At 39.8% G+C, this 285,011-nt stretch overlaps 21 protein-coding genes across 24 annotated transcripts in view; 15 read left to right on the plus strand and 6 right to left on the minus strand.

Moving 5' to 3' along the window:
• Positions 1 to 722: 722 nt before the first annotated feature.
• Positions 723 to 7,952, plus strand: sirt7 (sirtuin 7; the record flags this gene model as incomplete). The annotated part of the gene is made up of 10 exons (XM_079264850.1): positions 723 to 853; positions 976 to 1,113; positions 2,573 to 2,677; positions 2,757 to 2,827; positions 2,948 to 3,020; positions 5,289 to 5,387; positions 6,958 to 7,194; positions 7,372 to 7,452; positions 7,545 to 7,651; positions 7,742 to 7,952. The coding sequence occupies exons 1-10, from the start codon at positions 749 to 751 to the stop codon at positions 7,950 to 7,952; spliced, it is 1,227 nt and encodes a 408-aa protein (XP_079120976.1). The 5' UTR covers positions 723 to 748.
• A 3,079-nt stretch (positions 7,953 to 11,031) lies between these two features.
• Positions 11,032 to 20,478, plus strand: pcyt2 (phosphate cytidylyltransferase 2, ethanolamine). The gene is made up of 12 exons (XM_079265179.1): positions 11,032 to 11,344; positions 13,997 to 14,085; positions 14,374 to 14,535; positions 14,689 to 14,840; positions 14,918 to 14,959; positions 15,064 to 15,202; positions 16,352 to 16,434; positions 16,955 to 17,032; positions 17,314 to 17,379; positions 18,775 to 18,840; positions 19,038 to 19,126; positions 19,210 to 20,478. The coding sequence occupies exons 1-12, from the start codon at positions 11,220 to 11,222 to the stop codon at positions 19,325 to 19,327; spliced, it is 1,209 nt and encodes a 402-aa protein (XP_079121305.1). The 5' UTR covers positions 11,032 to 11,219; the 3' UTR covers positions 19,328 to 20,478.
• Positions 20,479 to 28,542: 8,064 nt separating this feature from the next.
• gnav1 (guanine nucleotide binding protein (G protein) alpha v1) lies at positions 28,543 to 66,989 on the plus strand. Its single transcript, XM_079261779.1, has 9 exons — positions 28,543 to 28,788; positions 28,970 to 29,061; positions 40,097 to 40,189; positions 40,627 to 40,787; positions 44,542 to 44,670; positions 56,084 to 56,213; positions 58,070 to 58,141; positions 63,340 to 63,427; positions 66,682 to 66,989. Exons 1-9 carry the CDS (start codon positions 28,662 to 28,664, stop codon positions 66,870 to 66,872), a joined length of 1,083 nt encoding a protein of 360 aa, XP_079117905.1. The 5' UTR covers positions 28,543 to 28,661; the 3' UTR covers positions 66,873 to 66,989.
• A 1,407-nt stretch (positions 66,990 to 68,396) lies between these two features.
• Positions 68,397 to 69,342, minus strand: npb (neuropeptide B). Its single transcript, XM_079264836.1, has 2 exons — positions 69,059 to 69,342; positions 68,397 to 68,665 (listed from the first exon to the last, which is right to left on the minus strand). The coding sequence occupies exons 1-2, from the start codon at positions 69,320 to 69,322 to the stop codon at positions 68,537 to 68,539; spliced, it is 393 nt and encodes a 130-aa protein (XP_079120962.1). The 5' UTR covers positions 69,323 to 69,342; the 3' UTR covers positions 68,397 to 68,536.
• A 1,053-nt stretch (positions 69,343 to 70,395) lies between these two features.
• sgsh (N-sulfoglucosamine sulfohydrolase (sulfamidase)) lies at positions 70,396 to 79,914 on the minus strand. The gene is made up of 9 exons (XM_079261100.1): positions 79,740 to 79,914; positions 78,289 to 78,449; positions 78,110 to 78,215; positions 77,648 to 78,024; positions 76,610 to 76,691; positions 76,298 to 76,501; positions 73,712 to 73,878; positions 73,402 to 73,619; positions 70,396 to 70,630 (listed from the first exon to the last, which is right to left on the minus strand). Exons 1-9 carry the CDS (start codon positions 79,819 to 79,821, stop codon positions 70,447 to 70,449), a joined length of 1,581 nt encoding a protein of 526 aa, XP_079117226.1. The 5' UTR covers positions 79,822 to 79,914; the 3' UTR covers positions 70,396 to 70,446.
• A 1,087-nt stretch (positions 79,915 to 81,001) lies between these two features.
• slc26a11 (solute carrier family 26 member 11) lies at positions 81,002 to 90,859 on the plus strand (the record flags this gene model as incomplete). The annotated part of the gene is made up of 13 exons (XM_079238243.1): positions 81,002 to 81,088; positions 81,553 to 81,745; positions 82,137 to 82,222; positions 83,106 to 83,322; positions 83,415 to 83,593; positions 83,705 to 83,777; positions 84,086 to 84,197; positions 86,212 to 86,267; positions 86,850 to 86,990; positions 87,082 to 87,209; positions 90,261 to 90,360; positions 90,448 to 90,581; positions 90,732 to 90,859. 13 exons carry the CDS (start codon positions 81,002 to 81,004, stop codon positions 90,837 to 90,839), a joined length of 1,614 nt encoding a protein of 537 aa, XP_079094369.1. The 3' UTR covers positions 90,840 to 90,859.
• A 28,956-nt stretch (positions 90,860 to 119,815) lies between these two features.
• On the plus strand, positions 119,816 to 125,261 carry LOC306772951 (afadin- and alpha-actinin-binding protein; the record flags this gene model as incomplete). The annotated part of the gene is made up of 11 exons (XM_079262618.1): positions 119,816 to 119,962; positions 120,032 to 120,100; positions 120,189 to 120,312; positions 120,405 to 120,483; positions 120,564 to 120,684; positions 121,494 to 121,638; positions 121,732 to 121,835; positions 121,910 to 122,071; positions 122,479 to 122,590; positions 122,706 to 122,871; positions 125,099 to 125,261. 11 exons carry the CDS (start codon positions 119,816 to 119,818, stop codon positions 125,259 to 125,261), a joined length of 1,392 nt encoding a protein of 463 aa, XP_079118744.1.
• A 139-nt stretch (positions 125,262 to 125,400) lies between these two features.
• Positions 125,401 to 126,069, plus strand: nanos3 (nanos homolog 3; the record flags this gene model as incomplete). The annotated part of the gene is made up of 1 exon (XM_079262630.1): positions 125,401 to 126,069. The coding sequence occupies one exon, from the start codon at positions 125,401 to 125,403 to the stop codon at positions 126,067 to 126,069; it is 669 nt and encodes a 222-aa protein (XP_079118756.1).
• A 6,437-nt stretch (positions 126,070 to 132,506) lies between these two features.
• Positions 132,507 to 149,994, plus strand: cc2d1a (coiled-coil and C2 domain containing 1A). Its single transcript, XM_079238273.1, has 28 exons — positions 132,507 to 132,559; positions 132,732 to 132,801; positions 132,896 to 133,028; positions 133,130 to 133,236; positions 133,592 to 133,837; positions 133,941 to 134,256; positions 134,692 to 134,801; positions 134,892 to 134,964; positions 135,768 to 135,866; positions 136,019 to 136,146; positions 138,360 to 138,432; positions 138,512 to 138,645; positions 139,099 to 139,186; positions 139,280 to 139,356; positions 139,528 to 139,623; positions 140,929 to 141,051; positions 141,260 to 141,318; positions 141,937 to 142,053; positions 143,056 to 143,129; positions 143,216 to 143,274; positions 143,397 to 143,548; positions 143,652 to 143,742; positions 143,811 to 143,966; positions 145,660 to 145,791; positions 145,873 to 145,999; positions 147,223 to 147,299; positions 147,376 to 147,423; positions 147,554 to 149,994. Exons 2-28 carry the CDS (start codon positions 132,745 to 132,747, stop codon positions 147,584 to 147,586), a joined length of 2,985 nt encoding a protein of 994 aa, XP_079094399.1. The 5' UTR covers positions 132,507 to 132,559; positions 132,732 to 132,744; the 3' UTR covers positions 147,587 to 149,994.
• Positions 149,995 to 151,866: 1,872 nt separating this feature from the next.
• Positions 151,867 to 157,883, plus strand: mri1 (methylthioribose-1-phosphate isomerase 1). The gene is made up of 6 exons (XM_079238249.1): positions 151,867 to 152,112; positions 152,936 to 153,159; positions 155,098 to 155,267; positions 155,343 to 155,519; positions 155,597 to 155,821; positions 157,025 to 157,883. Exons 1-6 carry the CDS (start codon positions 151,981 to 151,983, stop codon positions 157,156 to 157,158), a joined length of 1,062 nt encoding a protein of 353 aa, XP_079094375.1. The 5' UTR covers positions 151,867 to 151,980; the 3' UTR covers positions 157,159 to 157,883.
• Positions 157,884 to 162,492: 4,609 nt separating this feature from the next.
• cUnh19orf53 (chromosome Un C19orf53 homolog) lies at positions 162,493 to 163,973 on the plus strand. The gene is made up of 3 exons (XM_079238258.1): positions 162,493 to 162,631; positions 163,001 to 163,056; positions 163,154 to 163,973. Exons 1-3 carry the CDS (start codon positions 162,541 to 162,543, stop codon positions 163,298 to 163,300), a joined length of 294 nt encoding a protein of 97 aa, XP_079094384.1. The 5' UTR covers positions 162,493 to 162,540; the 3' UTR covers positions 163,301 to 163,973.
• A 115-nt stretch (positions 163,974 to 164,088) lies between these two features.
• Positions 164,089 to 167,243, minus strand: LOC306774354 (regulator of G-protein signaling 5; the record flags this gene model as incomplete). The annotated part of the gene is made up of 5 exons (XM_079264368.1): positions 164,089 to 164,256; positions 164,354 to 164,517; positions 166,932 to 166,984; positions 167,063 to 167,119; positions 167,200 to 167,243. The coding sequence occupies 5 exons, from the start codon at positions 167,241 to 167,243 to the stop codon at positions 164,089 to 164,091; spliced, it is 486 nt and encodes a 161-aa protein (XP_079120494.1).
• A 2,524-nt stretch (positions 167,244 to 169,767) lies between these two features.
• On the plus strand, positions 169,768 to 179,050 carry slc25a23a (solute carrier family 25 member 23a). 2 transcript variants are annotated; one of them, XM_079264966.1, is made up of 12 exons: positions 169,768 to 170,001; positions 171,323 to 171,534; positions 173,747 to 173,870; positions 173,992 to 174,079; positions 175,413 to 175,524; positions 175,622 to 175,780; positions 175,886 to 176,038; positions 176,209 to 176,322; positions 176,462 to 176,629; positions 176,704 to 176,851; positions 177,903 to 178,085; positions 178,473 to 179,050. In XM_079264966.1, the coding sequence occupies exons 2-12, from the start codon at positions 171,340 to 171,342 to the stop codon at positions 178,481 to 178,483; spliced, it is 1,455 nt and encodes a 484-aa protein (XP_079121092.1). In that variant the 5' UTR covers positions 169,768 to 170,001; positions 171,323 to 171,339; the 3' UTR covers positions 178,484 to 179,050. The 2 variants fall into 2 exon arrangements, with proteins under 2 accessions (XP_079121092.1, XP_079121091.1); XM_079264965.1 differs by having other exon boundaries at positions 177,903 to 179,050.
• A 2,821-nt stretch (positions 179,051 to 181,871) lies between these two features.
• Positions 181,872 to 191,176, plus strand: khsrp (KH-type splicing regulatory protein). 2 transcript variants are annotated; one of them, XM_079238383.1, is made up of 18 exons: positions 181,872 to 182,033; positions 182,913 to 183,012; positions 183,107 to 183,160; positions 183,250 to 183,286; positions 183,374 to 183,432; positions 183,530 to 183,601; positions 183,703 to 183,760; positions 184,616 to 184,763; positions 184,933 to 185,031; positions 185,118 to 185,219; positions 185,322 to 185,424; positions 186,459 to 186,583; positions 186,694 to 186,990; positions 187,085 to 187,185; positions 187,298 to 187,386; positions 187,480 to 187,632; positions 189,738 to 189,934; positions 190,356 to 191,176. In XM_079238383.1, the coding sequence occupies exons 1-18, from the start codon at positions 181,944 to 181,946 to the stop codon at positions 190,362 to 190,364; spliced, it is 1,893 nt and encodes a 630-aa protein (XP_079094509.1). In that variant the 5' UTR covers positions 181,872 to 181,943; the 3' UTR covers positions 190,365 to 191,176. The 2 variants fall into 2 exon arrangements, with proteins under 2 accessions (XP_079094509.1, XP_079094508.1); XM_079238382.1 differs by having other exon boundaries at positions 187,480 to 187,686; positions 190,356 to 191,174.
• A 240-nt stretch (positions 191,177 to 191,416) lies between these two features.
• dcaf15 (DDB1 and CUL4 associated factor 15) lies at positions 191,417 to 200,515 on the plus strand. Its single transcript, XM_079265183.1, has 13 exons — positions 191,417 to 191,530; positions 192,082 to 192,179; positions 192,295 to 192,433; positions 192,548 to 192,654; positions 192,759 to 192,904; positions 193,473 to 193,634; positions 193,962 to 194,564; positions 194,655 to 194,746; positions 194,888 to 195,010; positions 196,109 to 196,191; positions 196,333 to 196,437; positions 196,547 to 196,662; positions 199,759 to 200,515. The coding sequence occupies exons 1-13, from the start codon at positions 191,435 to 191,437 to the stop codon at positions 199,812 to 199,814; spliced, it is 1,926 nt and encodes a 641-aa protein (XP_079121309.1). The 5' UTR covers positions 191,417 to 191,434; the 3' UTR covers positions 199,815 to 200,515.
• A 2,238-nt stretch (positions 200,516 to 202,753) lies between these two features.
• Positions 202,754 to 218,170, minus strand: rfx1b (regulatory factor X, 1b (influences HLA class II expression)). The gene is made up of 17 exons (XM_079264386.1): positions 218,054 to 218,170; positions 216,610 to 216,967; positions 212,199 to 212,296; positions 209,613 to 209,686; positions 209,208 to 209,475; positions 208,940 to 209,121; positions 208,723 to 208,842; positions 208,316 to 208,434; positions 207,876 to 207,994; positions 207,579 to 207,682; positions 207,286 to 207,437; positions 206,310 to 206,407; positions 205,733 to 205,882; positions 205,419 to 205,630; positions 205,143 to 205,296; positions 205,005 to 205,050; positions 202,754 to 204,491 (listed from the first exon to the last, which is right to left on the minus strand). Exons 2-17 carry the CDS (start codon positions 216,938 to 216,940, stop codon positions 204,316 to 204,318), a joined length of 2,403 nt encoding a protein of 800 aa, XP_079120512.1. The 5' UTR covers positions 216,941 to 216,967; positions 218,054 to 218,170; the 3' UTR covers positions 202,754 to 204,315.
• A 2,568-nt stretch (positions 218,171 to 220,738) lies between these two features.
• Positions 220,739 to 221,272, plus strand: rln3b (relaxin 3b; the record flags this gene model as incomplete). The annotated part of the gene is made up of 2 exons (XM_079238251.1): positions 220,739 to 220,910; positions 221,001 to 221,272. The coding sequence occupies 2 exons, from the start codon at positions 220,739 to 220,741 to the stop codon at positions 221,270 to 221,272; spliced, it is 444 nt and encodes a 147-aa protein (XP_079094377.1).
• Positions 221,273 to 222,287: 1,015 nt separating this feature from the next.
• On the plus strand, positions 222,288 to 235,212 carry tnpo2b (transportin 2b). Its single transcript, XM_079265122.1, has 24 exons — positions 222,288 to 222,360; positions 223,013 to 223,112; positions 223,379 to 223,454; positions 223,562 to 223,711; positions 223,959 to 224,065; positions 224,150 to 224,283; positions 224,360 to 224,441; positions 226,649 to 226,771; positions 226,853 to 226,971; positions 227,066 to 227,126; positions 227,485 to 227,656; positions 227,842 to 227,994; positions 228,076 to 228,301; positions 228,426 to 228,597; positions 228,696 to 228,890; positions 228,974 to 229,132; positions 229,708 to 229,795; positions 231,178 to 231,276; positions 231,359 to 231,454; positions 231,615 to 231,690; positions 233,009 to 233,108; positions 233,206 to 233,280; positions 234,849 to 234,978; positions 235,088 to 235,212. The coding sequence occupies exons 2-23, from the start codon at positions 223,014 to 223,016 to the stop codon at positions 234,954 to 234,956; spliced, it is 2,670 nt and encodes an 889-aa protein (XP_079121248.1). The 5' UTR covers positions 222,288 to 222,360; position 223,013; the 3' UTR covers positions 234,957 to 234,978; positions 235,088 to 235,212.
• Positions 235,213 to 244,734: 9,522 nt separating this feature from the next.
• On the minus strand, positions 244,735 to 257,950 carry nherf2 (NHERF family PDZ scaffold protein 2; the record flags this gene model as incomplete). The annotated part of the gene is made up of 6 exons (XM_079264367.1): positions 244,735 to 244,902; positions 245,016 to 245,233; positions 245,319 to 245,472; positions 248,483 to 248,668; positions 257,138 to 257,455; positions 257,744 to 257,950. The coding sequence occupies 6 exons, from the start codon at positions 257,948 to 257,950 to the stop codon at positions 244,735 to 244,737; spliced, it is 1,251 nt and encodes a 416-aa protein (XP_079120493.1).
• Positions 257,951 to 265,930: 7,980 nt separating this feature from the next.
• nthl1 (nth-like DNA glycosylase 1) lies at positions 265,931 to 271,498 on the minus strand (the record flags this gene model as incomplete). The annotated part of the gene is made up of 7 exons (XM_079262641.1): positions 265,931 to 265,953; positions 266,370 to 266,617; positions 267,019 to 267,124; positions 268,998 to 269,157; positions 269,296 to 269,466; positions 269,542 to 269,807; positions 271,309 to 271,498. 7 exons carry the CDS (start codon positions 271,496 to 271,498, stop codon positions 265,931 to 265,933), a joined length of 1,164 nt encoding a protein of 387 aa, XP_079118767.1.
• Positions 271,499 to 273,660: 2,162 nt separating this feature from the next.
• The window catches only part of tsc2 (TSC complex subunit 2), a 34,921-nt gene continuing 23,570 nt past the window's right edge, over positions 273,661 to 285,011 (plus strand). For both annotated transcript variants that reach the window (XM_079264598.1, XM_079264599.1), the window contains exons 1-19: positions 273,661 to 273,796; positions 274,496 to 274,681; positions 275,212 to 275,298; positions 275,370 to 275,480; positions 275,560 to 275,707; positions 276,158 to 276,275; positions 276,926 to 276,974; positions 277,761 to 277,886; positions 277,971 to 278,044; positions 278,167 to 278,293; positions 279,765 to 279,908; positions 280,005 to 280,142; positions 280,243 to 280,346; positions 280,438 to 280,519; positions 281,296 to 281,451; positions 281,534 to 281,653; positions 283,188 to 283,310; positions 283,411 to 283,517; positions 283,614 to 283,773. In XM_079264598.1, coding sequence (XP_079120724.1) covers positions 274,547 to 274,681; positions 275,212 to 275,298; positions 275,370 to 275,480; positions 275,560 to 275,707; positions 276,158 to 276,275; positions 276,926 to 276,974; positions 277,761 to 277,886; positions 277,971 to 278,044; positions 278,167 to 278,293; positions 279,765 to 279,908; positions 280,005 to 280,142; positions 280,243 to 280,346; positions 280,438 to 280,519; positions 281,296 to 281,451; positions 281,534 to 281,653; positions 283,188 to 283,310; positions 283,411 to 283,517; positions 283,614 to 283,773 — 2,109 coding nt within the window. In that variant the 5' untranslated portion in view covers positions 273,661 to 273,796; positions 274,496 to 274,546. The remainder of the gene's footprint in view (positions 273,797 to 274,495; positions 274,682 to 275,211; positions 275,299 to 275,369; positions 275,481 to 275,559; positions 275,708 to 276,157; positions 276,276 to 276,925; positions 276,975 to 277,760; positions 277,887 to 277,970; positions 278,045 to 278,166; positions 278,294 to 279,764; positions 279,909 to 280,004; positions 280,143 to 280,242; positions 280,347 to 280,437; positions 280,520 to 281,295; positions 281,452 to 281,533; positions 281,654 to 283,187; positions 283,311 to 283,410; positions 283,518 to 283,613; positions 283,774 to 285,011) is intronic.

Genomic DNA, 285,011 nt, shown 5'->3' on the forward strand with positions numbered 1-285,011 from the left:
TCTAGCGAACAAAATGAATAGTGTATAACAAATTTTCTGCTTCTAAAATCTGAATGTGACACAAATGGATGACTTTTGGCAACTATACATGCTTGGTTGCAGCTCTACTTGTCAGGAATTGCAGAGCTGCTCTGGCAGTAATACACATTATTCCTCTGGCCCTCTTTTAGTTTTCACGTCTAATATGTTTGGGGTGGTAGTGGGGGGGGGGGGGGGGGGGGGGGGGTTCGACACTAAAAAAACAATCCTCATTTATACTTAGGTTATTAAAGTTTCCAGATTCACCTTTTGTTTTCTTAGCGTTTTAAGTCATAACATGTACAGGAAGATCCTTGTATCTAAAAATATTTAGAGTCTTTTCTTTTTCATAAATATACCTAACCCTGTTTATCCATCTTCAGTTTTTAGTATTGTTACTGTTAATACTTAAGGTGTGTTGCCTCTTAGTATTGCCTTAAAGCTTTGTGCTGTTATGAACATATCAGCTAAAACATTTGTAAACATTTATAATTTCTTTTTATTGTTTTAGTGTTATTTATTTGTTTTTGTAATAAAGATTTCTTACTGTTTAGTGTTGCTGTCTAGTTTTTAATTGGGAACATTTGCAGACTCCCAGCAGCAGGGGGCGCTGTAAGACTTTTCCTCAACATTTTGGGACAACTTCTGCTCGGACTGTTGTTGGTTACTGGATGTATGAGTTATGTTTTGAATAGATAGTAATTTCTCACCCACTGGACTCAAAAACGGGATGGAAGAGGAACCTGATACTGGTATTTCTCCACGGGCAGAGAGGAAAGCGCAGGAAAAAGCCAAAATACTGCAACGGGAAAGCGAGAGGAAAATCTTAAGACTGGTAAGACAAGGAAAAGGTTTTTATAGCAGCTAGCATCAAGCTAAACAAGCAGTTCATGTTGGTGCATGAAATCCATTGTTTCTCAGCCGGTAAACTCGACCCGGTTCTTACTGGTTCTGCAGGTCGGGCGGGTCTTGAAGAAGCCGGAGGCTGAACGGTCCCAGGAAGAGGCCGCTGCGCTCCTGCAGCACAGAGACACCGTGGACGAGCTCTGCCAGAGACAAGTCCGTAGGAAAGAGCTGAAAAGGAAGCAAGAGGAGGTAAGACTCCAGCTGGTGTTTGGTGGGTTCTCACCTGCAGTCAGATCAGTGAAGAACTGCACAGTTGGTTCATTGTTTTCTTTTATGACAATTATATAATACCTGCTGCACTGACTTGTATGGGGCAACTTTGGTTGGTTTTTGTCTTGCATAAAATATATAAGATTACATTTAACTTAAAAAATAAAAAGGTGAAATGACAGCATCTAAACCACTGGCATGTGGCAAATTTCTAACCAGATGCTGTCATACAAATAAAACAATTCAATTCAACTTTTATATAGCGTCAAATCACGGCAATGCCATCTCAAGGCGCTTTACAGACAGGAAAAAAAAACATAATGAATGCCAATTCACAATAGCCTATTCCTTATATAAAAGGAAACCAACAGATTGAGTTGGAGCTCCAACCCAATCTCCCATCCTGAGCAAGCACACTGGCGACAGTGGGAAGGAAAAAACAGCATAGTGGAGCTCTCATATGTAGGTCGCTTTGGATAAAAGCCTCTGCTAAATGACTGTAGGATGGAATAGCTATAAATCTTTGTGTGTACAATACTTACAATGTGTTTTGTAAGATTGGTATAAATGTTTCTATGAAGATTGTTTCATTATAGAGCTGAAGCCATATTTCATGGTTATTATTTTGAGACAGAAGTAGTGCAAGGGAAGCCAGACCCCCCCCCCCCCCCCAAGGAAAGCACCCACATTGAGGGATGTAGCTCCTCTTGTGCCAGCTGATGAAAGAGTGGTTATTTCTGCTAACAGAACAGAACTGGAGTGTTTTTACTCTTAATGAGTAGATGACTTCATGATGCATTTAACCCTGTATAGACAGTATTTAAAATAAATAATGGTGAGATGGGTACTGAAGAGTGATTCAGTAGTTTTACTACCTGTTGGAATATGTTTGGGTCCACTGTGGTTCAACTTCCATGCATTTATGCATTAACAAACAGGTGATTGTTTTTTAAAAAGCTCGCATCAGAAAACGTGATTAGTCTAAAACAAAAATATTGTTTTCACTGTGAAAATTTAGATGAGCATGAACATGCAAAAGTCAGATATCACATCATTAAAACCAATTACCAGCAGTAATCCTAGAGTGATTTACAGAAAGAAAGAAACCTGGTATGCTACACATTTGAATGTTTTCTGTCTTTACTCTCTTTAACTGTAATTAAATTCAGATTGAATTTTTTTTTGTTGCTTCGCTGGAAGATTTGGAAACAGGGTTTCTGAATGAGGGCAGACGGATGGACAACATGTTGAAAGTGTCTGACGCATGGGGTCCAATTTTCCATCAGCTTCTGTCTCCAAGTTAAATTAAAGAGAAGAGTTCAGTGTTATCAAGTTATTCTTTGTTTTCTTCTATGCATCTTTAAGGCAGTGTTTGCAGCTTGATACATGAGATGTTTGCTGTTTTAAGTGTGTTTTTATGTTACTGTGCTGTTTTTAGGTGTTTGATGATACTGATGAGCTGAAAAGTAAAGTCAAACAGCTCGCTGTGGCAGTGAGGCAAGCGAATCACCTGGTGGTTTACACTGGAGCTGGAATCAGCACGGTACGCCAAACTCAACTTTTTGCTTTTTTTTTTCCTCATTTGGAAACTTGAACAGTACTGATGGTGTCTTCTGTTTTAGGCGGCCTCGATCCCAGACTACAGGGGCCCTAATGGCGTTTGGACGCAACTGCAAAAGGGACGGGCGATAAGGTGATAAATGTGGTCTTGCTGTGACATGAAGTAAACTGCAGTGTCTTTTTTCTCTTTTTTTTTCTCCAATTCTTAATTTCTGATTTCCTTTGTACTTTTTGTTGTTGTTTTTGTGTACAGCTCATCAGACTTGAGTAAAGCTGAGCCGACCCTCACGCATATGTGCATTAGGATACTACATAAGGAAAAACTGGTATGTCAGAATTAATTACAGTATTAAACGCCACTATTAACTGATTATAAAGATTCAGAATCAGAAAAACTTTATTGCCATTGTCTGTGAACACAATTCACAGACTAGGAACTTGCTTCGTTGATAAGGTGCAACATAAAAACACTGTAAAAGTAGAAGTACAGCTACTTTATAAATAAGGTAAGGGCATGCAGAAAAATAAAAACATTTTAAAAAGAATATATTATTAAAAGTAAAATAATCTTGTATATATAAAAAATATGAAGCATCCAAACAACTGTGCAGATTGGAAGTGTTTCTAAAGTGAAGTGATGTGACATGATTTATTTAAGTGACTGATGTTATAAAGTGTCCAGCTTAGTGCAGGTATTATGAGTGTTCATGAGTTTGACGGCAAAGTGGAAGAAAATGTTTTTATGGCGAGAGGCTCTGGTCTGAATGGACCGTAGCCTTCTGCCAGAGGGAAGTAGCTCAAATAGTCCATGTCCAGCGTGAGAAGAGTCAGCTGCGATCCGGCCTGCTTGTCCTTAAGTCCTGGAGACGTACAGATCCTGGAGAGATGGGAGGATGCAGCCGATCACCTTCTCAGCAGAGTGCACAATGCACTGCAGCATCTGTCTGTCCCTGGCAGTGGCCCCAGCGTACCACACGGTGATGGAGGAGGTGAGGATGGACTCAATGATGGCCGTGTAGAACTGCACCATCATCTGGGCTGGCAGCTTGGCTTTCCCCAGCTGCTGCTGGAAGTACATCCTCTGTTGAACCTTCTTGTTGAGGGAGCTGATGGTCGTCTCCCACTTGAGGTCATGGGTGATGTGGGTGCCCAGGAAGTGGAAAGAGCCCACAGTGGTGATGGAGGTGTCTGTCAGGACGAGGGGAGGCAGGGGGGCTGTGCCTTTCCTGAAGTCCAGAATCATCCCCACTGTCGTCTGGGCGTTGTTGCTGCTGCACCAGGACACCAGCCAATCCTCCTCCCTCCTGTAGGCAGACTCAACACCGTCCGAGATTAACCCGATGAGGGTGGTGTCATCTGCAAACTTAACCAGTTTCACAAAGTTGTGATTAGAGGAGCAGCAGTTGGTGTACAGACAGAAGAGCTGAAGTCCACAAGCAGGATCCTGGCGTAGGTACCTGGGATGTCCAGACACTGAAGGATGAAATGGAGGACCAGGTTGATGGCGTCGTCCACAGACCGATTAGCTCTGTAGGCGAAGTGCTGAGGGTCCTGGAGGGGGGAGGTGAGGAACTTAAGGTGAGGCAGAACCAGGCGCTCAAAGGACTTCATAACTACAGATGTCAGTGCCACAGGTCTGTAGTCATCAAGTCCAGTAATCCTGGGCTTCTTGAGGACAGGGACGATGGTGGACAGCTTGAAGCAGGCTGGGACGTGGCATGACTCCAGGGAGGTGTTAAAAATGTCTGTGAAGACACGAGCCAGTTCTTCAGCACAGTGTCTCAGGGTGGAAGGAGAGACCCTGTCCGGGCCCGGGGCTTTCTGATGGTTCTGCATTTTAAATGTTCATGTCACATCCTTCTTGGAGATTGTGAGGACAGTGGGTGGGGGTGGGGGGGCTTGGCTGCGATGTCCCTTGTGGTTAGCTGAGATTCCTCTATATCACTATTTTCTATAAAAGATCAGCACAACTTGCTCACAGGACAAAAACAATGTTTTTTTTTTTATATATTAGACGGGTCATTCTGCAGCCATCCTCTAAATGTAAGGCTTGAAAATGGTCAGAAACTTCATAAATTTGGAGAAAGAAGTGCTTTTTGGAAGATTCTGTTCATTGCTGTGACCAGGCATCGGCATGCTCAAAGTCCATTTCTCTTCTCTTAGATATTACCAAATTTAGTTTTTTTTTTAATGTCGTGATCATGACTTTGTTAATTATGCATTATGTTTTAAAATATAAAATTGAAAAATTGCACGTTAATTCCACAAAGTAATCGCTGTGCAATAACTCATTTTAAAGCTATTGCTAAAATGTAAATACCTATGAATGTTCATGTGATTTTACACATGTTGTGGAAAAAAAGTCTGTCAATGACGAGGAGTCTGGTTCTGAAGTGAAAAACAAGACACGGATAGCATTGAAATTAATTAACAGAGAATAACTAATGATCATGAAATCATGATTATTTCCTTGACGATAACTGAACCAAGAAAATCTGTAATTGTGACATCTGTAACCCCTCCCTAAATTAAGTATAGTGATGATGTTCCTTGTTCCATTAACATTTACAACTACTTTGTATTTGTCAATAAAGGTGAAGCATGTTGTGTCTCAGAACTGTGACGGCCTTCACCTGAGAAGTGGTCTTCCCAGACACGCCCTGTCGGAGCTCCATGGAAACATGTTCATCGAGGTGAGACTGTTCTTAGAAGCTGAAGCTGTGCTGTTTCCAGGCTGCACACCGTCAGCCACAGGAGGACCTGATTAATCCTCACAGACACAAGACTAAAAGATTCTGTTTAAGCATGTCAGATCTTATAGCTCCACCGGTTACTGTCAAGACATGCTGAGTTTCAACAGAATATTTCATATCTAAAATATTTTAAAAATATTCCTTAATATTATGCAATAGTTTGCATAGAGGACATCAGATCGTTATATTTACAGAACACGTTTATGTTCCTATTGCTTTACAGCAGTGATAATCAAACCTTATATGTAACACACCAACTCAGAAGATATCAGGTTCTTTAAGTACCACCTTTATGCCTTATGATAAAGTAGCATTATGTAACTTTTTACCTTTAAAAATATGTGTTTCTGACTTGTTTTGATGGCACCATAAACATTTATTATGTGTATTGTTGGACTCAGTCCTTGCAGAGCAGCATCACCAGCAGGCTGAGAAACTGCACTTCACTTAAACTTCACGTTACTTTTGAGTTTCCTTTTATTTACACCACTACACACCAGTAACAAGATATCAACACACCGACCATTTGGAACATCCCACATGACGAATTCATCAACAAAATGCTAGAGGATATTACAGGATAAAGGAGATTTGAACATCAAAGGAAAAACAAGAGTTATGATTATTTAAATTTGATCATACAAAAATGATTTATCTGTAATTTACAGATTACGCTCAGAAAAATTGGTTGTTATGGAAAATTCTTTGCTTTACCACTAAAAGGATTGGAAGAAATACGTCATGATTAGAAAACTATGAGCTACAGAGGGCGGTCGTGTGTAGTGCTAAACATCTTTAAATTTAGCCTCAGTCAGACCAGATTTCAGTGCGTTTTAAATGAGTTTGCACCTGTTATAAGAGCCTACACGTGTTATTGGATCACACAAGAGGTGTGAGCAAAGCTGGCTTATTTGGACTTAATGGGTTTTAAGGCTTTCCCCTTATCTGACTGTCCAATTTTCCAATTTGCACACACTTGATTTCTTCACTCAGCTGCTTTCGTTGTGTCTTGGTCCTTCATGAGGAAAGTAGTTGAGGACTGGTGGTGGGTGTGGAAATAAATCAGACATCTTTGCCTCAAAGTGTAATTTTAAACCAACATTAATAAAATATCATGTGACACAGCCACTTTTTGACGCTACTGTTGTCTTACAGCCCCTCCTGCTATTTTTTTTTTTATTTATATCAGATGAGTTTTATGTACTTTAACTCTAGTTTACTGAGCAGAATTATCATTTCATGCCCCCTTCAGATAGCATGGTTAAAGGATTTTCTGGTGTATCTTTACTTCCAGCTCCTGCAGCAACCTTCTTTCTCCAGCAGGTGCCTTTCAGGATCTGAGACATCTTCCATAATGTTTGACTATAAACAATTTATTGTTCACAGAACGGAGGGAGGAGGCACTGAGATGAAATCATTGCTACCCTCAGCCCTGACTGCAGAGATGATGTTGCACAGCTGTACAATCACTTGAAAAACAGAAGTGATATTGTATCATGTCTGTCTACAGGTGTGCACATCCTGTTCCCCGGTCAGGGAGTATGTGCGTTTATTTGACGTGACAGAGCGGACATCACTTCACCGCCATGCAACGGGACGGCGATGCAGCCACTGTGGCGATGAACTGAGAGACACAATAGTGCACTTTGGGGAGCGTGGGACCTTGGAGCAACCTCTCAACTGGAAGGGAGCAGTCGAGGCTGCCAAGATGGCAGATGTGATCCTCTGCCTAGGCTCAAGTCTAAAGGCAGGTTTTATACAATGACTGTATTGTAGATATGAATAGCTTAGACTCTGCGTGTTATCAAAGCGAACTCTAAGTCACACAACTGCATTTATAGGGTTCATTTTATTTAGCTTAGATTGTATTTAAACATAATGACATGCTTGATGTGCTTTTGTCTGCTCATTTTCTTCCTGCTAGGTCCTGAAGAAATATTCTTGCCTGTGGTCCATGAACAGACCAGCAAGCAAAAGGCCAAAACTCTACATTGTTAATCTGCAGGTACTTGATTTGGTCATTTTAGGTGATCAAGAGGCGAGTACACAAGTAGTCAGTGCTCTGTGTTAGATTATATGTTTGTATTTTTGTTATAGTGGACACCTAAAGATGATCTGGCTGTACTGAAAATTCATGGAAAGTGTGATGATGTCATGAGCCTCCTCATGAAGGAGTTAAACATTGAGATTCCTGCATATGACAGGTAAGTATTGTAACAAATAACCCCAGATATACTAAGATGATCTTAAAGATTTCTTGATTCCCAGCTTGGCATCTCATTCTGTCTCATCAGGGACGAAGACCCCATCTTCAGTCTGGCTACACTTCTACGACCAGAAGAGGCCAAAAGTCACAGTCGCGAGCTCATAGCCTCATGTGATGGGCTGGATGACGAGTCGGCTGACCCCGAAGAGCAGAAGGAGGAGCCTACATCTGTGCAAGGGGGCTGGTTTGGACGAGGGTGCCGCAAAGGAAGAAAGAAGCAGAAGAAAAAAGTTGCGTAACTGAAGACAAGTCTTGTCGGCTGCCTAGTTTGCAGTCTGGTGCTACCTGTGATGGATCTCAACACTAGTCAGAAGTTGAGTTTCAGTTTTAGGGTGCTGCTGATGTAGGTTTATTCATTGATGTTTTTACTATTTTGACTTTTACATAAAACTTTTTGCACCAGAGGATAATTTTATTTGTTTTGGTTTGTACTTTATACATTTTGAAGTAAAAACAAATTATATAACATTCGTGGCAGCTAAGCTAGCTGGGTTTGTTGGAGCAAAACTTTAGCCCAATGTAGCTAGCAAAGTATTATAAAACCATGGAGTTTCCATGCAGAAAATATCACAAAAAAACGAATAAGACGGAACTAAAAAGAGCTTACTGGTTAACGCACATCCCTGAAAAGTTTAATCCAGTTGAAGATGGTGGTTTTAAAAACAGCAGTTTTTGTTTTCCTTCTGTTTTTCTTTACGCTCAGTCCATCATGTTTGTGCAACCATCCTGGAAGCCTTTTGTGGAACTAATTTATTGTGCAACATTTTCCTGGATCAAGCATCGGAGAGGCAGGCGCTCTTTAAAATACTTGCATGTCATGGACAGATAGTCTTTTACATGCTGATGGGAAGTTGGAAATGACTGAGTAGTTTTTTGTTTACCATCAAAATAATGCAGCAGGATAGTAAACGCCTACCTGTAATCAGTGTTCAAATTGAACAATTCTACACTTTTGACATTTTGTACATTCATGTTTTAAGTGAAATATATATTTTTAGATTTTTTTTCCAAACATTTAAACCTGATTTTTTTTATTTGAAGGCATTTTTGTTTAGTGAAATTGTTTTCGAAATGGTCAACCTTCACTCTGCTGTACCAATGCTCAGGTTAGCCGGCTATGTTGTAGAGCAACTACTTTGTTTTAGTTTACTGATGTTTCATTTGTTTACATTTTTTTTACTTTTATGGTGTATCCTATGAAAAGTTGGAAAAATTTGACATACACCATTTTTGTTAGTTTATGTCATGTTAATTTATTTAACATTTCTGATTGGAAATGGGCAGAATAGTTGTAAATTCAGTTGTCTCAGGAAAATCATGTTATATTAATAAGTGTTCAGCATTCCTGCAGCAGAAATTTGTGCTAAAACTAAATGTGAAGACTCCCTTGTTTTTGTTAGATTTTTCAATACTGCTATATTTGTGAGAATGAATCATTTTTTTTATATATTTTTTTGTGTATTAATGCGAGAGGTAGTACTTATTCATAAATTTAAAGTACTCTGGCTTACCCTCAATAAGTTTTCCGTTTGGGATCAATAAAGTATTTTTCACATTCAAAACATTTTGCTATAGCTCTCTTCTCGTGGCTTCCAAGTATAAAAAATTGCTCTGTTGTGATAAATCAGGGTTTAAACAAATACAGACAACAACTCTGCAATGATTTATAAATCTTAATCTTTGTTTTTTTTTTTGTTTTTTTTTAATCAAGTAGAACATTTAACTCCATTTCAGGTGTTGAAACTGAGACATTTTACCATTTTACAGAATTTAATGGCAGTAATTCGTTTAAAAAAAGTTGGAACAAGGTGATGTTTATTATTGTGTAGCATCGATGCTTCTTTTAAAGATTTTCTGTAAACATCGGGATGTGAAGATTCATGCTGTTGCGATTAATTAAGTATGTGCCTTTAATGTTTTGCTGAAATCTGCAAGGCCTCCCTGAAAGAGATGTCTGACTGGGAGCAGATGACACTCTAAGACCTCCATGTACTTTTCAGCATTGACGGAGCCTTCACATATGTGGAAGGTGCCAACATGATAGGCGCTAATGCAGCCTCGTACCATCAGGGATGAGGGGTTTTCAACTGTCCGCTGATAACAAGCTGGATGCTTGGAATTTGAGCACTTTTCCACTTTATGTCAGACCATTTTAAACTGGCGGTGGTCTGGAGAAGGTTGTGCACTGTGAATTAAGTATATGTGTGATCAATTGTGGTTCTCTTACTGAATTCAATTTCAAGTTCAAGGGTAATCATTGTAAGAATAAAATATAAATAAAGCAATCCAGGAGCTTGATCTAATATCATTCCTCATACAGTACAGCACGTAAGTTCTTCCATATCTCATTTATTGTGCAGAAGTCTGAGGAAATAACTACAAAGGTACAATATATCCAGTAGTTATTCTGCAAAAGAAAGTAAAAAGGATCATTAATGGGGCAGGATAGAAACGACACAAACACATTCATTTTACAGTAACAACTCATAAAATTCATAGATATTGTAGAATTTCTGACACAAATCCTATTTAAAGCACAAAAATAATGTACTACCAGAACACATGCAAAAGTTATTCATTGGGAGGGAAGGTGGTTACAGTGGTTTAGGTGTAAATTTAAATTCCAAAACACTATTGGTACAAAGAACAAAGATAACTTTTTGTATTTCAATATGTGGGGTTAAATTGTGGAATAGCTTGGAAATGTTTTTCACTGGCTATATAATTAAAGAGGCTGTTTGATTATCACTGGTTGTTACTATTCTGTTATTAAGGTACTTTGGTGTTATCTTCATTTATGTGTGTGTCATAATTTATAGAATATTGTTATTACTAAGGATAATGACGTGAATTAGAAATATATTATTGTATTAGTAGGAAGCAAAGAAATTGATTATTGATGATTCATTACGAGGGGGGCGGGATAATATAAGTTTTTACTTCCTCCCACTTCTGTTCGGATATGTGAAAAGGATATGTAGTTATCAGTTATGTTTGCTTTATTTATGTATTACTATTTCTGTCTATTTATGAATGGAACTATTATTTGCCATTTACATGTCCGAAATAAATTCAAATTCAAAATTACATTCGAATCAAGTGAAAATTTCGCATTAACTAATTTTCAAAAAAGGTGAAAAAAAGGTGGATTTTTCAATAAAAAATTACACAATGCTAAAGAACTCCAAGGAATTAGGAAAGTATGAAATTCTGTTTATAACAACACTGCCGATGGCCATAAGACCAGATTTGTTGATTTATTACCCGTATGTTGTCACGTGACCAGAGGGAGGTTACGCAATCAACGGGAGAGGATTCGTCCGACCTGACGTACTTGGAGGCGTTGGCCGATTCAGTGTCACTCTGCTCGACCGAGAAAAGCGCACAAGTCCAGTGAAATAACCCTTTAATCGTTCTAAAGAACGGACCCGAACAAATCTTCAAACATACTTTACTTCTTGTTTTTACTTTAACTGGATTAAAGTCGTTTTCCTGAACTCGTCAGAATGATTAAAAACGGCCACCACGCTTCCGACGACCAGCGAGAGAACACCGGCAGCAGTAAGCCGGGTGGCTCGGCGTGCAGCCAGGAGAAAAGAAAGCGAATGGTCCGGTTGTGGTGCGACGGCTGGTGAGTGCGTCCAATCCCCTACGACTATTTACTTTACATGCTGTTAAAAAAAACTGATTTTCAAAGTTAATCTGCTTGAACACCACCGTTGTGTAAAACACAGCATGAGCGCTCGTCTGATTAGCATGCTAATGCTAACTAGTTTCTTAAAGGTAAGGAGTTTAACCTGTAATGCCATATGTTGAATAAATGACATATACCTTACAATACTCTGCTCAAAACAAAAAATTCGCCAGATTTTTATTATTATTATTATTATTATTATTATTTTATTTTTTTTACCAAAGCACCACTACTTTTTATATCAGGTAATAAAACAGCTGTTAACGTGACTAACAACACTATACTTAAGTCATAGCTGACTTATCGCTGCTTATCAGTGGTTTTACATGGGATAATGATCCGCCCTGAATCTGGGTAAATATACATCATAGATACCTCTTAATTGCATTGTATATTAGTGTATAAGTGAAATATTATCCATAAGTAGAGGTGAAACTATATATGGAAATCAGTAAAACATGTTAACAGTTATTTTTGTCTAAGCACATTATAAAGGTGCTGATTGCAAACAAAAGACTTTATCGTTGACCTCAAATTACTCTGATCAAACTGTGTTTACATGGCACTTTATTGTTATTTTGCCTTCCTGTGGTAAGTCCTGTCATATCTGACTTCACCTTCTTGCCTTTCGTTTCCAACACAAGGAAAAGGCTGGTTTAATGACACTAGTTTAGAACAATCCATGTCATGTAATGGTTACAAATCTCTGTTATGGTTATGAGGTTGTAAATTGCAATCCCAATGCAATATGTGAACAAAGTGGGCAGGGACTGCCTTGGGACTGGGCATCATTTAGAGAATCAGCTTCCGTGTCAAAAACATAAAATAGGTTATATCAGAAAGGAAGAGGAGACTCTTGAAATTGTAACATTATTCCAGAGTAACAAAATACTTTTTCCCCTGAAGATGTTTTATTCAGCTCTAATTAAACTCACAGCTTGATGGACTTATATTTGCATAACAAGCATTTTTAATTTAGTAATGGCCATAAATAACAGGATATCTGCTAAGTAAGATAACAAGGACACTCTTCCTTTACTGTGGTTGTCAACAAAAGGCCTATTTATAGCTCATTTAACTGCTCAGTAATAAACAAGAGACAAATCTCTAATTCTGGTTCATTCATGTATTTCTGTCACTTATTTTTACAAATATTACTTAATAGGTTTGTATACTTTCAAACCATAAAAATAAGTTTTATTGCTTCCACCAAGAAGGTTGGGTTTTTGCTCGTGTTTTTCTCTCTGTTTGACAGCAACTTCACACACAAACTATGATACTTAGCAGATCTTTTTTTTATTCTTTCCTGTGATTGGATCTTGGTCTAAATTTAGTATTCATTAAATTTTATGATCTGGAACGAATTGTCGACAGGAATTTTTAAAAGGATTCTTCACAGTATGGGTGGAAATGAGCTGCTTGGTGGAGGTCTGTGCACCCCAAGTGTTTTTTTTTCCCAGTGCAAATGTTGCCTTCATGCAAATTAATGTTAAACGTCACTCAGCTTATTAGCAGTGGTAAAATATTTACACACAAATAATTATCCATATGAGCCCATGTTTTATTAAAATCATTACTTTATATTTTGGAGTACTACAACAGCTGAATTAGTATTCCAGTGCTGCAAATTTTTCATTTGCAAACACTGATCTGCAATTTAAATAGTAATATATTTAGAAATGAGTAAGAGTTGTTTTTGAAGATATTGCATTATGGGAGAGTGCTCATATTAACCCTTTCATTCATAGTGGCCATATAGTGGACACCTATTTACAAGCTTATTTTCTTGCATATTCATGAATGAGGATGGTATTTTTGTAAATAAACGACTTCATGTTAGTGAGTCATCCAATATGTTTCCACTCACTGGAGAATAAATAAATATATGATATAATTGAACATAATGTAATTACGCAAGTTTGCCCTTGCGATCAATAGGAACAGAGAATTATAAAGCTATATTTAAAGAAGATTTACATAATATAATTATTATTATATATTATTTTATAAAAATTCTATGGAATAAAATTAATCATATATCATAATTAATTCACAATATCACTAATAAATAAAAAAACATAATTTTATATGTCTGTAGAGGTAAAATACTGGACATAAAAAAAATGTTGCATTGGTTTTTATTAATTCATGCATGAAAGTGTTAATATGTATTCCTTTTTTAAAGGCAAGCTGTTGTCAAACATGAACTCATCGAGTTTTCTGACTAACAAAAAGTAGACATGCTGCAGAAATATTTTCTCCGAAATTGCGCCACTGAACTCGCCATCTCTCTTGTTTTTTTGTGAGAAATAAAGCCCCTGATTTAGAGACGGGCACAAAAACAATTTGAAACAGAGCAAGAATTTGACAGTGACAGCCAGTCTGAAAGGCTTTGTTTTGGAAGGCGTTTAAACGATAATGATGTTGTGGTTCTGAAAGTCATCGGGTGAAAAACTCTGAGCTGCAGAGAGACCGTAATTATAGCCTCCTCCCATCAGGATATGTTATTATCTCCTTTGACCTGTGTAGTGCTTTGAGCACTGATGGTGGCTTTTGTTTTCCACGTTGACTGTTTTTCTGACTCCACAGCTATGACATGGTGCATTATGGTCACTCCAATCAGCTCCGACAGGCTAAAGCAATGGGAGATTACCTTATAGTTGGAGTGCACACAGATGGTAAGACTGAAATACTATGATATGAGTATTATTTCTCCCTATGATTGCAAATTCAAGTTATTTTCAGGTCCAACTTTGTGAAAGCATTGATTAAGATATTCCCTCTAACTTACTGAACTCATGAACACCTTGGTAAGAATAATGACATTTTAATCTCAATAAACCCATGCTTTGACATAAGGACACCTATGCTGAATTTTTTTTCATCACCCAAATCATCATTACATATTAAATTTGTGTTACTGATATGATAATAATCACTAATTGATTCTAATTTTAATTTTTAAGCGGAAATTTCCAAGCACAAGGGTCCTCCAGTATTCACTCAGGAAGAACGCTACAAGATGGTCCGAGCAATCAAATGGGTGGATGAAATCGTCGAAGGCGCACCTTATGTCACCACCCTGGAGACTCTGGACAAATACAACTGTGACTTCTGTGTACACGGAGGTGAGTCAATACAATCTGCTCTTTGAACCCTGTTTTAAAACTCAGTTAGTGTTAGCAGATACTGTGATTGGTCAGAACCCTCCTCGTTGCTGCGCCTTACATGATGTGGTCAAGCTTTCAGAACTGGTGACATCCTGGTTTTATATTTATCAGATGACATCACGCTGACAGTAGACGGCAAGGACACATATGAAGAGGTGAAGTGTACAGGCCGCTATCGGGAGTGTAAGCGCACGCAGGGTGTCTCCACCACCGACCTGGTGGGACGAATGCTTCTTATGACCAAAGCCCACCACAGCAACATGGTGAGTTTGCATGTTCTCTTTTAGGGTATAAACAGTTGTTGTATTGCTGATGTCATAGATGTCGATCCTCTCTACAGGATAACCCGGATTACCAGCAGCACACTGACAACTTTGGAAAGGTATTACGTGAAGACACTGAAATATTTATGATTCGCAGCCTTTAGCATGTTATTTCTAATAGAGATGAATGTATGATTCATTTCTGTATAATTTGCTGTTTAAGGGTCCTACAGGCCGCAGCCCGTGGACGGGGGTGTGTCAGTTCCTGCAAACATCCCAGAAGATCATCCAGTTTGCTTCAGGACAGGAGCCTCAGCCTGGAGACACCATCATCTATGTGGCCGGGGCGTTTGACCTCTTCCGTATCCTTCTCATGTGAAAACTCCCAGTTAATGTGATATTGCAGTGTTTTGGGAGCTGTGTGTGAAATGTGTCTAACCTGCAGTCAGAGAACCAAGGAGGAGGTCTTATAGAGGATTTAAGCTACTAGATGCAGAATGAGGTCATAAAAAATTTCAGTTGAAAATCTTTCTAGCAATGCACAAAAAGACCAAACTGAACATATGCAGGAGTGATGAGTCACAATTTTTATAATCTTAAGAATGTCCATGTTTTGCACCTGCATGTGTTGTTTTTGTACCGTTGCATGCATGTTGCTTACCCAACATGTTCTTATGTACGTAATCACACAGAGACAAGTTTATTTTTATCCATTAGCGTTATCGTTATGGCATTCCCTCCACACGGAAGCTGCACTTTGGGTTGAAAATGATGAAGTTTCCAGCCATCACTTAAAGCAAATAAATCTGGAAACACCGTATTTCAGTGTTTACAACCCAAATGCTTCTTTTCTGAACGGATTCTTGTTTTCTTCTCTGTTTTATTTCCGTGGTAGCGCCACAGCGCCACTTATAGGTATGTATTGCATATGTACTGCAGCGTTTTCTGTGGCTTCAGGACACACGTTTCTGGAAATTATTCTGTCTTTTCAGAAAACTTTTAAAAAATGTAATTAGATCATTTGTCTGCATAGATTAATCTATCAGAGGTTGTCAAAGTATAAAAAAAAAAAATATATATATTTTTTTTTCCCCCATCGTTCCAGCGATTCTTCCAGCAAATTAGGCTGGAAGAATCGTCAACCAGACCTGATCAGCAGAGTGATGCATTATGCCTACAGTAAGGCAGAGCAACACTTACACAACATTAACATTAAAAAGGAGAAACCTGTCTGACGTAGCTGGTGGTGGAAAAATCAGTTGAAATACCATTATTTTGAACCAAAATTACATTTTTGAAAGGTTTAAGTTTTAGATTGAGAACATCTTCTCCTCTGTGGTCCCCATCCGAGCAGCTGTTTGCTTAGCTTCCTCCTCAGAATCCATCCCTGAATTACTGATTAACACCGAGACCCTTCTGACCGCTGGTGATGAGTGAATAAGTACACGTCCCCTTAAAGCACTTACTGTGTTGTACATGCTGTTGCTGCCTTGACTACAAACTCTTTGCAGACATTGGTCATGTTGACTTCTTGGAAATGGTCTACAAACAGGCAGAGAGGCCTTACGTCATCGTAGGTCTGCACTTTGACCAGGTACACTAAATTACACACTCAGCCAACGGTCTCACAAAAGAACGAGCCTCACCCCTCCCTGACGTGTTGGTGGCTTTCATAATAAACAGTTCTGTGACCAGTTAAAGCAAAAGCAGCTCAATATAACATTTAGAAGGTAGACATCGTCTCTTTAAGTTCAGTTTTAGTGATCCAGGTTGATAAAACAGTAATGCAGCTTTCGAAGCTAAACATTTAATCAAATCAAATCAAACTTTAGTTAAGCACTTTTCCTGCCAGAGGCAACACAAAGTATTTTTACAAGATAAAACTAAGTCATGAAGGTTCATAATAAAACAAACATTCACACACAAAAATTGATAAAATAGCATTTAAAAACAATAGTCTCATGTTCTCTTTCATACACTCATACACACACACAAGGACAGACAGCAACCCCCACCCCCCACTCCCTAACTACTGTCTCATTAACTGAATGTATGTATAACAAATAAATAAACAAGATAAATTAGTAAATATCTCAACATTCTGGTTTCTTCAGGAAGTGAATCGCTACAAGGGGAAGAACTACCCGATTATGAACATCCACGAGAGAACCCTCAGTGTCCTTGCCTGTCGGGTGAGCCCACATTCCCACACACACACACACACATACATTGTTCCCTGTGTTCTACACAGTGGGTGTATTTCTGCCTGCTTGTCAGCTATCAACCAAAAACAATGAATCATTGTGCGCTATCTGCATTGTGTGTTTTTGTGTCAGTTATAAGAACGTAGTGCATTGAAAAACACGCAGACAGGGTCACATGAAAGCAGAAATGCACTGACAGATATGAGAACACCATGGAAGGTTTCATCCTCTGAAAACTCACTTTTCTCTTCACTTTCTTCTGTCGGCAGTATGTGTCAGAGGTGGTGATTGGTGCACCGTATGCAGTGGGGAAGGACCTGCTGGATCACTTTAAGGTGAGTCTTCTCTTCTTAAGCTTACTTTCCTTGAGGAGAAATTCACTTCACTGAATACTTCTGTCAGCCTGACCAACAAGAAGAGGGCAACATTAGGACTGATCTCACCAGCCCTGACTCAAATTTAAGATCAAGCAGTTTTAATGTTGTAAAGGCAGGAGTGGTCAGTCAACAAAATAAAACAGCAGCTCTTTGTGTTACTTTGAGTTTGATACTTGGCTGGTTTTCACAGCAGTCATATTCAGCAAATTATGTTGATATGAAAATTAAAGCAGGATGCAAAACTCACATTTGGGCTGTTTTATCTCTTGTAAACTCATTTAACACAGTGACACTGAAGGAAGTCAATGGAACTATGATGTGAACGCTCAGCATGTCACGGATGGAGTTTGTGAAACATGTGAGAGCAACTCATGAGTCCAGGATAGATAACAACAAACAAACACAAGCAAGACATGTGTTGCCCCCATGTGGACTGCGCATATAACAGATATATTATCAGGAAACAGTAGATTTCTATATAATTAAGTTGTACATCACAAATATGGACACAATACTATGTTGTATTTGTTCATTGATTAATGATTCCGTGTTAACCAATTTGGGAAATTTTGCCAAGATATGATTTCAAGTTGATTTGATCAATATGACATGCAGGTTTTAACACAATCATGCCCATTTGTATCAAATCACCTCAACATATTCATTCATACAATGAAATATATTGTACAGTGAAATGCTGAGCTTGTTTTTTGTAGATGATTTAGTCCAAACCAACAATGCAATTCGTTTCAGCCACTGTCAGCTGTAACATTTTGCTCCAGGCTGGAGAAAAACAGCCATGTGACACTGCACAGCGAAAGAGGTTCCAGGAATGTTTAACTCGGTGACGGCCGCAACTCTGCAGGTTTTCAATATGTAACTGCAACAAATCTGACATAAATTAATGAGTCGTTGTTCAGAACTTCTTTGGCTGACCCATTTAAATTGGGTCAGGTGTGTTGATGCAGGGACGCACTGAAAACCTGTAGGGCTGCTGCTCTCACTGGACGGAGCTGAATAGCCCTGATGTACGTAATACATGTCAGTGTATCATCAAAATGGATCCCAGAGTTTACACTACGCTGTGTTGCTTTAATTGCTCTGGGACTCACAGCACACCAGTCTGCTCCTTTACCTTCCTGGATCCACAGTCTTTTGTTCTTAGCAGAAGATTGTGATCCCATAAGAACTTTGACCTATTATCATCCATCGTTTGAGGTGACAGATGTTGAGGTTTTGCCAAAGATGCAGGATTGAACTTTGCTTTCTAAGACACCCTGGTGATAATGTTGCATTGACGTGTCCATACTTGGCAGTGGTTGGTTTAATGAGGTATTTTGCATACATGTGCAGGTGGATATGGTGTGTCATGGCAAGACGGAGGTATTTCCAGACAAGGATGGGTCAGACCCCTATGCAGTAAGTACATTGTCTACTTAAAAGAAACTATTGAATTTTGAAGCTACAAATGCACAATAAGACCAAGACCCCTGAAATGAGACAAGTGTGTCTCATATCCTGGCTTTTGAAAGTTGCTCTGACGTTGGACAGTTAAAGTGCACAAGAGACAAGTGGTCTACTTTCGGCCAACCATTTGTGTGTGTATTTTTTTTCAGGAACCTAAAAAAAGGGGAATATTCAGGACCATCGACAGCGGGAATAATCTCACCACCGATGACATCGTTCAAAGGATCATAGAAAACAGGTGAGGGACTCTACTTTCCACAAGACATCTTCAGTTTAATGTCTTCATTCAGTGCATTTTCAATCCTCTTCTCTTGGTCTCAGGCTGCAGTTTGAAGCCAGGAACCAGAAAAAAGAGGCAAAGGAGATGGCAGTGATTGAAGCCATGAAGAAGCGAGAGCAGCAGGAGCAGGATGAAGCTGCAGCTCAGAATGTCCACTAGTGAGCTTTGGTTTCAGCCTGTTTCACTCGTCCAGGTGCACTCAGCTTTACCAGCTGGACGGAGGGTCCTCAGCTGGATGTGGCCAGTCTGTGAAAATACTCGTCCAGCTGGTTGCAAAATCCTGCCTCAGATCTTCACAACATACTTTAAATGCATAAATCCCTTTACGTCTTTCCTCTCTAAACTGAGAACGTTATATTATTCTTTGTCATGTTTTGTCTTTTTCATTCTGGTCAAACATTACTAGCAGAAGTGAAATGTTAAGTTTGTAATTATCCATATAACTTATTGACAAAGTGACTTTGTCCGATATGTTTTACAAATTTTAATTAGATTAACAGATTAGTTTTAATGATCAGTTTTATTACCATCATCTGCCATGTGGAATGTGCTCAGTTTTGATCACATTTCATTTTTAGACATCACATTGTTTTTATCTCTCCTTCAAAAAAACACCACTTATTTTGTCAAATGATCTGTGAGTTAGTCTATGAATTTTAACTGAATTTGCACTGTATGTGTGTATGTGTGTACGTATGCATGAATGAAATGATGGAGGTCCATGGGTTATAGGGTTTATAGAGAGTATAGTAGTGCCTCATTCCCAAATCTATCAATATTTTAAGGGCTGTGATTTGTACCAGCATCCAATTTAACTCAATAGAAGCCGCCTATGTATCTCTGCAGCTGTTAAAAAGCTAAAGTGATATTTCAAGTTTTTTATTTTATTTTATGTGGGGTTTTGTGAATTTCTCCATGTTCAGGTCAGTGAGAGTGCTCATGGTTTAGAGAATCTGCATCCAAGTGCTTCATGCAAACCCACATTAAAAAAACCAAAACATACCTGTAAGTTTTTCTTTCTTTTGTTTATCTTCGAATCTTGTTTTAAAAATAAAAGACAAAAAAAGCATTAAATGTACAATTTTATTCTCCTCTGTCATGCGACAATCCAAAAATCTAGTCTTGTACTGAAGATGTGAAAAGTTCCTGCTGCTTTTGCTGTGAAATGAAAATGAATTGTTGCTGGCGTGTTTGTGGGTTGGAAGACAGATTGATGGCGTCCTGAAGATTAAAATACATTGTGGAAGTTTTCGCAGCTTTTCAATGACTATGTATGTGTGTAAATGTGGCTCCATGAAATAAATGTGTAGTCAAAGTAAAGTGTTGTGTGTTTTCCTGAAGCAGTTGTAATGTGTGCAGCCTGATGACAGAGAGCTGTTTGATCAGCACATAGTTCTGGTTCACTGAGGCAGCGAAATGAGGCCACAGACTCTCACTGGAAGCCAACTGGTCTACGCATGGTCATGCTGCTACTACATAAGCACCTGCATTAAGAATCAAACTACTTGAGGATCTGAGATGAAGTCAAATCTATAAGACTTTGGAGATTTTGCTTCTGTAAAAAGATGCGACTGAATTGTAGACTCAGCTTTTTTCAGTTCAAGGGATTTCAGTAAGTATATTGCATTAAGTTTAAAAAAATCCAAAAAGCCTCTCCCTGAGCCGCCATGTTATCATGGTGGAGGGGTTTGTGTGTCCTGAAGATCCTACCAGCTATGTTGTCAGGGGATTTATACCCTACCAGGGGTCACCCATGGCAAACAGGTGTCTAGGGTAGGGACCAGACTAAGTGCAGCTCAAAGACCCCTATGATGATAACAACCATGGGTGGAAATGTTCCCTTGCCCGTACACCAATCACCGAGGCCCCGCTCTGGAGCCAGGCCTGGGGGGTGGGGCACGAGAGTGAGCGTCTAGTGGCTGGTGGCCAGGCCTTTGCCCGTGGGGTCCGTGGGTTTCCTCCTGTGGGCTCGCCATCTGTGGGAGGAGCCGTAAGGGTCGGGTGCAATGTGAGCTGGGCAGCAGCAAGAGGTGGGGACCCTGGCGGTCCAATCCTTGGCTCTAGGGACATGTAATGTCAACTCTCTGGTGGGGAAGGAGCATGAGCTTGTGCACAAGGTTGAGCAGTTCTCGAGGAGATTCTGGTCCACCATCCAGCGTCTCAGGAGGGGGAAGCAGTGCTCCGTCAATACTGTATACAGTGGAGATGGGGAGCTGCTGACCTCAACTCAGGACGTTGTGGGTCGGTGGAAGGAATACTTCGAAGACCTCCTCAATCCTACCAACACGTCTTCCGATGAGGAAGCAGAGCTGAGGGACTCATGGGTGGACTCTCCTATCTCTGGGGCTGAAGTCGCTGAGGTGGTCAAAAAGCTCCTTGGCGGAAAGGCCCCGGGGGTGGTTGAGATCCGCCCGGAGTTTCTTAAGGCTCTGGATGCTGTGGGGCTGTCCTGGTTGACACGCTTCTGCAGCATTGCATGGACATTGGGGACAGTGCTGCTGGACTGGCAAACTGGGGGGGGGGTCCCCCTTTTTAAGAAGGGGGACCGGAGGGTGTGTTCCAATTACAGGGGAATCACACTCCTCAGCCTCCCTGGTAAGGTCTATTCAGGGGTCCTGGAGAGGAGGGTCCGCCGGATAGTCAAATCTCAGATTGAGGAGGAGCAGTGTGGTTTTCTTCCTGGTTGCGGAACAGTGGACCAGCTCTATACCCTCTTTGGGGTCCTGGAGGGGGCATGGGAGTTTGCCCAACCAGTCTACATTTGCTTTGTGGACCTGGAGAAGGCATTCGACCGTGTCCCCCGGGGACTCCTGTGGGGGGGTACTCCAGGAGTATGGGGTACCGGACCCCCTTGTGCGAACTGTCCGGTCCCTGTACGACAGGTGTCAGAGCTTGGTCTGCATTGCCGGCAGTTACTCGGATTCGTTTCCGGTGAGGGTTGGACTCCGCCAAGGCTGCCCTTTATCACCGATTCTGTTCATAACTTATATGGACAGAATTTCTCGGTACACCCGAGGTGTTGAAGGGATCCAGCTTGGTGGCCTCAGGATTGGGTCTCTGCTCTTTGCAGATGACGTGGTCCTGTTGGCTTCATCTGGTCGTGATCTCCAGCTCTCGCTTGAGCGATTCGCAGCCGAGTGTGAAGCGGCTGGGATTACAATCAGCACCTCCAAATCTGAGACCATGGTCCTCAGCCGGAATAGGGTGGATTGCCCTGTCCGGGTCGGGAGTCAGGTCCTGCCTCAAGTGGAGGAGTTTAAATATCTCAGGGTCTTGTTCACAAGTGAGGGAGGGATGAAGCGCGAGATCAACAGACGGATCTGTGTGGGGTCTGTAGTAATGCGGGCTCTGCGCCGGTCTGTCGTGGTGAAGAAGGAGCTGAGCCAGAAGGCGAAGCTCTCGATTTACCAGTTGATCTACGTTCCTACCCTCACTTATGGTCATGAGCTGTGGGTTGTGGCCAAAAGAACGAGATATTGTATACAGGTGCATGAAATAAGCTTTCTCCGCAGGGTGGCCGGGCTCTCCCTTAGAGATAGGATGAGGAGCTCGGTCATCTTTCTTTTTTTTTTTTTTTTGTTGTCTTGTCCAGCATTTAGGCAAGCAGAATGATGGTCTGGATGCTGTGTTCTGCTGAGCAAATTTTCTCTGCCAAGGGAAGCTTTATAGATATAATGATCCCCTTGACTTTCTGAATTTTTATTTTATTTCTATATTTATTTTGTCTTATAGTTTCAATTGTAGAGTTTGTACTGCTGGACCAGAGAGGACAGACGAAAGACAGAAAGAGAAAGAAAAAACACCTCATAAGAAAAGTGAAAGAGATAAAGGGAGAGAAAAGGGAGAGAAAGAAAAAAAAACCAAAACTAAAAAATAACCCAAAAACAAAAAGAAAGAAAACAACCTACAGATGTATACATACACACACATACAGGCACACACATACATATACTCACACATACACACGCATACATACACATACATATACACACACGTATACACACATATATATATATACACATATATATACATATGTACACATATACATATACACATACATACATATACACACACACCTCTATGCACACACAGACACACACACACATTCATACGTACAAACATATACGCACTTGCCAGTATTAACACATATGCATACACATACAAGCCAACTTTAGATCATAGTAACTAAACTATGAATCTAAAAAGTTAAATATAAATGAGAAACAAACAGAAATGAGAAAACTAGCTGCTATTAGTGAATAAAACTGCGTGACGACTCGGTGACTGTGTCACATGCAGAACATGCAGAGTGGAACGTGTTCCGGAAAAGGTGATCATGCCAGTGTGACCCTTCCCACACAAAGGCAAGAGGCACGCCAGGAGTACCCCCGAGACCCGGGCCATCGGCAGCCACCCCCAGGCTCAGACCCCAACCCCCCCACCCCGGAGCCAGCCATGCATCGACCCGGGAGGCGGAAGACGGGGGTCCCAGCCAGAGTCCCCCGCAGTCAGGGGGAACATGCCCCAGCAGGCCCGGACCAGCGAGGACCGGCCCCGCCGGGCACCGGCCACCCAGGGCAGACAGAGCGCGGGCCCCACGGCCCCAAGAGCCCAGAAGCAACCCCCCACCCCCGCAGGCAGAGGGCCCAGCCCACACCGATGGAGGGCCGGGATCCCCAGACCGCCACCGAGCGGCAGCCAGGCCGCACCCCAGTGCACCAGCAGCGCTCCCCAACCACCAAGACCCTCCACGCACGCACGCACGCACACACACATGCACCCACCCCCACACGCATCCACACTTCCTCCTTAAACACACCCTATACACCCATTCTCTTACACACGCTCAAACTCATACTCTCCTACCCCCGTTCTTTATACTCACACACCCCCTCACACACACATCCCTGCTCCCTCTATAATCACCCATTCTTCCATACACGCATACCCCACTCTACACACACACATACCTCCCTACACCCCTCTATCCACATTCACACTCCTCATTGTACACCCACCCCATCACTTCCCCGTACCACCAACATAACCCCACATACACACCCCCACCCATCTGCATACACCCCCCCCCCCCTTCCTCCTATCCCAGTGGCCACCCACTTTCCTAAATTCTTTTACCCTGATCCCCCCCCCCCCCCCCTCTACCCTAACATTCATTCACCACTACATCCATTGGCTCATGCACGCCCTCACCTTTCTTTCCCAACGTGTCCCCTGTGAGATACCCCCGGGGGAGCAGGGGATAGGAGGGCCCCGATCAGGGCCCCACAACTACCCCCCACCCCTCTCAACGCCCCCCGACCACTTCACACATGCAGCCGATCCAGCACCATCCAGGGCCAGCAGCAGTCCCACCCCTGCCAGGCCAGCCCAGACCCAGGCCCCCTGAACAGCACCACTCCCCCGCCCAAACCCCTCCGGCACAGCCCCGGAAATAGGGGTGTGTCAGGACCCCATTGTCACCCCCTCCCTCCCAGCTTATGAATGATTGTGAAGTGTGTGTTGTTTGCAATTAAAATTGGGAAGAAGTAACCACATCATGTTGGGAGCGGGACCACCAAAGCAGCCCCGCCCACCGCACACTGCATGGCCTGCCCCCCAAAATATGTCCATGTGTTGTCAGTGTGTGTTTTTTGTGTTATGTTGACTAAGTGTAATTAAAACTGGGAGGTGAACCGATGCTGGGTGCAGCGATCGAGACCACCTTGATGGCCTCTCTCACCATCCAGATCAACGTGTCCACCTCCCAACGCCCTGCCTGTGTGTGGTGGAAGAAGGGAAGGAGGGGGGTCCGGGGATTTAGGTCCCGAGGGAAGCGCGCCTCCCTCAAGAAGATGAGCCACCTGCGGCACGAGGCACGTCCCCCATTCCCGGGGCCCCCGAAGGCCAGGACAGGCCAAGGGCAGCTGCCCCAACAACCAGGGCCCTCAGCAACACCAACAAAGGAGCCGCCACCAACGAACCACATGCAAAAGTGTGTGTGTGGGGGGGGGGGGGCAAGGAAGAGGAGGGGCGGGAGAAGGACAGACAGACCAAGGGCCCACCGCCCCCACACCCCTAGGAGACGCCCCCACCCAGAGACACGTTGCATTCCCTCCTCCTTTACACACCAACACATTCACATCCCTTCACCATTAGCCTGGTATACACACACATCTACACACACACACACACCTACAGACCCACACATACATCTATACACATACACACCCATTCTAACAGATACACGGCCAAAAGTTTAGTCCACCTCCAAAACCCTACATCCCACTCACCCCCCTGCCCACCACAAAACACCCCTTCCCATTCTACCTACCCTAGAACAAACCACCACAACTCCCCACTTCTCTCACTTAAGTCCTACCCCCTTCATAATCATGACCCTTCACCCCCCTATACACCTACATACACATGCACCCCCCCCACCCCCCCCTACACACGGGCCACTCCCCCCCATAAACATGCACCTCAATACTCCTCTATATACACACCCCTATCTCCCATGCATATAACACCAGATTATCCACACACAAGCCCTTACCCCCCCCCCCCCCCCCCACACACACACACCACCCACTCCTTCGTCCACACCCCCAACCCCCCACACAACATGTACTATCACACTCCCCAAAACCTCCACCCCCACACCTACATGCCCTAACACACTCCCCCTTACACACAACCCTACCCCCCACAAACTCATGCTCCACTACACTCCCCATAAACCCCCCACATATAAACCACCACACACCTCCTACACCCCACACACTCATGTACTATCACAGTCCCCTAAACCTCCACCCCAACACCCCTCACACACTCCCGCATACACACACCCCTCACCCCCTATACCTTCATGTACCACTACAATCCTCTATACACACCCCGCATATACACCACCGCGCTCCCTCATATGTACCCCACCTACACCCCACACACTCATGTACTTTCGCACTCCCCTAAACCCCCACCCGTACACCCCCACACATACATGCCTCAACACACTCCCACATACACGCACCCCTACCCCCCATACATTCATGTACCACTACACTCCTCCATACACACCCCATATATACACAGGCACCCCCCATCCTCAACTATCTTGGGCCCGGGCCCCTCTGCCGGGCACCAGGGCACGGACCCGCCCCCACTGCAGCGGCAGGTCCAGGTCAGCCCAACCCCCCCACGGCAGGGCCGACCCCCCATCCCCGAGAAGCAGGGGACAGCCCCGGGCACTGGAGCCCAGGACCCGCACCCAGCCCACCCCGCAGCGGCACGGCCACCCGTCACGGAGCCAATACCCGCCGATCCAGCCTCCGCCAGCGACCTCGCCCCACCGCCGCAAGGCAACTCCAACCATTGATCCACCCAAGGCCTCCCGCCAGGTCTGGAAACCTAGCCCCCCCAGTAATGAAGCAGCCAAGATCCCCGTCCAGGGGTCCACCCCAGACCCATAGCCACCTGAGCCACCCAGCCAGTCCCCAGCCCCGAGCGGGATGAGGTCACACTCTCCCCCCTACACTAAGTGATGGAGCTGATCACAGGAGCTCGGTCATCTGGGAGGGGCTCAGAGTAGAGCCGCTGCTCCTCCACATCGAGAGGAACCAGTTGAGGTGGCTCGGGCATCTGGTCAGGATGCCTCCTGGACGCCTCCCTGGTGAGGTTTTCCAGGCACGTCCCTCTGGGAGGAGACCCCGGGGGAGACCCAGGACACGCTGGAGGGATTATATCTCGGCTAGCCTGGGAACGCCTTGGGATCCCCCCCGCAGTGCTGACAGATGTGGCTGGGGAAAGGGAAGTCTGGGCTTCCATGCTTAGGCTGCTGCTCCAACGACCCGACCCTGGATAAGCGGCAGAAGATGGTACGGTAGAATCCAATAAGATGTAGGTCAAACTCACATAATTCTAAGGAATATATGAAGCTCATTTATAACCTAAAGACTTATTACAGCTTTTTATTTGAATAAGTTATATCGAAGCCTTTCAGGTCACCTGTCCACAATCAAATCATCACCCTCAAAGGAAAAACATTCGTACATTCTCAGACTAGATCCCTTTCTTCACTGTGTTTGGTGGATTGTAGTAAAAGTTGGTTATAATAGTCCTAAGATTTGATTTTAAAAAAAAGGAAAAGTTGCAGCAGATTTGCAATTCTCTGAACGTTTCATGTTTATTTCTAACTCTGAGAGTAGAAAGCCAATGACCAATGTTGTGACCAACGAAGATTAAAAAATATTAGTGTATTTTGGCCCTCAAAACAGTTTTTGAACAGAATTTTTGCAGCAGTTGTTGTGCATTCAGCATAAAGCCCTCTAATGGGGTGATATGTTCCCCTTATAGTTGTTGCTACTCCTTCATGTAAGGCTAATAATATAACGATGTACTTATCCATGGACACGGAATATAAAATATAAATCCCTTCACTGCACACCAAGACTGACTGATGGACAGATGGAACATCAACAAACTATGAAAATGAGAATAAAATTCCTGATTGCTTTAAGTCTTGAGTGTCTTGTTCACTTTATGTGATGCGATGCACAATGAAACTACTTTCCTGCAAAAACAAATGAAGGCAAAACCATTTTAACATCAATACATAAACTGTAACTACTGTTGTAAAGTGGACATGATGTAAATGCAAAGAACTGGCTAGATGTGGTCCAAAAGCTTTCTTTCCCCCATGTAGGCAAACGAGCAGCAGCATTTTGAACGTTTTAATCCTCTAAACAAAAGTCTTGAAAAGACGTATATAAGTCTAAGATAAATACATTTACAAACATTTAATTTCCAATAGGCAGTTCCAGCCATATGATAATCTATGGTTGCAAAGGCAGATGTGAAATCTAAAAGCACGGGCAAAGCAGCTGATTTAACCCTCATAAAAGGTTTAAATCTGCGCTATGGCGAGATAAAACCAGACTGAAAAGTCAATTAGCCAATTAAATAAATAAATAAAAGAATGAATAAATGGATGATGAGGGTGGATGCCTTCAAACTTTTTACCGTGCAGGTTATCCTTTGGTGAGACGTCAGATCACGCGCAGCGGCACCTCTCACGTCACTTCCCGGGAAGGTTTCCATCGGGGAGCAGACTGTGGTGGGAGGAGACACAGTTTTGGGATTAACTGGGGTCTTTGGGAAGGCGGCAGAGCAAAGTTTGAACCGCTGCGGCGCACAGAGTCTGAGCAGTTCTGCGTTTCTTTTAACGCTGGAAGAAGAAGAAAAGCTCCAGCAGCGACGCGTAAAATCCGTTTTCTCTCTGGGGCTTTGACGTGCAGCGACTTGTTTGAAGTTTGAAGGATTTTTTGGGGGGGATATGGCTTGAAGTTATTTAGCAGTTAATTTGTCCTCTACATACTGCGACCCTGTGGGTTTTAATAGAAGCAAATAAAAATGGACTGACAGCAGTTTGCACAACCCAGTTTTTGTTTTTCCTGCCTGGTCTGGTTCGGAGGGGAGATGATCGCTCAGGATGGGTCTTTGCCTCGGTACCGAAGTTACAGAGGAGAAGAAGGCGAAGATACACAGTGCCAAGATAGACAGAGACCTGTACGAATACGCAAAGCGGGAGATGAATGTGGTTAAAATCCTCCTACTAGGTGAGACGACTGATCATGAAATCTGACTTTAAAGAATCTCCAACGTGCCTTTTAATACATTCAGTTAGGAGCCATAAATCTTACTTTTGAACTAAACACTTTACACTCAGATTATAACCTGCGCACAGGTGAAGAAATGCACAGGTAAACACACTTTAACTGACTCCCGACGCTTCTACAGGTGCAGCAGAGAGCGGTAAAAGCACTCTGGTCAAGCAAATGAAAATCATCCACAGTAGTGGCTTCACCAAGCAAGAGCTTTCCAGCTTCAAGGTGGGAAAAACACACTTAAACACACAGTCCAGTCACGTTATACAAAGTGATGGAAAAGAAAAGCAAAAATAGTCAGTCAGATCAGTGTTATTTGTTGTTTTCTGTCAGTCAGGAAGTTGACAAACTTGAATGTGCTACAGGTACAGAGAAAGGTAAGGGTTGGATTAGAGGCAAGGAAGCAGTGATGTGTGTGTGTGTGTGTGTGTGTGTGTGTGTGTGTGTGTGTGTGTGTGTGTGTGTGTGAGAGAGAGAGAGAGATAGAGATATTTCCCATGATATCCCTGGTCAGATCCAAGTTGGTATGTGGTGGTTTGGCTCACATCTGCTCTTCTTTCTCTCTGTGTGTGAGAACAAATGAAAGCCAAATTCTTCTGTTGTTCTAGGGGTGAAGATGAGGTGGGGGGGGGGGGGGGGATGGAAACGGTTCAACACACACACACACTGCAGTTCCACTGTGTTTTTTCCCCCCTTTGCTTGTTTCTACAAAAGGCTTATCAACTTCCAAGTCCCTGTTTTGTTCACCCATTCTGTTCAATATTTCTGTAATACAATTTACTCATAACTAGTGTGTGGGATGCTTGTTCATCATTCTTCAGATACCTCCTTTATCACTTTATAATATCACTGGGAGAGACCGACACTTGAGTTTGTGAAACAGACAAAAAGCTAGAAATAGGCTCCAGTGTTGAACTTCTGAAGTTTATATTAAACCACGGATTGTTTTGACATCTATAGAAACAAACTGTTGCTGTTGTCTGCTGCTGTTTGAGTGTGGATGTCCAGAGTTCAATAGATCCTGTTTTTTTTTTTTTTTAACATCAGCTCATGTGCTGAAAAGCTTTGGCTGTTGCTCCTTGGTCAGGATTATGCTACGGATGCTGCAAAGATCCCAGCTGTTTGCACAGACAACTGTGTGGGATATATGAATGCATTCCTTAATATTAAAGATTCCTCAGCTCCCTCATATTCCTCCACACTCCCCTCACTGTCTGCAGCCTCCAGTAACGTTCACCTTTCTGCTGCTCATTCCTGTCAACAGAGGCATCAGACTATCCTCTTATTGAACTCTGATGTTGATAGAAAGATCACCTCCAAACAGATCAGTGCAATACCCGATTGTTGAGCGGCAGGGCTGTGTAGAGCGACACAGTTTATACTGGATATTTTATTTGTTTAACACTCAGCTGGAATTTTTTCTTTGATTCACATTTTAGTGCAGGTTTAAAGTTTATGGACAGTGTTATTGTAACAGCAGGTTGCGTCAGATGTTTGGCTGGTTTTGTTGAGGGAGATCTGCTGGAAGATCGATGTGCAGAGTGTATGTAGCTCAAAGAAGATTCACCATAACTCTTAAGGCCAAACTCATCATATTTGACATTTTCTGAGGCTTTTTAAACACTTTGTGGTAGAAACTTTGCTCAAAACCTTCTTGTACACAACCTGATTCTTGCGTCCTGCCCCCCACATTCATCCTAGGAGGCAGAATATTACATTAACAAGTAAATGGACTTGTATTAATAAAGTGCTTTCCAGTCATGTTGACCACTCATTACAATATTTTTGACCTATTAGACAACAATAAATGGTAAAAACACACATTTTTCCCCCCTAATTTTGTTAAAAAAACGACTTGAAATTGAAGAAAATAAGAGACATTTCTTCTTACCTTTTATCTGGTTGGACTTTAAAGGGTTAAAACTGTATATGGCAGCGTTCTTTCTTATACGTGCAATTAAACTTGTGACTGTGGTTTGCAAAGTGGACAGTGGAGAAGACAAGTAACATTATAGGAAATATGGTAATAGTATCTGATAATACAGCAATCCAATAAATCTATCTTAAAGTTTATTTTGTGTTTTAAAAATGTCAGATCGATAAGACTCGGAGAGTTTTACCATCGACCAGATGCACAAGCAGAACAATCACACTTTTGTTTTAGTTTTTACACCAAAAATGGACTTCAGTGTTTCTGATGATCGCAGCTCTGAAAAAAAAAAAAATCAGGTTAATTTACTCCTTTTAAATTAAATGTGTAAATAAATTAATGACAGCAGTTGAGTCTTTTTTTGTCTGCGAGCTTTAGTCATGGTTTTGGTTTCAGAGCGACCACAAGATGCTTCATTCGCTTTGTGTTCTCCTGCGAAGAACTTTTGGGATGTCAGTAATAATATTGATTTTAATGTACGGTATTCTTTTTTTTTTCCATTTAAGCCGCTAAAAATCCCTAAGAACTAAGTGACGGGAGTCTCGAATGCTTAAATCAAAACTCATTTTACTCTCTCATGAATTATAATTCCTCCTCTCGATGAGCTCATTTAATGACTCATCCCTGCTACCGCTGGCTAGCAAACCACAAAGAAGAAACCACGTCACTACTGTCCAACTGTCACTCTAACAGCAATCGTATAAAATGTAGTAAGTGTTAACAAGAAAAGCAACAATTTGGGGTTATTTTTTCAACTCACTTCCTCAAAGTTTCCAGGGTTACTGCTATTTCCCTCCCGCGTTGTGCGGTGAACAAACTAACAAATTTCTCAGTTGCTTCCAGTATTCTGGTCCCTCTCATAAAATGAATGAATTGTTCACTTGCTCTGTCCCATGACTGAAAAACTTGATCCAGTATAAAGAATTGATTTCTCGTCACTGCTCTGCAACATTTATTTTTAGTGGTGCAGCAGTAAAAAGTCATTTGCTCAAATCAAATCGTAATTTATTTGTATCGTTTATTTGTATCACGTTTCATACATGAAGCAGTGCAAAGTGCTTTATATTAAAACAGTAAGGAAAACAAATAGACACCTAATCATTCACACACACACATACTGAACAACACCCCCCCTCCCAAATCCCAAAGAAACTATTTAATGAATATGACTCATCTCAGTCAATTCAACCACTTGGTGACGGGATATGTCGCCAGGATGTGTTAGCCAGTGTGCATCAGTGAAGCGGGGAACACGGTGGTATTTCGGTTGAGAAGATCATGTCATTGTCATCTGGAGGTTTCATTCTAACCTCAACTAAATGTTGGAGGTTTGAGTTGTTTAAGATTAAAATGGGTTCTTCTGTTGCTCCAGGTCAGAGTATCTGTTGCCGTAGCTACACTGGAAAAAAAAATCCTCCTTGATTCACAAAGCTAAGCTCTCTGCTAAATATAGCAGGAAATCACTCGCTGCTTAAAGGGGTGCTATTATGGTATTTGGAGTTTTCTGAGCTTTCTACAGTGTTACAGTGTTAAATCCTCATCAGACATGTGAACGGTACTGGTTTTTTTTATCACCTAAACTCATGTTTGAGTTTGAGTTCCAGCACGCTCTCCGTTCAGTTTCCATGGCAACGAAAAACGCGTCCTTTTAGAGAGTTTTTTCTACTTCGAAATCCTTGTGATGTCCCGGGGGATAAGGTTCGGTGATTGGTTACCTTCTACTGGTTAACAAGGGCATGTACAAATACATCAGGCGGGTGGAAAACGTGGGATAAAGTTATTTCCAACGATGGCTGGTGAGTTTACCAAAGAGAGACATCCTTCTGCATTCGTTGCTGTGGGTTGCTGTTTTCCACTTCGTTTTCAGGGTCTGATTCAGGTTCCAACATGTAGGGCTGTGTGCTATGTGTTGACATTGTATTTTGTGTTTTTTATTGAGTCCATATTACCCTAATCCTTCTGTTTATGAGACGTTACAATGACGGCAAAAGCAGGTGCGGTGCGCGCTCCCGATCTAGTGCAGTGGCGGGAGGCGGGACTTAATGCGGAAGAGTCTCAATCCACTCGTTTTGCCCACAGGCTGATCTGACAGCCTACGGAGAGGGTCGGTCTGAAGTAAATAAAGCGATTTGTGACAATAACTCGATCAATCTCAGAACTTCTGGTCTCAGAAATAAAAATAAATTACCCTGAAATACACATAATAGTTCCACTTTAAAGACTCTTCACAGCCTTAAACATGAGGGAAACAGAAGACACAAGTCTACAAAATCCATCCAGTTTCGTTGTAGGATCAACTCATCATTTAGGCGTGCTGGGATTTCAGCAATGTAGTTTTATTGGCGACTTTGAAAGAATGATTTTTGTCCATCCCCCCACCCCCTTCCAGTGTTTGTAATATTATTTATGTGAGTAAATTAGCAACCCATGAGTAAACTAACACAGAGTAGTAGAAAAAAAGCCCAGTCTGCCCTCATTAAAGCAAGAATTTGGCTGAACTTGTGTGTTAAACACATTTTTATCCAACTGCTTCAGACAAATGAAAGAGTGATGCGCATAATTTCCTGCCACACAGGAAAGAATTATTTTAGGCTTAAAAATAAATGTTGTAAAGGAACAGAGCCGGGGTTATACCCTGCCCAGTTGATTTCCATGCTCTGTTTAAGCAGGACGCAACGTATTTTGTGCAAGTGCAAGCAAGCACACACGCACCAACACATTTTGAATGCCAGTAGCACGTCTCTTTTGTCCTCTTTTGTGTCAGTTAGGTTTGTCTTTGTTCTCAGTTTACGCCCTTATTTTCAAGTCGAAAAATGACACTAACCCACAGGCCTGCCCTTCCCGGACTGTCCCAGCCTCCCATTGCAACCACAAACACACCTTCTTTTCCACACATAGAACCGTAAATACACACTGAGTGAGCTCATCTATCTTTATTTTTTGTGAGCATGTTTTTACTTCTTTTTTTTTTTCTTTTTTTTTTTAATCTCAGTTTATCTTGAGCAGTTGTTGCCGTATCCACCAGCGTAGTCGGTGGTAAACATCTGAATGGGATGTCCTGCTCCACACTGTTCCTTGTTCCAAATGTGCTGTGAAGCAACACAGAGGAGCCTTGTATCTTTATTTGTGGCCCTCGAACCCGGGTTTGTGTTGCATTAGGACCATGACGGGACAGGATAACGCGTCAAACAGAAAAAAGGGGAAGAATGGTTGAAAGAAGGCTCCTCTTTGTCTCATCCTTCTTTTATTTGCAGCCTGAGGACATGGTGTTGTTTTTACTTTGGTCAGACTCACGGATTGTTCTTCTCTCTCAGACACACACACACACACACACACACACACTGAGCTCTGTTTTTTGTGTGTCTGTGATGTCAGTATTTCTTTTGTCTTTATTTGGGGGTTAAAAGATTTTCTGGTAAAATTGCAGTTAATTGAGTAGATTGCAGCTTCACTGATTTCCCAAACAAGCCGGTGCGCTCAGCAAAATGCAGCTCACTGCACGGTCTCTAGTTAATGATTAAATATCAAACCTTTGCCAGATCAGCCACATTCTTTGCTCTGTTTTCTTTGCAAATACTCAGACACAAGACAACTGCTAATGGCTGTTCGTTTTCTGCACTCAGGGAGCTGACCCCAACAGGAACCAGAACCAGAACAATAGCCCAGTGTATCTGGATGGATTTAGAGATTACCCAGTTGTAATGAGTCTCATAATATCTCTGCTGACGCACAAAGTTCCCAGAGGGCTTTAAACTGCTGCTGCAGGCAGGAAACGAAGGTTAGAAAGGTGTAACACACTCCGTTTCCTTTCAAGCTTAAAAACACACACACAGTGTGTCATCAGTAAAAATAGGGTGTCAGTTTACTCCACACTTCCAGAGAGGTGACGTAGTGCAGATTATGGATTTGGATTTTCTCTAAGAGACACCTGTGGGCCCCCAGGCTCCGTGTATCCAATACAAGCTGTTAGGTCAACTAAAACATGGAGAGCGTAAGAGCAGAAGACACGGAAACCGATGAAGGTTGAGGATAGCTCGCTGGAACTGTTGACTTCACACGATTATGACTTTTAAATGACGATTGGCTCCTTGCTGTTAGCAGTGCCATATTGTCACAATCTTAAAATAATGGCTTAAGTAATTTTTTTTAAAGATTTTGTAAAAACAAAAAACTACCGGAAATCAACAAAAAAAGAAAACTTTTGTGTGTTCAGAAGAATTACAAGAGCCATTATTTTAAGAAAGTGACAAAATGGAGTTTTTGACCCATGGTGATGTTACATAGTGATATTTAGTCTGCATTTTTTTTTTCATTTAAAGGGTTAAAAATGGAAACATTCTCAACCCTGAGTGCGTTATGAGACACATCTGCACTGATACGGTCACAGGACATAACTGAGTTGGCATCTTATAGACCTGTAGTGGACAGTCATTAATTTATTCATTATTTAGCACAAATAGGTTAAACTTCAGTAAAACTGCAAAAGATAAACTAGATCATGTTGCATTTTTGTGTTGGAAATGTGAAAGTATTGTTATGTAACACTACTGTGGTATTCTGAGTTTAAGGTAGAAAAATAAACAACCACTATGACTGGAAAACAAAAGGAAAGTGTACTGGGAGTTTTTTCATAATGGGAATCTGGTCTCATTGTAGATCATTTTAATTTGCTGCAACAGGAGAAGCAGGTGAGACACTGTGTCAATATGTTCCCATAAAAAATGATATACTTTGGCAATGTACTTTATATAAAGATGTGGAATGACGCTCTTGTTTCGTTACTTAGCGGCTTTAACCTGAGGATGCGTTCACACCTGTTAGTCCGTTATACTTGCAACAATTGACGTTTGCAACAAACCTCTGGTCTCAGTTTGTCTTCATGCTGCACTTTTACTCAGATGAACCAAACCTTTGAAATAACATCCTCATCACCAGCAGCAGAACCATCAAATGATTCCAAAGGATTAGACAAGACAAACAACAAAGAGGAAAACTGTCTTATTTATTGGTTAATGCAGGACATTTTCTGTTTCATAAGAGCAAAATATGGAGTTGCATCAGAGCCTTGTGGTCTCGGGCGTTCTTCCACATCTGGCCGCGAGGTATTCCTCCCACCCAGAGCCGCCTGTCATCCCACATCCAACACGCTCATATTTGTTGGTTGTGTTTACACACACTGCCCTTTCCGTTGTGGTCCACTTCCTGGATTTGGTTCATTTGAAAAGGATCAAGACTCACGTTTGTAGACAGACCAGAGTTTGCTTCTTTGATTCGAGTTTGTTTGTGGATTTTCACTTGTTGAATTAAAGCAAACAAACGAGGATTTGAACCAGAAGAGCTGGTTGTAATCTGCTCCAGAGGTGGTTGTGTACTCTGTGAAAACAGAGAACTTTGTTCTGGTTCTTGAGGCAGCAAGAACAAAATGAGAAGATTGTTCTTGATCCACCAGCTGAGCAGAACTTTTACTGTGTGGGCAATTGTGTGATTGGTTGGAAATGTGAAGAAGTGGGTTTGTTGAACCCCAGCATGATCATTCCCCTTCTCTGCTGATGTGAAAGGTTCAGCAGTGGTGGATGGATGGTTTTTATGAACAGCTGGTCGAAGTGGTGAGAGAATATGAAATGATATGCAGCACATGTGGCAACTAAGACATGACATGACATGAAGATGTAAACACCCCCCGCACTAATCTTCAATCATCACAGACAAAACTTCTTGTGAAATATAAAATTATAATAAAATAAACTTTCTTTTTCTTGTTCTTTCCACCTTGAGAACAAGAACAAAGTTCTTTGTTGTCTTCACAATAACTTTCTGATGCATCTGCTGCTATACAGCTGGAATAATTCCACCACTGTCTTTAATGAAGAATCAGAGTCACTTTAGTCTCATGTTGTTGTGATTATGACAAAATTATTCTAACTTTTCTAAATAGAAGCCAGGGGCCGAGTGTAGAAAGCAGGTTTGGTCACAACTCAGCTACTTCGCAAAGATAAAGAAACATAATTTCACTGAGAGTGATGAGTCAGAGTTCAGATGAACTGACTCCGCTTGCGCATAGTTCAGCAGAAATCTGAGTCAGTTACCATGGTAACATACTCTGTGAAACTAACCTGTTTGGTTTATTTTTGCAGGTGGCCATTTTCTGTACAATATTGTGATGCATGAGTGCATGCCATGAAGGGAAAAGCCGTCAGGAACTCCACATGCAAAAATCACTTTTAGTTAATCTGTCAAATAAAGACACACACACAACAATTTTACATCTTTATTAAATCTGCTTCAAAACTACTAAGTAGCTGAGTGTTCTGGTGACTTTTCTGACTTACAATTTCAGTGGATGTTTTGCAACATTTAGCAAACAAGCACTACTTGGATTTGAGTTTAATTTGGCTGGATTCCATCTCATTGTTGATAATCCAAATCAGATGCAAAAAATATGCCAGCAAACACACTGCAAAGTGTTAGCATGAAAAAACAAAATACTCAGAAGTGGTTGGGCTGGTAGTTTTGGAAATGTTGTCTTAGTGGGGAAATTCAACACACACACCGTGCACGTGTTTCTGCTGATTCTTTCACCTGCAGGATCTAAAATGAACTAAATTACTACATCTAAACGTGTAATTTCATATTTTCCTTCTTTTCTGCGCCGTTTTCCTCCTTATCAGTAGTTCTGTAGCTGTTTCTGCATTTTTGTTTGATAGCTTTTGGCAAAAATGGGAACATTTGACACTTTTCCTGCAAAGTGATAAACTGTGTGTGAGTGACCCAGCCAGGGCTGTTGCAGGTTATAGTTATTTAATAAAAGTCTGTTTTAGATTTTCTGCAGATTTTTTTTTTTATTACCAGTTATACTAACATTATAGCTTTTAAAACCAGCAGAAAAAATGTGTTTTTGTATTTCTAAAACAGCAACGATGCGTTGTTTAATAGATTTATTGTAATATTAGGTTTCATATGTCCAGATAGCAGCACAGGGAGACAAAATCTCAAATCCGCTTTATTTCTGACACAAATCAATGCAGCGCTGTGGGCAAACCAGCATGTATCCTCACATATGTCACAGCAAGCGGCAGATCTGGATGCACGCAGGCAGAGGAGCGACCAGACTGAGATAGAATCATGAAGGAATGCCAAGTGTGTCTTTTTATGGCAGCAGTGACAGAGAAAAAATACACACACACACACACACACTCTTTCCACCTTTCTGCAAGACATAATCTTTCGTTTTCAGGTTTATGAAGACGTGAGTTACCTTCATGTGATTTTTATTAGGTTTTTATTCTCTGACATGTTGTTATGGGTCCAAGTCAGCAGTCAGGCTTCAACCTTTTTTTATGTGTCTATCTCTGTTTGTGGTAAACTTGAAAAAAAACTTTTGTAAATTTTGAAAATCTAGATCAGAATAATCTATTTTTTGATTTTATTATATAAATTCTTAATGACAATTATGAACTGAAGAAATCGGAAAGTTTAGCAGTTTTATCAAAATAATGTAAAAAAAAAAAAAAGACTGAACAAAAGCAGCCAAAACAGAAATGCATTGTAATATGTATTCTACTTAATGACCAGCAGGGGGCGACTCGTGTACATAAATGAGAAACTTAGTTCCACATGTAAAACCATGTTTTTGCATTTTTATGCTTTACTGCTCTGAATGTTACCTGGTATTGAAAGAAACTGCTTCAATTATTTCCTATCTCTTGGGAAAATAGAGGGGACTGGCTTAAGTCATTTTCAGTACCGTAAATACACAATTCAGATTATGCTTAAAACAAGGTGTTCTGAATCGGTGATAAAGGGCAGTCTTGGCGGAGTCCAACCCTCACCGGAAACGAATCCGACTTACTACCGGCAATGCGGACCAAGCTCTGACACCTGTCGTACAGGGACCGGACAGCTCGTACAAGGGGGTCCGGTACCCCATACTCCCGGAGTACCCCCCACAGGAGCCCCCGGGGGACACGGTCGAATGCCTTCTCCAGGTCCACAAAGCACATGTAGACTGGTTGGGCAAACTCCCATGCCCCCTCCAGGACCCCAAAGAGGATATAGAGCTGGTCCACTGTTCCGCGACCAGGACGAAAACCACACTGCTCCTCCTCAATCCGGGATTGCCCTTTATCACCGATTCTGTTCATAACTTATATGGACAGAATTTCTAGGCGCAGCCGAGGTGTTGAGGGGATCCGACTTGGTGGCCTCAGGATTGGGTCCCTGCTTTTTGCGGATGACGTGGTCCTGTTGGCTTCATCTGGTCGTGATCTCCAGCTCTCGCTTGTGGCTGGGGAGAGGGAAGTCTGGGCTTCCCTGCTTAGGCTGCTGCCCCCGCGACCCGACCCCGGATAAGCGGCAGAAGATGGATGGATGGATGGATGGACAAGGTGTTCTTGCAAGGCACAACCCTCCCCGTCTTCATGGTTTTCTCTTATTTGTGATATCCAGATTCAAAGGAACAAGCAGCAGAACTTGAAACTTCAATACAGGCGTCCAATAACTTCCTAATACGCCACCTAAAATCAAATTCAGCTTTTTCACACAACTTGTATCATAAAATGTTTTCTCCCAATTTATAAACCAGGGCAGAAAATCTTGTCTGGTAGATTTTTGTTAATGTTTTTTTAGAGTCTATAAAAATGTTCTTTTAACAGAACAAAGAAATTAGACTATTTTAAACCCGGTTTACTTGAGCTGTTAATCCCATTATGCAAAGAAAGCACACTAATGTGATCACATGGGGGCAGCAGCACGACTGTAAACGAAGCACATCGTAGAGTTTTTATGTTGATGTAAATTGTTGCCTATTTACACATCCAGTGGATGTAAAGAGCAGAAAGATACACCGTAGTTATGTTAAACACAGCAAGCATCCCATTTCAGATCACCATCTTTTCGTCTATTGTTTTAAAATATTTTAAATAACTCATCTTAAAAACATGGTGCACAACAACTTTTTCTTTGTTTGCTTTGTTTTTTGAGATTGGGATTTTTTTTGTCTTATTAGGAAAAAGAACAATGAAGTTACATCCATGTTTTTGCCCATGAAATGTGCATCCAAACGACTATCCATCCAAAACACACAGATTGCTTATTAATAGTACTGGACCACCAAGACCACCAAGACACCTCAAACTCGTCAGGGGCTCTAACTCTGATGTCTCTGGTGCATGTCAGGAAAAACCTACGTTACACACACAAGTTTAAGCTGTTTTATGAAGAAATATCAGTCATGTTTACCACTATTGTAATGTGAAGTTTGAGTGAATCATGCAGCCATTTTTTTTCCCCATGAGAACTTAAATTTGACTGGTGAACTCTGATCTTTGGCAGCCGGCGGTGCTGGATAACCTTCTGACTTCTATGAAGTTTGTCCTCCATGGGATGGGTGTCCTCCGAATCAATTTGGCAAACAGCAGGAACAAGGTAGTAGTGAGAAATGTCTATGCGTATCTTTTGATCTCTGCTGTTCAGATTTAGTGGTTTAATATTTCTTGTGATTCCACAGATCAACACTAGGGACCACCAACACTGATTTCAGCACCTTAAAAACACATACAGCCCTTGTTTGTTTGGATATAAGACAGTTATAAAGTTAGGCAATAGGTGGATGGTGGAAATGTTTCATTTGATTTGAACATTTAGCTCATCCACTCACCACCCACTCAGTACATCCTGTTGGGAGATGATGACCGAAGCATTTCCTCTATTAAATGTCATCTCCAGTCATGAGCTAGTCTGGCAAGCGGAGACAGAATCATAAACTTTTATGTTGCTTAGACTTCCATCCTTCTTTTCCATCCGACCTTCACTTTTCCCTGATCGTTCATCTGCATTTCTGTCTTCGTGTCGTCCTCTTGCAGGTCCACGCCCATTCTGTCCTGTCCTGTGGGCGGTGTTTTGATGAAGAACAAATGCTGTTTCCTTTCCTGAGCCACGCTCTGTCCTGTCTGTGGGCCGACCAGGGGGTGAGGGCCGCGGCCGCCCGGGGTTACGAGTATGAGCTCAATGACTCTGCGCTGTAGTGAGTACTTCTCAGCACACACTCATGCTGAGCAGAACAGAAGCAGGGGTCTAATTAGCAGGAGTTAGCAGCTGATGCTCTGAAATCTGCTTTCTGTCACTTGAAGTCAACATCAGAAAGGAAAAAAGCAGGTAGACTGGTCAAAGTCATTTGTAGATACACAAACTGCAGCATGTTCATCTCAAATAGAAAGTTTGTCTTGGTGTGATTGATACAAGTGTTTAGTAAAAATAAAACCATCAAGAGTTTTTAGTAAAATATAGTGTTTTCTCTACTATAATATTGTAATGGAACAGGAAACCCTGCCAATTAGACTCAACTAAAAAGGTCACGTTAATTTATTTTGATCTGTTTTCTATCCAGAACCAGGTAACAGAAGAGGTTATTCCAGGTTCTTTCCTTTAGAAAAGGTTTTTACTGAGTTCTTTTAGCAAACGGATGTAACTCATCCTTGATTTCAGCCCTGATCCCACACAGATGAAAATCTAGACAACAATGTTGTTTTTCTTAAAACTCCCTCAGGAGAGAGAATAGAAATATAATGATCAGAAATATAATCAATAGAAATATTGATCAATATTTAAAATTCTTTGTAGGTTTTATTAATGTCACCACGTTATCTGAGATATGAACTTTAAGGCTAGTTAAAGTGACTGAAACGATTTTCATCAGGACATTCTAAACATTTTTTTTTTTTAAAGAACCTTTAAAACCTTTTTCTGCTCAGAGTCTTTTAACTTTATTATTACAGTAAGTACGTCATTTATGGAAAATTAGTCTGTGATGAAGTTTGGCAATGTGACCTCGCGGCTGAGTGTAGCTGCCACATGATGTTTACATTATTTTGTCATCATCAGAAGTGCCACATTCACATTGTAACAGATAGGTTACCAGTCAGAGCTGATTTTCAGGCTGCTGAGATTTGCATCCTGTTAATTAAGCCTGTAATAACACATATGAAACTGAAACCACAGAGATTCATCATTATGACTGCGCTTTGTTGTAACCATCTATCCATGATAGCCTGATGGATCATGAAAGTTGGGGCCAGTGTCGTCGTGAATCTGGGAGAAATGATAACATATCTGAATGAAAGTTTGATTTGTTTTGGCTCTAGTGGAAGTAAAGAGGTGAGGATGACAAAGATGGAAAATAAGAAAAGTCTAGAGGGAAAATCTTTTGTCTTAATTTTTTTGTTTGGTATGCAATGGTAAGGCAGAGCGGATACCCACTAGGAGGCCGTCCATTCTCATCCTCTGCCCCAGTGAGAAGCCTTGGCTTTTGGGTTATCTACACCGACAAGCCCCATTGTTCCCACTGAGAACCACAACTCATCAACATCACCTTCTGTTCCCCTCTAACACACACTCCTCATTCTAATACGCTACATGTGAGGACTCTGTGCATCCCAAGACTCTTCTTCTGTTTGTAGGTAATCTAAAAAAAATCTCAGCAGGGGAGATTTTTATTCAGCGCGTAGCTTTCTGGGAAGACTAAGAGGTCAAACAGACACATACGATCAAATCCTTAAACCCACGATTGCTCAATAAGTCACAAAGAAAACAAAAGACAACTTGATCACAACAATGTGATTTAGAAAAAAGCAGTTAGTTAGTTAATACAATGTCCTATTTTCCACATAATGTCATTAATCCCCCACATTGTTGTGGAGGAAGTTTGGGCAACTCTACCTTAAAACACTGATTTAGTTCATTGAGGTTTGTGGACTCTTAATGTCTTGCAAAGCACTTCATTCAGGTTGAGGTCTGGACCCAGCTTTGGCCTGACATTTATGGACTCTAAGTTTGTTCTTTCACACGTTTTACTGTCTTTTAGGAGAATTTCTAGAAATATGTGGAACAACTTGAGGGGTCGGCTGCTCTTGGTTGTGTTGATGCCGTTGCTGGTGCTTTAGCTTTGCTCTGCTTTGCAAAACAGAGGGTCAGACTTTCCAGCTGACTTGTTCACATGGACGCTGGGTAAAATGATCCAATTATTTGTGTGTTTGCATGATGAAAAGATTTAATATGATTATAATGTGAGAATTTCTCATTCAGTGTGTGGAAATACAAAGAAGGACCACAAAAAGCCGCTTGTGACGGCCTGTGCTACTTCTGTCTGCTTCTCAGTAGCTTGAGTTTCTCCGCTGGCAAGGTCAGCTGGTTAAGCCATCAAAATCTAAAATGATTTTAGATGCCTTCTTAAACAGATCAGAATAACTTTGGTCAATATCTTCTTTTTCTTCAGCTTCTTCTGATTGGCTTGTCTATATGACATTTTACATGCCAGTTTTAAAGATGATACATTTTATCTGGTAAGGAACAGCTTGCAAAAAGCCTCTTTCTGCCCTTGAGATGTAGTTATATACAGGCACAGAAATTGTAAAAAACCTTTCATTACAGCTGAAGTTTTTCAGGGTGTGTACCATCGCCACCATATTTGCTGGTGTGTGAAACTGAACTCAGCATTGCCCTCTAGTGGATGTAGTGCCCCACAACCATGCCAGCATAAAACACACGTGGGAGTATGTAAACAATGATGCTTGACAATATTTGTAAAGCATCGTTTAATTACATAAACTGAGCATAAATGAGTCCTTAACTGTGTGATCAGGTTTTTTGTTTGTTTGTTTGTTTTTTTTTTAGATAAAGGAGAGTTTTCTTCTGGCAACCCCTCCTTTTGCTAATTGAGGTTGGAGAGTCTGAAATGAGCTCCTTTTTTCAGTTTTCAGATGTTTTATTTTTAATTGGAAAAAGTTTCATTCAGATTAAAATTCTACTTTCCAAGAGCTTCCTGGCCACATTGTCCTAAACACAGGTCGGTACCAAGTCTGGCTGTTGGGATTGTCACTCTGGGGAAGAAACAGTCTGGAATATTCTGCACTTGTAAATAATCTTTATCATCATTTCATATTGATGAACTTCAGATAAAAACTGACTTTCCTAGATTGAAGGACAGCAGCAGCATTGCTGATGTCTTTCCTCCTTGGCATTGTGTTACACACCCAAATGCTCCAAAACAACAAACTGTCAAAACCTTTGTTTTATAGAGACGATTAAACTTACGATTAAGACGATTAAGCTCATGATCAGTTGATTAAATGCACGTGATTAGCAGCACCAGGATGTTACTTACTTCCTCACATAAGTGCAGGGGGAGCTGTAAAATGTCCTCTACCCTCTTCAGATCTGTGAATGGTCCTCACAACAACAGTTGAAGCAGTTGTTGTGAGCATGTTGTGTGCTTTTCAAGCAGCAGGATGTGTGCTGCTGTCCAAGAAACTGATTCAGGATGACTAGCTGAGAATGTCACAGTCAGTTCAAATAGGTGGAGATGCCTCTGTGTGTGTGTGTGTGTGTGTAGGTGTGTGTGTGTAAAAGATCATATTACATTGAGTGTGCACACACGACACGCTTCTTTGAATTTGGCTGTGTTAAAAGCTAATCAGTGTTTGAAAGCTTAGCCTCGGTGTGTTTATTATGGTAAACCACAGTGTAAATATTCATCGTGATGAGCTGCTTTGCCCCCCGCGGGCTCTTTCCTTATCACCGTGCACCCTACACACCAAATGGTAGCTGACACAACCACGACACACACAATGCACCAGCCTACACACAAGCAACTGATACCTGATTTCTTGTTTGATCTCAAGTTTGAGAAAGTTGTTTTTTCCCTTGGCTGTCTTCTGCGTCTTGTTTTTCAGGATTTAATCTTTTTGCATCCCCTTTTCTCTTTCTCTCTCTTCTCCTTCCAGTTTCTTTGACAACATGACCCGCATCATGTCTCCAGACTACATGCCCACAGAGACAGATGTGCTGCGAGTACGACTGAGGACGACGGGTGTGATAGAGACCCAGTTTAAAGTCAATCACTTGATTTTCAGGTAGATTCACATCACCTGGCTTTTTAAATAATTATTAACGTGTAATAATGCATGTTTAGTCTCCTCAGTTCTGCCATTATCAGAGATGAGTTCAATCTTTGACAGGAATTTCCTACTTCACTTCTGAAAAGCTCCTATCTCTGTGTGCAGCCATGAGTTTGGCCAAAGATGTGGGATTGATTTGGGCGTCTTTATTCAGTTTGTCAATATGTCTGATGGTCATCATCTTCTCACCACACATACATATTTTCAAAGGCAGAAATGCCTCTGCCTTATCAGTAAAGCAGCAGAGGGCAGGAATCTAGGCTGAGAAGATGGTCAGGTGATCATATTAATCTGTGATCAATAAACTAGATTAATAATTCACCTTCCAATAGCTGGATTCTATTGCTGAAGTTTTTGACGGTCTTGGCAGGACAATAGATGCTAATAAACTTGTTTCACAACCATATGAGAAATATAGGAGAAAAAACATCAAAGTCAAAGAATAAAACACTAACAAGGTTAAAATCACAGGACTTACTATTTTTTTTCCTGATAATTTGTTTTCAGTTTACTTTTTTTGTATATTTGTAGCAACATTTGAATTTTAAAACTAATAAGTAAAACCCAAAAGCTGCTGACATTCTTTACTTAAAGGAGTCAAATAAATGAAAAACAGTGTTCAACAGTAATCACAGTTAACTATAGTGTAAGCTCCAAGGATGTTTTCAAATGACATGGCAAATTAACCATATAAGGAAACAAGTAAATGTGTCAAAAAGGTAAAAACGTTCTGGGAGGGTTTTTTCCTCTGGTTCCGTTCTTCATAAATGGTTTAAAGAAACATTACTTAAGTTTTTGACCTGAAAACTCTGTGCTTTTGATTTGTTTTGATGGCACACCGACTGTTGAATTTTGCCATCCATCCATCCATCCATCCATCCATCCATCCATCTTCTGCCGCTTATCCGAGGTCAGGTCGTGGGGGCAGCAGCCTAAGCAGGGAAGCCCAGACTTCCCTCTCCCCAGCCACATTTGTCAGCTCTGTGGGGGTGATCCCGAGGTGTTCCCAGGCCAGCCGAGAGATATAATCCCTCCAGCATGTCCTTGGTCTCCCCCGGGGTCTCCTCCCAGAGGGACGTGCCTGGAACACCTCACCAGTGAGGCGTCCAGGAGGCATCCTGACCAGATGCCCGAGCCACCTCAACTGGCTCTTCTTGAAGCGGTGGAGTAGCGGTTCTACTCTGAGCCCCTCCCAGATGGCCGAGCTCCTCACCCTATCTCTAAGGGAGAGCCCGGCCACCCTGTGGAGGAAACTTATTTCAGACACCTGCATAGGATATCTTGTTCTTTTGGTCACAACCCACAGCTCATGACCATAAGTGAGAGTAGGAACGTAGATCGACTGGTAAATCGAGGGCTTCGCCTTCTGGCTCAGCTCCTTCTTCACCACGTCAGACCGGGCAGAGTCCGCATTACTGCAGATGCTGCACCGATCCATCTGTCGATCTTACACTCCATCCTTCCCTCACTTGTGAACAAGACCCTGAGATATTTAAACTCCTCCACTTGAGGCAGGACCTCACTCCCGACCCGGACAGGGCAATCCACCCTATTCCGGCTGAGGACCATGGTCTCATATTTGGAGGTGCTGATTCTCATCCCCGTACTTCCGGAGTAGAATAGACCTTACCAGGGAGGCTGAGGAGTGTGATTCCCCTGGAATTGGAACACACCCTCAGGTCCCCCTTCTTAAAAAGGGAGACAACCCTCCCAGGCTGCCAGTCCAGAGGCCCTGTCCCCGATGTCCACGCAATGCTGCAGAGGTGTGTCAGTCAGGACAGCCCCACAGCATCCAGAGCCTTAAGGAACTTCGGGCGGATCTCATCCACCCACAGGGCCTTTCCGCCAAGGAGCTTTTTAACCACCTCAGCAACTTCAGCCCCAGAGATAGGAGAATCCCCCCATGAGTCCTCCAGCTCTGCTTCCTCACCGGAAGACGTGTTGGTAGGATTGAGGAGGTCTTCGAAGTGCTCCTTCCATTGACCCACAATGTCTCAAGTTGAGGTCAGCAGCTCCCCATCTCCACTGTGCACACTGCTTCCCCCTCCTAAGCCGTCGGATGGTGAACCACAATCGCCTTGAAGTCGTCCGGAAGTCATTCTCCATGGCCTCGCCGAACTTCTCCCATGCCCGAGTTTTTGCTAAGCGACATGCCCAAGTCCCATGCCGCTTAGACTGTCTGTACCTATCAGCTGCCTCCAGAGTCCCACAGGCCAAGGAGGCGCGGTAGGACTCCTGCTTCAGCTTGACAGCATCCCTCACTGGTGGTGCCCACCAATGAGTTCTGGGACTATGCCAGGGGACTGTGCCAGACGTTCCCAGTAGACCCTCACAACACGTTTGGGCCTGCCAGAACTGACCGGCTTCCTCCCCCACCACTTGCCTCATGCCTCCCAATCACTCCGGTCCAGGTCTCACTGTCATTGCCCACGTGAGCATTGAAGTCCCCCAGCAGAACAAGGGAGTCCCCAGAAGGAGCACCCTCCAACACTCCCTCCAAGGACTCCAAAAAGGGTGGGTACTCTGAACTGCTATTCACTGCATAAGCACAGACAACAATCAGAACATGTCCCCCCACATCCCTAGAGCCAGGGTCCCCGCCTTTTGCTGAAACAGTTTTCACGTCTTTCTTTTGAGGAAAAACTTAAACTTTTGAATGATCGGAGACCAACACCTGAGCTACCTGATCTTCAGCAAAGGAAGGGTCAGAAAATTGTTCGTACTTTTCAGAGTGAATGGTACAAAAGGAAGGATTGGCTGTGTGGATGTCCTAAGTTGAACCGGCTGTTCTGTTTTCCATGTTTGCTTTTTGGCGGCACCTCTGACAATGTCTGGACTAATGCTGGATATTGGGATTTAAACAACTTGCCCTGTGCCATAGCCAAACATGAAAAATTGGTGGTCCATATTCAGAGCCAGATTGCTCTGAAAACATTTGGTCACAGCAGAATTGACCTGGCTTTGGATGAGCAAAGGTGGCTGGGCATTAGTATGCATAATTAAACAGTGAGGAAGAACAGAGAAATCCTCAAAAGTTTCATAGATGTGTGTTTTCTTGGAAAACAAGAGCTGGCTTTCCGTGGGAACGATGAAACGGAAAACTACTCGAACCGGGGAAATTACATTGAGCTGCTGCACCTGCTAGCTAGCAAAGATGCTAGTCTTGCCGCCCACTTGGCTTCATCCACGGTGTTTTCTGGCACTTCTAACAGGATTCAGAATGAACTGATTGAGGCGATTGCAGATGTTCTGAGGGACAACATAAAAGAAGAAGTGGGTGTGGCACCGTTTGTTGCTGTGGAGGTAGACGAAACCACAGACATCACAAATAAGGCACAACTCTCCATTATTTTAAGATACGTGTCTGGCAGTGAGGTGAAGGAGGCTTTTCTGGGCTTTGGTGATGTCAGTAATGACAGGAGAGCGACAGCAATCGCCAACTATATCATGGGTGTCCTGGACAAGATGGACTGTGCACACAAGTTGGTCGCACAAACATATGATGGCGCATCAGTTATGGCATCGCAGCTAAATGGAGTGCAGGCAAAAATCGGAGAAAAAGTACCCGAGGCATTGTTTAATCACTGCTATGGGCACAAACTGCACCTCGTCCTCTCGCAGTCTGCACAGGTGATCCCAGAATGTAAAGTCTTTTTCAAGACTCTGGAAGGCCTTGCTGCTTATTTCAGCAAGTCCACAAAACACAGAAATCTGCTGGATGAAGTGGTCAGAAGACGCATTTCACGCGCAGTAGCGACCCGGTAGAACTCAAACTCCAGGATTGTTCAGACCGTCTTGTTCCACTATGCAGAACTTCTTGAGGTGTTCAGTCTCATTCAGGAAAACCCAGATGGACCAGCTCTGACTCTCCAAAGTGTCGACCTGCTTCCTCCTCATGGTGTACGGCGCGGTTTTCACAGAGACAGACGCATTGTTCCGTGTTTTTCAGGCCAAGGTGATGGACATAGGATTCTGGTCTCTACGGGTCAGAGACACAATGAAAGCCTTGAGCAACCAGCGCGAGTCTTTTGACTCATTTTATGCGCATTTTCAGCAGTGGTGCAAAGTGCTGAACTTGGTGCACAGCGACACGTGCAGCCAGCGGCTGCCCGCAGATGAGCGACGTCAGCTGTTTTACTGCATCCTGGATAACATCAACTTGCACATGGAGGCCAGATTCAAGAACTTGGGAGAGCTGGATTTTCTGACGTTAATCAATCATCGAAATTTTGATGAATTGTCAGCCAAATTTGATGATGCAAAACTACACAGCCTTGCTAAATATGGGAAGCATTTTGATTTTGTGAGGCTAAAGGCCGACCTTATTGGAATGCACAGCTCACAGATGACCAGAAACAAGTCACCTCATGAACTGCTTGCTTTCGTGGTTGAACACGACCTAGAACACACTGTTCCAGAGGCTGCAAAACTGTTGGAAGTTGGCGTTGACCATTCCAGCCACCATAGCATCAGCGGAGAGGTCTTTTTCAACCTTAAAACGGATCAAAACCTACAGCCACAACAGGACAGAGCAAGGAAGACTTTCATCTCTCGCTCTGATATCAATTGAAAGAGAGAGGCTCATCAAACTGAAGGCAAACGTAGAAGAGTTTCACAATGCTGTGATCATCAACTTTGTCCAGAAGGACAGGCGCATGGACTTCATCTTCAAATAAAGTAAGATTAAACTCTTTATCTTCCTCCCTCTCTGTTGTTATGGCAGTGTTCACGTGTAAGCCATGTGGTGATTATGGTCCAACATCATGTTGTTTTATGGATCTAAAATACTTTTAATACTGACATGAATATTTTTTTTAAAATTCTTAAACCTTAATAACCGTGTAAATTGCATAACAAAGGCATGAGGAGCTGCACATGGGTGCAGTAGAGTATTCTTGTTTTTTGTGTTGCACTCAGGTATTTTTACATTAAATGTCTATCTGGGGTGTGGACCCTTGAGATACCAACGTTTCAGCACTGCAGACAGCTCCGCATCCGAGTTGTCAGTCTCTCTACTTATTGCATTTGAGATACAATCAGGCTGAGCTGTCATCAGTTGTGTAAACGTGGACGGTCCATACGGCTCAGTTGAATTTGCTGAGCATTGAGTTTGTAAGATTCTCCATTATGACTTACGGGAATTTAGGGGATGTGGCAACTTCTAACTTGTATGTCGGAAAATTGAGCACTTCTGCTCTGTATTCTGTGTCCAGGTTGATTAAATTAGATTTCCTTTAGATGGCTGTGTAGAGGAAATGTTCTAAGAAATTGGGAATTTTTCAGGAATAATAGTTTTAAGTGCTGTTATATTACAAGCAATGATACACAGCATTGGCTGCTGCACTTGGTGCGGAAAGGCTGGTTTGCTGGATGGGTATATTGCCAGTCACAAATGGCTGTGCGTCCGTATGTCCAAGCTCATGCGTGCTCGCTGCTGCGCAAACGAGCATGTCCATGAGTTTAGAGCGGGGATGGTGCGCACAAAAATATTTTCACAAAGGCATATAACCATAATGTTATTTATCCTACTCGTTGTCATGGCGTAAAATTATTGTGAGAATCTGACGTTTTGTTAGATTAAGTAGGGAACTTTTATAAATGATCGATTCATTTAAAAAAAAAAAAAAAAAAAATTGTCCCTTGCAATTTGCCACTTCCTACCTAAGCCTAGAACTCACGGCATGTGCCTGGTCGTCATCATAGGGGTCTTTATAGCTGCACTTAATCTGGTCCCACCCCTAGACACCTGTTTGCCATGGTTGACCCTACCAGGGGCATAAAGCCCCCCGACAACATCGCCGTGAGGACCTTCAGGACACACAAACCCCTCCACCATGATAAGGTGGCAGCTCAGGGAGGAGTGTTGAATTTTGTGTTATGGCATTATAACAAACACCAGCAGCTAGACCACTTTGAATGTGCAAGATGGCTGACTCGGCAAAGAAACTCAAGATAATATTACTCAGAATAAGCAAAGAACAAGACAAAAGTGACTGAGCAAGAGATGAGACAAAAATACATATCGGACTGACTTTTACTCACTGAAGAGAGCTCAGAGATGAGACAGGATGTAAGACAGTTGCTGAATTAATCTTTATTACGGGGCGTCAAAGTGCAAAAATTTGTAAAAGGCCAGTGGGGTTGCTTTAAAAACTATCAACTCATGTTTAAAGAGGCTGCAGGCATCATGTGACAACTGCACTTTGCTTTAGGGCACAGCATCACACACTACTGAATGACAACAATTTGGCTGTTTTGAACATGTACTGTGGCTGATATATTTAAAAAAAACCAAAACAAAAAGAGATTATCAAAAGATGTAAAGAAAAAAAAAAGTGACTGATAAAGAAATGAGACAAGTCAAAATCTAACAAATTTTTAGTGACTAGAGAGCCATGGCGCGTAGTCAAAAGAGGCAGGGTAGGCAGTGCCTACCCAAGCCAGAAAAGGATAAATGGAGTCATTGCATTTTAATAATTAGTTTTTATACTTTTACACTTTTTTTTTTTTTTTTTTTCATGATGTGAATTGATGCTTTGCTCTCAAGCTAGCTGACGGTTAAGCTAGCGCTAGAGACGCTTAAATAATTTTCATGTCTTTTTTTTTCTACTGATTGCCATGACATGTAAAGTTAATTGGGAGAGTTTGGGAACTGCTATTGAATCACTTAGCTAGCTTTGCAAGTTTTTTAATGGTGTCTTACAATCTTGATTTTTTTTTTTTACATTAAGCAGATGTCTACCTGCCTACTAGGATGTAACAACTCACGATTTAATTAGATTCCAACTTTTGGGGTGACGATTCGATTCAGAATCGGTTCTCGATTCAAACAGATTTTTTATTCATAATCATTACATTTTAGTAACAAAAGCTGCTAATTTCCCAAGTAACTTCATTCCTCTGTAAGCTAGAAAGAACTGAAAAATTATTTTGGCCGATTCCATGTAAATTGCGACATGGACAAAACTTTTTTCATTTTTCTTAATTTCAGTTAGGAAAAAACAACACAGGAGCCAGACCATCATTCTACTACTATAATGCCCAAGAAGACAAGTAAAAAGAACAATAAAAACGATAAAAAATAAAAAATCCCAATTTTCGATTTTTTCTATTCGATTTCCCACCATGACTCCAGATGTTTTTTCCAGATGCTTTTTTTTTTCCAGGTATCTGTTTGCATATTTCAGCAAGACGATGCTGAACTGAACAACAACAGAGACTCTCATTGATGGTTATAGTTAAAAGGGAGTGCTGACACAGTGCTGATCACGACCCTGTTGCAACTGTTTGGAGATGTGTTGCTGAAGCACACAGCGCGACGAGTCTTTTGGAACTAGGTTTACATTCAGTCAAATTTCATGCATTGTGAGCATGGGGAACTACCTCCAAGGTAAAAGAGCTGTATGAAGTCCAAAAGCACTTTGTGTCTTCTCTGCAGAGAAACGGGAAGCTGGTATTCAGGGAAATTGGATTACTTTCCCTCTGTTTCTGAGTAATCTCTACCTGAGGAGCTCCTTCTCCTTCATCCTACCACAATATGAACCTGTCCGTCATCGTATGCTGACGTTAAATCTCATGTCAAAGTATGATAATAAAACTCATTACAGCTTTTTTCATATGATCTCTATTTAGCAAATAAACATTGTAGACAACCAACCTGTCAGCTCATGATTTCTGTCTGAGTTATTTGCATGAAATCTATATTCTTTTTAAATGTCTCTGGATGCTGCTGATTTTTTGCACATATGTCTCGATATGACAAAAAGTGATTCACCTCAGGAAATTTCCACCACATCAAAACGCTTTAATCATCATCCAGTTTTTTTTGTCCTGCACACATGAAGGTTTCTCTTTCCTCGCAGCCTTACTAATTGCGTCACTCAACATTCCACTATGTGATTGTTTAACTTTTTTTTTCTATTTTCTCCGAAATACTGACATCACCACCAAGTGACTGTGTGACTGTGTCAGATCCAAGCTGGGGGGGGAAGCAGAGTCTCAGGTGGTGCTGCAAGATGGACCACTCATGCACACCCTCTTATCTGCCTGCTTTCATGAGAAGATAAATAGTTGGGTTCTGATAATTGACTCGCAGCACCATGAGAGCGTGTGTTGGTCTATTCGTGCATTAGCGTGTCGAGGTTTATGTGTATGTCATGAAAAGATCAACCCTTTGGGCTTGATAAGCAGCTTAACATAATTTAATGTAATTATTCTTAATTTGCACACAAAATTTATCCTAAAGGGATTTGAATAGGTGAATGTGGATGATTTTTCTTTTTTTATTTAGAAAGTACAGTGTTTAATTAATGTGTAAATGTCATTTTGAAATATAAATAGATATTTGATTTGCGTTGAGTTTTGATGATTAAATGTTACACTCAAATATTTGGTGTTCGAGGTAACCGCAAAGTTAATTTGGAAATGTATTTTTCTGCTCTGGCTTGGTGTTATTTAGTATTGAGGCTACCCTTGAACAGAGCACAATGTCAAACTGTCTCTTACTGGTTCATACTTAAGGTTTCTCATCTGTGGGAGCATCTGCGCCCTGCTCTCCAACCTTTTCGGTTCAGAAGTGTTTATGTCTCTCCTCCTGAATGCTATCAGGATTGTGACCTTCAGATTTTTCTGGCACTCTAAGCTTTTTCTACAATGTGTCTTTTTGCAACTAAATATTGTTATTAAAATAGAAGTTTTTCACTTTATGGTCTCTAATGCATGCAGTGCATTTTTTTTTATCTTCTGTCTTGTTCAAACAAAAAAAAAAACAAAAACCCAGTAACATGTTAAATCGTAAATAAATAAAAATAATTAACATACTTTATAGATACTTTTTAGAAAATATATTTAGCAAAATAATGATAAAGAAATATGTCTGCGGACAAGCATTAAATTCAATATGAATGGAGTTTGCAGAATTACATGAATGTTTTCCAGGAAACATCGCAGAAACATTTATAGATTTGAAAGTTTTAGGAAACAAAAAAAAGTTCTCTCAAGTGGAAATGTGTATATGAACTGATGAAACCTTGTTTTATTTTAGGTTATTATATGACTGCACAACTGAGATATTCCTGTTTTAGATGCAAAGATCAAAATGGAAAAATGCTCAAAAATCGTGGAAAATATTGCTCCTGATCATTTTAAAAGGCTAGAAAACTATGGCTCTTTTGCAGCTGACAATAAACAAATGCTGTGATTTGGAGAAATGTGGCCTGCTGGTTGCCCACTGGGTGTGGGCTGGTGTTGTTGGGTGGTCTGCAGCATTAAGCATGGCCTGCTGGCACTGATTACTTTCTTTTCCTCATTTAGTTAACTCTTGCTTTTTCTGTTTCCCTTTAGATACACTTCATAAATTATGCATTTGCACTAATATTTAAACATTTTGACAAATATTTAAACATTTTAACAAATATTTCAATGGGAAGAAAAACAGGAAACAATCGATGAGTGATGTCATGGCAGCTTTGGTTCCTTCGTCAATACATTTTTCTGAGAAGTAAATGAGATATCATCAGCTATGATGAGACTTAGCAATCGAAGATACTTTTCTCCAGTTTGGATTGCGGCTCTTTTGAAGGCAGGCTGCAGGTTGATATGGCCACATCACACAATTCACATTTATTAGCCGTGTATAGTCATAGTGCAAATGAGTCATGACTTGCTTCCTGTAATGATACATCACTTTTTTTTCTGCCTTCAATAGCTTTGGAAATTTTTCATTTATCTTAATTTCACCTTTCACTGCCTTTCCTTTGTGCCTCCTTGTTGTGCATCTGTGTTTCAACGTTTTTTTCCCCTTCTTAATAAAGAGTTGCATTAACTCGGTGGATACTCGTAGGAAAGAGGGGCGGTGGCACATCTGGCGCTGAGAATGAGTGAAGTGGGATGGTCTGATGTGCGGCTTCGTGTTTGTCGGCTCTCATTGCTGTTGCATTTTGCTTCATCCTTCTGGAGAAAAGCTGACCTTTACGCTTTCTGTGCTGTTGTGTTGTGATTGTCTCTCAGAAAATGCTGTGATTGTACTGGTGAAAATTGAAAAGGGTATGGTGGCGACGCAGCCAGGAGATGTGTGTGACCCACTCTACTTCCTGTTAGAAGCTTTAAAGTCACATCTTTGAGAAATACCTGATATCTTAAAACCAATAGCATCTTTTATTGACTAAATGGGAACTTCTGCAGGAACTTGAATGATGATACGATGTTGTTTTTCTGAAGATGCTTGCAGACACATACACATAGGTACATTATTACTATTACAAACCACTGTTAAAACTGGATTACATTGTCAAATATGACAGTGGAAATGGTATGACTTACTGTGTGTGTGTGTGTGTGTGTGTGTGTGTGTGTGTGTGTGTGTGCCTGCATGCGTCTATTCTGTCTTGTAGGTTCTTGACTGAGTTTTGTTCTGTCAATCAGCAGCATTTGTACCAATAATAACAATGTGGATCTTTTATTTCTCTTCACTTGTGCAGCCACTGTTGCTGTTAGATTTTTTTTTTCTTAATTTAAAGGAAGTGGAGCCTCTCACAGAAAGACCAGTATTACAATGTGATTTTCATGGTCCATTCTTTTTCTTTTGTAACATAAAATAAGAGAAAATATGCAGAGTTCTGACAAGAACAAATTGCAAGAGAACAGCTAAAAGAAAAAAAAAAATACAACGAAAAAAAAAGTAAATAACATTTACTGGATGTTAATTGTTTGTGAATTTAACAAATTCTGGTTGTAGAGACTTTATATATCTGACCCTGTCCATCTATAAATCAACAAAGGCACCCTTTATGAGGCAAATTGAAAATGTAATAAATTCCATCACATAAATCTCATTCACTGTTTGTCTAGTCAGACACTGGGTGGAACGGGATTGTACCATGTTGAGTAATTGCTTTCTTGGTTAGTTTGGTTTAGTTTCCATTTCCGCATCTTAAACCACATTTTCTTAAATATACTTGTTTCTTTAAATGTCTTGTTTTTACCTTTTTCAGCAGTATTGCACACATTTTTTTCTTTAAAAAAAAAAAGGAATAAATTTTAATTACTTGGTTTACAAACAGTTTTAACAAATTGCTTTTTAACAGCAGTATTCCTTTTATGATTAAAGGAAACTCAAGAAGTTTTGGCCTTTACACTAGTAATTCTGCGAAACGGATGCAGCGTATTGAGAACAGATGTGTGGAAAGGTGTGCTGCTTTCTCCTGCAGGGAAACTGGAGGGGAGAACAGAATTTCACACAACACTGGTGTATGTGAGCACAACTCATCCCAAACATTCCTAATGGCTGACAGCCTTGATGACCTTCATCCCAAACCAGTATCCCTTGTTTCAGCTTGCCTTCATCTTTTAATCCTCCCTGTGTTTGTAGGATGTTTGATGTTGGAGGCCAGAGAACAGAGCGAAGGAAGTGGATCGGGTGTTTCGAAGATGTCAGAGCAGTGCTGTTTGTGGTGTCGCTCAGTGGATATGACATGACTCTGGTGGAAGACCCCTCAATGGTACGAGTCATACTAAATCACTTTTCCACAAATATACAAAACAAATAAAGACCTGGTCACTTTTCAGAATGCAGATACTTCTAATAATATACTGAAATATATGCATACATGTGTTAATTGAACAACAAAGTAGGAACTTTATAAACATTAAAAACTGTAGAAAAGTAAAATCAGACTTGTTAACCAATCTCATGAGATTGATTTGTAAATAAAGTTCGGTATCATGATGTTAGCAGTTAGTAATTTACAAAATGAAAGTAAATGAAAATATTTCTTTTGGACATGTTAAAACTCAATAAATGATCTTAAACAGAGGTAAAGCTGGAACTCCATACAATCAGTCCTTTTAGAGTCACCGTTTTTATTTATATGAATTCATCCCATAAAATCCATATAAGCTAAAAAAGCACCCTGCAGTGGGCCAATCAGAACAATGCAGGAAGGCAGCTGAAACACTGACTTAAAACTGAAAATGCTGCTGGAATTCCAACACTTATAAACAGCTTCTCTGGTTTGTTTTTGCATTTGACACAGAGAGGAAAAAAAACTCAGTGTTGCTGTTAATTTTTGGTAAAAAGCAAAGAGGAGCAGATTTTGGGCAGTTATTTATTTGCTAATAACATAATATGTCTGAATGTGGTAAATGGACTTTATAGTGCTTTTCCAGTCATGCAGACCACTCAAAGCGCTTCACACTACATGCCACATTCACCCATTCACATGCACACTCATACGACACACTCATACCCCGATAGATACATCGGGGGCCATCTTTTGGGGGTCAGTGTCTTGTCCCAGGACACTTTGGCATGCTGTCAAGGGAAGCCTGGAATCGACCTCCCAACTTTCCAGTTGAAAGACAACTGCTCTTCCTCCTGAGCTTCAGCCCGCATGTGGCCGATGCATTCAGACTGGTGCCATACTGGAAGTGATCAGGTCAATGGATTGCAACTGATGTCTGAAAGTGGCTTTAGAACAGGGGTGTCCTCGAGCGCCGCACTCCTGAAAGTTTTAGTTTTATCCCTGATCCAACACACCTGATTCAAATTAAATTCCTCTCCTCAGCAGCTTACTGTCAAAGTTATGCCCAATCATGTTGACCAGTAAAATCTGATCCAGGTGTTGCGCGGCAAGATACACCCAAGAGCTGCAGGACAGTGGACCTCAAGGGCCGGCTTTGGACATTTAGAATAACCAGCTCCTGAAGATTTAGATGTCTTTAGACCTGATTTGAAATACGGAGGAAACACATTTGAACTCCCATTTTACCTTGAAAAAGCCAGAGGCTTTAGATAAGAGATCTATTCTATTCTGTTGTCATTTAGCAGACACTTTTATCCAAAGTGACATTCATTCTCATACCACGATAGGCACATTGGGGTTCAGTGTCTTGCCCAAGGACACTTCGGCACATAGTCAGGGGAATCGAACTCCCAACTTCCCAGTTAAAAGCCGACTGCTCTTCCTCCTGAGCTACAGCTACCACCCATGATCTCCCATTCTGGTCCTTGTGAGCTGCTGTCCTGCATGTTTTAGATGTTTACCTGCTTCTATTTGGCCTCAAAGGAAGATTAGACTCGATAATAAAGATAAAAACCTAGTTTCTCATTCAGCTGCTGGATGACACATAGATAATGTTAGCTGTTGTCTTCAGTTATCTCTCCATGTCTGCTCTGAGATATAAACTCTGAGCAATGATGAAGGATACACAAAGAATTTCACTTTCAACTTTATGACTCATTCTGTTGGCAGTCAAAACTTTTGTCCTCAAAGACAGAGTTTTAAAATAAAGTGATGAAGCTGCTCTCCTCCGCGTGTCCCTCTGCAGCTGTTAAACACTTGTGTTCTCCCAACAGAACCGTCTTCAGGAGAGCATGAAGCTTTTTTCCTCCATCTGCAATAACATCTTTTTCCGGAGCACGTCTATGGTGAGAATTTCATTGCTTACTCAACCTCAGGAGCACAGATAAATTTAAGAAAAGAATTTGAATTGACTGTCTTGTAGATTTTGATTGTTTCCTCAGTTTCCTAAAGAGGAAAAAAAGTTTGCAAAATGACAAGAGCCCCATCAGGAAAGATGTACCGTTTAATATGCTTGAGTCAGGTGCATACATATTCACAAGAAGCTCTCTTTTATTACAGGAATGAGTAATATGTTGTAAACTACCAAATCACATCTCTGTCTCCAGGTCTATGCGTCTTGTATTATACTGTAGTAGCTCTCTGACTGAAGTTGGCAACACAAAGCTTTAGTTTATGAGATGCATACCTACTTTAGAAGCTGCAGATAGAGATGTACAGAGGAACGTCCAATTACTAGGACTGGTGGCTCATCGTATACTGTCAGCATCACACAACAAATTCTGATCAGCTGCTGCAATAAAACCGCTGACAAGTGAAATGACTAACATTGATTTGTTTGTCACAGTGGCACCTTTAATGAGGCAGCAGATAAACAACGAGGTTTGGAGGTTGAGAGGTTAATGGAAGAAGGGAAAATTAGCAATATTAAACAAGTCAAACAAGGGGTCACCATGTGTTGGTTTGAAGACTGGGTCATGGTACTCCAAAACTAAAGAGCTTATACTGTGTTTCTGAAGCAGCAATGTTCCAAAGATGCATGAGGGGAATAGAGACTGACCCGTGCTGAGCTGCGAAAGCACAAACTTCTGAAAACTGCGTACATGTTTTAGCCCTGTGCCTGTGTTTAGGCCATGTTCAAAAACTGCATACCCATACGGCCACAGGGGTCTATCTAAATTCTTGTGGAGTAGGGCTGGGCGATTAATCGGATTTTTATCTCAGTTACGATTTGAGTTTTCAACGATTATGAAAATAAAAGGGTGCGATTATTTTTCTCTTTGCAGTTTCCTATCCTGCTGTCTTCATTTGCTAATCGAGCGTCTCTGCTGTGTTGTAAACTCCTCCCACAGCCGCTTTGGTTTCATTCAGCCACTGTTCTCGCTAAATCTGGCGACTTTTTTTTGTTAAAAGCGACTAGCGACAAATCTCGCAACTTTTACTGGAGTTATTGAAGACTTTTCTTGTGTTTTGGCGACTGACTTGATGGCACATATTGTTCTGCAGTTACTGTAAGGAACGAGCAGCGGGAGCCTCACCAGTCCTAAAGCACTCCCAGGCGGCCAGTCTCAGTCGGCTCCGGCTGCAGGTCAATGTAGAATAACTGCAGTAGGTTGTGGAAGTTCACCTAAACATAGTTTATACCATGGTCAGTGAGAACTGGCTGCATTATTTTCATATAAACGCACACGGAGTTCGGCGGGTTAAATCACTGTAATATGCCTCCGTTACAGGGCGTTACCATAGCAATGCGTTAACCAGCTGATTCAGATCAGCTGTTTTTTTAACAGGTGAATCAGAGAAACGGGCTGCAGCCTGACAGCGGTTGTTTGGCATAAAACGTACATCGAGGCCAACATGAAATAGTTCCTATACTTCAGCAAATGTTGTAAAAAAGAAATACAAATTTGTTATAAAATATTTCCTGTGTGGGACCATGGTAAAAGCGGATTAAACAACGCGTAACCGTAAATTAGACGGTTATAATGCCCAACGCGGAGTCGAGAACATCACGACATGCAGCGTTGTTTAATCCTTACTTATATCGATTCAGTTTACATCAGTATTTGCACTTTGTCAAGAAAAAGCTTCATGTTATTTGTTGGTTTTCTAAAATATGTGGAATCCTTAAGGCATTTTTTAAAAGTTATGGTTTAATGTAAAAAAAAAAAAATCATGTTGTTAAAGATAAAAAAATAATTGTGTTCAATAATCGAGATCTCAATCTCAGTCAACATCGTGATTATAATTTTTGCCATAATCGAGCAGCCCTATTGTGGAGTCACTGTAAATATGTGCACATGTATTACAAGAAGAAATTAAAACTGCAAGTGGTGATATAGGCCCTCGCACCATGGCGCCGCTCGGCATAATGCCACCGTCTCCCCTGGCAACATCCTTCCCATGCCTCTCTCAACCTAAAGTGCAGCCAGACTGCACTTCAGGCCATTTAGGCCTTATGAACGGTCACTTCCTGTCACCAAGGGGCGGGGCTAATTTATAATCTAATTATTGACATGCACAAATGTGAAGGATATTCCTGCCATCATCTGTAGCAAATTTGGTGCAGGTTGGTTGTTTTTTGTGGGAGTAATGTCAGTTTTCCTTTTCATTGCATCATATCCACTTTGCTGCCCCGCCTCTCCTAAATGATATCCCCTATTAAAAGAAAAAACACAACTTTTAATCACACATGTCTCTTGAGCATCCTGACTCATTTGGGTTAAAGTTGGATAAAATTCTTATGAGGAACTTCTTAAAATGCATGGAGAAGAAAATGACAGAAATGACCCCAAAAATGGCACCTTTTTCAAAATGGCCGACTTCCTGTTTGATTTAGCCCATATGTCCAAGAGACTTTTTTGAAGGTACTGGAAGGGTCTACAAGTGTGCTGAATTTTATCCATGTCAGTCAATGTAGTGGGCGGGGTTGATTGACTGAAATTTAGTAGGGGGCGCTATGGAGGCATGCTGCATTTATTCCATAATGTTTCAATGGGGCTTAGTTCAGGGCCTTACTGTCATCAGTCATGGCAAGTTTGGTGGTGGTCCAAGGTTCCATGGCTTGGTCACAGGTACTTCCTGTTTCATGGCGTTGGACCGCCATTCGCCATGTCCCGTTTAGCGTAGCGACTTGAGGTTTTTATTGTGGTATCATGAAAGGGTTTGACATGTTTTGAAAGAGTCTCAATTGTTTTGGAACATTTGCTTAGAAGCATGACCCTCAAACGTGTAAAAAACCACTTCCTGTTGTAAGTGGGCGGGGCTTAGGTCTAGACCAGCAATGGTCACATTAATCTGTTCAGGACCGATCCCTTATTAATCCCTATAAGTTTTATGGTGATCAGATCAAAATTGACAATTTTATAGTAATTTATGATGTCACGCCGCCGCATGGAACTTCGCCATGGCGTCACGGGCACGCCGTGCAGCGTAGAGCAACGTCCTTTACCAGATCTCTTCACCAACATGTTTTGTGATGCCTGAGTGAATTTGGACCATGTGGCGTCCACCAAACCCGAGTTATGGGTGTGTGGGCAAAAATAACTTTTGACCTCCAGGGGGCGTGGCTATTTCATAATCAAAATATTGGCATATAGAACTCTGTAGGAGGGGACTGCCATCATATCTAGCAAATTTGGTGCAGAAATGTTGCTTTATGTGGGAGTTATAGCTGTTTTTTTCATGGAGAGACATCAAACTTTGAGGCCACGCCCCTCGTAAACTAAGTCTCCTATTAGAAAAAATAACACAACATTTAATCACACATGCCTCCTGAACATCCTGAGCAATTTGTGGCTCAGTGGGATAAAAGCTCTAGGACGAGTTCGTTAAAATGCGAGGTGCTAAAACGCCAAAATGGCAGCTTTGACCTTAAATAGACAACTTCCTGTCGACTTTTCACCATGACATTAAGAGGATTTTTTGTTCGCCCGTTCATATAGATCATGTGTATGAATTTTCATAAAGATTAATAATATGCAGTGGCGGGGCACCTCAAAATATCAAATTTTTCGCATTCCCTTGGGGGGGGGTACGCAAAATATGGTGCGTTTTCGAGCATGTTCAGGCCTCCAAAAAAGCACCTGAAGTGTCCGAATAAAAATAATAATAAACACTTCCAAAAATGTGTGTAGGAGCAAACTTGTGGCGAGAAATAAGTAAACTGTTCTATTCAAAGTTATTTAGTTGTGACTGAACATGAGAGGCTCTGATCCACTGCTGCCTCCATGCTTCCCTGTTTTAACGTCAGGCAGAAGGCGGCTGGGTGCTCCCAGCGTTCAGGTGGGTGGAGCAGCTGTATTAGTCAAGCATAAATGAGATAAATCTCTGTAGCTTTCCGTTGTTCTCTAAAACACCACAGGACATTGTTTGATAAATGCTGTTTCCACACGCAAATCACATCCTCGGCCCTGTGTGTCCGTCTGTCAATCGCAATTAAAAAGGCATTTATATTAGGTTGAGCTATGGTGAGGTGACATTTTGCCCTCTCTCTGATTTTTCCATTCCTGTTTCCAGTAACTGAGTGCATTAAAACTGCCCTGTAATGAGTTTCTTTATTTTACATGTACTTGAAGCCCACTTAAGACACCAGTCGCAGCAACTCTTCCGTGTTTGTCCAGAAACTTTCCCCATCAACACTTTTAACGCTGGTTAAAAGGGAACTCCAGTCTGGATCCAAACAAAGTAGATTAAGTCAAATTAAAGCTCAGCATTTTGTTGTGTTTGGTCATGACAAATGACATCACAGATATAATTTTACATATTGGCTTTTGCAGAAAATTTCCCACAAACCATCTTTTGCAGTCGGTTATCTTCTTTAACCATAAAAAAAAACAAAAACGTATTTAAAGCTTCGTTAGAGCCAAATAGGCAATTAAAATGCCTGCGTGTGACGTGTTTATGTGCAGGGTTGTGTGTGTGTGGGCCTGCACATTAACATGGCTAACAGGCTCATTAAACAAAAGTGTTTAATGATGCAGTTTTTATGTGGGAGGAAAATTTGTAACCTACACCTCAATTAACTTTTCGCTGTGGCTGGTCAGTGATAATTACACACGGAGGTGTTTCTCTGTATCCTGTTTTCAGAAAAATCTGCTCCACTTCAACCCCCCTCCCTTGTTTTGTTATCATCAGGAGCTTATTTTTATGAGTGTTTGTGATCAGACGGCTGGAAAAGGGACAATAGAGCTGTTTTAATTAGTCGAGTGCGAAGCCAGAAGCCTCCCTGCAGCAGAAGCGGAGGCAGAAAGACGGATTTATCATCATGGAGCTCTTTTAGTTAAAACTTCATGAAGTATTGATTCCACGTTGACGTGAAGTTATCGATCCACCGTCGATGACTTCAACTCATGCATGTATCAGTACAACCATTGATCTTTGCATTTTATGTGAATCTCTCCAAGTAGCCTAGTTGCTATGGGTTACTGCTGCAGTGATATTAAACATTTCCTGTTTATTTCCTTATTTTCTCTCATGTCAACTTTTTTCGAAGGAGGAAGTGTGTTTTTGCGTTTCTGGCTGAATGTTTCTGTTTTGTTTTCAGATTTTATTCATGAACAAGATCGACCTTTTTCAAGACAAGATTTTACACTCTGGACGACATCTACGGTTATATTTACCACAGTTTAAAGGTGAGGCTGATGTTACTGAGAATTGTTTTTAATCTTTAAAATGGAACCAGTCAACCAATCTGTCAGCTGAATGACTTGAAATTTGAGCTCTTAACCCCTAAAAAACATTTTAAGTGTCCATTTAATGAAAAATTGAGCCAAGAAATGGCCATATTATCACTCTAATAAAGCTTCCTGTTTGTACAGCAAGCTAAAAAGGTGATTATTTTTAAGTCTGCAGGGATGATGTCTGCACTGTGGATGAATTTATGACAAAAATCCTTCCAGATCTCTTCAGTTTTTCTGTTTATTAGACCGTTGTTGAACTCCAGGACCAAAACACAAGCCAACATCTGACGAGTGATTTGTCATTTACTGACCTGCTGGCAGGATGCAGCAGTGCTGTAGGCTTCGCCCTTTTCTTAAACATCTTGGGGTTTTCTTTGATTTTAATTTTAAATTTTGAGGTCAGTGCAGTATTCCAGTCTAGTTTTCATCATCTGAGGCTTATCAGTAAAGTGAAGCCTTATCTTCCTTGTGATGACCTGGAAAGGGTCATTCATGCTTTTATCTTCTCTAGACTGGACTACTGCAAGTCACTTTATACTGGGATTGACCAGTCTCTCCTCCTCCGTCTACAGCTGGGACAGAACTCAGCTGCCCGCCTGTTAACGGGGAAAAGACGGTGTGAGCACATGTCCCCTGTATTGTGTTCTCTTCACTGGCTGCCCGTCTCTTTTAGAATAGTTTTTAAAGTTTTACTTCTGGCTTTTAAATGATTAAATTGTCTGGCACCTTTGTACCTTTCTGAGCTTCTGCACCGACATCTTCTTGTTAGAGCTCTGAGATCTGAAGACCAGATACTTGTACTGGTCCCTAAGACTTGACTCAGGGAGACAGAGCCTTTTCTACAGCAGACCCCAAACTCTGGAATTGTCTCCCTCTATCTGTGAGGTCAGCTAGGACTTTAAGTTGCTTTTAGTGTCTTTTAAAAACACATCTTTTTACGTTGGCTTTTAACTCCAGAGAGAATGACGACTAGGTTTTTTCTGTCTTATATTGTCTGTTTTAAGCTGGGTTGGTGTTGTTGGGGACCGAGCAAGGTTTGAAAGTGGCACCCTGTCTTGCCTCCCCCCCCTCTCTGGTCTTGCTCCTTATGTAATCCAAGGCTTTTTTTATTCGCAGCTTTTTCAACCAACAATTTTCTTTTTCTCGACTGTTTAGCAGGAGGAGGCAAATGAACCGAGCCGGGTTGGGGAAATCCTTCCTGCATTTTCTCAGCCATGTTTGCTTTCTGAGTTTCTTCTTTACTACTTTGTATTTTCATCCTCACACACTATTTGTATGCAGGGTGTGGCTATCAGGTATGCACTGCAGGAGAGGGAGGAGGGGAGCCGGGAGAAGAAGCTTACGAAATATAAGAAATGAACATCTTCAATTCGTCCGAACGTCTTGATTGGTCAGAGTTTTTGCAGATTTACAGTAAACTGAGGGGTCTAACTATATTTCTTATTGTTCATGATTACAAAATGTCCAGACTACTATCAGGTTGAGGAACCACTTCACCCAGAGGGAAAAAAAATCTCTGAGCAAGATTACCTACCCCAGCTTTAAATGTTGTTTTATGATATTAATGTTGATATATTTTATTTAACTCTACAGTGCTTCTGTTACTTTGTGGTATGTGAAAGTGCTCTATAGATAAAGTTTTTATTGATTGATTTATTGATTGATTTAGCCCATAAAAACATTACAGACAAGTAAACTAGGAACTATGAGAACAATTCAATTCAACTTTATTTGTATAGTGCCACTTCACAACAATGTTGTAACAGGGCACTTTACATGACACAGAACAACAAATGTTCTGTAAATCTAGGTGAGAATTCATTCATTCATTTCCTGAACCCGCTTAATCCTAGTAAGGGTCGCGGGGGAAGCTGGAGTCTATCCCAGCAGCCTTGGGACGAGAGGCAGGGTACACCCTGGACAGGTCGCCAGTTTATCGCAGGTCTAGGTGAGAATTACGAGTCCTAAATATTTTTTTAAAGGAAACCCAGCTTCAGTAATCCATGGATGTTGTAATATTCCCCACTTCAGTATGGTTTCATGTAACATCAGGAGTTGCCAGTAAATTTCAAAATCCCATTTCAGATTAAAAAAAAAAAAGCCAGACAAATTCTAAAGTTAAGTCCATTTTAAAAGACAGACTGATAATAAGCTCTCAGCGTTACACACACTGTTAATTTGGGAGATTTTTTATATTTGCTCAGCATTTCACCTCCCGTATCTCAGTGGTCTCACCAGGAGCCGTGCCCCCTCTGCTCTCATGCAAATGTCAATAAAAATGCTAACACACTTGGGATTGGGGTCAGCGAGCAGAGCGAGTGTTCATCTGACTAACCACAGATATGATGATGAATCCAATATCATTTTCTGTGGTTTTTCTCATGTTTGCATGATTGAACCAATCTTCCATTATGCTATGCATTCTGTTTCAGATTCCCCACATGACTAGAAAGAACCATGGGTGCAAGAAAAAGTACTTTTGCTCAAGAGTTTTGCAAAAATACAGTTTTTCATTTGAAAGTCATGTTTTAAAAAAAGAAACTTTAACATTACGTCTGTACTCAGGAAGTCAGAGGATCTTTGTTTTTGCTGCATATTGTTGCACCTAAGATTCCCAGCAGCTATTTTTCATAAATATTTTTCCCCGTCCTCTTTTGCATCACAGTAACATCTGGGTATAAAGAAAGGCGAGACAAAGTGCAACTGGTTTCAGAGGAGCTTTAAACCTAACAAATATGATGTTTGCTGTCTTATGGTTATGTTTGAAAGCACAAATAGACATGTCAACACAGCTTGTAATTTATCTGTCCCAGAGGTTATTTCACTGACATCTGATGCAGATTTTAGTGATAATGCTTCTGAAAGTGAGTGAATATTAATATTAATCAATATTAATATTATTAATATTAATATTAATAATATTAATTAATCAGTGAATATTGATCAATCTTTCCTTAAATGATCTGAATGTTTCTTCTGAATCTGCCCGGTTGGTGGAATAATCTGACAATTAGCTGCATTTTCCTAATTTGAACTGTTTTATCTCCTGCAGTCCAGCTTTATTGAGATTTTCTAATTATTTTTGTTGGTTTATTTTCATCTACAGATCACAGTCAGGTGTTTGTCTGCTTATTCAGAGGGAATAGTTTGGGTCTTTCCTGCTTGTTTTGGTCGAACTGACCTCTCCTTGTTCGTCTCTGTCCCAGGCGCAGACTGCGATGTGGACTCAGCCGCTCGTTTCATCGCTGCCGCCTTCGTCTCTCTCAACAACTCACCCAGCAAACTTGTCTACCATCACTTCACCACGGCAACCGACACCTCAAACATCCAGGTTGTTTTCCAGGTGGTCATGGACACAATAATCAAAGAAAACCTGGAAGCCGTATCGCTCCTGTAGCCTAACAGCATCCATATGAGCCGCTGCACTGTGAGACCGCATCACACCTGAAGTGATGTCTCATGTGGGAAGTCTGAAACTGTCCGAAAGCAAACAGAAAAGACAGAATATGCCGATCATCCCATCAAAAAGGTTTTCCACTTTCTGTTACATGATGTGCAGCCTGTGATTCTTGGTCTGGAGGTGAAGGGTGCTTCATCTTATCTTCCTTTGGAGTCCTAAAATGTTGACTTTTAAACGCAGCTCTGAGAATATGAAGCATTTTTATTATTATTTTTTCTGTAGTGCAAAATGAAGCGACAAACATATGTTTCTCTTTTTATGAACGCTAGGAAAAACAATATGTGCCACGTATTTGTGTCCTTTGAGAGGAGGAAGCAGGACAGTGAGGAGGTGAGGAATTGCTGTTTGTTCATTAACTTCCTTGGCGAGTGGTTCATCCACGTTTACCATCATGTTTTCCCCTCATTTATCACAGTGTTTTTGCTGTGCAGATCGTGTGCGTCACACCCTCCTAATGAGGCTGTGATCACTGTTAAAACTACCAGTTTGCGTTTACTTGAAATCATCTGCACGGCAAGCATTTCTAAAACCTTGCCCTCAATCGTCCTCCTGACTGTTATCACTTCGCAATGATGCTGGGAAATTTATTATAAATGGAAGCACGTATGATACAAACATCCCTGAAGCATCTCACTTGGATTTAATTTCCCTCCTTTCATCTGTGGTGATTATTTTTCTGCTCTGACACATTAGCCGATTTGGCAGCAGGATGGTGACTCCTCCATCTGATTGGTGGCATTAACTTTGCTGGAGCTGGTTTTGAAGAGTCCTCCAAGCAACTGACTGACTATCACACCAGCTTCTCTTACTCCAGTTATAAAAAAGATAAAGTAATGACTCACGTAGTCTGCATCCTTAAAGAAAATCACACCCAAGTGCCTTATAATAAAGTGGGGTTGAATTACCTGCAAGGAATCTGCATATTTTTCTCTCCACACTTTCATGTTTCCTGCTTTATGGCTTGTTTCCTTTTTCAAATTTTGTGGACCACATCCTCACATTATTGTTTTCTGTATTTTACTGTGTACTGCACTGAACTAAGGCAAAAATAAATTAAAGGCATTTAATAATGTGCCTGTTTAAAATTATTTTAGGACAATTATCTTGTTAGATGAAAGGTCAATACAAAGATGTAATTTGCGTTTTCGTTCATCTGCCAGTAAATTCAGACCAGACAGCAGATTATCAGTTTGTTCATTTTAATAAATAAAATAAATCAACAGTATTCCAGGAAATCTGCACTGCAGTCAACTTTATAGACATGTAATACAGTTTGATAACGCGGGTACATTTCAGGGTTAAACATTAAAGATGTAAAGTCTTCTGGGATGAAAATGGCTTCAACTAATTATGGCAATATTTTTTCCTTATTTTTATTTTGTTTATGTAACCAAAACAAAGCAAACTTTTTTTTTTCTTTTCTAAAATAAAGGAAAATATTCAGAGTTTGCAACGGTCCATAATCAACAATGATCGCGGTTCTCGCCCTCCAAACCCCCCCATGCTGCTCTGTCTCCCCGTTTGCTAGTTTGCGTTTTCCAGAGAAGCGGCTTTGGGGTTTTGGTGGAGGTGGAACACTGTCTGCGTGGCCGAACCGGGACTCACGCGGACAGGCAGTCCATGGAGTCCAGGGTGAGGAAGACGTCCGCTTTGCACTGGAAGGTGCCCGTCCCGTCCCGCAGCAGCTCGCAGCTCTTCAGGTTAGGAGAGATGTCTTTGACGCAGATAGCCTGTAAGAGATGATCAGGGATTTTTAGATTTATTGTGTGTGTCCTTGTAAATGCCGAAACATTTCTCTGTAGACCTGAAAATATCCCTCATCTTTAATACTTTATTTTCTTGTGTCGGCATTCAGAGGGTTGCGTCTTTACGCAGAACAGTGAGCTTAGTTTTTATTTTAAAATATATATTTTTTAAAAATTTTAAATCTCCATATAGATATACTGTTTTTTTTCTTTATAATTAAAACTTTTATCTGCGCCTCTGTAGGCATGTTACAGGTTTAGTTTGTCTCTTGCGGTGCGTGGAAAGCGAACTTTACGCGCATTTCTTGAACAAGCTCAAGCTCAAATAATTTCCCTGAAACAGGAACATGAGTTGTTGTCATTTAGTAGCTTACTTACCATGTTTTTGAAGACGGAGACCTGTTTGTTAGCTTCTGGGATCGCGTTGTTACCTGCTGTCTCCCCGCTGTCCATCAGCGTCTCTTCAGACTCGGCTCTCCGGACGTACGGCGACCTCCTGATACCGGACAGCAAACCGGAGGCGCGACCCACCGAGTAGTAACTGGGCCCAGTTGACTGCTTGTACCAGGCTTCGACTGAATGGCAGGAGATGAGTAAAGACACTCCGATGCAAACCACAGCAAACCTGACAGATCTCCCCATGTCTTGGATTTGTGCGGATGAGCTACCTTCTCTTCTTTTTATGCTTATCTCTTGTCTTTTCTGTCTGCGGAGACTTTGTTTTGCTTGGCTCTATGAAAACTCTGCTGTTTATATAGGATGCTCAGGCGACGTTATCGTGACCTACAGACATTCATCAAATCAGAGCAGAGGGAGGTTTAGGACGTCAGATCTTCTCTGGCACTTGGATGTTATCAAGAAAATTTTCTTTTTAAAAAAACAAAAAACAGTGGACTGTGACAAACAGTGAGACATAAGGATATGGCTCAAAGAGGACATTTTGTGTTTACTTATCTGGACAAAATAGTTGTTAGTTAAAATTACCTGGGTGTATTAAACATCTTAACACACACTGCCTACGTGCATTATCCCTAAAGTAATTTTCCACTCAAGTTAATTGTTTCAGTAAAGAGAATAAGCTGCACAATGTCCCAAACCCCCAAAGATAAGGTATACCAGCCCTGTTTGTCCAATCCATTCAGCTAAAAAGTTGTCACCACAGAAGAATTAGAACAGCAGACTTCAAAAGACTCCAACATGAGTGAAATGGGAGAATTAGAAGCATAAAGATATGCAGATCAATTATCAAGAATGAATAAATTCATCCGAATTTTCTAAATGATGGATGTTCTTTCTGTTTAGTATCACTTCAAAATTGTGTCTTTGATTTTAAAAAAAAAAAAAAAAAAAAGAATTATCAATACAAACCCTTTCAAGATTGATTTGCTGACATCCCCAGTTATGCATTATAAATCCGGCTGGCTGAGTTTAATTAGCAAATAAGTCTTTAGCTGCTCAGATAAATAATGGAGACGGTTAAATGGTGTGTACTTCTTTTTTTTTTTTTTTCTTCCAAAAATACAATTGTGTAAGGCAGTCTGGAGGATAAAAAATGTACATTCAAATGAGAAGAGAATCACTGACTTGAATGACAAAGTATATTGAAGGGGGACTAAAACAATGTCATGAACTGAAATAGTTTATTTTCTTCCATTAAAAGCAGTAGCAATGTACAAAAATATAAATTCACATAAATGTCATGGATTTGAGGGTAAATGCTTTTATGCTCTCAGGTATCACTTCAATCAAGATGAGTCAGAGTACCATTAGAGTCCATTGTAGAGGGGTCTGCAGTGCGGCTCCAGTTTGTCCTCCAGGACGTAGTCAGGTCCACAGACCCAAGGGTCTCCTGTCTCCCACTGCCACTTCTGCAGACTCTGTCTCAGGCTGTCCAGCACGTCACTGTAGGCTGGGTCTGACACCAGGTTCTTCGTTTCCATGGGGTCTGTCCTGTGTTTAGCATTAAAGCATTATTCATTCATTTTCTAAATAATGAGAGAACAAAACAAAGTCAGTTACTCTAAACATGCCCAAAATGACAAATGAACATTTTTTGGATTAATGAACTGATGTTGTGGGCTGCAACACAGCCCACACCTTGCTATGAGGCCACAGGGCATACCTGTGACTCCCAGACTGCTGGGATAGGCTCCAGCTCCCCCGTGACCCTGGCACTCATGTTTCCACTCACATGAGGTTTTCTGTAAATTTTATTCAAATCTTTTTTTTCCTCAGGGAAACATATTCCAACTCTTTCTTAACATGTTTAATTCGTAGATTGTAGTCAAACTTTAAATATACTGAGGTTAAAAACACACGAACAAAAATAAACCTCAAAATATCAGTCTGTTTTCCATCCATTGGACGGTCGGACTGTGGGGGAAGCTGCCTAAGCAGAGAAGGCCACAATTCCCACTCCCAGTCAACTTCTTCTTGCTCATACGGGGGGATCCCGAGGCATTCCCAGGCCAGTCGAGAGACTTAGTCCCTCCAGTGTATCCTGGGTCTTCCCTAGGGTCCCTTCTCAGTGGGATGTGTCACGAACACCTTACCAGTAAGACATCCGAGAGCCATCCTTGCCCGATCCACCTCATCTGGCTTCGCTTGATGCGGAGGAGCAGTGGTTCTACACTGAACCCTCCCCAGCTGACCATACTTCTCACCATAACTCCACCCTGGGGAGGAAACCCATTTCAGCCACCACACCTCTCCACTCCTTGGCTGATCTTAGAAATTCTACCCATAAAAGTTATGATAAGAATCTGTAACAAAAGCCAATCTTGGAGGATCTCTCACTGGAAATGAATCTGACTTACTGCTGGTTATCTGGACCAAGATTTTGCACCAGTCTAGCAGGGACCGGACAGCTCGTACAAGGTACTCCATCCTCCCAGAGCACCCACCACAGGACACCCCAAGGTACACGGTGGAATGGTTTTTCTCCATGTCCACAAAGCACATGAAGACAGGTCTTACCTAGGGTGTAGAGATGTTCCACAACCATGATAAAAACCATACTGCGCCTCCTCAGTCCAATGTTCAACTATCTGATGACCCCCCTCCCTAGGAACCCTTAAAAGACCTTAGCGAGGAGGCTGTGAAGTGTTATCCTCTTGTAGCTAGAGCACACTGGTCCCCCCTCCTTAAGAGGGGGGCCACCACCCCAGACTGCCAGTCCAGAAGCACCGTCCTGATGTCCACACAATGCTGCAGAGGAGTGTTAATGATGACAGCCCAACAGGATCCAGATCCTTCAGGAACTCTGGACGGATCTCGTCCACCAGCCAGAGCCTTGCCAGGTAGGAACTTTAAAACAACTTCAGCATCAGAGACAGGAGAACCCATTTGCAAGTCCCCCGTCTCTACTTTTTTATCCAAAGACGTGTCAAAGAATAAACAAAATAAATGTTTTTTAGCAAATGGTTGAGATGCCAAAAGGAAGAAGTTAATAATCATGTAACAACAGTGAAATGGTTGAAATTTAGAACAGTAGTGTTATAACAAACACTTAGTTTGGGTTTTTACAAACCAAAACCAATTGGTAGAGATTGTCCAGGCAGGTTTGTTTCCTGATGTTTTTTAAAGGTAAATTCATCAAAGTCCCTGCAAATTTACCTCTACCAAATGGTAGACCAACACTTCTAGTTGTTAATGTCTTTAGGAAACATTGAACTTCTTTTTCCAAAGAAGAAAGAAATAAACTTACGTTTTTCTATGTCTGTGCAAAAGTGCAATATAGTGCTAATTAATTTAAATAAACATTTACATGTAAATTAAATACTGTAATAATTGTAATTGTAATGAAAAAAAAGTTACATTTGAAGACGACAAAGTTTTTTATAACTAATCCTTGGTTTTGGCACCCATGCCAAATTCAGAGAGAGAGAGAGAAAAGGTTGATTTTGTGTTTGATCACAGTCAAGCAAAAAGAGCAAGGCTACTCCTAATGGCCGTTTATATTATTGATTTATCTGTCATATTTTGCTGAAGCATCAGTTTATCATTTAAATGATGAAAAATGACTGTCACAGTTCTCCAGAGTCCGACATGTCTTCAAAAACCAGCAGGCCAAAGCGAAGACACGAAGCTCTGCATACAGAAAGCTTCACCGATGTGAAGAGAGAGAGACAGTAGATCTCAACCCTGAAACAATGGCTTTGCAGATCAAATGGATCCAACTATACAAGTCTCAATTTATCTCTATTAAAAGCCACATAAAACCAGAAACCTTATTCAAAGGGAAATACGACGGGTTTTTTTTTAACACAAATTTCTTTCTCTTTGAAATATCTCAACTGTGACGATTAACTAATGATTTTTAAAGTCTAACAGGTTAATTATAAGCAGGGTGTATTTAAACTGGGAGCTCATTGATCATTTACAAAATTCTCTCATAAATGTGCCAATAAGACTGCTCTGATCCTGAACATGTAGACTTTTAGAGTTTGTTTTTATGCCTTTTACAGCCACATTCATTACCTCTTCTGAACATGAAAATGTGAACATCTTTTACTTCAGTTTTAGGCCAATTTTTCATCACTAAACTCACTAAATTACTGTTACTAATTTAAGCTGTGGTCCTGAGACATCCACTGTTTTGGATGGGGTACTGTGATTGTGAGGATCTTCTAACACTTTAACCAAATGTGGTTTACTGATGGATCCTCACAGCGAGGATTTTTTTACCTCCACAGAATAAAGTGTGTGCTGCTGTTACAGACCTGGTGTCAAACAGCTCCCAGCGCTCTCTGTAGTAATACTCATCCAGGCTTTTGAACCAGTGTGTCGGCTGATGCAGCCTGGTACGGTTCAGAAGGTCCTGAAAGGTGGGTGACACGTACAGATCCTGATCGATGGGGAAAGGCATGCGGTAATGCAGGTTGTGAAGAAGGTGATACGTCCCTTGGTGGACAGAACGAATCGGATAGTACATAGTTATCTGTAATTGAAACGACAGTAGAGATGTCAGGGCAGGTGTTTTGCTGCTTCATGAGAGCGTTCTGTATGTGTGAGTAGCTGAAATACCCTGACCTCATGCAGGGACTGGCTGGAGTAGACTGTGTGCCAGCTGCTGGGCTCAGAGACCAAAGCAGGCAGTAAGGAGCGACCAGTGAGGAGGACCTGAGTGGTGGGGCTGCCAGGGAGGCGGTAGGAGGGGTAAGACACAGAAAACCAGTCCAGAATGGTTGGAGTGATGTCTGCCAAGAAAAAAAAAAAAAAAGACAATAGGTGGAGAAATTTATTAAAAGACAGTGAAGAAACGATAAATCTCATCTGAAGTAAAGCTTTTCGGCGCTTTGTTAGTTGCTGTTCCTTTAGTTGCATCTATAAAAAACACCAAACGTAACACAGTTTGACAGACATAAAATCGTATTTTATATACCAATAAAGTTATTCTTAACTGGCTAATGGCTAAAGCTCAGCTGATCTTGTTCTTCAGAAATATGAAGAAACTTGACAAGAGGATGACAAAAGAAAAGGCAGGGATCTAAAACTATGAACAGCAGCCAGAAGGCTGATAAGACACGGCCTCCAGGCAAGCGGGTCCATCAAGTCATTCTGAATACTTTCAGGTCCTGCTCTGTTTGGTAGTGAAACTGCCTAAAATATATTCTTTTAATATTGTAGAAATAAACCTGTCAGATCCATCTGGACCAGCTCTACTGTCGTTCCTACATTATTAACCGTTATCTCCATTTGTGAACCATTTAACATTGATTCTTGTTATTGTCACAAAGAAATGGGGAAAAAAAATACAGAGAAACATGTTTCTCTTTTTTCTTACATTAGAAGGACGGCTCGACATATCCAGGGTATGATTGAGCTGAAATAACCACAGTAACAGAGACCTCTCCAAATCGGTATTACAATACTGCTTATCAACGCCGTAAATCAGTCCACGTTTCTGTGTGCATCCAGGTAAACTGGGCAGAGTGGGCATCGGCTGACCAGTCACAATCATATGTCAGGTAACATGAAAAGCAATAGCTGTTGCATCAAGAGTACAAATGTAAAGAAAATTACATAAAGCTCACTGCTGCAGGTCTAGTTCTATAATCATATGAAAAACTTTCAGTCTTACGTCAGATGCAACACTGGCTGACTGTGATGATCTTTGTTCCAGATAAAGAGAAGCAATAAAAAGCAGTCCGTGGGATGACTGTAAATGTTGAAGTTCTTTTTCTGTCATCAGGGCTCTACAAGCCTGTAATGGTTTGTATCTTATAAGATATGTGAACATGCAGACATCTGTTGGTGCAATCTGATGAGTTTGACAAAGTGCACATTCACTTCAGGAGAAAATAAGGAAATCATTTATAGCTCAATGATTTTAATACATAAATGACGTTAGTTTGACATCTTTAAACATCATCACTGACTAGTTTTAGAGTAACAAGTCTTCATTTGAAATATTTCAAATATTTTTTGTTGGAATGAGGAGTCTATAAACATTTTAATTGTTGTTTAACTTTAAAAGGTTTAGATAGACACTTTTGCCTGTGCATCCAGTGATCTCTTTTTAAAGAAACATGACTGGTCCAGAAGAGCTTTTCTGGGTTTTTTCACTCAGTCTGAAACCTAATCTGTTCTGGAGCAAATTAGGTTTTCAGGTAAGAAGCAAACCAGCTTTGTGATGCTGAAAATCCAGAGCTGAGCCTGAAGACACATCACTCAGCCACTAATCCCGCTGCATAGTTAAGACCCCCGGATGGCAAATCGGTAGCAACAGGTCTAATGAAGTCATCGGTCCCCTCCAGAGCCCGGAGATCAACATTACTGAAGGAGGTGAGATCATCTCAATAAGGAATGGAGGAAAAGACAGCAACATCCTAAGAGTTTTGAAAAGTCCTTTAAGAAGCCAGAAGAAATGTTCATGCAGACTAAAAGAAAAGATAAGCAAGCTTGTGTAAGAGGATTCAGGCTGTGACGAAGAATAAAGGTGGTCGGATGTGATATTTACTTTCAAGCTCGTTAAAATTGTTGCGCATGTTTTTATAAATCTCTGCAGCTTTTCTCACTTTATGTTATCTTTGATATTTCAGAAGAATGAAGAGTTTCTTTATAAGGAAGGAACATTTCTCTTTGTTTAAAGAATAAAATACAAAGTCATTTGATTGGCTAAAAAAATCAATAATCACACCTCTGAATCGGCTGTTTTTGTAAGCTGGTCCCAGACAGTTTGGTTTCACAGGACTGCAAAATATTCAATGTGAAGATAAAGAAAATAGGATTTTTACACAGTTTCAGTCTGTAACACTGTGTTATAACTGTCTGTCAAAATTTGCTGCAAATATGTGGAATTACTGGTTTTGAACGAGCATTATTTTACAAATGATATGAAACATTTCAGCTCATCTTTTTGAGAAACAACATTGCTCTTCAGTCTCCCTCTTGTGGCCATTTAAGCACATCAGATAAACTGACTTCTTGGATGCGTGATTGTGAATGTTGCTCGTCAAGTAAACTACCAGGAACAGTTTTCCAGAACAGAAACATGTCAGAAAACTACTTATCTTCTTAATAATATCTTCTAAAATAATCTTCTTAATATTATAAATGTTGCCTCTGCACTTCATCCACATCCAGCCCTCCGGTGTCCCTCTAACATTGTCTTACCCAGCAGGCTGACGTAGGCCCGGCTGGTGTCTCCCCACCGCTCCCTGTGTTCTGGAGATGACACAAGCATGGGCTCAGCCGTCCCGGCCTGATACAGGTTGGTCCTGCCGTTGGGGAAGGGGATGCCGTTATCTGAGCTGTAGATAACCAGAGTGTCATTCTCATAACCAGCATCTCTTAGCTCTTGAAGAACTAATCCGATACCTGTGGAGGAAATTTACACTGTCAGGAGCTTTGGATTCTTCATCATCTTCATCTTGTGTGTGTGTGTGTGTTGGTCTGGAGGGTGTGTGTCTGGAGGGTGTTACGCACCCTGATCCAGCCTGCTGACTGTGGTGTACTGTGCAGCCAAGTCGGCTCGTGCTGCTGGTGTGTCCGGCACAAAAGGAGGAACCTGAAGTCATGAGATGGGGGGAAGTCAAGAAAGCTTCATGCTTCAATTAAATCAGTGTTTTTCTTTTTTGTATAACTTTATATTTGCAGAACATTTTGTGAAGAACTAAAAAGACAGAAGAAAATTAAATACAGTCACAATGAGAAAAAGTGCATTAAAGCTAAATAAAAAACAAAGAAAAAAAACCCCAGAGCAAAAATAGTTGACTAAATACAAAGAAAAAGTTAAAAACAGCCAGAGTTTAGAATAAAATAAAACAAAATGCAGGCAAAGTGGCTGCAGAGAAGTACACAGTCCAGATTATTAACAATAATGCTTTCATGCAGATGAAGAAAATATGGATCAAAACAGATGAACAGTTAAAAACAAACAGAGAAAACAAACCATTTCTCTTTCTCCTGACATGATTTGGTGGGCGAGTCAGAAAGGGTGCATTGTGTGTCCTGCATCGATGTGTAAACAGGAGACTGTATTTGTTAACTACAGTTTAAACCAAGGTGGAAACTCTGATTTCTATAATCTAAAGCTAATCCTTTTAGCAACCACCATCCACAATGCAAGAGCTTGTTGTAGAGGTAAAGAAAGAGCCGGAGTGTGTGGAAAAGTATTAAGTGTAACAAAGTGGATATCTGGGGATGAATATTAATCGAATACTGATGTTAAAAACATCAAATGTACAACACCACAATGTCCTGAGATTCCGACAAGACCAGAAATGATGTCCAAGTGCTTCAACTCTTCCTTTTACATTCATCACATGTAGGTGAATCAGGGGGAATTTTTTCTTCAGTTTTCTTCAATATAAACAATGAATGACTTTAAACTGAACTGGACTGAAACTGAGCAAAAGAGAAAATCAGTGTTTATCAGAAATTCACTTAAATAACTGAGTTTTAAGTGTTTGACTGCGCATAGTAGGGAGCTCTTTTAACACAATAAAACATTTAATCACTTACCTTTACTTGTTCTGGCGTGTAATATACTGGTGTCCAGTCAGGGATTCTTCCCATCCCTATCTCTCCATTCCCAAACTTCTCACAGAAAGCTCCGTACTGGGGCTGGGAATGGCCACATCGGTGCGTGTCGTGGAAGGCCACATAAAGGAAAAACGGCCTCTCCTCCTCTTTCACATTCCTATTGTTGCTAATTTTCTCCCTCTCCTTTTGTCTTTGTTTAAAAGCTTCCTCTTTATGAATCTGAAAAAACTTGCGAACCAGAATTTTGATCCGGGTGATGTTCCTCCCCACCTGGAGGACAGAGTTGTTTTCTTCTGTGTAGGCAAAATCAAAAGGGTAAACGGATCCAGGACCGACATGTTTCTTTCCAATTATACCTGTAAGAATCGGACAGTAAAAAACAACATGGAGAAAAGCAGGAGAAGGGAGACTGTAAACTTGAGCTGGTCTTGTTTTATTCACCTGTGTGTATGTTGGCCTGGCTGAGGAGGAGCGGCAGACTCTGTACTCCATCAAAAGAGTTGAAATTATGAACCCCTTGATGAAGTCCGTACATGCCGTTCTGATGCTGGAAACAGATCAAACTAACTTCAGCATCTTCACACCCAAATGAGAAGCATCCGGATGTGTGTGCCTGTTACCTGCGGCAGGCCGGTAAGGATGGCGGAGCGGCTGGGGGAGCAGCTGCTGACAGATGTGAAGGCGTTGCTGAATATCACGCTGCGTTGGGCCAGAGAGCGCAGGTGAGGGGTGTGGACCACAGAATTATTATAAACGTCTGTTTCAAAGCCTGCATCGTCAGCTGTACAAAAGAAGACAGAAGCTCACCATGACAGCCTGTGTACAACACAGACATAAGCAAGAGACATCAGTATGTTTCTGTGTATCTCGTTCTTTTATATTACCGGTGTATATAGTTAAATCATCACATACACATTGACAGTGCAGTGGTTATACATGTCTGAAATGGTTTTTTTTTTTTATGCCTTAAAAAATAAAATGTAATTAAATCATTATATATTCATCAGTTGATGTTATCCTGTCTGCAGCTGATGATCCAAATATCAGCAAGTAAGCCTAAATATCTGTGCATATTTTGTTTCATTTAACGTCTTCATCACTAGAGCCCTCTGTGCAGTATAGAAGATCTTGTTTCTTCTGCTTCTTTGTTTTATCATGATTTTATTATGTTATTGTTTTATTTGTTTTTGTTGTTTAATTGTAGAGCATTTTGGAAAAATGTGATTGTTGTAAATATGTGGTATAAATAAAACAGGTATTGACATATTTGCTGCTGATTTGTTGGCTTCACATCCATGATGAGAATCTCCAGTTCCACCACATCCCAAAGATGCTCTACTGGACTGAGATCTGGTGACTGTGGAGACCACTGGGATACAATGAACTAAGTGTTGATTAAAGCAGTTGGAGATGATTTGAGCTTTGTGATATGGTGCATTATCCTACTGGTAGTAGCCATCAGGAGATCCTACGTTGGGGTCATAAAGGGAAGGACATGGTTAGCAACAACATTTAGGTAGGCTGTGGTGTACAACGACTCTACGGGGGCAGCTGTGGCTCAGGTTGTTGTTTGCAAGTTGAAAAGGTTGATGTATCCTTGCCTCCGATATATTGTACTAAGGGGCCCAAAGTGTGTCCCATACCAATATAAAACCACTACCAGTATGTATCATGTATATTGAAAAAGATAAATAAATAAATAAAAGGGTAGATCCATTGCTTTCATGTTGTTTATGCCTAATTCTGACCCTACCATTTAAATGTACCTTTTCAGTCATATCCTACCAGTCTTCTCCACTAACATCACAAGGCATTTTGGTCCAGAAAGCTGCAACTCACTGCTTATTTCTCTTTTTTCAGACCATTCTCTGTAAAATAAAAAACACTGACCAACAACTATGTAGCCTGTAAACCAGTGATAACAATAATGTATAAAAGTATTGTGCACATTTTAGTGTCAACAGAGTGAATTGTACACAGGTGAATTTCCTGGCCTAAGTTCAACACAAACTTTGAAAAATGAACATGATTTTTTTTTCACCACCATGCAGAGATGACAATATTTACTCACCAATTATTAACAGTACATTTCTTTTCTTTGACTCTACGAAGCAACTCGATGCTAAAATTAAACAAAACATTTGAGACAGCATGATGATCTCAATTAAACGTAACACTCAGTAAAAACACGTCAATTTAAAAAGTAAAGAAATAAGTCACAAAACTAAGGATTTAACACAGTTTACAGCTTCGGAACTTCTTCCGGAAACAATTTACGCCCCGCCCACATTCAGTCACATGACAGAGGTCACATGAAGGCAGAAAAAAGGAACCTGTCTCGCGCCTGATGAGCGAGAAGTGTTTTCAACAGCAGTGGTCGTGGACCAGCAAAATCACAGCTGCACTAACACAGGATGTCTAAGAGGTAAACATCACACTATTCTATTCTATTCTATTCTATTCTATTCTATTCTATTCTATCCTATCCTATCCTATCCTATTCTATTCTATTCTATTCTATTCTATTCTATTCTATTCCTAAATTCAGTTGTCGTTTCTTCACCTTTTTATTCTGTTGTCATGTTGTGTTCTGGTCAGACTGCTTTAGTCCAAATCTAAGTCTTTGTGGATGTTATGAGATGATTATGGGATGGACAACACACATCATTAGATATGAGGGCAGATCAATACAAAGGGAGAACAAGCTGCTCTTAGCTCTTTCAACTTTGGAAAACTAGTGAGATTGTTTGCTTATCAGGGAGTTTTATGTTTTACAGGTGAGTGTAGTGGTGATAGAGGTGCATGTAAAACACCAACCTGTCATGTGATCTTCGTATGACTATCAAGAGCCACACACCTGAAGATACTGGAGTAAACTGTGACACCAGGCTGCTTGATGGAAACTTCTTTTTTTTCTGTCACACATAGGTCTTATTATTTATTTGAAGATATAGAGTCCAACCAGTTTGATGGAATTCATACATGCGACCTAACATGTGTATGCACATAGTGCATCTCAGCTGTTTTCCCCTGAATGCTGAGCATCTCAGCAGGAAAAGCCAAAGAAGCCAAACAGGATTGGAAAGCTGATGAGATTTAAAACAGAATAAAACTTAATCATGTAAGTGCTCTTTATTTTGTGGTCACAGTTTTCATGCCTACATTTTTGGATGCGATGCAGCATTTAAAGTCACTCTTTATCTTTAGTCAGGTGGGATGGATCTTTCTCGGGTGAGGAGAAATTTGGCCCGGGGCTGCTGTTCTTACAGCACCTTCAAAACCTGGCTGCCCATCCTCTCCTGGTTGCCCCAGTACAAGCTGAAGTACCTGCAGATGGACCTGCTTGCTGGCCTCACCGTTGGCATGACAACAGTACCCCAGGCGCTGGCTTATGCTGAAGTAGCGGGTCTTCCTGTGCAGGTGAAATATAACTGAGACATTGTTCTTGTGATTTAGTGTAAGACTGACATGCTTTTTCATTTGTTATTAACACAATATTAACATGTAACTCTATGAATGGAAACTGCTAATATTAGTTGGTTTTAGCCTCTTGAATGTGACAAATTGTGCTTCTTTCTCTTCGTTCTGCATTGAGTGCTGTGTTTGGGACATTTTTTATTTTTCTAGCATTTTATTGGCATCATAAATGAAAAAACTATTCCTTTGTGAAGTGGATGTATCAAAAAAGATGTATTAAAATAGAACTGAATTAAAATGAAAGGAATCTCAAACTCTCATAAGAATGAGTATAAAATGGTTCAGTAAATCTCAAATATTCAGGTAAAGACAGCACATTTTGTGTATAGATATTTTCAGGTTGAATGAAATGAGTGTTAAATTGCAAGTCTTTTCAGTCATAAATCTGAAAATGTTTCTTTCCTCAGTATGGACTCTATTCTGCCTTTATGGGGGGGTTCATCTACACACTCTTGGGAACCTCTAAAGATGTAACACTGGGTCCCACTGCCATTATGTCCCTCCTGTGTTTCTCAGTGGTCGGGGGTCAGCCCCACCGAGCGGTGCTGCTCAGCCTCCTCTGTGGACTCATCCAGGCTGTGATGGCACTACTTAGATTAGGTGAGACAAGCTGATCCTGAGGTCACGTTGAAATCTTGTGACTCCACTTTTCTGGTTTTCTAAACTTAATTAAAACTTGTGGAAGAAACAGAAACGAGACTTCGTTTCCAACAAGATGCCTTTTGTCGACCTGTTAGTGATGATGATTATCAGTCTATAAGATTTACAGGAAACAATTTATATGTTTGAACAGATAAAGAGCATTCATTTAAAAAGTTTTGCAACTTTAAGAAAAGTGAGTTGGGGACTGTAAGAGCTCCTCCGCTACATTTATAAACATTTACTGCCTTAGTTCACTCAGTGTGTGTGAAATCTGTCTCAGCTATGGTTATACTTTTGGTTTGATGTCGTGCTTCTGCACATCATTTATTGCTTTCATTGTCTTCTGCAGGATTTCTGCTGGACTTCATCTCTTATCCTGTAATAAAAGGCTTCACCTGTGCTGCTGCGATAACCATCGGCTTTGGCCAGGTCAAAGTAAGCTTATATTTACACATTATCACAATTTCTGAAAGTGTCCCCTTCACTAACACTCCCCAACTATACCAACAGACCTTGTGGTTGCAGAGATAAAAATAATCACTTTGAAAAATCAGTTTTGGTCTCACGTAGTATTGATCAGTTATATAGTGGTCCCTGATGGAGTGAGTATACTCTCACTTTTTTGCTGTTTTTTTTTAAAACAGAAAAAAAGTAGTTGAGAAAAACATTGTTTCAGAAAATTGACATGTAAGATGACTCTATATAGTTAACCCCAAAAATCCATCAATATATTTCCTCATTGTCACATAATTTCTGCTCTTCGGTTTCATTGAAGAAGGTTATAAAATGACTAAACCAGTAGCTTACTGGCACACAGACTAGTGAGAGACAGGCTAATAGACATATATACATATATCTTTATTATGTCTAAAGTTAACGCAGCTGATGGCTAACTGCACCAGTGTAGCACAGGTAACCTTAGCTCAGCTGCTGGAACGTGTAGGTACCGTATGTGTGTAGGGATGTTTGTAATTGTAAAAGCAGCATTGAAGGGGGTTTAGAAGTGGGTATAGTCAATGCTGACTGAAAAAGAAGTAGCTATACTCCATATACTCGTGTATACCCTGGACTACACCACTGGTATTGATGTATTGTTAAAGAATAATTGGTGATAAAAAACTGTTTGCATCTTTAATTGTTGTTAAGCGTGAAGGTCTTCGTGATTTTTATATGAAGTTTTTCTGTCAGGCTAAAAAATAAAACCTCACATATGATAAAAAAGGGAAAGTGATCTGGACTTAGCAGCTACTCTTAACCCCTCTAGTGTACCCTTTATTTTGACTGTTTCAGTGGTTTTTCTCAATGTTCTTGTTTGTAGAATATTCTGGGAGTCCAGGGTGTACCCCAACAGTTCTTCCTGGAGGTTTACTACACCTTCCACAAGATCCCAGAGGCCAAAGTTGGTGATGTGGTCATGGGCCTGCTTTGTCTCTCTCTGCTGATGATGCTGATGCTGATGAAGTCAAGTCTGGGCTCTGACTTTGCGCCGACCTACACAAGAGTAGCCAGGAAACTAGTGTGGGCTGTTGCTACCAGTCAGTATCAGTCTCAGTTTCATAACCCCCGGTGCATTGTGTTGTTCTTTAAAAACAATACATGTCTTTTGTTTCCTCTCACTCTTGGGTAGTGCGTAATGCCCTGGTGGTCATAGCTGCATCCCTTGTAGCATATTCCTGGGAAGCCTACGGTCATCATGTGTTCACAATCACCGGGCACACCTCTCAGGGGTTGCCACCTTTCAGACCCCCACCCATCTCAGACACCACAGCCAACGGCACTGTGGTCCCCTTTGGAGAGATCGTAGAGGTAAGGAGCAAAAGGAGCAGCAGGAATATACTTGAACTGCAGCTTTCACTTCCTCAAATCTTCCCAGAAAGAGAGCCTGAGCAGGCTGACTTCCTCCTGTGTTCTGTGTAGGGTTTTGGAGGAGGACTCGCCGTGATCCCCTTCATGGGTCTACTGGAGAGCATCGCCATTGCAAAAGCTTTTGGTAACTTTCACGTTAAAGATGCCACTATACTAGAACTAGTTTGACTGTCAGCTTCTACCCCACATTAGCTGTCAGACTGGTTTAGCTGCATTTTGTAGAGGCTATTTACCAAGCCTGCGATGGACTGGCGAGCTGTCCAGGGTGTACCCTGCCTGTTGCCCAAAGCCGGCTGGGATAGGCTCCAGCTTCCCCGCGACCCTGAATTGGAATAAGCGGTTCAGAAAATGAATGAATGAATGAATTTACCAAGCAAGCACAGTGTGTGTCAAACAGCTGATGGTTGATTTTAACACCCTGTTTCTCTTTAGCCAGTCAGAACGACTACAGGATTAATGCCAACCAGGAACTGCTGGCAATTGGCGTAACAAACATCATGGGCTCCTTTGTCTCAGCGTACCCTGTCACTGGGAGCTTTGGGAGGTTTGTGTGTTTGTTATTTAAACATGAAAACAAGTCAAAGAGAGTTTAAATGAGAAATATTCATTATCAGCGGATAAATGGAGATTTGGTGTGTGGGGAGGGTGGGAGATGGCTGTAATCAGGGGAGGTTTTATGCACAGTAACTCAATTTACAGACAGTTTGGTACGATAACAGTGTGATAAACTGACCTCTACTTGTGAATAACTCAGATGTCCAAGTGGGAATGAATGCAGCATGTATAATGTTCTTAATGTGTTGTTCTAGATGATGTTCTGCATCAGCACTGGTGGGGTTTTTTTATAGTCATGCAGGATTCATATAACTTTATCTCACAAACTGCCTACATGAGTGCTGATTTTTGTCTGTCCAAACTGTTTACATTTTATGAAAAGGAAGAAAAAGTCCTAAAACTACCAGATATGATGACTTTGTAAAGGTAAACAGCCAAGAATGCTGAAGAAACACAGATAAAACTTGTGATTTGGGTCAAAGTTTTTCTCTTTATCGGGGAAGTGCAATTCTGTGCAGCAGTGACTAGAGTGCAAAATAGGATGAGGGGTGTGTACGGTGGCTGGGAAGTGCAAAACAAATTGAAATTTCAAAAAACACATTTCAAAGTTTGAAAACAAAATTACATTTTGATAACCAATTCACAATTTAAAAAACAAATTTCAATCTCAAAAACAAAGTTTAAATTTTAAAAAACAAATTTAAATATAAAAAATAAATTCACTTTTTGGGAAGCAAACATACATTCTAGAAAAAATAAATAAAATTAAGAAAACAAATTCCTATTTGAGGAAACAAATTTATATTTCAGAAACACCTGTAAAATAGCCGAGACAATCTACAATTGGCAGAACACTCTTACAAAACCCGAAACAAATGAACAAAAGGCAGCTTTACACGGAAAGGGGGGAACTTAAACACCGGAAGTGGCACAGTGGTGACATCACCTTGTAGTCCAGACAAAAGTTTTGTAGTCTGTTCACATGGGCGAAGTAAGTAGTAAGGCTCTGGTGCAGAAGCTTGTGGCTTCAATTACAGCTTGTCCATTTTTACAAATCATGTCAGATCATGGTGCTTCTTCTTCTGTCATATGTAAGTCGCTTCGGATAAAACCGTCAGCTAAATGACTTTTATGATGTTTCTGATTTGAGTTTCTGATTTGTGAAACCTTTATTCTATTTGTGATATTTTCTTCCAGGTTTGAAGAGTAAGTTAAGTGGTGTAGTTTTTTGTCAGGACCTAGTCCAATTTGGTCCAAATACCATAAACATCATGAAATGAGCCTAATTTGCATTTTCACGATACAAATTAGGGTCATTTTATGATGTTTTGGCATAAAGGTGTACTTTGTCCTAATTTGGCTCCACAAAATTGACAAAAAATTTTACTCTATTCTACAATCATTTAGTTGATGCTTTTATCCAAAGCGACTTACATAGGACAGTAAAAAAGTGAAGGCCTGTGGTACAGACGACTATGGGTTCAATTCCTGCTTGTTCACTTTTTTTAAATCATGTCAGTTGTCCCTTCTTTTCTTACTGTCAAACAACCAGTCACACACTCCTAAGGATTAGCAAGTTAACCTAGCATGCATGTCATGGATGGTGGGAGGAAGCCAGACTACCCTGGGAAAACATGAAACTCCACACAGAAAGATCACTTGAATCTACCCTCAACCTGAGGATCAAACCAGCAACCTTCTTGCTGCGAGGCTAACCACTACGCCACCGTGAAGCTGCTATAAATAATTGTTGATTAAAAAAACATCATTAGCTGTTGGCGTTTTTACAAGCTTTGCTTTACTTTTTACAGTAGATGACCACTTAAGCTGTAATAATTGGTTATTTTTCCAGAAGTTTTTTCCCCCTTATTTATTTTATAGGTCTCATTTAAATGTGCTACCCTTTTCCCACTCTGTACCCCTGCATGCCCACCACATCCCATCAAAAACGTTTTCTTCACCTTACCTCTCATTCAGAGGATCATGTTTTGTCTTCACTGCAGGACAGCTGTGAACTCTCAGACTGGAGTTTGCACCCCGGCTGGAGGGATCATCACCAGTAAGTTCCCCCACTTTAACAGAATCTCTTCTGCCCTCTTGTGGAAGTCAGTGTTATGGCAGCATAGTATCTCCACTTCTGCTGTCTGTTGTATCCCTTTAGAGATAAAGAAAAAAAAAAGTGCAGTCATAAAGGTCAGGGTTTAAAGAGATATAAAGAACAGGCTTTACTTAAGCAGGTAGGAAGAAACAAGTCAGGAAGACAAAAAGACATTCATTTTTAATGCAATTCAGCTTTATTTGTATAGTTTCACTTCACTACAATGTCTTCTCAGGGCACTTTACAGACACATATGTTCAAGCCAATTCATTATAAGTAGCCTAGTTAAGGTAAACCAACAGGCTTTAAATCTTGACTTTGATCCAATCCTGAAGACACTTCTTTTACTTGTATAATTAATATTTTTCTCATGATTGTCAATGTCCTAACAGTAAAAAATACATAAGCACTTTAGTGAAAGACACATCAAGTTAATCCTAAAAGCAAAACGTAAGTCTTTAAATTCTGTCACAAATGTGTTATTTGAGTCTTTTGTCTGCTGAGTCTTTAACAGTTTTCTACTTTCTCTGCACACGTTTGCAGGTGTGATTGTGTTGCTGTCTCTTGCATTCCTCATGCCAGCTTTCTACTACATCCCAAAAGCTTCACTAGCTGCTGTTATCATCTGTGCTGTGGCTCCCATGGCGGATTACCATGTGGTGGTAAAGATGTGGAAGATATACAGTAGGTGTAAAATAGGTGTGTTTTTTATGGCAATGTATCTGACATTTATTTGTTTGCTTATGGAAGTCGGATGTGGATGTGTCCTCCACAGAGCTGGACCTGCTGCCTTTTACTGTGACCTTCCTAATGAGTTTCTGGGAGGTGCAGTATGGCATCATAGGAGGTGTAGCTGTATCTGGAGTGCTGCTGCTGCACAGAACGGCCAGACCCCAGATGGAGGTACAAGAGCACTTTTTACCAGACTGTGAAATCAACTGTGTGATAGTCACACATGATGGACAATTGACACTTTAAACCCTTTTCTTACTTGATGTCCAATATCAATTTATTGATCCCATAAAATCCTGTCTGCTTTTCTCAAAACAGCACTTTTGTCTAAAGAGTTGCAAATAAGAACCAGGACAGAAAAACACATTTAGGAAACCAACACACCAACTGATTGACACCCTTGCTCTGATATAATGGTCTTTTGGGTAAATGCTTGTAGCAGTATCAGATGTTAAGGTTGTTTTAGTGTCAAAATGTGATTATTTTTGGGTAAAATTTGCAAAAGAGCTGCTTGAAAAATCCTGTATCCTCTGTGGTCTTTTTGGTGGGACAATGATGTCTAACTCTCATGAAGATTTTGTAAGTCATGAAGACTTACAAAATCTGATCTTCTATTAACAGAACTTGTAAGGTTGACCACCTTCCCAACACTGGACCGTAAATGATGCTGTGCAGATAAAAACTATATTGTCCTGGTGTAGTTGGTTGACTTTGTTCATATTGTAATGCTTAACATCTGATGAACTAATTAGATGTCAAGCAAGCTTGATTTCCTGTAATTTGTGTTCGTGTGATGCTACAGATTAAGGAAAAGGGCTGTTTGAAACGCTGTTTGATGTCAGGAAAACACAGAAACACAGACAAAAGGTTGGACTGCATGCTGAGAAAATGATATGTAATATTACAGTATTTTAAATCCTAGTTGTTCTTGCACAATGTTTCTGAGACACCGACAGGCCTTAACAAGATCTATATCACCCCTTATCTAATTTCTTTTTATTTAAGTTAGTTTCATCTAGGGCTCAACACGTCAGCATATGAATTATTAACCATAAAATCACTCTGAGACCACAGAACTATGCCAAGCAGCTAATTTCCACCCTATGTTACAGTCCTACATTCATTTTATATTGATCCACTATTAGATTGCGAGATACACCGATCATGAATCCAGTGTCTTGGATTCAAATATTTTGATGTTTGTAGCATGTCTTTATCTTAAATTGTTCTTTTGCAGTGAGGAAAATTCTAAAGATTTTTCCTGTTCTGGATCTTAGCATCCAGAAATTTCCTGGGATCTTGATCTTTGTTTGACATCTTTTAAAACCTGTTGGAAACTTCTCCTGTATTTTTTGGCCAAACACTGACTATTTGTCATCCAGATAAATGCACATATACTGAGAATGGCTCCATCTTGCAATGATACAGAAGCCTTAAAAAAAACTGGGTTCAGATTGAGTCTAATTACTCCCTAAATTTAATGGCATCTTAAAGACCCATTTGCGGAAAAAAAAAAAAATCATGAAAATTTGTCCTGTGTTTTCTGTGTTAAGTTGCTAACAGACAGACATACAGATAACAAGACAGATAAACAACTGCAAAAACATAAACTTCGCCACCGTAGAGGTAATTAACACTGTTGATTATTTTATTGTGCAGTTGCCTCTCTGACCACCACCCAACATGCCCACACACTCATACACCAGCGTTGCCAACACTGCATGAAAGGGGGGTGGAGTGTCCTGCCCAATGACACGACTGCAGGATTCAATCCACCAACCTTCCCATCGCTGGATAACCCGCTCTACCAACAAACATTCACACACAAATTTATACACCAGTGACTCAGGTGGCCCAGTGCTGACTCTTACAGAGTCGAGACAGTGTGGAGGGTTTGCAATGACAGTGGTTGACCCAACCAGAGCAGCGTTTTCTGTCTGTTCATCTGATTGTTGGAAATTTTTTCCTTCTGTGTTTAGAAAGAATGAAGGATCCTGCTGACTTCTTACCTTTTAATGAACAAAATCTAAAATTCTCATTCTTCTTTTTCATAAATATTTGACTTTATTACAATTATATTTAAGATTAGATTTAAATGAACTATTGTAACTCTCACTGTGTGAAGAGAAAATTGTTGTTAAAAGCTGTTTAGGGATTGTAAAGCAAAAGTTTCTGCATTGTCATTATATAAGAGTACTTTTAAAAGAAAAGGATGTTTTGTGTGTGAGAAGAATAATTCCTCTAAACCCTGGTTGGCTCTGTCTGGAAAAATGACTGCAGGTGCTGATGAAGAAAAGCTGAGTTTAGATTTATCCAGCTGTGTGGGTTTCAGATGTTGTTCTGGGAATGTTCTCAAGCAGGTCCTATTATGATCGACAAGGTGTCAGCTAAACATCAGAAATTATTTTTAAAATGTTAATGATTAATCTTGAACTTAGTCGTAAATGTTTTAAAGCCCCGCTACTGAACTTTGATAGATTTTCACACTTGATTGCCCCCTAATGATGGCTAATTCAGAATGCATCCTATTTCTTCTCTGACCTCTTTCCAGCAAGTAAAAGTTAGTCTGATGTTGACTCTTTTCTTATCTGTTTCTCTGTCCATTTTAGTCTTTCTTTCATCTTTTCCTCTTGCGTGCCTTTGCTGACTCAGCCATGCATTTAAACTGGCCGTTGTGTTGATATCCATTTGTCGGCATGTGATGCGTTGTCAGCTGTGAGACATAGCTGTCACGTAAAGCTCCGGGCTAGTGTAGTTTCTTAGCCTCGGGACGCTGTGGGATAACGACAGCTCCAACAATGTACATAATAAATGTAACTACCCCATCAAAATGAGATTTCTTTTTAGGTTGGGACATATCTGTCAACATAACATCTGTATGAGTGTCAGAATGCAGGTTTTCCCAGCAGAAGGTTGCATCGTTACGAGATAAGATGTGGTATTCACTTTAGCTATCAGTGGGTTTTAATGTTGTGGCAGATTGCTGAATGTAATAGATGACAGATCATCCAATATGATTTCATGGTGAACTACAAGTCTTGAAGAACAAAATTCTGGCCTCAGCTTTTGAATGAAGTAAATTTCACAAGTATCTAATTAGCTCAATCAACTAAAAACTATTTCTACATTTAATTTCCATGACATTGACTGACATCTGACATATTCAGTCCTTTAAACAATAAAATAATGAACCACATTAATCAGGTGTGCCTGTGTGTGCAGATTTCTGACCATGGCGTGCTGGTGATGGAGCTGAAGAGCGGACTCAGTTTTCCTGCCACTGAATATCTCAGTCATGTTATACACACCCAGGCCCTGCAGGGTAAGGGTCTTTTTCCGGTTTTCTAACCATAAAGGGTGGGATCTTTCCTTTCTCTTCCTTGCTATTTAATAACCATTTCTCCCCCAGTGTCTCCTCCACGGTCAGTAGTGCTGGACTGCCATCATGTCAGCGTCATAGATTACACAGTGATCAGCGAGCTGAGGGACCTGCTGAGACAGTTTAAACTTCGAGGAGTCCAGCTGGTGTTTTCTACATTGCAGGTTTGCCCTCAGTTTTTACAACCTAATAATAATAATTTGTACTTCATTCATCCTTGTTGCTAAATTTAGCTTTGACACATCTTCAGATGGACTGGAGAACTAAGAATGTTTGTGTTTATTATTATTTGTCTTTTGCTTTTTCTCTTTCAGCCTTCTGTTCTTAAAGTTCTCCTTGCAGCTGATCTGCAGGGCCTTAGGTTTACCAACAGCGTGGAGGAAGCACTTCAGATGGAGTCAGAAAACCTCCTCAGTGACTAAGACAAAACCTGTCAAATCCCAATCCAGAGAAGCAACTGAGCAGTGGCCTCAGATTTGTTGGATTTTAATTCTGTTATGACTTTAAAAGCTGCCTGCAGTCAGTGACTTACTGGGAACGATAAAGTTCATCTGTGTACTACTAAAGTACCTATTCATACTGATGAATCTCCCAGTTTCAGCAGTAGAAAATACAAAGATGGATGGATTTACAGTATAAAGCACTACTTGACCAATGACCAGAGGCGATCTAATAGGACTAAAATTTGTATTGTATCCTAAAGCATTTCTGAGAGAATAATTGTTTACAATTTTGTTGAAAATGGTATTCTTTAGCTGATGACAGATCCCAAACCAAACTTTCAGTCATTGGTCTTTAAATCTCTTCTTGTGCTGCACATGCGGTCATTTTGTTGCTTCACCTTCTTTCCCTTCTTCATATTTTCCTCCTCGCACTTCTGAAAGGCAAACCCAAAGCCACCTGCTAATCCCCAACAAGTCCCCTCACACTAATTTTTACTTTCATTCTTAAACATTAAACACTTGACAACTGTAATTGTCAAGTAATTCTTGTGACAGGGACCAAATCTTTTTTCTACAATAAAATATGTAGTTAATGACCAGAACATAGTGAAGCCAACTGGCCACTCATACTAAGCTATTTATGAGAAGTTTTTATGGAAGATGATGTTTATCTTTTTGTTATGTCAGATGTTTGTAGTGATCATCACAACTTCATGAGGGATTTCTACTAAATAAAACATTGAAATTTTATAATATATACACGTGTGTGTGCATGAATTTTTCAGATGGTAAACTTATAATTGTCCTAAAATTCAGTGTTTTGCTCTTTTGAGCACTCCTGGCCTGCTGCAGTTTTGTAGCGTGGGTCTTACTGCAACATTACAATAAGACCCACACTCTGAAGAAAGTATGCATGTTTAGTAATACAAGGACTTTGCTGTAGTCACTAAACACCTTGCCATGCTAATTGATACAGCAGAACCCTAAAGTGATACAGACAGAAATTATTAGAAATGAAACATTTTGGTCTTTATTCTGAAATTAGCATCAGCTAGATTTGACATTTTTCTATACAGATCCAGTCTAACTTCATCTAATTTTTTATTATTAGATTATTGAAGACAAAGTTAAGAGGGCTAATTTTGAAAACCAAAATAAAATAAACTCCCTTTAAAATAAAAAGCCCAATATTGATTAAAGAAATGTAGTTCAGGAGGAAAACATATCCAACAAAGTTGCCAAAATCCAGAAAAATCAGAAATTAATACAAATGTTACCAGAAAAAGGACTGGTCAAATATGTGATCAAGCCTCAACTGGAAACTAGTGCATCACTTCAGTTGAAATCCTTTTCTGTCATCAACAGACATCCCTGGAAAACAAGGCTGCATTTACATTAGCTTAATCAAACGATTCAAGGAGGTGAGGATCGGGGTTTCCAGAGAAATCCTCTTTGCACAAAAGATTCTTGTCTCTGATATCAGGACTTTTAATCTAATCCAGGGGTGGGCATCTCTGGTCCTTGAGGACTACAGTCCAGCAAGTGTTAGGAGTTTCCCTGCTTCAACACACCTGACTCACATCGGACTTACGTAGCAGACTTGTGCTGAGCTGGACCTCATAATGCACAAGTCTGCTATATACCCACTGACTTAGGTGTTGTGTACTTTAAACACTCAGATGAGGGGCTAAAAGCCTTAAAATTAAACTAGGAAAGAAAATGAACCCCCAAATCTTAATCTGCAGCAACCTTTTACAACTGATACTTTCAAAGTATTTATGTAACTAGCAAGACATTACACAGTCTGATTAGCAAAAGATATCCCATAAAATTAGTAAATTATTAGAAAAAATGTGTCGTTTTTAGTCTTTGTTTTGGGAAGATTAATCCCAGTTTGACACAGACCAAAGGCAGCAGCAGTCTTGTGCAATTTGAGGTGAACAGTAATGAATTAACCATGAATGCTGTTTTAAATCAAACAATGCTTAAAGGGGAAATTGAATTCTCTTTATACCCAGTCTGATACAGTTCTGCGATATATCAATTAAACTTTGGAGCCTTGCTTTGGTAAATGTGGTCCATAGTTTGAGTGCAGCTGCTTCTCTCTTACTCCTCGTGGCAGCACTGCTCAGGTGACGCTTCGTTCCAGGAAGCTCCTTTTCCCTCTGATTTTGGGAGTTTATCTGGAGAAGCCGCCTTCATCCAGCTGGCCACAGCTCCTACTGCTTCCTGTCGGCTGAAGATGAGCGGGGCGAGCAAACCCCACACAGACATAGGCTGTGTTAAAGACCAGCAGAGGGAGGAACTTAACAGTTTATGACGTCATAAAAATGGGGATTTTAAAACAAGATGTTTAGATGCCTAACTTCAAAGTCCGCTAAAAACGAATTATTCCTGTTTTTTTTTTTGTTTTTTTTAATAGACGTTTTTTGTTTGTCACTTAAAATGCCACACGTGACATTCTTAGCTCTTTTAGAAAAGTAACTTTGACATGCAATAAATCCTTTAAGAACAGGATGAGCTCAGTTGTTTGAATGTGAAGCTGGGTTAAATTTCCTCATCAAAGTCCAGGTTTGAATCTTATGAGTGCATGCAAAAAAACTCCAGTTTTAAGTCACAAGAGAAATTTACTTGAAGGTTCTCCCAAACTGTGTCCAGATTCCCAACAGTGTTTCTGCTTTGGTTACTGAACTTTTTCTTTGTGCACCTCTTTACAGCAGCACAATACAATTATATTTTAACTGTCACAGGGTGCTGTAAAAATGAAGACTTTTCATAATGGAACAAAACACTGAGTCAATCATTTACACCTGAAAGGGAACCTGAAGTTAAGTGATACTTGGTATAACAATATAAACAATACATGTCATATAATAACATTACCATCAATCTATTACAGAAAAAGGAGAAAAATCAGCCACTTTGATTATTCAAATATGAACACTTGTCATTCTATTTATCTTATGAAACAGGTACACAAACACAAGAACAAAGATCTTGAAATGGATTTACAATCATTGAACAAAAACAACTTCTATGATTAGCAATCAGTATTAAAGTGTAACTATATATATATATATAATTATACATTACTGCAGACCATGTCTATCTCATGCTCCATCCTTCTTTCACTCGTGAACAAGACCCCAAGAAACTCCTCCACTTGAGGCAGGACCTATACATATATATATATATATATATATATATATATATATATATATATATATATATATATATATATATATATATATATATATATATATATATATATATATATATAAAAATATATATATATGTATATATACACATATATATATATATATATATATATATATATATATATATATATATATATATATATATATATACATATATACATATATATATGTATATATATATACATATATATATATATATACATATATATATATATATATATATATATATATATATATACCCACACGCATCCACACTTCCTCCTTAAACACACCCTATACACCCATTCTCTTACACACGCTCAAACTCACACTCTCCTACCCCCGTTCTTTAAACACACACACCCCCTCACACACACATCCCTGCTCCCTCTATAATCACCCATTCTTCCATACACGCATACCCCACTCTACACACACACACCTCCCATACATCCCTCTATCCACATTCACAGTCCTCATTGTACACCCACCCCATCACTTCCCTGTACCACCAACATAACCCCACATACGCACCCCCACCCATCTGCATACACCCCCCCTTCCTCCTATCCCAGCGGCCATCCACTTTCCTAAATTCTTTCACCCTGATCCCCCCACCCCCCCTCTACCCTAACATTCAGTCACCACTTCATCCATTGGCTCATGCACGCCCTCACCTTTCTTTCCCAACGTGTCCCCTGTGAGATACCCCCGGGGGAGCAGGGGATAGGAGGGCCCCGATCAGGGCCCCACAACTACCCCCCACCCCTGTCAATGCCCCCCCACCACTCCACACATGCAGCCGATCCAGCACCACCCAGGGCCAGCAGCAGTCCCACCCCCGCCAGGCCAGCCCAGACCCAGGCCCCCTGAACAGCACCACTCCCCTGCCCAAACTATATATATATATATATATATATATATATATATATATATATATATATATATATATATATATATTCATTACTGCAGACTCAGTCTATCTCATGTGTACAACAGGGTTTTTTTTAAAGCAGTCTTTTTGCACCAACTTTGTGTTTCCCAAGGAGTAATTTGAAAGTTGCATACCTCCAGATGCTGCGCAGTATTCAGACTTCAGTCCTAAAAAATGCTTGAACTGTATATTTAGGGGATGAAGTAAAAAACTGACACTCCGTAAAATTATCAGTAGCAACTGAACAGTGTCAGAAAGTGATTTTCTTCAGAAATAGAAAAAAAAATCCATTAAAGACCTCACATTAGCATGTTGTTCTTATATTACCATTTAATTAATGTTTTAATTTTAAATAAATTAATTTAAAATTTTCTGCCAATATTAAAAGAAATTAGGTATATTTGAAAAATTCTGTACAGTAAGTAACCTACTCTGAGCTATCTTGGAAATTTGATCCTATATTTCTGCAGTATCAAATTACAACTAAAAGCCTCTTTAAGACTGTTGGAGAAAGTTCTGTATCAATTGTAAAGCCAGTGTGTAGCTGTAGGATCAGAAGCCCTATTCTGGGGCCTGACATATCATGAGGGAGGGAACAGGTCAAACTACAGTAGGGACACACATTGTGATGGATCATAATGAGAAAACAGAGGGAAAGAGTGTGTGATGTTTACTTAACCTCTCTAAAGACACCTTTTTTCACTGGCTTTTAACACAGCTTGAGTTGTTGACTTTTTTTTATGCTTTATTTTATGTTGTTTTATTGTGTGTTACCGTTACTAGTAATTTAACTGCTTTTAAGTATTCATTCATTCATTTTCTGAACCGCGTAATCCAATTCAGGGTCGCGGGGAAGCTGTAGCCTATCCCAGCTGGCTTTGGAAAACAGGCAGGGTACACCCTATACAGCTCGCCAGTCCATCGCAGGGCCACACAGACACGAACAACCACTCATGCTCACACTCACTCCTCCTATGGGCAATTTAGAGTAACCAATTAACCTTTGGATGGTGGGAGAAAACTCCACACACAAACCTTGCCCCAGCCAAGGATTGAACCAGGGGACAGTGCTAACCACTATTCCACCGTGCATCCGCCAAGATAACCAGCAAATCCCAGAGGAGCTGAAAAGGAAGAGAAGAGGATGCAGGGCAGGAGCGAGGCAGAGAGAAAGATTAAACCATTTCTTTCAACCGTTCTGATGGCTAACATGATATCTCTATCTCAAAAGAGGTGCTTTTAAATATATTTTCCTTAGTATGATTTTTGGATTGCTTAAATCTATTAATTTAACTATTAATTTTAAATGAACAAAAAAAAAACAAAAAAACCATTAAAACAAAACAAAAAAGGCCAATGGATGTAACTGGTAATTGGCTCATTAGGAGAGGAATCTGATAGATGAAGACTCTAACTCTCTTTGTAGTTTTAAAATTTCTGAGAATCCCAACTAAGCCTGTAAGTTGAGAGAGATACTTTGTTGGTTAAATTTGTGTGCATATATTATGGAGTCTGTCAGGTCAAACCAACATGTTTCCAAAATAGCACAAAATAATAAGCAAGACACTTGTTGTGGAGATGTTTCTCAGAATTTTACCCACCAATATTATTTCTCCAACATTTCTTGAAGAAAGGGGGAGATGGGGTGCGTTGCCAGACACCTCAACACTGGAACAAAAAGTCAAACTCACATTTTTATCGAGCCAACTGGGATTTGTTGTCTTATGTTGCTGCCAATTGACACCTGCTGTTCATGTTCATGTTTCTCTTTTTGCTGCGTGTTGCTAAATCACATCTTCATTAATGATAACAGTTAAGGTTTATAACAATAACAACAATTTTGAAAGAAAAAACAAATGCATGGCTGTCATGATAATAGCACATTAACATTCATTCCTCACCCCCCTCCATTCATTAACAGAATGGAGGGGGGTGTTTCAGGCCAGGTACAAAAGCCATGTCTCCTATGTATGTTGGGGTCTCTGACCCGAGTTCATAGCTGCCCCTCCTGTGACCTTTGTCTCTGGTGGGGATGGAGCCTGCGCTGGTGCACCAGGTTGAGTGGTTCCTGCAAGAGATAGTTGGATTCAACTCAACGCATGCTTTTGGCTCTAAAACTAGTATCTATTCTATAGCAGATGCTTACATACACACTCATAGCCCAATAAGCACACATCAGGGGGCAACTTAGGGTTCAGTGTCTTGCCCAAGGACACTTTGGCACACAGCCATGTGGATTTGAACTCCCAACTTTCCAATTACAAGGAAATTGGAAATTCAAACTGTATGGGGACCAAACCTGCGACCTTTGCGTTGTTAACACCACGCTCTAACCGGCTAACCTGAGCTAACCAGTCACAGGGAGAGTTCAACCTTTGCCTCCAAGGGCCTGCACCTATGGTTGGGGCGACAGGTCCTGACTGTTGTTTGTGTTGTGACTCTGTTTTTGCTTATGCACCAAACAGCAGTTCAGAGTACCCACCCTTTCTGGAGTCCTCAGAGGGCAATTTGGAGGTTGCTCTCTCTGGGGACTCCCTTGTTCTGCTGGGGAACTTCAATCAATGCTCATGTGGGCAATGACTGTGAGACCTGGAGGGGACTGATTGGGAGGCATGCCCTTCCCCACTGAAATCTGAAAGCACTCTAGGCCATAGTTCAATGATCAACATTGTACTTGTATCATCTGACTTGCGGTCGTATGTCTTGAACATTTGGTGAAGATTGGGGCTGAGATGTCAACTGATCCCCAGCTGGTAAGTTGGCTCAGATGATGGCGGAGGATGCCAGGCCGGTCTGGCAAGCCCAAACGTGTTGTGAGATCTGCTAGGAACGTCTGGCAGAGTCCTGTCAGAGCAAGCTAGAACTTTCACCTCCTGCAGAGCTTTAACCATGTGCCGGGACATTGAGACAGAGTGGACTATGTTCCATGTCTCTATTGTTGATGCGGCCAGCCAGAGCTGTGGTCGTAAGATCATTGGTGCCTGTCGTGGTGGTAATCCCAGAACTCAACAGTGGAAGCCCGCAGTGAGGGATGCCGTCAAGCTGAAGAGGGAGTCCTGTCAGGCATTTTGGAACTGTGGGACTCTGGAGGCAGCTGATGGGTATTGGCAGGCTAAGCAGCAAAAACTAGGGCATGAAAGGAGTTTGGCGAGGCGATGGAGAACAACTTCTAGATGGCTTTGAGGAGATTCTGGTCCACCATTCGGCCACTCAGGAGGGAGAAGCACTGCTCCATCAACACTGTGTAAAGTGTGATTGAGTAGCTGCTGACTTCAACTCTGGAGGTTGTGGGTCAGGGGAGGGAATACCTGAAATCACTCCCTAATCCTACCATCACGTCTTCTGATGTGGAAGCAGACGTCGGGGACTCGAGGGCGGACTTTCCTATACCCAGAGCTGAGGTCTATGAGGTGGTTAAAAAGTTCCTTGATGGCAAGGCCCCAGGTGTGGATGAGATCAGCCCAAAGTTTCTTAAGGCTCTGGATGTTGTGAGGCTGTCCTGGATGACGCGTCTCTGCAGCCTTGCTTGGACATTGGGGACAATGACTCTGGACTGGCAGACTGGAGTGGTTGTCCCCCTAGGCTGGTGGAGATGTGTGCTCCAACTACAAGGAGATTGCACTTCTCAGTCTCTCTGGTAAGGTCTATTTTAGGGGTCCTGGAGAGGAAGGTCCATCGGATAATCAAATTTTGGATTGGGGAGGGGCAGTGTGGTGATATAATGGAAAGAATTTCTAGGCACAGCCGAGGTGTTGAGAGTATCCAGTTTAGTGGCCTCAGGATTGAATCTCTGTTTTTTGCAGTTTATATGGCACTTCTGGCTTTATCTGGTCGTGATCTGTAGCTCTCACTTGAATGATTCACAGATGACTGGGAAGTAGCTGAAATGAGGATCATCACTTCCAAATCTGAGAACATGATTCTCAGCCGGGAAAGGATGGAGTTTCCTCTCTGGGCCAGGAATGAGGTCCTACCCCAAGTGGAGGAGTTCAAGTATCTCAGCGTCTCATTCACGAGCGGGGGAAAAATGGACCGTGAGATTGGCAGGTGGATCGCTGCGGCATCTGCAGTAATGCCAACTCTGTGCTGGTCTGTTGTGGTGAAGAAGGAGCTGAGCCAGAAGGCGAAGCTTTTCATTTACCACTCAATATATGTTCCTACCCTCACCTATGGTCACGAGCTGTGGGTAGTAGCCAGGCTCTGTCTGAAAGATAGGGTGAGAAGTTTGGTCGTCTGGGAGGCAATCAGAGTAGAGCCGCCCCTCCCCTGTAGTGAGAACAGCCAGTTGAGTTGGCTTGAACATCTGGTTAGGTACCCCCCCAGAGCACCTCCCTGCTGAGGTGTTCCGGGCACGTCCCTGTAGGAGGAGACCTCAGGGAAGACCCAGGACAAGCTGGAGAGATTCTTTTTCTCTGCAGGCTTGGGAATGCCCAGGATCCCTCTAAAGATCTCACAAATATGGCGGGGGAGAGGGAAATCTGGGCTTCCCTGGACAGAGATCTGATATTAAGTAAAGCTAGCTTTATGGAGTTTACTGGGTCTCTGTTGTATGCTGAGTGGCACATGCTATAATTGGGCTTTCTTCAAGATCTCAGAGCCATTCATTCTCCTCAGAATATCATGAGACCCTGTGTGGACAATGGTTTTCATGCCATCTTGATGTGAAGACAGAATGGTTGGTAAAATCTCTGTCAGTTCTTTGACTGAAGTTATATTTTCTGTTTTTGCCATTCTCACATGCTGCATTATCCCAAGTCCCCAATCAGAATTGTATCTATTTCATTTTGAGTCTCTAGTCCTGACGATGGTGAAATTTTGGTCTCTCATATTTTACTTTATCCTTGGCTGAGTTTTGGTAATATTTCTCACTTTTTTTTATCTGTCTTTGTAGCACAGTCTTCAAGTTTTCTGCTGGATTTACCTTTGCCATAGTCAACATCAAACCAGGTTCTGGCTGGGGTTGATGACTTTGGTCTGGTACCAACGCGGTTCCAGTAGGAGGGATATGTTCAACTATCCAGTTTGGGATCTTCCCTAGTTCTTTTTATGTCATTTGGACACATCCAATGAAGTGTGTCAGCCAGATCTGTAGTGGAAGGCTCCACATAGGATGTGATCCTGCATACAATTATTTGAGTAGGATTTGAGTCGATTAAATCAGTCAATAAATTCCTCATTCACACAAATTTTTGTCTCATTTTAATCCTCTCTCAAGCTCTGTTATCCTCAAAGAAAGTTCCTCACACTTGGTGCAGCTCACTGACACAAGGTTGGGAGACGTTCAACTCTAGTTCCAGTGTTTTATAAGTGATCAGCGGCCCTTGTTTCTTAAATTCTTGCCAGCAAAATAAAAGAAAAAAAATAAGGAAAATGCAGAAAAATAGATAAAAATGCCAAAAGAGAGAGCAAAGCAGGAAGCGTCTGCACAGCAGCAAAGTTCTATGTTCCCCAAATGTGCTGATAAGAAGGTAAAGATGGGGAGAAGGGATGAAGAAGGTGCACTGAACATACTGTGACTAATCCAGATAAAAACAAAGAGACAGGACTACTTTCCTGAAAGGAAATCATTAAAAAGTGGAACTAAAGATACCAGGTTATTTGAAAAATTTCATGTTAAGTGTCGAACTATGAAGAATAGTTTTTGTGTTGATGATGTTACACACACAAAAAAAGAAAATTGTTATGACCATGATGTAAAAATACATACTTCCTATTAAAAGAGGAAGGATGTGGGAAATAATGTTCACAGCGATGTCCAATAGGTGTGCTGCTCATGGATGTGACTGACAATTTGGGTTAAAAAAGACTTTGTGTTTTGTGTTTGCTTCCAAGACATGCAAAATAAATACAAAAGGTGTATGTCTGTTCTGTTGGCATTAAGAGGTTCACAACTATGTCAGAAACAACTTGCTCCATCTAAAATGTTTAGAATAGACACATTTGATTAATAATTCACATTTGACCGTGCAACACCAACAAAATTTTACAAAAAAAATAGTGCAACCGGAATCCAATAAAGTGGAAGCTGAGATGGCACTTGGATTACTATCGCAGTCGCCGACGGACCCGCCGACGCAGTCGCCGACGGACCCTCCCGTGCGGGCAGTGCCAGTGGGAGGGTCGCCAACAGACCGTCCCCGGCGGGCACTTTCAGTAGTAGGGGCGCCGACGGACCCTCCCAAAGTTGCCCCTGTATAGTTGGAATGGAATAAAAGACAAATTGCTTTGCGAGCAACCACTGAAGCGTAACTGTTCTATATATTCATTTATGGTGACTTTAGGGCTTATGAAAGGGGAAGATGTCTATACAATGAGTAATTCATCCAGATCTCTTTCCCTGGCATCAGCACACAATTTATTCCTAAACCATCTGGATCTTGCATGAAATGTATTCTGCTGTTCAGGCTTTCAAAGTGACATTCTTGGGTGGTTTTGTCTGCCATCTCTAATTTGCACTCATTTAGTGTCAGACTTCAATATGTGAGAATTGCTTTTGAATGCTCCCAGAGCATCCATCACCTCACTATCCAGTATGTGTACACTTTTGTATCCTATTTGACAACAGTGCAATGGAAGCGCTGCAATGAATATCAAGGCCACACGCAGCTGCCCTGACCAGTAACATAGACCTTAATGCTGCAGCAATGTGTGATGTCACCAATGATAAAGGTGCTTGATGACTGAGCTAGACTTGAGGCTTACCAACAACTTGTGGTGGTTGGGCCAATATGTTGCATATTACAGGTGACACACAGCCGGTCAGTTTTCTTGGGTGATGCGCAATCTCTTGTCCACAAAGAAATTTGTCTGGCTCTACATGGCAAAATATGCTAAACCTATTTCTGTTGACCTGTCCAAGAGCTTTGACCCAATGGTTGTCAACATTAAGCTCATAAAATTACATACCCAGTTTTGAAAACCTTTCAACTTCTTAAAAATTGTTACATTTATGATTCTCAAACTAGCAGGAGTTTTTGGACAACAGAGATTGCATGAAATTTAATGGACACACTGGGGAAACTTGATGTTTGACAGGTGGTCAAAGTTCAAATCAAAGGGCGCGATAATGTTGAGTGGTCTCAAAAACGGCTGCACAGATATGCATCAAACTATGAGCTTTGCTCTGCCTCCAAATTTGGAGAAATCACTAAACTAGTTTGTCTCACAGAGCGAGGATCTGGAGAATGTATCCCTTGAATAGTGCCAAACATTTGCTTCAATGCAACTTACAATCTACAGAGATGTCACACACTCTACTACAGAAATTTCCAAATTAGCACAGCATGTGTATCTCTACAACAAATTACTCAATGTGTTTGACTTGTTTCATTCACACTATGGTATTTATGCGTTCTGAGAGCTGTCCTCGCCCATCAGCGTTCTGTATTTCTCAGTTTTTCTTCAGGGACACTGCTTCACTTTATTGCCACAGGCCATCAACTGGATATCAACATAGTGGCCACTCATAAAAACTTGCAGAATTATGTGGGGTTTGTTACATTATCACCAACATTTTCTTTTTTTTTTATGTTGCATATCTTTTCACTTCATAGGCTGATGGGTCTCTTTTTTTTTTTTTATTGAGTCATGTGAGTCCTGATGACCAGAATTGAGAAGGGTTATTGTATTTCATATATTTGAGTCTTCAGTATGTCAAGATTTATTCTGCCTATTCTGTGTGCAATTTTGAAAAACAACTTCCTTTTTGTGGTACCCCATCATGAATTTAGGTCCAGATCTCCAAGTCGTCTTATTTTTTTAATTGGAGAGAATCATACGGCATTCATCTTCAGGTGAAACAGGAAGCTGCAGCATAATGAAAAAGTTATTGACTGGTCAGTCTGATCCCGATTCTTTTAGTCTTCCTTGATTGCTGATACCAAGCTCATCATCTGACAGTAAGCGGTAGGCATTTCCTACAAGCTGTTCTCGATCTTCAACTACATGAAAAAAAGATGTTCATACACAAAAAATTTATTTAAAAAATCCTAAGTAATGATTGTGTACAGTGTATTGGCCCACCATCTTTTTAGTTTTTGCGCCATAGTCACAGCAGTTGTTTCGGGTACATATCAGTGACTGTATGGATGAGTCACCAGCTCAATGGGCACTGAAGTTAGTCATTGGGTTGTGTTTAAAAGACCTACTGCAATTGCAAAGAGAAGGTTTGAGTTTATTTAGCTAGCTTCCTGGGTAGGCAGTTTGCTGGGGGAAAGTTTTCCCCCACCAGCAGAGTGCTTGTACTTGCAGAGCATTTCAATATTGATTGTTCAAAGCAGGAGCCTTGTTTTATTTTTCTAATGTTTAGTATGATTTTTCTATTGCTTGTTGAGCCCAGACTTGTGTACAGCACTTTGGTCAACTATGTTGTTTTCAAAGTGCTGTATAAATACTGTTGAGTTCGACTGAATCGGAAACTTTATGATGATAAACTTAAAGAGCCAATACTAACTATTAATTTTAAATGAACAACAACAAATAAAAAAAAAAAAAAAAAAAAAAAAAATATATATATATATATATATATATATATATATATATATATATATATATATATATATATGAAGACTCTAATTCTCTTTGTAGTTTTAAAATTTCTGAGAATCCCAGCAAAGCCTGTAAGTTGAGAGAGATACTTTGTTGGTTAAATTTGTGTGTATATATTATAAAGTCTGTCAGGTCGAACCAACATGTTTCCAAAATAGCACAAAATAATAAGCAAGACACTTGTTGTGGAGATGTTTCTCAGAATTTTGCCCACCAATATTATTTCTCCAACGTTTCTTAAAGGTGTCATAACCTGGTCTTTTCATGTGCCCACTGTCTTTTAACGGTTTTTAAATGACTGTTTAAAAAAACTTATTAAAGAAAAATTTTAAAAGTGCTTTTTCTGACACTTTATTCATAATAAACCTTTTCTCGCTAGAATTCAAGCAAGATTTTCACAAACCTGGATATGGATTAAAATAATGTTAATGAGGTGCTCGCTGATTGCTCGCTGGAAGTCCGGAGTTGGAAGGGGGGCGAGGCCAGTAGTCTCCATGCTAAAAACATTAGCGGCTAGTGATACCAGCTAACCCGACAGCAGCAGCTTTCTGAATTCAGCATTGATGTCTGAACCGGACTCTGAGCCGGAGAGAGGAGATACCGAGATGGTGGAAGGAGCATGTTTACAACAAACTGTCTGAATGGTAAAGTCGTCACTTTAAATGTCTGCTCGCCTTGCCTGTTCAGATAGCATGTTGACAATAAGGCATGTCGTTCATGGTAATACGTCTCAGTTTTATTCCGTGTTGTACTGTGTTTTAAACAATAAATGTACTTTTTAGCACAATCCGAAGTTACAGATGTAAAAATTAAACAGATGTTGACTGAACCGGTCGGTACGGTCAGTGTTCAGCTGCCGGCCGGTCTGCACCCAGATTAGCACACACAAATATCTTGTATCATTGATCAGGCTTCCTGCTGACTAATATAGACTCGTGTTTTATATATTCCAGCATCACTTACCATCTATTATGTTGGTCTAATTGTTTGTTAAGCTGCATATGCCAACAGAAATAAACAGCAAGATATTATTACTGTGCTTAGAAAATAAAATCTCTCTTTTCATTTCCTTAGGTGCTGAGAAGGAGAAAGCAGGTCTAAACTGCTCCGTCTGACCCAACATCCTGGCGTGGAACCAGTCTGCTTCAATGCTTTTTCATTACAAAATGCAGGAAACATTTATAAGCAGGATTATGTCCATTTACCTGTCGGAGGGAATGAGAGGCAAGTTTCTCTTCAATGCCCAAAAATTCAGAAATAAAGCTAATCAAATGGCAAATAACTGTAAAATAACTGTGATTATTTATGTTCTTGCCATTTGACATTACATATAAGTAACTTTGCTGCAGTCATTAAGTACAAAAGCAATTGAATTAAAGTAAATACACAACTTTACCATATACACATTTATGCACCTGACTTCTGAATGTAAAATGTAAAGATGAAGTAAAAACAATACAGCTCTTTAAAACACAATATCTTTATTAGTGTACAGAAATAAAATCAATGCTCATTTTCAATGTAATAAAATAAAAAATGATCATTTTCACTCTTAGTTATTGATTCTGTTAACACAGTAGCTGAGTTTTCTGGGTTTTATGTGGACTCTCGTGGTTCTGGAGCTGGATGAGCAAGCCTCCACAGTACTCTTCATCATCATCTTCCTCCAGACTGAGTTGAGATTTCACCTTCACTGCTGTCATCTGGGCTCCTTTTCTGCACAGAACCAGATACTGACATAAGAACAAGCAATAAAAGTGCCTCTTAGCTTCCATTAAGAATGTATATGTGTTTGATGTGTTATCATTTTCTGTATATAAAATTCATCAAACAAACGACAAACCTGTATTTCTGAAGAGAGGGTGGAAAGTCCTTGATGACAGCTGTGTTCCATTGGTTGCCTGCATTGTAGGGTCAGTCTGCTCCAACATCAACTTTTAGACATCAGTAGACCGCTGGTGCTGTGTATGGCATGAGATGTGCTGGACTAAAATCTGCAAATACAAGTTATAAAAATATCAGACCATCACATAAATAGATTGTAGGTGTAAATAGCTGCAGTTTAAGAGTAATGAAATATTGTAATACAAATAGATCAAATCAGACTTTATACAGCACTTTCATGCCAAAGGCAACACAAAGTGCTTTGCATATATATTTTCTTTTCCATGAAAAAAAAAAAAGCTTATTAAATAAAACAGGTTTTCACATACTGAAATATTAACATAGAATATTAAAAACACTCATTTTATTTCAACAGGTATACACAGACACAATTTTCCCTAACCTCTGTGTCTTGACTGCATGTAGATAAAATAAAACATCTTTCAGATCTATCATACCAGGAGTCAGACCTCCACATCCACAGACGCTGCAGCTGCAGATATTAATCCTGCACAGCTCCCGTTTTACAAACATGACGTGAAGATGTCAGAACTAAAAAGTTTGCATTCTTGTTCGTTGAATAAATACGAGGATTGGAAATAAAATATCCTCCCTGCCGATATCCTATAGGTGCCAATATCAAACTACATGATGGTCACCTTGTTAAATAATCATGATTACAGCTGCCATGTCATGGAGAGCGAAGCTATATCCATCATGAATACTGTACTTACTGTGTGGTAGCACAGGTGTTCCGGGCACGTCCCTTCAGGAGGAGACCTCAGGGAAGACCCAGGACATGCTGGAGAGATTCTTTTTCTCTGCTTGCCTGGGAACACCTTGGGATCCTCCTAAAGAGCTCGCAAAAATAGCAGGGGAGAGGGAAATCTGGGCTTCCCTGGACAGAGATCTGATATTTAGTAAAGCTAGCTTTATGGAGTTTACCGGGTCTCTGTTGTAAGCTGAGTGGTACATGCTATAATTAAGCTTTCTTCAGGATCTTGTGGAAGTTAGATTTGATATAAAGTCAACTTCTGCACCTGGTAAACAATGATATCTGCTGATGTAACATAGCAACTACATCAACATCACCAGTCAGCTTGGACACTGTATAGTTAACAACTTGTGACATGCCTGCCCATGTAAAGAAGTATCGCTCTAGGGATGAGGCCTATATAAGTAACTGGCTTTCTCCTGAAGGAGAACTTCCCTTTGGTCCCACTGATGCTGTGTTAGTCTGGAATAAATGTAGTCTCTTCCTGCCACCATCGGTTGCTGCCATGTAATCTCTGTAGCATCAACAGTATAGAAATTATCCACAACAATCTCAGAGCCATTCATTCTCCTCAGAATATCATGAGACCCCGTGTGGACAATGGTTTTCATGCCATCTTGATGTGAAGACAGAATGGTTGGCAAAATCTCTGTCAGTTCTTTGACTGAAGTTATATTTTCTGTTTTTGCCATTCTCACATGCTGCATTATCCCAAGTCCCCAATCAGAATTGTATCTATTTCATTTTGAGTCTCTAGTCCTGACGATGGTGAAATTTTGGTCTCTCATATTTTACTTTATCCTTGGCTGAGTTTTGGTAATATTTCTCACTTTTTTTTATCTGTCTTTGTAGCACAGTCTTCAAGTTTTCTGCTGGATTTACCTTTGCCATAGTCAACATCAAACCAGGTTCTGGCTGGGGTTGATGACTTTGGTCTGGTACCAACGCGGTTCCAGTAGGAGGGATATGTTCAACTATCCAGTTTGGGATCTTCCCTAGTTCTTTTTATGTCATTTGGACACATCCAATGAAGTGTGTCAGCCAGATCTGTAGTGGAAGGCTCCACATAGGATGTGATCCTGCATACAATTATTTGAGTAGGATTTGAGTCGATTAAATCAGTCAATAAATTCCTCATTCACACAAATTTTTGTCTCATTTTAATCCTCTCTCAAGCTCTGTTATCCTCAAAGAAAGTTCCTCACACTTGGTGCAGCTCACTGACACAAGGTTGGGAGACGTTCAACTCTAGTTCCAGTGTTTTATAAGTGATCAGCGGCCCTTGTTTCTTAAATTCTTGCCAGCAAAATAAAAGAAAAAAAAATAAGGAAAATGCAGAAAAATAGATAAAAATGCCAAAAGAGAGAGCAAAGCAGGAAGCGTCTGCACAGCAGCAAAGTTCTATGTTCCCCAAATGTGCTGATAAGAAGGTAAAGATGGGGAGAAGGGATGAAGAAGGTGCACTGAACATACTGTGACTAATCCAGATAAAAACAAAGAGACAGGACTACTTTCCTGAAAGGAAATCATTAAAAAGTGGAACTAAAGATACCAGGTTATTTGAAAAATTTCATGTTAAGTGTCGAACTATGAAGAATAGTTTTTGTGTTGATGATGTTACACACACAAAAAAAAGAAAATTGTTATGACCATGATGTAAAAATACATACTTCCTATTAAAAGAGGAAGGATGTGGGAAATAATGTTCACAGCGATGTCCAATAGGTGTGCTGCTCATGGATGTGACTGACAATTTGGGTTAAAAAAGACTTTGTGTTTTGTGTTTGCTTCCAAGACATGCAAAATAAATACAAAAGGTGTATGTCTGTTCTGTTGGCATTAAGAGGTTCACAACTATGTCAGAAACAACTTGCTCCATCTAAAATGTTTAGAATAGACACATTTGATTAATAATTCACATTTGACCGTGCAACACCAACAAAATTTTACAAAAAAAATACATACATCATACTCTGTTGTTGTATCTTCACATTTATATGTTCATTTTTCAAATCAAAGAAGTTGTGAATTTTTTAATTAGTTGGATGAGATGTCTCTCTGGTGGAGATGTGTCACCACTGTCTGTGAAGAATAAATGAGTGTCCCAATGGGGCCACCTCTCAGCTGGAGGGGTTGGGGTTCAACCTGCTAACTGACCTTTTATGATTTCATTCACTCATAATCCTAACCGCTTAGTCCGATTAAGGGTCGCGGGGGAGCTGGAGCCTATCCCAGCAGTCTTTGGGCGAAAGGCAGGTTACACGCTGGAGAGCTCACCAGTCTATCGCAGCCTTTTATGCTTTATTAATCTTAAAACTTTGCAACAGAATGGCAATGTGTTCAGATAGTAAGATCAGCTTGTGACAACATAAGTCGAACTACATGGGCGGCCAAATAATGTGGATTTCTAGACCTGTAAAACAGAAGAGATTGTCTCCTTCCTCAGTTGTCTCAGGACTAGCCCTGTAAATATCCCACAGCTGCCATTCTCTTAATTTGAAGTAATTACCAATACACATGTGAAAGAGAAAAAAATCCTCTTTCATTTCAATGGCTTTTATTCCAAGACTAAAATGGTTTCAAAATCTAACACCAAATAATATTACTTTAATGCAAAACATGCTGTGTGAAAGACATCAAGGTAGCAAGCTAAATAATATGATCACATCTTCATTAGAGGAAGTTCTAAACCTCTACGAACAATTCAGAAAAGATAAGCAATTAAAGCTGATGAGCAACAGCTGTGCCAGTTGACGCCTGAGATGTATTTAAACTTCATTTGAGCTGCAGCATCTTCAGTTGGAGAGAAGAACTATGGAGGTTGTTTGGATTCTGCTTATTTGTGTCCTGACCAGTCAGCTTGGCCAAGGTTTTGTATATGTTTTGGTTTATTTCTTCCTTTAGACAATTTGCTGATTAGTCATTGGCTGACTGACTATTTGCTGACATGCTTGCTGAGTTGCCAGAGCCAGTTGACGAAACCAATGCTGTATATGATCATAATGCAAAGAAACCTTTGTTTTCTTGGTGTCATGTAGACTAATCTACGCCTCCTTCTGTTGCAGCTCTCTCTCCAAATGAGCTTTCTCTGAGGAAGACCCTTTCGTTTCTTCAGTCATTGAAATCCTTGTGGAAGGAACCCAACAGGGGTGAGCAGTCTGCAATTATTGGCACCACAGCCAGTGTTTTGACAGAAGCTTACTGACATTTCTTTCAGTGCAACCGGAATCCAATAAAGTGGAAGCTGAGATGGCACTTGGATTACTATCGCAGTCGCCGACGGACCCTCCCGTGCGGGCAGTGCCAGTGGGAGGGTCGCCAACAGACCGTCCCCGGCGGGCACTCTCAGTAGTAGGGGCGCCGACGGACCCTCCCGTGCGGGCAGTGCCAGTGGGAGGGTCGCCAACAGACCGTCCCCGGCGGGCACTTTCAGTAGTAGGGGCGCCGACGGACCCTCCCAAAGTTGCCCCTGTATAGTTGGAATGGAATAAAAGACAAATTGCTTTGCGAGCAACCACTGAAGCGTAACTGTTCTATATATTCATTTATGGTGACTTTAGGGCTTATGAAAGGGGAAGATGTCTATACAATGAGTAATTCATCCAGATCTCTTTCCCTGGCATCAGCACACAATTTATTCCTAAACCATCGATCTTGCATGAAATGTATTCTGCTGTTCAGGCTTTCAAAGTGACATTCTTGGGTGGTTTTGTCTGCCATCTCTAATTTGCACTCATTTAGTGTCAGACTTCAATATGTGAGAATTGCTTTTGAATGCTCCCAGAGCATCCATCACCTCACTATCCAGTATGTGTACACTTTTGTATCCTATTTGACAACAGTGCAATGGAAGCGCTGCAATGAATATCAAGGCCACACGCAGCTGCCCTGACCAGTAACATAGACCTTAATGCTGCAGCAATGTGTGATGTCACCAATGATAAAGGTGCTTGATGACTGAGCTAGACTTGAGGCTTACCAACAACTTGTGGTGGTTGGGCCAATATGTTGCATATTACAGGTGACACACAGCCGGTCAGTTTTCTTGGGTGATGCGCAATCTCTTGTCCACAAAGAAATTTGTCTGGCTCTACATGGCAAAATATGCTAAACCTATTTCTGTTGACCTGTCCAAGAGCTTTGACCCAATGGTTGTCAACATTAAGCTCATAAAATTACATACCCAGCTTTGAAAACCTTTCAACTTCTTAAAAATTGTTACATTTATGATTCTCAAACTAGCAGGAGTTTTTGGACAACAGAGATTGCATGAAATTTAATGGACACACTGGGGAAACTTGATGTTTGGCAGGTGGTCAAAGTTCAAATCAAAGGGCGCGATAATGTTGAGTGGTCTCAAAAACGGCTGCACAGATATGCATCAAACTATGAGCTTTGCTCTGCCTCCAAATTTGGAGAAATCACTAAACTAGTTTGTCTCACAGAGCGAGGATCTGGAGAATGTATCCCTTGAATAGTGCCAAACATTTGCTTCAATGCAACTTACAATCTACAGAGATGTCACACACTCTACTACAGAAATTTCCAAATTAGCACAGCATGTGTATCTCTACAACAAATTACTCAATGTGTTTGACTTGTTTCATTCACACTATGGTATTTATGCGTTCTGAGAGCTGTCCTCGCCCATCAGCGTTCTGTATTTCTCAGTTTTTCTTCAGGGACACTGCTTCACTTTATTGCCACAGGCCATCAACTGGATATCAACATAGTGGCCACTCATAAAAACTTGCAGAATTATGTGGGGTTTGTTACATTATCACCAACATTTTCTTTTTTTTTTTATGTTGCATATCTTTTCACTTCATAGGCTGATGGGTCTCTTTTTTTTTATTGAGTCATGTGAGTCCTGATGACCAGAATTGAGAAGGGTTATTGTATTTCATATATTTGAGTCTTCAGTATGTCAAGATTTATTCTGCCTATTCTGTGTGCAATTTTGAAAAACAACTTCCTTTTTGTGGTACCCCATCATGAATTTAGGTCCAGATCTCCAAGTCGTCTTATTTTTTTAATTGGAGAGAATCATACGGCATTCATCTTCAGGTGAAACAGGAAGCTGCAGCATAATGAAAAAGTTATTGACTGGTCAGTCTGATCCCGATTCTTTTAGTCTTCCTTGATTGCTGATACCAAGCTCATCATCTGACAGTAAGCGGTAGGCATTTCCTACAAGCTGTTCTCGATCTTCAACTACATGAAAAAAAGATGTTCATACACAAAAAAATTTATTAAAAAATCCTAAGTAATGATTGTGTACAGTGTATTGGCCCACCATCTATGTTTTAGTTTTTGCGCCATAGTCACAGCAGTTGTTTCGGGTACATATCAGTGACTGTATGGATGAGTCACCAGCTCAATGGGCACTGAAGTTAGTCATTGGGTTGTGTTTAAAAGACCTACTGCAATTGCAAAGAGAAGGCTTGAGTTTATTTAGCTAGCTTCCTGGGTAGGCAGTTTGCTGGGGGAAAGTTTTCCCCCACCAGCAGAGTGCTTGTACTTGCAGAGCATTTCAATATTGCTTGTTTAAAGCAGGAGCCTTGTTTTATTTTTCTAATGTTTAGTATGATTTTTCTATTGCTTGTTGAGCCCAGACTTGTGTACAGCACTTTGGTCAACTATGTTGTTTTCAAAGTGCTGTATAAATACTGTTGAGTTCAACTGAATTGGAAACTTTATGATGATAAACTTAAAGAGCCAATACTAACTATTAATTTTAAATTAACAACAACAAATAAAAAAAAATATATATATATATGAAGACTCTAATTCTCTTTGTAGTTTTAAAATTTCTGAGAATCCCAGCAAAGCCTGTAAGTTGAGAGAGATACTTTGTTGGTTAAATTTGTGTGTATATATTATAAAGTCTGTCAGGTCAAACCAACATGTTTCCAAAATAGCACAAAATAATAAGCAAGACACTTGTTGTGGAGATGTTTCTCAGAATTTTGCCCACCAATATTATTTCTCCAACGTTTCTTAAAGGTGTCATAAATTTTAAATGAACAACAACAAATAAAAAAACAAAAAAAAAACAAAAAACGCCAAGGGATGTAACTGGTAATTGGCTCATCAGGAGAGGAATCTGATATATGAAGACTCTCTTTGTAGTTTTAAAATTTCTGAGAATCCCAGCAAAGCCTGTAAGTTGAGAGAGATACTTTGTTGGTTAAATTTGTGTGTATATATTATAAAGTCTGTCAGGTCAAACCAACATGTTTCCAAAATAGCACAAAATAATAAGCAAGACACTTGTTGTGGAGATGTTTCTCAGAATTTTGCCCACCAATATTATTTCTCCAACGTTTCTTAAAGGTGTCATAAATTTTAAATGAACAACAACAAATAAAAATAAAAACAAAAAACAAAAAACGCCAAGGGATGTAACTGGTAATTGGCTCATCAGGAGAGGAATCTGATATATGAAGACTCTCTTTGTAGTTTTAAAATTTCTGAGAATCCCAGCAAAGCCTGTAAGTTGAGAGAGATACTTTGTTGGTTAAATTTGTGTGTATATATTATAAAGTCTGTCAGGTCAAACCAACATGTTTCCAAAATAGCACAAAATAATAAGCAAGACACTTGTTGTGGAGATGTTTCTCAGAATTTTGCCCACCAATATTATTTCTCCAACGTTTCTTAAAGGTGTCATAAATTTTAAATGAACAACAACAAATAAAAAAATTTTTTAAAAAAAACAAAACGCCAAGGGATGTAACTGGTAATTGGCTCATCAGGAGAGGAATCAGATATATGAAGACTCTCTTTGTAGTTTTAAAATTTCTGAGAATCCCAGCAAAGCCTGTAAGTTGAGAGAGATACTTTGCTGGTTAAATTTGTGTGTATATATTATATTAATCCATTTAAAAAATATAGCCATTAAAAAACATTGTCTTCAAAAAAAAAAGGAGCATGTTACAACCACTACCCCTTAATAAGGGGTTGTAGTTGTTATAGGTTTTTTTTGTTTGTTTTGTTTTATCCATTTTTTTACATGTGTTCTCGGTAAATATAATATTTGTTCATATCAATTAGCAAACTGAGAAAATTGCACGCATTTCACATAGCAGCATGTTGTCATCACTTTCTTTCAGCCTCAGTCAAGCAATAAGTAGTCGAGACAATACTACCATTTCAATAAAAGTGTTTCCAAACTAGCGTAAGTTAAATGAGGTGGTAAATCACAATGTTTTACCTGAAGGTCATGATTTACCCTCCTCTGCTCTCTAGGAAACTCAAAATAGTGGCCCGTGTTTTCAGGGGCGTGGCTTTTAACTTTAGGTTTTGATTGACGTGCTTGACGTCTAATAGTGTGGATTTATTTTGTGAAGGAGGCGGGGCAAGATATTAGCGTTATTTCCACCAGTTCGGGGGCCTGACTCCTGTTTGCACTCATTTCCGCTCCGTTGTAGGCGATTGGAAAGTACAGAAAGAAGACAACTGTCGCCATGTCTAACAATAACGCTAGCAACAACTTAATTATTGCTCAAAGGGCCGTGAAGCAGCTTCGGTTAGAGGCCAGTTTCCCGAGGATCAAGGTACGAACTTCCCACTGACACACACACACGGAAGAGTTGTGTTGAATGGCGGAGAGCAACTGGAAATGCCACAGAGCAGACTCCGGTCCGCATAGATGCAACAGTTTGCCACACATAGTAGTTCAGAAGAAATATATGTAGATTTCTATCATGTGTGAAACAGGAATTAGTTTTTCTGTTTGTGTACTAAGCTACTGCCTCAGAGAAGTGTACCGCTCATAATGTCAAATCTGCTTGTATTGGCTTTAAAGGCAAACAAATAATCTCATTTCTGGAAAAGTGTCAAAGTAGACACACCCGCCCGTGTGTGTTGCTCTGTTGCTTGCAAATAGTATGCAAAGTAGAAAAGAAACAGTTTGAGTAGGGAAATGAGACACTGGGCAGTGCCCGAGTTTGGAGCCAAATACTCTGTAAATGGTGTTATTTTCACACACGCACGCCATATGTGCGGCTCTGCAGGTGTCCCAGGCGGCTGCTGATCTGAGAAACTTCTGCTTGCAAAATGCCTCCAAGGACCCTCTTCTGATGGGGGTCCCCTCCAGTGATAATCCCTTCAGACCCCCAAAGTCCTGCTCACTGTTCTGAGGTAGGCCAGCCTGTTGCTCCCAGCTGGGAAGTTCATTTACAGTTTATTACACAGTAAGGAGCTTAATGCCACCTTCACAAAGTTTATATTTACTTATTTCTTTGTTTGAGTTTAAAGGGACATTCTAGGGTCATCTTAACACAATTTAAAGACAACACCGGAATTTTTTCAGTAATTTGACACAAGTGATTATTTAAATTTAGTTTGGGTTATAATATTTAGTGTTTTACGTTACATATATGTGGTATTAAAACATTTGACCGCTCTGATTGGACTCTTTTGTGTTTTGCTTAGATCCCAAATATCTCTACTCCAATGTTTGACTCTGAAACATAGCGAAGTGCAAATCATAAATACTAGTGAATATACATCATCAGTGCCATGATAAGGAATCGCCTTTGCATGAATGCTCTACATTCATGATATAAGTGTAGCATAAAATTTTTACATTTTCCAAAAATTTTACCCAAAACGTTGGCTAACTTTTTGCTCTATTTTTGTGACATTCGCTATTTTGTTTTATGTTTTACAATGGAAACTGCAATTAAGGGGATTTTCCAGGTTTATGTCAATAAATATCCAAAACAAAGCAGCTACATGCATAATTTAAAGGCTCAGTGTTTTTTCAGGAAATGTACAGTTTTAAAAAGAAGAAAGAAAAAACTTAAATTGCTGTGATTTTTGGCTTAAAATAATAAAGCAAGGATCAGGATGGCTGAAGTTGTGACTAGTTTTGCTTCAAAGAGTTATAAACCCTCCTGTATTCCTGTCTGGTTTCTTCCTGTTTCAGTTGTATTATAGAGAACTGAAGTTACTCACTTTTATTTTGTCTTAGGGACAATCCTGTAAAGCTGTACACAGGGCTGAATGGTAACGAAATAAAACAAAAAAAAACAAAAACAAAAGGTTTGATATTTTTGATCAGACAAGAGGACTCTGTCCTCAAAGTTGGACTGAGCTGCTGGTGTCCATGCAGGCTGGTAAATTGGATCCATGGTGTCTCCCTTTGTGTCTCCATGTGAGACCCTGCAGTAAGAAAAATTTTTGGATCCTATAAATACTAACTTTCACTTGATGAAACAGGAAAGCCAGTTGTTCTTTTTGCATTGCAGACAGAAACCAGATGATTGTTACCAGCTGTCTGGGTTTTTATTTTTTGATTGATTAAACAAATGTTTTACAGACTCAAGGTCCAAGACAACAACACATAGCAAACAATAAAAACTTGCATAAGGCAGGCCATAACAAATGTAAACAATAAACCGTACAAAAGACAGCTGTACCAGTGCCTCCACAACTGAGACTGGTAGCGTGTAACACTGAATCTTACATTAGTCAAGCACATTATGATGGAGTTTCAACAGTCATTGACACAACAAATAAATGAAGATTCCTTAAAACAGCCTGAAAGGTTTTCAGTCCTGCTGTCACAAACAACTGACTTGCACTCACCCATCTCTGTTTCTTCAGTAAAAGTCTGAGACAGTCATTGTACGCTACATTCAATTTGCACGATTGCTCTTTTGTAGTTTGACCATAAATGTGCGGTGTATAAATGTGTACAGTAAGCCTTGAACAATGACCTTTTCACCTCATCAGTACATGCAGCAAACCTCCGGATGAGCATGTTAGCCTGTGTATACATGAGGCAATGGATGTCCACGTCATCTGTCAGATCATCAGTAATAAAATGTCCAAGATATTTACATTTGCCACACACAGAGCATTTCCACATTATGAAAACTGAGGAAATTTCAATCTTTTATCATCTTTTGTTCTGCTGATCATAATGACACTCTTACTGGCATTATATTTTATATCATGTTACATGCCGTACTCAGAGCAGATGTTGAGAAGTTGTTGGAGACCAGCACTACCAGGACTGAATTCAACACGATCGTCTGCATACAGTAAATGATTTACAAGAGTCAAACCAATAGTACAGCCAGTTTTACATGCATTTAGCCTCTGTGACAGTTCATCCATAAACAGATTGAAGAGACTAGGGGATAAAATCCCTCCCTGCTTCACTCCATTACTCACCCCAAATGGAGCTGACAGGTTACTTCCCCAGCTCACCTGCATAACCTGGTGAGTTTACCAATAGCTAGTATTCTCAGTATGTACTTTCACTAAAAACATTTTCCACTCTCACAACAGAATTTTCTTCAAGAAAAATTGCTGCAAGTCTAGAATTTCTCTTCCCATTTGGCTAACTATAACCATTCCTGTCAAAATAATTCAATATAAACACAATGATCTGCAATGAAACAATGAAAAGAATACCTGAATGAACCTGTCAGTGGCCAAGCCCTTTCCTTTTACATCAGACACCATTTAATCACATTGCATCATGGCAATCATTGCTTCCTTTTTTTATTATTGAATGTTTGTGCTTTTCTCAAGTTAAATTGTGTGAAAATTGAGCTCAAGTTCTCTTGAAAAGCTGCAAACAGAAGCAAGAAGAAAAACATATTCTTATGATTTGTAGGTCTTATTAAAGTAGGAAGTTTTGCTCAGTACAAACAGCTTTCTCCTAGTTTAGGTGACTTTGTGTTTGAAAAAGCATTAAGTGGAAGTTATGCTGTCGTAATGTTTTGTAATTAGTACGTAACAGTAACATTTCACACTCGCACAGAAAATTTCATTTCCTTTTCTCAGGTACATTTTTGCCTTGTCAATCACGCAAATTGTTAATATTAAAAATTAACTTTATATTTTTCTCTTAATGCGTTTGCACCAGATGCCATGTGGGTGCAAAGTGACAAATAAATATGTATTTTACTCAATTTGCCTTCTAAGTACACATTTTAGGGAGCTAAAATGGTTGATGTGAATGATTTGTACAGGCTACAATCATAACCATAGATTCAGCAGACACTTATTTCAGACCAGTCGTGCAGTTTATCTTTGAAGCCATGTTGGAGGATACTTCAACCTAAACGGTCCAGTTAGATCAGCAAGGGCCCGGTAATTCATTACAATGGTTGGTCCATGAGTCTTAATTGTTTTAGACAAAAATTGCACTTTTCTTTTTTATTTAAGTCTCTTCTGTTACTAAACCACTTGAACCACTTTCATTCAACCATGAAAATGACTCTTCTCCCATTTTCTCTGTTTTCTGTCAGCAGCACGAGGAACACGAAGGATTTCTGGATTCATCTGCGAATTCTCTCTTCACTTCTGAATGTTGTCAACACCTCATCTTGAGATGATGCACGTGGTGCTCATGGGTTTGAAGGGGAGGGGGTGAGGGGGCATTTGTTTGCCAAAACTAATGCTACCATAACTCCCATCTGTTACCTTAAAACACGGCCAAACTCTGCATGTTCGGCAAATGACAAACAGAAAATATTCTCAACACTAACCTGACTAATGATTAACTCTGGTTTACCCAGTTCTCAACATGTCCACACTTGATTTACTGACTTCAGCATAGTTTGTTTCCAGTCAGTAAAACTCAGCCCAGCCTCCAAAACGCACACATCCTCCTTTATTTTGGGTGGCATACGAAGGAATAATGACATTAGATTAAACCAGGTGCTGTTAAGCAATAGAAACATGTTATCTAAACAGTTTCAGATTGTGTCCATATAAAAAAAACTACAGAAAAAGAGTCATGTTTTTACAGACCAACAAACGTCACATGACCTTTAACCAAACTGGTGCCTTCAGCTGCTTGTCTATTTGAGACTGTTGAAAGCATTACTTTTATTTTGAGGTACTACAACACGATACAGAGTTACCCTATGTAATCACAGCATGTGATTGATGAATAATCTTTAACAGAGCCTGTTAAAATTTATTTTCTTTGCATGTACATGTAGCATTCCTGTGAAGATTAAGGTCTTGCATGGCGTGGATAGTAGTAGACAGTGTAATGTAATTCACTTTAGATGCAAAAGTGTATCTTGAAATCCTTCATATTTGTAAATATTTAATTAATTGTGCTGCAGTGACTTGTTGCTTGAATCATTTTCCACACTGGAATCAAACTCCAATCAACCAAAAGCTTTGCTGCTTTTAGTATGTTTGTAACTTTTTCCCAGACGCTGATTAAACACTACATTTGGTTTTGAAAGTCAAACCTTTGTGCAAATAGCTGAAAAAAAGAAAAAAGTTTTCATTCATCAGGTTTTTAATTGTCTACTGTTTTTTTTTTGTGGCTGATAGGCCCTCAGGTTAGTGTTTCAGTGAAACCTGTCACATATGATTTGGAACATTTCCCACAAGATTATCCATGAAGAATCACAGTAAATAGGATGTTTAGGCTTTTATTTGTGACAGTTGTCTTCTGAACTCGGTTTATTTAGTCAAATAATGACGCACTGTGGTGTTTGGACTAACGGGCAACAAATTTGCAGGCCATCACCAGAATCACTAACCATGAACCCAGTCAAGACTGATTTGTTGATAAATGTGATATATTTGTAAAGAAAAAATAAAATAAAAAGTGTCTGCATCCTTTTTTGGTCTATTTTTAAGGAGAAATAAAACAGGAAGAAGAAGAGATACACTCATCTTGTGATTTTTATTTTTATTTTTTGGAAAATAGCTGTGTGGTCTTATTACTCCTAAAACAACTTCTACAGATTTTATTATTTTAGCAGCTGTTTGCAGAGGAATCATGTTCAATTGCAGCTAATTTTCTTTAAGAGACTTTGAATGGCCACTATTGCATCTTGCTGACTAACCTGAAAAGAATGTGTATAAAGTGATGGGTTTATTACACATTGAACTATCCGTGCCCTCTTGTTTTGGAAACTTGGAGGGGCAAACGCTCTCCCCTCCACTTAAGCAGCAAACTCCTCCTTCCCCACTCGCCATCACTTCTCCCTGGGTCATTGCCTGGCTGATGATAAAGAAGTAGACCCACAGATTCAACATGATAGGAATTTTCCATTGCTGATTCAGATGCTAACCTGAAGGTACAAGCAGGGTGTGTGACATGAGGGTTGCTTCATTACCAATTACCCCACAACACACCTGAGTAAAGTTGGCCCCTCCCACTTTCTTCAACCAATAACAAAGGTAATGTAAAATGTTTCTACTGCTTTTGTTTTCAAGACATTAAAGTTTAAAGCTCAACTTCATTCAGGTCCTCACTCTCTAGAAACACAAAAAAAATCAGCAATTCATGGCCTGATTAGCTCCAAACATCAACCCCGTTACTCTGCTAATTATCAGTAATCAGCGCAAGTGTTTTCACCTGGAATAAAAAGAAGCTGCTTCCGGCTGGGAGAGTTTCATTCTTCAGGTATGGATGTTTGTAAATTATTATGGTACAGTGTTTACTGGAATCATTTGTGCGCACAATGTGTGAAATAACTTTATGTGTGAATTTAGCAGCCAAATGGCTTCCAGGTTTGGCCAGAAGACAGTTGAAGGAGAGCAGGATTATTCTTGTAATTGCCTCAATTTTTACCTAAAATCTACATTTATCACTTAATCTTGTCAGCACCCCTCTACCCAAATGTCCAATCTCTATCGTTTCTCTGCGGTACGTCACACTGCAGACTCTTCTCTGCGTAATGATGCCAACACCTTGAATGAGCACCTTCAGAACTCCTCCTGGTGGACTGACAGGGAGGAGCACATTGACCAGGGAGAAACACTCAGGGTGAGAATTACAATAATTTAACAGGTTAAAACATCAGATTGTCTGGAAAAGTTGACTTTTATATTGCAGGAGCAACTTAAAGAAATGGATGAGCATGTGTCCAGGCTTCAGGACACGTTGAGATGTGAACGGGTGAAGGTGAGGTGTATACATGCGTGACAGATCCCAATCTGAATACCTCCGTCCTCCTCTGAAAACTTTTTTTTTTCCTTTTTTTTTTTGTCAGTGCTCCAGTCTGCAGCTGAGATATAACCAGCAGGAGGCTGAGCTGAGACGCCGAGAGCTGCTCAGTAACCGGCTGAAGGAGAAACTATCCCAGCTGGTTGACGGACCCAGAGAAAAGGGACCCAGTGAGACTCCTTTCAAACCCACAGAATGATCCCCAAACAGGTTTTAGCTCATGCTTCAAATATATCTGGTGTGCTGCACTTTTTCCACCCAGCCGTAGAAATCCTGAACTTGCCACCTGGGGGCAGAGGCAAAAGGGAACAGCTGAACAAATCTCTGAGGTTTGCAGCCAAGTAAGTCTGCTGTCTGTCCTCGCAGCTTTCCATTTGCTGCCTCTTTCAGTCAACGCTTGGTTTTTCTTTCCAACTTGCAGACGAGAAGAAGTGACGCTTCGTGTGATGCTGGAGCGCAGAGAAGCAGAGCTGAGGGAGGCGATGAAGCTGCGCCACAGCCTGACCACCTTACTGCACGCGCTAAGACTGGATATGGAGCAGGTCAGGAGAGAGCTTAATAGATACATCATGGGAAATGCTGCTAAAAAAATTTTTTTTTTTTTAAAAAAGACAATTTGAATGCAATTATCTTAAAAGTCCTACAGACCGGGGCGCACCAGGAATTTTGGGCCCTATGAAAGACAATGGCACAGACCCCACCAGTTGATCGCAAATTTTAGATTTGTTTCTTATTCAAGCTGATAAGAAAAAAAAAAAGTTTTTCATGGGAATAAAGATCTAGGGCTGTGTTTAACCCTTTATAGGGCAAGTGACTATTTTTGATCACGTTGTTTCCTTTTCATATTCAGCATGAACTTTTTTTTTGTTGTTGTTGTAACAATAGAATGGAGGTCTTGGTTCATACCAGGACAATTTTTTTTTAGGTTAAAACTTCTAATTTGAATGTATTTTAAGTGCCCTATAGAGGGTTAAATCAGTGCATACATCTAACTAGGTTATTTTAATATAGTTTATCAGTTTATATTACTGCTATATTTTATTACAACCTTTGAAAAAAGTATTTAATGAAGGTTTAATGATTTTCTAATATAGTTTGTACATCTTTTTGGGCCCCTATCGGGTCATGGGGCCCTTACAATCTTAACTTTCCCCCCATATGGCGCCTCTGCCTACAGACAAATGGAATTTAGAGGTATGGAATCATATATGAAAGTATCATTTTTGTGAAAACTGGAGGTTGACTGTTTTTCCCCCTTCACAATGTCTGCTTATTTAATCCTTTATTTTAGACTTAGTTTCTTGTAATGACTAAAAACAGAGACTCATAAAGTACTTTTACATTGCATCAGTTCTTGTCAGATGAGGCTAATGTGCCCCAAGATGGAGATAAGAATCTGGATCAGTCTGAAGTGGCACTTGGTGAGCATGTGACTGGAGGAGTTGTTCAGAGTTGGAGGCAAGTGCAGAAGAAACTGCAAGACGTGCATTTGGAGGGTAAAAATGTTAAATCTTTAAAGCAAACTGCTAAATGTTTTCATCTGGATAAGGCTGTGATAAAGAACTGCAAGGACATCACTGCCTCTGCAGGTCAAACTGCTGCTGGTACCGACCATGACAAGCTCCTGGCTCAACTGGAAGCTGAGCTTAGAGGCTGTCAGCAACTTGTCAGAATACAACAGCAACTCCTGCAGGTAGGACTCACTTTTCAGTTACTGAGTGAAATCTTCCTTATCAGACACAGATCCATTCTGGGTGCTTCTTATAGGATAGCCTTGCATCCTCCGTCCCCTCCGAACTCTCTGATTGCTACTTTTTGGAAGAGTGGGAGCGTCTTCAGATGTACTGGAGAGAGCTACATCATCAGAGGAGGACTTTTGAAAGGGAGCGCCAGGCTTTTACTGATGCCGCCATCCGACTGAGCCATGAAGTAAGAAAAAAAGTGACAGTGATGTACAGTGGCATTTTCAGAACACCATGTCCATCAGACCAGTCAGCCAAGATAACATTCACTGGTTCAACCACCCTCACCCAACTAGTTTGTGTTGAAAGCTACGTGTTTAATCTGAAACTGCAGCCTCAAATGTTAGACTTTAAGACAGAGGTGCTTAAGTTAAACCCCTAAATAAAATATCAAATATGAGATATAATTATCTTGGGAACCCCAGTTTAAGGAAAGCTGCATTACGGTGTTTTTTTTTTTTTTGTTTAAACTGTAGTTTCTTCATTCAGATGGCACATTCTTGTATAAATCTTACTCCTGTGTGTGTGTGTGTGTGTGTGTGTGTGTGTGTGTGTGTGTGTGTGTGTGTGTGTGTGTTTTTCCTGCATCTACAGCGCAGGGATTTTGAACAAGAGAAAGCTTCTCTTGTAAAGCAGCAGTATCTGTGCGACTCTCTGATTTGCAAAGGAATGCCAGATGGAAACGGCAGCGAGAACACTGTTCTCAGTGAGTGAAGTTAGTTTTGCTTGGGTTTTTTTTTTTTTTTTTTTTTTTTTTTTTTAAATGCAGTGAACGAATTCAACTCTAAATGTAATAAAACAAAAAACTTATGTGAGTCCAGACTACTCTTGTGTGGGGCCCACCAACATGTCTGGCTGTCTTCCCATTACTCCATCATCTGCTGGTTCTGGTAATGTGGCCATTCCCGGATTACATGAGGGAACAGTGAGGGTTCAAACCCCGAGTACTCCTGAGTTGTATGCTGCCCTCAATTTATCTGACAGCAGGTTGGTGTACATTCAACTTCTATGCTAGACTACCTTTTTAAATCTTCCTATCTGCACTATAACCATAGACATGATTCTTTGTATTGTTTTTTTTTTTTTCTATTTCAATTAAAACTAGATTGAACTTGCTGTTCTACTTTAACTTTGTAATCTTTTCCCTTCTTTCAGGTCTAGAGAAGTTGATCACCAGTCGGAGATGTGGCCTGGTGGAGTACGTAGGAGAATTTGCACACCTTGGGCTCAACATATAGACTTGTCATTTTAATGCGATGCTGGTGGAGCACAACAACCAAGTGCATTACTTATTCCCAGTTTTAACATAATAAAGACTATTTTTTGTTCACTGTTTTTTTTTTTTTTTTTGTTTTTTTTTTTTGTTTTTCTTTAAATGTGTTTGGACCTTAGCAATCATCTTTCACAACACATCAACTGAGTCAAGTAATCAAAGATTGAACTAGAAGATGACTCAGAGTGCAGACCTCTGCCACTTTTTTGGTGAAGGCACTTCACTTGTGTGAATCAGAAGTAAGCATGTTTGTATGTGTAGTAGACTGGGAGACAAATATACACTTAAAATAGTCTTCTAAAAATACAGAAATGAGACAGGGGATATTTTAATTAGTTTTTGTGGTAATTAAATCACAATATAGTTCATGCATCATAATTGCTATTTAATAGATACCTATTTTATTTTTATACTGTTTTTAATTTGGTGGTAATCGTATTAAAACTTTTAATTTTTAATAGCACTCCAAAAGACCTAGTCTTCTTAGGCTGTTCACTGCTGGAGAGGAGTTGATCCAAATGCGTAATTCCACCACTAGTTTTTTCTTTTGGTTTTGTTTTTTAAACACAAAATCCAGATTGAGCATGTTACACCACTGTTATCCCCATCTGTTATGAGGCTGTGAAAGCAGTCATTGGTTTAGTGTGTGTGTGGCAGGTAGATAAGTCTGCAAAGTAGAGAATGAAAGAGCAAAGACCGTTCTCTGTTGGAAGACCTCCAGACAGACAACCATATCCAACACCGTGCCGTGTCCTGACATGGTGTAGAAGATTGATGAGGTAGTCCAGGGTCCAGGCTGGGATGTGCAAATCCACTCGTGTCCTTCATCTTAATCTTCAACAGTGTTGAAAACAATAAGATGATGGCGTGCTTTATAACAGAACACCAAAACAGTCATATCACAATGAAATCACAGTTCTGCATCATTTCAATAAGCTGCATCAATGCTCTATGAGCAGTACATAGAATTAAAAGTGCTCACTTAAATTCCTACCAGATCACCCTAAAACTATCACATCACGCCTCTCATTAATCCATGACAAATTCAACTTAGTTTTCACCACTTAAAAATGAACAAGTGTTTCCACGAACTTCACTGACATCTTCAGCTTTTTTGCATTATACTTCAGTAATTACACTTTCTCACATTCACACTTGCTGTTATGTAATAACAGCCCAATTTTAGTTATTAATTTTCTATACCCTTAAGTCCAATTCTGGGTCACAGGTTAGCTGGAGGCAGGGTGTACCCTGGACGGGTCACCAGTCTATCGCAGGGCCAACACAGAGACGAACACCGACTCACACTCACTCACAGGGAGAATATAGAATGACACCTAACATGCATGTCTTTGTAGCTACTGTAAGAGGAAGTCAGACTACCTGGGGAGAACACGTATGTCACCCTTAGATTCATAGATACTTTTATTCTCAGGTATCAAATAATACAGAATTTAATATAGAATATGAACCATAACTCAAATAAAACTTAATATATTACAAACAAGTGTAATTTGTTGTATGTAAAAGTAAACAGCAATATAAGTACAAATTTGTTGTTACTAGAAGCCTAATTTAAAATAAATTATATACTTTGGAGTGCAAAGTACATTTGACGTGTTTAAAATTGATACAAAAGCTAGAATAAAATGAAGTTCTATATCCACAACATATATATTTCTAAAACCAGTGTTACATTTTAAAGTCCACTACCTTTGCTCTCAATTGACCAAGATGGTTTCACTTATTTATTTATCTTTATCTATTTATCTTATTTCATTAGTTGTAACTATGCTTCGGATAAATAATTGGATTGCAAATATTTGCTCCTTTGAAATGGCAGCAGTTCAGTACTGGCATGAACTGCGTGGTGCAACATCTTTATTTTTCCTGCCTGAAATTGTTACAGAAACAAGCCGTGGTAACTTTCATTGACTTCAGATCTTTCAGCGCATCCACTCCTTTAATTGCGCACGAGATGCGTGGCACGACTTTTACCTTTTTGATTGGAGGGAACAGAGATCTGCACGCGCTGTGCATGAGCTCCTTTGATTGGCTGTTGGCACCCAAAGAAAGCGTGCGTTTGAGCACCACTTGTACCTAATTACCAATCAGAAGTTTTGGTGCGCGCCCACCGCAGTTTTTCGCCAGTTCTTCGCTCGTTGTTGTGAAGCAGAAAGGATTACTCGATCCTCCTCGGGGAGACGGAGTGTTGACAGACTTAACATAACCAAGAAGTTAGAATGAACGGCGTGGTGTGTGGTTTTTTTCATCATCTGCCGCACTTCATGGATTCAAACAGCAACAGTTTCCAGCCCTGGAAGGATTACATGGGACTGTCGGACACAATCAGAGAAATCCTGAATCGGAACACCGCTGCTGAGTCTTCTCTTCCAGTGTGCAAAGCTCGTCACACCCAACCTGGTGATTTGAACAAAGCTCTAACATCTTTGCACATTAATGCAGTTTGCCAGAATAACCTCGGAGAAGAAACGGCGTCAGAAACAGTCTGCTTCCTGCCAGACTGTTTGGCACCTGAGCGCCCGGCAGATGGTTTGCACTTCGCACCAGACTCCGTCGGTGCTGGTGCGCCACACACAGCGCCGAAACTGCAGAGTCCAGTGAGGCCAAAGGACCGCAAGAAGACGAGTCGTTTCAAACCTCCCGAGCCGCCCGCGTTACCGCCGTCTCCAGAGCGCATGTTCTGCAGCTTCTGCAAGCACAACGGGGAATCTGAGCTGGTGTACGGATCCCACTGGCTGAAGAACCAGGCAGGAGATGTTTTGTGTCCTTACCTGCGGCAGTACGTGTGTCCTTTGTGTGGAGCCACGGGGGCCAAAGCTCATACCAAGCGGTTCTGTCCCAAAGTGGATGGCGCGTACAGCTCCGTGTACGCCAAGTCCAGACGCTGAATCCAGAGGTCACAACCCAAGACAGCACAGAAGGCAGTAGACTTGTTTTTTTTATTGTGTATTATAATTTTCATCATCATTGGCATTATTATTATTATTGCACGTGTGGTTTTGTGGGTTTTTTTGTTTGTTTTTATCTTTGCATGCTTTTGCGCCTTTTCTGTAAGCCTGATTGGAGTTGTTTTCCAGCTGGTGTGTTTTGCCCAAACTACTTTCCCAGCGTCTGTTTGGTGTTTGGATTTTGTAATTTGACGAACAACTGCCAGATATTAAGTTTGGGAGAAGAGTAAGAAGAAAGAAAATAAGTTACAAAAGAGAAATGTTTGTTTTACATACTTTTTTAAAACGGGTGTCCATTTCATATTTCCTGTTGATGCATTGAAGGATTGTAACACTCCAAACCAAGACCCCTAAAGTCATCAGTAATAACTTAAGTACCACGTGTTAATATCATGTGACTTTTAATCTTTTAATATGAGTAACCTGCTCTTGTTCTGAGGTGTGTGAAGTGCTGTTTTTGAGCCATGTTATTTTTTTACTTATTTATTTTCAGGCTCTTTTGAAAAGCCGTTAAAGTCTTTGTGGAGGAAAAAGTAAAATTTGTGAAATATTTTTGTGTGGTAAAAGTTTATAAATGTCTGAGCTGGCCAAATCTGTCTTTGCATTTTAATTTCATGGTTTGTCATTTGACAATCAAAGCAAGACCTGTGTGGATTTTGCTCTGGATGAAACACTGCACACAGATAACTGACTTAAACACTCCGCTTTATTGGGGAAGAAACAGAACAAGGTCATTAAACTAAACGTCTCAACTGGAAATTCAACTAGAAGAGTAATAACCTTTTGCTTGTGAAATATGGAATTGTTGTAACTTTTTTTTACCCATGAACCCATGGGGGAAACTGTAAGGTGAGGGCAGCAAGCATGTAGATGAAGTTAACGTAGAGAGCTCCTGGAACTTTTACTGCTTCGCCGCATATTTTCCATCTCTCGGTGAGCAGCCATGACTCTTCGACTGGGGAGAAGACAGTTTTTCAGTTTTGTGAACAATTATTTTATTTTACAATACTGAGCTTTTTTTAAAATCACACACACGACTATTTTTTTTAATTTAAAAATTATTTTAAAATTTCAAATTTTGTTTAAATTTCTTCTTATTAAAATTAAAGTCTTTTATATCTTCCATTTGATCATTCGTTAAAAACAAACTTAATTTTGTTTTGAGGAGACAGAGGAGTCGACTATAGAAGAACATTTGGGGGGGGTGGGGGAGGCGACACAAGTAAAAGAACAAGGATGGAAATGTGAGCCGGGAAAGGAGGATGGTGTGTACTAACTTCAGTGAGGAGAGTTCCCTGATTAGCCCACAGATCAGGCTTGTGGCATCTTCGATGCTGTCTGAAGGGTGAAGATCATCCTCTTTCTCTTTCACCACCTCACTGGATGATAAATGGTAAAGGTTTTGGATGAATAAGAAAGAGGGTATGTAATATTTATTTCAGAAAAGTCTTCAGTTCATTGACATGTATGCTATGAAATATACATAGGTTAGCACTTTATTAGGTACACTTGTTCAATTGGTTGTTTATATTCTTGGCATATTATGGCTCTCTTAAAACTATTTCTGACCATGTACATCCCTTTATAACCACAGTGTTCATCTTCTGACGGCTACTTCCAACAGGATAATACACCATGTCACAAAGCTTGTATCTTCTCCAAATGATTTCTTGAACCCAGAAAATGAGTACACTGTAGTCCAACGGTCTCCACAATCACCAGATCTCAATCCAATAGAGTATCTTTGGGATGTGATGGAACAGAAGATTCTCTTTATGGATGTGCAGCTGACAAATCCGCAGCAACTGTGTGATGCTTTCATGTTAATATGGATCAAGATCTCATGAGGAATGTTTCTAAAAAGCTTGTTCAATCTCTCACACCAAAAACTGAGGCAGTTCTGAAGGCAAAAAGTGTCCAATATGGTACTACTGGTACAAGCGAGGTAGACCTGATAAAGTTGCCACTGAGCGGACATTTGATTTTTAATTCCCTCCTTTGGAAAACCAGTGAAAAGTGGTTCGTGATGAAACAATTCCTTTTTAAAAACTGCAGTAATCTGTTGTCACACTTCTCAACAGCTACTAAGGTCTAAAAAGAAGAGATGAGGGAGTACAGTGCTCAACAAGTTCCTTCCCAGAGGTTTGGAAACACTTTGCTGGTTTTAAATGAAAAAATATAATATAAAGCTGATTCCTTTTTAGATTGCTTATTTATCCAACTTACAAAGTTGTATATTAAAAGTCAGCCTTGTTTAAAAAGAAAAAATACTGTTGGGTTATTAAAATGAATAAAATCTGTTGTTTATTTTTCTTACTTGAGAACGATGGTGTTCAGCTGCGAGTCTGACACGTAGTCTATGCATCCAGATCCAAAGGTGTCATCTGGGCTTCTGGTCTGAGTGTGTTCAGTGTTCACAGAAGGACGGCCAGCAGCAGGATCTTCATGAAGATCACACTGTTTGCAAAAAAGATATATTTCCTTTCAATTTACTTTAACTTTTTAAATGTAAACTTGATCAATTATTTATATTTCAACTCGCAATTAAACAACTTTTTACCAATCTGGTAAAGTTTTAGGATGATACTTAATATTACTGAAACGTTTCACTTCCATGAACTGCTGTATATCCACAACACAGCATTACTGTATTTATCCTTTTATTACGTTTGATTTGTATATAGAAAGATATATATATTAGACCCTGCAATGGACTGGCCAGCTGTCCAGGGTGTACCCTGCCTTTCGCCCAATGACTGCTGGGATAGGATCCAGCTTCCCCGCGACCCGTAATCGGACTAAGCTGTTAAGATAATTAATAAATTTATATATATATTAGATCATAATCAGAAAAAACTTGATTTGCATCTTAATTCCTCCCAGTAAATACGTGAGAGATGTGAAGACAGCAACTAACCTACCAGCTGAGAAAACCACAGTTGTCTCAGTCTGAATGTGGAGGAACAGGATTTACGTCACACCACTTAAAAAAAACTTTCACATTTGGCCTGAACTCCTCCAAGAGTCTGCTGTCTTATCTCTCCCATATTTATGTGATTTGAAAATGCTCAAATATAGTGGAGGGAACCATTTTTAGGGTATGGAAGGAGGAAAGACTCAGCTTTATAAGAAGCCCCCCAAATTATTAGATTCTACTGCAATACCATCACTTACTTTTGTCCTGTTTGGGACACCAGGTGTCACTGCAGCCTCACAGAGTTCCACAGAGTCACAGTTTGGTTCCTGGGACTTGGTGTCTGTTGCGTCACAAATGGTTGAACCTGTCACCTCCCCCTTCTCCTCCTCTCCGCTGGTTGTGCCAGTCATCTGTGGCCGAGCTGCCTCAACTGCATTCTGGTTGTTAGGTTTGTCATTCTGGCTTCTGTCACAAATGATGGCAGAACTTTTGTGAGTTTCTGTTGACCCTTCTTCCACCTTATTCTTTTGTTTCTCACACATTTCTGCCATAATTTCAGCTGCAGGTCTTTTGTGTTCCTGCATGTCCAGATTCTCCAAACGCTCATCTTTCTCTGCAAGCTGATGCGACTCAGGGTTAGCAGTTATTTCTGTACCAAATACTGAGTCTACTTCAGCGTCAGACGTTTTTCCCTCTGAGCAGCCTGGATCACACGCAGTACTGGTCCCATCTGAGGTGGTGACAGTGAAGTGGACTTCAGTTTCTGCTCTGTAATGATAAAAATATGGTCATTAAAGAATTAAATAAACTGCATTTATTTATTTTACTGCAACAGAACATGTTACATAAAGTTACTGCAGTGATTTAGATTATTTTTACTTTTCTCAAAGTAAAGTTTCCAAATGTATTGAAGAAATATATATAAGTTGGTCAAAAGCTAAGTGAAGTTCATTCTTCATCTATTTAGGATCATCTTTCTCCTTGAACAGCACATCATTTCTTCCCACCTTTGCCAGTTGTCATGAAAATGTCAACATTAAACTGATAACTTTACAGTGCAAGATGTATAATGTAATCCTGACCTTTCATTCTCTCCACAGGAACTGGACTGAAGCTTTAGCTCCGTCTCGCTCCGTTTTGAGATCCCGTCTGCTCCGATGCACAGAGGTGACGATGGTAAAGGGGGTGAGGTATCCTCCTCTAAAGCCATAAGGTCAGCAGTTCCATTACGGATCAGGTTCTCAGCTTTTTCCGCCCTCTTCAGGTCATTTTCATGCTTTAGTCCTTGTAAAATCTGATTCCGTTCCTTCTCTGTTAAGCCACACATCCCCATCCTTCGCTTCTTCTTGGCCGGTAATCCCACTGCTGACTCCTTGACAGCATCTGTGGATACGCTGGGCTGGTCTTTGCTGGTATTTTGGTTTCTCTCCAAACTTGTACTTTCCTCTCCATCTACTTGCTTTTCCAAAGCAGCTGTGCAGGATTCACCCTCATCCTCAGAGATTGGCAAGAAGACTTGGAGTTGTTCAGGCGGTGTTTGGTTTGGCAATACGTAAGATTTATCAGATGTTATTTCCTCCTTGGTCTCTCTGCTCTTCTGAGCATCATTATGTAATCCACCGCTCCCCTGCTGTAAATTATTGTTGGGACTGCTAAAAGTGTCTCCTTCTTGCCCTGTCGCTGCCACATTTGTAAAGTTTAGATTTGAAGCTTCTGCTTGATTTTCTTCTTTTGTGAATGATCCTTCTGCATGATCCTGTTGGTTTGTGATCGCGGCACATTCCTGCAGAAGTGATTGTAGCAGTAAGGCAGCAACCTCTGTTTTATCTTCCTCTTTGTCCTAAAATTTCAAATTGAGACAGACTTGCTGTTACTTCAACAAGATATGAATATGAGCGCTAATTTGTTTAATGAAATACCTTCTGATGGAGAGCAGTTGGGACATCAGTTGCAGGAGTTTCATCACTGGGATATTTCCTCTTTCTTGACCTGAGTGATCGGGCCTGGGATGGAGCTAAATCATCTTAAAACATAAGGATGCATTTGTCCAGTCAAAGACTGGAAGTGGAAGTTATACCTAATTAACCCCAACCCTGATGCAACTTGACTTACAATACAAAAGTCTTAAGCCATCCCATAACTCTACATTTTTCGCAAAAGAAGACAGACTTTTTTTGTAATCTATTAAAGAAAACTTGAACAAAAGTTTTTTTAAATTTCTGAAGGTCATTAAAAAAAATTTTTTTGGACGTTAGCTGCTGGGATGAATCAGTGTTCTGTCTACACATAGCAGAAAAGTCTGCAAAGAAACTATTTAACACTACATAGATAAGTACTTTGTCACTAGCAGCTTCTGGGAGACACAAAAAAGAAAGATAAGATTTTAAGGTAGGCCGAATGGCACTAGAACTAGACTGAAAATCAGCAGCAGCAGGTTTTGTGGAGTTATGAACTTGATGATTATTGAAGCAGTGTGACATCCTCTAGACAGATGACGGAAGGAGATCATAAGAAGAGCTTTAGAAAGTCCTTCAAGAATCCCAGAGAAATGGAGAGACTATTTAAAGAAATTACAAGAAAGCTTGTCAAAGAGAGTTCAGGCTGTGAATAGAGGCACTCATACCACATGATGATTTTGAGCATGTATAAGCTTTAAAAGCTCTGCTTTAATTTCATATTTATTGTGTTTCTGTTTATTTTTTCCTGTTTCAATACATTTCTTCCCTCCTTTCCCTTTTCCTGGCAACTGTAAGAAATTAGGTGGAGCTGAGACTTCTGCACACTTCTGTATATAAAATCTGAGTGACTAAGAAGCAAAAACACACTTTAAGCATTTCACCTGAGAATCTAAATGTTTCAACATCGATCAAACAAGATTAATTCTCCTAATACAAGTTGGATCCTGATAAATGGCAATACCTCTGCTGTTGAGCTTTGCTTTCCCTTTGACCATCTTCTCTCTAAAGGTAAAAAAAAAAAAAAGTTTATTAAAACAACTTGAAGTGGGATATAACCAAAGTACAATCTGATGGAAGTATCCTGGTCAAAATACACATTTGTATTTATTAGCTAGCTAGTGAAATTACTTAGCTTACTGAGTGAAGAAAACCGTATGGATATTAATAAACTTCCTGATAAGGATTTAAAAAACTTAGTTTATACTCACTATCCTCGATAAGTTAAAATAGCTGGTAAGCGATAAGTTATTAATTATTTTTACACGGATATAAAATTTCCCACCTGTAAAAAAATCTCATTACAGACTAAACATGACGTCGGAATTTTACGTCGACAGTGGGCGTGTCGTCCAGCCGTAAAGCGCGTTGCCAGGGGAGACACAGTCTAGGAAGTAATTTTCACAGCTTAGTCGTCTTGCTTTGAAAGCTCAAACCTACCGCAAAAAAACGTGAACATTTATACGCATTTTGTTCTGCATTTTTGTCTGTTGTTTCTCGGCGATTGTGGATTTGATTAAAGGACTCGTCGAACACCACGTTACGTGAAGCTGTCAAGGTAAACAGCCTGTCAACATTACGTCAATTGTGCTGTGTATTGTATTAGCTGTTGTTAGCTAATAGGAGCACAGACGTCAGCTTGAAGCAGAATATTTAGTATAACTTGCTTTCATTGTAACTGTTTTGTGTTATAAAAGGTTCAATTGAACGTTTTAACTCTTTAATTTAAGGTATTAAGTGTCAATGAGTCGCAGTCGGAACCCCCCTGCTCGGGGTCAAGGGGCGGCGCGTGCCAAACAGGTAATACCTGCCACCTCTTTTACAGTGAGACATAAAATCTTTTGTCAAAATAAAACAAAAGGTATGATTAGCTCTTTTATTACCTGTGTGTCAGATGGGGCTTCTCCTTGACCTAACCCCAGACGGAGGGATGGATGATGATGGGAATGATGAGGACCTTGAGGCAGAGCTCTTAAGTCTGGTTGGAGGCGGTGGGAGACCACAAGGGAAAAAAGGTGAAGGAAGAGGTAAGAAAGAAAGTAGCTACGACCACTACCTAGACAGATGCATGTTCTCTAAATTTGGTGCATTAATGATTGATGGTTGTGATGTTTTAACCTCTGTTCAGCTCCTGTTCCCATGGCTGAAATTGAGCAAATGGCAGCTCTTTGTATGAAGGATCTGGATGATGAAGAAATGGGGGATGAGGATTTGGATGATGATGAAGATCTCCTGGTAGCTTGCACAAATAAAGACACATTTGATCAATTTTAGACAATGAGCTATTGGATTGGATCGATCAGTTAGGTGTAGCTGGTTTGACTATAAGTTCATAAAATCATTCAAGCAAATATGGCATATTTTTTCCTCCCAGATCCTCCAGTGTCAACATTTCCAGCCTTGTATGTTGATGTAGGAATACATTTTCTGGGCTTTACTTTGAAATTGAGACATTCCCATTTTTATATTTCACAACCTAAATAGTTATGTTAATAATGAAACATTTTACATAGTTATTGTGTTTAACTTGACTGTTGAATTACTATTAACTTTTGAGGTGTTTACAGTATATTTCCTTTGCTATACGTAGGCAGAATTGAATGACGTTCTGGAAGATGATGAGGACCACACTCCTGCTCCAACACCTCCTGCTGCCACACCCACTGCTCCAAAAGGGAGCATCACATCCCACTCTTCTGCTCATTCTGCTTCCAGTGGTGGATCTGGGTTGGAGTCTCGCCTCTTGGAGCGCATTGAAATGTATCAGACTGCCATATCCAATGCCAAGACTGCAGGCGAGACTAGCAAAGTTCGAAGATATGACCGAGGGTTAAAGGTAAACTGATAAAGAAAAGAATAAACTCCCTCTATGTTTGACACCATGCATGTTCCTTAATCTTCAAAATGTACTGTCTTCTTTTTCCCCCCTTCAAACTTAGACATTACAATCCATGTTAACGTCTGTCAAGAACGGAAAGCCAATCAATGAAGAAGAGATCCCTCCCCCTGTTGCTGTCGGAGGAAAGTCAAATCTTAAAGCTGAGTCAGAATCAATGAAGGAACGAGAAGCGCCAGAGTCAGCACTTATGCCCTCCCCTCCCTCCATTCAGAGACCTCTGAGAGAGGCTGCACCAACCGTTCCAAACACTAAGCCAACGCTTCTGACCCCTCCCCAAAAGCCCGCTGCTGCCATCACTCCAGACACACCTGCTATCTCTCCCCTCACTCCCAGCCAACCTGATGCCCAGCACTCAGGTAAACATAAATAATTAAACAGTTTGTGCCTGTTTGTGCAAGTCACCAAGAGGGTAGAATTAAAGACAAGATGATTGCTTTTATAAAATTTAGAAAATAATTAATATGCTCATCAAAAGACATTTGTCACCCAAACTTTTTTTTGTTTTGTTTACTTTAAAAGTTGCTGTCTCTACCTTAACACATACTTGTAGACCTTTTGCTAAACAGAATACTTTAATACATACTATGTGGTTTTGATACATCAATTCAGACGTTTTTTGTATTTGACATTTTATAAAGTCTTAATTTTATAATTTAGTATTTAAATTTATAATGAATAAAATACTCATTAAAACTCCTACAATTAATTGTCCTGGCTAGACTTCACAGTAAATCTCCAACCAGTTGCTCAGTTTTATTTTCTTTGATGTGAACATGTGTCACTTCACTCAGAGCTGAAACAGGCCGTCTTGGCCAGACAAAGAGAATACAAGATAGCCGCCATACACTCCAAACAGAGCGGTGATACTGACCAGGCCAAACAGCATTACCTCACTGCCAAGGTAAGATTGGTTTAAACCGGCTAATGTTAACAATCTTATGGTGAAAATGCTGAGTGTCAGTTGTGAAAATGCTGTCTTTCATCTGTGCAGAAGCTCGACTCGCTGCTGGAAGCACTGGACCAAGGTGAACCAGTACAGCTAAGCTTACTTCCTCCTCCTCCTGGTAAGTGGAACTCATGGTGCATCTCAAGTTTTTTTTATTTTTCTAACATTCACCAACTCATTGGTCCGTGTTAGTTTCATCAAATAACGTTTATTAATGGCTGTTTAGAACTTGTATGAACTATAAGAAGTCATAAAAAGAGTCTAAATATCTCAAATGAATGTTTTGGAGACTTGTTTGTCTCAAATACGTTATGCTTTAAGTAATTATGTCCCAAATATATTTTAGATTGAACACCCTCATGTGGTCTTGAGGTGCTTCTAAGTAATTGTCACTTAGGGGAAAGGTATTTATTTATGCATTTAAACTTGAATGGGTAAAAATCACTAATTATTCCGTTTAAATGTAATTTGGATATAATTAGTTTAACAGCTGGTAAAGCAATGCAACTGTTTACATTTGATTATTTTTTATTATAGCATTATAAAAACTTGTGAGCAATCTTTACATTGTACATAAATGTTTGAGTCCTTTTTAGGGGTAACAGACAGAAAAGCAGTCTTATCTAGTGACATGACCCATTGCATTGATGTAGTCACTGGCTTGTGCCCTGATGTGATTGACAGCTGAGAGCGAGGCAAACCAAAGCCATGACAGTTGTTGAGAAAACCATCCAGTGATGGCGCTGCAGGACCAGTTCCATGCAAACCATTTCATCATTTTGCACTCAGTCGTTGCTACAAACAAAAACTTCTCTCCTTAATTTTAAAACTTATTTTCTACAATATATTAAAGTATCATCGTAAGTCAAGAACAAAACCTTTTAACTTTCTAGATTTCCATTGTTTTCTGTTCCTCTCCAGGAGAAATTGTAGCAGAACATCGTGCAGCTCCTCCTCAGTCTTCATCTAAACCTGCTGCTCCTGCAGCTGCTCCTGCAACCCAACAGGTGCCCACTGCTGGTAAGACTCCTTTATACACATTTATATATATATATATATATATATATATATATATATATATATATATATATATATATATATATATATATATATATATATGTGTGTGTTTATCATTCATTCATACTGAATCCCTTTGTTTTTGCCTTGTAAAGACCTGCCTGCTCCCAGTAGTTTGGCAGAGGCCCTTCAGCAAAGGATGGACATATATAAGCAAGCAGCAGAGGGCGCCAAAAGCAAAGGAGATGATCGCAAGGCTCGCATGCACCAGCGCATTATAAAGGTATGTTTCTTGTAATTATTGTGACTGGTGCTTTTAAAGGCAAATTTAGATTATACATGTTTTTCCTCACTTCCTAAAATATTTTGTATTTTTACTGAAATTAAGTACCCTGTTTGTTACGCACTTCTTAATCTTACTCCTCTGTACTGCTGCTTAGTGATCTATTTCTGTTTCTACTCTATTTCCTTGAATAAATTGTGACTTGTAGGGAATTCTCAGATAAAATAACAGAATAACCTTCATCAGGATTGTTAAAAATCACTGAGACTAAGTTTTAAAACTTCAAAGATTAATTGACGAAAGTCAGATGAACTCATGAAACAACTGATCAAGAAACCTTCAAAACAGGACTTCTCAAGTTTTGATGACTTTGTGCCAATTTAAGGAGTCGCAATGAGTTTACAAACCACATTGTACACTTCTCCAGATTTAACTATTTTTGTGAGCTAGCACATTGCTTGTCTGTGTTACAAATTCACCACCTAAATGTGCTCTAAATGTTGGGCAAATTAAACCTTTAATAACAGTTCGCCTTTTTCTTGAACAAGCCTGAAATTTGAAAACAAACTGAAATTTCTGTATGCATAATCTTGGTTTAGATAAAAAAGCAGATACATGTGAGATTATTACAAAAGTGTGAGAATCAGGATATGCATTATTGTGTGTGTAAATTCACCTGTAACAAAGTGTGACATGTTAATGGTTTTCTCCACCTAAAGGAAACCACATTACTTTCAGTGAAAACCAGAGGACATCTGCCCAGTTCATCTGAGACCAAGTATAGTAATATCTGATGAGCAGCTGGGCTAATATAGAACCAAAGAAGATGGACCAGAGCAGCTTTTCAAATGTTTTAATGCAGGTGTTAGTTAAATTTTATCTGTAAACTATCGACTGCTGTTCAACACTTCTTACACTCATCAGAGTTGGGAGGATCAGGAATAGTTCCTAAGTTCACCTTAGTAACACAGTGAGGATCCAAAGGAAGTGAACCCCAACATTATATATGTTAGGAAGTCTAAAGTAAAAGTACTTTGCTATAAAACCCCCTTCATTTTCATCATCATTTCAAACAAAGGCAGTCACAGCAGAAAACACATGAGCAAAGTTTCGCTGGAATAAAGCTTCACCATAAAACAGCAAAAGGGAGACATGATCTCTGATTCTGGCTGCTAGCTTCCAGAGTTTTTGTCCCACTGAAATGAAAAACACATCTTTGTCATCAGGAGAGTCTCTGCTTTATTTGTGTGTGTGTCTGTGTGTGTGTGGTTGTCTTGAAAGGGAGAAATTAGCAAAAGCTTTTAACATTTTCTTATGTTTTTGTTTCAGTCTCATAAACTTGTGTTTGAATTGTGTTGCTTGCGTGGTAACGCTCGGTAGAGCTGAGCTTTACCCACTTGTTTGGCAGGCTGTGTGTTAGGATTGCTGTGTCCGAGTGTGTGCAAACATTTTTTGTACTTCACAAATCTCGTGCTACCCCCAGTGAAGGGGGCTCCTGTCCCAAAGACTTTAAACCTTTATCTGCACTTTACCCACCTCTGGTAGAATTTCAGGAGATCAGTTTTCTGGTGAAACAGCAGCTGTGACTTGTATTGCTTCTGCACTGCAAAAAGTCATCATGTTTGTAGGCATGTCTGAAATGTTCCTCTTGTTAAGTACTTTTTCTGATACATTATGTGACTAATCAGGTGTGTTGCAGCAGTAAAACACTAAAACCTGCAGGATGCTAGCCCTTGAGGTCCGGAGTTGGTGACTCCTGATTTAGATCCTGTTCTCAATCTTAATGTGTTATCACAGTAGGGTGGATTCTAATTGTAAATTCAAGGAGTTACACATATTGACTAACTGCAAGTTGCATTAATAGCATTAAGCTCTGATAACTCCTGCCTTAAATCAAGAGAGAAAATATTTTTGGGAAATGTTATGTATTTTGCCTTTGCAGGAGTTAAAGCACCCTGTGTGTGTGTTTTGTTCTTTTTTTTAAATTTTTTTAAAAATAGAATTTACCATTTTTTCTTTTATTGTGTATATGCTAAACAAACCCTGTATATTTTCCATTTTTTAAAAAGGAAACATATAAATCAATGAATAATTGTACCTGTATAAGCAGCGGCTGTCATACACCCAGCCAGAAACAGTATCTGTCTGACGGTGAAAAATCTGTTTCATCAACTTCTCCATTCTTCCTTTCCTCCTTTGTTTTTATTTAACAGCAATATCAAGATGCCATGAGAGCGCATAAAGCAGGCCGACCTGTAAACTTGTCCGAGCTACCTGTGCCTCCAGGTAACTTTCTAAATGCAGTGTGTGTCTGGGCTTTGCCTCAAGGATTATTTGACTTTTTATTCATGTTTTTCTCCTGCAGGCTGTCCACCCCTTCAGGGCTCAGAGGGCAGTCAGCAGAACTTCATGGGTGTCCTGGAAACAGCTATGAAAATAGCAAATCAGGATGCAGACGCAGAAGATGAAGAAGGGGATGGACAGAGCAAGACTGCCAAGGTTGGGGTTAAAAAAAAAAAAAAAAAAAAGATAAAAGCACCAAATGGTGACATTATTTTTGTGCAACCAGGAAACCTGATAGCTTTTAATTTAAATGGAGAAATGTCTCATTGTGTGCCACACAATGAGACAAACACTACTTTATGTGGCAAAGTTTTGAATCATAAGTGTTTCTTCCTTTGCAAATTAATTTAGCTATTTACAAAATATGTATAATATAGTAATATAAATAAATATATATATATATACATATATATATATATATATATATATATATATATATATATATATATATATATATATATATATATATATGTGTGTGTATGTATGTGTTTATCTATAATATATATATGACTTAGTTCTCTCTCAGCTCTTACCTGTTAAAGAAGACAAAAGCGGTACTAGGAAACGTATTGTAGGTTTGTGTAACGTGTCTGTTCTAACTTCCTGCAGCCAGCAGTGCGTCCACCTGCCCAGAAAGCAAAGTCTCCTGCTCCTCAACCCCCTGGAGGATCTGCAACTCCAAAATTGGGACCTAAAGGTCTGTTCAAGGCCCAAATGTTTATCTGCTTGCCTACATTGTTGAAATGCGCTACACAATTGTTTCAAAGTTTGTTTTAATTCTGTTTTTAAGCTCAGCAGCAAGTGGATTTCTTGTTGCTACGACGACAGGCTTTCATGCGTGCAGCACTGCGTTCCAAACAGATGAAGGTAATCTGCTTTTTCTACATTTTATTAGAATTTTTTTTCATTGTCTTTGCTACAGATGTTATTCCCTGCCATATATTGTTTTTAATATGGCTTGACCACATTTTTTTTTCTTTAACATGTTTTTGTTGTCCGGAGTGGATTTAATCTTATGGTGCTTCCTGCTTATTTTAGGACATGACTGGAGCAGCGCAGCACCTCAGGCATGCCAAAGGACTGGACCCCATGATTACCGCTGCCAAGTCTGGCCTTCCCGTTGATATCACTAAGGTTATGGATTGATCATAAAAACACATTAGTATTTAAAGTTAAACAAAATGTTCACAGTGTGAGTGGGCTGAAGACATCATTGCAGCAGCTGATTGTGATGTGACAGAAAAAGTCGATACAAAGAAAAAGAGGGGTGGGGAAAAAATAAAACCATCTCTTGTGTGTTTGCTTCTGTACAATAGTGTGTGCCTGCGTGTGCATTTTTAGTCTCATTCCAGTAATGATATAATATTATTTCATATCAATGCTTCTTGTCCCATGTGTTCTTTTTTTTTTGTTCTTTTTTTGGCTCATTTTTATTTATTTATTTAGCTTCATATAACCCATTTATTTTCCTACCAAGCGTATTAATCCTGGGCCTCTGTTGCTTTGTGTTGTTGTCTGTCAGCAGGATGTCACACAGCCATGGAAGCAGATATTCATCTCTAAGTGACAGGTTAAAAAAAAAGACAGAATTAATTAGATTTTTGCTGCATAATCATTGGCTGTTACTCAGATATGTCTAAAAAAATTGATAAATTGTTTTATTTTAAAAAAAAAAAAGGCCACTTAGAGCATATATTTGGGTTTCTAAAATTCCAGCCAAATTAGAAACAGAATAAATATTTGTTTTTAAAATATCTTTTTCAGCAAGTATTTTAGGTCTGCAGTGGCTTTCCAGCTCCGAGTAGACCTGTCCAGCTTTCTTATCTTTATTGACGCTCGTAAAAACTTTAAGGTATCGTAATATGCAGACAATGAAGACGCTGGTTTCTTTGGCCATTTTTGACAATAAAATTTTACTTTTTCTCATTTTTATGGGAATAAACCTGCCAGCAGGCGGATACACTGATGTTTAAACAGTCAGTACCAGCTTGTTGTGGTAGAATTGCAGTATGACAGAAAGTACTTGCGGATCACTTTCATGTCAAGCATCAGTTTGGTGTGTGTTAGTCTGAACGGAGTTTGCTTTGTGTGCTGTTGAACACTCAGTCTTTCTGTATTTTGTTTCATATGGTAGTAACATGTTTAAAGGGTTACGGAGCACCGATGAAGAGAGGATTAGATCAGAGTTAGGCGTTCACACAGCAACACAGGCCGATGTGTGTAAATTTGTTACTTCATACTTGGTAAGGTAGCAGTGGTGTTTTTGTGATATTTTCATCAAAATGTAATTAATTTTCTTTAAAATGTCAGTAAATTATAGAAATAATGTCATATGTGTCCTTTGATCCACATCATCCCTTTTGTTTCTATTTTATGTTGTAGTTAATAGAGATTTTTTTCCTTAAACTCACTTTTCTGTGTTACACTTAAAACCAATAGATTCCAAGCACTCCAGTAAGTGAGGAAGATTACTCACTGACTCGCTCCCGGACCTCCCCTGTCTCCCCTCGCTCCAGTGAGAAGTACCGGGGTCTCATGGATCTGTTGCGGAAGCAGCATGAGGTTAAAAACTCACCTTTTACTCCTTTTTAAGTGACTTTTTTTTGTTTGTTTTTTTAAAAAAAAAAAAAAAATTCTTGTAATAGATCTCTAAATCTGTTTGCACCCTGATGCTACAATCATCTGGTTAAGCTGGGTTTAAACAGACTAATGTGGGATTTGGTTTCCACTGCTAATATATTCTCACCTGCTCTGCAATCCTGATCCACAGAAATGTCTGGGCCTGTCTCAGCAGTTTACTCTCATGGGCGCTGTAGCCGAGGCCTTAAAGTAAGATATAACTCATTATTTGTGCTTTTCTTTTTATGTTCCTCAGCTGTGCTATCCACTACTTTTAAGTCAAAATCTTAAATGTACTCTCTTCTTAAATTTATATCAAGTGCTAGCATAATATAAATAAAATTAAATCAAACTTTATTTCTTAGGCGCTTTTCATGCCAGAGGCAACACAAACATGATAAAAGCAAGTCATGCAAGTGACTTGGTGCATGCAAGTCGGCTTTTAATTCTGCACTTAGGTGATCTAGATTTATCCTTTCTATTGGATTCTTAAATTTGAAAATGTAAGGATTTACAGATCAAATTAATGTTTAAATTAAGTTATTTTTTACTTGCATACCGTGTATATCGCTCAGTTAAACACTTCTGTGTAAATGTGGGATATTTTCTTACATTGATTTTCCACCTAAAGTAACTTTCATGTCATGCTGCATATTCCATGTGCTTCCTTCACTTCCTTCTATACATCCTGTCATTCATAATGTATTCATTGTTCTGTAACACATGCAAGTTTAGAAAAATCCAGCTTTTTCTGGTGCACTGCAACATGTGAACAGACTTGTGGGTTATGACGTCAGATCTATATGTATGTTTGTTTTTTTCTTTCAGGTTTGAAAAGCTTGTTGAGGAGTCCATGAACAGCATAGATATACTGAAGAATGCCCATGCCAAGGGTCACCCAGTCCCCAAGTGCCACACAGAGGAGAGGACATTCAACTCCGTCAAGTCAGTCTGTTCAGTTCAGATCAGATATGTGATCTTTTTGATGGCAGTGTTGGGGGCTTTATCCGGTTCTTCTCCTTATTTTTTTATAATCTGTACTATAATGTTTCAGCTTTGGTCTTTTTTTAAAAAAAAATTTATAACTATTGGAGTTTTCTGAAGATAAATATAGGGATATTTTTACATTTCTTGTAGCACCACAAACAACCTGATGATTTTGTACAGCAGTCAGTTATCATGAAAAAATACCAAAAGACAGGAAAGCTTTAATCAAGACAGTCATATCTAAAAATAAAAGTGTCAATGGACCATTTTGTTCAAAAATAAATAATTAAATAAAATTAAAAACTCTTTAGTAGTCCCAGAGGAAAATTGCAAATGACTCATCAATAAAAAAAGAAAAACCTCAACTTTGACATTTACAATAAATATTAATCATGGTGATGGGCTGGAATATCTCTCAATTTTACCTTGAAAATCAGAACCTAATTCTAACTTTCAATGAGGTTTATTTAATTAATAGTAAAACATTAAATCAAATTATAATAAGTTTACCTGGAACAACTGTTAATAAGTTTTCCTTTCTTAAAGAGGAGAACTACTAAGTTTAAATGACCCTAAAGAGTAACGACCGTGCGTTTTTAACTGTTGCAGAGCCACACAATGAACACAAACTTATCTGAACTTATCTTGTTTATTTATTTATTTATTTCCAGCCGTCTCCTGTCGGTATCTGAGCCCGACATACAATCACAGTTCCCCCATCTGTAGGTTGCTCTTTCCATTAGACTGCTCTAGTTTAATTTTCCTCACATGCATTAGTTCATTTGGACATGAAAGGGTGTGCTTTACCTCAGCAGAGTGGAAGATGAATGACTCACTGTGACTCAGTCTGCCTCTGCCCCAGTATGATATCAAGCTAACAGCTCTATGACTGGCAGTGACTCATAAAACAGTCGGAATTGTTCGGCTCTGAGATGCTACTCCTCGCTGTCTCTCATATAGGATCTACTCTAACCTGACGCTGAATGAACTGATGCTGTACATCATCCGCGGCATCAACCTACCAGCTCCACCAGGTGCAGGAGTCGTCTGCATTTAGTAAATGATCTGGCAATAATCTGGCAAAATCTGTGCATACTCAGACTCCCCTCTCCCTCTGCAGGTGTCTCCCCTAATGACCTGGATGCCAGTGTAAAATTTGAGTTTCCTTTTCCCAGCTCAGTAAGAATCTTTCACACTCACTGACTGCAGATGTTTCTCCTTGTGCACTGTAATGTAGATGCATTTTAATGAGTTTGTGTGTGTGTGTGTGTGTGTGTGTGTGTGTGTGTGTGTGTGTGTAGGAGGAGGCCCAGAGGGACAAAACCAACACAGTGAAGAACACCAGTAGTCCAGAGTTTAAAGAACAGTTCAAACTTAACATCAACCGGGCCCACAGAGGCTTCAAACGGGTTATTCAGTCAAAGGGCATCAAGTTTGAAATCATCCATAAAGGGTAACATTGCAGGATATGCTCATCTGTTTATGTACATGTTCTGTGCCGTAATTATCATCTGTGTTGTACCTTTTTGTCAGTTGTCTTCCCTGTGTTTTTACAGGGGTCTGTTTAAAACGGACAAGGTAGTGGGCACTGCTCAGCTGAAGCTCGAAGGGCTAGAAAACCACTGTGACATCAGAGAGATCATAGAAGTGAGTGTTCAGTAAATTTACACACACACCGGTGGACACCAGCTCTCTGACGGTGTGTGTGTTTACAGGTGATGGATGGACGTAAAGCTACAGGTGGAAAGTTGGAGGTGAGGGTGAAGATCAGAGAACCTGTGTCAGGAGTTGAACTGCAGCCGGTGACAGAGAAGTGGGTGGTTCTCGATCCAGTTTCACCACTTTCTCCGCCGGAGAAAGAAAAAGGGCAGGTCAGTAGATGTATCTGCCACACGACAGACAAATATGTTATTAACTGCACACCTAAACACAACTATCTAATGCCGTCGGTGAAATGTGAGAAAATAATCACTGTTCTCTAGTGGTGGGAAAATTGAATCAAAATGGAAAATCAGGATTTTTTGTTTCATAATTTTAAAATCGATTTGTTTTTTTGTTTTTTTTGTTAAATCGATTATTTTTAATGAAATAAAATTCATCTACTTTAAAATATGTCATTTTTATTGGTTTCATTGATCTTTTTACTTGTCTTCTTGGGCATTATAGCAGCAGAATGAGGGTCTGACTGTGTTGTTTTCTCCTAAAAATACAAGCAAAAAAAAGTTTTAAACATTTTTTTGTTTTGTTTTTAATCTACGAAAATCAGCAATATCGAAGAATTTTGAGAATCACAATTTAAATCAAATCGGCACCCAAAAAATTGGAATTGAATCAAATCGGGACAAAAGCATATCATCACAGCCTTAATAGTTTCTCCTGAACTTTGGTTCTCTGAAAAGGTTTTCTTCTCTCAAACAGCTGCAGTGTTGGTGGCTCTTCACACACCTAATGCACAGTGTGTGGTAAATCCAGCAAGTGCATATATCTCATGGAACAAGATCAGTAACTTGGTCCTTCAGTCTCCCAAATACAGATCAAGTGCAGAAATGTTGACACATTTCTCCAAGTTACACTGCCTTTTTTTTTGACTAGAAGAGTCACTCTGCTGTATCCGACTTGGCATATTTGTCTCCAGACTGAGCTACTTTTCATGCCCTTTCAGACATTTTTGTGTGAAATTGAGCCATTTTTCATTACAAACTTTAATTACTTCTTAAAGAATTTACAATGTTGCTCCATGAAGACCGAATCTATTTGTCTGTAGTGTATGACCTGTGATGTCCGCTGAGTAAGAAGCAGCAGGCAGGCTAACAGCTGCAGTGCCAGCAACATTACAGAGGCAGAGCGGAGAAAGTAGAGCAGCAGCCGCCACTCAGCAGCTGACAGCTGACTATCACTTAGAGAAAATGTTGAAGACGTTCTGCATTTTAAGTGTGTTTGGAAGAAATTGTTTGTATTTCAGAACGTGATCTACTGCCCTCTGAATAATCTGCTTATCATGCAGCTCCAATGCAGGGCATCTAAATGTTATAAAAGCTACGCCATTAGCTGGACTGCATCTACGTGCACTTAAGCAACCTAATTACAGGGAGAAATTTGGTTATAGCAAGCATCAGACAGTGTATTGGTGTGTATTGCAGTAAGCAGTCTAGTGCAATTTTGCCCCCCACACCACCACTGTAATGGAAAATTATCATACTGAAGTAACACCTGCAGTTACACAACTTTATTTCCACAAGTCTTACAAAAACTGCTGATCAGACTTTTCTTAAACACATTATATCTGATATAGTATATTTATCTCCTTAATCATCCTCAATTTAATAATGGCAAACACAGTTATATGCATATTGATGTCTTACATGTTTGACTGCATTTCCACCAGTGACAACATTCAGGGCCTCTCCAGGCATGTGGAGAGTTCTGTCTGCACATAGGGTTAAAGGTTTGCATAAAAGTTAGGAAGTCTGCCTGTTGGAGCCTATTTAAACTTGCTTTCCTTCTGTTTGCTGATTGTTTCAGTTCAGTTAAGCCTCTGTGTGTGTTTCTGTCTGCTTGTATCAGGCTCCATCTCCTCGGTCCAAACCCAAACACGAAGCAAGTAGCAGAAGCAGTCATTCCAACAACTCTGATCCACAGTACAAACTCCACAGCTTCAGCCTCCTCAACTATGACAGGGAGCGGCTGGAGAGGAAGGTATGCGTTTCTGTACTTCTCTAAAGTTTGTAATGGCGCGAAGAAATTACGGTCTTGTTGCTTATTTAGATTGTCTCTCAGATCGCAGATTACCAGAGGAATCGGCGGGATCCCCCACCTGAGCTCCTCCATCAACACAAAGAGGTTACACACAGACTGCAGTGGCAGAAAGCGCAGCTGGAACGAAGCTCTCCTGCTCTGCTCACAGGTAAGGTGGACACACACACACACACTCAATGTGGATCCTGGGCTGTTACTGATTTAACAACAGATATCTTTGAGATGGAAAATAAAAGCAAATCAAGTGAAAATTAATTCTGTTACTCAATGCAAGATAGAAATGTAAGATCCAAACCCAAAAAGTAAATCTGAAACAGCTGATGTTTGGTTGGTTGTTGCTTATCTTACATGCCATCAATCTTAGTATATTTGGTAGTTTGGTGTAGTTTGACTCATTACTAAAAACGGACCTGACGTCCACACACATGTAGAATGAGATCATAACTTTGGGAATTTTCCTAAAGCATAATATTAGCCAACTTTACCTGTCTGACCGTCACTTTTAATGTTTGTTTTAGGTGATTGTCATGCATTGACGTCCAGGTGAAGGTTTGGAAGAATATGCAGTCAGTGTTCCTCCTCCTCCTCCATTATTCCATTAACTTGTGCAATCTGCCAGATTTAATGGACAAACAACCCCAGAGCATGTGATACACCATGATTAAGAGCGGACACGCGGCTCTTGGGATTGAAACCCACAGCTTAACTCCCTCAATCAGTTTCTAATCAGACCATTAAAATTTCCTCTGGAAAGTATTAAACTCAGTGTTTTCAGCTGCAGACTTTATTTGAGCTTAAATGTATTGATTTGGGGGAATCGGCTTGTGTTTTGGACGGCAGCCTCTCAGATGACTGGGGTGTAAATGATGTGACAGGTGCTTCCACATCATGACAGACTTGTCGTAGTGAATCCGAAATGTTTCTGACCATCTGAAGTTGACAACTTTGGTCTTCTTCCACACGTTAGTTAAATGCTGCAATAACTTGTCCTCTTATTTTACACAGTTGATGAGAAATGGCTTTATTGCTGGCTTGTGTAAATGTTGTGTAAATGTTGCCATTGAAGCTGCAGCTGCCATCAGTTATTTTACAAAAAGGAAGTTAAGAATCATCATTAAACTTACAACATATAAGTGTGGCTTTATGGATAGTTTTGAGGTAAAATGTGTCATTTTCAGTCTGTAAATTTTATAAAAACCACAATACATTAAACCTTTGTATCAGATATAAACATGTTTTTTCTTTTAAAAACCTCATATAAAAAAAGCCATATTATGACATGACAGTCTTGTTTGGGAAGAGCTCATGTTCATATACGAGTATAGGTGCACATGACATTTATGTGTTAACATTTAACCCACATTTCCACAGAATATGAAAACGTGCTGCGGCGCTTCAAACAAGGGCTCTCTGATTCTGTGAAAAAATACTCCAGTCAAGGCAACAGGGTGAGTGCAGGATGGCACGTTTCTGCTGAATTATGTGCATTTCTTATTAAAAATAATTTCATTGTCTTCTCATCAGGATGCTGCCAAAGATGCACTGGGCCGGTTGAAGATGGTAGAGAGTGAGGTAATCTGATTATTCATTGTTTGTGTCAGAATATTTAAAAGAAAAAGAAAGAAAAAGAAAAATAATTTGCGTTATTCTCATGTATAGAAAGCTCTACGTTCTCTGATTACATTTCTTTCCTCCCACTTAGCTGGAATCGCTGAAAAGGAAACGTACTGGATGAGGGAAGAAGGAAGTCTAGACTTGGCTGGAGTACTGTTATCTCTGTTTCTCTCTAATTAACACTTGCATACAGAAGCTACAGTGGCTACGCAAAGCCCCTCCAGTGGGATCTTTATGCATGAAGCAACCTGCTAATTCTGTCATTCGTATAACTTGTCACGTGGGTAGTTACCCGCCACAAAGAAAACCAAAACAAATGCCGTTATAAAGGGACACAGAAAAAGAAAGCATATGGAGACAGAGTTGTCGGTGATGCAGACTTTTTTTTTGCACTTAAACACTACAGGAAACTTCTTTTACAGCTTTTCGTTGGGAATTATCAGGGGAGATATCAGTTTTTTGTTGTTTTTTTTTATTTTGACACCACCTCTTTTGGTGTCCACAGATGACCAAAAATATGCGTGTGTGTGCAGATGTGTGTGTGTGTGTGTGTGCTCTGGGGTGTGTTTAACTAGTGGACTGAGATGGTTTTAACCCTTTCTCAACGTGTTTTATGTGTGTAATGAGCTTAATCTAATCTGTCTGCACCAGTGTTCCCAGATTACAGTAATCTGCTCAGTTTGGAAAGCTGTGATATGGGAATAAAAAGAAAAAATTAAAATTAAAAAGCAGGTATCCAGGGGTGCCAGCGCCTACATCCCATAATGAGGGATTAGTGTTTATGTCACCAAGGAGACGACTGGATACAGACATCAAGCCGCCTTTAGGGGCTGGAAGACGAGGTGTTTACAGTGCCATGAATGTGGCAGAAGCTTAGCTTTGCAAAGGGATTTCTGTTTCGTCTTCTTCAGCTGTTTCTTCTCCCGTTGTCCTCATCTTAACACTTCTTTCTGCACACACTCAAACTGTTCCATCTTAAGCATTAGGCTGTCCCACTTTGGATCCATTTAACATGTTAACAATGTTAAGTTTGTTACCCCATCGATTGGATAATAATCAACACCTTCAGCATCAATGTGCTGACGTTTACAAAAACTATACTGTCCCATCATCATCTCCGGCGGCAACATGAGAAGATGCTGCGATGTGTGTCGGCATGGCAAACGTAGATGTCCTGGAATGAATCACTTGTTTCAACACTAGATGTACAAACATGTCACCTGACAAATGTCACCGTGCTGAGCAGTTGTTAATACGCCCGGCAGATGCTTCCCAACTGCAGCTGACTTTACATCCAGCCAGGATGCAGAACACTACTTTAAAAAAAAAAAAAAGAAAAGCCAAACTCCAGCTGTGTTTTTTTAATGTCATTAATGTCCGTAACCCCACTAATAGTTTTTTCTTTTGATCATGTGACGCATCACGTGTTCAGATTAATCCGCCTTGCTCCATTAGCAAATAATCCTGGTTAAAGTTGGCCCTTAAAAGTACAGTAATTTTTATGTAACACCCCTTCCCCCTCTTTTTTTATTTTTTAATCAAAAGTAGATATCTTCAGACCTTATGTGGGCAGAACACTGAGAGGCTTATAGTGGAGAAATAATCTTTGGCTCCGTCTGGGACTGTAGTTAAAGGACTATAGCAAGTCAAATCAAAGTACAATCTCAGTTTTGCTCTTTTAACAAAAAAAATGCAAACTTGTTTGGATCCGTTTCCATCCTGCGTGTTATTACAAAATGCAGTTTCCATACTCGTCAGTGATTTCTATTTATTTCAGTGTGTAGGACAAATGTCATTTAACAGGCTTTTAAAACTTGACTTTGAGCAAAATGAGTCCTCATTAATATTTTCTTTGATGCATTTATGCAGTCCTGCGGTTTAGTTCTGAGTCATCTGGGGAGGTTTATGTGAGGATAAATTTAAATAATGTAACTTTGACCATCATTCGCGCTGACTCAACGGATTACACATCTGAAGCTGTTTTCAAGGGTATGTGTTTCTGTTTGATTACATCTCAGAAATGAATAAAGAATAAAAGCTACTTGAGATTATATTTTAACAATATAAAATAAGTATAATAAAAAAATATCTGCAACTAACTATTTTGGCTTTTGTGGTTAATTGTTTTTTTAATCCCAAAATAGCAGGTAATTATTTAACTTCATCCCATTTCATTACATTTATGAACATAGTATTAACAACTTTGACAACTATCTTTTTTTTTTTAAAAATGATATAACGATGGCCTTTATTTACGCACTGAGGTACTTTGGTGTTTGGTGGGTTTTGCAGGTAAAGTTAATATCACTAGATGCTCTTCAGAAAGCAGTCCAGGGTCCAACGCAGACATAATAAGCAGGTTACTGCTTACAACAGCAACATCCCAACGCTTGACAAAACCTGTTCAGAAAGTGAGAGCTCAAATAGTCAGAGAACAGTGTAAAACTTCGGCTGGCAAATCAAAGTGACGTACATGTTTCTGTTGTTGCCACACCTGAGTGTTGCTACTGGCAGAATGAGGGAAATACAGCCTAGAGAAGATGTGCGTCTGCACACTAAAGTACAAGATAACCATGATGTGGGTTACTTTTGTTTGGGTTAATATGTTTGTTTGTTTGGTTTTTTTTTTGTTGTTGTTTCCGCCTTTAGCTCCTCAAGGTGAATAGCAGCTGCTGTGAAACCACAGAGAAGAAGGTGCAAGTTGGGAACAACAGCAACGTAGTTAGTGTGACATTTCTGTTAAGTTTCATTTTGATGTTTTGTATCGATGAAATCAAAACCGATGCAAATCAGAGATGTTTTGACTCAAAGTCATTTTAGGTATGTAATAAAAATACATATTTACTTTTATTTTGTTTGTTAAAACTAAAACTAACTTCTTGGTTTTTGTTTTTTTTTTCCTTTTTTTATTGCTTGCTCATGTAACACCTAAATGCAAAAACACTAAATGAAAGTATTTGTGTTCTGTATTCAACACAAATGTGAAGATTTTACAAAACAAGTGACAAACGCCACATTTACGGTGTAGCAGCTGCATGTCCCACTTTAAAAAAAAAAAAAAGAATCTGAAGCTTTGACCCCCATCTCTTCCTATACAAATTCACATCATCCCACTCTTTAAATAACCTTCTGGCCACTGAGGCTATCCTGTTGTCATGACAACAAACTCATCAGCATTCAGTGTAGTAGGACATGGAAAGACAGACATATTGTTAAAAATTTGTCCTGCAAGTGACTCACACTCCTGCAGTTACGACACACACACTCCTTGCTTTGTTTTATTAGTTTTTTTCCCTCTGTTTTCCCTATGTTGTTAATTTTACTTTATTTTCTTTTGGGGAAAAAAAAAAGTTAATTGTTGTTTGAGGCTGTTCTCGCAGTCTGGTGAAGCAAATGCTTCTTTCATTGTTAAATCCTTGTTGAACTTTTTTTTTGTTTAAATCTGCTGTCATGAAAGGGCAATCAGCTATAAATGTAGTATTTATACATATGGAATATGTACAGCATATTATTCTGTCTATTTTTGAAGTGTAAGCCATGGTGATTGGTGCTGCTCTAAGTGGGACTATGTAACGGCCTGATTGTTGAGGCTTTATTATATGTATGAGGTTGGTGTAAATAAAACGATAATAAAGTGAGTTTGTATAGTCATTGATCTGAAAAATATACTCTTGACGTTTCTTTTACAGCTGGACTGATGTAAGAAAAAGAAAAGCACTTGCATTAGTTTAATTTTACATTTGCTTATAAATCAGATTCTGGTTGATTTTTTATTTTTTTTGTTTTTGTTTTTTTTTGTTTTATTCAACAAATATATAAAAGGAAACAATGCTTGGCAATGATCATAAGTTAACACAATATCTGTGGGCATTGTACGAGGAAGAATTTCCAAGACATGAGCTGGAACAATAAAAATCAGCCAAAAATAGACCCCTTGTATCAACCCGCGCTTGCTGTTGTTGGAGGGGGGTGCTTCTTTGGTGTTATGCTAATACCGTGTGTGAGTGTGAAATTTCCCCAGACAAAAGGGGGTAAGATGAGAGGGGGGATGGTGCACAGAAACAAGAGGAGGGGAGCCTTGATCAAAATTGGGCAACCCGCGAGACTGTCGTGGGCGTGGCCACCGAACCGAGGTCTTCCTGCTCGGATGGACACGTGGTTCCGCGTCTGCCTTCCTGCTCGTCTGTCAGTGTGTGAAGCTTTTCCAGCCTTTTCCTTCACTCTTCTCCCTTTTATCCTCCCGTACAGCCAGAGCAGACCTTGTCCCGTTTTCTTTATTCCTTTGGTTTTGAACTCCGTCCCCTCCTGCACCTCCTCCTCCTCCTCTCTTTGCGACGCCTCCCAGGACTGCCGACAGCCAGGCCGCGGTCACTTCAACGTTTGTCCGAGTGTGTTTAAGAAAGTGAGTGTAAGGTTGTGTGTGAGCGCGTGCGTGTGTGCGCACCCCCTCCGTCTCATTGGTGTTATATCCCCCCCACCACCACCATTCTTCTTCGTGTTTTTTTTTTTTCGGTCATGACGCTGGAAGCGATCCGCTACCGGACCGGCTCTTTGCAGATCCTCAACCAGCTGCTGCTGCCTCACCAGTCGGTGTACGATGACATCCGCTCCGTGCAGGACGCGTACGAGGCCATCACGTCCATGAAGGTAAAAAAAAAAAAAAAAAAGAGCCTTTTTTTGCACTCTTCCTCTTTTCATCTGCCCCGCGCGCTCGCCTGCATGCGCATCCATCCCCCGTCATGCATGTTTTCCCATCGGCTCTTTTGTGCCTCCATCCCGGCGCTCGCACGCGCCGCCGCACGCTCTCCGCCGCCTCGCTCCCACTGTCGGCCTCTTCACTGTCATTTTTGTTTTGGATGCACCTGCATCAACCTTCCCGCATCCCCAAAACATCCTTTATTTATTGTTTTCACATCATCATGTGCGATAAAGCAGGTATCTGCAGAGCCATCCACCCATAAACCCCCACCTCCTCCTCCTCCTTTTTCTTTGGGAGAGATTATTGATGAATTATTAATGACCTTTGCCAGGGGTTTTGTTCGCGATTTGGTCTCCTGCTGCACTTAGTGACACCTCGAGCTCGTGTATCTCTTCATACCCGATTCCCTCAAGTGCTCTAGGTGTCCAGATGGATTCAGAATGGTGAAGTTCTCAAACAGATGGGGACATTTTTGTGGTTTTAAAGCAGATCTGAGCAGATTTTCTCTGTCTTTGCAGTTCCATATACACTGCTGGTAGTTTAGATTATTTTTGCATGTGTAGAGTGAAGGAATGTGCCACAAAGAGGGGGTGTTGCCATGAGTGGAACGACTTCAACACAGATTATATTTTTTCCAGTACACACTGATGTAATGAATTCTGACTCACTCTCTTACAAATCTATGCTGAAAAGAAACGTGATAGTAATTTTAAAAATATATTTTAATAAAATCAGGGTAAAGCTTGACCATCCTGCCCCTTCCTGTTCCAGGTGCGTGGAGCTCCGGCCATCGCCATCGTTGGCTGTCTCAGCCTGGCAGTGGAGCTGCGGGCCGGCGCAGGGGGCGATGACCCTGTGAACTTCATCAGGGAGTCCCTTTGTCATCTGACCTCAGCGAGGCCGACTGCCGTCAACATGGGCCGTGCCGCACGCGAGCTGATGGAGTTTGCAGAGAACGAGAGCATGGAGAAGAACTCGGAGCAGCTCAGAGAAAGGTGGGAATGAAAACAATGACTGATGCAGGTTTGTGCGGAAGCGAACACGGCGCACACCTGCAAACGGAAGATTCACGCCTGTTGATATAAAGAAGAGAAAAGAACGATGCTTTTGAAAACCATTGATCCTCACTGCATGTGTCTGAATGAATAGGAGCAACTTCAAGACAAAAACTACTGGCGTTAATGACGTTCATCTAACCGGAGATCTGTCATCCCTAGTCAGCTACTTTAACCATTCACCATCAGGTGTATGTTTGAAAAAGCTGGTAAAGTTGCCACACTACAAAAATGGGGGTGAAAATTGGAAATCCACTGACAAATAATCAACTGAGAAAAAGAAATCTGCTGCAGGACAAGTATCCCTCTGCACGTTTGTTCCAGAGTCACCGAAAGAAAGAACATTTATTCCCTCTTAATTCGCCATATTTAAACAACTCCAAACACAAATCCTCTGTGCTGTGTTGGCATTAAGCACAACCTCAGTTTACAAAGTGTCAAATCCACAGGGAGGTCCTCGGGGTGGACATTTATCCCTGTTCCTGCCCAATCACAAGGCCGGTTTTAATGAAACATGTTAGAGACAGGCGGTGAATATGTTTTAGCACATCCATAAGAACATGCAAATTCCTGCAGAGAGCACAGAAATCTGGTTTAAGAGCAGAAAAATGAAGCCACGTTTATTCTCAGCCTCATATTGCATCTTTAAATGTGACTCCGACACATCCTAAACATGTTGGTGTTAGTCTGAGGCTTTCCAGTAATGTTGTTGTGGTGTCATCATGCAGAAATATTAGTCGACCTGCTGATGTGTTGGACACGGGTCACTGCGTATCAGATTCTTTTTCAAAGCTTTTTGACTGGAATGGACTGAAAGCAGAGCTTCCAATTCGAGGCCAGTGTGCACGTTTATGCACAGAACTGATCTTCAGGAGGTTATGATAAATTTGACGTACATCTGACAGGAGAGACGCTCAGCTCAGATTTCTGCTGCTGAAAGTCAAATTTGGAAATTATGCTCAATTAAACTTTGCAGTAGTTCACATACAGCTAAGATCAACCAAGAAATCTTCACTCGGGGTTCATTTTAAAGAGCTGGTCCACTGATTTCACCCTTTGTCTTCAGCAATACAAATATCCCGACTTCTGTCACAACACTGGGATTCAAAACATTGTCATGAATAACAAAATGCACAAATGTTAAGTTGTGTTCATGTTTTGGGATTATGGGCGGGGATGTGTGTGGTAACGATTCATATCTGCTCAGGTAATGAGTGAATTGTTCTGAGGAAGAAGCCATTGATCTCCATCAAGTACCAGATGTCATTACAGAAGTCAGAGATGTATCAGGAATCCCGTCCTGTCATCCTTTTAGATAATTTGCTTCAATTCCACGCTGATAATTTTAACTCTAAATTTGGAAGCAAAAAGGTTCTTTAACACAAGGTGGTCCTTACGTTTCCTCTCCGGTGAAATGTAATGTTTTCTGTTTGTTTGATGCTTTTTAAAAAATATTATGATGTTGTTTTTTGGACCTAGAGGCCACTAACCTGAACTAAAGGTAGAGGGAACTAGTGACTCACATCGTCCTATCAAAGGTCAATAAAAGGTTCAGCTTAATTTTTCTTAGTGATTTTTATACACACACACACACACACACACACACACACACACACACACATATATATATATATATATATATATATATATATATATATATAAAACATAAGGAAAAAGCTCTCTGGGACGTCACTGAATGACACCTGGATGATATTTGTTTCTTAAAACATTTTATGAGTTGAATTATGAGCCAGCAGACATTGTGCACACGTTGGGAAATGTAATACATTGAGATGGAAGCAGGAAAGGAAGATGAAACGTGAGTCCAGACGTGTTAAGACGGAAGTGTTTTTAACCCCCCCTCCCCTCATCCTCCAGCGTGATCGCCTGGATCGAAGACATGCTGGAGCGTGACGTCAACGACAACAGGAAGATCGGTAACTATGGAGCCCAGCACATCTTATCAGGCGTCCCGAGGGACTCCGTGACCATCCTGACACACTGCAACACTGGCTCGTTGGCCACAGCTGGATACGGCACTGCTCTGGGTGAGGCTGCCGCTTCAGGTCTGAATTGTCCAGATGATTCTAGTACTGTGACTGTAATGCTGACTCGGCTTGTAGGCGTGGTGAGAAGCCTCCATACTCTGGGCAGGCTGAAGCGCGTGTACTGCACGGAGACGAGGCCGTACAACCAGGGCTCCAGGCTGACGGCGTACGAGGCGGTGGCAGAGGGAATCCCTGCGACGCTTATTACAGACAGCATGGCCGCTCTCACCATGAGAGAAATGGACATTACAGGTGTGTTGTGTGCAGCATAGTGCCTCATTCTCACCGGATTTTCACTGACGCATCCTCATTGTTGTGTCCTCCCTCAGCTGTGGTGGTGGGTGCTGACAGGGTGGTTGCCAACGGCGACACGGCCAACAAGGTGGGCACATACCAGCTGGCCATTGCTGCAAAGCACCATGGGATCCCGTTTTATGTGGCTGCGCCCAGCACGTCATGTGACTTGAGCCTGGAGAGCGGCAGGGACATCATCATTGAAGTACGCCCCCCTGAGGAGCTCACCAGTATAAATGGAGTCCCGATCGCCGCCCCCGGTAAGATAGCGGGTTTTGTAGAAACTATAAAATGAAAGAAGCAGATTAAATGAGTCCAAAGAGGGAAGAATGTCAGTTTCAGAGTGAAAGGCAGCGTGCGCTCTTTAAATACAGGAGGAGATACATTTCTGTGGCCAGTAATGTTCATCTGAAGCTCGTTGGATTTTTTCTTTTCTCAGCAGTAACTCAGCTGCTGAAGCTGAGCAAATGTGAAAGGGTTAAAACAGCTGATGAAGTCTTCAGGGTGCAAATAGGTCAGAATGGATTTTGGTGTGTTAGGTGAACTTAGAGAGCCGACTTGAATCATTAAATCTCTAATTACGCTGCCAGAACTGAGAGGCGCCGGGTGACATCACAGTAATTAAGCTCATTTTAATGAGGACAGCGGCCCAGGAGAGGAAGACGTGGTGTCGCGCAGAATTCTCCCGCCTATCTCCGTCTTTTCTCTCGTTCTTTCAGACCTGCAGAATAACCATACAATGACTTCTTGCCTTGTTTTTTTGTTTGTTTGTCATGCTGATCATGAGTTATAGGATAAAAATGTAATACTTTGACCACTGATATCACAGCCAGAAGAACTTGGTTGTGTAAATGTATCGCTGTGCAACTGTTTTCTGACCAAACATGACTAAGTTTTGTGTGTGTGTGAGTGCGTGAGTGCGTGCGTGCGCGCATTGTAATCCCAGTTTCTGTGTTTTGTGTGGGGGCTCCAGTTATGATTTTCCCATGAATTGTCTGACTTACATTTCACTGTCAGATTTGGATTTTGTAATTTTCTAAGGTTGTATTTCTCTGAATTTAATCACTCCATTGTTGTCCAGAATAATCCCATCAGTGAGCCACCCTGTTGCACATATATTTTCCTTACATTACAAGGTCTGCAGTTCATATTAAGTCTGACCCACATGCTTCATGAGCATAAGACACAGACTGGATATAAAAGTTTGAAGCAACTATAAGCATCAGATTAAGTTAAAAAAAAAAACTTGATTCTTCAAACTAATGGGTGTCATCACAGCAACCTACATACAGTCTTGTAAAGTTCAGTGAAACAAAAAGGAAAAAAAAAACAAGAAGAGTATAAATGAACAGTGCGGCTTTAGTTGTGCATTGGATGAAGACAAAATAAAGCTAAAACCAGCGTGAGAGCCTCCGCCAGAGTAATTCTGAACCATCTCCCGCCTTCCTTACTGTTCCCGGCAGGCATCGAGGTGTGGAACCCAGCGTTCGACGTGACCCCTCACCAGCTCATCACAGGAGGCATCATCACAGAGCTCGGAGTCTTCCTCCCGTCCGAGCTCCAGGCGGCGCTCACTGGCCGCCTCACGGCCCTCTAGAGGCTCCCAGCCCCCCGTCCTGCTGGCGTCGGCGCACCACTGCATCGTATCTATGTCCCACGAAAAGACACTGTCATGGTCGTGTCTTGACACAGCACACAGTTTGTGGTTTCATTTCATCTCGCTCTGCACTCTGTTACGTGTCAGTCGTGCACACAAAGAAAAGAAGAAAACAAACAACCCATCGGCCCCTCACCCCGACACACAATCAGATTCACAGCAGGGAGTCGACCAGACATGTGCAGTCTCTTCTTTCTTTTAAATCTCTCTTCTGCAGTCTTTACATCCCTCCTCTCCCCAAGTGTTCCCAGTCCAACTTTTGATCTACTTCTGTTGCCTCCTCTTCTTCCTAAATGGCTTCTGCGACTACAAATTGAGCTCATCTGGGCTCAAACCTCTAAATTCTGTTTGGCAAACAACTTTCTGAGTCGCTGCTGAGATAATGTTACAGATTTCTTCCAACGGTATTATCAAAAAAAAAACCAAAAAAAACCGTCCAAATGAAGTTAGATGGCACGGCTTATTCTTCAATTTTTAAAGCAGTCGTGGTTTCTAAAATGCTGCTACCCACCTGTAAATAAGCCAATTCTCCCCCTGGTAGTGTGTACATATGTAGAAAGCTAACCTCTGCTAGTTAAAGGTACTGCTATGTTAACCAAATATATGGTTATTTAAAATCAAATTTGACATTTTAAAATGTTATATTAACATTTCATTTCTATTGTTCACTGTAGAACTCTTTTGTAGAGGACTAATCCAAATTATAGCTCAAACCTTTACACATGTAGTGTTTTACTCTTTTTTTTTTTTTTTTTTTTTTTTTTTTTTTAAAACCTGTACGGCAAAAACTTTGAACAAATCCTTGTTAAATCAGGAGCCTTTTCCAGTACATGGCTGTATTTATACCTCACCCCCTATTTGCATCCTACTACTCCCACTTGTGCTATAACACACACCACACTTGTATTCTCACAGTGTATTTACACACAGCTATTCACATTTGTATATATATATATTTATATACACACACATCTAACGGATCACCCTACTTCATAAAGATTTACGTTTTGCTGTGTGATCTGAGGAATCTTTTTTTTAACAAGCATTACTTTTAAAGGAATAGTTCACTCTATAAATAAGAGTTGTCGAGCTGCTCTGTTGTATGTTTATCATGAAGAAGCTACTAAGAGAGCTTAGTCAGGAAATGATGTAAGTTTAGCCAGTTTAACGTCCCCTGCTGGACACTGTTCATTTCTTACCGAATCGTCTTCAAAGCATCACACAAAAAGCTGAATATTGAACCGTAAACCTGCAGAAATCAGTGTTTTTGTGTTGGTCATCATTTTCACAACTTTTTAAGGTTCAAATCCTGCAGAAGCAGTTTAGACCTTAAATTCCTCGTTAAAAAGTTTTATTTCATGAAACTACAGTGTTGACTTTGTGCAGGCTATTAAGGTGTTTATGAGGCCTCGCAGACACTGTCTGCAAGGCTAAACATCTCGGCATGTCTTTGTTTTGGGGCGAACTTCTCCTTTAAAGCGATTCCACATTTGCAGTATCTCTATGTAGAAACAAGAATCTGAATGTAAAATCTCTCAGATTAATTTGTTTCAGTTTAAAGACTTTGGACCCTCACTTTGGTCACTTCTTGCCTTTGTGCTCAGAGTTTAGGGTGTGTTTCTTCTGAATGAGCGCTTCCACACAAAACAAAAGCTGTTGCACGTCAGACAACAGAGCCGTTCAGAGTTGAGGTCCGGTTGACCCTCGTCGTTGGGTATTAGTTTTCTTTCCCCTCCGTCTTGACAATCCAAGGAGTCTTTCGTTATGGGAAATGATCAGGCTCATTCTAATATTTTATATATTTGACAGGAAGTTAAAAAGTTGAGTTTCTACAACTTTTTAATGTTGCGGAAAAGAAAATATTTAGTCTCTGTAAAGGTGCCACTGAGCAGTTTGAAGCTTATCGACGTGTCAGTCGTCACCTGACATTAAACTGATCGATACAAGTTGTTGATGGCATTAATGCGTGATAGGAATGTGATGTTTGTAACCTGACCAATGCATCAGTTCTTCGCTGGAGGCTTCATAGAAACATCCGGTGTAACAATACCTGTGTTGGAGCACGCCCAGTCCAGTCGCTGCAATGAATGTCACAGAACCAACGCTCCTCAGAGACGGCTGTCCAACCCGTTTTCTATCATTTACCCAGACTGTCATCTCATCGAGGTCAAAACAATCTGCCCCTCTTCTCATTCCTTTTTCACCTATCCGGGGGTGAACCCTTCCAGAAAAAAAACCACACGTTTCACATGTGACCCAGTATGTTTGTGCATATGTGAAACACGTGTTTTACGCGTCAAAAAGCAAGTGTGGCTATTTAATAAATCACAGCTTTCACAGGTAATTATCTAGGTTTCACATGGGATTTTACGTGTTTCACATGAAAAAAAATATTTCCCCCGTGCAAAATATGTTTCGCATTAGCAAATACTGGTGGGAGTCGCATGTGAAACACGTGGCTTTTCCATAAGGGCCGGTGAGGAGGCGAGGATGAAAACAAACATTTATCACCAAATGTTTTAAAGTCATTATTTTAAAATGTTTAGTAAACGCAACACAGACCAGCATTGTTTGGTAATGGTTACATTCTGTAATCTAATGAGCGTTGACAAACACGTCACATTGTATAACGCTTTTAATTAGATTTACAAGGCAGGATAATATTTCCTCGTCATACATCATGTGTGTGAGGGGAGGAAAAAAAAAAAGTTCTCTTGAGGTTCCTCCTTGCTCTTCTCCCCTCCAGGTGCATTTTAAGAAGCGAGACGTCTTGCAAGATCGTGCGCTGAATCGATTTCCAGGCCACAAGTAGGAAGGGAGACGAGGGAGAGAAAAGAAGACCCTCTGGATGAGGTCTTTGTAAAACCGTGTGCTACAGCGGCTCAGACTGCACCCCCCTGGTTTTTCAGTCAGCAAATATCACTTTGTTGCTTGTTCACCTTTTCGGAAATAATTTAGAAAATGCCGCAGTTGTACCAAGAAACACAGCAATAACGTTTATAATGACTTTAATTCATTTAAACCGGCGACGCTTGTCTACTCCACAGGACCACAGTGGGGTGCATAAATATTTTTAAAAAAAAGTTTAAAAAAGGAAATATAGTGTTGGTAATGATTGCAATATTCATCACTGCGTTGTTCATATTGATAAAAGTGCTGTAATGTTTTTTCACTTTAATCCTCATCTCTGTCACCCATCAAAACTCACAAAGATCCTATTAGGTCACATGCAAACGCAAAAAACAACTGCGTATTACTGTATTTTTTTTTTTTTTTTTTTTTTTTTTTTTAAATCTTTTGCTTTGTTTTGTACAGTTAAAGACACTTTTAGTCAAAGCTCCAGACATATGTAGCATCTTTTCAGTCGTTAGATCTACCACATATTTTGCCTTCATGAATCTTTTTTAAAAAGATTTTTCCCCTCCTCTTTACATCGTTATGGTTATTATTCTGTCTGACTGTGGTTTGCTTGTATTTGTTTGAAGACGTTGTGATTCCTGGTGATCAGGCCATTAGAACACTACAGTGGGGAGGCCTCCTCAACCATACGCACTACCTCTCCGTCTGCCTGCACGGACTCCAAAGCTGAAATGCATGAACACAAGCAGTTGATGCAGCAGAGCAGACCCGATTTCAGAAAACTTTAAAAGAAAAAGAAAAAAAAAAACTGGACTCATGTTCTCATCCTACACTGATGTTTGTGTCTTGAACCCAAAGTGACAGGTAAATGTGTGGTGGCGCTTTTAGGTGGTCAAGTCAACTTCAGCTCTGAGTTGCGGCTAAATAAAGTCTCCTCTTTGTTTTGAAGCCGCAACATTAAGTTTTACAGAAAATGTACCATGGTCAACATGGTCAATGATCAGGTGCCAAAATCCAGAGCTGCCACGTTAGTTTTCACATTTATTTGGTTAATCAAAGCTGCTTTAGTGTTTTCGAAAAGGATCAGTGTGGCCTGCAGTCACTGTGGAAGGAGTGTTGTTTTAGATGGCCTCTTCGGGTGCAAGTTTGTTATTGTTGTTATTGATAATCACTTGATCTCAGTTTCATTTTGTAATGTGGAAACTTAGAACTGAACTTCTTTTTTCTTTTCTTTTTTTATCTATATATATGTATATGAAAATATCTGTAAAGTGCAGTCATGAATTGAGAGATTTTTTTCTTTCACATCAATACAATAAAACAAACCACAGTGAAAACAATTGTGTTCGTGTCTGTTTAATTCTTGTTCAACCCCTTTTGTACCAGATGACTTGTGCGCGGGACTCGACAAATAAATATGTAATTTAATAAGTATACATTCCACATACTTACATCTTGTGCTTGACTGGAAAGCTAAGCTTAATGAGATGCGATTGGTGCGTATTATTTCAGGCGACAATCATAACTGTAGATACCATAAACTCATATGACCTGTTGTCAATGCAGTTTATTTTTGAAGCCATGCTGTTCTCCAGTAGCAGATGATGCTGCAGCAAAAATGGACCTGCATTATCTTTGCATCCTTTTTGGCAAGTATGTCTTTCTCTTGGATGTTTCTGTCTGCATCATCACTACCACTTGTTAAGATACACAAAACTCCAGAAGTAAGCAAATGTTGTCCCATTTCTGTTTCAGTTGTTTAACCATCATCAGTAGCTGTCATTTCAACCTTCTGTTAAAAGGTTATAATTACTATTATTGTTTTAAGGAAATGAGGAAAAAATGCAAAAAACGTTTTCACTTTTTAGTAAGTTGAGGGGTGGATGTTACTGTTGCGATACTTGGATCACTTTGATTCCATGAGCTGCAGAAATGGCATCCAGATCAATATCTGCAGACTTCTATTTTGCTAAATTTGAGGTGGTGACTGTTTTGAAATCTACACTGCCTCTGAGAATAGAGGTCCCTCGAGGACACCTCCCCTATCTCAAAAAAACACGAACCATAACATGAGCAACATCACATCCCACACACCGCCTGTTTGACCTGCTGCCCTTCAGTTCCTGCTTTAGGTCAATTAGATCTCACACCTCCAGAGTGACCAACAGACCCTGAGATCATTTAGAACGAACCCCCTCACTCCCTTCTCGCACACATTTCTGCACTTGGTCCCTAACTGTATAATTTTCACTGTTACCTCTAATCCTATTCCATTAAATGTGTGTTCATTTTGATTTGATGTATTTTAAACTCTATTCCATTCTATTCTATTCTATTCTGTTCTGGTCCAATGTACTCTTGTCTTTAACCAATAGGTGGCGCAAACTTAACAAAACGAGATTAACGCATTTATATGCAAGAAGAAGAAGAAGCAGCGCTTCATGTGCTTCCTGTAGGTGAAAAATGGCTCAAGGTGCGCAGAAATTTAAAGCTCAGCGTCCAGGAGCGTCCAAGAAACACCAACAAAACAAACAGAAAGGCCCAAAGAAAGGAGGTATGGGAATAAAGTGTACAGGGTTACTGTCATCTAACTTCCTATCAAAGGAGCCGCGTGAACTTAATCACACGTTTCCTGAAATGCGAAGGCCTGATGGGAAATTCGCGTGGTATTTTTATGTAACCATCCCACAACATGGCAGCACGTGCGTTGCCATGTGTTGTTTGTAAAAGTTGTGCTCCATCAGATTGTATGGTAAAAATAACTATTTTCAAAATATTGATCCTAATTGTTCCTGAACAGAAAAACTTCTGATGTACATAAACAGGCCTTAGAGATGTGAGACGGTACTAAAGTAGTTTCTTTGTAATGCAGGTGGTCTAAATTCAGTTTTAATTGAACTTGTTTTGTTTTTATTTTGTGAAGGGAGGATCATTGCACCAAAGAAGACTCAAGTGGTTCAGCAGCAGAAGTTGAAGAAGGTGACTTTGAATAGTCAATGGCAGACTCTCAGTAATTCGGTGAAGAATTTGACAGTGAGTTTTATTCTTTAACCTCAACCTTTGCTGTTTCCTAAAGGGTCTGGAGGTTGCTATCCGGAACAAGATCGAGCAGGAGGTCACCCAGAAGGCCAGTGCCTCCCTCCACAAGCCACTCAATGTGATTAAGGGACCAGATGATAAAGGAAACCCGGGATCCGCTCGTCCTGGAACCAGCACCAAATAGGACAATCAACAAAACTGCCCACTAGACTCTAATCTCATGGTGTTGTAATCTAATAACAGACATAAACCTTTACAGGTGCTTTTACATGATTATATACTTTTTATGTTGTGAGAGGATCTGACACCGCTGTCCATTTCTCATTATCAACAGAGGATGTTGGAGATAAGTGAAAGCAACTCTGGCCGGAAATAAACATTGTGACATTGTGTATGTTTAGTTAAATAATTCCACCGTGCAAATGGGCTATGATCAAAGCTAAAGGTTTCACAGAATATAACAGAGTAGATCTCTTTTATTTATTTTTCGATCTTTAGCTAAATAATGTAAGTCAGAATAGAAAAAATTAAACTGATAAAAGAAGCATTGTTTTGTACTCGATTGCTTTGGAACCAATAATCTCTTCTTTGCGTCGTTCCCATTATATTTAAAAGCTGTTGCAACAAACCTGCCTCAAAGCTTAACAATATAAAGAATATCACACAGCCCCACTTTGTCCTGCAGACTGGTGCATATTGTTTGCATTAAAGACCAAATAAGCTCTTTGTCATAAGGCTTTTATTTAAATATTTGCATATTATGCTTGTAGCTTATGCTTTCCAGTGTAGATGCATCTACATGTGTCATAATTCTGAGTTTACTATGCGATACTAGCATACAGACAATGGCGCAGAAGTACAACACTACTTTATGGTTGACTAAACCAGATGAAATATATAATCAACATGTCAAGCAGGACAGATTCATCTTCACCTGTTTCTAAAGCAGATCTCTGTAAATAAAGATTCTTTTTAGAAAGCTTTAATGGCCTCCATGCAGTGATGAGAACGAAGGAACCGGGGGAAGGAGTCCTTGGCCATCAGACTGTAGATCCTCTGCTGTGCATTTTTGAATGTGTCAGCACATGGAGAATCCATGACGTTCAGCAGAGCATCGCGGGTCTCAGCATCCAGGTTTACCTATTGTTTAAAAAAAACATTTTACTCTTGAGCCTTTTTATCTCCTGATAAATGGCAAATATTCCTCAGACTAAGAGCTGGGTTCCTCTCCTCTGACCTCGAGAGGGGCATCGGGGTTGATAAACTGACTATAGATGCTGCTGGCTTTGGTCTTCTGCAGGTTTGAAGGGGAAATCCTGAAGTCCTCACAAGCCAGCCAGAACTCAAGGTTTTCCTCACTGAACTCTGAACGCAGGAACCCCCGAAATGCCTGAAGACCACCTGAGAAGGCGCCAAAGAGATGATTAAAAGAATGAGCATGAAGTAAACCCAAGAGCTGATCCAGATACTTTAGGCTGAGTGGACAATGTGTAATCTGCATGTTGTGTGCTTGCAAAAGAGCGTGAACTCCACGACGAGATAAATGATTGAAATCTAATAAAATATATAGCTCATATAAATATGATCTAAACATTTCAGTTTTAGGAAAAATACTCTTGTTTCTTTTAAAGTTTGAGCACTTAGAAATGTGATTTTAAGCTCTGTTCAAGCAGGACTATGAAAAACACAAAAAAGGATTTTCTAAGCTCTCATTGTCGGACTAGTCTAGCATTTTGTGGATATTTTATATTTAAATGTGATGTTTGGTTTTTAGAAGTTTTAAAATGGCAAAAGTTTCAATGTCAAATAAAGCAATCAGTCAAATAGAAAACTCGATCATGTGGAAAAACAACAGGTGAAAGTGTAACTGGGGGAAGTAGTATGTATGTCCCTTGCAAAAGAAATACAGTAACATTTTTTAAGTTGAAGTACTTATATAGAACATACACAGTAGTACTGAAAATAAACATTTACAGATGCAAAATGTGGCGTGCACATTAATATGAAAGTACCTTGTATATACAAACATCTGAAGAAGCAAAAGGTTTCATTATACTGCACTAAAGCTATGTATGTATCTTTTGACTTTCACAGTCATTAATATTAACATATTTAATCAAAAAGGATGAGATAAACTAATTTTCTCATTTAAAAAACAAGGAATGCAGTGGTTGTAAAAAAAAAAATTAAAAAAAAACTCTTGGTAGTGCATTTTATGCTGTTTAAAACTTGTTTATTACTCTTTTTAATGGTGGCACATACACCAGTGGCAACTCTACATCTCCCAGTGGAGCTCTTCAGAGACTACCTCCAAAATTTGGGAGTCTTGACCTCAACCCCTCTGAATGCTTGTGGGATCAGCTATGTTGTGCCGTTTATGCCAGAGCGACCAACTCAGCACAGCATGTCAGCATGAGGAGGATATGCCAGGCTGGTTTGGTTGTGTATGGTTCTTCTACATGCTACTAACGTCCCTGTTAAACTGCATAAATGTCTTCTTCTTCAGACTTCGGTCATCAATCCTAATGTAGTCGCAGAAGAAGTTGTTTGTCATTGGCAGAGAAGATTTGGCGACTTTTTTCATGGGTGAAAACCAAATCCTCAATTCTGCTGCTCATCCAACAAATGCGTTCTACGGACTTTGTCAGAAATAAACATGCTTTCCAGAAGTACCAGATTTTTTTTTTTTTTTTTTGCCAAGAAGTGTCACAACAAAAGACACATCCAATCAACACTAATTTACTGATTTTTGTCCATATAGAGATTTAAAAGTAGTAAAACATTTTGCGCAGTCTGGTAATATGTCATTTCTACTTTCTCTACTATTTCACCACCAGTTTGTATTATACTGTATGAAATATGATCTGCATAGCCTCAGATTTGCACAAACTGCACGATAACAGTGGAGATTTGCAGAGTGTGAGGTGAGTTTCATCAGGGAAGCTCAAAGTAATTTCAGGGGAAATTCTGTGACTGCAAAAATGAAAAAATTTCACATCAAAAGAATAATTTGAGTATTTGTGGCAGAAGAGCTAAGATATGTTAGATTGTTCAGTTGCTCAGTTAGATGTTTAGTGAAATACAAGACAGAGCAATGACCCCATAAGTATTAGGAATTTAACAAACTAAATGAAGGAGCTTGGATGTGTTTTTCAAATTTAATCTGAGGCATAAAATCTACTTTCTGTGACAGTATTGCAGTACATCACTGAGGATGATATACTCTAAAGCAGTGTTTTTCAACCACTGTGCCATGGCACATTAGTGTGCCATGAGAGATTTCCCAATTTAACCTAACTCTTCTAAAAAGCAGCTCTGTCTTAGTCCAAACAGGTCCCAGTGAAAGACAATAATATTCCTTCTTGGGTTTATCTGAATTCTTTGATGAGATGGAGTTTATATTAATTATTTGGAAAAAAAAAACCATTTCAGTTTGTGGTGTGCCTTGTGATTTTTCAGTGAAATAAAGTTTGCCTTGGCTCCAAAAAGGTTGAAAAAAACTGCTCTAAAGATTCCTGAGGTATTACTATCGTAGTTAACCAGTTTATATCCAAACCTACATGGTGTTTCCTCACATACTATGAGAAATGACAGAGGCAATTATCAAATAGGAAAAGCAAAGTATTGATCAGAAAATAAACAATCTAACTTTTCCAAGTGAAGCAGCAGCTGAGGAAGATAAATGAGAATAAGTCTAATTAGGATCAAGTATAATACATGATGTTTATTCCCAGCCTGACAGGTAAAAAGCTCCAACACACGTGCAGTAGGAGTGCTGGCTATATGTTTTTAAAAATAAATAATATATACTTTACTTTTGTTGTTAAGGAGAGTTTCCAGATCCTGAAGAATTTTTCCATCCTGGACCCTGAAAAAAAGCTGAAACAGTCAAAATGCAGCTTTGGCTCCAGTCATATTAGACATATGCAGGTATGAGGGGATTTACTTTTGCTTGTGGTGGGTCTCAGCCAGGTGGCTGAGCTTCACCCGCATCCCTTTTGCCCTGAAACACACAAGCACAACATCACAGACGTTTTATGCAGCAGTCACACAATCACTTACACATGACATCAGGATACTCACTTCTCCAAACATGAGGAAGGCAACGAGGAAAGTCCTTTACACATTATTCAACAACAAGCTAATGGAAAATAAAAAACTATATTTTATCAGAGTAGACAATTTATCCAATCCGTCTTCTTCCCAAACCTTAATGTGCGGCTCTTATATACCAGAGTCACCCTGAGCACTATCTGATCCGTCAATCTGCTGCCTTCAGAGCAGCAGGTGTGATGCTGGGAGCTGAATAGAGATGAAACCAGCTTATTAAGAAGTGGTGTACATGTTCACAAGGCATGCAGTCCTGTCAACAAATGACACAAAGCAAACTGTTGTATACTAAAGGAAAGTCAAAGACAGAAGACAACGTGTCTGTTCTTGTGTGATCAGGGTTCACTGCCTGTCTGAAAAGTCTAAAATATAAAAACATGGACTGCCTTTCTGAGTTTTATCCAAAGAGAATGAGGTGATGAATGAAGAGCAGGTGGACCAACAACATTGTTTATCTCTGGAGAAGTCTGAGAGCTGCTGAGTGGATAAGCAGACTCCCTGATGATGGATGATGCAGCAGTTATACAACTATTGCTCCAACATAAGTAATGATGTTAGAGTTTAGGTTTAAGTAGGTTTAAAGTTGGCATAACGAACCAAGAGGTTGATCTAATTGGATTTCTCGTGCAAAATCTCTTTCTAATATTTGATGTAAACTTTTCCTCAGAGATGTTCAAGATGAAGATGAACACAGCTTTCTGATTGGTCCACATATAAAACATTGCTGGTGTATCACTTCCCCTGTGTTCCTCCGGTCTTCTGTGTTTATTTACTAATTATTTGTAGTTGTTCTGAATTCCTGGTGTTTATTTTGCATAATTTTGCATGCCTTTTGCCTGCTGTGGTGATTTTAACATTTGATGTGTTGGTGTTTGTTCTTGATGTATTTTCTTTATCAGTTCATGGGTCTCTTGTTGATTTGTTTCAGTTTCTAGTCATTTTGTGTCACTTGTTGTTCTGGATGTCTTTAGCCAGCATGCATGTTTTTCTGGTTTTTCTCCATTTTGTGTTGTTTTGTTTTTTTCTTTTTTTAAGTTAGTACTTTAAGTTTTTTTACTACTCTTTTTATGCTGGATCAGTGGATTTGTCAATGTTTGTTTTGTATTTTTATGCGTATGTTTTTGCTCTTGCCTTGCGTATCTACTTGCATTTAGAAAATCTTTTTCACCATTTGTTCCCACTTCCTGTCTTTTTGTGGCCCAAAGCCCCAGTGACTCATTGGGCCGATGTATTTCTGCATCATAAACCCTTTCAGTAATCAACACATGCTTCCACATCCTCAAATCTCCTCCAAGGTCAAGAAATGACACCCCTGCCTTAATTATAAGTGACAGAGGTTGAAAGTGTCACAAACATTCCTCAGAGATTTTGTCCCGTATTGACATTACAGCATCACAGACTTGCCGCAGATTTGTAAGATGCACATCCTTGAATAAAAATCTCCCGTTCCTGTGGAGGCCATTGGAGTACAGTGAACTCAGGAAAGCAGTGGGAGGTGATTTGAGCTTTGTGACTTGGTGCATTATCCTGGTGGAAGCAGCCATCAGAAGATGGAATTATATTGTGCTCAGTTAGTACTGAGGGGCCCAAAAGAGCCAAAAAATATATAATTCCACCATATCTTAACACCACCTCACGTCTGAGCCACTGATCTATGTTTTTATGTAGTTTCAACCAAATTCTGACCAACCATCTGAATGTCGCAGCTGAAATGAAGACTGTCAGACCAAGCAGCATATGTACCCTCAGTTTCCTGCTTTTAGCTTGGCAGGAGTGGCAGCTGGTGTGTGCTGATGTAACCCTTCTGTCTCAAGGTGGTTGGACATGTTGTGTGCTCAGAGACGGTATCCTACATGCCTTGGTAGGAACCAGTGGTCATCTGAGTTCCTGTAGCCTTTCTATCATCTCCCACTAGTCTGCCTATTCTCTTCTGACCTCTGACAACAAAGTATTTACATCCAGAAGAATAACCTAGGCTACTTTCTGCTTCTCACACTGTTGTCTGTACACTCTAGAAATGTTGAAAATACCAGTAGATCAGCAGTTTCTCAAAAACCAGACCAGCCTGGTACCAAAAACACTCCATCATGTAGATCTTGTATCATGAACATCATCATGTAGATTCTTCCTCAAAGTGCCATCATGTGAACAGAAGTTTGGCACCCCATTGCTTTCAACCCCAGCAAGTCATCTTGACCATGTCTACATGACTAAATGTTGCTGCCATGTGATTGGCTAATTAATATTTTCGTTTCAACAAGTAGAGTTATTAAGTGACATTAGTATGTGTGCAAAATGATCATTAAGAGTAAATGTGTGTTGCCTGTTATTTGGCAGGACGGTTTATGTGTTACATCAGTGCGTACAATAAACATTTTCCAAAACATATGGCTTGTCATGGACCTGACTGGAGCTCTGTTTGCAATGTCAGGGCAGAAGAAAAGGCATGTCTATCAGCAGCCTCAGAAACAGCATCGACACTGAGCCGCCTGCAGGTCCAGCTGCTGGACTACGGCTGCGTGTTGCTCGCTTCCTGCTTCGTCAACAAGAGTCGCTGAAGGAAATCCACCAGGACGATCAGCTGTGAACACTGGAACCTCCTGAAACCTAGTGGATCCAGAGTTAAGTCTTCAATCCGTATCTGACTCCGTTTTTTTTTTTTTTTTGTTTTTTTGTTTTTTTAGGGGGGGAAGGGTACAGATCCCTGTTCCTCAGTCACGAAACCTCCACATCCAACCATGGACGGTGGGTCGGTTCGGCGTTAACACACCGAGAGTGAGTCACACCAAACGGTCTCATATGTTTTATTATTAGACAATAACCGCGTCAATAACTGCGAGAGGATCAGATTAATAGCGATTATCGGTGTGGAAGCTGCTGCAGCCTCGATCAGCTGCTTCTATGGGAAACATTGTTATTGATTGTTATTGGCTATCATAACCAATCACTTTACTGTAATCAGCAAATGCTTCAAATGCTTCATTCCCCTGGATGTCTTCAGAGTCTAAGAAACCTCACGCAGATGAAAATAGCAGCTTTTTATATGGCTGCAATCATTAAATAGCATCATCATTATTATTGTCATTATTTAGAAAAGAATTCAGAGGAGGAAGGAGAGATAAACAGCATTTAACATACAAACCTGCATTAATAGACCACAGTGAGTTCAGCTCATTGAATTAGTGGACAGGCAAACTGATCCTCTGTCACATAGCACCTGTTAATAAGACACACTTAAATTACACCTAAAAGTATAATTTTAAGCCATTTTCTAGTAGTTTAAATTTCAGAAATACTTAAGTATGTTTTTTGCATATCTATAAACTTAGAATACGCCATTACTACCTTCTTCAGGTGTAATCTTCTCTTTCTTATTACCGCGTTGTTTCAAAATTAAACCCCAAAGAAGTCCGTTAACAGCCCAAGATGATGGATTTCTTGGTGTCTTCTTAAAAGATCTCCAAACTTTATCAAACAAATAATTAGACATGTAGGCAAACCATCCACTGGACAACCTGTCCAGAGTTGACATTGCCATTAGGATTGGCTCCAGCCCTCCCATCATCCTGCCATTGGAATAAATAAGCGGGTATTGACAACAGACAGATGGACAAATCATCTGCATGTACGGTAGATAAGAATCATCAGATTGTCCAGGACTGGTCACCTTAACAAATTCAGGCAGACATGATAAAAAGCCAACAGGAACCTCAACATTTCATCACAGGATCTGTTGGTTCATCTGCAACAGTTTATGTGTCTGCAGACAGAAAGAGATTGTACGTGTGAAATCTGACGTGGAACAACTCGGTTATTGGTTCTGAATATTAGATCCAAAAACAAAGACATAATGAGCTAAATCTCTTCATGACATTTTTTGTGGTAAAAATAACATTTGTGGGGATTTTAGAAACCAAAAAGCAAAAATCTAGCAGCTTAATAGTTCTGTCGCAATTATTTTCATTCATTTAATCCATAATTTCTCATGTTATAAACCTTCAGAATGATCATGTAACCTCACGTGAGCCTTCAAACACCGTAAACGTGTATCAGACTAAAGGACTGTTCTGTGTGTGATGTCCCCGTCTTCAATCAGTTGACTGGTGATAAGTCATGGGACCCCAGCGCACTTGGCTCCCGTGGGTGCAGTGCCAAGAAAGTGAACCTGCTTGTCCGGACCAGCAGAGAGAAAAGCGCTGGGCTGAGCTTTTTGATCAGCTCGACGTCAACAAAGATGGACACATTGACATCCTGGAACTGCGAGCAGGACTGGCAGGCCGAGGGCTCTCCAGAAGCTCCTTGGAAAGAGTAAGACAACAGAACACCTCAGTCACTATTTGTTTGTATACAATGCAGTGAAAAGGGGGAGGAGGAGGATGACTACGGTACATATTCACTGTGTGACATTAGCCGGTGCTACAAGGTGTTACTGTTCCCAGGTCAGATTATCTAGGTCAGAGTGATTCTTAACTTGGTGGGTCATGACAACATTCTTGTTGGATATCAAATGGTTGTGGACAAAAGATCAAATTACAAAAGGACTGCACTCTTCAGACTGGGGAGTTGGCTTTACATTAAAACAAACTTTCCTGTGAGTTTTTGCTAGAAAAGATCTGACTGTTTTGATGAGTACACAAGCCTTAATTACTGGGAGTCTTAGTACGTTTTTCTGGGAGGGCTGGACATTGACTCTTCACACTTTCAAAACACCAATAAATTGTTGCCTCTGTTTTATTAATAAAAATGTAACTAATGGCTCATTTGACAATCTGTCCAGTCCTGCACCTGTATAATCGACTATTTTTTAAGAGAATTTACACTACCAACATTATTCACTATTATTATTTATTCAGAAATAATATAAATTCACACCGGCTATGATGAAATTGAATTAAAGAATGAACACTATGTAGTGTCTTACAGACTCTTACCACATGCACATTTCTATGGTCTAACATGATTGCTGTATGAGTCTATGTGTGTAAACATTTTTATTTAAGCACCACATCATCTCCTCTTTCCTTCTCGTCCAGTGACAGCATGTGTGCATTGTCTCCGTTCTTCCTCTGTTCTGCAGTTTGTGTTCTTGGTTGTTTGCAGCAGCAACAAGCATCAACAACACAGTCTTGTGTTGTGAATACACACAGACTGTCCAGCTCCTCTCAGTCTGACTGTGACTGATTGTTTTGGTACAAACTCTGGCTCACGTTTTCCTTCCTCCTTCTGCTTTCACTGTTCCTTCTCTGTGTTCCTGAGAAAAGTTAATGTGACGTGAAAAGGATTTGTAAAGAAACGCAAAGACATTTCTACAATCAAAAGTCCCTCTTGACTTAAGAAACCTCAGAATACGTTGAGAGAAATATTGTTGTGCATCTGTGAGTGTGAGTGTGTGTATGTGCTTGTACGTTATAAGGGCAGCGTGCTTTCTATTTTGGTAGAAGAAGCCAGCTCCTGTAAGCTGAGAGTTGTAACCTTTTCCTCTGTCTTGATGTCTTTTCGAGTATAAATCATTACCCAAAGCTTTTTACTCACAAACAGCTTTGTGGTTTATGGAATTCAGTCCATTAAAGATAAAATATCTAAGTGAGCAGTAGTTGTCTGGACTAAAAGTGCCTTGTTCAGGTTAGAGGTCAGAGGACACTGGGCAGATTGGTTTGTCAGACAAGAGTGACTTAAATGACCCCCTTGTTACAGCCACGGCATGCTTTATACCAGCTCTGAATGAACAGCCTTGAACCAGATGGGCTACAAAAAGCGGAAAGACATACTCCTGCTATTCTTGCCAACTAAGAACAGACTCACTAAATCTGGATTATAAAAGATGGAAAAAGTTGCCTGGTTTGATGAGTCCCCATTTGAGCTATAATAATCAGGTGTGATGGGTCAGAATTTGGTTTAAAGACCATGAAGACGTGGATCCATCCTGCCTTGGGCCAACATTTCAGCCTGGTGGTAGTGGTGTAATTGTGTAAGGAAAAGTTTTCGGCATACTTTCAACCTTTTAGTACTGATTTAGCATCTTTTAACCACCACAACCTACCTGAGTGTTGTTGCTGACCATGTCCACTCCTTTATGGCCACACTGTACCATCTTTGATGGCTCCTCCAGCAGGACAATGAACATTGTAACAAGGCTCATATCATCTCCAAGTGCTTTGTTGAGCACAACAATGAAACACTCTCCACAGTCACTAGACCTTGATCCAGTACAACACCTTCGGGATGTGGTTGAACAGGAGATTCTCCTCATGAATGTGGAGCTAAATATCTCAGAATTATTAACTGAAACACACCGTTTTAAGACTCATAGTCAAGTTGAGTTGCTTCAAGCATTTCCACACTATCACTGTGTTCAAATAAGATACTGATTTTTTGACCACAGCGTTAAGACTACAGATATAGCAAAGCATTTGCTGCACATGTTTACAACCTGCTTGCTGTCCTGCTGTAATGTTTTTGGTCCCTGACCAAATGTTTTTCAAGCGCTCAGCAGCTGTTTCTCACTGCCTTGTGTTGTCAGCTGGTGAAGGCCGGGGACACTAACCAAGATGGCGTTCTGGATTTTGATGAGTTTGTCCACTATCTTCGTAACCACGAAAAACAGCTAAAACTCATGTTTCACCGCCTGGACAGAAACAATGATGGTTTGTAGCTCACAGGAAACAGCTGATGGAGCATTAATGACACTATTACTGTAAAACATTTTCTTTCTCCTATGTATTCTCTCGTGCTCATTGTGTGTGTGTGACTGCTGGGTGTTTGCAGGTCAAATAGACGCAGCCGAGATTCGTGACTGTCTGCACTCCATTGGTGTGAACATCAGCCTGGAAGATGCTAACAAGATTTTGCTCAGGTCTGTTAATCGTGCTGCTCCCAGTAAGAACCTTTTACACCTGCAGGTCCCTGAAGCTGAACAAGAACATTTCCATTAACAAACCAACCAGCAGCTTTACATGTCAGACCAGTTATTAGAGCATTTGTTACTACTGCAACTGAAAGGGAGGCTATTTAATTTAGGTTTCTAATTAACTATAGATGGAGTTTACAAATGTTCAAAGTTTCAGTTTCAATAATGTCAGAGTCACTGACTCATCGTTGTATATTTTGCTTTCATTATATGGCATGTTTGAGTTGACTGAGGTAAATATTAAATCTAATTCAAAGATAAATACATAAAATTTTTCTTAGTCTCCAATTTCAGGAGACTAAAATAGTTTATTTTGCTCATACAGTTGAAGAACTACTGTCTGAATCTGATGGTTTTTCATGCAGAAGCTACAAAAAAAGCTCTACGTTTAGGAATAAACTATAACTATAACTTTGATGTACTGTGTCAAACTGCTTTCTGTATATAATGAAAAACAAGTTGTTACGATGGGTTTACACAATGTTTTGACATCCAGAGTTAGTTGAACTCCATCCCTTCTTAATACCAAACACAAAAGTGCTTCATGTGGCTGGTGGAGTTCGGAGGTGTTGGGATGGAGCTCCGCAGTAAGGCTTCTTTCCACGGCAGGTTTTCCTCACATTTACACTTTAGTTTGTTCGGACACAGTTAACCAAGCAGCTGAACGGAGGTGAGAGTTTATTTTGAACAAAGAGGCAAAAGTAAAAATTATAGATAAAAAAAAAAAACAACTCAATAAACAATATGATTAAAATGCCCTGTTCCAAACGAATAGGAAGAAATCAACACATATTTAATTTCAGCCATTCACCAAATTTCAATTAATTCAACAATAACATGGTCACTATTCATACAGCTGTCAGTCATTATTAGAAACAATTATCTACAATTCATCATACTAATTGAAAATATATAGTCATACTGGTCATGATGATAATAATTAAAATAGAAATAGTTGTAAAGTAGCAGTAATAAAATTATTTTAAAAATTATTTTCACTATGCATACCATAGTTCCATTCATTTATCGTGTTAAACAGACTCATTCAGATAATGATAATAACTTTTTAATTTATTTGTTTTTATATCTTTATAATATTTTTTATATCTTCCCTTCTCCTGCTGACGGACTGTTGAGCTCCATCTTTTCAGCTGACAAGCTGAAGCATACGCGCTTAGTTAAAGCGAATGATGCATTAGCTTCCTGTTTCAGAACCAGCACCCATATGTTGTTGGTGAGGCATCAGCCTTCATCTTTAACCTCTTTGTTTTTTATGAAGTATGGACAAGGACGGCACCATGACGATAGACTGGACAGAGTGGCGAGACTACTTCCTGTTTAACCCTCTCACTAACATGGAAGACGTGGCGCGGTTCTGGAAGCGTTCAATGGTAAGGTTACACACACTAGTGCATACACAACTGAAACAAGGATGGTGTGTGTTTAACAGCATCGCAATGGTGATTCTGGTCGTTGTGGCTTCAGTAGATGTTGGATATAGGTGAGCAGCTGACAGTTCCAGATGAGTTTTCAGAGGAGGAGAAGAAGTCTGGCTACGTGTGGCGGCAGCTGATGGCTGGAGCCATGGCTGGGTCTGTGTCACGCACTGGAACCGCCCCCTTAGACCGCCTCAAAGTCTTCCGACAGGTCAGTTCAGAACAGTTCTGATTCTGAATCATTCTCACTATGTTGCTTCTAAGCTTCATTTGTGGGTTTGTGTGCTTCCTCTGGCATCTTTCTGGGCTCTAACAGGTGCACGGCTCCTCTGACTTTAAAGGGAATGTGTTGAGTGGTTTTCAGTACATGTTGAAGGAGGGGGGAGCATGGTCGCTGTGGAGGGGCAATGGGATGAATGTCCTGAAAATCGCCCCAGAGACTGCCATCAAGTTTTCAGCTTATGAACAGGTGAGGACTGAACATAACACGTAGTCTTTGTAAAGAAAGTCAATTACAAGCACAGATTAAACCTGTTTGACTAATTAAATGTGTTTACCAGTGATGCTCGCTGTTTTCTTTCAGTTTCAGAACTCATTAAACTTGTGTTTTATTCTTTTTGTTGATTCCTAACTCCATAGATTAAGGCTAAGATGCGTGGCAGTAATGAGACAAGGACTCTAAGGGTTCATGAAAGGTTTCTTGCTGGTTCCTTGGCTGGGGCAACAGCTCAGACTGCCATCTATCCAATGGAGGTAATATGATGGTAATAAACATAAAATGTTCAGATCTTATATTAAGATAATGCCCTTTCTGGATGTCATGAAAAAGACTGATTTCTCCCTCTTTCTTTGTGCTGTTATCTCTCTATCTCCTGTCTTTTCTTCCCTTCAGGTGTTGAAAACCCGCCTGACACTAAGAAAAACTGGTCAGTACTCAGGAATAGCAGATTGTGCCAAACAGATCCTACAACGGGAAGGTGTCACTGCCTTCTACAAGGGCTACATACCCAACTTGTTGAGCATTGTCCCTTACGCTGGCATTGACCTGGCGGTCTACGAGGTCAGAGAGATGCTTCTCTCGTGTAGTGTGCAGCTTCTACCTGTTTACCTTCTCCTAACCCATTTATTTCACAGTCTCTGAAGTATGCCTGGCTGAACAGGAACAGAGGCTTAGCCGACCCCGGGGTGATGGTGCTGGTTGGCTGTGGTGCTGTTTCCAGCACTTGTGGGCAACTGGCAAGCTATCCATTGGCACTGATTCGCACACGAATGCAAGCACAAGGTCAGGATAGCAACGATCATACTGATATTACTGAAGTTTAAGGTTTGATTATAGTGATGGAGATCATGATAATACTGTGTTAATACCGACTTCAACCATGAGTCGCTGGTTGGAAAAATCTATTTGCTTTCTAAAAGAACATTTTAAATGACTTTAGGCAAAACTCGGAATGTGAAATATTTTAATATGATTATTTTAAAACATTTTTAAAAATCTAACTTTGGCCCTAATATGGCCCAAATGTTTTTTTTTTTTGCTTGCCTCAAATTTTGCCTTGACTTATGGTGTTGACATGGCCACCATATGTGGCCCACAAGGAAATCATCACAAGGTAGTATGGCTGTACTGGGGCCAGTTCTAGCTTAAAAAATACTTTCCAGTGCTGTAACTGAGCCATAAATGCCAAAAGTGGCTCAAATCCCACCTAAACATGTCTGCTGTTGAAATACTTACATCCAAACTGGAGGACATAGTTATAACAGGGATCTCAAAATCTGGTCCCAGAGGGCAACTGTTCTGCAGGTTTTAGGTGCCTGAATCAGTGTGTTGAAGCAGGAATACATCTTAGGACGTGGGTCATGGACTGGTGTTTGAGATCCCTGGGTCTGAATATATGACTTACTACTGAACCATCAAAGCCATCCCACTCAAAAGTAATTTCCTGGGAAGGTGGGGGCTCTTCTTTATTATTTAGTCATTAACTAAAACAGATTAAATGATCATAGTTTATTCAAAGTGTATACATTTCCTACAAGGAGCTGTAAATCCTAGTCAGACATCATAATTGGCTAAAAAAAAAACTAAAAAAAAAACTAAAGAACCCTGTTGTAGAAATAGTCTGAATACATCTTGAAAATCCAGAGCAATGAGCCAAAACTGCAGAATAACATAGGACTTCTTGAAAATAAAGAAATGCAATAATCTGCGATGGGTATAAGAATTTAAAAAAATCATCTGACATGTGCTTCGGTCTGGGGATGAGACTGGTTGGTTAAATGTTCATTACATCAACAATGTCTTCACTAAACTTTTCCCTTTTCTATCCCATCAGCCTCGGTGAAAGGATCTCCTAAACTCTCCATGCTGTCCTTGCTTCGCAACATTGTGACTCAGGAGGGCGTTGCTGGACTTTATAGAGGCATTTCTCCTAACCTGCTGAAAGTTGTCCCCGCTGTGAGCGTGTCCTATGTCGTCTATGAATACACAAGGATAATGATGGGAGTGGACATTGAGGGTAGGAGAGGAAGGAAGGAGAATGGGTAGTAAAAGGAGGGACATTTTTATGTAGATTTTTATTTGCAAGCACGTGCAGATCTGTTGTCAGTGCATGAGGAAATGAGTTCTGGCTGTGGATCCCGAGACTGCAAGTTTGAAGTTTTGAGGGTGAAGATGGCAGAGTGAGAAAAACTCAACAGAAATGTTGTAAAGTATAACACATAATCTGCCTCCACCTGAACTGACGAGTGCAAGGAGTGTACTGCATGTCAGCAGTTATGAAAATACTAAAGAATGAGCATCTTTCTACTGCAGTGACTTAAACAAAGACATGCATGAACTTGCCACATAACAAGTAATACCTGGAAGCCAACTTACATTCCTTCAGCATTATTTTCTCCACCAGGTGGTATATAGAGAAGACGAAGGGCTGAGAAGGAGAGGAACCAGAAGGTGCTGCACAGCAGCGAAGTATCAAACTCAGGAGACAGACTGACACGTTTTAAAGCCGTTGTCTCAAATATGAAAGCACAACAGAAACCCAAAAAGAAGTCCTCATTTACTGAAATGATAACCTGGAATAAATGAAGGAAGATGAAAACAGGTTCCTTGCTAGAAGTATTAATACTCAATATAACATACCCAAAGATTTCACTTTTTACTAAAGTAAACCTGCCAAAGCCATACCAAGAAGTATGTTCAACCATATACAGTTCATATGCCGAAAAAGTATATGTTGTCTTCCCTTTGAAGAGCGCAATGAGGTCTGGTGCTGCACGGTATTTTTATTGTTGTGGAGTCTACTTTGTCATGATGAAAATGAGAAATTCTATATAAAGCTGGGGAACATTTTATCTGCAAATAAATGCATGCATGTACTGATTTTCTTCAGTAATGTTGCAATAGTAGATTAATTTGCAAAAGTTGAGAAAATGCTGATTTCTATGAAACATGCGATACAAATGGAAGCACTAATAAAACTGTTTCCCCTACAACAGATTGTTCACTTGGTGCCTCAGTTGTGTTATCCTCAGTAGGACACTGTAAATGTAATAAGGATAAATAACATATCAGAGGACTTTGAAATGTCAGAGGAGAGCCTCGAGAGGGACTGGATCTTCTTCCACTCTGGAGATGCTCAGAGAGGCGACGAGTGGGTGTGGGCATTCTCACTGGCTTGGTGCTTGAACATTGGGGTTTACACCAGTGGACAAGGGGGTAGCCTCCCTCCGCCTTCGGGTGGGGGGATGGGTCCTGACTGTGATCTGTGCCTATGTGTCCTTGGAGGGAGTGTTGGAGGGTGCTCCTTCTGGGGACTCTCTTGTTCTGCTGGGGGACTTCAGTGCTCACGTGGGCAATGACAAGGAGACCTGGATGGGAGTGATTGGGAGGCATGGTCCCCCCCTCTGAACCCAAACGGTGTTTTGTTATAGGACTTCTGTGCTCGTCATGGATTGTCCATAACGAACACTCTGTTCAAGCCTAAGAGTGTTCATATGTACACCTGGCATTAGGACTCTCTGGGCCGCAGCTTTATGATCGACTTTGGAATTGGATCATCGGACCTTCGGCCACATGCTTTGGACACTTGGGTGAAGACATTTGGGAGGAAGCTGATCAGGCCTGGCAGGTCCAAATGTGTCGTGAGGGTCTGCTGGGAACATCTGGCAGAGTCCCCTGTCAGAGCGAGCTTCAACTCCCTCCTTCAGTAGAGCTTCAACCATGTCGGGAGTGAGGCAGGGGACATTGAGTCCAAATGGGCTGTGTTCTGCGCCTCTATTGTTGAGGCGGCCAGCCGGAGCTGTGGCCGTAAGGTCGTTGGTGCCTGTCGTGGTGGTAATCCCAGAACTTGTTGGTGGACACCAGCAGTGAGGGATGCCGTCAAGTTGAAGAAGGAGTCCTATCGGGCCTTCTTGGTCTGTGGGACTCTGGAGGCAGTGGATGGGTACCGACAGGCTAAATGGGATGCGGCTTCAGCATGCCACTTAGCAAAAACTCAGACATGGGAGAAGTTTGGCGAGGCCATGGAGAACGACTTCCAGACGGCTTCGAGGAGATTCTGGTCCACTATCCGGCGACTCAGGAGGGGGAAGCAGTACTCTGTCAGTGCTGTGTACAGTGGAAATGGGGAGCTGCTGACCTCAACTCGGGATGTTGTGGGTCGGTGGAAGGAATACTTTGAAAACCTCCTCAATCCTACCAACATGACTTATGATGAGAAAGCAGAGCTGGGGGACTCAGGGGTGGACTCTACTACCTCTGGGGCTGAGGTCGCTTTGGTTAAAATCAAATCAAATCAAAGATACTTTATTCATCCCAGAGGGGAAATTCAAGGTTCAAGCTCATCATTGTTTTTTGTGACAAAAATAGTATAATTTATGTGTTCCAGATATTCTACCTAGCAGAACTCTTCAAACAGAGTTATATATATATATATATATATATATATATATATATATATATATATATATATATATATATATATATATATATATATATATATATATATATATATAAATAAATAAAATATATATATATATATTTTATATATATATATATATATATTTTTTTTTTTTTTTTTTTTTTAAATTTATTTATTTGTTTTTTATTTATTTATTTATTTTTAACATAAATTTTGTTTTGATTTACATTCTCCCACCCAATGTTAACATACATCAGGTCCACTAGTCCAGACCAAAGTTCAGACTAATTATGGAGAAGCAGCATTTAACTGTTATGCTGTAAACAGGTGAACAAATTTCCAGTGGAGATTAAACCTTCACCAAATGTAGATACTTTTAAATCCAGGTTTAAAACTTTTTTTTTCCTCATGCGCCTATGCATGAAATCTGCACAGCAACTTTTAATTGATCTTGTTTTTATTATTTTAATATAATCTATGATTTTATTATGATTTTGCTTTTGTGCTCTCTTTTATGCTTTTTACACCACTTGTAATGCTTTTAATTTAACTGGTGTATTGATATTTCTCTAAAAAAATAGTGTAAATATGTCAACATATGTGAACAATACGGAATATCAAATCATGTTTGATCCTGGACATAACTTGATTTTTACTAACACTGCAAATGTTCACATATGATTTGAACATACTTTGCCTGCAATTTCCAGCAGATTTTTTTTTTTTTTTTTTTTTGGTTACTCATCACACTAATAAGTTAATTGTCATATACTGTCTTCATCCTTTATTTTTTTCTTTTTGACCTGTATCCCATAATTTGTACAATTAAAAAATAACAAAAATAGATTTACTCATAGAAGTGCTTTCAAACTATTGGTAGTTTTCTCATTTAGTATGTGAAATCAGAAACTGCAACAGCAAAGTAAGAAACATCCCTATCAGCTATTATCTATAAAGTTTTTAATTAGTCATTGGGAATGATATACTTATATTTCTTGTTTTGAAGAAATAAACAAGACATAATCTACATTAGCATGTCTGTGAATAAATAAAGACATCATTTAAAATTCTATATATAAATAACATTTCCAATGTAGTGTCTGGATAATAAAACAGACTTATGTTCAGACCTGGTTCAGACATATTTTCCACTCTTTGGCCTGTACTGAATTCAGAGGGAGGCGATATTCAGCGTTGCATCGATGGACCATTGCTGTTAAAACACTCAAGAAGAAGAGAGAGGACGAAACCCCGGGGTGGGGGAAGCACTGATTGGTTATTTTAAGCACGGGAAGTTTGCCGGCGTGCTGGCTTGTACTCACATCAGAGTCCCCAGTCTGCTCCTGTTAACCTTCCCGCTCCTGCGCAGCACGACCCGGACAAAGCTTTTCAGCCTGTCCCCTGTGTGTGTGAGCGCGCACGCGTGTGTGTGTCTATTTGTCTGTAAAGAGCAGTATGTCTGATTACGGCGGCTTGCCATCTAACGGAGTAGGTGCTGGGTTGAAAAAGGATGCTTTTGAAGACGCTGTACAACGAGCCAGACAGGTAATTTAACTATAAGAGGAGACAGCCGGTGAGCTAGGTAGCTGCTAGCTTCATTGACGTTAGCATAAGTTAACGATATAGCAGGCTAGCTAGTAGCTGTGCCATTCATTTCAGCCCCACGTTTTTGGTGACAGATGCACTGAAATGTTTATCAGGGGGCAGGGAGCGACGACTTTTCTTGAGATTAATTCTTTTGTTGAATATAATCTAATAAAACCCAATCTTTCAGTTAAATTAAGCGTAAATAAGCTACGTTTGCTAGGTTAATCGTTAACTATAGTTAACAGTAAGGCGATAACGAAGGTCCATTATCCTCCCGGCCCACATATATGTAAATCAATTCACACGGTAATATTCCTTTTTATTTTATATAGTTATACTACAATATATGTTATTAATACAAACACGAAATGGTAATATTTAGCATACATGAACCAAGAAAAGTGCACTATAAATGCCAGTAATCAACCGCAAGATCTACCTATCTTTCTGACAATATAAGCAGAATTTTGTATGGATTTACAACCTCCCACCCAATAATTAACGCACCTAATAAGATCACTGACGTGAATAAACTAGAAAGTTAGACTTTTCTTGCATTTTGAATAACTAACATTTATAAAAGTTGTTGCTGACTAATGCCATATTGTGGATTTCCATGATGTTATTCCACTTTGAGCAGCCAGTGATGTCTGAAAACAAATCAGATCTCCAGGCAAGACAGTGTGGAGATCTGATTTGCTTGCAGTCTGATCAGTTATGTTAAGTCTTCTCTTGACTTATCACTTGTTGCCCAAAGAAATTAATAAGTAGTCTTTTCTAAAAGTGCTTCTTAACAGCATTGCAGATGTGTCTGGTTTAATTATTTGCTGTTTCTAGATTGCAGCAAAAATTGGTGGAGATGGTGTGCCACCAGTGTCAAACAACGGAGCTGAAAGTTATCCATTCACTGCACAGAAACGATCACTGGAAGAAGCAGGTTGGAAATCAGAACACACTGGCACTGTGTGTTTCTCCGTTGTGTATTCACTTTAATGTAATTTTCCCTCATTTCTTCTTTTTTCATCTTCCAGACGAGCCAAATGCAAAGAAGGTAGCATCACAGAGTGAAAGAGATTCAGCAATGTGTATGTTAAATAGTCTTTGATTACAACACAAATTCCTTCTCTGCTCAGTTTCCAATCAACTCTAAATCTGTTTATTTATTTGTTTATAGCTATTGAAGCACAGTTAGCTGCTTTGTCCCAACAAAGGTATGTGATAATTTTTTTGTTTTTTTTGCATGAGCATGTTTTTGAAAGACGTCATTTCAATAATGTTTGTGCTTCATGTACCTGCAGTGCCAGGTCCTCTACAATGACAGAAGAGTACAGGGTACCGGATGCCATGGTTGGGCTCAGTGAGTACAAGGACATGCGTCTCTTAAACTATTCAGGTTTGTCTGTGTTACATGTTTTTGTATTAAATTAAAAATGTCTTTGCTGTTGTTGTTAAAGTTATTGGCAGAGGAGGTGAACAGATTAATAAAATCCAACAAGACTCTGGCTGCAAGGTCCAAATTGCACATGGTGAGCTATGTGTCCATTTCATACTCTTTCCTAATGTTTCTTGGGATGTGATAAACTCTTCAGCTGCCATTAATTTAATAAATTGTTGCATTAATTCCCAGACAGTGCCGGTCTTCTTGAGAGAAGTGTTTCTCTAACGGGGTCGCCAGATGCCATACAGTAGGTTTCTCTTGACATTCATTTGTAAAATAATGAAATCTTATTTTCAGAAGAAACTGAAAGAGAGGGTTCAGTTTCTTGGGTAGGGGCCTAAAGACTCCAAAATTTCAAAAGTGTAGTGCATGAGTACTCAATTCGGTTTACAAGGTCTGAAATCCAGCAGGTTTTCCTTGTATTCCTGTTTCAACACACCTGAATCAAATAAATGGATCTATCAGCCACTCAGATTCTGCACAAAGACTCAATAATTTCAGTCAGTTGTGTTGGAGCAAGGACATATGGGAAACCTGCTGGATTTTGCACCTCGTAGGACCAAATTGAGTACCCCTGGTGTTGTGCATGCAACATTGCTAAACATGAACCAAATCTCATTGTACAACACAGCATTGTGTATGCACCAACCTGTGTTCACACCAGTTCAGCCAGAACCAAAGTGGGAGAACTATGTTTTGCAGATGTAAATAAAGAACTTGAAAATTTGGGTGTTAAAGTGGATGGTTAAATTGTCGAGCCTCATTATAACCCACAGTTTATCCTGAAAACAAAATATTCTGCTGACCGAGCAAATTTTTGCTTGTCCGCAGCTATTTTCCCCACTTTCTGGCTTGTCTGAAATAAACCAGTTGTGTAAATCCAGATTTTTTTATATAAACAAATTGTCATAAAACAAATATTGCCCAGTCTTACATGTGGCTGGAATAAATATACAGAAAGCATGCCTAGAATTGTATACTTGATTCTTCCAACAAACAACTCAGTTTAGATTGAGCCCACCTTAAATTGTTTGTATGCTACTTTAGTTTTGGTCCCTTAAATCATTTAATCTTTCTATAATTTGATTTTTTTTTTTTTCAGGAGAGCTAAAGCATTTCTAGACGACATTGTATCCAGGGGTCATGATTCGAGCAACGGACAGCCAGGTTCCATGCAAGAGATGATCATCCCTGCAGGCAAGGCTGGCCTCATTATTGGCAAGGGAGGAGAGACCATCAAACAGCTACAGGTAGGACTCATGGCTTGCTGTGATTGAACTGTTATATAAAGTTTTAAAAAAGTGTTGTATAGGAAATCCTAAGTTTACAGAGTGAACAATGTGACTCATTCCTGCTTGTCTTGTTAGTTTGCCATTTGATTTTAATCAGTTTTTTTTTTTTTTTTTAACATATTTCTAGGAACGGGCTGGAGTGAAAATGATTCTAATTCAAGATGGATCTCAGCCACCCAATGTAGACAAACCCTTACGGATCATAGGGGACCCCTATAAAGTGCAGGTATTTTGTTCACAAACTATGGTGTTGAGTTGGTATTAGGTCCATGTTTGTCCTCTCATCACCTCTTCTCTTTCTTACCTTTGTAGCAAGCCAAGGAGATGGTCAACGAGATCCTGCGTGACAGGGATCACGGTGGCTTCGGAGACAGGAATGAATATGGATCAAGGATGGGAGGAGGTGGCATCGAAGTATGTTACATGAAAAGTGTGTTTATGACTGGATATGGGTTTCAGTTTTAATAAATGGCCTTTAAAGTTCTTCTAATTCTCACGTTTTACATAATTTCACAGATAGCGGTTCCTAGACAGTCTGTGGGAGTTGTGATTGGTCGAAATGGGGAAATGATAAAGAAGATACAGAGTGATGCTGGAGTGAAGATACAGTTTAAACCCGGTAAGCTCTACATGCAATCTGGATGCCATGTTTGATCCTGAGCTCGGCAGTGATATTAAAGGATAAGACCGAACTGGAATAATCAAGAGAAATCTCACACTCTCACCTGATACGTAGTTTATTTCTTCATATTTAGTTGATATTCTGTTAAGTTCAGTCTACATAAAGTTTACATAATTTTAAAACAGCTGTAAATCTATATTTTAAGCTCAAACAAAACATTCTTCTTGTACTAGCAAAGCTAGCTCCATTGGTTTTGATCAGACAAAGACTGTGACCCAAGTGCAGCAAAGATAAATAGTTCCTCAAAACTGATATTAAGGGTGCATACATGAGATGGTCATGGGGGCTTCAATCTCCAGGAATCTCCCAAATATTTAGCACTTTTTAGTCTGGTATCTTTTTTCACACAGCACTTTACTCAAGTGGACCAATGTACCTGGACAACATCAGCTTCTCACTAGGGGTGATTAAAAAAAAAAGAATCCTGATTGAGCAGAAAGAAAGCAGGACGAAGAAAAAAAACTTGGTCATCAAGTAGCCAGAACTGAAACCCTAAAACCTATGGCTTTGTCGTTCTCCACAGGTAAACAGTTGGAGCTACAATAAAAACATGCAGTCTTGGATTTCTGGTTTTGCTTTGGTGTTTAAACCTAATAAGGTTTTCACTAGAAGCAGTACAGTAAGAGCAGCAGGAGAGGCAGCAAGCGATCCAAAGTTGCCCTATGATGTGTTTTATGTCCTAATTTCTTTATTTAACTGGATGTTGTGCTTGCTTTCACACTCCAAGCAAACTGTATCAGTGTTGACTTAAAGTAAATGAGTGTTTACTTCTTTGGTCTTCCCCAGGGTGCGAATAACTGTTCACACTACTTTAAGCAGTGGATCAAACGTCTCCAGTGTGAATGCACTCTTAAAAGTTTTACTAGAGTAATTTACACTGTGCCAAGGAAACTTCCTCCGTTTAAGTTAATTCTTTTGGTTTTTCATCTTCTGTTTAAACACCTCATCAATATTATGTTTATGATTTACAGATGATGGTACAGGTCCTGAAAAAATTGCCCATATTATGGGCCCTCCAGACCAGTGTCAACATGCTGCTTCAATTATCACTGACCTGCTGCAGAGCATCCGTGCCCGAGAGGAGGGTGGCCAGGGGGTAAGTGCTGAAGGAAGCATTTGATTTCTTTTAAAGTCTTTAACACTAACATTCAGATTATTGAAAGGGCACCTGGTAAACTAGCTGCTGTGTGGTTTTCCCTTTTAAAGGGTCCTCCAGGTCCTGGTGCAGGAATGGCTCCAGGAGGTCGAGGGTGGGGAAGAGGCCAGGGTAGCTGGGGTCCTCCGGGAGGAGAAGTGACCTTCTCCATTCCTGCTCACAAATGTGGGTTGGTCATTGGCAGAGGAGGAGAGAACGTCAAGTCCATCAACCAGCAAACCGGTGCGTTCGTGGAGATCTCTCGTCAGCCACCTCCGAACGGTGACCCAAACTTCAAACTTTTCACCATCAGGGGGTCTCCAGAACAGATTGACCATGCAAAGCAACTTATAGAAGAGAAAATTGAGGTATGTTAAAGTCGCATGCAAATTAGAGGGGCATTTCGCACTTAAAACAAACAGCTCATTGGTGAATGCTAACCTTCTGAGTTTTTTTTCCCAGGCTCCATTGTTACCAGTGGGTGGTGGTCCCGGTCCAGGTGGTCCTATGGATCCCTATAATCCTGCTCCTTATAACGCTGGGCCGCCTGGTGGAGCTCCCCAGTATGTTGAACTCAAATGGCATGAAGCACTCTTGAATTTTTAACTAACATCAGTAAGCAGTTTCAGTCATTAGCAGAGAAGCAGTCTTAAGCTGTCCTGTCTGTTTTCATAGTGGATCTGCACCTGGTGGTCCACAGTACTGTCCTCAGGGATGGGGAAGTACTTACCAGCAGTGGCAAGCCCCTAATCCACATGACCCCAGTGAGAGCCATTATATTTCACACTCTCTTCCCTTTTTACTTGTTTCTATACGTAATTCTTTCTCCTACTTGTTTTTTATCTTCCCCTCACTAGGTAAGGCAGCGACGGATCCGAATGCAGCATGGGCAGCCTACTATGCACAATATTATGGCCAACAGCCAGGGGGCGCAATGGCAGCCCAGAGTCCAGGTGGCCCTGCTGCAGCAGCACCAGGGGACCAGGGCCAAGCGGCACAGGCCTCTGGAGGTCAGCCAGACTACACTAAAGCTTGGGAAGAGTACTATAAGAAAATGGGCATGAGTAAGTTTGATCCAATGACACAGTGTGTGTGTGTGTGTGTGTGTGTGTGTGTGTGTGTGTGTGTGTGTGTGTGTGTGTGTGTGTGTGTGTGTGTGTGTTACTTATTTTGAATTATTAGAAAAATTGCCTGATGATGTTTTTACACCCCGTCCTGAATTGGACCCTTTTAATCCTTAGAAATAGGTGATCAGGCTTTAGAATATTTGAAATTCTTTCCTGCAACGTATTAAGATCTTTCTTTTTAATCAACAGTCTTGTCACGTCTAAGTTTTTAATGATTCAGTCATTACTTTAGGGCAGTGTTTTTCAACCTTTTTTGAGCCAGGGCACACTTTTTTTCACTGAAAAATCACAAGGTACACCTAACCAAAATGTTTTTTTTTTTTTTTTTTGTTTTTTTTTTTTTTTAAATCTATATTATTAATATAAAGTCCATGAAGTCAGAGCCTCTTAAATAGAAATCCGATAAACACAAGAAAAAGGAATTTTATTATTTTTCACTGGGGCCGGTTTGAATGAACACAGAGCTGCTTTTTAGACCAATGAGGTGCAATTTCTCAGGGCACACTAGTGTGCCATGGTACAGTGGTTGACAAACACTACTTTAGGGTATACTTAGTACAAACTTATACTGACCATGATTTTAAGAATTTTAAAAACATACTAAGCAAGATTGATCAATTACAAAGAAATTGATCAATGAACCTTAAGGAATTCAATTGTTCCCAGAAATTATTAGGGCCATGAGAAAAATGAACCCTTTCATACATGAATTAATAAATAAAAATAAAAAAAAAACAACAAAAAAACAAAACCGCAACATTTTTTTAAATACAGTATTTTACCTCTACAGACATATGCAATGATACTTTAATTATTTGTGATATTTAGAATTCATCTTGATTTATGATTCATTTCAATTTATTCTATGAAATATTTATAAAATAATGTATAATATTATTATGTAAATCTTCTATAAAACATATCTTTATTTTCTCTTCCTATTTATCACTATATATATATATATATATATATATATATATATATATATATATATATATATATATATATATATATATATATATATATATATATTATAATATATATATATATATATTATAATATATATATATATATTATAATATATATATATATATATACATACATACATACACACACACACACACACACACACACACACACACACACACACACACACACACACACACGTCATGTCATGCATTAAGCTACAAGACCCAGACATGTGGAAACACAATCACACTCAGACCAATCACAAAGGAGTACTTCTCTTAGACTAGTCCACCTAGAATTTCAGATTTCTAACAGAAAAATGAAAAACAAGCAAATTTTTTTTTTCCCGATTTTGAATTGAATATTAAATGAACAAATGATAAACAGACCAGAGAACTTTAATTCAGAATAATAATTCCGAATAATTGATTCTGATAAAAAAAAAAAAAAAAAAAAAAAAACATGTAACTGTCGCCATTGTTGGTGTTTCAGTGATTGGGATTAAGATCAGTAAAGAGAACTGTCAGAGCTCTTCTACAGTCACTTTATGGAATATGCAAACAAGACAAACGACATGATTGTGGATTTTATAAGTAGACACCAGCACAGCACTTTCCATCCTGGGGGGGAGAGATGGAGGAAGTGAGGTGGTACATCACAAACTAAACTGAAAATGCAACACTGAAGCTTTTTACAAGAAGGGACCTCACACTCTCCTTGATGAATCCTAAATCCTGCAACATTTGTATGAAGGTGTTGGTTAGTTTCATTAACTCGGCTGGCTCATTAACTCAGTTGGCTATGACCTGTTAGAGCCGCATCATCAGAGCCAACCATAACCTTTTAACACCGAGTGTTTCAGAAGAAGGGACTTTTTTTTTTTTTTTTAATGAAATGCAGAATGTACTTGCATCTCACTTTATCAGATTATTCTTGAGTAATAAAGTATTTTTATTTTAACATTTGGAATAATAAAATAACATTTAATTCAGTGCTAAACATCCCTGCATGTTTTTCAGCCCAGCCAACTGGAGGAGCAGCAGGCACTCAAGGGACGGCAACACCCAGTGCATCAGCTGGAGCAGGGGGGGCTGCAGCTGGTGGACAGCAGGACTACAGCGCAGCCTGGGCTGAATACTACCAACAGCAGGCTGCCTACTACGGACAGGCAGGGCAGGCTCCTGGACAAGCAGCTGCTCCCCAGCCGGGACAACAGGTACCACACATTCATTGATTTTTACATGAAACCATGTTAGTGCTGTAATATATTTTTTTATATTTTTAATTTTTGTGACTTGTTAGCTTTCCTTTAAAATAAATTTCTTCATGGTCTTTTTTTTTTTTTTTAAAGTTTCGGTACAAGAATTCTCGTAATATTAATGTAAGCTAGAAAAACATAGTGGGAGTGAAGAAACCTTATTTATTTAGTTGTATACAATGTTGTGAACAAATTTAAAATTGTATCAAATTGAATATAAAATATAATGAATTCTCATGTACATAGGATTTAAAGCACTTTATGGTTGTTGTAAGTTGGTTCTGCATAAAATATTTGCTTAATTTAGTAAAAATATGAGAACATTTCACTGGTCTTTATGCAAAAGACTAATCACATTGTGTCTGTGGTCTCTTTTCAGCCCCAGTAAATGATGTGATCTGTTGGATGGAGAGATTTCTGGATGTTTTTGGGTTTTTTTTTCCTGTTTTGATTTAAAAACAAAAAAAACAAAAAAACAAAATCATGTCTAACTAATTCATCAAAGACATCTTATATTCCAAACTTCATGATTGTGTTTTTAATGTCACAGTTGAACAAAGAAAAAAAGGGAACGTCTTATACCTATGTATTGAACGAAGCACTAAATGACTTATCCTGGTTACGTTTACTTTGTCCTTTGACCCCACTCATCCACACCTTTTTTCTTTTTTTTCTTTTTTTTTATGATTGGTTTTGCCCAATTTTTGGGAATAAAATGTGAAATGAAAATTTTTAAGTTAGCACAACTGCATATCCACGGTGGTTCACATTTAGTCTCCTTCAGTTTTTGAACAGAATAATTGATCTAGCAGTATTTTGAATATATTCAAAAATTGTTTATATTAGAAATGATTGTAGAGATTGTTTTGTTTTTGTTGGTACTTTTGTAACTTCAGTAATTACTTTTGCAGGTGTGTTTTTCCCTGCAACTTCTTAAATTTATTTTGTAATTATTTTTTCGTAAGAGGGTTTTGTGTGTCTGTAAACAGTTTATGCTACTGAACAGAAAAATGTGCAAGTTGGCTGTAGTATTGGACACCAACTTTCCTACACTCTGTGGGCTGGTTGTGTGTGGATGTATGCACTTGTGTGCTTGATTGCCCTCTGTATTTCTACATCTTTACTTTTTAATATTTTTTTTCTCCCAGTAGGTTCTGTTAATGTAATCGCTTTTAAAAAGTTATTTTTTACAGTTTGTTTTTAAAGACTTCAATAAAAACATTCATACTACCAGTGTCTTATTTATTCAGAAGTCGCAAGTGTTTGTAAGAATGCCTTAGTTTACAGAAAATAAAAATTGTCAAGCAGGACACGTCTAAAGGAATGAGGTCCTCCAGTGTGTTGTTCCTGGCTTGCTTTTGATCGACGTATCTCCTAGCCAATGAAAACAGCCTCTCGCAGACCGTCACCCAATTGCAACTGCCTCCACTTCAACAGAGAACAACAGTTGAGAAGGAGATGGCGCCCAGCTCGAAATCTGAAAAGGACGAGACTAAACAGAAAACCCTCAGAAAACGTAAAGACCATGTAGTAAAGCTGCTCGTGCGCGGAAAGGTGGGTATGAATCCTCGAAAGCTATGTCGTTACAGAGAGAAAAATAATCCAGAAACCAGTGGTGTTTCAATGAAGGCCTCCTTGTTCTGAGAAGCTTCCAAGGCTAGCTCGCTGCTAACTAGCCAGACAGCTAGCACATTACCCGCTATTTAACTACCTAACTACGTACAGGTAGCTAATTATCTAAAATTACATAATATGAAGTCTAAACATGTTTTTCTGTAGGTGCTTTTTAGATTTTGCTTGTCAATAGCCACAGGCTGCTTTCATTGAAGTGTAATAAAACTATGCCAATTTCAAACAAATACTCTGTCAAAGCTTGACGTATATCTGATATGAGGCATATCTGCATCAGTTTTGGGGTGCCTGCAAACATATCTGTTTTAAGTACAGTGGTTGGCCTTATAACACTGAATTATTTTAGGATCTTACTACTGGGCAGTCCGTCAGAGTTACTGTCTCTGTTGCTAATGCAGAAATGGTTCTGTTCTTCAAGTTGTATGAAGTACCGTGTTGTTCATCCTGTCTCGTTTCCCTTGTGTGTTTTGCAGCTGTCAGGACAGGTTTCCCAGCGCCTGTTCAGGAAGCTACCACCGCGAGTGTGTGTCTCATTAAAGAACATAGTCAGCGAGGAATTCCTGAGAGCAGGGTCTGTGTGTTTGTGTGTGCAAAGCCTAAAAAGAGATGTGTCAATGTGTATTTTCTCACTAATACTTTCAACCGAGTTACATAATTAAATTAGTACTTTACCCTTTTGGTTTCAGACACATCTTTCTTGGCTTCACCAAATGTGGCCGCTACGTTCTGTCTTACACTAGTGACTGTGGAGAAGATGATGATTTCTCTTTTTATACTTATCACCTCTATTGGTGGGAGTTCAACCTGCACAGTAGACTCAAACAGGTGAGTAAAAAGAAATGTACTAGATGCTTAGGTTTAATGCAAAATCCAATGTTTTTGGATGTATACAAATTGGACAACTTATTTAAAGACTTGTCCTGTAACACTTGTCTTTAGGTCCATCATGTACGACTATTTGCAGGAGAGGAAATCTACAGTGATTTGTACCTCACTGTATGTGAGTGGCCAAATGATCGCTCCAAAATTGTGATCTTTGGCTTCAAGTAAGGATAAAACATAGTTACATAGACTTAATTTCACCCATAAAAATGCCATTGCAGTATGTAGGCACCAGTGAGTAATTTTTTCGTTTTTTGTTTCTTCTCAGTACTCGCAGTTCAAGCTCTGTGCTGATGAACTTAATGATGAGTGATGAGAACAACAGAGACATTTATATCACCATAGCTTCCATGCCTCCCCCAAAACCTTGCTCTTACTGCTGTCCAGTTCCCTCAGCCACAACTATACGTACAGGTAGGTGCACACACAGAAAACTTTAGAACTGTTTGCATTGCAGTGTTTCTCCTATGTTGCTGCCACAGCTATATTTTTAGTGCCACATCTTCAAAATGTTAACAATTAAATCATTTCATATCGACAACATCAATATTTTTAATTGAACTTACATTACCGCCTCAGCACAGCAGCGACGAGCTGCTCGGCTGTCAGACATCTGCTCTGCAAGTGAATGCAGCATGCAGTGTGGAAGATGGACAGGGCCTAGTTAAAGTTCATTAGTTAAACCCACAAGTAATCTTTGAGAGCATCCTGCAAGCTTGTTACATGTGGAGTATCAAGAGAGAGTAGCTGCTGATAAGTTGCATAAATATTTACAAGTTAAATAGACATTTCATTAAAGATATTGATGAGAAAGAGCAATGCTATGTAATTGTTCTGAGCTACCGAAGGCTTATGAAGTTTGCAGTGGTTAGCTTAAACCAGCGCTGGTTACATGTATGCATTGTTGGTAACCCCCTGTGCAAAACATTGCATTGCCTCAATTTGGTTCTCTCTTTTCTCAAATTTTTTTTTTTGCCCCCAGGAAGTGGTGAGTGTCTTGAACATGGATTTGTTCTCAACAGCAGGTACCAGGTGGTATATCCATTTCCCACTTTTCAGCCAGCTTTCCAGTTGAAAAAAGACCAGGTCATCCTGTTGAACACTAGCTACTCTCTGGTGGCTTGTGGAATCTCACTCTGCCCAGGTAATGCACAAAGAAAAATGGAGAATTTGCACATTTATCGTGTCTTGTCTGCCTGTTATGAGACTACAAGTCAAATATAACCACAATAGCTGTACAGGAATGAAAACACCAGATTTGCCATTACAGGAATAGTCTTGTTTCTGTCCTCATGAAGAAGTTGATGCGCTGTTGCCATCTTGATTTGTTTTTTTATCATTTTGAGCAGAATTTATCTTTTTTTTGTCTTTTTGTCAATCAAAATCTTGTCAGATCATCATCCTGTTTAGTATTTTTCTTCTCTGTTGTCATCATACTTTACAGTTGTTTCCTTGAATGTGCCACTTGTAGGAAAGCTGGATCAGTCGTCACAGATTCTTTACACAAAAAGAGCAGCCCTCTCATCGCAAGTCTCAGTGTCATTTTCATCACCCTCCTTGGGATCTTCCTCACTACCTCACGGGTCACCTGAAAATCGACAGCCTCCTTGCAGACCCGCTACAGTTCCGTCATCTCCCAGCCACTCGCAGGCAGCCATTCGAGCTCGGGAATTTGCAGCAGATATTTTCAGGCGAGCCCAAGGAGGAGGAGTGAAAGAGAGCCAAGGGGAGAGGAGAACAGCAGATATTAGTGAAAAAGAGGCAGTGCATATACCAGAAGATAAAGGGATTAATTCAGAGACTTCCAGAGAGATGGAAGACTGTAAAGACTGTAGGACGGAGGACGAACGGACTAGTTTAATTCAAGCATCAACATCATATGTCAGCCAAAGCTTTCCTCAGGGCTCTGTACAAGTGATGTCACCTGCCTCTTCTTCGTCATCACCTCCATCAGCTTCAACCCTGTCCTGTGAGGATGCTGGCCTCAGTGAGCCTGGATATGTAAACTACTCACGCCTGCATTACCGCCTACAACAACCAGGGGCAGCAGAGCAGAATTCAGGAGGTGCAGGAGGTGAGAGACGGGGATAAAGATTTAATTTCACAAGGATTTTATCAGGTCAAGTCTGAAATTGAGTCTGACATTTCGGTTTCATTTCTTTAGGTTATGAGGATGATAAAGTCCAGCTGCCTTTCACGGTTACAGATCTAAAAGGACAGAACCTCCAGCTGGTAACTGAACCACATAGTGGGCAGGTGAGTGTTTGCGGTCCACTTGCAGAGTGTTTATGGTTGTAGCAAGGTTCTCTAATGTTCAATTACTGCACTGTTTTGTATGAGTGCAAACTGTTATTTTAGCATTTTGTACAAGTTGGCTTTTTTTTCTATCTTTTGCAGAATGTGTGTGTTGAACAGTTGACTCTGGATTTTGAATATCTCATCAATGAGGTGATCAGGAATGATGCTGCATGGGCCCCACAGTTCTGCTCCTTCAGTGATTACGATGTTGTGATACTAGAGGTGAATGCAAACCTGGACCCTTGAATACTCTGCTGCTGGCTTTTTCCTTTTGTAACTTAACTTCATTATATGTGACATTAAAACTTCTTCACATGTGGAAACTTCATTATCGCCAAGTACGGTCTGATTGTGACCAATATCACAAATTAATGTTGAAACAACACACCCTAACCCAAAACAAAGAAAAAAAGAGTGATGCCTTTCACGTTTGGCTTTTGGGTATTGTGAGAAAATGTTTCATCAGTATTCAGTCCCATGTAAATTGATTCTGCATTTGTTGTAGATAATTATCAATATGTTTTTGTTTTTTAACCCCATTTTGGTTGCATACGACAATTTGGTCATTCACACAGGTTGCATGACACACATGTCTCAGGAGTAGCTAGAAATGTGTCTAAAGTTTCCCTGGAACCTGCTTTTTTTAAGCGCATCATGCATGTGGTTCTCATAAAAAATGCATAACTTAAACATAATCAGAATAATCTTGTATGAGCAACAAATTGCCTTCAAATTGCCTACAGCTGGGCAACTTTGAAGTATTTTTGTAATGAATTTTAGATAATAGAAAACTATATTTGTGGTTGTTGCAAAAGACAAAAAAGTGAGCGAAATATAATTACATTGATGCAGTGCTGCAAGAGAGGTTTGCCTTGATGTGGCAGTTCAGCATCATACATATCACACTGGTGTGAAGTGGGTGTTGTGGGTGGTTTGCTCTTTGGTACAGTGGATTCTGTGCAGACTTAGCTGTTCCTCTGACTTGTAGACAAAATATATAGCATTCGACAGTGAGTGGGTGAAGATTGTGACCTTGTTATTCACAGCTGAAATTCCAATGAACAAGGTACACTAAACCCTTGTTAGCCTGTAGGTATACTGGGCTGGATGTGTGTCCTATTAATGAAGCCGCTGTAGCTCACAGTGTTCAGAAGTGACTTCCTGTGTTTGTAATTTATGTTGTTAGTCAGAAACCTATTACCTCTACAATTGCATCACAAATACAGAAAATATGCGATCTAGATTTTTTATAGACGCATATATATATGAAGTGCATTTAGTAGCTCAGCCTGTAAATCCTTTGTGTGTTATGTTCATCAGGTGTGTCCAGAGACTAACATTGTAATGATCAACATTGGTCTGCTGTTACTGGCGTTCTCAAACTCTGATGAGGAACATTGCAGGTACTTGTTTCCCCAAAGTCTCCTGAAGTCTTCTTTCCCTCACATTTTGCATTTTGGACTCTGTACCTCTCCATAACATTCTCTCATTGTTTAGTTTGAATTCTCATCATCATTTTTTTTTAAATTTATTTATTTTTTTAGGCCAAACACCTACCATTCCAACCTGCAGGTTAGTTGGGACCTTAACACCGGTGTTTGCTGTACTGTGGGTGTGGGTGACCTAACAGAAGTCAAAGGTCAAACCAGGTAACCAGCTACTCCACCCATCCCAAACACAGAAACAGATAGCACATCCTTATTTAGTTTAAGTTTGGTAGAATTCAGTAGAAATTGAGTTATTTTTTCATTGTGTCAGTGGGAGTGTGTGGAGTTCTTACAGGAAGTCCTGCGTAAATACTGTGATGAAGTGGCTAGTTCCTGAGTGCAGCTCCCGCTACATTAATCGCATGACCAACGAAGCTCTACACAAAGGTAAGACTATGGTATCAGACACATAAGCCTGATCTGACAATAACAAAATCACTGTTCAACATTATTGACAAAAATGTTTATCTAAAATATTTTTAATTTAGTGCAACATAGTACTAATTTTAACCTAACTTTTATCAAACAACCAGGTATCTGACTGTGTGGCTGTAGATCTTGAGGGTGGTACTCTATTTACAAAAAATCAAATTAATAAGAAGGTTTATAATTATTCATTTTGATTAATCACATCACAATATTTGATGCCAAAAAAGCATTTTATTTTCTTTAAATGGATTTTAATAATAGACGCAAAGAGTAATATTTTAAACTGAAGCTCCATTTATTTATGGAAAATGTGTTTAATTGCTTTTCAAATCAAAACACTAGAAAAAGAAATGGAAAATATCCCCAGCTAAAGTTAAATTGTACTAATATTAATGTGTTATTTGGAGCACTGGCTGTTGTCTTAAGAGTCTATAGCATGTTACAGTACTAATAAGTTTTTAAATGTTCATATCCACATTCTTGATTATTAGGCATTAATATCTGATTGTAAACCAGGATGAATTATCCAGGAGCAAGTTTGCATGTTTTGTTATCAGTCTGGTCGCAGAACTCTGCTGCCTGCTGCTCCTGCGACGTTTGTTAAAATAGTGGTAAATTGTCTGCATTACTTGCCACAGTGTGGGACAGAATTGTTCCTTTCACTGAAGACTGCTGTGAGGGCGGCCTCTGCATTTACTGGTCAAACAAACCATCTGAACAGCTTATTTTTCAGCCCGTCCTGGATCTCACATCTTCCCTCACTACGCTGACAGACTTTAACACAAGAGACTTTTGCCAGCAGAATCTCAATTGTAGTTAAATTCACCAATGGAGGAAGTGACTTGGGAGTAATGATACAGAACTATCACATTTAAGTTGTGTGTGTGAAGTGGAGGGGTCAATGTGAGAGGTTGACAGAGAAATGGGATACAATCTGTCGGAGTTCCAGTCATACTGGCAATCCTCTGGATTTTAGTATATGGCTAATTAGCATTCACAATACAGACATCCATTCCAGTCTAATTAGGTTATATGGAGTCCACTGGACTAGTTTTAGTCTGAAGAAGATATTTTTCTCTCATCCAGGAAAGTTTCTTCACTGTAACTGAATGCTCTGATGTTTTAGTCTCTGTCATTTAGGCTCATGACACACCTCAGGTCTTTGTCCATAGTTTCTCTTCAGGCTACATGTGAATAGGTGTCGTCAACTTCCTTGTGATAGATGAAAGATCCTTTTTTGTAGTTGAGGGAGAGATTAAGGTTTCTCTCTGGGCATCTTTCACTCCCTGCTTGAACCATTTCTGAGACCTCTTCCCCTCCCGATGAAGTATCCTTTTTGCTTTCCATGGGAGACTGACATCACTTGTTTACAATTCGCCTTAAGTGAAACTAGACGTCAAATAAACCCTCAGCATTGATCGTAGACTCTAAAACATAAGTGATTTCACCAATCACTTAAGTGAAATCTCCCAGTCATTTATACATTCTCACCTGCAGAACATCTGTTACAGTATGGTCTGCAGCGTGCGCAGTCTGGTTTGGACTACTGCACGCCATTATTTACAGTGTTGGGTGGACTCTGTCCATGCAAATGAGGGGGAGGTGACGCATCATAAATATCCTCCTGATACTTATTGCACACATTACTATCTTCTATTAAGAGATAATAGCAGAGGTTGATACTTGCAGACTATCTTCTGTTCACAGTTACCTCAGAACAGATAACGTGATATGCATTTCCAGCTATGCAAACCAACTTCAGTTTCAGCGCAGCTTTATTTGTAAAGCGCCACTTCACCACAATGTCATGTCAGGGCACTTTACAGACTCATCAATTCAAGTTATTGACTCCTTTCCAAGCTGATGCCTCTAAATCCTTAATACATCAGCTAATGTGAAACTGCCATGAAAGCTAGAAAAGAGATGGAGATGTCAAGTAGACATAAATATGCTGGTTTAGTGTACATACAGTACAGTATAGTACTGTATGTATGTATAATGCAGTGGTTTCCAAACTTTTTCTGCAGGGCCCCCTTGTCATCGACAACGATAGTGTCGAGCCCCCCCTCCTCCCGTCACATAAACCAAGGAAACATACTAAGAAATGTGTCTTTAGTTTTAGTGTCTGTATTTTAAGTAACTATAATTAAAACTGTGTCAGTATTGTTGTCCATTCTTCTGCTTTAGTGTCAAACACTACTCCTACTTTAGATGAGGGGAGTTTTCTATGAGACAATGCTGCTTTAGTAAAACAATTTTGCTAAATATGATAGTTGGACACTTGATTTCTAAAGTAACCTGCAGGCTTTTCTTTGTGTTCAGGATGAAAAGTCCACAAGTGGTATAACTTGTTTGGCTACATACTTCATGATATTAAATTATACTATTTTGATCCATGCAAAAGACTATGGTCTCATTATTACCCACCATTGGTTATTGTCATTACTGGTCAAGCTGGGACAGATATACTCCATCATAGTTTGATTTTTTTTTTTCTTTTTTTTCTTCTTGAAGTCTCTTTTGTTGATTTATCATTGCCGCCGCCCCCCCCCCCTCGGGATTACTCTGGCCCGCCCCCCAGTTTTGGAGCCACTGGTATAATGTATTGCAAGAAGGATTTTGATAGCGCTACCAATCTAAGCTGACCAGATGGCCTCAGCTTTATTTTTACCCCACAGATCAAGGAGCATTGCTGTAGTACATAACTGAGCTGGTGCAGTTTTACAACTGGTGTAATTATTGCCTGCTGTACTTTGAAACATCCCTGCTTTGACCCTTCTGACAGGTTTTATGTTGCCATAAATGCACCATATTAAGGTTTACCACTACAAAGCCAGAACAGGTGTGGACATTACAGTTTACTGGTGTCTAGTTTGTGTTATTGTCTGCAATATATATGGTTTTGTATGAACAGGCAAGCCATGCTCAAGGCTGTAAGTGGTATTAAGACTTCTGGAAGATGCACTGTACTTATAAAATGTCATAGTTCTTATTTGAGTGTTTTAGTAAATGTGTGGAATATATTTTAAATCTTACCTCTCGTTCCCATGTTAGGTTCATCTCTGCAGGTGCTGGCAGATAGTGATCGATGTACATGGATTGTGTTATGAAGACATAAGTGGTCCACCAGAGTCGAGCTGACAAAAAGATGACACGTTTGTGCGAACTTTGCATCGTCTTCAGCAAAGCACTCATCAACTCAGCAATGGAGCAAAACTGCTCATGTGCAGAAAATGGGTTTTTGTAATGTAGGTTCTCACAAGTGTCAAATTAAAACCCAAGTTAAAGGCACCAGATTTAATCCCGTAAAGACGTTTCGATTTAGTTTTTTTTTTCTTTGTCTATTTTTGTACTGTAATGCAACCAAAAGCAAGAGCTGAGCTGAACAAAGATTTAGTTTTTACTTTTTGTACAAGAAGCTTTTACTGTGTGAGCATCTGTAACTGACTGCATCATCTGTACCTGTGTGATGTTAATCTACAGTATGTCAGTGTATGGATGAGTGTGTGCATGTTGATTGTGTTATAAAACTTCACACATGATGCTGCTTTTGAACAAGACTTTGGGTCTGAACCAGTTTAGACCAGTTTTGTGGCTTCATAAGGTAATATTTAAAATGAGAATGAGTAAAGTTACTACTTCTTCACTTGAAGCTTTTGTTGATGTTATCTTTTCTTTTTTTTTAACCTGTAATGGAAGTCGAGGATTGCTGGAGTCATCTGGTCTGATGTTGATCTTTATGTTGGATGTTTACTAGAATTGAAACAAGACTTACTGGGAATATTTTGTTTTATTAAAATAGTCAAACACTTGTATGTCTTTTGTCTTCATAACTGGATGGTGAGGAATCTAAAATCGGCAAGAATCTATGATTTGTGAAAGTATACATGTCGGCTTTGCAAAGCAGACTGAATTGGTCATTTCGGCAGTATGCCACACAAACATTTTCCACGGTAATGCTGCTATACACGACTACAGGGTTTGGGTGACATAAATTGACAGTGTGACAAAATGAAAAGTCAAAACAAGAATTGAACTTTAAAAATGCCTTCTAATATCTAATTACAATTGAAATGTTTGTTTCTTGATATGAGCTATCTGTGTGCACATACATGGCAGCTGTGTGAAGCAAGAACCCTCAGAGGTTCAAGCATTTTGAGGAAGGAAGCCACTTCAAGCTACTGGATCTGCTCACAGACAAAAATGTGTTTGTAAAAATGAATGGTCACATTTCCACTGTCGAGTCAACAGAGCTTGGCATCTGATGTCATTTTATGCCCTTCTTCGTCACCAGAGGTCAGTAAATCTCACTTTAAATGTGTTTTGACTCATGGATGTTTAAATTCCCTCATTCCCACCAGCTTCCTGGTAGCTGGTTATATTGGTACATTTATGCCATTGCAAATAAATAACTATTTTAAATGAGCTTGACTGTAAATATGTGGTGTAAAGTTGACTTGGCATGTGGATCTTTACAGCCCACACAACATAGCTATTCAATTAAGGGCTGCAGACCTGGAGGTTTTCAACATTCCCCTGCTTCAACACACTTGATCCAAATTAAATGGATCCAACCGCCGATAAAATCCTAAACAATAATTCATTAAATGGGGGGAGGTGTCTTAAAGTAGGGATAGATAGAAAACCTGCAAGGCTGAAGGCTTAGTGGGATTGAGTTGAATGAAGAGCCCTGCCATCCAGATTATATGGAATCTCCTGAAATCCAATGTGGGATGATGGTGTCTTTAAAAAAAGATAAAGTTATTCAGATATTCATGATTATGAAATATTTAGTCCATTTTAAGTCATCATCTTGGTTTGACTTGCACTGCTTTCCTCTTTATGGTTGCACAATTTTTCAACAATCAGGCTGCGTTCGAAGCTGGACTTTTAAATGTATGTTGCCGTAGCACATGAGACTAAAGTTTGAGCATGAGACAAAAACAGGCAACAGCTCTGCAAAGGGTACATGTTCATTGTCAAAATGCAAAGTGAGTTACGTACACGGCACACTGCTGGGAAGTGGGAAGGAAGGGAGAATGTCACTTATTGCTCAACAAGTAACTCATCAGTGCATTTCTTACCTCTGTGCCATCTTCATCCAAACTATGGTCAGCTGCCAACTCAGGCTCAGTTACAGCTGCTGCAAGTAGATCCCATGAGGGCTCGTAGGTCTCTCCATGGTCTTCACACAGATCATGCAGCGCACAGCAAGTCAGCACCATTGATTTAACCATGTGGATTTCCCAGTCATTTTTTCCCCAGAAGGCACTGCCACCTTCCCTTCAGCCAGCTGAAAGATTTCTGGACAACCATTCCTGCTGATTTTTTTCATTGAGCATGTGCTGTTCTGTGGTCAGTCGTCCAGTGTCATGGAATAGTTTCATGAGCCAGTCCTGCAGGGGACAAACAGAGTTTTCAGGGATGTAATAGCCAGAAGTTGGTGCACCAATGGTATGAGCTGGGAAGAGATTTCCACGACTGGCTCGCTCCCACAGTGGGGATAGTTTCACAGGAACAGCATCATGTAAACTCCCTGGTCGTCCAGCATACACATCCCAGAACAGCCCCTTTCCATCAACAACACCTGACAGGATTACTGGCTCCCAGTCCTATTTAAACCATTTAAATAGTAAGTCTGATAGTGTTGTGGTGCTTTGATGGGTATGTGGGAGCTATCAGTAGCTGACATTTTGCATCACAAGTCATATATATTTATTTATTACTTTTGTAAAGATGAGGGCAGTGTTTTTCCTGAACAAATATTAATGCTTGTATGAGGTTAAAAGAAAAAAAAAAGCCACTTGTTTCATTTATTGTGAAGTCCTGGCTAAATTTACAACTGTAAAACTTACATATTCATTTTTTTAAACAAGGAGTATGACAATTTGAATTTGACTTGATGATAAAAAGGTTGAGGACAAATCAAAACCTTAAACTTTTTGTGTAAGCCTTTTTGTGGTATGGTTTAAGATGAGAAATAATTTCTGTAGAGATCCCGTTCAAAGAACTGACACATGTTTCAGGAGCAATCACATCTTTAGTTGACAGTAAAAATAAAGCTTTAAACACTGATCAGAGATTTAAGTACAAAGGTCTTCAGCATAACATAAAGAGAATGAAATTTAGGAAAGCTTCTGCAGTTCAAGCTTAGAACAGAAAATTGTTTTCCATGAAGCCGATTTAACTTTTGAGTCTGATACCGTTGGCTGACCTCAAATCTGTTTAAATGTAAACATTTTGCTATCTCATACTCTGGAGGGATTTTGGTAACCAGTCCTGAGAAACATCCACATCTACTCTCATATTTTCAATATTTTTTACTTTCTCAGTTCCCAAGTTCCACACAATAAAAGCAGCTTTGCCCATACCACACACGAAGATGCTGGTTGTTCTCATGCTTAGTCCATCATCTCAGGAAAATATATATCTTGTTATTCTAAATAGTTGACATTAAGGCAATAATGGCTAAACAACATACAATAGTTGGGATACATATTATGACTGTGTTCACAAAAAATACATCATATAGATCCACACATGCTCTGAAAAGAAACGTCTACTAAAATCCTACAAAAACTTTCAGACAGTTGTAGTCGACACTTGGAGCTGGTATAAAGGTTGCCATAGATACAGCAAAGTAAACGCTCCTGATTTGGTGGGATCAACTTTGGCCTTGACCTGTGGCGCACTTAAGTTGCACAGGATCTGGGAAAATGTTTATGTGGAAATGCTGCATTTGAGAAATCTACCGTGTTTGTAAAAGACAGATTACAAGTTTGGAAAAAAAACAAAAAAACAACATGTGATTACAGAGATGAAAAACAACAGACTAAGCAGAATCACTACAAGGTAGGCGTTCATGACAATATCAAGACTACATCACAGGACCGTCATTTATTAATCCACCAATACAGAATAGATAGATAGATAGATAGATATATATAAGCATTTTTATAGAGCACAAGCTTCATTCAGGCTAAAAATCTTTCAAAAGGCACAGAGTATCATTTAGTTGGCCAAATGAATGAGAAATTACATCAAAAGTAAAATATGGCATCAACAAATCACTGTCAATTGACATCCATATGCCAGCAAAGTTTATGGTGCAGTATTATTCCAGATGCTACTCTTGCTTGTAGATTCCAGACAATGCTATACATCTAGAGTCCCACTCCCCTGCATAGTCACTGCGTTAAAGGCAATGAGGATGTTTTTGAGTATAAGAGAACAATGAAAAACACTGGTGTCTTCTTCTCCCTCCACAGCTATCAGGTCAGTGGTTAAGGCAGGACAGGAGGAAAATCCAAAATATACTGTGTTTATATAGCTCAGGCTGGACAGGAATGGCCACTGAACAAACTGGGAAAGGCACAAGGTACAAGGGAACGACATCAAGTGAAGGCAAAGAGATAAAGAAGGGCAGCACAAAAGTACAGAGTAGAGGATTAGAAGAGTTCTCCCACTTTCACACACACACACACACACACACACGCATTACACACACATTGCTGACAGGAAGCATACACAGAGCATCAGGATGGGATGACATGTTGTTAAATGTAAAGCAAAAGTGTGTTTAAGGGTTGTGTCGGTGAAACAGAAGACTGGCTAAGGTGTTGCACCGTGGGTCTCTGTCAGAGTAGGCAGATTTAAACTCATCCTGGGTTGCTTAGCAGGAGGTGCCAGCTCCTCCTTGTCATCGTCGACTCTGCCAAGAGAGCTGGACTGGAGCAAGATCTCTCCACTTTCTTCCTCACTCTCCTCTTCCTCATCCTCCTCTTCTTCTGGTGAAGGAAAGCAAAGACATTAATAAAATTTTTAAAAAAATAAATAAATAATAGAGTAACAATTAGGGGTGGGAAAATCAAATTGAAAAATCGAAAATTGGGATTTTTTTTGCCTCACAATTTTAAAATCAATTTTTTGGTTAAAAAAAAAATTGATTTTTTTCAAATAAATAAAAATAATGCATTATAAAATTTTTGTCATTTTTATTGATCTTTATACTTGTCTTCTTAGGCATTATAACAGCGGAATGATGGTCTGGCTACTGTGTTGTTTTTTCCCTAATTGAAATTAAAAAAAAGAAAAAAAAAGACGTGCAAAAAAAAAAAAAAAAAAGTTTTTACATTTATTTTGTTTTTAATCTACAAAAATGATCAATATTGAAGAATTGTGAAAATCGCAATTTAAATCGAAAAGGCACCCAAAAAAAAAAAATCAGAATCGGGACAAAAGCATAACGTCACAGCCCTCGTAACAATATGTGCAAAGGGGGGCATTTTTTTGTAGTTCACCTTTATCCAAGTCTGGAGAGTGTCTGCTCTTGACAGTGCTGGCAAACTGCAACATGATAAGTAAAAAAACAAATATTAAATCCAAGTAGCCAAATGTTAAGTTGCACAAAGAAAGCAACTGCTTGTTCAGGCACGTACTTCTCCCATGACTGCTATGGGTGTCTCTCCTTTAGCCTTAGCCACCCTGTGCTCTATCAGGTAGTACATGTACTCGTCATACAGCAAGCGGATCAGGTGAAAAGAACCAAAGCTAGCAGCGCTGCGCAGAGTCAGATCCCGGATCACCATGGAGCTAGTGAGAGAGGGTAGAGAAGATTTAAAAACTGTGGCTTCAACAAAACACAACAAAACCAAAAAAAAAGACAACATTTTTCTTGTATCTTTATAGATGACATTTTTCCTTTCTTTCCTTACCTGTAGAAGGACCAGTTGAGCAGAAAGACTTTGGCAGCCTTTGGCAGGGCAACAGGGTTGCTCTCATAGGGCTTCAGGACCTGAGAAACTACACCATCCAGCCAGGTAGCCCACTGTTCCAGCGAGTTCTGCTGCTGCAGAGTGGCTTTAAAGTCTTGCTCCAGTCTTTGGACAACACGATCTTCACACTGACACACCCAGGATGCCTGCTCCTGAGAGGGACACAGGCTCAGTGATCTGCCACATTTCACCAAAAAACACAATTACACACTAACAGAAGGAGGCATCCCACAGAGACAGTAGTACTTGCTGACCTGTACGTTAGTGAAATCAACCCGGTTGAGGTCAGAGAGCATCTGGTTGATCTGAGCAGAGTTCTGGAGGACGGCACGGGCAGCCTGGGCCAGATGGTTCAGGCTGGTGTAGCGACGCAGTGTCTGGGAGAAGGAGCCTATACACACCACCTAAAGGAAAGAGTGAGTGAAAAACGATAGTGGACTGCATGTAAGGAGAGGGAATAATGAGGATCATTCCCATTCAGCATTTAGAGGCATCCTGGATTTTTGTTTAATTAGAAGAGAAAGCTTGAAACGTGTAGAAATGTACTTTCAAAAGGAGAAAGAGAACAGACTCAGATAAGTCATATTTGGTTGTGGGAACTGATGAATATTATTAGCTTCATTGGCTGGAAGAATGTCTTAAACATTCTCCTTTTCAATTTGTGTCTTTTTTTTTTTAGTAAGTTTTTTATAATAACCCACTGAAATGATTCTAGACATCAGATCTAGCTTAACAGATCTATGTTCATATGCAGGATTATAGCAAGAAAATCTACATAAAAAACTGATTCACCTCTCTCACTTGATATGTATTCTATGAGAATTCTCGTACCTTTATGCGAACCATCTCCTCTGGGATGTTCATCATGGCTCCTGTCAACCAGTTTTCCAGACTCTTGGCAAAGTTACGGATGGCCTGAGTTAAGGCACCTGAGAGAGGAGAAAGAAAGAAAAGAAAAGAAAAGAAAAGAAAAGAAAAGAAAAGAAAAGAAAAGAAACGAAAAGAAAAGAAACGAAAAGAAAAGAGACTTAGAAATTCCCAAATTGCGCTTCTAGCACTGACTTTGGTTTTCTTGTTCATGGTTCAGGACTGCATTTGCTCGCGGGCCTCACTGTGAAGTGAATGTGTATGAGTACGGTATGCTGTTTTAAATGAAAGCATCATTAACTGTTTGTGCAGAGCTGGGAAAGCTGATGGTATCTACTGGGTAAAAACGTAAACCTATAAGTTTTACAGTTCCTGGAAACATCCCTAACTTTCCAGGTTAATTCTGTCAAACTATATGAGAATATATGTGGGACTATCAAGAAATGGTATGTTAAAAAATATACATATTTTAGAATATTATTAATTTAATTTCTTAATAAATTGAAATGTTTAGAATTTGATTGACTACTTATTTTAAACAAGTACTTATATTAGTCTCAACTTGGGTCAAGTCCACTCTTTGATTTTCTCATCAAATAATTTCAAAATCTGAAAAACTTGATGAAAAATTAAATTTAAATATGTTTTTTTTTTTAATTTTACTGTGTGCCATGTAATTGTCTGTGCTTCATCTTTAACACGTTCTCTTATTACTTGATATGGTTTCCTTATTTTAAAGCAATACAATAAATATTTATTCCACATCTCAACAGCTTTTGCAAACTCTTTAATATACCAATGCACTTTCACACTTCAATGTGCACTTATTAGAGACAAAGCAACAATTTGTTATAGAACAGCTAAAGTAAAGACCTTTCAACAATCAATGAAATGTAGGTATGCATGTATATAACCTGTGTTGCAGGTTTTATGAACTTACTAGGGATGGGTCTCAGCACATCAGGGATGAGGATCTCCACCAAAGTCTGGTAGAGCAGGTTGTCACACTCTCGTGTCCAACGTAGCACAGGCTCAAACTTGCACAGCACAACCAGGCAGGATTTGGGTAGACGTTTCTCAGACTCACTGTGTCTGGGGGAGATTTCAGATGGTTGCAAAGGAGAAAGCAGGGCATTTGACCAGAATTACTGAAGTGAAACAGGAATGTGCTGGATGAACTTGTGTTATTTTTGTTTATTTTTTACTCTGCTGTTGTGTGTTTGTGATGCTTACAGGTTGAGTGATTCTGTGTCGTTGCTTTGGCTGAACCTCCAGAACGATTTCCACAATGTCTCCACGAGAGTAAACTGAAGATTGATCATCACATCCAGAATAGCCTGTGTGAATGACACACAACATCACAGAGCGGTGTTAATCTTTATGTTGTCATGTTTATTGATTAAAAAAGATGTGACAAAAACAACCAACATCCAAAGTAGAAAAAAGGGGAGCAGAAATAGGTTTTCAGGTGTATAACAGTGGAATGTCAATTTCAGAGAAAGCTTCCTGTTTTCCTCCACAGCTACTTACCTCACAGTGTTCTCTGTACAGAGTCTGAAAGGCCTTGAGGTGTTCTAAGAGGATCCCGTCAGGAAGGGTTTGATCTTGTAAATCAATGTCCACAAAGTCTGGCAACGGCCTTGATGCCTCTACACACGACAGAGCACAGCAAAGCGAAACACTCACACATGTTGTTTCAGTCTGACTTTTCTTAAGAAAATAATAAGACTGCATATGGCGGGGGAGAGCTGTGGCTGCTTCTACAGAGCGCTAAATTACTGCTAACAGGCAGTTTATTATGACACGGATTACTACAGAATGAAAAAGAAAAAATAAACACCACTGATGGTGAAGTTTGTTCATTTTAACCTGTTAGTGTTACCACAGCTCAGCAAGGTCTGCTTAGAAGAAAAATGATAATCAAAAAAACGGACGCCTACTAAACATGATGTCTAGTGCAGCTTTCTTACCTAGAAACTGCTGATACTGTTGCACCTGGGCCGATATGTCACAGAGTGATGTTGGTGGTTGACCTATCCCACCTGCTGTCCCATTGGCAATCCCCTGTGTCTTCTGAATTGGTTTTATCCTATTGGAAGGAGTTATATAAACATATATTATGAACTCAGTATTAAAAACACATATGTTGTCAAATCTCAGGAATGTTGAATTTGATTCTTAGGAAATGGCTCTTGTACATAAATGAATCACTGCTATCAAAAAGCACGAGGTAGCATTGCCATCCATGCATCAATTCAAAGTAAATAAATAAACCCCCTACAAAAGGCTTTTTAGATGAAGATGGCCAATATTAAATATAAAGATCTCAAATATTAATCTTAAAATAAAAAAAAAGATACATGAAAGAAGAATATACCTGTTTTTCTGTGAGAAAGGCTGCTGCCTCATCGCCATGTGCTGTTGTTCATCCATCAGTCTGAGCAAAGGAGAACCAGATTTGATCCTCAGACCATAGTAGTGGTACTTCGAATTTCCTCTGCAAAGCACACAGTGGAACAGTTATGATTAAACCATCACGTGAAATATAAATGTTATTTACGATGGAGTGTGTGTGTGTGTGTGTGTGTGTGTACCTGGTTCCTAATCTCCGAGTGCGTAACCCCATAAAGACAGACCTAATTAGTTTGCCAAATGATGCAGCATTAACAGGTTCTAGTTTCTGCTCCTGGCAGTGCAGCAGGTAGTGGTAGTAGAGGGTGCAGCGAGGTAAACTCACCCCCTCCGCCCCCTCGTAGTTGTCACACAACCACTGCACCTGGGCAAGATGGACAGCACAGGGTTGAATGTTTTGGGCTTTCATGTCATACTGACCCATGTTTCACTTTGAACTTGTGTACTCACTGTAGCAGGTGGGGCACGAGAGTTAGGGCTGGAGTAGCTCTGTCCTCCTCCTCCCCCTAACACGTAGCCTCCCTGTATGATGTAGCCCCCTCCACTGGCAGCAGCCCCGCTATTGGCTCCTGCTGTTGCCACAGAAACTGGCTGGGAGGTCACAGATCCAGTGATGTCTGACTCAGAGGCAGGTGTGGCCTCATAGAAGGTGGAGGAGGACGTGGGAGGGGTCTGAGAGTAAAGGGGCGAGTCGGAAAAAGGGTAGCTGCTTGATCGACTGAACAAAAAAAAAAAAAAAAAAAAAAAAAGACATGAGCACAAACTGTAAGACATAAAAGCATTTGGAAAGTCACAAGGTGTGTGTGATGCATTGTGTGTGAGGATGCTGGACATCATCAGCTTCTTGCTACTTACATGGTGGATGTGGTGAAAGTAGCATCTCCTGCTGCATCCACATACTGAACCTGGCCAGAGTATACATGCTCCACCTGAACAATGAGAAAAAAACGACATTTACGGAACCAGTTTGGACTAAATGCAGCGAAGGCATATTTCTCTTCTTCAGATGAGTAACCAAGAGTCAAACACATGAAGGCAAACATTCATAATCAATACAATTGCAGTTGTGCATCCAATGTCTTCATTGGTTTTTGATTTGATCTAATCTGAGGCTGATCTTTGGCTATACTTCAGTTCCATGTAAAAATGGAACAAATGTAACACCAAATGTATTTTCTTAAATGTAACACATGCTGGACACTTAAAAATCACAGGCAAAACAAGACATTAATTCATGCATTATCCTAACTGCTTAATCTAACGGCAAAACAAGACAATTTTAATTAAAGGGATTTTGTTATCTACAGTTTCTGAACCCAGTCTGATGCAGTGAAACTTATAAAATCAAGATAAAACAGGAACTGTAACATCTACATAGTACAGTACAGAAAATACTGAACAACCGCCAGTTCATACCACCATGAAAACAGGTAATTATTTACTATAATGGCTGCTAACATCTTGCATGACAGAAGGCTGACCTATTTTTACATTTGCTGAGCGGATTTCCATAGTGCAAATGAACCTCACATTTCCTGTGGCCATTTGATGTTGCAGAAGCTGCTCCACAAATGGCCCGGCAGCATTCTTTCAAAAGCTCCTTTTAAACAGTGGCTGCTCTATGTTACCACAAGAAAAATGCATTCTTGTTTGGGTCCAGTTGTTTTCCTTTGGTAACACAGACAAGCCAAAGTGAAGACACTTAGCATTGTTTTAATGTCCGCTTACTTACAGACAGCAAGCAGACACAAAATCTGTTGATTGACAAAATTATCGTTGGGAAGGCGGATGCGCTACATCACATGACCTTATATTCAACATATACTCGCCAGTTTGGCTTTGACTACCTCTGGGACCAGCTTAGAGGTTTTACTGCAACAGGGTTTACTTACATTCCACATTTATCACCTGTACTTACAAATACAATGCTAATGCACATCAAAGACACATAAATTTCAGCTCCAGTAGGCACCATGTTTAGTAAGCTCATTTCAGACACTATCTTTGTCTAATCAATCCATTTAGATGTAAAACATAATTTAAAGAGGAACTGTTCAGAAGCTCTGCTTTCAGAGGAACAACATAACATGCACCTTTAAATAAATAGATGCATTTCACAAGATTCGGTGGTCTCACGCTATTATATACAGTGGTAAGTCTTTTTCACAGTGCCTGAGCCAAATAAACAAGAGAACAACTATGTTAAATGCTTTTTGTCATGTTTTCATCTAATTTGTAATGCAGCTGCAGCATCTCTCACATGCGCCAAGCAGACTATAAGAAAGAAGGAATGGGAGAGAATGTGAACCACATGAACCAAGATGTTTTCTGCTTGAGGTAGCACTGCAATTAAACTTTCAGTTAAATAAAAAAGTAATTAAAAAATATAGAATTAAATAAATTCTGATCACTTGTGCAACAACATGCCATATTGTGTTGCAAGAACAGCTTTTTAAATACTCCTTGGTTGTTGCGCTCTCTGAATATATTGCTAACATAACATGTCTGACTTTCTGGTTCCATCTTGGACTGTGCTATGAATGAATGAGTTCACGTTTTAAACAATAAATCTTACATTTAAATCTGTATCCAGTCTGTCTGAACCAAGAAATCAGAAACTCAACCACATCTGCAACCAATCTGAAACTCATTGGAACACGCAGACCGTCAGGACAAATATCTGCCAGTCTTTTCATCTGACGATGACAAGACTTTTACCAAAGGGTAAGACCGTGACCCATCAGCTGCAAAGTTTCAGCAGAGCTGATGTGTTTTATAACATATTAAATGGTAAAAAGATATATTTCAATTGATTCTTCTTGACTTCCAAAAACGATCTTATGGTAATTCTCTAGAAAGAATTAATTTATCATGGGAGTGGCAATGTCAGGGATTGCATAGATTCATCATTGTATGTAGGGCCTACTAAAGTCACTCAGAGATCGACGTTGAGAGATTAAAGAGAGTAAAACTATCTTACATTTCTAAATAGGAAACTATGTATGCAAAATAGTTTATTTTGCATGACTTAAATATGTTTACCATTATTATGAAATGTCAGAAAAATGCCTTCACAGATTAACCAAACAACTAATATTCCATGTCTAAAAAAGGAAAGAAGAAGATAAAGTGGAAAGGTTTAGGTGCGCTTTGACCGTTCTGTGCAAGTGGAGCAGCATTACATGATAAGAACGGGATGATGACACATACATCGCATATTTTTTTTTATGTGTCTGTTTACCTCCTGGTTAATACGCAAAGACTGTAGGTTGCTGATGTGGTCTGTCTGAATCCTTTTGGCTGCCTGCGACACCGCCTGCAACACTGACCTCTGCGGGTGAGTAGATCCACAGCGTCAGACAAAACCTCATTCAATCTTCTAATAAGGCCTGCTCCAACAGAGCCATACACATGGCATTAGTATACATGTGCGCATCTTACCTGTGGGGTGGTCTGCACTGGCTGGACCTCTTGAGTAGGGACACCATGGGCAGGCGGGCTGGAGTCTGACAGACTGTCACTGGAGTGAACAGAGCCTTCTGTGAAAGAGACGCAAGAAGTTTCACCACATGATCAAACAAATCTCAAAATTAATAAGGCTCCATCTCAATAAGCTCGTTACTCACGACATACTGCCTCCAAATCATAATAACAGCCACCGCAAAACATGTTGCTACTAAAATGTCTTTTTTTTTTTTAGCTTTATAGAAAAAAAACTGCTAGCAAAGAAGAGGGGGAAGAGTGTTTCTGTCCAACTCTTCTTTCGTCCTTATATTTTGCTTGCAGTCGAACAGCCTTGGACAGCTAATCTCCCCAGATGGAGAAAGAAATCCCTCCATCTTGTAAACATGCAGATCAGATGAGAGAGGGAAATGAGAGATACATGTGGGCTGATGAATAGGCGGCGAAAACAGGGGATGGGCCGTGGGTGGAGGAGAGAAGTCAGGTTTTTGAAAACTTGTAGTCAAGGTTTTTACACTCATTACTCATCATACTTTAACCTCTGTTGACCTGTAATAATATCTGAACTGGTTCATACTGTAAACAACACATTTCAGCAAAACTCATCTCACTTTACTCCCATAGTCTGGTGTCTCAACTAATAGCAAATATTCAGCTGTGGAGGTCAATATAGTCTTGGATATTTATTTGATTAAGCGGGTTTTTATTCCTGATGGTCTTCCAGGTCTTCAACCTTAAAAAGATCATGTTACAACAGGGGTGTCAAACTGCAGTCCTGGAGGGCCGGTATCCTGCAGGTTTTTGTTGTCTCTGTGCTCCAACACACACCTGACCAACACTCAAACAGGTTGACAAGAAGCTGCTGGATCCATTGATTTGAATCAGCTGTGTTGGTGGAGGGAAACAACAAAAACCTGCCGGATTCCGGCCCTTGAGGACTGGATTCTGACACCCCTGTGTTACAACATGCAACATGAAAACAAAACATGTTCATTAGTAAGGAGGCTGTTCTTTCCCATTTTCATCCAGCAGGTTTGAAGCTGACCAGATCACTAACTAATATGAGTTGTTGCATCTAATCTAGATACATTAGATGATAATCATAGACGGATCAGACTAAAGCTATCTTGGTAATCGTGAAAACACAGTCTACTTTTATGGTAGCTATTATGAGGTGGAAGGGATGAATTATGGGGTTCCCCCAGGGTAGTTATTAAGGTCCCCTTTTATTTTCAATCTTCACAAAGGATTTTCTACTTGTAATGAAACATGCAATCAAATAAATGGTAATTTATTTGCAATTTCATCGTAACAAAAACTCCTGATTTTCTTTTTTTTTTTAAAACACCGAAAATTGCTGATCAACATCATTATAAACCAGTGGGATGAGGTGTTTTTCTACCTTTAAGCAGAACAAATCTGTTTCAATGTGCAGTTTTCTACAGGGCCAGGTTTTCATGAAATGAATTGCCAGGATTTTTGTTACTGGAAAAAAAAAATATTTTCAAAAGAAACTTTTGTTTAGAGATATGATGATTAGAGAGTGTGAATAATATTAAACAGTGCCTTGAAATTTGTATGAAAAAGCTTTTTTTGTGAATGACAATAAATAATAGTCATTTTTTGTTTGCTTTTTTTGTTTTTAATTGCATTTAATGGTTTTATTATGTCTTGTGTGTGTGTGTGTGTGTGTGTGTGTGTGTGTGTGTATGTATGTGTATAATTAAACTTGCAATATAATGCCCCCAGGAACATTTGCAACTGATGTAATAAATTATATAATTGGGATCTTAATAAAATAAAGTAAATTAAATTTAACATTCTTAATAGTCTTACTTGATGATGAGTTGACAAACAGCAAGTCTCTCAGTCTAGGTGAGAGTGCACATGTTACTTGATACTAGCAGGCTAAATGATCTATGAATAGATGGTCCCAAATTAAACATACTGTACAGAAAGGAACCAACAATATGAAAAAAATGATCTCCCTTTAGTGTCAACATATATCCAAAATATAGTAAAAAGATTTTATATATGCATATCTTCTAATGTGGTATTAATCTGGTATTTAAAAAAAATTGCCTTGTAGGCAAACATTACATTAGCTAGCACAGATGTCTGCAGGAATTGTATTCTTAAAGTCCTGCTCATGAAATATATGAAAAATACATCAAACACAATAGCAACATCAACAAATAACAGCTTAGAAGATGCAAAAAAAAAAGAAAAAAGAAAAGACATCATCCACGAGCCATTATTTATTCCTTTTCAGTCTATGTACCTCAGCAACCAAATCCATCAGCTTAGTTTATCATTATGACGCGTGCACCGCACAAGCATATTATAATTTCTTTTTTTTTTTTTTTTTTTAAACTCTTTAGGAATCAGAGCCTTTATTGGTCTTTGTTTTATCCATTTCATCGCAAACAATTTACAGTGATTAATTAAGTCAATTAATATCAAATTTATCTTAAAAGAGCGGGCAATAAATCATGCTTGTCTGAGAAGGAGTTTAGTACAATTTCAAGAAAAGACAAGCAATTTAATCTACCCCCTATCATAGATTGTTTTTAACAAGACAAAATAATGGTCCATAAAAGCTCAGCAGGAAAAGCTGCTTGCGTGAGTTTTCAACATTGGCTTTTGCCAAAAATAGAGTAAATAAAGTTCTGCTTGTTAGTGTCCAACGTTAATGACTCAAGGAATGCTTTTCATTTAAATAAAGTGTCATCGTATTTTCTCATTTATCTGCTCCTCTTAGGGACAAAGGAATTAAAAGGTGGGTGAGCCAAAACTGACCGAACAGAAATGACTGATTTTAATATTTGTCTTTTCTTCGCTCTTCCTCAATGTGCAATCAAAAAGCCAAAACCCTCAATAATAGAAGCTAAAACCATCAATAATAGTTGGAGACAATGAGCATATGAGGAAACAAGCTGGCAAAAAAAAAAAAAAAAAATCCAAGGTTTTATGCGCACTGGGAAATAGCTCCAAATATTAGCAGTGACTTTAGCCAGACAGAATTTTCTGAACTACAGGTAACATCTTCAGAGTATACTTATTATGTTTATGCATTACCAAAAAGTCAAAAACGAGGATTTCCATTTTGAAATGACAATAAATAGAGGAAAACAGGCAATCCTCATATTCTACTGGAATTTAGAGTTAAAATAATTTATTTTGTGTCAATGATTTCAACACTATTTCTTTACATAATAACTTTTTTTATGATAAAGCCATTCAAAAAATATTAAACCTATCAGGAAACATTTCCATCAAGTTATAGAGTCTAAACCAGAGGTAGGAATGTTTAATCCTAGAGAGCCAGAATCCTGCCAGTTTTAGACATTTCCCTGTTTTGACACACAAGAAGGTAACCTTTTTTTTTTCTTCTTTTTTTTAAATTGTAGAGATTTTGAAGTGGAAATACTATCAGGCTTAGTTATGACCAAGTCAAACCATAAAGTCATTATATAGTCATTTTAAAAAAAAGAAGCAAGAACTACTTCTCAAACTCTAAAGCTCTCACTTAGCATTGTTCGTAACTGCAAAATTAGAAAAAGGCTTAACAAATATGGCTTATTTGGAAAGGTTGTCAGAAAAATCCTTCTTCTCTCGACAAAGAACATGGCAGCATGGCTTATGCCGGCAAAGTTGGGTCTGAACAAACTACAAGACGTCTGGAACAAAGTCCTTTGGTTAAAAAAAAAGTAGTAAGTGAAGTGATGGTGTCCATAATACACTATAATATTAGCAGTAAAATCTAAATACTATCAGCTCAAACGCCTCTTACAAACTGTTAAACACTGTGGTAGAGGGGTAATGATTTGTAAAACAGTCACAGTATCTGTGCAGTTGTGCATAAACTCCTCTGTATATACATGTTCGAATATGGGATCTTCTGCCTTACAGCTGAAGCCAAGTTGAAATTAGATCATGCTACAAGTCAATGATACCAATGACATCAACAATTCAACAACAGAATGGCAGAAAAAGCAAAGACTCAAGACGCTGCAGTGACCCAAAGTCCATATCTCAAGTTGACTGAAATACTGTGATAAAACATTAACAAAGCAGCACATAAATAAAGGTCCACAAATCTAAATGAGAAGCAGCAACATTATAAAGGAGAGTGGGCCCAAATTCCTCCATCGTGACATGAGAAACTAAATATCAACTTAAAAAATTACTTCAGGTTACTGTGTCTAAAGATGGTTCTGCAAGCTACTCAGTCACTTAGTTTTCGAACACTGTCGCTTTAGTTCGGCTTAATTTTCGCTGAATAAAGGACATGATGTAATAAACTATATGTAGTCATTCATCTTAGATTGTATTTAACTGAACATATAAAAAGAGTGTCAGTCATCCCTGTTACCCTTCATCCTCTCACCTGTTACGGTCACTATAATGTACTGAGGTGAGCTGCTCTGTCCATTACTCTTCTGGATATCGGTGCTCAAGTAATGCTGTGTTGGAGTAGTCAGGACCACTGCCTTCTGGCTCTGGGCCTGGGTGGGTGGAGCTTGGGAACAAAGTGCATCCTGTCCTGTTTTAGAGGTACTGGCTGATTGGTTAGTTGAAATTGTTCCAGAGGTTGGTGGGATCTCAGACAGGAAGTGAGTAGTCTTTGCAGACGAGGGTGTGGTGGCAGCAGGTGTTGCCATAGTTACTGCGTTGGCCTGCTGAGACTGAAGGTCCTCAGAGTATCCACATGTTGCCATGGCAACCAATGCTTAGAGGCACTAGTTCTGCAGAAAAGAAGCAGCATTCATTAACGAAAGTACTATGAACAGAAAAATACACATTGCTGCCTTATTATCAAAATTCAGGTACATAAATTGAGTGTGTGTTTGTGTATGTGTATATGTGAGTGTGCGTGCATGTAACATAAACCAGGGAAGGAAGGAAGGCTTTTGTTTGAAACTAAGCGGTGGTCTAAAGCCTTTCCTGTTTGGATCAGTATGAACGTGTGATATTACACATCAGAAATAAAGCAAAATAAACTTGCAGCTTGAGACTTGCTGGTCATGGATAATATTTCATCATCAATAAAACCGTAAAACCACTTAAATTGAGGAAAATATGCGGCCGCTGACAGAGCCATGTTACGTAACTAGGAAACAAAACTAATACCAATAATTCAAGCCACTGTCAGTCAGGACTTTAGGCCATCCTACAGGGCGACGAGCCACTCCTGCCTAAACCTACACGCCACATAACACAAGCCGATGATCATCCGACACACTGTAGTGACTTTACCAATTCAATGTTACACCAAAAACTTTTCCAAAGTCACAAAAAAACTTAAAAAACACATCACGTTTGTATACCTAATTTTAAACACTCGCGCAGACTTTAAATGAGCGAGCGCTTTCATGTGATTTTTTATATACATTGTGCTTTTGGACAGCTTTCTTAGAAAGTGAGTTCAGAGCAGAAAGTGATAGGTAGCACTCCCTGCTAGCAGCTTAAGGCGAACTACTGGAGCCCTGAAAAGCTAGACAGCTGCTATGTTTTGACACGGACTAACCAATAAATATATACAGCCACGCTACAATTCACGCCTGAGTTTCGTTATAATAAAAACTGTACTAAACAACTTGATGAGGTTGAAAAAGTACGAACGGCACTACAACACGCCCGCCATCTTGTGCTCTTATCAGAGATCTGACATCGCCATAACAACGGTCTGCGTTTGGAAAGAAGCTAGCAACCACTTTCATCACCGAAACGCTCGAACGATTTCACATGAACGCTCGCGGTTATACATGCAATCAGGCGTATAAAATTACCGGGAAACTACAACTGAATCTATAAACATTAAACTTCTTCACCTTTATATCCCAATGTTGTCCTGTATGGTCGTTAAAGTTTATTCTCTAGATATCAGTTGTTGTTGTTGACTCCCGTTGCTTGGTTCTTGTCACCAGGACTACCGTGACTATGGCGCCTACCCTTCACCGGGGCAACTGTTGCTACCCTCTTTTCATTGCTCTGCCGTATACTATATACTGATTGGTGAACCAAAGAGGCGGTCTCGACGTCAGTAAAATATTTGACCTTTTATTGGTTGGAGTCCTTGTCTATCACTTTTGCCTGCTCCTTACGTCAAATGACCACTGTTACAGTAATACTGCTTCAATGACTGCACAGAACGTGGAATAGTTACATGGTAATACATTAAAGAAAAGAAATAATCATTATGTAATCGAGTACACGTTTTTAAAGACATTTATTACTTTATATATTGCTATTGTTAGAAAGCAACCTCATTTTCTAGTCTTTTAAAGTAGTATCGAGCAGTGGTTGAGAGCTTGGTTTTCTGGAGCTCTGAAAGTTTTTGAATAAGCTTTTCTTACTCACTCATTTTCAGTGATTCATATGATTCATTGAAACATCTATGTCATGCATGTATACATGTAACAAAAAACTTTGCAAAAGGAGCAGATTTAAACAGTATCTCTAAGTGGTGCGCGCGCACACACACACACACACACACACACACACACATATATATATATATATATATATATATATATATATATATATATATATATATATATATATATATATATATATATGTGTGTGTGTGTGTATATATATATATATATATATATATATATATATATATATATATATATATATATATATATATATATATATATATATATATACGTGAGCACATCTTCAAAAATCTAAAAATCTAGCTGAATAAGAGCAGAATAAAACAAGGAGGCAAATCTAAAAAAAATAGAACAAGAAAACTTTTTTTTTAAAAAAAACACAATAAAAATGATCAACAGTTACATGAATTGATCTTTTATTATATAGGTGGAAATTGCAGAAATTCCGTGAGGACCTGCGAATTGCTCCTGCATCAGGCCCTGACAGAAATCTCATTTTTTGAGATGATCAGAAATTGTCATCTTGGAAGAGTCAATGTCAAGGATGAATATTCAAGAAGGAAAATACAGAAAAAAGTTGTGGTTTGCCAAAGAACACAAGAACTGGGTGGTATCAGCTGGGACAAGTCTTATGGAATGATGAATCCCCCTCAGAGCCAGAACCTCAACATTATTGCAACAGTGTGGGATCATCTCCTGACAATAAAAAAAAAGGCAGTTAACATCCAAAAAGGAGTTTTGGAGCCCTCCATGAAGATTGGATAAAGATTTCTGAGGACTCATAGAAGAAATTACAAGGAAAACTTTCTTCAAAAGCCTGCAGCATATGTTTAAATAATGTAGTTATTCCAGGTATTGATTTTAAAGTTTGATAGAACTGTACATATTATTTGTGCCTTAAACACTATTTCCAATTATATTTGCTCTTTTCTCTAATAGCTGTACTTATAGTATTATGTAATAGAAAGATTTTTAAGTCACATAAGACTGATCAAATAATCTAATAAAATGTTCGTGCTGGATTATTGAGAGGGATTTTATTAGTCTTACACAGTGGATAAAAGTGAATTTGACGTTCAGCGATATGATGGCAAGCAGATAGATGCCTCAGATGACTAATATCCCTGTCCTTACTAGATGAGTGCCAGTCATGTTGTAGGTGCATTAGCCTACTGATCCCGTCTAGAGCTTATGTGTCTGGGCTCATCCCTTGTCAGTTTGTACTGTTTCCAGTTCAGATGTTCTCTGTTGCGGGGCTGCAGGGTGGTGTAGTGGTTAGCACTGTGGCCTCACAGCAAGAAGTTAACTGGTTTGATCCTAACCAGGAGAGGCTTGAACGATGATCTTTCGGTGTGGAGTTTACATGTTCTTCCTGTGTATGTGTGGGTTCTCTGGCTTCCTCCCACTGTCTAAAGACGTGGATGTTAGCTTAATTGGTTATTCCAATTTGCCCATAGGAATGAGTGTGAGTGTTGGCCTTGTAAAGGACTGGCAGCCTATCAAGGGTGCACCCTGCCTCTCAAGACAACAATAACAAGGATATGTTTGGAAATAAATGTTTTATCAAGAAATTCAACAACTCTACAGTGATTTAAATCATACATCTTTTGAATTTGTGATGGATTGACGACCTGACCAGGGTGTACCCTGCCTCTCGGCCAATGATTGCTGGGATGGGCTCCAACTTCCCCACGACCCGATCTCAACATGATATTTACAGAAATCTCTTTGGTTTGGTCTATCGGTGTCCCCAATAAATTGCATCCGAGTTATCACTGAATGGATAGAGATCTCCATCATATGCCCAGAGCAGATAGCAAGCCAATGATTGCACAGTTGACACACAGCACAGCCCAAATGATATAAGGAACAGAAAGGCCAACAAAAGGTCACAAGTGATTAGATTGCCAGGAGCTCTGTTGACATCCCCTTTAGCATCATGTGCCACTAAATCCCAACTTTTTCTCTTCCTCTTTGCATTGTTGCCCTAAAGGTCCCCAGTCTTATCTCTGGGAATGGCGATAAGTGGAGGTGAGCTGGGGTCCTGAAGACTATATAAGATGAGAAGACTGTCCAAAATGAAATTCAAACCAGAGAGCTATTTATTCATACACAATGTGGAAAGCAGTACTCTTGACCTTCGGCTTGCTGGTGGTGCTGGTAGACAGGGTCGAGTGTAATGAGGGTCAGCCTTCCTATGGGGTGAAACTGTGTGGAAGAGAGTTCATACGTGCTGTCATCTTTACCTGTGGTGGTTCTCGCTGGAGGAGAAATATAGGAGACTCAGGTAAGACTGACACAAGTAATTTTCTTTGATATACCATGTTTTCTTATTTAAATAATACATTTAGAGAATGTCACTTATTTTCTTTAATAGCTCTTACTGGAAAGGACCCCTTTGATCCATGGAACACAAATGCCATCCCTCAGCTTACCAGTGAGCAGGATTCTGCCAAATCCCAAGATCAGATGCTGGATGTAACATCTGGGACTGCGAGATTCAGTCGCTCAGCTCGCTCACCATTATCAGAGGAGATGCTGGAGGCTCTACGGGGCATAGATAGAAACGGACGGGACGTAGTAGTTGGACTGTCCAATGCTTGCTGTAAGTGGGGCTGCAGCAAGAGTGAGATCAGCTCTCTGTGCTGATTTCCTCCTGTCCTGTCATTGCAGGATACCTCTGCTCTTTTCTCACAATCTCTGCATTTCTTTTCAAGTAGAACTTTTAAAGCTCAAGATTAATATAAATAACTGTCAACATATTGTTCATTGTTGTTTCTGATGTGTTTTAAAAAGGTGTTACCATGACATATACTTTTGTTTAATAAAGCTTATGAAATTGTTTTAGACAGTCTGATGTCTTTCAAAAAAAAAAAACAACCCAACACACTCGAATGATATCTCATCGCAAGCTGTTGAACAACTTCCTTGTTTCACATCTGTCAAAAATTTTGAAATAAAAGAAGAACTGACGACTGTCGAGAGGCGCCTGAGATTGAATAAGTACTGATTTTGTTGGGGACATGGTTATAAATATGACAGATTTATAATGCAATGACACTCCCTGTAATATAAAGTAATTCACATTGTGAGACTTGAAATTCAGTGAGTTCTATTTGTATTAAAGCTTACTCAATACTTTACATCCCTTGTAAATTTATGTAAATTATCAGTAATATTAAGGCATGCATAAGAAAGAAATTTGACATAGTGAATCACCATGGTGTTAACTGAATTCTGTGCTGTTTTGTCCTTCGCCCTTGCTACTCTGTCCACACCCTTGCAACCCTGTTCAAACTAACATCCCAGTCGTTTCACAATGCCGCCACCTGGTGGTCAGAGGAAAACTCAAGCCAGTGCTCATATAATGTCTATTCAAATAATATCATGTTTCTTATATTAAAACATACGTTTTATTTTAAACGTGTAAACACTTAAAATAATATGACATTAAAAAACACTAATTCCTTCACAGGTGTTTATATTTCTACATGTTTACCTGAATAGTTTGTTTTGTACGGAAGCCGACTAAGATCAAACTAATCACCCGGCTTGATAGCAAAGCATGCAATCTCTGTCATATGCAAGCTAGCGAAGCAACCACATAGATTTACTGAGATCACAATTTTGTACAAGACCAGATAGTTTGCATTGATACTTTATTTAATGTTAGTTGTTAAAGTTGTTCGTGTATTTTTGTCTATAGACGTATAGATCTACCACACCGGAGAGATCAGGTAAAACCTTTCGCGGTACTTTCAAGATGATGCTAGCCACACATGCTACTTGTTGGAGCTGCTATGTTTTGATGGACGACTGTTATGTCACGCATAGATTTAGCATCTTTCCACGGTCTCTTTGATCACACATATAACTTTTGGTGGAGCAACGTGACACCTGGGTAGCTGACGTTAAATATTGTTTTGGCATCTATAAATCAGCTACGCGTTAAATGTCATAGCCAGGCTAAACTAGCCTTGCTAGCTGTTTGAGACAGATATTTGCGCCAATGCCGTCTGGGCCTCATGTGTAAAGAGTAATCAGCTCGGAATGAATTATTTTGACTTTTTTGAAAATTATTGATCCATCTGTACAGTAGTTAAGTCTAGCTGCTTACGTGTAGTATTTCTCACATTCATAACTACGGTCGGAAAATGACCCTAAGCAGTCGTGCCTCCGCGGATCTCTTGCTGCGTTGCACAGCAAACACTATTTTTGTTTCAGTCTGGTCTCAAAGAAACAGTGGCATGGCTCGTAGAATTACCCAAGTTACTGTTTTAGTTGGTATATTGGTAACTCTGTACTTGTTTTAAGGTGACAGGTGTGGCTATGAGCTCTAACATTTAGGTGGATGCTATTCAAACAGCTAATGAATGTGTTGTCTCGTAGGATGGAGTGGCAGCCAGACGAACAGGGTCTGCAGCAAGTGCTTCAGCTCCTGAAGGATTCCCAGTCCCCAGACACAGCCACCCAAAGAGCTGTGCAGGAAGTATCCTTTACCTCTGATTGTGTGCTTGTCAGGCTGGGAGGGAAAGGTGTGAAATATAGGTGAGATATTTCTTCCCCCTTTAGAGCTTGGATGAGAGCAAAAAGTAACTATTTGTGCTACCTATTGCAGTGTGCAAAAGCGATTGTGATGTGCATTATAGGACATTCACTGTCCAAGTGCAAAACAGAAACCAAACTTATCTCAAAGATGGATGTGTGAATATTATTATTTGTAGGAGAAGTTGAGCTCCTTAACAGATTCTGCAGAAACTGGAGCAGCTTAACCAGTTTCCAGATTTCAACAACTATCTCATCTTTGTCCTTACAAGTCTCAAATCTGAGGGTATGTTTGTGCATTTTAAAAATAATAAGATAGATGTATCTAACTTTTTAATTCGTGCATTTTAAAGTGTATTTTTATGTTCGATTTCTGCTATCTTGCCTCTAAAGACGAGCCCACCCGATCTCTGAGTGGTCTGATTCTGAAGAACAACGTAAAAGCTCACTACCAGAACTTCCCTCCTAATGTGGCCGACTTCATCAAACGAGAATGTCTCAACAACATCGGGGACCCTTCACCGCTTATCAGAGCTACAATCGGTGGGTGTTTAAGTGAAAGAGGAAAGCTGGAGAAGGAGAAAGCTTGAGTAAGCTACATTTTATTGTCTGTGTGAGTCAGAATATCATGTAGGAGGCTCAATTTTAGCATGAAAAGGTGTTTTGTTGGTGCAAACGCTGTATTTTGCAGTTATTTTGAATTGCAGGTTACAACTGTGAATGATGTAACCAGTTACTCCTGAGTTTTAATAGCATATTTCTTTGTGTTACATTTTATTTTGTCACAAAGGCATTTTGATCACAACTATAGCCTCTAAAGGAGATTTGCAGACGTGGCCAGAGCTGTTGCCTCAGCTCTGTAATCTACTCAACTCCGAGGACTATAACACCTGTGAGGTAAGACTCATATCTGACCACGTTCGTCAAAATCCACACTTTACTTTGTTTTAACGCTCTTTCTCTCGGATTTGCTGTCTTTAGGGCTCGTTTGGAGCTTTGCAGAAAATCTGTGAGGATTCATCAGAGCTGTTGGATAGTGATGCTCTGAACAGACCTCTCAACATCATGATCCCTAAATTCCTCCAGTTTTTCAAACACTGCAGCCCCAAAATCAGGTTAGAGAAAATACCCAAGTCTGCTGTCTGAACCTAAGTCTGAAATCTTTAAAATGATCTGCTGTTATTTTCTCAGGTCTCATGCGATTGCGTGTGTGAACCAGTTTATCATTGGACGAGCTCAGGCTTTGATGGATAACATTGACACCTTTATTGAGGCAAGTACTGCAACACTTTCTACTTACATAATTCACAACAGTGTTATACCTGCATCGATTTTCCTGTCATAGGAAATCAGACTATGTTTAAGTTTGCTCAGAGGAGTTGGAGAGCTGTAAATATTCAGGTAGATTGCACACAGGGTTTTATAATGGATGCAGTGGAGCTTGCCTGAAATAGAGTGCACCTCTCCAAAAGAAGAGTTACATTTTTTTTTAGAAGTCTGCTCTTAGGTTTAGTATGCTGCAAGAAGGCAAGCGTTTTTACACCACACTGCACAGGATCCATGTTTTAATAACTGAAGTCGACACAGCAAGCAACTGATTAATCCCTTACATTGTACTGATGCTGCCTGATTAAAGCAGCATGATGCAGTGTTGTTATGAGTTTTTACTGGTTTTGGAAACATCAAGTCATACCCAGGGAGCTGAAGCAGGTTTTGATGCGCATTAGTTGGATCTGACCTGCTTGAGTCTGGATTGTGTTGATGTCAAGTCTGTGCAGAGTAGTAGTAATAGAAATAAATGGGAGCAGGGTATTATGTTTGGATGTGATGTGGGTGTGTTGTTTAGCGCAACTCCTGGTCTATTTCATGCTGATCCTCCCTGCAGGTTCCCTTGTAAAAAGAGGGTAAACCAGAAGTAGGCAACTCCACTTGTCAAGAGCTGGAGTCCTACATGTTTTAGATGTCTCCTTGTTTCAACATACCTGATTTAAGTGAATAAGGCACTAAGAGGAAGGTGATGAGCGCCATTTTATTTTAATCATGTGTGTTAGAGTGGGTAACATTTAAAAACCTATAAGAAAACAGCTCTTTAGGACCAGATTTGCATATCCTGAGGATGCATCTTTGTCTCTGGAAGACTGAGGGCTGAAAATGTTATTTCCACATGTGCAAACCAATTTATGACCCAGACATGGACACAATCCTGTTCATACTTCTTCTTACGTCTGTGCCAAAGGCTCCCATGCATGTGCATGCAGTCAGTCAGCAAAACTTTGCACAGGTGTTTAAAACAGCAAACAATCACTAAAGTGCTGTACAACTTGAAGACGACGAGGAAATTGCAAAAAAAGATAAAGGAAAAAATACTAGAAAAACAACACAAATGACAACATGCCAATGGCTCCATCTGAACCAAAAACCAAGGAATAGAATGGTTTTTTTCTTTAAACAAGCTGTAAAAAAACATCCATTGTTGGTAAGGTTGTGCAGGGGAAGGCAGTGCAAACTGTGGAACTGCTTTCTCCTCCACACCAGGACCTCACTAACCTGGGTCTGTGGACAACCAGAAGCACCTGATCTGAAGTGTTCAGAGCTTTAGAAGAGTGAGTAGAGTTAACGGGTTGGCAAGATAAGCCATGCAAAGCCCTTTTAAACAAAGGGAACATTAAATATCTTAAATTCCACTTTAAAATCACTGTGAGCCCGTACTGAGAAGCTAAAGTTAGCATGATATGATGATATTTACTTGTGCCCGTTGGAACAGCTGCGTTCCTGTGGAGCTAATACCCCTGGTTTATTGGTACTCTTTGCCCTTTTAAGGAAAATCACGTGATTGTACAGTGTGCATTAATATTATATTCTATACCACAGTCATTTGTCACAATGACATAAATACTTAAAAAATAAATGCTAATAAATAAACAGAAATACACTGAATAAATGCTAATAAATTATAATGAAGAGGGTGTAGTAGTCTCCTGTTGTCTCCACCATCATGTGGAGGAATGCTACAGGTGTAGCTGAAACATGTCATGGCAATAAAAAATGAATACTTCTTTCTTATCTGTCTGACAAAAATAAATAGCCTTTATAGCAGGTTTATTCAACATCAGGGATATTCCTACATCGGCCACAATCCAGCAGGTTATCCATGTATTCCTGCTTCAGCACACTTGAAGCAAATTAAATGGATCTAACACCCTATCAGGTTCTGCACAATGACTCAGTAATTTAAATCAGTTGTGTTGGAGCAGGGATACATGGAAAACGTGCCGGATTGCGGCCATCGTTGGACCAAAATGAGTACTCCAACTTTATAGTATTATGACTCACTTTCAGTCTTTCTGTCCAGACTGTAAACGGTTTGGGCTGCTTTTACCTTTTTCAACCCACTTTTTTTGTTTCTTTTATTTTAGTTGATTGATTTTAAAAAAAAATTTTTTCTAAAATTTTACTTCAATTCTTATCTTCTTTTTCCAGAGTCTGTTTGCACTAGCTGGCGATGAGGACAGCGAGGTTCGTAAGAATGTGTGCAGGGCTCTGGTCATGCTGCTGGAAGTACGCATCGACCGCCTCATTCCACACATGCACAGCATCATCCAGGTGAGGCTTTGATACGGTTTAACACACCAGCATTAACAGAGACCTCCTTGTCCTTACAGTATCATGTCGTTTTTCCTGTAGTACATGCTGCAGCGCACCCAGGACCCAGATGAGAATGTGGCTCTGGAAGCCTGTGAGTTCTGGCTGACTCTGGCTGAACAGCCCATCTGTAAAGAGGCCCTGTCTGGCCACTTGGTTCAGTAAGTATTTACATGCTCAGCTGGATCAACGACACAGTTATTTTCATTTCCTGGATTTCATTTCACTTTCTTTCATTTCTCTCATTTTTCCAAGACTGATTCCTATCTTGGTCAACGGGATGAAGTACTCAGAGATAGACATTATTCTTCTTAAGGTAACCATCCTCCTGACAAATCAACAGCTTTCTGTACAAACCTTTTCCTCCTCTTGTCTCCAGCTGTCAACCTGTGTCCGCTCAGCATTTAACTTGGTGTACACTTCTTCCCGCTCCTTTTTTCTAACTCCTTTTATCTCACGAATTTATTTAATTATCGAATTGATGAGGAATTATTATTATTATTGTTATTAATATTAATATTTGTGATTATTACTTTCTTAATTTGTATGTATATGTATGTATATACGTGTGTGTGTGTATGTATAGGTATGTACGTGTATTATTTTTTCTTCTTATTTTCTTTCATTGTTCGAAATAAATAAACTAAAAACTTCATCTCCGCCTTGTGCTCCAGGGCGATGTTGAAGAGGACGAGACGATTCCAGACAGCGAGCAAGACATCAAGCCTCGCTTCCACAAGTCTCGCACTGTCACTCTGCAGCACGAGGGTGGGGAAGGGGAGGAGGGGGAGGACATAGATGAAGATGAGGACGACGATGACGACACGTTATCCGACTGGAATTTACGTACGTTTAAAAACCTGCTTAAAACAGTTCATGCGAAGAAAAGATTTCTTGAGCTTTTTCTATTTCTGTTTAAATTATTTGTCTGCACTTCTGTTTTTTTTTCTGCTGGATTCTGCTACTTTTTCTAGGAAATTTTGCCACGTTTTTAACTGTAGTTTAATCTCTCTGTGGTTCCCACCATGCAGGGAAGTGTTCGGCCGCAGCTCTGGACGTTCTCGCTAATGTCTTTCGTGAGGAGCTGCTCCCGCATCTCCTGCCCCTGCTCAAAGGCCTGCTTTTCCATCCGGATTGGGTTATCAAGGAGTCCGGCATCTTGGTGCTTGGGGCCATCGCAGAAGGTAAGATCAGACACAAAAAATATATTTTTAAGTGAGACTGGAGTGTCACACGGATGACCGGAATATCTGTGCTCATTTCAGGCTGCATGCAGGGTATGGTACCATACTTGCCTGAGCTCATCCCCCACCTCATCCAGTGCTTATGCGACAAGAAGGCCTTGGTTCGCTCCATTGCTTGCTGGACCCTCAGTCGCTATGCCCACTGGGTGGTCAGCCAGCCCCCTGATGCTCACCTCAAGCCTCTCATGACGGAACTGCTCAAACGCATCCTGGATGGCAACAAAAGAGTGCAGGAGGCGGCGTGCAGGTATGCTCCTCTCTCCTGTTTTCTCTCACCTCCTGCTCACATTTCCTCTTTAACCCATTTCATCTTATTTGTTTTTTTTTTGTTTTTTTTTGTTGTTTTTTTTTTCTGTTTTTGTTTTGAACAGTGCGTTTGCCACCTTGGAGGAGGAGGCATGTACAGAGCTGGTGCCTTACCTGAGCTTCATCCTGGACACGCTGGTTTTTGCTTTTGGAAAGTATCAGCACAAGAATCTGCTCATTCTCTATGATGCCATAGGAACGCTGGCGGACTCTGTGGGGCACCATCTCAACCAGCCTGTGAGCTAAAGTTTCCCCCTCGCACGTGCACCTCCCTGGTTTTGTGCCTTTGGTTTTCATTTCATTAATTTCGACAACACTCACATTTGTGTGTGCAGGAGTACATTCAGAAGCTGATGCCTCCACTGATCGCGAAATGGAACGAGCTGAAGGACGAGGACAAAGATCTCTTCCCTCTGCTCGAGTGTCTGTCGTCCGTTGCCACGGCGCTGCAGAGCGGTTTCCTCCCCTACTGCGAGCCCGTCTACCAGCGCTGCGTCACCCTGGTCCAGAAGACTCTGGCTCAAGCCATGGTAGGCCAGACCTACAACCATGCGGTCTTTGCACACCTTGTTGCTGCCACATAAATGACACGTGATGCGTTTGTGTATCTCAGATGTACAGCCAGCAGCCAGACCAGTATGAAGCACCCGACAAGGACTTCATGATTGTGGCACTGGATCTTCTAAGTGGCTTGGCAGAGGGGCTGGGGGGTCATGTGGACACGCTTGTGGCCCGCAGTAACATCATGACTCTGCTTTTCCAGTGCATGCAGGTGAGGGGGGGGGGGGTGTTCACAGGAGAAAATGATCAAAACAAGGACCAGCGATTGTTTGTCTGACGGTTTCCCTGCACTACAATGTCAACACTCTCACATCCTGGGATTATTTTCCTTTAAAAATAGAAATGTTTACTTTTATTGATTAATTTTTGCTGTGGGCTCAAATGACGTGCACATTTCTGAGGGATTTGCTGTCAGTTTGCACTGAAAAAGAGGTTTATATGATTTTATTTCAGTCTGTTTATTCTCCTTGGTTAGTGTTTTTGCGTCTCTGTGTTGTTTCTTATGGTTGACTAAATTGCTGAGTTGAACCGTTAAACAGAGGAGCTAGTTTAACAGGTCAGCACAAGTAGCCGCAGGAAGTGTCCTCTGTCGCATCTCGCTGCTTTTCCTGTAGTTTGATCACTAAAGGTGTGTTGGACATAAACAGTTGTTTTGATTCTTTTAATAAGAAACCCTTTTGTAAGTGTAGAATAACCTCAACGAGTTGTTAGGTGTGCGACTGACTGGTTGTTCTGGTCTGCTGATGGCGTGTGTTTAACTTCAGGTTTTTTTGTCCTTTCTTCCAGGATACGATGCCAGAGGTGAGGCAGAGTTCGTTCGCTCTGCTGGGGGATTTGACCAAGGCTTGCTTCCCTCATGTCAAACCATGCATTGGTAATTATACCACTGTTTTGTTTTTCTATTTGTTTGTTGTTGTTGTTGTTTTTTTTGTTGTTTTTTTGTTGTTGTTTTTTTTAGTATCCAGTAATGTAAAGTACAGCTTAATGTAATTCAGTGTAAATGTAAACATAAAAGGGATTCATATTTGTGCTTGACATAAGCATTTTCTAATGTCCAGATTAGATCTGAAAGTCTTTTTCTTTTAATTCAGAGATCGTTTAACTTGAAAACTCTAAGAACTGGTTCGTGTTTCACAGAGATTCACCAGTGCATGCTTGAATGTTCCTCCAGCGATTATATGATTCACTGATATATGATTATATGATTTCCCTGCAAAATTTCTATTTTGACATAACGAGTGTAGTTTATAAAGCTAGCAGTTTTAAACATCAGCTGGATGTCTGTAAATGCTACATCCATTGCTAACAGATTTTCTGAATGTTATTCATGAACAATGTTTCATACAGATTCAAGATCTTAAACACATCCCGGGAGTGTTAATGTATGTCGATGCAAGCATTTAAAAAAAAAAAGAATTTAGCTTGTAAATGTTGCTCTGTGCAGCACATTGGCCAGTGCTCAAACGTGATGAGTGATGAAATGTCAAACAAAATGAGAAGAAAACTCCTCATGTTTTTCCACTGGAGTGTTGACTCAACAACCATGTTGAAGTTTTCATTTATTTATTTATTAGAAACACAGATTAAATGGTAAAATAACCCTGGATTCTGTTTCACATCTAAGCTGCATGATGTTTCTGTAGCACCTGGTTTTTTCTGAGCGGAGGCTGTGCTTTGATGGTTAAAACAGAACCAGCTGTAGGATTGATACCAAGAGATATGATTCAGTACAGATCAAACTGGCCTGTCTCCTGGCCTGGAGTTAGAGGAGACTTCGCTGTAGTTGGATACACAACATGTGCATGTTGTGTAAAAGTTGTCATTAAAAAAGTAAAAGCTGATACCAGTCATTTCCGATATGACATTTTAATGTAGATATAGACCGATAATTTGCTTTGCTTTGTTTTGTTTGGCCCCTGCTGAGATGCAACAGCTAATTTCTTTCAAAGGTCACGTGTCTTAACTTTTCAACAGACCCAAGTTTCCTGTCTTGTCTCCAACAACACTTATTTATCCTTTTTGTAGAGGTTTAACTGGGACAAGATAAAGTCTGCCAGTGTCCTCACATCGTTTAGTTATATATAATGATTCTGTTTTTCTGTGTAATATGTTCGGAACTGTCTCAAGTTTAGCAGTAAAATATCTGAGGCAGACTTTCTTAATCTGTCCACATAATCTGTGTCCACACGGTTATAAAGTTAAAGTCATTCTCATTTTTTACTTTTAAATATTCCCACCTGTTTGTTTGTCCTTCAGCCGAATTCATGCCAATCCTTGGAACAAACCTGAACCCAGAATTCATCTCCGTCTGCAACAACGCGACCTGGGCCATCGGAGAGATCTGCATGCAGATGGGTCAGTACCAGCAACTTTATCTACTTAATGTGTTTGAACATCATATGTGGTGTGTCTTACTTCTTTTTATTTGCTCTGTCAGGAGTGGAGATGCAGCCATACATTGCAATGGTTCTCACCCAGCTGGTTGAGATCATTAACCGACCCAACACACCTAAAACTCTGTTGGAGAACACCGGTATGACAAACACTTTTGTCTTTGTTTTTAAAGGAAGTAGTCAGGTTTTATAGCTGCATGACTGTGATATCAGTGCAGGCTGTCTGTTGTATTTCATCATAACAAAGTAGGATAAACATACACATATGCAGTTTTCTGACTCGTTTTTATCCCATTTAAGCCATTACCATCGGCAGACTGGGCTATGTGTGTCCTCAAGAGGTTGCTCCCATGCTGCCGCAGTTCATCCGACCTTGGTGAGAATCATTTAATCCCCCTAAAGGGTTCATAGGGCCCGACACTCTGTGTGTTTGTTGTTTTTTGTACAACTCTTCTATGGAGAGTCAGCAGTTGTGAAACAGAGCTTAACACACAACTTTGCTCTTTGTCTTTGTTATATTACATTGGTTTTGTACATCTCTTAGATGTAATGTAACTTGCAGAATTAGTTTTTGAAAGGCTTTTAGTTCAGAACGGTACAAATGTCTTTAGGATCCTTACACTTCAACTCAGCTTTGAGTCTGCAATGAAGCAAAATGGTTCTGTAAATGTATCCACACAGTTATTAATAAGCATGCTCATGTATTCATTAGTCCTGCAAACAACTGGTCCTATGGACGGTTTATGCGGTAAAAATGCCATCCAGATGAGTATTCACTGCTGCAGTGATTGTAAGTGACCAATCGGCACATTGTAGGGTTTCCTTCTCATTATGTCTTATTGGCTCAGCTTGTTTGAACTTCTGTTGTAGCAACAAAAAGTATCACATAGTATCAGCTGTGTGTTGCTACTGTTGATGGAAAACCAAATAGAAGCGAGTCATACTGTACCATGTGATGGAAATCCAGCATATACTGTTGTCTTCAAATTTATTCATACCCTGCCTTTCACTGAAATAAGCTGAAATTGACTGAAGAAATAATTAAAAATTTAATGAAAATCATGACATTTTCTTTGAATTATGGTTCAAAAGAAATATATATAAATACAAGTAAAGAAACATGATAAACTAATTTAAATGACATCACTTGTAAACTAATATTTTGTTGGAACAGTCGCTGCGATCAGGTGTTTTCTGTGACTCTGTCAGACTTCTGCACCTGTTGACAAGTAGTTTGACCCACTGCTCATCAGCAAAGTGTTCCTTTTTGTTTGGGACTGTTTTACTTGTTTAATTTAATCATTCTTTTCAACCTAATTCAATTGAAAAGCAGTGTCTTATTTTACTAAGTTATAATTTAGCACATTTTTATTTGTTACTTTTTTCAGTTTCCAGTTATTTAAGTGACTATTTAGGTTTCTCTTTAATGGACGGATATGAATAAATTTAAATATGAGTTTAAAGCCAACTGGTAAGTGTTTGTTATATTTGATAAACTTGGAATAATATAAAGTTGTGAGAACTAAACACTGAACCCTGAGAGTATCCTCAGTCCTGGTGAGAAATCCTCCTGCATAGACACAGCAAGCACCCTCTGGCTGTCCATCATTTATTTTAATGTTTGACTTTATTATATTATAGTTATTATATTGTAGTTATTATAGTAAGTTTAGGGTTTTTTTTGCACACGGCAGGTGTACGTCTCTGCGAAACATCCGAGACAACGAGGAGAAAGACTCTGCCTTCCGTGGGATTTGCATTATGATCGGTGTGAATCCTGGAGGTGTGGTGCAGGTGAGACATTACCTTCATGGCTTATGGCTGTGAAGTCAGCCTCCAGATTTTATGGAGCTTCAACTTGCTGTTCTTCTTGTCCTCTGTGTTTGTCTAGGACTTCATCTTCTTCTGTGATGCCGTGGCCTCCTGGGTGAATCCTAAAGATGATCTGAGAGACATGTTCTATAAGGTGAGGATCATGTTGATGTACCAGGGTCAGAGCTGGTTCTTTCTCAGCTAGTCTGACTGACCTAAATGTACAAAAAAAGTCATTTTTTCATTCTGTGCTTTTCCTGTCCTTTGGTTGGAGACACCCCCGCCCTCCTTTTATTAGATTACTAAATGTAATAAGATTGCAGCTTATCTGATCCTTTGTCAGCTCCACACAACAATTCTTATTCTGGAATGGCACTTATTTACTTCTTTTCCACTATAAGCATGCTACACACACACACTGACACACACACACACACACACACACACACACAGAGACACACACACACACAGAAATCCTCTGCCCTGTTTCTCTGCGACTGCTCTTCCATAGATGCCACTAATAATGATCAGCCGACCCCTCCTAGCGACAACAGGCCACTGTCTGCTGCTGAAAAACAAAACAGAGAAACGTTTCTGATACCAAAGATTAAATAATCCAAGTTGATCTAAATCACAGTTTTGCATTTTGGTTTAAATTTAAATCGAACAAATTTCCTGATTTTCAGGTCAAGCTTTTTGCTGGTAAAGCTCTGTGTCCTTCCTAAAGATTTTGAGATGATCCATGCATTCATGACTGTTTTTCTTGCTTATTTCAATCAGTAATGAATCGACTTTGTATGCTGCTGCCTGCATCCTGATGGGAAAAGAAAAAATTGACAATTTTCCACTTTATTTCTAGCCATCTTCTCTGGCTTCATGTTTGGCAGGAGATTGATCATAAAGTGTTGTTTATTAAAAAACTTTTCATTTCCTTAATGTGCAGGCTACACCTCAGTGTGTTGAGCTTGTACATGGTCATACCCCATCCAGATATGTTTTAAAGGGAATAATCTTTTGTTGATATAAGGGTTGCATTGACATCTATATAGTTCTTTATTTCTTTTATTTGTTTACTGCAAAGTCCCAGTTATCATCTCGGCTAAAAAAGGACACAGAGTCTTCCAACAGTCTGCTGCATCCTTTATGTGCATAATTTAGTTGGTTTTCAGGGCTTGCAAATACCTCCTCCGATGCAGCTAATGGAGCAGTACCCCCAACAACCACTGAGCAGTATAGCAGACATGCAATCAGTGAAAGGAACAATGAGGAATAATCTGTGATGGACATACGCAAAGGGAGCATAGATGGGGCTTTATATTTTAATACTGAACCCGATGGGGAACGAGGGATGGGGGAAAGTAAGGTGAGAGTGAAGACAACAATCTAAAAAGCATAGAAAGGAAACAACGGCTGCAACCAGTCAATCAGAAATTAAAATAGATAAACCAGACAACCTGCTGCAACATCTGTACAGAGACTTGGTGGAAAACGTCTTCCTGCATCTATAAGAAAAGAAAGCAGACAATCATCAGGAGCACCTATTAGAAACCAGACGTGAACAACAAAAAACACTGTCATCGAGTGTATAAAAATCACTGTCAAAGTAAAGCTGCAGAATGATACAGTGGCTGTACATGTGTGTGTATGTGTGTGAAGGAAGTCAAACACCTTCCCGTTTAAGATGCTGAACATGTGTATTTTGTTTTTGTTTGCTTTCCGAAGATCCTGCATGGTTTCAAGGAGCAGGTTGGGGAGGAGAACTGGCAGCAGTTTTCAGAGCAGTTCCCTCCACTGCTGAAGGAGAGACTGGCAGCTTGCTACGGCGTTTAAAATCTCCACAACCACCCAAGAGGTAATTCCACATCGCCATATATTGATGTCACAAAGCGGTTGCAGACGTCCTTAATCGCCATTAACTCCACATTAACTTGTTTCATCCATGTTTTCTTCTGTCTTCTCAGGTGAGGCAGCAGGAGGAGGGTGAATGGGAAACTCATCCATCTGTGTATTGCACTGCCCTGATCTGGGGGGAGGGAGAGGGACGCTTTTGGCCGCTCCCCCTGATGGACGGCCCCCACGCCCTATGTGTTTGTCCATAGAGGGAGGGTGGGCGGGTGGGAGGGAGGGACAGGGGGAACACCTCTAGATTAACTAGGCAGGGACCCGACACAGTAAAACTAACTGGTAGGGACAGATAGAGAGAAGGACACAGAGAGATAGACGAGATGGAGATAATAAAAAAAGAGAAAGAGGCACTGAAGAGAGTTCAGGGAAAGAGAGGGAGGGAAATCACGAACAAGGCAGGGAAAAGAGCCACAGAAAAGGTCTGTTACTTGGTGTTGAAGACAGGGGCAGCTGAGATTTTAATGGGATTTCAAAATGTGAGAGTAAAAGGATAGTTTGACTGACAGACAGACCAACATACACAGACTCACATAAACTTGCACATGCTGTACATGCAGTACACGGATCAGACAGCAGGTGGCACTATGATTTAGACTTTTTCAGACCTACTACATGTAGTTAGGGACAGACAGGTGTTTAAACTCCTTCATCTTCTGGGTAATAACTTTATTTTCTGGGGAATAGGATTCAGTCTCAATACTTCATCTGCACTCACTGAACTCTACTTTGACTGTAAGGTAATTTCGCTATCCTCATCTATGTTTCCCACTTTCATTTTTTTTTTTTTTTGACCAGCGTGCTGCTTTTCAGAGCTATCCATCTATCAAACACATTGCTGTCACATCTTTTCTACCTGATCAAACTGAAGAGCAAGTGTCTTTCCTTGTGGCTTCATGGAAACCATTCCTCTTAGGAAGGGAGGATTAGGGCTAACACATCTGTTTTCTCACTGCAGTGGGAGGAAATCGTACAAGAAAAAAAACAACACATCCTTTAGTTTCGTCTCGGAGTGTCTGTATGTTTGTGCGAATGCGCCTGTGCACGTTTGTAATTCCTTACTTTGGCATTCTGTGTTAACAGTGTGTGAAATGTATTGTTTTTGACATGGTACTGAGCTAAGAAAAAAAAAAACAAAACAAAAAAACAACAACTTGACTCCCACCGCAATGTCCTTGGCACCTGTTAACTGTGACCAAGTGTTTGTGTGTGTATGTGTGTGCATGAGAGTGAGTGTGTATGTGTTTGTCCACATTTGTACTGATATCCATTTTGATGCCATATTGATATCTTTAGTATAACAGTGATTGGCAGTGTCTTTGTGATCTTTATGATGTTTTATAATTGGTCTTTTTTTTTGTTTTTGTTTTTTTGTTTTTTTTTTTGCTGCTACTGATGATTTTTGTTTTCTATAGTGGACTTAAATTCACACACTTAACATAAATTTGAATTAATGCTATATTCAGTGACTGTTAAGTTGTTTTTGCACTTTTTATTTCATTCTTTTTTCTTTTTTGTATGATAAAATTTTTTTTAACCTCACCCATATGATATGTCTTGACCCTAATGTCAGTGTTTGTCATACTGTGTTGCACTGTGAAATCAAGTGTCTTTGACTGGCAAAAATATCCCAATACTAAATGGCAAATAAAAACAACTTTGTGAAACTGCGACTAATCCGCACTTTTACAATGACTAACCTTGCCATATTACTGAAGTGTGCAAGAGAGCGTGTGTGTGTGTGCGTGATCCTGCATGGGTAAGGGTGCACGGATACATTTGTTTTTGCCAATGAGCATGTTTTTTTGGGGGGTTTTTTTTTGATAGACAACGTAAGGGTGCAAATCTTTTTTTTTTTTTTTTTTTTTTTTTTTTTTTTGAAGGGATGTAGCTTGCTCCAGCCTAAGTTGTATGCATGTTTTGTTTTTGTTTATTTTTTAATATGCGGGTGTGTTTGTGCGCGTGCAGTCGTGTATGTTCAATGTGTATTTTGCAGAGTAACATGATTGCCCTTTACACATCAACGCACCACCTCACTTCACAAGAAGAGAGCACAGTAGATTAAACAACAAAACAAAGAGCTAGGACACCGCCAAAGAGCAATAGCCACTGAAATTTAAAGAGGGACAATAATAAGAGGCAAAACTGCCATTTTCAATAATAAACGTCTGCATGGTGCTGATGTGGACGTTGCAGGAGCGGCAGGGCTGTAATGATTAATCACGCTTCAGATTTTGCCAGCAAAACAGAATACAGGGAATTCTATTTTTTCACTTTAAATCTACCATTGTTGTGCAGCATGTAGACATGTGGACACAGACAATATTAGCAATGAATTTGACCTAGACTGTGACCATGGAGATAATCAACCCCATCATTAGTCACTTCAAACAGGAGACAATCTGACTCCCAGTCTAGTTCTTTTTCTACAGTCGCAGATTTCTGGAAAATGTCTTGGTTAATTGTAGTAGTTTTTTTTTTTTTTAATTATTATTATTGTTATTACTGATGTTTTCTAGTTCCATGAGTAGTTTCTTTTTTACATATTGGAAAGATCAGTGCACGTTCTTTGGAAGATACTGTAGTCGTCTGCTTTAGTGCCAGTCGTGAGCAAGAAGTCTGAGTTAAATGAAGCTTGTTACAAAGGAGAGGGGACCTTTTATTTTAAAGTTCTGTTGATAAAATATAAATTTTAATGTTGAATTAAGATTTTGACTCAAATACACAGATCAGTCATTACATTAAAACCACTGACAGGTAAAGTCAAAATGCAGCTTTCCGCTACCCCCATCCCCCTCAACCAAGAGGTAGTGACAGAATCTGAGGTATTCACCTGGCCGCTAAACTTCATACACACTGATCTGATGGCATCTGAAGGGAAACGAGCTCAAAGGATCTACTTCCTAACGTTCCCGGTCCTCTGCACTCGAGGACACATTCAGAGGTTTATCTACACCAACTGGTCAGGGTGACACGAGGAGGCCCAGTTTTCAATATGATGCTGGTGGTCATAATGTTCTGGCTGATCGGTGCACAAAATAACTGAACAAAAGCTTTTGGTACCTTACTTTCAGATGTGTTCCCTTTCTTTGGAAGTAACTTTGGAAATAAAATGCTTTTGAGTCTGTTCTGTGCTTTATAGTTTATGTTTGTAAAAATGGACTGAAAACCCAGCTGGATTGTGGATTCTTGAAATAAATCATGTCATGCATGCTGAAGAATGATGGTAATACTTTCCAGTCTGGTGTCTTTTATGAGACAATTATAAGATGGGAGCCTTACTGTTACTTCACGTTTTAGACTAGTGAAGAACATTTAAAATAATGGGGAAAATGCTTTATAAGCATATTATACAAGTAAACTGTCTATAAAAAAAACATGATTACTTTAGTTTTTATTATTTTCACTAAATTATCTTTAAAAATGATTTTGTTCTGACCACTATTGGTCCTGAGGACAAAAGCAAACTCATTAAAACAACATGTTGCTGTATTCAGAGAGTCCAGCTTCTTTTTAACTCTGCTCATATCAATCACTTCCATCCATCACTTTCACACTGAAAGTACACGACACATTATGAAATGTAAATGTAACAAAGGGATTCCTTAACTGCTGAATAGCTTGTGTATTTTTAGCAAGTTAGAATAACAAACATCTTTTAAAATGATACAAAATCTCAAGCATATAATTTTATAAATGTATAGTAAATGTGTTTCTGGAATCAAATATAAAGGCTAAAATACATTTAGAAGATTTCTGCTGATACGAAGTATAACAATAGTAGTTATAATTGTTACATTTAACCTGTGCTAAAACTGTAGAACAGTTAATTAAAGATGACCATATAACTAACACTGTTGAGACCTCTGCTGACTCCTTTAATACAAGCAGCATCATGAACTTTAGTTGCACAAATATTCACTTTTATCTCAAGTTCAACGTGATTGTTTTTGTATTCCCGAAAGTAGAGAACCTCAACACCGATAAACCATATTTTCATATTTACATTTTAATCACTTTGTTACTCTGAATTTATGAGGTCATCTTATGTTTCACGTTCACACTCTCCTAACTTCTTTGGCATATTTCTTTTAAAAAAAGGTAACTCTTCAAAGCAAGTTGGATTATTTACAAAAAGAAAAAAAAGCTGCAGGTCCAGAGCCAGCTCTTGGCTGGGGTCAGGGATGTCCCATACTGGCTCTCCTCAGGCTCCTACAGGTTTTACAAATGCTTCCCTGCTGCAACACAGTTGATTCAAATTACAAAGATTTCCTCGACAGCTTCTTGTGGAGCTCTGCTCATGCCTGAGTGTTGGAGCATGAATACAAGCAGTTGCCGAGGGCAACAGTGAGAAAAAGTAAAAACAAGAGCAAAACTAAATAAAACCACAGAAAAGGCAGAACAGTTTAACTTTTTATGTTTAGCAGGACACAAAAACTCAACATACCCCTCCAAAAGAAATATTTCCATTTCTATTTCTATAGCATCACTAGTAACCACATGCTGGCAATCCCAAATGATTACAGAGACTTTAAACTAATAGAGGATAAATCTAAAACTTGATCCAGAATCTCCATTTGGGATGATTGGATTGAATGGAACATAAAATTTATTAGACAACTCAGGCATTTCTGCCCTTCAGTGATGAAATTTGAGCCCTTTTTCGACGTCAACAGTGACTCTGTTGGTATGTCAGTGACAGAAAAAGCCTGGGTTTAATTATTCTTTTTGAAGAGAGAAATAATCAGACTTGATTTAATCTCTTAAACCTTGCGGCTTTATCACAATCTCTGTATCAGATGCAGATGATAAGGTGAACAGATGTTGACGTCTTGCTGTTCATTTTGATGAAAAATAACCTGCAACTATTTTATAACTGTAATTGCTACCCAGGCTTCTGTTACAGATCATCATTTTGTTTGTGTCTTGATATAAGTTGTTCCCCTGAAGGTTGAGGTGGAGAAGAGCTTGTTCAGGAAAGTACCTCTGCTGAGCTCTTGTTAATGGTTAGTTTTCGCACAGCAGTTTTGAGTATGAATAATCATTTGTGATTGTCGGTATGTTGCCAGCAGATAAATGGAAATATCTGTTTAATAGGGGAGTGTTTAGTGTGTGGTAAACATAGAAAAGAAACCATGGTGCCTTTTCTGTGTACTCATTTAGAGATAGCTTTTTTTCTTCTACGTGCCAACTACTGAGATTGTTTCTGCTTTTTAACCCCTTGTTGTGGCAAGTGATAAAACACTTCTGGTGTTGATTTGATTTCTTTTTTATCAGTTTATTTAATCAATTTCATTGCTTTTATTCAATTGTATTTATACATTTATATTATGCACTTATGATTTATCTTTAAATATTGGCATCATCTTATTTAGTATTTTATTTTATTTTGTTTTGTTTTAAAAAAAATTAAAAATCCAGAACTTTTTCTTTTATGCCAGCTAACTATTTAAACTTTCACATTCCTAGAACTACAGACAGAGGAGGAGGTGTTGCAGCTATTTTTCAGTCAGAATTATTAATTAGTCCTAAGATCAAAACGAACTATAAATCCTTTGAATTCCTGACATTAAATTTATCTCATCCAAAATGGAATTCAGAGAAACCGCTCCTTTTAGCATTAGTGTATCGCCCACCTGGACCTTACTCCGAGTTTCTGACCAAATTCTCTGATCTCTTGTCTGAGTTAGTACTGACTACTGATAAGGTCATTGTACTAGGTGATTTTAATATTCATGTTGACAATGAAAAAGATACTTTAAATATTTCCTTTAGCTCTATTCTAAACTCAATTGGGTTTTCACAAAATGTCAATGAAGCCACTCACTCTCATGGTCATACTCTTGATCTTGTTCTAACATATGGTATTGAGACTGATAAGCTCAAAGTATTTCCTCAAAACCCTGTCTTGTCCGATCACTTCCTATTAACCTTTGAATTCACTTTATTTGATTACTCACTGACCAAAAATAAATTCTACTATAGTAGATGTTTATCAGACAATATTATTACAAAATTTAAACAATCAATTGAATCAATTTTTCCCACCATGTGTTAGCATGACTGAGAGTCCCCCTTTAAGCTTTACTCCTGCTCAGATTGATCAACATGCTGATACTATAACAGCTTCAATGCGTACATCCTTGGATAGTGTTGCTTCTCTAAAGAAGAAGGAATTGGGTAAGATTATGAAGGCTCCCTGGTTTAATTCCCAGCTTTGAGCTCTAAAACAGGTGTCAAGGCGTTTGGAAAACAGATGGCGTTCATCAGGATTGGAAGAGTCTCACTTAACTTGGAAAGAAAGTTTAATTGTATGCAAAAAAGCCTCACGTACGGCAAGAACAGCTTATTATTCATCATTGATAGAGGAAAACAAAAACAACCCTCGATTTCTTTTCAGCACTGTAGCCAGGCTTACTAGGAGCCGGAGCGCTGTTGAGTCATGTATTCCTTTCTCACTTAGCTGTGATGATTTCATGTATTTTTTTCAGGAATAAAACTGATACTATTAGAGATCAAATTCACAATACTCTTCCTTCTACCTATAATGTTGAGCCTGTTGTGGTCTCTGAAGCATCCTTAAAACCAGAATCTGACTTGTGTCTAAATAGTTTCTGTCCTGTCCAACCCTCTGAATTAACTAAAATAGTCGCTTCATCTAAACCATCCACCTGTATCTTAGACCCTCTCCCAACGAGCCTCTTTTCATTTTCATTTTCCCTTTAATTGATACATCACTATTAAATCTTATCAATATGTCTTTAGTGACAGGATATGTACCACAATCATTTAAAACTGCTGTAATCAAGTCTTTACTTAAAAAGCAATCTCTGGATCCAGAGGTGATAGCAAATTATAGACCTATATCTAATCTCCCGTTTATGTCCAAAATTCTGGAGAAAATAGTTTCAGCTCAGCTACATGCCCACCTGTGCAGAAATAATTTATTTGAAGAGTTTTAGTCAGGATTTAGAGCTCATCATAGTACTGAGACAGCATTGGTGAAAGTTACTAATGACCTTCTTATGGCCTCAGACAAAGGACTTCTGTCCGTACTTATCTTGCTTGATCTTAGTGCTGCATTTGATACAGTCGATCATAACATTCTGTTCCAAAGACTAGAACAGGTGGTTGGAATTACAGGTACAGAGTTAAGCTGGTTTAAATCATATTTATCTGATAGACTTCAGTTCGTTCATGTAAATGACAAGTCCTCCTCACAAACTACAGTAAGTCATGGAGTTCCTCAAGGTTCTGTACTTGGACCAATACTCTTCACGCTATATATGCTCCCTTTAGGCAAAATTATTAGACAACATGAAATAAACTTTCAGTGTTATGCAGATGATACTCAGATATACTTATCCTTTAAACCAGATGAAACAAATCAGCCCAATAGGCTACAAAATTGTCACATAGACATAAAGACTTGGATGTCTAGAAATTTTCTCCTCTTAAACTCAGATAAGACTGAAGTAATTCTCGTTGGATCTGAAAAACTCAGAGCTAAATTTTCCAGTTTTGTAATGAACCTGGATGGCATTACTTTAGCTTCCAGTGCTACAGTGAGAAACCTTGGAGTAATATTTGACCCTGACCTGTCTTTTGGCCCACATATCAAGCAGGTTACTAAAACAGCCTTGTTTCATTCACGCAACATAGCCAAAATTAGGGACATTCTGTCTCAGAGTGATGCAGAAAAACTGGTTCATGCTTTTGTCACTTCAAGACTAGATTACTGTAACACTCTATTACTGGGCTGTCCTAAATATGCCCTGAAAAGCCTTCAGCTGATCCAGAATTCTGCAGCCAGAGTCCTGACCAGAACCAGCAGGAGAGATCATATTTCTCCAGTTTTAGCCTCTCTTCATTGGCTGCCTGTTGAATCTAGAATAGAATTTAAAATCCTTCTCCTCACATATAAAGCTCTCCACAACAAAGCACCACTATATATCAAAGACCTTATAGTTTCTTATATTCCAAGCAGAGTGCTTCGTTCCCAGACTGCAGGCTTACTTGTGGTTCCTAGAGTCTCAAAGAGCCAAGCAGGAGGCAGAGCCTTTGGTTATCAGGCCCCTCTCTTATGGAATAAGCTCCCAGTTAGTGTTAGGGAAGCAGACACCCTCCCCACCTTTAAGACTAGGCTGAAGACTTCTCTTTTTGATAAGTCCTATAGCTAGGGATGGTTAGCATCCCTTAGTTATGCTGCCATAGGTTTAGACTGCTGAGGGACATTTCCTGATACACTGAGCTTCTTTCTTTTTTCTCTTTATCTCTTTCTTTTACCCCCCCCATAACAGTGTTGCATCATTAACATGTATGTCTCCTGTCTCAGCAGGTCTCCTTGGCTGGGAGTAGCAGTTCCTGTTATCTGTTGTCTTTCTGTCCTCTTCCCCCCACACAGCAGAGGCAGATGGCCGCCTGTCCTTGAGCCGGGTTCTGCCGGAGGTTTCCTTCCTGTTAAAAGGGAGTTTTTTCCTTCCCACTGTTGCTAGTGTGCTTAGTCAGGATGGGAGATTGAGTTGGACCTCCAACTCAATCTGTTGGTTTCCGTATATAGGCTATTATGAATTGGCTTTCATTATGTTTTTTTTCTCTGTCTGTAAAGTGTCTTGAGATGGCATTGCCATGATTTGACGCTATATAAATAAAGTTGAATTGAATTAAATTGAACTGAATTTATTTGTTTTGTTTTTTTAGAACTATGAATAAATCTAGGATTTATTCAGGGGTTAGTCATATCCTGAAGGTTTATATGAAATGCTTAAACCAATCGGTGTTGAGAAAATGACTGAAAAAGCTGCAAAAAGTCACAGCTTCAGCTCCAGGAAATATTTTCCAAAACTTACATTGGAGCATTTAAGGGAAGTACCAAGGTCATGAAGTGTTATTTATTTTATAATTTAATTGCACCTATTTTCTTTGCATTTGCATGTACAATCAGAACATGTTACTTTAGAAAAGAAGCATATACATACAGTGAATATTTATTTCAGTACTGAGATAACCTGCCTGCAAAGATGAACCAGCTACTTCTTGAGAATTACATTTACAGATATCATTTGAAGAAAAACCTACCTGCTGAAAACATACATGGATGCAGGAGTTCACAGACACAAGTCACTTGCAAATGAATTTAAACCTGGATTAGACAAATGTTAAAACAAGGCAAAAAACAAAACATCAGCTCCTTTTGCAGCTCTGTCCTTTCTCTCCACAATGCCTCACACAATGATAACAGGCTTCATAAAGAGCTACAGCCTGTAGCTGGTAGCAGAAACATTCAACATGCTGGAACTTTATTGCAAATCTACCGACACGGTCATTTAGATATGACAAGTTTAAGAAGATACCTTCTAGTTTCTATTCAAACTAAATATGGAGCCAAGAAAAGGCGCACAGGTCTAGTTTCCTCTCAGTGCTCTTCAAGAGGCCAGAAAACGTCTGTTCCAGCTTCGACCAGAAAAAAATCTTTCACTAAATGATTTGTCACTGATGTCGACACAGCCAATGCTTTGTTGCAGAAAACAGTTTCCACAAATGCTCCTTTCAACCTTTTCCTGTCCCCTCTTCTTTCCTTTTCACATCTTTACTGACTGTGCAAAACGAAAAGTTTGGTTCTTACAGCAGAACCAGAATAAAATGTTTTTCTTTTCTCTGCTTTGTGCCATTTTTGTTTTTCTCATCCTTTCTTCATTCACTTGGCTCAGAAGTTGCTGAAAAGCTCTTGTTTCTTGCTCCAGTCCATGGGGGGGGCTTTCTTCTTACTACGGGAGGCGAGGACCTTTTGTTTCGCCTCAGCAGCTGTGGGACTGAGGCGCAGGCCACTGTCCACAAAAGGATCTGAAACACGCCTGTCGTCCTCTTCAGGAACCTTTAATACATGCAAACAGACATAAATCATGTGCACACAACTCACCTTCTCATTGTCTCACTGTTCATTACCTAATATTAGCCATTTTGTCTTAAACATCCTCCTTCTCTCACCTGGAAGCTCATATCCGAGCTGCTGATCTCAGATTTGGTGGTGGAACTTCTGGAGGAATGGGATGCTGTGCTCCCATTGACCCGGGATTTCGGAGATGTGTTTTTGATTGGCGAGTCTGTTAAAGTGACATTAATGATTGGTGTCGTCGCAGGGAGTTCAGTGGTCGGAGACGGCGTAGTCGGCGTGCTCTCTGTAGGTACATCATCCACATAGACCTCTGTGAGAGAGTCAACAGGAACAGAGTCAGCATTCATTCTAGAGTGTAGACAGAGCCGTGCATTAAACAAGGTGTGACATTTGACCTTTGATATGGCTGCTTGTTGGTACGATTCCCAGTCTTTGGAAAAGCTCATCCGTCTCCTTGTCCACCACTAGGAGGTGGATTTCCTCTCCGCCTGCTCTGATGAGTGCCACCACGTCAGAATGTCTCAAGCCCCCGGTGTTCATTCCATTTACCTGAAAAATAACACATCAGGAAAAACACAAAGCAGAGTGAAAATAAAAAGTAAAAAAACACAATGACACAATGACAATCAGGAGGCAGCACTGCACAGGGCATCTTGCTGAAGAGATCATGACAGTTTGGGATTTGAGAGGTAAGTGATTTGCATGAATTCTTTCCTTCCTCCACACCCTTCCTCTGCACATCATTACCTGCACACTTTATACAGATGGAAAAGAAAATGTTATCCTACTTGTGTAAGCACACATACCTGCAAACCTGTCACATACATATCTAAAAAAAATAAAAACGATAAAAAAACCCCAGAAACACTTCAGTTACAAACCAACAGTCTGAAATGTCCTCAAAATGTGGTTTCAGCTGAGCCAGAACTTTAAAAACCTCATTCATCTAAGTCCTGTTCACAAAAAAATCTACTTATTCCACAGGCAAGGTTGGACTGCGAATTTACCATTTGGCAAAAACTAAGTAAAGACTGTAAAAAAAAATGTAATTTTTCAAGTTTTGATGACTTATTCCACATTTAATCTCCCTCAGTTTAGTTTATTTAGTTATTTCCAATTCTGCCTCTTTAACTTGACGGTTCAAACGTCCCATACTTACCCTCTGGTTTGGATGATCTGATAGGAAAGACATTCATTGTTAGAAGGCTTGCGTCAGGAATAAATTATTGTTTAAAGTTTTTTTTTTTTATTATAAAAAACATAAACGTTGCAAAGATCCCATCAGATTGCATGTTTTGGGAGGAATTGGGTTTGGAAGATGACATTTGGGACAACTCTACTAAGAGTAAATGGCAGCGCTTCATGTGTCAAATTAAGCATAAACCAGTTCAAGATTAAACATCACATCCACTGACAGATGCAAACTGCAAGAGGCCGATTATTCCCAAATATTCTGGTCATCACCATCATTCACCAACAGTTAATGAAACCACATGTGGGTTGCTGTTGGAAACCGTTGTCAAGAACTTCAGTTTTTTTATATTCACAAATTCCACTTTATTGTCCAAAAAAGAAGCAAATAAGGGTGTTAACTTTGTCCTTAGGTAACTAAGGTAATGCTCCACATAAAAGACATCCAGACTGTTAGCTGGAAGTGGCATGGGGTTTAACCCTGTATAGGTCAAGAGACTATTTTTGATCACTTCCACAGTCCTTCTACCTTACGTCACCTCTGGTTTTTGCGCATTTGTAGAGTGATGCAATTTGACCTAGCCAATCAGCAGAGATCAAGCTCATTATACTTTGAATAGTTTTCCCACAAACTAAAACCGCCGGTTCTACAGCTCAATCTTTCGCATCTTTACTGTCGGATCTCTAAAACTAACCATCGGATTTTTATGAAATACATATTGTAACTTTTATAATATGTAGTTGAAAAGTAGTGCTACACAACAGCATATATTTTGTTGTTGGTAGACTTTGTTAAACTCGTGAAATTATCATGTGAAAAACGAAGTGATTATATTTGATCATATGCCCTAAACAGGTTAAGTAAGAAAAGACTATTTTAGTCACATGCCCTGTTCTTCTAGTAAACCATACTTGTAAGATTTTTCATATCAAACAAACATTACTTGAGACAATCTATTACAGTCTTGCCAAATACTGATAGGATATTTCACAACAGTTGAATAAAAAATACAACTAACTTGCAGAAATTATATAGCTAAAAACAGGTAATAAGTAGGATTTTGGATAGTTCTGGTTTAAAGTTTTGTGACAATACAGTGTTAATATACATACATACATACATACATACATATATATATATATATATATATATATATATATATATATATATATATATATATATATATATATATATATATATATATATATATATATATATATATATATATATTATTTTTGATCACTTCCACAAAAATATATATTATTTTTATCTTTGTTTATTTATAATATCATAATATTGTTTACTTATATTATCATTATAAATTTATAATGATATTATTTATAATATCATTATTATTTTCAGTGCTTTTCAAGTTTACAGTTAATTATTGTAAATATAACTATAATTACAGTTATATAACATATAAAACATAAATAGAAATAAAAAAGAAATAAAAAATATTCTACATTATATAAATATATTCCCATACATTATATCTTTATTTGTAAATAAAATTATTTTTGTTATAGATAAAAGGTTTTTTATAACGTATTATACTCATGTATATGAATAACATTTTATAACTTATTTTATTTGTTATTTTTGAGTGTTTTATAGTGCTCTATGATGGTCTTAATTGTTTATAAAACTATTTATAATTTTTTTTCATCATTTTGTTCCATACACTCTCATTGTACTTTCTTTTATCAGAAAAGAATTTTTTTTTTCTTTTTACCAGAATAGGGCAAGTGACTATTTTTGATCACTTAATTTTCCTTCATTTTCAGCATGAAACTAATTTGTTTTTAAATGTAACAACAGAAAGGAGGTCTTATTACACTCATTACTTTGTTACCACAAGTACACTTTAGGTTTAAAATGTCTAATTTCAAAGTATTTCATTGAGTCTCCTATAAAGGGCTAATAGCTCATTTGTATTGGCAGCTTTGATAAAGAAACATTAAGTATAATGGTAGAGCAACATATGGTGTCTTCAAGACAGTCTCTCAACAAGACTTTACAAACCCACATGTTGCAAACATTATAAAGACATGACTGAGGAAGAAGCAGGTGCAGGTGTTGGACTCGTCTCCCTGCAGTCCTGATCTGGACATATAGAAATGTGTGGAGAATAATGAAGAGAGCAGAAGTTTTCCAGAAAACTGATGTGTTTTCCAGATGAAAAAGGTAAAATAAACACTGAAAAGCTTTACTTTCCCAACTTTTTTGCACGTGTTGCACAATCTTCCAGGTACAAATCATTATATAATAATAGATTAAATTAATTCAACAAGAAAAAAAGGTCTTTTCTTAAGACATGGTATATACTGGGGTTTTACTTTTTGTGAGTGTGTGTTTCATTTATACCTCCACAACTCTATCTCCAGCCCGGATGCCTGCTCTCTCAGCAGCTGAGTCAGGGTCCACAGTGCGTATGAACTGGCCTTGCTTTTTCTTATCGCTGTGCAGGTTAAAGCCGTAGCCATGCTCCCCCTTCACCAGGTGGCACAGGCGAGGGAGAAGCTCAGCCTTTAGCTCTGGTGAAGGTTCAACCTGCAGCCAGAGATGGAAATGAGACAAAAGCATGTATGGAAGGATTCAGGTCAGTTACTGTAGACCAAAGACATGAGAGTTTTTGCTCCAGGGAGCTATCTATTCAGTCTTAAATGAATTTGTCAAATGTGCATCACTGTAAATGTGTTAAATATTCCAAATAAAGACTGATTTGTTGGATTAGTAGAGGCTGCAAATTTACACTAATGCATCCAGAAGACTGAATATGCTGCTGGAAAATGTATGAACACGCCAAAAGTGGAAAAACACAGTAGTTTAAATTCATTCACAAACAATTTTACACTCTCAGGAATGGGGGTGGGGGTTGGGGGGCATACTCTCATCACACAACAGTTACAACTGTTTCATGACAAATACAACTATAGAATTAACTGGATGAACATTTCTGTCTTTTATTATTACCAATGTTTGATGTTTTATACATTGTTATAAACCTGAATAATCACATTCACAATGAGGTGTAGCTTGTAAGGATGGTGCTTCTGGAGAGTGAACAACACAGCAACACACGTAGATCGTGTCCCTTAAAAATTATCTGAAATTCCCCTGTGATATTCTTCTGTTTATATTCAGTCTTGTTTTAAGATGCATGTGTTGCAAGGTGCATGCCAATCACAGATGTATGACGAACAGCTGACTGATAAGGTAGACATATCCGTAAGAGATTCTAGAGCAAGCAGTGATCCTATATCTGGTACCTAATGCCTTTCTCCAGGAGGATAACACTCCTCTGCAGAGCCAGGTTCATCTCAGTACCTCCAGAATGGAGTGAAGAGGATGGATGTGTCCTGTTGGACACCTCCAACCCAGTTGAACACTTGTGGGATCATCTTCAGCTCTATGTACCAGAATGACCAACACAACCACCGCGACCTCCAACAATTTGTGGTTGAACAATAGGAGGCCTTACCACAGCTAAATGGGACCAGGCTGGTAACCAACACGAGGAGGAGGTGTGTAGGGATCTTCCATGATATAAAAGTGCCCAGTATGTGTCACGTTGTGGTGGAGATGTGGACCCAAATTGGAGAGACGGGAGCCAGGGATGCAGAATCAAGACGTTTTAATCCAGAAACTAAACTGAAGTCAAGCTAACACAATGAAGGAAACCACAGGAGACTAATGATAAACTAATACAAGCACACGAAGCTTACGCATGAAATGAACCAGCAAACAGAAACTAGGGCTATAAATCCAGACAGAAAACAGAACAAAACACAGGAGTAATGACTTAACTGAGTCCAGATGAATCTAATGAACGGGAAGGCCAAACAGGAAACAAGACAACAGGGAACTAAACAGGGAAAGCTACAAAATAAAACAGGAATCCAGAAGTAAAAAGACACAAAAAGTCCAAACTATGACAGGATGTGTTGCTGGTTCCATATTACTTTGAGGAAGAGCACTAATTCGATTCACTAAGGTACTGAAAACAAGCGTGAAAGCTGAAAGGAAAATACTACAGAGGAGCACCATCCTTACAGGTTCCAGATCATTATAAAAGTGATCTGGAACCTGTAATCAGGATTTCCAGCAATGTATAATACATAATACCAACTGGTATGTTTAAAGGAGATATTTCATTTACCAAACTTTTTTTTTCTTTTTTACAAAGTTAATGATGAAATGACAGAAGTTTATTGTTGTAGTAATAAATTAAATTAAGTAAAATAAGATTTCAAATGATTCAGGTTGTGCTGCTGTTTTTGTTATTTCTGTGTGTGCTCGTGCAGCTGAACACAAGCTGTCAGGGTGAGCTGGTGGTCACAAAGCTGGGAAAGCTACGCTAAGTGGATCTGTCTGAGACATTATCTCTGATCCTGATCCTCACGTCCAACAACAGGATTTGACACATTGTGTGACTCACCCACTTGCCCAGACCTTGACTTTTACTACCAGCTACAAGCTGGCTGTGTGTGTGTTCTCTTACCAGAGCTTCACATTAGTCCCACTCCTGCAAATGTGTCTTCATGGCTAAGCTGAGTGCTGTCTGACAGAACTCTTTGCCCTTTATGCTTCATCAAGTACAGACTGAATGGATTGTGTCTACAGGGGTGTGAGAGAAAAACATCTGTGAAGTTGTCTGACAAGCAAAGAGTAAGCTGCAGTCACAGAAAGCAACATCGTGACGACAGACTGAAATAATGTCAAGTAGTTTTAGAGATCAGTTTGTGTCAGTGGCCTGTTTACTATATTTATAATTTTGCCCCAAATAAACGGACACTTTCAGAGTGTAAACCATAGCGACCTCAAACCAGTCGATGCCTTTAAGGACCTCAATAGTTTTTTTTTTTTTTTGACAGATATACAGCACCAGTCGAAGGTTTGGACACATTTTCCTATTGGATTTAATGGAAAAGTATGTCCAAACTTTTGACTGGTGATGTAATATGTGTTTTTTAAAAAAAATGGTTTTAGAGTTTGTCAGCAGTTTTGATCTTTTTAGTCATTTTGAAGTAAGAATGATTAACATTTAGTGCCCGCAGCTTTTTAACAGATTTCTGCTGTATATCTAATCATAAATTAGATTTTTGGGATGACTTTTGGTAGCTGAGCCTCTGATCAGCGGCTGCTGCACCCCCTTTCCCATCTGCATGTCATAGTCATACAGCTCAGACAGAAAACTGAAGGCAGACTTAGTCTTTCTTTTACAGATTTCCTGGAGGAAGATTTTTTTAAATGGATGATACAAACTTTTCTGCACCCTCAAAACAGCAATGTTGTAATCTCAGAAATTCACTTGGAAAAGAGAGGAGTGGGGAGGTATGTCAGAGCATTAAGTCTGGTCACATTACATGTCTGTTACATCAAGCTTTGCTTTCTCTTTCTTACTTTTTCTGCTTGTATATTCAATTCAATTCAATTCAATTCAATTCAATTCAATTCAATTAAATTCAATTCAGTTCAGTTCAGTTCAGTTCAATTCAATTCAATTCAATTCAATTCAATTCAATTCAATTCAATTCAATTCCCTGGTCATTTAGAAGAAGCTTTTATCCAAAGCGACTTACACATGAGAGTGAGAGCAACACAAGCACAAAATCAAACAGGAGAGGACATCATAGGAAGGTGCTTGTGGACTGCTGGAGTCCAGTTGGACGCCAGTCTTGACATGTAGTACTACAGGCTTTTTTTCCCACCTCACAATATACCCTATGTTAAAATACAAAGAATGAATACCATATTTGTTGCAAAGAACTAGGCTAAGTTCTCCAACTCTCCTGACAAATATAGCTAAACTAAGTATAGAAGTGCTCCTTGAAGAGCTGAGTCTTCAGCTTGCTCTTAAAAGTAAACAACAGACAGAGTTTGGGAGGTGATTCCATCATCGTGGCATGACTGAGGAAAAGAGTCTGGCTAGTGATTTAGTCGTAACTGTGGAGAGGGAGTGTAGCTCTGGGTTAAGGAGGGAAGGTAGATAGAAGCCCTTTGGGTTATTGTTTTGTAAGCCAGAAGCAAAACTTTAAATTTGATGCATGCTGAGACCAGAAGCCAGTGACGTATGAGTAGCAGCGGAGTGACATGAGCCCGTTTGGGTTGGTTGAAGACCAGACGTGCTGCCGCCTTCTGGATCATCTGCAGAGGTTTAACAGAACATGTAGGCAGACCTGCCAGTAGAGAATTGCAGTAATCGATGCGTGAGATGACCAGAGCCTGAACCAAAAGCTGTGTTGTGTGTTCTGTCAGGTACGGTCTGATTCTCTTGATGTTGTAAAGAGCCAATCGGCAAATATGGCAACTGAGGCAACATGGACATTAAAGGTAAACTGGTCATCCAACATGACACCATGAAAAATATCAGATAGAATGAGATCAGATGGGAAAGGAGCCTGTTGACCACAGGAACTGAAAATGTGATTACTGAAGATAAATGAGATAAAGGCTTTAGTTCTGGTTGAATTTTTGCATGGAAGCTCCTAATTGAGTGACTTGGAAGAATCTCTGAGTCCGTAAACCAAATTAAAGAGCTACTTTCTACTGTTCCTTTAGCAAAGACAGCAAGACCACTTTCTTAAATAGAAGTGATTAATCTCATAGACAACCTAAGCTCCAGATAGTTGGTATGTTTTGTAAAATGCAAAAATAACAAAATGCAGGTCTCCTGAACCTATATTTCAGTTCCAAAAGAATGTTAACAACATATCAGATACTGAAACAGACAATTTCACCATCTCATGGGAAATATTGGCTTATTTTGAATTCAGTGGCAGCAAAAATCTCAAAAGAGTTGGAAGGGGGTCAACAAAAGGTTTCGAAAAGTAAGTGAGACAACTGAAAAGTAACTGGAGGAACATTTTACAACTACTTAGGTTGTCAGCAGGTTAGTAACATGACTGGGTATAGAAGGATCTAGACAGGGCTTCATCAATCTGCAACAAATTGCATCTGAAAAATTGTGGATTATTTAAAAAAAAAAAAAAAAAAAAGTTTAACATATAATTGCACACAATTGTAGCTTTTTTTTTTTTTTTTTTTTTTTTTTTTTTTTTTTTTTTTTTAGCTGCAGGAGTCTTTTTTTTATGCAGCTTTCAAGGTGCATGAAGGATTAAACTGCTCATATTTCCTCTAGCTCAGGATGCACTAAACATCCTTCCATGACAGGGCAGAAGATGGTACCATCCAGAATTACTTGCAGCAGCAAATTCACTGTGACTTTTGAATATTTTCGAACCATCTTACTAATTTGTATTCATGCAAATTAACATAAGAACCGGATGGGGAGGGGGAGCCATTATTCATAACTATTCAAAGCATACACTGACAAAAAGCAGGAGAAAATCTTTTTTTTTTTTCTTTTGGATAACAAAATTTATTATAAATTGGTGTTTCAGTGTTTATTAACAAATGGTTGATAAGACAGTTAATAATATGAATATTTATTTTCCCAAATTGTTAATAAAATTCAATTTAAGCACTGAAAAATGTGCTCCACATCGGTGTCTGGTTTTTTATGCTTTATAATCATTTAATCAACTTTTACAATATTGTATTAGGTCGACTGGGCTGGATATATCTGTAGCTTCATCACAGCAATCAGACTCACTAGTTGTCCTAATTTTTAAATTCCCATCACATCACAAATAAACAAATAAATTAATAAATATATAAATAAGTAAATAAAAACAGGAAAACATGAGACATTTTTACTACCTTCTAGTCTGTGCATTGACTTTGTTGTCTGACATGTCTGCACCTGTGAAGGTGAGGATGTAAAGTATTCCTGAAAAGGTTTGCAGGGAGTTCATCGTTCTTGCTGTTCTCCGTTGTTTTACTTTTTGAACAGATAAAATCTGTATTCTGATCCACATTGTGTACATCTCCATTTTTAGACATGAAGTCATACTTTAATGTCTGTAATTAATCATATGATGTTCTTCATGCTCTGTTAAGCTGTTTTGAAAACATTTTTATACCATCTTACAGATAACAGATCCCACGAGTTCAAAAGTAAACTGGACCTTTAATGTTTGTTATTACCACAATATCCATGAGAACATGAGATCATTGACAGTGAAATGTGTGAACAGTGTGCAGCTGTGATCGCTGCCACTGATTACGCCACTCTGGTGGATATGGGCATCTGCTGTCACAATAACATCATGCAACAATGAAGTTGCGTCTGTATTTACATGTTTGATGACTTGAATGTCAAGTCACAAGATGCAGTGGAAGAGTTTGCGCATGACAGTGCAAATCTTTTGTGTGCTTATCAAGGAAATAAAAAGCAGTGAGATTTGGCTTTCACCTGGTTTTAATCTGTCAAAATGTCTTTTTTTTTTTTTTTTAAATTATCATTGACTGGTTAAAAATAATCACAATGCACTTTATGCAGAAGGAGTGGATGCGTGAATATGAGCATTGATGTAACTATGTTCCCGTGACCCTGAATTGGATTAAGCGGTTCAGAAAATGAATGAGTGAACGAATGTAACTATGTTGCACTGGGGTTGCCGTTTCAACGTTTTTATATCACTTTTTTGGGACCATTGAAAACTAAGGAAGACAGCCACGACAGCAGCAAAAGGGACACCCTCTATTTACTCTGCGTTCAGCTAAACAGATGGCAGTTTGACGTGAGCCGCCAGCCTTGCAGATCCTGGTCCACTTTGTTTAGAGTCCAAACAATCTGTGAGAACCAGCTCACATGTTAATTCTGCAGAGCGGCAGACATTTAGACGTCATACTGTTGTCTGGCGGGTGCTTGTGGAATTTGGTTTCCCTTGTATCCCATGGATTGGATTTCAGGAATTTTAAGGTGTTTGTTTGCATTTTTTCAGCCATTTCCAAGAATTATTTGGTTTATACTGGGTCCTTTTCTTTTCTACATCTGAACAAAGGACATTTGGTTTCTGAGTTTAATCTGCAGCATTACATTTAGCGCTTTCTTTCATCTGTTTTTAAAGGGAGACACTATCACAAAACCTGCACTAATTCTTTTTAATAAAAGCAAAGCTAAAATGTTCCTCTGCATACAAAACAAACCAAAAAACAACAACTTTAGAGTCTATTGCAGCTCTCTGTGAAGTGAGTTAGTGGTTTTCACCCCCAAGTGATGCACACACCATCAGTCTTATCTTCCCTAAATGATTGTTTGGTTTGAATACAATGCCCACAGTATCATTCTTGCAGTAAACACAGACACATGAGAATAGTTTTGTCTCTGGTCTTCATGTATGTGGGAACAACCCCCCTATGAATGAGAGATGTCGACTCTCAAAGATGAATGCACAAAAAAAGCACTCCTTTTTTACGCAGTTTAAATGCTTTCACCTCTACCAGACAAAAGAGTCTTATGAATAAATATAACATGAGGGCTTGTTGTGTTTGGGGAGATGCTTCCCGTACCTGACAGCACCTAACAGGACAATACAACATGTTGCTGCATTGTGAGGTACAGATGGCAAGAAGTCTGTTACCTGCTGCAATTACCGTACACTGAATGTGTTTTACCCCCAGATTAGTTTTATTTTTACTATAAGTTGCAGATACTTTCTCTGTCAAAGACTTGCAGCTGCATAACACAGAACCAATTCACTTCAGCCACAAAATTAGGGATGTGTTGTTAATAAACGAGCCGGCTAGGTCATTGTTGTACACAAGAAGAGTTCACTCTCATCTGGTCGAGACATTGTTATGATTGGTGCCTTATATGACCAATCACATGTGAGGAAATACTACATTTATAACATTATGTGAAATTAGACACTGGAGAGAGTGGGTTTAGTGGTACTGACCAGGTGCAAAGAGAGACAGGGAGTCGGATTTGATTTACAAAAGTGGAAATTTTAAAAAAAGGAAATTTGTTAATCTGTGATGTCATAATGTTCCGACTTTGGCATTTATTTATTTGTTTCATTGTTGCATATCTGTGTTAGGTTGTTTAATTAAAGGTTTGATTAAAAATATCATATAGTCAAGTGTTTTTAAATAAAAGCATGCATAGAAAATGGATAAGGTTTTTATAAAAACACTTTTAAAGGAATGCTTGGCCAACCGTTATAATTGCTAAATAAAGCTATAAACGAAGGACACCAACCATGTAGAGGCTAAAAAAGCTAATGATGCTCGACGCCTTGTGGATGTGTAAGATATGGGACTGAAGACAAGATTCTCTGCCAATGTGGATGTTATGTTTTCAGCACCATAGGTTTGTCTGTCTGTATGTTAGCAAGATAACTCATAACATAAAAAGATATGGCCGGATTTTGATTAAGTTTTCAGGAAATGTAACAAGCAGAATAAAGGAACAAGTTGTTGCGTTTTGAGGATGATCTGAATCACCACCTGGATCCAGGAAATTCTTTACTATGAGGAGCTAAGGATCATTTTGCCATTACAGCTCCCAACTAAACAAATAATGTCCACAATCACTGACAAGAACCCCCAACAATTACAAGAGGACATCATAGTAGATGATAAATAATGCCATAGTGAGTGAAAATAAAATTTTTGTTTCGAGGTTCAAAGGTTCTGATAGGATGTGGCATCTATCCTGATACATAAGAGAGCTGGCTTGGGGTTGGTGGGTGGGACGTTGGGCCTTTTGGAATTAGTCTCAGGTGAGTTACTCTAAGCCTTGGCAGAGGGCTACGCTGTCTGAAAGCTTCTAGATTTTCCTCAGGTAAACACTCCATATTTTGCTTTTTTGGAAAACAATGAAATGCCTTGAACTGTAAAAGTCTGAAGTACATTAAGATAGTTTTAGTGAATTTTTAAATAAACATACATAAAGCTGCATCATCTCTTGTCCTCTGTACGCTTTCTGCTTGTTCTGCTTTTGTTTGTGTCTTTTTCAACAAGTCTGCAAGCAACAACAACAACACACACACACACACACACACGCACACACACACACAATCCTCCCACACCAACACAGGTTGCAGCTTTCCTGAGAGACAAACTCCTCAGTCTATGTTTAACAATGAATATGAGTGTCTTGATTCTTACCTCTGTGTCTGTTGCCGAGCTTGATGTCTCTGAAGGTGTCTTGTCTTTGCTCTGTGTGGAAATGTCAGCAGGTGACTCTGCAGGAGGATACGGGAATGTCTGTGTGTGGTTTGGTTTAGGGGACAGAGGTGAACTCTCTCTGGGTATGGGAGAGGCGCAGGGTGTGGGCTTGGGAGAGGGGCGTGGGGAGAGGTTTCCCATTTCAATAGCCAGGTCCTCTGTGCAAGCCAGACCATTACTGCGCAGGTAGTCGTCCGTTTCTCTGTCCACCACCAGGAGCCTGGTGCGGTGGGCCACCGCAAGAATGCGGTTCACCACCTGCAGGGAACAGAGAGGGATGATGGCGAGAAGCTTAAGACAGATTCTAATAATTAGCGCAATGCCATTTAGCACACTGGGAACTCTTGTATATAATAAACTTTTGTTTCATGACAAAGACACCTGTGATTCCCATTACGCATTATCACACTGATCCATTTAGAGCCCCCCTCCTCCCCCTGAGGCGAGGAAAAAGCAGTCTAACAGGTACAGAAGTCATTGTTTGCACCTTTCAGAGTGCATGCTGCTTTCTGGCTCGTTTCTTTTATCTGCAGTGTCTTTACTTACTTGATGGTGTGTTTCGCTCTCCACATTCTCCCCGTTCACCTCCACCACCCGGTCCCCTGGTCGGAGACCGGCCAGGTCCGCTGAAGATCCGGGTTCCACTTTGCGTATAAACTGACCCCCTTTATTGCGCTCACCGTGCAGGTGAAAGCCATAGCCGCGCTCTGCTTTGATCAGAAAACAAAGCCTGGGTCTCAGCTCCATCTCCATTCCAGCTAGTGAAGCAAAAACAGGTCAAAGCAGCTCGCGGGACTAAACAGTTAGACGTGGTCCAAGATGTTTGCGAAGTCGCTGGATCTTAATCCAACGCGCGTCTTCTCTCTTAAAGGAGGAAAAGATCATCATCATTAAGCATCATTTAGCCAATCCTTTTATCGATCCACAAAACTTTCGAGAAACTACTGGAGAAAATGTCCAAACCCAAGTATTTCATCCATCATTCAAGGAGCAGAGCGCGCAGAATTGCGCACCTTGCGCGTAAAATAGTAGCAAGAAGAAAAAAACACACGGACAGGGTTAAATCCTGTCCATCAGAATAATCCAAGAGATCAGAGATTAGAAAGCTGTTCCACGCGCGTAACACTTAATTCTCTGGCGAGAGTGAGGAGGCGTCCACAGCAGATGCCAGGCTCCCCCCCCCAACCACACACACACACACACACACACACAATGCGCACCTGACCACGCAGCGCAGCCACAGAAAAAAATAGTTACTGTAAACACGCGTGGCGCGATCAACGATTTTGCCCCCCAGAGATTAACTAATGAAACCCGTTCAACAACCACTCAACACTAATGCCGAGATATTCGCTCCCCCCCCCCCCCCCCCCCCCCCCACTCCCCCTCAAAGAGAGGCGGAAACTGGCCCCAAGCGGTGCAGCTGAAACCAGCCAACTGCGACCTGAGAAAGGAAGTCTTCCTGATCCGTCCCCTGGCCTTATCTCAGTTGGAGATCAATAAAAGGACAGTTACGTAAAAGGCTTCATGAAATAAAAGCATCTCTCTGTTTGTGATGTGGCAGCAGGTGCGTGCGCATTTATCTAATCCACTGCAGGGTTTATAGGAGGTGTGTCTGGGAGTCAGAGCAGGAGAGAGAAGACACGCAAAGTGAAAGAGCTTGAATTTTAACTCTATGAATTTATTTGTTTTTTCTACTTAAGAAATATATTTTCAAGTAAAATATACAGGGACGAGCTAAAAACTTAGATACTGACAGTTTACCATCATTCACTGCCAGCAGGTACAGGGGCTGCGGGGTTTTTGAGAGCGATCAAAGCATTTTAATGCATCTATAACGGAAAGGTTAACAAGGAACAGTGCTGCATAGTAAAGTATAAAATTGGGACAGGTGCAGAGAGAGTACAGGTCCCTGCAGTCCGCCCTGGGGCCTTTTACTGCATGTAAGTCCTCTCTCTCCGACCCCCTCTCCTGTCCAGCTACTATTAAAAATAAAGACTACCGTCTAAAAACCTTTTAAAAAAAAAATAAGATGGGGACGTTCAGTTTGATTTTTTTTTAAAAACAGTTCTCAGCCTTAATGTATATTTTAATCACCTGCAGAAAAACTTTGCAATATATTTTAACAGAAATAACTGAGCAATGACTGACAAGCTGCCACAAGCAGCCTTTTCTCTCACAAGACGTTTTTTTATGGGATTCCTTTTCATTGCTTCATTTCAGTTTAGTTTGGACCCATTTTAAACAGTTTTCCCAACGTTTAATAATCTTTGGGACGACATTTTATTTTAGGAGTAACAAAAAGGCAATTCACTGCACACAGCAGTACAAACCGAGGTAAAGTTAGTTTGATGTTTGATATTCAACAGATATTCGGACACCCAGTCTCCCGACCCGAAGCCACCTCGCCGTGGGGTTAAGATGCACGATGCAACGGTCTTCTTAACTTCATACCTTCCATCTATATTTGAACACCCAGTCTCCTCGTAATGAATTGCCGACCCTAAGCTGCTTTGTCGTGGGGTTGTGACAGCAAATTTCACCGCAGCGGTCTTCACCACCGGCGGATAGTTAGGGACCGTCAACAAATTAACCATGGCAGAATTTAAACATAACTATCTCCGCAACCACTGGGGCTATGAATGTCAAAACAATTTTAAACAGTTTACGATTTATCTGTGAGTGCTACACTGCCTTTATTTTCTCCATTTTCATCTAGTCCTATTTTATATGAATTTTTAATCAATTCAAACATCAATAGGTTTTTACTCACGTGACTTACACACCTAAAATCACTGCCTAATTACTAGTCCAGTCCTGCCACACATTGCACAGCCTTTTATTTTCCTCATTTTCATCCTGTGGTATTTTATATGAATTTTTTAAGATTTCAAAGTTCAATAGCTTTTTAGTCATGTGACCTACACACTTCAAACACTGCCTAATGGTTCAGCTAGTCCTGCCACATGTTGCACAGCCTTTATTTTCTCCATTTTCATCTAGTCCTATTTTATATGAATTTAGTAAGATTTCAAAGTTCAATAGCTTTTTAGTCATGTGACCTACACACTTCAAACACTGCCTAATGGTTCAGCTAGTCCTGCCACATGTTGCACAGCCTTTATTTTCTCCATTTTCATCTTGGGTTATTTTATATGAATTTTTTAAGATTTCAAAGTTCAATAGCTTTTTAGTCATGTGACCTACACACTTCAAACACTGCCTAATGGTTCAGCTAGTCCTGCCACATGTTGCACAGCCTTTATTTTCTCCATTTTCATCTAGTCCTATTTTATATGAATTTTTTAAGATTTCAAAGTTCAATAGCTTTTTAGTCATGTGACCTAAACACCTCAAAACACTGCCTAATTGCTCATCCAGTTCTTCCACATGTTGCACAGCCATTACTTTTTCCATTATCATCTTATGTCATTTCATATGAATTTTTATATTGAACAAGAGAATAGCTTTTTATTTTTTAAAAAATTGTTTAAGTTTTTTATTGATGAGCATGTACATGCATTTCTGAACATACAAACCAAAATACAACCGTATGAAAAAACAACAAATTATAAAAAAAAAAAAAAAAACAGCAAACAGCATATGGAACAACAAAAAGAGGAACAAGAACATCACATGCTTTGCAACTCCTTTGGTTTTCTGAGGAAAAAGGATTGATCAACATTTCAGATTTTCATATGGACCATTTCAAGTATATGTGTCAGTTGTGAAAAGTAAAATACAATCTCAAATTTTTCTTTTAAAATAAAATATATTTTTGAGACTTACATGTCATCAGCAACAGAGACAACACCTCCAAATGCCTTTCTTTAACTTTTTGAGGAGTGTTGTGGTCATCCCAAGGCACAGTTGGTGGAACCATCTTTTGCATGAGTCACACTGGATCTATAAGGTAATTGACAAACAATAAGAATAACAAAGTCTTATTCATACACTAACTTGGCCCAGTCCTGATAATCTAATATCATCCAAAATCTTAGCTATTCTCTGATAATGCAGGATTTGCATTGTTCATTGAAGATCAAGGTCAGATTAAACCTTGCAGACAGTTTTACTAATGTGCCAACTGTCGACATATTAAAAAAAATACAAAATACTGTTCATGTCTAGATCAATGCGCATTGCATTATATATACACAACTATTTTAGAAAGAGATGTGGTGATAATCACCTTGTTGTATAAAACAAAATAACAATATATATATATACATATATATATATATATGTATGTATATATATATATATATATATACATATATATATATATATATATATATATATATATATATATATATATATATATATATATATATACATACATATATATATACATATATATATATATATATATATATATATATATATATATATATATATATATATATATATATATATATATACATATAGCAGGTGTGGGCATTCTCATCAGCCCCCAGCTTGGTGCCTGCACGTTGGGGTTTACCCCGGTGGATGAAAGGGTAGTTTCCCTCCGCCTCCGGGTGGGGGGACGGGTCCTGACTGTTGTCTGTGCTTATGCACCGAACAGCAGTTCAGAGTACCCACCCTTTCTGGGGTCCTTGGAGGGAGTGCTGGAGGGTGCTCCTTCTGGGGACTCCATTGTTCTGCTGGGGGACTTCAATGCTCACGTGGGCAATGACCTGGAGACCTGGAGGGGATTGATTGGGAGGCATGGCCCCCCCCCCCTCTGAACCCAAATGGTGTTTTGTTATTGGACTTCTGTGCTCGTCATGGATTGTCTATAACGAACACCATGTTCCAGCATAAGAGTGTCCATATGTACACCTGGCATCAGGATTCCCTGGGCCGCAGTTCAATGATCGACTTTGTAGTCGTATCGTCGGACCTGCGGCCACATGCCTTGGACACTCGGGTGAAGAGGGGGGCGGAGCTGTCAACTGATCACCACCTGGTGGTGAGTTGGCTCAGATGGTGGGGGAGGAAGCCGGTCAGAGCTGGCAGGCCCAAACGTGTTGTGAGGGTCTGCTGGGAACGTCTGGCTGAGTCCCCTGTCAGAGCGAGCTTCAACTCCCACCTTCAGCAGAGCTTCGAACATGTCCCGAGTGAGGCGGGGGACATTGAGTCCGAATGGGCTGTGTTCCGTGCCTCTATTGCTGAGGCGGCCAGCCGGAGCTGTGGCTGCAAGGTCGTTGGTGCCTGTCGTGGCGGTAATCCCAGGACTCGTTGGTGGACACCAGCAGTGAGGGATGCCGTCAAGCTGAAGAAGGAGTCCTATCGGGCTTTCTTGGCCTGTGGGACTCTGGAGGCAGCTGATGGGTACCGACGGGCTAAGCGGCATGCGGCTTCGGCTGTTGCCGAGGCAAAAACTCGGGCATGGGAGGAGTTCGGCGAGGCCATGGAGAAAGACTTCCGGACGGCTTCGAGGAGATTCTGGTCCACCATCCGGCGGCTCAGGGGGGGGAAGCAGTGCTCCATCAATACTGTGTACAGTGGAGGTGGGGAGCTGCTGACCTCAACTCGGGACGTTGTGGGTCGGTGGAGGGAATACTTCGAAGACCTCCTCAATCCTACCAACACGTCTTCCCATGAGGAAGCAGAGCTGGTGGACTCAGGGGTGGACTCTCCTATCTCTGGGGCTGAAGTCGCTGAGGTGGTCAAAAAGCTCCTTGGCGGCAAGGCCCCGGGGGTGGATGAGATCCGCCTGGAGTTCCTTAAGGCTCTGGATGCTGTGGGGCTGTCCTGGCTGACACGCCTCTGCAGCATCGCGTGGACATCGGAGGCAGTACCGCTGGATTGGCAGACTGGGGTGGTGGTCCCCCTTTTTAAGAAGGGGGACCGGAGGGTGTGTTCCAATTACAGGGGAATCACACTCCTCAGCCTCCCTGGTAAGGTCTATTCAGGGGTCCTGGAGAGGAGGGTCCGCCGGATAGTCGAATCCCGGATTGAGGAGGAGCAGTGTGGTTTTCGTCCTGGTCGCGGAACAGTGGACCAGCTCTATACCCTCTCTGGGGTCCTGGAGGGGGCATGGGAGTTTGCCCAACCAGTCTACATGTGCTTTGTGGACCTGGAGAAGGCATTCGACCGTGTCCCCCGGGGGCTCCTGTGGGGGGTACTCCGGGAGTATGGGGTACCGGACCCCCTTGTACGAGCTGTCCGGTCCCTGTACGACAGGTGTCAGAGCTTGGTCCGCATTGCCGGTAGTAAGTCGGATTCGTTTCCGGTGAGGGTTGGACTCCGCCAAGGCTGCCCTTTATCACCGATTCTGTTCATAACTTATATGGACAGAATTTCTAGGCGCAGCCGAGGTGTTGAGGGGATCCGACTTGGTGGCCTCAGGATTGGGTCCCTGCTTTTTGCGGATGACGTGGTCCTGTTGGCTTCATCTGGTCGTGATCTCCAGCTCTCGCTTGAGCGATTCGCGGCCGAGTGTGAAGCGGCTGGGATGAGAATCAGCACCAAAAAATCTGAGACCATGGTCCTCAGCCGGAATAGGGTGGATTGCCCTCTCCGGGTCGGGAGTCAGGTCCTGCCTCAAGTGGAGGAGTTTAAATATCTCGGGGTCTTGTTCACGAGTGAGGGAAGGATGGAGCGTGAGATCGACAGACGGATCGGTGCGGCGTCTGCAGTAATGCGGGCTCTGCGCCGGTCTGTCGTGGTGAAGAAGGAGCTGAGCCAGAAGGCGAAGCTGTCGATTTACCAGTCGATCTACGTTCCTACCCTCACCTATGGTCATGAGCTGTGGGTCGTGACCGAAAGAACGAGATCTCGTATACAGGTGGCTGAAATGAGTTTCCTCCGCAGGGTGGCCGGGCTCTCCCTTAGAGATAGGGTGAGGAGCTCAGTCATCCGGGAGGGGCTCAGAGTAGAGCCGCTGCTCCTTCGCATCGAGAGGAACCAGTTGAGGTGGCTCGGGCATCTGGTCAGGATGCCTCCTGGACGCCTCCCTGGTGAGGTGTTCCAGGCACGTCCCTCTGGGAGGAGATCCCGGGGAAGACCCAGGACACGCTGGAGGGATTATATCTCTCGGCTGGCCTGGGAACGCCTCGGGATCCCCCCTGCAGAGTTGGCAAATGTGGCTGGGGAGAGGGAAGTCTGGGCTTCCCTGCTTAGGCTGCTGCCCCCACGACCCGACCCTGGATAAGCGGCAGAAGATGGATGGATGGATGGACATGCAACATGTGGCAGGACTAGCTGAACCATTAGGCAGTGTTTGAAGTGTGTAGGTCACATGACTAAAAAGCTATTGAACTTTGAAATCTTACTAAATTCATATAAAATAGGACTAGATGAAAATGGAGAAAATAAAGGCTGTGCAACATGTGGCAGGACTAGCTGAACCATTAGGCAGTGTTTGAAGTGTGTAGGTCACATGACTAAAAAGCTATTGAACTTTGAAATCTTAAAAAATTCATATAAAATAACCCGAGGTGAAAATGGAGAAAATAAAAGGCTGTGCAACATGTGGCAGGACTAGCTGAACCATTAGGCAGTGTTTGAAGTGTGTAGGTCACATGACTAAAAAGCTATTGAACTTTGAAATCTTAAAAAATTAATATAAAATAGGACTAGATGAAAATGGAGAAAATAAAAGCTGTGCAACATGTAGCAGGAATAGCTGCTCCATTAGACATTGCTTGAAGTGTGTAGGTCACATGACTAAAAAGCTATTGAACTTTGAATTCTTAAAAAATTCATATAAAATCCCACAAGATGAAAATGAGGAAAATAAAAGGCTGTGCAATGTGTGGCAGGACTGGACTAGTAATTAGGCAGTGATTTTAGGTGTGTAAGTCACGTGAGTAAAAACCTATTGATGTTTGAATTGATTAAAAATTCATATAAAATAGGACTAGATGAAAATGGAGAAAATAAAGGCAGTGTAGCACTCACAGATAAATCGTAAACTGTTTAAAATTGTTTTGACATTCATAGCCCCAGTGGTTGCGGAGATAGTTATGTTTAAATTCTGCCATGGTTAATTTGTTGACGGTCCCTAACTATCCGCCGGTGGTGAAGACCGCTGCGGTGAAATTTGCTGTCACAACCCCACGACAAAGCAGCTTAGGGTCGGCAATTCATTACGAGGAGACTGGGTGTTCAAATATAGATGGAAGGTATGAAGTTAAGAAGACCGTTGCATCGTGCATCTTAACCCCACGACGAGGTGGCTTCGGGTCGGGAGACTGGGTGTCCGAATATCTGTTGAATATCAAACATCAAACTAACTTTACCTCGGTGCAGTACCGGTGGCTTCTTTTAATGAGGAGTCAAGAATTGAACTTGCTAGTTTTTTGGTGCTCCTGACAGTCAATGGTTTTGTTCTCCGCAAGGACCATGAAGCTAGAGTTGGCTTGTGTGGGCTATATGCGTGTATGTACATATGTATGTAGGTGGGTATGTATGTGTATATACTTGTATGCATTTATCTCTTTCTCTTGTTTTCTCGGTTTTCTGTTCTCTTTCTGTCCCTCTTCTGTCCTCTCTGGTCTGTTCCAGCAGTATAAACTCTGTAATATGAACAATTATCCAAAACAAATAGAAAAATAAAATAAGAATCCAGAAATACAAGGGGATCATTATATCTGTAAGGCTCCCCTTGGCAAAATAAATTTGCTCAGCAGAACACAGCATCCAGAACATCAGTCTGCTTGCTTAAATGCTGGACAAGACAATATTAAAAAAAAAAAAAAAAGGAGTCAAGAAGACAGTCTTCAGTTAGTGTTTCTCTGTTGGTTAGGATATGATATACTTCAGGGCTAAAAGAAAAAAAAAAGTGCTTATACTTTACAAAAGTGCTTATACTCTACAGTTTGCACAAAATGACACCAATACAAAAAACAACCAGAAAACAGGAAAAATCCTGTGAATAAAATATAAACTATAAATTGAAGCATTCATTTTTTATTGGTTATAAAAATAAAATAGAATGAAAAGTACAAAAATATTTCATATAGTGTGAAATGTTGACGTGTTGATGTTAGTGTCAAAACAATTACAAACATAAGTCACACAGATTCTCAGTATAATACAGTATGTTCAGTAAATGCATGTGTGTGTGTGTGTGTGTGTGTGTGTAAACACACATAACAGCTTAAACAATACCTTCTGATGAAAAAGAATCATCATTTAACCTACTTTTTTATCTTCCTTTTTGGTCTAGTTGGAGAAATACATGTGAGCTCCTTGCTCGCCATCTCGTCTTTCACTGCGGTTTCCGGCTGAGGTTCAGTTTTTATTTTAAAGGTGGACTTTTGATTCGATGTGTGTGATGGTTCAGCTTTAGGCTTCTTGGCAGGAGAGTTCTTGTGTGCCGATGGACAGCTGTACTGGTTCAGACACACAGAGCAAAGGGGGTTTACAGGAAGACAAACCTGCTGTCCAAAGCCCACAAGCAGCCAGTTGATTTCACTCCACAGCTCCCTGCAACAGAGGAACTTTAAGATAACTTCAGGTTCTACATACGAATCACTGCATTTGTGGTCATTTGAAAGGAGTGAAACAAGCTGTAAAACAAATGTGACGTATTTTCTTATTACTAATTCTGGATTGCCTAAGACAAATAATCTGACTCATTACCCCTAAAAAAAACTTAAATCAACAAAGAAAAGGTAAAAAAGTGAAAGTGAGAGTCTACATCCGACTGACTTTTATTGCATGGAGAGAGCTACGAGAAGAGACAGGATGCAAGCAAATGCTGAATTAGCCTTTGTTAGGGGGTGTCAAAAAGTGAAAATCTGCCTAAGTTCAGTCGTGGGGTTGAACAAATTCAGGGTTTCTATGAAAGATTTTAGTACGATACAGGACATTACTGTGTAAGTCACCTGGGTAACCACTCCTCCAGGGCCTTGCGTGTTTCCTCGGGGTTTTTGCTTAGCTTCTTGAGCCAACCCAGTCTGTTAGAAATACGATGCACGTGCGTGTCCACACCTAGGATGGATGAAAACAGCATAAATCAACACATGCACTACACTGTCTCTTAAAAAGCCAGACAGATGTCCTGCAGCAGATCCTGCCTTCATGAAGGCCAACATGCTCAGGCTTTTGTTTTTGGATGGAGAAGGTGATGGAGAGGCAAGCTAGGTTTTGACGAAGGGGATCCAAACCGAGTCTGCTGAATCAGTCTCTTAAAGCCAAATCTACAGAAAAGAGTACTCAAACTGTCGAGAAACAACTCATATCAAATCATTAAATGCAAATGGAGCATTTTAAATGTGACCCTGCCCTCTGGGACGTGTCTACAGAGCCCCCAGCCTTCTCCTACAGATGAGCACCAATTAGTGCACAATGACCGGGCTTCTGTAACCAAGTCTTGTTGGCGAACATCCATGTGAGAAGTACAACTTCTGTCACCATATTGTGAGAAATATTACATTAAAAGACACAAATGGACCTCTGACACACCACATCCTTCTCTTCATTCAGGAACTGTAATACTACTTAATGTGGGGAACTTTAAACGCAGACTGACGGACAGCGTGTCTGCCCGTGTTTATGCCATCAGGACTTTAAATGACAAGCATCCCACGGCTAAACATTACTGACAGGCTGGTCCAAAACATTTCAGATCACGGTCATTGAAATGGTCTCTGCTACGCTGAGGGGTAGTGACCGTCTCAAAGCGTCTTCTACAACGGGAAGGATTTTTCATCAAGGCTGTGAGACATCCGCTAGCCTCAATGAGAAAACTTATCATCCTTCTTTTTTATAATTCGCCTTTTTTGTGTGTGTTTTAAGTTTTCCCTGTCATTTAGGTCACCAACTTGTTCATGTGCTCATGATGTTACTTCCTGATATTACTGATAAAGGTTTCACCTGTGCACTCATGACTGATTTGTCACCATGATGAAGGCAGTGTGCTGACATGCATAGGTGCTTTTTATAAGCATTATCTACTTTTAATGAAGGCATTTTACAATTTTTAACCTCAAGAATGGTGTGGTCACCTTTTTCTTTCTTTGTCCATCATTTTTACACACATACACACACACACACATATATATCTATACATATCAATCGATCGACAGCGATATCTGTGGGTCATCGGTACAGTTATTTGCAGTGTCACACTGGCATTTTGGTTTATTTAGCTGTGACCTGTAAACTAGTCAACAGGTTACAGCTACACAACATGGATTTTTACCCCCCTTTTTTATTTCATTTGAACAGAAACATATATGAGTCTTGAAAGTTAAAAAAAAAAATTATGGGGCTTTTTTTTTTTTTTGACAAAGTAGGTAGTGTGAAAAGGAGAGATCCCCAGCAACAAGCCGTAACATTTCAGTCTCTTTGACTTTTCTAAAAGGATGATTTTCTTGCCATCGCAGCCACCCAGTTACTGACGTCATGGCATGAGATTGTTTTTGTCATTTCTTGTTATGACAAAAAGTAAATGAATGTATATCCTCTCCTTTGGGAAATAAACAGATCATCGGGAAACATTTTGGATTTTGCAAAGAGGACAATAAGTCAAGTGATAAGTCGCATGCTATGTATAGGGAAGGTGTTACAAAATAAAATAATATAAATCAGGAAAAAGCAAATCAGCTTGTGGTATCATCAGATATCGATTTAGACTCTTGATTCTAATCAGATCTAAATAGTTTTTTGTTAGAATTTGTGACAACAGCGAGCATCGAATTGTTGTCCACTGAACCGATGTAGTACATCGCTGTTTTTATTTGCATTTAGAATATAAATGTAAGGAATGGAAAAGAAATGGGAATGGTTTAAAAAAAGGGGGAAATAATCTCTAAAGAACAGAAAATATATAACTTTGTATGATTCTGATGCAAGATCCCACCGATTCCAGACACTTGGTCCCAGGCGATGTCCATAGCCAGGTGAGCCATTTTAGGACCAACGCCCGGAAGGCGGACCAGCCCCTCCACGGTGTTCGGGATGTCTCCCCCATACTCTTTCTGCAGCATGGCTGATGTCAGCTTCACATATTTCACCTTATTCTAAACAGGAGTGGGTGGATGAAAGACGGACGGCAGGTGAATAATTTGGGGAAAAGAGAAGAGAACAAGATTCAGTTTCCTTTTTATTTAAAGTAAAACAGAAGAAACTTCAAAAGCCGGGACGATCGAAGGTGTTACCCTCCAGAAGCCGACAGGATAGATGAGCTTTCCAAGCGTTTCGTCATCAGTGGCGAGTATATTTTCCACAGTGCATCCGTGTGCTCGGAGTTTCTGCATAGCTGTTGCTGTCACCTGGTCCTTTGTCTGACTGGACAGCATGAGAGACACCAACACCTGGAAACGTCTCACCTGTGAGAAGAACAGAGGGAGTTTTGGCTCTATAAGCTACACTGACTGTAATGAGAAAACACAGCTCACACCTACATGTGCAGGAGCTTCTGTGTCGTGGCACTTTTCTGCTCCCATGTTATCAACGGGTGCATCGCGACTACTTCTCATCTCACGAATGAATCCTAACTGTTTCTTCCACTCAGGGGGTTCCCAATTCTCCGTCTTCATCGGTGAAACACCATCATCTCTGTCATATTCCACCGTTAGCTGTCTCCTCCTACGTCCATGTGGATTCTTCACTGGTGCTGGCTCTGTTTTTACTTGCGCTGGGAGTTGGTGAATGTGTTCAAGGCGAATACCTGAATGAGAGGAAAAACTTTAAGTCTGCAATAAAAATAAAGAACATGAAAAAAAAAAAAAAAAAAAGATAACACATCAGCAACGACTTTGCTGAGTTAACAGCCATAACCCAAATTATTTCTATCCTGTAATGTCATGATGTTCCAGTTTAGGCAGGTGATGCTGTGACTAAAAATGATTTAAAGCACCTTAATATATAAACTTTCTCATAAATATTTGTGCACAAGAAACCAAATCCACATTTATAAATTTGTGTTTATGAAAAAAAAAAAGGAAAAACTTTAACTGTGCTTTGATAGATCTTATACGAGGTTTTAGTCAGTCTTATCCTCCAAATTTTCATGCACAATTACCTTTTGCCCTATTTTCTCCTTTCAAAGAGGTGCAAAATTCCTTTACATATAGCAAAAATTATTGATGCATAATTTAAAGGCTAATTTGAATTTGAAGTAGCAAAAAAAAAAAAAAAACCAGAAAAAACAAAACAAAACGAAAAACAACCCAGTTATTCATAAGGTAGGAAATATTATGTCTTGTGTATTTCTCAGTCCCATCCTGTAGACCAGGGGTGGGAAACTTCAGTCCTTGAGGGTCGCAGCCCTGCAAGTGTTGGGAGTTTCGCAGCACGACAAACTCATATCAGACTTGATAAACAGACTTGTGTAGAGCTTGATATCAAACTTAGCACAAGTCTGCTACTTACTCACTAATTTGAGACAGCTGCGTTGCAGCAGGGAAACTCCTAAAACTTGCAGGACTATGGCTGACGAAGTTGCCCACCCCAGCTGTAGAAAATGTATATACATATAAAAATGAATATAGATTTGTAAATATTCTAGATGCCAAAATATAATTCCTCGAAGTTTCCCCCTGAGATAAACAAAGTATATCTATCTCCATCTAAAAGAAAGTAGGCCTACTTTACACTACTTTCATATCTTCTAAAGTAAATCAGTAAATCACAAGAAACCAAAATATAAGGAAACTTAAAACACAGTAACAACAAACCGCTGCATCCTTTATTTCACAGCACGTCGATTTGTATTGTTGCTCTGAATCACAAGAGAGAGAAATATGTTGACGAGGTACATGATCAAAACAATCCCAAATAAAGTAATATCCAGTATTGATTAATAGTGTTGCAGATCTTGGAGCCATGGACACATTAACACGTTATAGGCATAAACTGTATGGTTATAGGACACTCAATGAAATACCTTGAAATCAGAAATGTTAACTTAAAATTGTCATTCTGGTATGTACCAAGACATCCATTCTGTTGTTACATTAACAAACAAACAAACAAATTTCATATTAAAGAAAACAAAGTGATCAAAAATAGTCACTTGCCCCATAAAGGGTTAAAGGTGAAAAGAAAACATGTAAATGTAGGCAGAGTAAACAAAACAAGGCAATCAGAGGTATCTCTTTTGCCTTTACGCGCACATAAATGTATAAGCGTGAATACCCACGGAGGTGCGTGGTCTAACCTGAACATACCGGTTAATAAGGGGGCCGAGGAGGGTCCAAGCTCATTTATTCTCGCTTCTTCAGCCTCCACCTTCACCGTGTCATACTTCCGTCTGCTCGTAAGCTTGGATCTGAGAGAGTCCGCAGGTGAGCTGCCTGCAGATTGGCTTCCTCTCCTGGCGAGAACAGAACTGCTTTGCATGAAGTACGGAGAGCTCATTATCAAACTCCGGACTGCAAAACAGACCCTCGTGCAACAGCGGATGTAACGAAACATTGAAATGGACCTGAAGTTAGTTTGGCGTTCGTAGTCTTTCCAGCGTTTCCTGCTCTGGTCAGGAAGGGTTTCTGAGATGTTTAGTCTTATAAAAATGAACAAAAGGTTAATGAAGAGGTATAATATTCAGTTCATTAAAAGTCAGATAAATACTTAAATATAAATCAATACAAATGTTAATAACTAAAAAATAAAAAAAATCTGACGACATTTATGGATTTGATGGTGCTATATGCTCCTTAAGTGGTAAAATGATGTTCTGTCAAATTGATTAATGTGTTGCTCATTTAGAGATTGTAAATGCGAGGGCATGTATAAGTTATCAGTACTAAGACAGATGTTCTTTGTAGTTTTAGGGATGGATTTGGGGCCATGATAAGCATATAACTTTGATCACAGCCGAGGTAGTCAGCTTGCATCCAGGATTTCATTTCAGCGGGACATCTAGTCATCTAGTCAAGGTGGAATAATTTTACGGGGCTGTGGATGCAGTGGATTGCTAGAGTTGAACATAGTAAGCGTAGCAGTGAAGTTGGAGACCCTGGTGATGAATGATGTTTCCAAGGAGAGCATGTAAAGTAGATAGAGGACTCGGTACAGAACCCTGGGAGACATCATGGTAAAGTGGGGCTATGGATGATGAGCTGTTTTTGATGTACACAAACTGTTGACAATTTCCGACATAAGATTTAGGCCATGTAAGTGCTGTTACATTTAATGAGGATTCTAGATGAGAGAGGTGGATAAAATGATAACTGTTGAATGCTGCAGAGATCCAAGAAAGTGAAGATGGTCAGATGTCCAGAGTACAATGAGGAATATCCATGACAACTAAAAAAAAAACAAAAAACAAACCCAACAGCAATATGGATAAATATAACTACAAATGCTAATTCAGCTCCGGTCGATCTACGTTCCTACCCTCATCTATGGTCATGAGCTGTGGGTCGTGACCGAAAGAACAAGATCTTGTATACAGGCGGCTGAAATGAGTTTCCTCCGCAGGGTGGCTGGGCTCTCCCTTAGACATAGGGTGAGGAGCTCGGTCATCCGGGAGGGGCTCAGAATAGAGCGGCTGCTCCTCTGCATCGAGAGGAACCAGTTGAGGTGTCTCGGGCATCTGGTCAGGATTCCTCCTGGACGCCTCCCTGGTGAGGTGTTCCAGGCACGTCCCTCTGGGAGGAGACCCCGGGGAAGACCCAGGACACTGGAAGGATTATATCTCCCGGCTGGCCTGGGAACGACTTGGGATCCCCCCTGCAGAGTTGGCAAATGTGGCTGGGGAGAGGAAAGTCTGGGCTTCCCTGCTTAGGCTGCTGCACCTGCGACTCGACTCCGGATAGGCGGCAGAAGATGGATGAATGGAGGGTGAATGTGAAAGCAACTCAACTGATGGTATCAGATCGTTTTCAAAGTTTCATATCTTTTGGCTTTTGGCTCAGAACTTTTTTTCCACACTAATTTAGTAATTATGAATGGCTTGTATGTTATTAAGCAATATATATATATGTATACATTTTCAAAACAAAGCAATAGTGTAAACATAAAATTAAAAAAATATCTTTTTTATTACATCTTTTCTTGATTTTCTAAAATTTTTTTTAAAATATTCTTCTTATAATAAAACAACAAACAAAAAAACAAACTAAACAAAAGAACAATCAAACCACAAACTATGCTGCAGCCTTTATTTAATATGATGAGATTAGAGGAGTCTTTCTTTTTTTGTTTTCCAAGGGCTCCCCCTAGAGGCAGCCTGGTCGCACTGCAGTTTGTTCCAACAAGGAGCCAACTTCATCAACGTCAGTACGGCTAGGTAGCCGCTAGCTTAAAAGATGCAAACGATTTAGTGTTAATAGCTTGTTAAAAGTATTTCTTAGTAATAGACATTTCTGAAATTGGAATAATCTGAACTGTGGCTTGCTCATATTGAGAGGTTTTTCTGTCAATTTATCAAAATAGTTAAAGTTTAACGACTAACCTGCAGGGTTAGCTTACTTTTTTGTTAAGCCTACCTCTCTAAAAACTCAATTTCCCATGAGCACACGTGGAGCAAACGTGTTTTTATAGGAAGTGCCTCTGTCAGAACATTAGTGTGTCATCCGGTTGAGGAGTGGAAGGCTGAGAACAAGCCTTGGTCAGTATTTATGTATAGTTTTATCAATGCACTGACCACTGCTGCTTGTCGGCTGCATACCGGACGAAGCCGTGACCAAATGAAACCGACTCAAGTCTTTTAAGGTGAGAGGAGGAAGAGGAGGAGAAGCGAGGCTGTGTTGTTCAGGCTGCCAGACCTTCATTACCAAAGCAATGCTAGCCTGTGAGAGTATAAAGCTTAGCTGAGGCTACAGTAACGCCATGGTGCATTTCTCCTAATAATAAATAGTTCTGGTTTCTGCTGGTCACAGATGTGATTGCGGAGCACACCTTGCACAGACGTGTTGTTGTTGTTGTTGTTGTTGTTGGTGGACTCAAACAGGACAGTCGTTGTCTGACTGCTCCCCTCCCCTCTGTCTCTGTCAAGTCCACATGACAGCAAATTCTTTAAACCTGCCCCCTGGGTTTACATATTAACAGACTGAATTTCTAAGCTGTTCTCTTGTATAACATTAAAAGGACTTATCACTAATAACAGCACGTTTTTTTTTTTCTAAATTCCTCTGTGTTTTTGTAGCTCCATATGTTTAAAAAAAGCCACATTATTGCCAGGCTGTTATTAATTTTATTAGCTAATTTACTCCTGTGGTGAAGCTTAAGAGTAATTCACATCATACATTTACAATGCAATGATATGATCCCTGAATGATAAGAGAAAATAGCCTTTCAATGAGTTGGAACAGAACGGAAACACCTGACCTTATGACAACAACAAAAACAAACAAAACATTCAGAGAGAAGAGCAAATGAGAGTGAAGCACTAAATGTGTGTAACTGTTGCAGGCAGCCATCAGTCCCAGCCTTCCTAGTCGGTCACCTGTCGAGACTGAGGCCATGAATAAACAGCCAAGTAAGGAGAGTCTGAAGGAGAGGGTGAAGGGGATGCTTGGACTGGGACCAGCTCGACCACCGAGCAAGCAGAGTGACGCGAAGCTGTCAGAGTTTATTATTACAACTGAACTCATCAAGGTGTGCTACAGACTTTTTTTTTTACATTTGTTCATATGCAGTCGCTCAGTTTCACTCTGGCCTATTCACGCTCCCACTTTGTATATTATTATGATTATTATTTTTATGCTTTCAGATCTATATATTTATTTATATTCTTTTTTAAAAAATTTCTTTAATTTATTAGGCATTATTATTATGATGAAAAATATTTTTTTCCTCTGTAGATATATGTATGTATTTATGTATATGTATGTGTATGTACATATGTATGAATAGGCATGTACATATATTTTCTTGTCTTCTATCAATAATGCGAAATAGATAAACTAAACTTATTAAAGTACCCTTTAAAGTTATTGAAAATACTTAAAGTTACTCCTCATAGTGTGTGTGTGTGTGTGTGTGTGTGTGTGTGTGTGTGTGTGTGTGTGTGTGTGTGTGTGTGTATAGGGAATAGAATTTCAGCCTAAAATTACTTTGTTTGCCATTTTTCTCCATCACATATTTCACCTTGTGATGACTTTCTTCTTTCTTTTCATGGATCTCAGGAGCTCCATCCAGATTATGGGCTGAGCAACCGCCTTAAGATGATAAACCAGATCTCGGATCTTGCCAAAACCAAAAAGTTTGAGGAGGTTTGCAATTTAAATCTTTGTAGTTTTTGTTTTTCTGAACAGCAATAACATGAGCCATCTTTTGCATTCAGCATGCAGTGGAGGCTGTGTGGAAAGCTGTGGAGGACATGCTGAATCCAGAGCAGCCACCAGAAGCAAGACATGCTGTCCTGCAGCTTCTCAGAGCCATTATACAGGGACAGGTATAAACACTAATGTCACGTTGAATAACACAAACAGAGTATTTCTGGGATTTAATGAAGTCTTATTGCTCCTGTGCAGGGTGAGCGGCTCGGCCCTCTGAGAGCATTCTTTTTTAAGGTCATAAGAGATTACCAACCATGCAACGAGGACCTGTCGGACAGGTTGGAAGTCTTTAAAGCCTTAACAGAGAACGGCAAAGACATTACATACTTGGAGGAGGATATAGGTAATGCATTCAAAAGTGTATGACTGTGTAAGAACGAGCTAAAATGGCTTCATAACAACAAGTTGGGCAGGGCTGAAGTTGTGACCCAGTCTTATAACGGGATTAGTTTCATCATGTGGTCACCGTTTTTTTTTTGTTTTTTTTGTTTTTTTTAAATAAACTTTGTTTTTACATTGCATAATACTGCAGTTTGTTTCTTATTATTGCATTTGCGTTTTAGGCACAGATGATATTCATTTGAACTCTAATCGTTTGCATGTGTTGAATTTAAAAACCTATCACACCAAATTATATAAACCTTTATCCATCCAAAAAATGTGGTATTTAACGTTAAATCTTATAGATGCTACTTTTGCAACAGTGTTTCTCGCTCTCGCTAATGTTATTAATCATAAAGCTGCTTTAATGTTACGGTCATTTATCTCCACTCTGTTCTTTATTCTCTCTCAGCGCGCTTTGTCCTCTTGTGGATGGAAATAGGTCTTACATCCGACTTCCTCCATGTCCTTGTAAATCTGGTGAAGTTTAACAGCTGCTATCTGGACCAAAATGTTTCCATCATGGTTCAGTAAGTTGTAGACACACACACACACACACACACACACACACACACACACACACACACACACACACACAAATATATGCACACGTGTACGCATTACATTACTTGTGTGAATGCTGTCGATGGATTGCATTCTCCTGGCTCTTACCCTAACATTAACCATCACACCTGACCACAGAAGCCTAACCCTGCATACCCAGTGTGAAGCAGATGTGCTGTATGCAGTCATTGAATGTTGTGATTACAAAAGGGTTTGAGAAATACAAACATAGAAACTGTGCATGCTACAAGTTCCATAAAAAGGAGGGACGTACTTTTCTTTTGAACAAGAAATTACAACTTTAAAGTGCTTCAAATCCCACAAGACAATATTTTATTTGGAGCAGAACATACTTGTCAAACTGAGAAATTTGACAATTTAATGCTCATAATGAGCTCATGTCAGATGTGACGCTGCAGCCTTAAGTGCATCAAACGCAACTTTGAACAGTGTTATTGTAGTGTGCATGTTCTCCTAAATTGCAGCCAAATTACTGATTGATATGATTTTCTCAAATAAAATATTCTTGCGAACTTCGGTTCATTATCCTGTTGATGTCAACAGGAGTCAGGTTGTGCCACTTAGAAATGTTATTAACCTGCTTTACTTTTTGCAGGAAGATCTGTCTGCTGTGCAACAGAACAACGTCCTCAACAGATATTGAGGTTTGTGTTTTTTGTTTTTTTTTAATTTTTATATAAATTACTGCTGCTGTTTTCTTTAGATTTTCATAAAATGTGAGCATTCTTTGGTGCTTGGTTTCAGGTCTCTAGTGAACATAGGAAGGGGTCAGCAATCTTTTTTATTTTACAGTCAGAAATGGCATTTTATGTCATATTCAGGACTCGAAACATACAGAATATCAGACAGCCTAGTCTGCACCAGAGTATGCTGGTATCTTGCTAGTGAAGGTGTGTTTTATGATCAGTGAAAACAGAATCATGTTGCTGGTTTTGTATACTGCATTTAGGTAAAAAGCTATAGTTAATTATTGTATTTAATTCAGTACAATCCAGCTTTGTTTGTGTTGCGCCACTTCACAACGACGTCATCTCAGGGCGATTTCCAGACACTTCAATTCGAGCTGATTCATAAGTAACGGCCTAGTGAAGGAAAACCAACTCATTGCATCGAATCTTGACTTCGATACAATCCCTCATCATGAGCATGCACAAGGCAACAGTGGAAAGGGAAAAAAAAACTAACAGGGAGAATAAACAGGCCAGCTCTGGAAGGGCAGCCTTCTGCCTGAACTGGTTGGGGTGAAACATGGGATCATGGCATCATGGGACGTCCATCAGCAGTAATATTTATATCATCTGCCTTATTGCAGTTAGTTTAGACTTTTCTCTTAAAAGAATAAGGTTCCTAATAGTTATACTTGTAACTTTAAGTCAATAAATCACACTTAAGCTAGTTTTATAACATGCGGTATTGTCTTTTGTTTACAGGTCTCACTGCAGGTCTTGGATGCTGTTGTGTGCTACAATTGCCTCCCTTCAGACTCTCTCACGGTGTTCATAATAACACTATGCCGAACTGTGAACGTCAAGGAGTTTTGTGAATCCTGCTGGAAGGTGAGAAAAGCAAAAAAGTCTCTTAGCTGAAGGAATCCTTCACAGTTTCCTCTGATCTTTTCTCTTGTGTTGCTTCATCTCCAGCTGATGAGGAAGGTTCTGGGCACTCACCTTGGCCACAGTGCTATTTACACCATGTGTCGCATCATGGAGGAGAGGTAGGGGGGGGCTTATTAAGTATAAATAAATTGTGAATTGTTGTGCATTTGTGAGCATATTTTACTGTAGAAAGATACTAGCTCTTCTGATTATTTGTGTCTTAAACCAAAATCGTCTCCAGGGCGTACATGGAGGATGCACCATTGCTGAGAGGAGCAGTGTTCTTTGTTGGGATGGCTTTATGGGGCGCACACAGACTCCCAGCTCTCAAAAACACACCGACACTTGTTCTGCCATCTTTCTACAAGGTAACATGTACATAAATGCTGTCTTGTTGCGAGGCATGTACAAACACAATAAGTCCAGAGGCTTTATTTAGAAATGCCTCCTTCCTTTAGTGGCTTAAAGCTGCTTCTGGACAGTTCTACTTTGCGTTTTAAAAAAAAAAAATTTTTTTATTTATATATATATATATATATATATATATATATATAGATAGATATATAGATATAGATATATATATATATAGATATAGATATATATATATATAGATATAGATATAGAGCTAAGAAATGGTTTGAAACTCCCTCTTCTTTATTCTAATTTCTCTAAAGGACAACAATACAGGTGGCATTAAATCTTCACAGGGAGTTTATTCTGGTTTTATTTAGCGTTGAGATTCAGCTTCTCCATATGAAAGCAAAAGATTGAGAGTTACAGATTCAAATATTGCAATAACTTTAACAACACAGAAATTAATGTTAACTAGGAAAAAAACTAAGTTAACTTCTTGTTTTCCATCTGTTATTTCATGTACATGATGTCAAAAGATCTAATTGTGTAAATTTGGCAGCTGGCAGTGTAAGGAAACATTCAGCTGAGTCCAAACTAAGTGCTCTCCACATGCTGTACAGCTCCTTCCCTGAGCTTTGACCTGAATGTAACAGATTAAGCTGGTACACAGATGAAAGAGATGCCAGTGGCAGGAGAAAATAACTGGTCGGGATCATGTGCCTCTCATTTGATGAATTTGAAAAGGGGGAAAAAGTGTACAAAACACACAAAGCAGTCAAGCAGTCAGTCAGGTTCCCTGAGCTAAAAAAAAAAAAAAGACAAATTTGAAGTCAGTTAAAACGATCCAGTTGTTTTGGTCAGTAATGAAATGGATCAGCTGGGAAAAACCCAGCATTAACAAGCTGTTGTTATTTATGGGTCTTCTGTGTTCTTTATATAAAAAATATATATGTGTGTGTGTGTGTGTGTGCGTGTGTGTGTGTGTAAAGATATGAGTCTAATTGAATGACAATGGTTTCACTTCACATATTAGCTGCCAGCTTTAGCAAGGAGCCCCGTGCTGCCGGCGTTTTGGAGCTTTCACGGTTAGACTTTCAGGGCCGCTGAATGCTGGAGATGTGGTGGGCAAATTTTACTCGAGCGTCTTTGGGGTGCGCACTAAGAGTTCATTCTCAACGTGTTGGGTGTGCTCTGGGTGCGTGCTCAGTGAGCGCATTTTGGGGACATTTTGACGCATGAACCGAAAGCTAAAAAGACGTCATAAGACATCTTTGGTCTCCAGTGAGTTAACTGTGCTTGTAAATGTTCTTATCTGTCAGTCGGTATTCATGTTTGTAGTTAAATGTTTCAGTGTAGTTTAACTGGACCAGATGTTGAGACGTCCTTAGATTCAAGGCTGATATTTATGAAGTTATAAGGAAAATAAGATAATTTATGGCTTGGAATTGTTCAATTATTGTTTGTCTCCTGACGTTTGTCACTCAGGCCATGTCATGTGCCAATGAGGTGGTGTCCTATGAAATCGTCCTCTCCATCACCAGACTGATCAAGAAGTACGGCAAAGAGCTGCAGGTAGTCACATGGGACATCCTGCTGGGAATCATAGAGCGCCTCCTTCAGCAGATCCAGGTATATGCATAGTTGCATCTGCAGGCACATAGAAAGTTAAATAGAAAAACTTGGTCAAACAAGAACTATTTTATTTTGTCTGTTGTGTTATTTCAGACAATAGGCAGTGCAGAGCTGAAAGCCATAGTCTACGAGCTACTGACCACAGTAGAAGAACTGTATGAGCAGAACGGTTACCACGGTTCCACAGAAAAGTTCTTCATTCTGGTAGAAAAATGTGCTGACAAGAGACCTGTAAGTTGCTTTAAAGTGTCAACATGTCCATGTCTTCCCGTGTTGTTTGGTCCTCACACACTGCGCAGCTTCTTTTTCATTTTCACGTTGTGTTTGGCAGGATGCGTCAGTGCTGACCCTCATCTCGTACAGGGCACAGTCCATCCAGCCCGCCAAGGATGGCTGGATTCAGAGCCTTCACCGCCTCATGGAGAAATTTTTTAGGTAAAATGAACACGCGTGCACTTTTTCATGTATTAAGTGAGCGAGCTGCTGGGACTTCATCATCTCTGTTATCTCTGTGTTTCTCTGAAAGGAACGAGACTCGCAGTGTGATCAGGATCAAAGTGCTTCATATCCTGTCCTTCGTTCTCAGCACTAACAGACAGCTCTATGAGGTAGGTGCACACACACACACACGCTGACACACACACCTGCATCCAGTCCAAATGCCAGATAAGAAACAGGCCTTTGCATAGCTTCTGTTCCATATCTCCTATTAGATTGGACACAGTTGTTTACATGCAATATTAATCCTATTTACTTGACTCTGAATAAGACAATGTTGTATAAAAAGTGTTTTCTATTCCCTTGACACCAATAGGATTATATTTAAAGATACCGACAGTCTTATACCAACATCTTTGTCATGCTATAATGACATCCTCTGCATATTATGAGTGATTTTAAGTTTCTTGTTTTATCATAAAATGAACAGTTGGGAACTTGTTTGATTGTGCAGCATGTCTCTGTTGCAAAATTTGGTGACACCAGGTCCACTGGAGTTAAGTGTGGAGCAGGAAGTCAAGTCAACTTTATTTAAAAGCACATTAGTGGAAATGTCAAGGCTCAGTCAGGTTTGAAGGCTGGAGATTAAAATAGATCTTGAATAGGTTGTAAAATTGTCCACTGAGGTCTTGATGTGGGGAAGGGAGGCTATTCCACAGGAAGGCAAATGAAAATTTAAAATTAAATATTTGAAGCCATTGTGGACTGATGCTGTGCTATGACTGATATGGATATAATTAAGACTTTGGAGTGTAAGTGTGTATTTTATTTGTGGTAAACTTTGAGTTTTATATTGAAGCACTTTACCTTGATGCTTAGATCGTGACACTTATTCAGATTTAAAGTGTCATCATTTTGATTTGCCTTTTTTTTCTTGTTTTCCCAGGATGAGTTGATCGAAATGGTTGTGATCCCTCAGCTCAGTGGGATCGCTGAAGACAAGGACCTGGCTGTGAGGAAGCAGGCTACCCAGCTACTGGTGGATCTCGCTGAGGGTTGCAACACACACCACTTCACCAGCCTGCTAGACATCATTGAGCGGGTACACACAAGCACAAAATAACCTGATAGTAAAAATCATTGAACTCTTTGCACATTAGTCAGTTTTTATTTTTATTTTTAAGGTGGCTAGCTGTTCTCTGGTGTGTTTGGGGCCCATGGAGGTTTCGGAAAGAGACCTCACGGCAGAATCTCCTATGGAGGATGTAAGAACTGCTATACTGGGCCTACTGGAAATCCTACAGGTAAATACATGTAGTTGTTTAGAGTTGGATTTGTCTCTAACAAAAAAACCCCCCACAACATTTTAGTCTTTTAACCACAGGGATTGAAAACCCACATGCAGATTTGTCAGTGTAAAATCGGGGCTGTACATGACAGTTATGACTGGATGTGTGCCTTTAAAGGTACCAGTGTTGCCAAATAAGTGATTCTGTTGCTATATTTAGTGAGTATTCAGACACCTCCGGTGACCCTGTTTCCTTTTGGTTTTTCAAGTGACTAGCAACATATCTGGCAACCTTTTTCCTTCCAGCTGCAGTCAGAGCAGGAGATATTTACTGCAGGGCCACACCCAGACATAAAATAAAATGCGCACACGCAAAACTGCCGCTGGCCGATCAGTCCTGGCTTAAAAGAGACAAAAACATTTAAAAAGTAAAAAATGGTTTACAGAAACATGTTGTGAAAGTAAAAAAATTGGCGCTGGGCACATTGTCTGTGCAAAGTATTGTATGCATTAGAGCTACAACACACCAGGTATTTATAACATGTTAACATTTTTTAAGTCCGTTTCTGACTTAATGTTGCTACACTGGGAGGTCACAGGTCATATGAGGGCATACTGGCTGAGCATGTTGTCTTTTGGTGTCTCAGCCATTGAGATCACCTGGAGATAAGCCGTGTCTGTCAGTGTCCCCACACCAGGAAAAAAGCACACACCTGATGAAATCTCATTCTGATGAAATTACTACGTTTTTACATTTTTATTTTAAGCTTCATAAAATTGTTAAATAACTTTTATACAGGCTGCGCTTGTCATCACCTTGTTACTGGTCAGATGCCATTTTTATCTCTCATTTGTTGTAACAATTTTTTAAAGAAAAAACATCACCTCATCCTATACACTATAAAATATCTGATATTGCTTTTTGTCTGTTCCAGCAGGAAAACAACTGGAATGGTTGAAACTGACCATCAGATATTGTTAAAAAGGAAGATGCTTTCACACAGCTTTGACATTCACGTGGACTTATTACTGTTGAATGAATAAATCCTGAAATTTCCCTTGACGCCACATATTTAAGATGAGATTGAGGAAATATTTTAACTTTTTCAGTGTAAAAAGAAATTGCTGTTAAAAAGCAGATAAGCTGTTTTTACAGATAAGCGCTTTTTAAAGAAGATTTTTCTGCTTTAGTTCATATAGAGGTACTTTTAAAATGAAAGTTTGCTATAAACCAGCCATAATTCATCATTAAATTTCATGCGCAGCAACCTGCACAAAGGTTTTTGCAAATTTTGGTTGTACATCTAAAGTCCTTTTTTTGCCACATGCACCTTTGCTCAAAAATGTATTTGGAGCTCTGAACCTGTGAAGCAGTTTTACAACCAATTTAAAAGCTAAAATCCTCCTCCTCGGCATGGCTTGTTGGGCACTGTGTTGATGACGATCAGGTTATGCAGGAAAACTGCACTGTTCCCTCTGGAAAGCGTTACTGTGAACACTTTGTGGAAGGAAACGGAACTTGATAAAACGCTCATTTTCTCCTCTGACAGAGCAAACTTTACAGCCTGCCTGCCAGCCATGCAAGTCGTGTTTATGAGCTGCTTATCAGCCACTTGCAGCTCCATTACAAGAACAAGTACTACTCAGCTATTGCTTCTGCTATTCGACTGCAGGTAAGATTAAGCTGTTGTTTTTCTTTTTTTAAATGTGTACTTGTTAATCTCTTACTGCATTTCTAATGCACTTTCTGTCCTGGTTTTCTTTCTCATTCAGGAGTTTGACTTCTTCCTAATGATGCGTGCTGATTCCCTTCACCGTCTCGGTGTTCCCAACAAGGATGGAGCCATCAGATTCAGCCCTTACTGTTACTGTGACACAGGGTGGGAACTCAGAAACATAGATTTTTCTGCAGGTTCCCTTTATTTTTGTCAACTTTGCATGTCCAAACTGTAAGACTAATCCGATTGCTGTTTCAGGGAGCCAGAGAAGCGTGTCAGCGATAAGAAGCCAGCAGGCTCTACGTCTCCTCCTGCAGGCAGTCCTGCTCCAGCTGCTGCTCCTCCAGCTGCAACAATACGCTCAGCCTACCTTCCCTATGCTCCTGCTTTCACCGTCCTACTGCAGTGCCTCAAGATGGTATACACATAAAAAAAATATTGCCACAAAACATGGCGACAAAAACCCGTTTTTCCGAAGGCAGTGTGAAACTTCAGTCTGAAACTGCTGTACACACATTCCTCAGAAACTGCTTCGCTTTTAGTAAATTTTGACGAGCAAAAACCTAATTCTCCTTTAAACAAAGTTTTATGATGTTGGCAATATTCTTAAGCATTCAGCATAGGTTTATATAAAATGACTTTTTTCTTCTGTGGAAAACAGAAATAGTGATGACTTCACAAAGCTAGATCCCGCCCTTTTAGCTAAACTGTCCAAAATCTGTAAAATCACTGTTATTTTTGACCGTTTGCAAATGCAGAATTCCTCAGGTTACACGTGGAGCAGCTTATTTATCCCCTAAAATTATTCAGATGGAATTTGTTTTTATTTAGTTCATTCTGGAAATTTGAAAACACACACTTGGTGACCCTTTTTTTTTTTTTTTAAAATATAGATTTGCTTTGTCCCTTCTCTAATCTTGAAGAGCTCTGAGATAAGTCAGGTTCATATTTCCATCACTAGTTGCTTTTTCACAGACCTTTCAGGGAAGACTCTTCAGTGCCTCAGCGAAGAGTGAGGCACTGAATACAATTGTATTCAGGCTGCTCTTAATGAATTATTTAATGCAAAGTGATGACAGAGGCTGTTGAAAAACAGTCCGTTTGTGTTTAGAGGGGAAAACCTGAATGAATTTATTTGCCAAAGTAGAATTCTGTCCTGCTTTTTAAAAGCACACTCTGGGACGGCATCCAAGCTCTATCTGGCTGATAACGGCACAATATGGAGTTCCTGTTTGAGGCCTTAACTGGGAATGATGAGTAGAACTGGGTTAATGATGCTCAGCGAGATCTTAGCATATCTACACGATGGAAAGGTTGAATGTGTCACTTCAATATTTCGGCTTCTGTCGCTGAGATGATGCCAATTTAGGATTTTAAAATGGCTCTTGTAATAACTTTGTTTGTGGAGACCTAATGATAAAAATTCTAAATGTAAGTTTGGAAAACTGTCAGAAACTTGATAAATAAGAGGATACATGGTTTTTGGTGGATTATGTTCGCAGCTGTGACACTTAAATGTCCAAAATCGGCTTCTCTCTTCGCAATGATGTCAAATTCCGTGCATTACATTCACTAGTAAACTAGTCGGCAGCATATTCCCTCTCACATTAGCAACCAGGGCTAAGCTTGTGGGCGCCGGCGTTTTCAAAGGACACT

The sequence above is a fragment of the Telmatherina bonti genome (assembly GCF_933228915.1).
Source record: "Telmatherina bonti genome assembly, chromosome: 3".
Classification (NCBI taxonomy): Eukaryota; Metazoa; Chordata; class Actinopteri; order Atheriniformes; family Telmatherinidae; genus Telmatherina; species Telmatherina bonti.

Excerpts from the sequence above, each read along its gene's own strand:
- pcyt2 (XM_079265179.1), top strand. The coding sequence starts at position 11,220 with ATGATTAAAAACGGCCACCACGCTTCCGACGACCAGCGAGAGAACACC. Across the intron at positions 17,033-17,313 it reads TCAGTGTCCTTGCCTGTCGG|TATGTGTCAGAGGTGGTGAT; the intron begins GTGAGCCCACAT and ends TTCTGTCGGCAG. Across the intron at positions 19,127-19,209 it reads CAAAGGATCATAGAAAACAG|GCTGCAGTTTGAAGCCAGGA; the intron begins GTGAGGGACTCT and ends TCTTGGTCTCAG.
- gnav1 (XM_079261779.1), top strand. The coding sequence starts at position 28,662 with ATGGGTCTTTGCCTCGGTACCGAAGTTACAGAGGAGAAGAAGGCGAAG. Across the intron at positions 40,788-44,541 it reads CTCAATGACTCTGCGCTGTA|TTTCTTTGACAACATGACCC; the intron begins GTGAGTACTTCT and ends TTCTCCTTCCAG. Across the intron at positions 58,142-63,339 it reads TTTTCCGGAGCACGTCTATG|ATTTTATTCATGAACAAGAT; the intron begins GTGAGAATTTCA and ends TTTTGTTTTCAG.
- npb (XM_079264836.1), bottom strand. The coding sequence starts at position 69,322 with ATGGGGAGATCTGTCAGGTTTGCTGTGGTTTGCATCGGAGTGTCTTTA. Across the intron at positions 68,666-69,058 it reads TCTCCGTCTTCAAAAACATG|GCTATCTGCGTCAAAGACAT; the intron begins GTAAGTAAGCTA and ends CATCTCTTACAG.
- sgsh (XM_079261100.1), bottom strand. The coding sequence starts at position 79,821 with ATGCTGTCTCAAATGTTTTGTTTAATTTTAGCATCGAGTTGCTTCGTA. Across the intron at positions 78,216-78,288 it reads TCCTTACCGGCCTGCCGCAG|CATCAGAACGGCATGTACGG; the intron begins GTAACAGGCACA and ends ATCTGTTTCCAG. Across the intron at positions 73,620-73,711 it reads CCAGCCAGTCCCTGCATGAG|ATAACTATGTACTATCCGAT; the intron begins GTCAGGGTATTT and ends TTTCAATTACAG.
- cc2d1a (XM_079238273.1), top strand. The coding sequence starts at position 132,745 with ATGAGTCGCAGTCGGAACCCCCCTGCTCGGGGTCAAGGGGCGGCGCGT. Across the intron at positions 135,867-136,018 it reads CCAACAGGTGCCCACTGCTG|ACCTGCCTGCTCCCAGTAGT; the intron begins GTAAGACTCCTT and ends TGCCTTGTAAAG. Across the intron at positions 139,187-139,279 it reads TCCAAAATTGGGACCTAAAG|CTCAGCAGCAAGTGGATTTC; the intron begins GTCTGTTCAAGG and ends TCTGTTTTTAAG.
- mri1 (XM_079238249.1), top strand. The coding sequence starts at position 151,981 with ATGACGCTGGAAGCGATCCGCTACCGGACCGGCTCTTTGCAGATCCTC. Across the intron at positions 155,268-155,342 it reads TGGATACGGCACTGCTCTGG|GCGTGGTGAGAAGCCTCCAT; the intron begins GTGAGGCTGCCG and ends CTCGGCTTGTAG. Across the intron at positions 155,822-157,024 it reads AGTCCCGATCGCCGCCCCCG|GCATCGAGGTGTGGAACCCA; the intron begins GTAAGATAGCGG and ends TGTTCCCGGCAG.
- cUnh19orf53 (XM_079238258.1), top strand. The coding sequence starts at position 162,541 with ATGGCTCAAGGTGCGCAGAAATTTAAAGCTCAGCGTCCAGGAGCGTCC. Across the intron at positions 162,632-163,000 it reads GAAAGGCCCAAAGAAAGGAG|GGAGGATCATTGCACCAAAG; the intron begins GTATGGGAATAA and ends TATTTTGTGAAG. Across the intron at positions 163,057-163,153 it reads AGCAGCAGAAGTTGAAGAAG|GGTCTGGAGGTTGCTATCCG; the intron begins GTGACTTTGAAT and ends TGTTTCCTAAAG.
- slc25a23a (XM_079264965.1), top strand. The coding sequence starts at position 171,340 with ATGGGACCCCAGCGCACTTGGCTCCCGTGGGTGCAGTGCCAAGAAAGT. Across the intron at positions 176,323-176,461 it reads CTGCCATCTATCCAATGGAG|GTGTTGAAAACCCGCCTGAC; the intron begins GTAATATGATGG and ends TCTTCCCTTCAG. Across the intron at positions 176,630-176,703 it reads TTGACCTGGCGGTCTACGAG|TCTCTGAAGTATGCCTGGCT; the intron begins GTCAGAGAGATG and ends TTTATTTCACAG.
- khsrp (XM_079238382.1), top strand. The coding sequence starts at position 181,944 with ATGTCTGATTACGGCGGCTTGCCATCTAACGGAGTAGGTGCTGGGTTG. Across the intron at positions 187,186-187,297 it reads CCGCCTGGTGGAGCTCCCCA|TGGATCTGCACCTGGTGGTC; the intron begins GTATGTTGAACT and ends CTGTTTTCATAG. Across the intron at positions 187,387-187,479 it reads CCCTAATCCACATGACCCCA|GTAAGGCAGCGACGGATCCG; the intron begins GTGAGAGCCATT and ends TCCCCTCACTAG.
- dcaf15 (XM_079265183.1), top strand. The coding sequence starts at position 191,435 with ATGGCGCCCAGCTCGAAATCTGAAAAGGACGAGACTAAACAGAAAACC. Across the intron at positions 196,438-196,546 it reads GAAGTCAAAGGTCAAACCAG|TGGGAGTGTGTGGAGTTCTT; the intron begins GTAACCAGCTAC and ends TCATTGTGTCAG. Across the intron at positions 196,663-199,758 it reads CAACGAAGCTCTACACAAAG|GTTCATCTCTGCAGGTGCTG; the intron begins GTAAGACTATGG and ends TTCCCATGTTAG.
- rfx1b (XM_079264386.1), bottom strand. The coding sequence starts at position 216,940 with ATGGCAACATGTGGATACTCTGAGGACCTTCAGTCTCAGCAGGCCAAC. Across the intron at positions 206,408-207,285 it reads TGTGCTGAGACCCATCCCTA|GTGCCTTAACTCAGGCCATC; the intron begins GTAAGTTCATAA and ends CTCCTCTCTCAG. Across the intron at positions 205,883-206,309 it reads AGGAGATGGTTCGCATAAAG|GTGGTGTGTATAGGCTCCTT; the intron begins GTACGAGAATTC and ends TCTTTCCTTTAG.
- tnpo2b (XM_079265122.1), top strand. The coding sequence starts at position 223,014 with ATGGAGTGGCAGCCAGACGAACAGGGTCTGCAGCAAGTGCTTCAGCTC. Across the intron at positions 231,455-231,614 it reads AACTCTGTTGGAGAACACCG|CCATTACCATCGGCAGACTG; the intron begins GTATGACAAACA and ends ATCCCATTTAAG. Across the intron at positions 233,281-234,848 it reads TGAGAGACATGTTCTATAAG|ATCCTGCATGGTTTCAAGGA; the intron begins GTGAGGATCATG and ends TGCTTTCCGAAG.